Source organism: Salvelinus fontinalis, chromosome 33, assembly GCF_029448725.1.
Source record: "Salvelinus fontinalis isolate EN_2023a chromosome 33, ASM2944872v1, whole genome shotgun sequence".
NCBI lineage: Eukaryota > Metazoa > Chordata > Actinopteri > Salmoniformes > Salmonidae > Salvelinus > Salvelinus fontinalis.
The window spans coordinates 21967214-22255571 of record NC_074697.1 but is presented as its reverse complement, the minus strand read 5'-3'; the positions used below and the strand labels follow the sequence as shown (position 1 = coordinate 22255571).

Below are 288358 nucleotides of genomic sequence, written 5' to 3'. Positions count from 1 at the left end.
ATGCAGGCGAACCGGGGACACCACCTGTAAGGCTGGTGCCATGTACGCCGGCCCGAGGAGACGTACTGGAGGCCAGATACGTTGGGCCGGCTTCATGACATCCGGCTCGATGCCCAACCTAGCCCTCCCAGTGCGGCAAGGTGGAATAGCCCGCACTGGGCTAAGCACGCGTACTGGGGATACCGTGCGCTTTACCGCATAACACGGTGTCTTACCAGTACGACGCCTTCTACCTCCACGGTAAGCACGGGGAGTTGGCTCGTGTATCCTACCCGGCTTTGCCACACTCCTCGTGTGCCCCCCCCCAAGAAATTTTTGGGTCTGACTCACGGGCTCCCAACCGCGTCGCCGCGCTGCCTCCTCATACCAGCGCCTCTCAGCCTTCGCTGCTTCCAACTCCTCCTTGGGACGGCGATATTCCCCTGGCTGAGCCCAAGGTCCTCTACCGTCCAGGATCTCCTCCCAAGTCCAGGAGTCCTTATTGCTCTGTTGAGCACTCCCTTGCCGCTTGGTCCTAGTTTGGTGGGTGATTCTGTAAGGGCTGTCGCTCTCCTCATCCTCGGACGAGGAGAGGAGAGAAGGATCATCAGACCAAAATGCAGCATTAGGGAAATAAGCCATCTTTTAAGCCACGACGATGGCAACACGAAAAAACAAAACACTTTCAAAAATACAAAACAAGAAAACGACGTAGACGAAACCTGAACATAAACTTACATAACTAAACGTAACACTTACGGACAGGAAAAAGACTACATCGAAACGAAACGAACAACCGAACAGTCCCGTATGGTGCAAGACATAACACAGATACGGAAGACATCACCCACAAACAAACAGTGAGAACACCCTACCTAAATATGACTCTTAATTAGAGGAGAACGCAAAACACCTGCCTCTAATTAAGAGCCATACCAGGCAACCAAAACCAACATAGAAACAGATAACATAGACTGCCCACCCAAAACACATGCCCTGACCATAAACACATACAAAAACAACATAAAACAGGTCAGGACCGTTACAACATGTATGACTCATCCATATGTCATAAAAGCTCAATTTAACCTTGAACCTTTTGATTGCTGTCCTCTTGATCACGTGGGTATCATTCACTAGAAACCACCACCCAGCTTAGTTATTTTGTTGTCTACATTACACACACACACACATTTAGAAAAGTAGAGTATTTTTACGATAGAAAAAAGTTACTTTTGATAGAGATCTGTTCTAGACTGTGTGTATTATTAGTAATTCCTGATGTGCCTAAACCTAATAGTACAGTATTGATGCCTTGACTGTTTTGGTGAGCTGCAATATAATGGCGCCGGAAGGGATGGCTTCCGTTTTACGGGCTCCTAAACAATTGTGCTGTTTGTTTTTTTGATTTTTTTGTACATAATGTTGCTGCTACCGTCTCTTATGACCGAAAAAAGCTTCTGGACATCAGAACAGCGATAACTCACCTCAAACTGGATGAAGAATTTTGAGTCCAACTCAAAGGTTATACTGCTTTGTCAAGACAAGGTCCAAATCCCCGTCATCAGTTTGAAAAGATTGAGGGAAAGGGGGTGTAAGAATTCACCAACAAGTAGGTAAACCACCACTTCCCTCCGTATTATTGGCCAACGTGAAGTCATTGGAAAACAAACTGGGCAATTAAGATTATCCTACCAAACGGGACATTAAAAACTGTAATATCTTATGTTTCACCGAGACGTGGCTGAACGACAACACAAATAATATAGAGCTGGCTGGCTTCTCCGTTCATTGGCAGGACAGATCACCTATGTCTGGTAAGACATGGGGTGGGGGTGTGTCTATTTGTCAATACCTGCTGGTGTGCGATGTCTAATATTAAAGAAGTCCACACTGTCTACCAAGTGTTCTCATCTATATTATTTGTAGCCGTCTATTTACTACCACAAACCGATGCTGGCACTAAGACCGCACTCAACGAGCTGTATAAAGCCATAAGCAAACAAGAAAATGCTCATCCAGAAGCGGTGCTCCTAGTGGCCGGGGACTTTAATGCAGGCAAACTTACATCCATTTTACCTAATTTCTACCAGCATGTCACAGGTACAACCAGGGGGGGTGCTCTAGACCACATTTACTCCACACTCACAGATGCATACAAAGCTCTCCCTCGCCCTCCACTTGGCAAATCTGACCATAATTCTATCCTACTGATTCCTGCTTACAATCAAAAACTAAAGCAGGAAGTACCAGTGACTCGCTCAATACGGAAGTAGTCAGATGACGCGGATGCTATGCAACAGGACTGTTTTGCTAGCACAGACTGGAATATGTCCCAGATTAATCCAATGGCTTTGAGGAAGACACCACTTCAGTCACCGGCTTCATCAATAAGTGCATCGATGACATCATCCCCACAGTGACCGTATGTACATTTCCCAACCAGAACCCATGGATTACAGACAACATCCGCCCCGAGCTAAAGGCTAGAGTTTGCGTGACACTAATCCGGACAATTATAAGAAATCCCACTATGCCCTCAGACGAACCATCAAATAGGCAATGCGTCAATACAGGACTAAGATTGAATCCTACTACACCGGCTCTAACACTCGCCGGCTGTGGCAGGGTTTGAACATTTGTACGGACTACAAAGGGAAGCACAGCCGTGAGCTGCCCAGTGATGCGAGCCTTCCAGACGGGCTAAATGCCTTTTTATGTTTGCTTCGAGGCCAGCAACACTGAAGCAATGTGAGCAAGACCTTTAAACAGGTCAACAGTCACAAAGCTGCGGGGCCTGACGGATTACCAGGATGTGTACTCAATGCATGCGCGGATCAACTGTCAAGTGTCTTCACTGACATTTTCAACCTCTCCCTGACCGAGTCTGTAATACCGACAAACAGACCACCATAGTCCCTGTGCCCAAGAAAGCAAAAGTAAACTGCCTAAATGATTACCGCCCTGTAACACTCATGCTTTGAAAGGCTGTTCATGGCTTACGTCAACACCGTCATGCCGGAAACTCTAGACCCACTCCAATTCGCATACCGCCCCAACAGATACACAGATGTCTCAATCGCAAACCACACTGTCATTTCCCACCTGGACAAAAGGAACACCTATGTGAGAATGCTGTTCATTGACTACAGTTCAGCATTCAACACCATAGTGCCCACAAAGCTCTTCACGAAGCTAAGGACCCTGCGACTGAACACCTCCCTCTGCAACTGGATCCTGGACTTCCTGACAGGCCGCCCCCAGGTGGTAAGGGTAGGCAACAACACATCTGCCACGCTGATCCTAAACACTGGGGCCGGGGTACGTGCTTTGTCCATTCCTGTACTCCCTGTTCACACACAACTGCATGGTCAAGCACGACTCTAACGCCATCATTAAATTTTCTGACGACACAACAGTGGTAGGCCTGATCTCCGACAACGATTAAACAGCCTATAGGGAGGAGATCAGAGACCTGGAAGTGTGGTGCCAGGGCAACAACCTCTCCCTAAACGTGAGCAAGACAAAGGAGCTGATCGTGTACTATAAGAAAAGGAGGGCTGAACAGGCCCCCATTTTAACATCGACGGGGCTGAAATGGAGTGGGTCGAGAGTTTCAAGTTCCTTGGTGTCCACATCACCAACGAACTATCATGGTCCAAAAACACCAAGACAGTTGTGAAGAGGGCACGACAGCACCTTTTCTCCCTCAGGAGACTGAATAGATTTGGCATGGTTCCCCAGATCCTCAAAGTTCTACAGCTGCACCATCGAGAGCATCCTGACTGGTTGCATCATCGGGCATCTGATCGTAAGAAGCTACAGAGGGTAGTGCGTATGGCCCAGTACATCACTGGGGCCAAGCTTCCTGACATCCAGGACCTATATACTAGGTGGTATATAAAACAATTGTCAGACTCCAGTCACCCAAGTCCTAGACTGTTCTCTCTGCTAACACACGACAGGCGGGCCTGGCTCCTTAACAGCTTCTATCCCCAAGCCATAAGATTGCTGAACAATTAATCAAATGGCCACCCGAACTATTTACATTGACCCCCCCCCCCCCTTTCACTGCTGCTATTCACTGTTTATTATCTATGCGTAGTCACTTTACAAATTACTTCGACTAACCTGTGCCCCCGCACATTGACGCGGTACCAGTACACCTTGTATATAGCCTCGTTATTGTTAAGTAGTTTTCTTGTGTTACTGTTTTGATTATTTTTTTTTTTTTTCACTTTAGTTTATTTAGTAAATCTTTTCTTATCTCTATTTCTTGAACAGCATTGTTGGTTAAGGGCTTGTAAGTAAGCATTGTAAGGGCTACACCTGTTGTATTTGGCGCATGTGACAAATACAATTTGATTTGAAGTTAAATAGAGGTATATTAGTCATAATAAATCCTTGATGTTTGTGTTTTGTGCTAGGGTGTTCTTAGTGTTGATTCTAGTTATTAGTATTCCAGAGGGAGTGCGTGTGTATTCAGAATCCATTTGTCCACAGAGGCCCTAAACATAAATTATGAACAAACAAATGTATTAAAATATTTTCCCAAGACTTCTGTCTATACTACACCCCCGTATCTAAAATAAATCCATTTATTCTCTTTCTCCCCCTGAGCTGTAGTTCACCGCCTCCTTTTCCTCTCTCCAAATCACTAGTTTTCCCTCTTTCTCTACCGCTCTGCATCACTATTCTTCTTTCTTTCCCTCCTTTTCCTGCCTTCCCTGCTCCCTTCTTCCCACCTCCTCCTTCCTCTCGCTTCGGTCTACCTTCTTTCCTGCCTTCCCTCCCTCCCCTCCTTCCTACCGCTCTCTGTTTCCAGTGTGAAATATTGATGCAGGGTAAATTACATGAGTATTCCATCCCAGAGAAATGATGCTGGCCTTTCAGAGATCAGTGTTTTCTCATTATTTCTCCCCTCCTCTTGACGAGAGCAGACCAGACAATACATCACTGAGCGGCTGCCTTTAGAATCACACGTGGAATAGCGTTATCAGTTAGTGTGCCTGTTACATTCTTGGCTGGACCTGAATTGAAGCCTGTTGAGTAGTTTGATGTGTGGTTTGCAGTGGACCAACACTATGTGTCAAGACGCTGAGCGAAGGAGCAGAGGACTTAGATTAGATTAAGAGACAGACACACAGATGCAGAAAGATCAACCAATAGATAGATCAATAGGAAGGGAGAGAGGGAGATGTCACCTGTTAAATCCACTTCAAACAGTGTAGATGAAGGGAAGGAGACCGGTTCAAGAAGGATTTTTAAGCCTTGAGACAATTGAGACATGGATTGTGTATGTGTGTCATTGAGGGTGAATGGGCAAGACAAAAGATTTGTGCCTTTGAACAGGCTATGGTAGTAGGTGCCAGGCGCACCAGTTTGAGTGTTTCAAGTACTGCAACACTGCTGGGTTTTCACGCTGTTAAATAGAAAAATGCTATTGTTTCCTCTTTGCAATAAGGAATTGAGACCAAAAGCTCAAAGTTTCAAGTGTTTAATACCAAGGATGCCATCAGCTGAGTGCATCCATTTAGAAAGTTCACAACACATCTTATACTCTTCCCTCCTTTTAGTCACCACCATCTCGTAGGTGTCACCTCCCCAGCTATACATTTTATGACCCCAATGAGTTTCCCATATCTCCCCTGTGGAGTCAAATCAAATCAAATCAAATGTTATTTGTCACATGCGCCGAATACAACCTTACAGTCAAATGCTTACTTACAAGCCCCTAACCAACAATACAGTTAAGAAAAATACCCCCAAAAATAAAAGTAACAAATAATTAAAGAGCAGCAGTAAAATAACAATAGCGAGGCTATATACAGGGGGTACCGGTACAGAGTCAATGTGTGGGGTACCGGTTAGTCGAGGTAATTGAAGTAATATGTACATGTAGGTAGAGTTATTAAAGTGACTATGCATAGAAAATAAACAGAGAGTAGTAGCAGCAGCATAGAATGGTCCACTCTTTGTTTAGCTAGATGTCAGAATCACACCCTGTCCATCTTCATTGTCCAGGGCCTGACCCTGCTCTCTGATCATAGGAAATGTCCTCTTATCTGATTAGGCCAGCCTTTCTAAATGAGCATCCACACAGTTTCATGGCCTGAACTCCATTAATACTCACATGTTACATTTGAACAGAATCCATCAACGCTCAACAGTTTCCCATATGTACCAAGAATGGTCCACCACCCAAAGGACATCCAGCCAACTTAATAGAACTGTGGGAAGTGTTGGAGTCAACATGGGCCAGCATCCCTGTGGAATGCTTTTGACACCATGTATAGTCAGTCTATGCACTGACGAATTGAGGCTGTTCTGAGGGCAAAAGGGGTGCAACTCAATATTAGGAAGCTGTTCCTAATGTTTTGTGCACTGTGTATCTTGGCGGTATGTGTGATTGGGTAGTTGTGGTTATGTCAACATATTCCCTGCTGACCCGGACCTCAGGCTCTGATTGGCTTATTGACTATAGGATGTACAGGATAGAGGGAGAGATTGATCGCTTGGGGGAAAGGGTGGATGGAGCAAGGAGAGGAGGGATGCTGCGCTCTATGGAAGCTGCACAACAAGCAATACAGCTTCACACTCTGTCAGCACACTGCCTCTTACCCAGTCACTCACTGTGGAGGGCTGTACACGCACACACAGGCACGCGCGCTGTCTGTATCTCACTCAGACACACACTCATTCTTCCATACACACACACTTTCCTTGGTACACTCACATTCATACACCCACTCTTGCGTCTCCACATATCCACAAGGGCCCCTGCATATTTGCTCACCTAATAGACTAGATAATCTTCATACAACATACTTTACATGCACAGTCTCACCTGCTCTGTCTCTCTCCCCAAAACACACTGCAGGTGTTAACTGTTCTAAAATAAACAACTACATCTCTGTATTATACTGTTCTTTCTACACACACCGCACGGCAAGCGGTACCGGAGCGCCAAGTCTACAATCAAAAGGCTCCTTAACAGCTTCTACCACCAAGCCATAAGACTGCTGAACAATTATTAAAATGGCCAGCTGGACTATTTACATTGACCCCTGGATTATTTAAAAAATGTACACTGCTGCTACTCACTGTTTATTATCTATGAATAGTCCCTTTACAAATGACCTGGACTAACCTGTATCCCCGCACATTGACTCGGTACCGGTACCCCCTGTATACAGCCTCCACATTGACTCTGTACCGGTACCCCCTGTATATAGTCTCCACATTGACTCGGTACCAGTACCCCCTGTATACTGCCTCCACATTGACTCGGTACCGGTACCCCCTGTATATAGCCTCCACATTGACTCGGTACCGGTACCCCCTGTATACAGCCTCCACATTGACTCGGTACCGGTACCCCCTGTATACAGCCTCCACATTGACTCGGTACCGGTACCCCCTGTATATAGCCTCCACATTGACTCGGTACCGGTACCCCCTGTATACAGCCTCCACATTGACTCGGTACCGGTACCCCCTGCATACAGCCTCCACATTGACTCTGTACCGGTACCCCCTGTATATAGCCTCCACATTGACTCGGTACCGGTACCCCCTGTATACAGCCTCCACATTGACTCGGTACCGGTACCCCCTGTATATAGCCTCCACATTGACTCGGTACCGGTACCCCCTGTATACAGCCTCCACATTGACTCGGTACCGGTACCCCCTGTATATAGCCTCCACATTCACTCGGTACCGGTACCCCCTGTATACAGCCTCATTATTGTTATGTCATTTTCTTGTTACTTTTTGATTACATTTTTTATTTAGCAAATATTTTCTTAACTCTATTTCTTGAACTGTTGTTGGTTAAGGGCTTGTAAGTAAGCATTACACAGTAACGTCTACCTACACCTGTTGTATTCGGTGCATGTGACAAATAAAATGTGATTTGATTAGATAGACACACACCTCTTTCACCTGGTTTTGGAGAGGTGTACAGGTTTGTCAGTAGCACTTTATTTATTTTTTAACTTACATGGTAGTAACCAATGTGTTTAATTCTGCTAAATGTGTGCCAGAAAATTACCCATTGACCTCATGAGACTCTAGTAAATAGCAGGTCAAAACAGGTGGAAACAGGACTGGAAAATGCAGTGCTAGAGGACTGTCAGCCCAGTGTCAGTGGTGAGTGGAGATGGTGTTGTCAACTCTAGACACAGTTGACTTCTGGTTGCATAATTCTACAGTAAGGAGAGCACCTTGACCGGCTGGGCCTCACGGCAATCGTTGCCAGGGTTACAGGGAGATCAGCCACTACAGGCGGGTGGATAAAGAGCTCAGTGCTCCCATCACCCCCGGGGCCTGAGGCTGGTAGAGGGGTCAGGTGTAGATGTAGACAGAGATGGATAAGCGCAAGAACATACACACACTGCTATTCTCACCCTCATAAAGAAAACACACTCTTCCAGACAATACACACGTGTATTACTCTAAACCCACACATAAGCCCTATTCGCACAGGACTAGTATTACTAAAGAACAGGGATGTCAAACTCATTCCACGGAGGGCAGAGTGTTTGCGGGTGTTTGGTTTTTCCTTTCAGTTAAGACCTAGACAACCAGGTGAAGGGAGTTCCTTACTAATTACTGATCTTAATTCATCAATCAAGTACAAGGGTGGAGAGAAAACCCGCAGACACTCGGCCCACCGTGGAATGAGTTGTGCTACATCGGTTATGTAATTATTACCTCAGCTAGTCCGTTTTTCCAGTGGACAATTCGGACGGGATTAGTTTGGCCAAACTGCCCCTGTAATAATTTTTTTCCCTCATTCAAAGCTGACAGTTTTGACGGAAGCCTGGAGGCTCTTCTAGGTGTGAAGATATTTCAAATGTCTAGGGATATCCTAATATTGGACTAATGGCCTTCAGTTCAAATAATACATATAATTTACTGTACCCTATGCAGACATTTAATTTCCTGGCGGATTTGGCAATTTACCAATTAAATGGCACAATCTTGTCCACTTCATCTTTTTAAAAGATGGCTCTAGGAAAGTTGATGTGACAAAACGGATCATTCATCTGTACGCTACGTGCACAGCACTTTGTTTTAAGCATCAATTTGTTCCCATGTTTTTACCCAAACTGGGTGCAGCACCTGATTTAAACTCTGTAATTTCCCTCCAAACACAGGGATGACGATCCGCACAGGATAAGTATTATCAGATGTCCTGGCCGTTTGCCAAAAAACTGTAGGTTTTTAGGGCTGGGATAATAACCTTCCTGCCAAGTAACAAAAATTACGGATGTGGTGATTTGTGCTCGTTTAACCAGAAAAAAGCCTTCAGTTCCCTTTGAGCTGTTGTGATTGTCATGGACTGCGTTTAAGACATGTCTGCAGGGTTCTAAGTGTCTCCTCTGCCTCGACGTGCCGCTCGCTCATTAACTGGAAACCCAAGCAGGTTTGAATCAGGTTGGTGTCAGCTTGCACCAAACACTCACTCAGACTGCATCCCAGAGCTGCAGGAGACTGAGGGCTCATCCCAAATGACACTCTATTCCCTAAACCCTAGAGCTGCGGGAGACTGAGTGTGCGTCCCAACTTCCCCAGTAAAACGGATCCCGTCTGAATGGGGCTATACACACGCCTTTTGACATTGACACACACACTTAAGTACCACTCAGCACTGTAGAACTCTCTCAGGTTTTCAGGCCCCCCGGCTCATATCCAAACTGTAGCCATCATCACTCCATGGTCAAATCCATTAGTGTCAATCATCCCATCTGTACTTTGAGACCTTATGAAAAGCGCTGTATGAATGCAACCCATTATTATCTGCTTCAAGCACGTTTTCAACCCCCCCACCATGGTCATATGTGTAGTTATTCATTTAGTGTCTTGTCACATCTGTCCATCCACCTCTTCATTTTGTAACTGTGTTCAGTTTGACTGCAGTGTGGCCATGACATGGACAAGTGTTTTATTTGTAGTATAAGTGTACTGTGTGTCCTTGGGTTTGTATTTCATGTTATTTACTGTCATTTTGACGTTGTGCTTGTCTGTAGTGTTTGTGTGCAGGCGTGCACACAAGTCTTTTTGGTGTGCGTTTGCAGTGTAAGTGTGTTGATCTGTTTTCTGTCCCTCTCCTCTCAGGATGACTTCGATGTGGATGATGACATGACCATCAGAGAGGTGAGACCCTACAACACTTTCTCTCCCTCTTTCACCCTTTTCTCTCAGGATGTTTCAGTGCTGTCTGTCTATGCTACAGTGTATTTACTGGTTATCAGGGGAATAATTAGTCACTGTGTATGAATAGCCTCATCAAAGCTGGAATCTCTATGGGCATCTATTATCTCTGCACCAGGGAGCACAGCCAGACACTGTGTAGCCACATAAAACAGGAAACCACCTAGGCTTAAAGGAAGTGGAGTTTGGATAGGGATTGCTCTCAAGAACCCAATAGGGCCCAAGGTGGCTTAAAGCCGTTCCCAGTCTTGGGATCTCAGCTGATGGTATGGAGGACAGCTTGTTCCATGTAAACTACAATCCTGACACCCTGTTTAAACGTTTGAGAACATAAAGGCCTCTACTTTCATATCACATCAAAACAATTTCCCAAATGCAAAATATACATGTACCTTACCTACACTGTTTTAACCTGCTTTACCACAGTTGCAGCCGACAGTATTTTTCACACGTTTCTGGTGGCCTTCCATTACACACAGGTGTTCGGAGCATGCTAGATAGCTAATTAGCACAGGTGCTCGCTTTTGTCTTCCATAAACAAGCACTGTAACATGGCCGTGGGAACCCTAACCCTATGAAAGTGTGTAGAAATTATACCTTTTTTGTTTTTTATAAATTATTTCTTACTGTTAAGTTACACGCGATACAGTTTTGGAAACATATGTGAGACGTGTTTGCGTTTTAGACACCGCCAGGTTTGTGAACAAAACTAGTAGCATACACTACCGGTCAAAAGTTTTAGAACACCTACTCATTCAAGGGTTTTTATTTATTTAGACTATTTTCTACATTGTAGAATAATAGTGAAGCCATCTAAACTATGAAATAGCACATATGGAATCATGTAGTAACCAAAAAAGTGTTATACAAATCAAAATATGTTTTATATTTGAGATTCTTCAAATAGCCGCCATTTGCCTTGACAGCTTTGCACACTCTTGGCATTCAACCAGCTTCATGAGGAATGCTTTTCCAACAGTCTTGAAGGAGTTTCCACATATACTGAGCACTTGGTTACTTTTTCTTCACTCTGCGGTCTGACTCATCCCAAACCATCTCAATTGGGTTGAGGTTGGGGGATTGTGGAGGCCAGGTCATCTGATGGCACTCCATCACTCTCCGTCTTGGTGAAATAGCTCTTACACAGCCTGGAGGTGTGCTGGGTCATTGTCCTGTTGAAAAACAAAGGATAGTCCCACTAAGTGCAAACCAGATGGGATGGCGTATCGCTGCAGAATGATGTGTAGCCATGCTGGTTAAGTGTGCCTTTAGTTCTAAATAAATCACAGACAGTGTCACCAGCAAAGCACCCCCACACCATAATACCTCCTCATCCATGCTTTATGGTGGGAAATACACATGCGGAGATCATCCGTTCACCCACACCGCGTCTCACAAAGATGCAGCGGTTGGAACCAAAAATCTCCAATTTGGACTCATCAGACCAAAGGAGAAATGTCCACCTGTCTAATGTCCATTGCTCGTGTTTCTTGGCCCAAGCAAGTCTCTTCTTATTATTTATGTCCTTTAGTAGTGTTTATTTTGCAGCAATTCAACCATGAAGGCCTGACAGTCACCCAGTCTTATCTGAACAGTTGATGTTGAGCTGTGTCTGTTACTTGAACTCTGTGAAGCATTTATTTGGGCTGCAATTTCAGAGGCTGGTAACTCTAATGAACTTATCCTCTGCAGCAGAGGTAACTCTGGGTTTTCCTTTCCTGTAGCGGTCCTCATGGGAGATATGTACGGTACCAGTCAAGAGTTTGGACACACCTTCTCATTCAAGGGTTTTTCTTTATTTTTTACAATTTTCTACATTGTCGAAAAGTAGTGAAGACTTCAACACTATGAAATAACACATATGGAATCATGTAGTAGCCAAAAAAGTGTTAAACAAATCCAAATATATTTTAGATTCTTCAAAGTAGCCACCCTTTGCCTTGATGACATCTTTGCACACTCTTGGCATTCTCTCAACCAGGTTCATTTTTTTTTTTTTTTTTTTTTTTTTTACCGTTATTTTACCAGGTAAGTTGACTGAGAATACATTCTCATTTGCAGCAACGACCTGGGGAATAGTTACAGGGGAGAGGAGGGGGATGAATGAGCCAATTGTAAACTGGGGATTATTAGGTGACCATGATGGTTTTGAGGGCCAGATTGGGAATTTAGCCAGGACACCGGGGTTAACACCCCTACTCTTACGATAAGTGCCATGGGATCTTTAATGACCTCAGAGAGTCAGGACACCCGTTTAACGTCCCATCCGAAAGACGGCACCCTACACAGGGCAGTGTCCCCAATCACTGCCCTGGGGCATTGGGATATTTTTTTTTAGACCAGAGGAAAGAGTGCCTCCTACTGGCCCTCCAACACCACTTCCAGCAGCATCTGGTCTCCCATCCAGGGCCTGACCAGGACCAACCCTGCTTAGCTTCAGAAGCAAGCCAGTAGTGGTATGCAGGGTGGTATGCTGCTGGCAATGGAGGTAGTCACCTGGAATACATTTCAATTAACAGGTGTGCCTTGTTAAAAGTTAATTTGTGGAATTTCTTTCCTCAATGCGTTTCAGCCAATCGGTTTTGTTGTGACAAGGTAGGGGTGGTATACAGAAGATAGCCCTATTTTGTAAAATACCAATTCCATATTACGACAAGTACAGCTCAATTAAGCAAAGACAAATGACAGTCCATCATTACTTTAAAACACGAAGGTCAGTCAATGCGTAAAATTTCAAGAACTGAACGTTTCTTCAAGTGCAGTCACAAAAACCAAGCACTATGATCAAACTGGCTCTCATGAGAACCGCTACAGGAAAGGAAGACCCAGAGTTACCTCTGCTGCAGAGGATAAATTCATGAGAGTTAACTGCACCTCAGATTGCAGCCCAAATCGATGCTTCACAGAATTCAAGTAACAGACACATCTCAACATCAACTGTTCTGAGGAGACTGTGTGAATCAGGCCTTCATGGTCGAATTGCTGCATCAGATGACCTGGCTTCAGCAATCACCCTACCTCAACCCAATTGAGATGGTTTGGGATGAGATGGACTGCAGAGTGAAGGAAAAGCAGCCAATAAGTGCTCAGCATATGTAGGAACTTCTTCAAGACTTTTGGAAAAGCGTTCCAGGTGACTACCTTATGAAGCTGTTTGAGAGAATGCAAAGCTGTCATCCAGGCAAAGGGTATTTTGAGGAATCTAAAATATATTCATATTTGTTTAATTCTTTATTTTTGTTACTACATGATTCCATATGTGTTATTTCATAGTTTTAATGTCATCACTATTATTCTACAATGTAAAAAATAAAGAAAAACCCTTGAATGAGTAGGTGTGTCAACTTTTGACTGGTACTGTGTGTGTGTCCGTGCGCGTGGGGAACAAAAATATAAACGCAACATGTAAAGTGTTGTTTTCATGAGCTGAAATAAAAGATCCCAGAAATGTTCCATACGCGCAAAAAGCTTATTTCTCTCAAATGTTGTGCACAAATTTGTTTACCTCCCTGTTAGTGAGTATTTCTCCTTTGCCAAGATAATCCATCCACCTGACAGGTGTGGCATTTCAAGAAGCTAATTAAACATGATTATTACACATGTGCACCTTGTGCTGGGGACAATAACAAGGCCACTCTAAAATGTGCAGTTTTGTCAACACAACACAATGCCACAGATGTCTCAAGTTTTGAGGGAGTGTACAATTGGCATGCTGACTGCAGGAATATCCACCAGGGCTGTTGCCAGATAATGTTAATTTCTCTACCATAAGCCGCCTCCAAACGTCGTTTTAGAGAATTTGGCCGTACGTCCAACCGGCCCCACAATCACAGACCACGTGTATCCACGCCTGCCCATGACCTCCACATCTGGCTTCTTCACCTGTGGGATTGACCAGCCACCTGGACAGCTGATGAAACTGAGGAGTATTTCTGTCTGTAATAAAGCTTTTTTGTGGGGATAACTTATTCTGATTGGCTGGGCCTGGCTCTCAAGTGGGTAGATTAGGGCCTAATAAAAAAATCTATTGACTGATTTCCTTATACAGTATGTCCTGTAACTCAGTTAAATTGTTCAAATTGTTACATCTTGCTTCTAGATTTCTGTTTAGTGTATATACATGCTAATCTATTCAAAAACCTGCTTGCCAGCTGAGGACGGCGGTCCGACGGTGCCCCAAGTTCTGTCTAAATTGTGTGTGTGTATGTATGTATGTATGTATATGTGTGTGTGTATATATATATATATATATGTATGTATACTCAGCAAAAAAATAAACGTCCTCTCACTGTCAACTGTGTTTATTTTCAGCAAACTTAACATGTATAAATATTTGTATGACCATAACAAGATTCAACAACAGACACAAAATGAACAAGTTCCACAGACCTGTGACTAACAGTCCAGCCTCTCTCAGCCTATTGTGGACAGTCTGAGCACTGATGGAGGGATTGTGCATTCCTGGCGTAACTCGGGCAGTTGTTGCCATCCTGTACCTGTCCCGCAGGTGTGACGTTTGGATGTACCGATCCTGTGCAGGTGTTGTTACACGTAGTCTGCCACTGCGAGAACGATCAGCTGTCCATCCTGTCTCCCTGTAGCGCTGTCTTAGGCGTCTCACAGTACGGACATTGTAATTTATTGCCCTGGCCACATCTGCAGTCCTCATGCCTCCTTGCAACATGCCTAAGGCATGGTCATGCAGATGAGCAGGGACCCTGGGGATCTTTCTTTTGATGTTTTTCAGAGTCAGTAGAAAGGCCTCTTAAGGTCACAGTTATGAAAACTTAGGACACTAAATTTCCTACCGTCTGTAAGCTGTTAGTGTCTTAACGACCGTTCCACAGGTGCGTGTTCATGAATTGTTTATGGTTCATTGAACAAGCATGGGAAACAGTGTTTAAACCATTTACAATGAAGATCTGTGAAGTTATTTGGATTTCTTTCAAATTATCTTTGAAAGACATGGTCCTGAAAAAGGGACTTTTATTTTTTTGCCGTGTGTGTGTGTGTGTGTGTGTGTGTGTGTGTGTGTGTGTGTGTGTGTGTGTGTACATATATATATTCTATTGCTATTGAATAGTGTAGAATAAGGATTGAAGTTAGTGTTGGGGTTTGCAAAGTGATTTGGTTGATATTAGGAATTATTGGATTTTAGATTAAAGCTGAAATGCTTGGTGGTACGTCAATTGAAATAGTCTGAGATGTTTCCACTGATAAGCACTTTAACTGTTTTATTCTCACCTTTTGTTCTGAACATTATTCCATAATCTGTCATCTCTAAAATCTCACGCGTTTCCCTTTCAACTGCTAGCATGTTTATTATGCATATCACTCTCATATTTTCTAAGCTATTAGCATTTAGATTTGAGGAACCCCATATCGGTAACAATCACTGGAGTTGAAGGCGTTAAATTGATATTCCAAAAGGTGTTTTTTGTCTTCTGAAATATTAGTGAATACCTTACTGAATTAAAGATACATGCCATATCCATTATTTTATCACCATGGATGTAAAAACCATTTAAGTATTCTATATGTCTAAGAGGGTTTGAGTACTTCCATACTGTTTCTCTCCACTCTCCTCTTCATCCTCCTCTTCCTCTGGGTTGCAGATTGCAGAGTGGGAGGAGAACCAGCTTGACGAGCAGGTGAACTTTGACAACTGCAAGATCGACCCCGCCCCCTTCCAACTGGTGGAGCGCACCTCACTACATAAGGTCTGTGTCTGTCAATCTGTCTGTTATACTGCTCAGTACAACCCCCTTTTGAATAAATCGCTCCAGGATTAATATTGTAAAATGAGTATAGTAGATGGATAGTCCGGTGTCAATGCTATTATAGCCACTGCATTGCAAGTGCACACATACACACAAGCATGTCTGTACTGCCACAATAAGTCTCCCTCTGAGTGCAGGAGAAAAGAACAGGCTGCATGAAAGGGGGGGGGGGGGGGGTGCTTTTGAACAGTGTTGATTTAGTTGTCCTACTGTGATACACACTCACATACACTACAGAGCATTTTTACACACACACACTCGTTCTCACCTGCCTGGCAGGCCTAATGTCCTCCATTCATAATGCCCTCCCCCTTCTCCTCTCTCTTCCACTCCTTTCCTCCCTGCGCTGTGTGCGTGCTGTTTAAACATTTAAGAGTGGGATTCTGCACCAATCCATCAAGCTCTCCCCTCCCTCAACCTCCCTCGCCGCACACTGCCAACACCCATTACCAGACACAATCTCCCTCCACATATTCATCTGTGTGTGTGGTTGGTTCTTCTATCCTCAAAGGTCCCTACAAGGATAGTTAAACAAGGAAAATGATCGCTTGTGGGGACATTTTCCACGTCCCCATGAGGACAAAGGCTATTTTAAGCTTTAGGGATACAGTAGTGTTCGAAATAGGGACAGTGTTACAGGTTATGGTTAGGGAAAATAGGATTTTGAATAGAAATCAATTTTAGGTCATCACGAGGATAGAAGAACAGATCAAGTGTGTGTATTAGAGCTGGGACGATCAACAGCGACCATACCAATCACTTATCGCAGGCATTTTGCTGATGTCGTTCATGATGATAAGTAGCCTATACTAGAGAAATGTGAAGTTTTAAATGAAATAAGTTTGCTAATATGGGGGCTTGTTAATAGGACAATTGATGGTGATACAACCATCAAACTAGTAGTAGTAGTTTAAAGGCCCAGTGCAGTCAAAAACGTGATTTCACTGTGGTTTATATATACAGTACCAGTCAAAAGTGTGGACACACCTATTCATTCCAGGGTTTTCCTTAATTTTTACTATTTTCTACATTGTAGAATAATAGTGAAGACATCAAAACTATGAAATAACACATATGGAATCATGTAATAACCAAAAAAAAAGTGTTAAACAGATCAAAATATGTTTTATATTTGAAATTCTCTAAAGTAGCCACCCTTTGCCTTGATGACAGCTTTGCACACCCTTGGCATTCTCTCAACCAGCTTCATGAGGTAGTCACTGTAACGGCTTGTGCTCTCCTCATCCTCGGATGAGGTGAGGAGAGAAGGATCTTCAGACCAAAACGCAGCAGTTGGGAAATAAGCCATCTTTATTAAAAATACGATGGCCACACGAAACGAAACAAAACACTTTCAAACTACAAAACAAGAAAACGACGTTGACGAAACCTGAACATAAACTTAAATAACTAAACATAAACTTACGTACAGGAAACAGACGACATCGAAACGAAACGAAACAAACAAACGCTACAGTCATGTGTGGTACGAACATACATACTGACACAGGAGACAATCACCCACAAACAAACAGTGAGAATGCCCTACCTAAATATGACTCTTGATTAGAGGAAAACGCAAACCACCTGCCTCTAATCAAGAGCCATACCAGGCAAACCAAAACCAACATAGAAACAAATAACATAGACTGCCCACCCAAAACTAACGCCCTGACCATAAACACATAAAAACAACATAAAACAGGTCAGGACTGTTACAGTACCCCCCCCTCAAGGTGCGAACGCCGGGCGCACCAGCACAAAGTCCAGGGGAGGGTCCGGGTGGGCAGTTGACCACGGTGGTGGTTCCGGCTCAGGACGCTGTCTCCACACCACCATAGTCACTCCCCTCTTCTGTCTACCCCTTCCACTGACCACCCTAAAACTACTTTCCCCTAAATAAACAGCCAGCACCGGGACAAGGGGCAGCACCGGGACAAGGGGTAGCACCGGGACAAGGGGCAGCACCGGAACAAGGGGCAGCACCAGGATAAGGACCAGCACCGGAATAAGGGGCAGCACCGGGACAAGGGGCAGCACCGGGACAAGGGGCAGCACCGGGACAAGGGGCAGCACCGGGACAAGGGGCAGCACCGGGACAAGGGGCAGCACCGGGACAAGGGGCAGCACCGGGACAAGGGGCAACACCGGGACAAGGGGCAGATCCCGGCTGAAGGACTCTCGACGCTCATGGCAGGCTGACGGCTCTCGACGCTCATGGCAGGCTGACGGCTCTCGACGCTCATGGCAGGCTGACGGCTCTCGACGCTCATGGCAGGCTGACGGCTCTCGACGCTCATGGCAGGCTGACGGCTCTCGACGCTCATGGCAGGCTGACGGCTCTCGACGCTCATGGCAGGCTGACGGCTCTCGACGCTCATGGCAGGCTGACGGCTCTCGACGCTCATGGCAGGCTGACGGCTCTCGACGCTCATGGCAGGCTGACGGCTCTCGACGCTCATGGCGCTCTGACGGCTCTGGCTGCTCATGGCTCTCTGACGGCTCTGGCTGCTCATGGCTCTCTGACGGCTCTGGCTGCTCATGGCTCTCTGACGGCTCTGGCTGCTCATGGCTCGCTGGCGGCTCTGGCAGATCCTGGCTCGCTGGCGGCTCTGGCAGATCCTGGCTCGCTGGCGGCTCTGGCAGATCCTGTCTGGTTGGCGGCTCTGGCGGATCCTGTCTGGTTGGCGGCTCTGGCGGATCCTGTCTGGTTGGCGGCTCTGGCGGATCCTGTCTGGTTGGCGGCTCTGGCGGATCCTGTCTGGTTGGCGGCTCTGGCGGATCCTGTCTGGTTGGCGGCTCTGGCGGATCCTGTCTGGTTGGCGGCTCTGGCGGATCCTGTCTGGCTGACGGCTCTAGCGGCTCCTGTCTGGCTGACGGCTCTGTAGGCTCATGGCAGACGGGCGGCTTTGCAGGCTCATGGCAGACGGGCGGCTTTGCAGGCTCATGGCAGACGGATGGCTCAGACGGCGCTGGGGAGACGGATGGCTCAGATGGCGCTGGGGAGACGGATGGCTCAGATGGCGCTGGGGAGACGGATGGCTCAGATGGCGCTGGGGAGACGGATGGCTCAGATGGCGCTGGGGAGACGGATGGCTCAGATGGCGCTGGGGAGACGGATGGCTCTGGCCGGATACGGTACACTGTAGACCTGGTGCGTGGTGCCGGAACTGGAGGCACCGTGCTAATGACAAGCACCTTCCTACTAGTGCGGGGAGCAGGGACAGGGCACACTGTACTCTCAAAGCCTACTCTATCCCTGATGCGAGGTACCGGCACTGGTGACGCCGGGCTGAGGACAAGCACATCAGGATTAGTAGGGGGAGAAGATACAGTGTGTTCAGGGCTCTGGAGACGCACAGGTGGCTTAGTGCGTGGTGCCGGAACTGGAGGCACCGGGCTAGATACACGCACTACAGGGAGAGTGCGTGGAGGAGGAACAGGGCTCAGGATACGCACTGGTAGCCTAGTGCGTAGTGTAGACACTGTAGGTACTAGGCTGGGGCGGGGAGGTGGTGCCGGAAATACCGGACCGTGGAGGCGTACTGGCACTCTTGAGCATTGAACCCGCCCAACCTTACCTGGTTGAATGCTCCCGGTCGCCCGACCAGTGCGGGGAGGTGGAATAACCCGCACCGGCCTATGTAGGCGAACCGGGGAAACCATGCGTAAGGCAGGTGCCATGTATGCCGGCCCGAGGAGACGCACTGGAGACCAGACGCGTTGAGCCGGCCTCATGACACCTGGCTCAATACTCAATCTAGCCCTACCAGTGCGGGGAGGTGGAATAACCCGCACTGGGCTATGCACTCGTACAGGAGACACCGTGCGCTCTACTGCGTAACACGGCGCCTGCCCGTACTCCCGCTCTCCACGGTAAGCCTGGGAAGTGGGCGCAGGTCTCCTACCTGCCCTTGGCCCACCACCTCCTAGCCCCCCCCCAAGAAATTTTTGGGAATTACTTACGGGCTTTTTTGGCTTCCGTGCCAGACGCGTTCCCTCATAGCTCCGGTTCCTCTCTCCGGTAGCCTCCGCTCTCCTAAGTGCCTCCAGCTGTTCCCATGGGAGGCGATCTCTACCAGCTAGGATCTCCTCCCATGTGTAGACACCTTTTCCATCCAAAACATCGTCCCATGTCCATCTCTCCTTCTTCTCCTGTCCCTTACTCCATTTAGTTTTCCCTAGCCGCTTGGTCTTAGCGTGGTGGGTGATTCTGTAACGGCTTGTGCTCTCCTCATCCTCGGATGAGGTGAGGAGAGAAGGATCTTCAGACCAAAACGCAGCAGTTGGGAAATAAGCCATCTTTATTAAAAATACGATGGCCACACGAAACGAAACAAAACACTTTCAAACTACAAAACAAGAAAACGACGTTGACGAAACCTGAACATAAACTTAAATAACTAAACATAAACTTACGTACAGGAAACAGACGACATCGAAACGAAACGAAACAAACAAACGCTACAGTCATGTGTGGTACGAACATACATACTGACACAGGAGACAATCACCCACAAACAAACAGTGAGAATGCCCTACCTAAATATGACTCTTGATTAGAGGAAAACGCAAACCACCTGCCTCTAATCAAGAGCCATACCAGGCAAACCAAAACCAACATAGAAACAAATAACATAGACTGCCCACCCAAAACTAACGCCCTGACCATAAACACATAAAAACAACATAAAACAGGTCAGGACTGTTACAGTCACCTGGAATGCATTTCAATTAACAGGTGTGCTTTGTTAAAAGTTAATTTGTGGAATTTCTTTCCTCCTTAATGCGTTTCAGCCAATCAGTTGTGTTGTGACAAGGAAGGGCTGGTATACAGAAGATAGCCCTATTTGGTAAAAGACCAATTCCATATCATGGCAAGAACAGCTCAATTAAACAAAGAGAAGTGACAGTCCGTCATTACTTTAAGACATGAAGGTCAGTCAATGCGTAACATTTCAAGAACTTGAACTTCTTCAAGTGCAGTCACAAAAACTATCAAGTGCTATGATGAAACTGGCTCTCATGAGGATCGTCACAGGAAAGGAAGACCCAGAGTTACCTCTGCTGCAGAGGATGAATTCATTAGAGTTAACTGCACCTCAGATTGCAGTCTAAATCAATGCTTCACAGAGTTCAAGTAACAGACACATCTCAACTGTTCAGAGGAGACTGTGTGAATCAGGCCTTCATGGTCGAATTGCTGCAAAGAAACCACTACTCAAGAACACCAATAAGGAGAAGAGACTTGCTTGGGCCAAGAAACATGAGCAATGGACATTAGACCGGTGGAAATCTGTCCTTTGGTCTGATGAGTCCAAATTTTTAGATTTTTGGTTCCAACCGCCGTGTCTTAGTGAGGGTAGGTGAACGGATGATCTCTGCATGTTTGGTTCACACCATAAGTGCTCAGCATATGTGGGAACTCCTTCAAGACTTTTGGAAAAGCATTCCTCATGAAGCTGGTTGAGAGAATGCCAAGAGTTTGCAAAGCTGTCATCAAGGCAAAGGGTTGCTACTTTGAAGAGTCTCAAATATATAAAATATGTTTTGGTTACTACATGATTCCATATGTGTTATTTCATAGTTTTGATATTATTGTACAATGTAGAAAATAGTAATTATAAAGACCAGCCCTTGAATGAGTAGGTGTGTCCACACATTTGACTGGTACTGTATGTATACATATACATACTATGAGGTTGGAGTAATACTTTCCGAAAAGACCCTTTTAAATTTCAGCCTGTTTTGGTGGGATGGAGTTTCGTCCTGCCTTTCAAAACCTCTGCCACGGTTTTCCCCTCCGAATTCCCAGACATTCCTAGCAAAACTTGATAAATTGCTCTTTGCTCAGAAGCTATTTTTGTTTCTTTTTTATTGAAAACAATCACAGTAAGATACCTAATAGTTACACAGAAGAAAAAAAACGGATGCATCGGACCTTTTTTAACGGATATTTTCTTTTCACTGTGGGCACATAGGTTTAAAACAATTGTCATATTTATCGTTATTGCATCAATTCAGACAATTTATTGCCATATAAATTTTTGTCCCAGCTCATCTGTCTGTGTCTGTGTCTATGTGTTTGTGTGAGAGAGACTTATGAACATTCGTGTTTGTTCTCTTGCGTCTATCAGTCTGGGTAATGTGTATTCCATGCTGTTTTATGTTTGTTTCCTGGTACATTGTAATGGTTAACTCTCATTTGCATTAAATATTTAAATAACAAATAAGGTTATTTAGGCTCAAACCGCTGTCTGTGTGGTTCACTTGAGGTTCTAGTAGCTTACAGTATCAGTAGGGATGTTGTACCTTTCACAACAATCTAGCTCTGTGGTGCTCAAACACGCGATTAGGCTAATCAAGGTGATTACTTTTGATGACTTGCTGATTACCTCATTAGTTGAATGAGGAAGGAGCTTGCACACCATTCAGCTCTCCAGTGACCACTAAGCTGACTGTTCTAATGCACTAACTGCTGTAGTTTAATCAAATCAAATTTATCAAATCAAATTTATTTATATAGCCCGTCTTACATCAGCTGATATCTCAAAGTGCTGTACAGAAACCAAGCCTAAAACCCCAAACAGCAAGCAATGCAGGTGTAGAAGCACGGTGGCTAGGGAAATCTCCTTAGAAAAGCCAAAACCTCGGAAGAAACCTAGAGAGGAACCAGGCTATGAGGGGTGGTCAGTCCTCTTCTGGCTGTGCCGGGTGGAGATTATAACAGAACATGGCCAAGATGTTCAAATGTTCATAAATTACCAGCATGGTCAAATAATAATAATCACAGTAGTTGTCGAGGGTGCAGCAAGTCAGCACCTCAGGAGTAAATGTCAGTTGGCTTTTCATAGCCGATCATTAAGAGTATCTCTACCGCTCCTGCAGTCTCTAGAGAGCTGAAAACAGCAGGTCTGTGACAGGTAGCATGTCCGGTGAACAGGTCAGGGTTCCATAGCCGCAGGCAGAACAGTTGAAACTGGAGCAGCAGCACGGCCAGGTGGACTGGGGACAGCAAGGAGTCATCATGCCAGATAGTCCTGAGGCATGGTCCTAGGGCTCAGGTCCTCCGAGGAGAAAGAAAGATGGAGAGAAAGAGAGAATTAGAGAGAGCATACTTAAATTCACACACGACACCGGATAAGACAGGAGAAGTACTCCAGATATAACAAACTGACCCTAGCCCCCCGACACATAAACTACTGCAGCATAAATACAGGAGGCTGAGACAGGAGGGGTCAGGAGACACTGTGGCCCCATCCGATGATACCACCGGGCAGGGCCAAACAGGAAGGATATAACCCCACCCACTTTGCCAAAGCACAGCCCCCACACCACTAGAGGGATCACTTCAACCACCAACTTACCATCCTGAGACAAGGCCGAGTAAAGCCCACAAAGATCTCCGCCACGGCACCACCCAAGGGGTGGCGCCAACCCAGACAGGAAGATCACGTCAGTGACTCAACCCACTCAAGTGACGCACCCCTCCTAGGGACAGCATGAAAGAGCACCAGTAAGCCAGTGACTCTGCCCCTGTAATAGGGTTAGAGGCAGAGAATCCCAGTGGATAGAGGGGAACCGGCCAGGCAGAGACAGCAAGGGGGGTTCGTTGCTCCAGAGCCTTTCCGTTGACCTTCACACTCCTGGGCCAGACTACACTCAATCATATGACCCACTGAAGAGATGAGTCTTCAGTAAAGACTTAAAGGTTGAGACCGAGTCTGCGTCTCTCACATGGCTAGACAGACCATTCCATAAAAATGGAGCTTATAGGAGAAAGCCCTGCCTCCAGCTGTTTGCTTAGAAATTCTAGGGACAATTAGGAGGCCTGCGTCTTGTGATCGTAGCGTACGTGTAGGTATGTACGGCAGGACTAAATCGGAAAGATAGGTAGGAGCAAGCCCATGTAATGCTTTGTAGGTTAGCTGTAAAACCTTGAAATCGGCCCTTGCCTTAACAGGAAGCCAGTGTAGGGAGGCTAGCACTGGAGTAATATGATACATTTTTTGTTCTAGTCAGGATTCTAGCAGCGGTATTTAGCACTAACTGAAGTTTATTTAGTGCTTTATCCGGATAGCCTGAAAAGAGAGCATTGCAGTAGTCTAACCTAGAAGTAACAAAAGCATGGATTCATTTTTCTGCATCATTTTTGGACAGAAAGTTTCAGATTTTTGCAATGTTACGTAGATGGAAAAAAGCTGTCCTTGAAACAGTCTTGATATGTTCGTCAAAAGAGAGATCAGGGTCCAGAGTAACGCCGAGGTCCTTCACAGTTTTATTTGAGACGACTGTACAACCATCAAGATTAATTGTCAGATTCAACAGAAGATCTCTTTGTTTCTTGGGACCTAGAACAAGCATCTCTGTTTTGTCCGAGTTTAAAAGTAGAACGTTTGCAGCCATCCACTTCCTTATGTCTGAAACACAGGCTTCTAGCGAGGGCAATTTTGGGGCTTCACCATGTTTCATTGAAATGTACAGCTGTGTGTCATCCGCATAGCAGTGAAAGTTAACATTATGTTTTCGAATGACATCCCCAAGAGGTAAAATATATAGTGAAAACAATAGTGGTCCCAAAACGGAACCTTGAGGAACACCGAAATGTACAGTTGATTTGTCAGAGGACAAACCATTCACAGAGACAAACTGATATCTTTCCGACAGATAAGATCTAAACCAGGACAAAACTTGTCCGTGTAGACCAATTTGGGTTTCTAATCTCCCCAAACGAATGTGGTGATCGATGGTATCAAAGTCAGCACTAAGGTCTAGGAGCACGAGGACAGATGCAGAGCCTCGGTCTGACGCCATTAAAAGGTCATTTACCACCTTCACAAGTGCAGTCTCAGTGCAATGTGGGGGTCTAAAACCAGACTGAAGCATTTCGTATACATTGTTTGTCTTCAGGAAGGCAGTGAGTTGCTGCGCAACAGCTTTTTCAAAAAATGTTGAGAGGAATGGAAGATTCGATATAGGCCGATTTTATTTATTGATTTTATTTATTTATTTATTTTTCTGGGTCAAGGTTTGGCTTTTTCAAGAGAGGCTTTATTACTCCCACTTTTAGTGAGTTTGGTACACATCCGGTGGATAGAGAGCCGTTTATTATGTTCAACATAGGAGGGCCGAGCACAGGAAGCAGCTCTTTCAGAAGTTTAGTTGGAATAGGGTCCAGTATGCAGCTTGAAGGTTTAGAGGCCATGATTATTTTCATCATTGTGTCAAGAGATATAGTACTAAAACACTTAAGTGTCTCTCTTGATCCTAGGTCCTGGCAGAGTTGTGCAGACTCAGGACAGCTGAGCTTTGGAGGAATACGCAGATTTAAAGAGGAGTCCGTAATTTGGTTTCTAATGATCATGATCTTTTCCTCAAAGAAGTTCATCAATTTATTACTGCTGAAGTGAAAGCCATCCTCTCTCGGGGAATACTGCTTTTTAGTTAGCTTTGCGACAGTATCAAAAATAAATTTCGGATTGTTCTTATTTTCCTCAATTAAGTTGGAAAAATAGGATGATCGAGCAGCAGTGAGGGCTCTTCGATACTGCACGCTACTGTCTTTCCAAGCTAGTCGGAAGACTTCCAGTTTCGTGTGGTGCAATTTCCGTTCCAATTTTCTGGAAGCTTGCTTCAGAGCTCGGGTATTTTCTGTATATCAGGGAGCTAGTTTCTTATGACATATGTTTTTCGTTTTTAGGGGTGCAACTGCATCTAGGGTATTGCGCAAGGTTAAATTGAGTTCCTCAGTTAGGTGGTTAACTGATTTTTGTCCTCTGACGTCCTTGGTTAGGCTTCTCTAAGCTTAATAGCTTCTCTAAGATTTTCACAGGACGCCATGTCTCTAAAAGAGTGTCAAAAGGAAATATATGGTTGGTTGTGTTCTAGATGTTGGTTCTAGCAGTTTAAGGTGTTCGTTCCAAGTATTCTAAATGTTCGTTCTAAGAGTTCTAGCTGTTAGTTCTAAGTGTTCTAGATATTGATTCTAACAGTTCTAGCTGTTGTTTCTAAGTGTTCTATATATTGGTTCTAAGTGTTCTAGCAGTTGGTTCTGTTCTGGATTCTAAGTGTATTGTTCTCTTGTCCCCAGACCCACACCATCTTCTCTCTGCTGGGGTTGGACCATGCCTACGTCACCAGCATTGGACGACTCATCGGAGTGGTGTCCCTCAAAGAGGTGAGTGACACAGATCACCTGGGGTTGACAACATCAACATGGCACTGTCCCATCATCGTTTACAACATAACAACAGCCACCATTGTCATAGACCTCTCCATCATCATCATCTTTCTCACTGTCACAATCATCAGCATAACATGACGTTATGACTGCAACTACTGTTCACTGAAGGATGGAAATGTCAGTACAACATACTATGGGGGATTCGCTCTCTTGCGACTTTGGTTGAATGAACTAAAATCAGGCCTGACAAGGCCAATGAAAGCCCCGCCTTCCACAGGTGATAAGCGTGAGGCTCGGATTCATTCCTTCAATTTAATACCGCTTTTCACCGAGCCCAGGAACATGCGGTGTGGGGACAAACAGGTGCTTTACCTCGTTTCCCTCCTTCAGGGAACAGTAGTTATAGTCATAACGTTACGTTCTCTTTTCAAACAACGTCGGTACAAAATACTGTGAGAAAATGGAATCCCAACCCCTACGGATTTCATTGTCCTTGTCAGGCGTGATTTTTGTTCCTTCAACCAAAGTCATGACTTTGTGTTGTACCGAAGTTGACTGACTGAAAGGGAACTGTCACCACCATCACACATAGTCAGCATTAATGAGCTCTGCTCTTTCCGGCCCTTCAATTGGTGACAGACAGCAAGACAAATTACTGGTTAATGTTCCTTGCAGTCTCTCCTCTCACTGTCTCTTGTTATTTCTCTCTTGCTCTCTCTTCACAAACAAAACAGGCAGAAGCACGCAGTCTTTGTAAATTGGCTGGAAAACAGGAGATTGTTGCTAAGCACAGTGTTGTTCCACTGGCTGACATTTAGGCCTTTTGTTTGGTGTTAGACAAGCAGACAAAAACAGCAGTGAGACGAGCTTCTCCTCGCCTCTCGTCTCGTCTCCTCGCCTTGCTTCTTCAATCAATCAATCAAATGTATTTCTAAAGCAATTTTTACATCAGCAGATATCACAAAGCGCTATATAGAAACCCAGCCTAAAACCCCAAACAGCAAGCAATGCAGATGTAGAAGCATAGTGGCTAGGAAAAACTCCCTAGAAAGGAGGAGGAACCAGGCTCTGAGGGGTGGCCAGTCCTCTTCTGGCTGTGCCGGGTGGTGATTATAAAAGTACATTGTCATTTTAAGGCCAGATTGTTCTTCAAATGTTCATAGATGATCAGCAGGGTCAAATGCACCAGTACTTTCTCTGTCACACAGTACTGCTGTATTCAGCTCTCCTTATACCTCCTAATAACTAGATATACAGGGATGGTTGTGTTTGTGTGTGTTTAGAAACAGCTGTTGGCCAGACGTCTGTCATGGTTGGGGAAGGAGAGGGATGGAGTGTGTGGCATGACGTCTGATCACGGCTATTGTTAGGGGTGATAAATGTTGACTTCCATAACCATAAAATGTGGTAATTTTTACTTTATTATAGGCTTGGGCAGTATCTATATTGTCATATCTTCATACCGACCTTGTGCACTACCAGGATATTCATTAATACCTGCACTGAACACAAGGGGAGCAATTTTCGAACCCCGCTGAGCCTTTGTAATCCGAAGGTTAGAAATGCTAACAAGTACATGTCAAATCCCATAGAAAATGCTAACTAAATGCTAACAAATACTTAAGTCTCTGACCTAAAGAATTTGCAGGACAGACAACCCAGCTCATAAGGTTATACTAGTAACAAAAATATGCTATTCAGGTTTTGCTGTACAGACCAAACAAATATTAGACTGCAAGGCAAAGAACAAAGAGCATCAAAGGAGAAAATTGTGGACTACAGGAAAAGGAGGGCCCCCATTCACATTGACAGGACTGTAGTGGAGCAGGTCGAAAGTTCCTTGGTGTCCACATCACCAACAACCTATCATGGTTCAAACACATCAGGAAAGTCGTGAAGAGGGTACGGCAAGGTTTTTCCCCCTCAGGAGACTTGGCATGGGTCCCCAGATCCTCAAAGTTCTACAGCTGCACCATCGATAGCATCCTGACCGGTTGCATCATCGCCTGGTATGGAAACTGCTCGGCATCTGACCGTAAGGTGCTACAGAAGGTAGTGTGTACAGCCCAGTACATCACTGGCGCCAAGCTTCCTGCCATGCAGGACCTACAGTACCAGTCAAAATTTTGGACACACATACTCATTCTTAGTCAAATAGCCCTTACACAGGGCTGTCCTGTTGTAAAACAAATGATAGTCCCACTAAGCACAAACCAGATGGGATGGCGTATCGCTGCAGAATGCTTGGGTAACACTAACAGTGTCACCAGCAAAGCACCATCACACCACCTCCTCCATGCGGTGGGAACCACACAAATCAAATCAAAGTTTATTTGTCATGTGCACTGAATACAACAGGTGTAGACCTTACAGTGAAATGCTTACTTACATGCTCTAACCAATAGTGCAAAAAAGGTATTCGGTAAGGGAAGTAAAGACATAAGGTAAGTAAAGAAATAAAAACAACAGTAAAATAACAGTAGCGAGGCTATAAAAGTAGCAAGGCTACATACAGACACCGGTTAGTCGGGCTGATTGAGGTAGTATGTACATGTAGATATGGTTAAAGTGACTATGCATATATGATAAACAGAGAGTAGCAGCAGCGTAAAAGAGGGGTTGGGGGGGGGGGGGGGGGGGCACAATGCAAATAGTCATTTGATTACCTATTCAGTAGTCTTATGGCTTGGGGGTAAAAACTGTTGAGAAGCCTTTTTGTCCTAGACTTGGCACTCCGGTACCGCTTGCCATGCGGTAGTAAAGAGAACAGTCTATGACTGGGGTGGCTGGGGTCTGACAATTTTTAGGGCCTTCCTCTGACACCTCCTGGTGTAGAGGTCCTGGATGGCAGGCAGCTTAGCCCCAGTGATGTACTGGGCCGTACGAACTAGCCTTTGTAGTGCCTTGCGGTCAGAGGCCGAGCAATTGCCATATCAGGCTGTGATGCAACCAGTCAGGATGCAGAGATCATCCGTTCACCTACTCCACGTCTCACAAAGACACGGTGGTTGGAACCAAAAATCGCAAATTTGGACTCATCAGACCAAAGGACAGATTTCCACCGGTCTAATCTCCATTGCTAGTGTTTCTTGGCCCAAGCAAGTCTCTTCTTCTTATTGGTGTCCTTTAGTCGTGGTTTCTTTGCAGCAATTAGACCATGAAGGTCTCCTCTGAACAGTTGATGTTGAGATGTGTCTGTTACTTGAACTCTGTTTATTTGGGCTGCAATCTGAGGTGCAGATAACTGTAATTAACTTATTCTCTGCAGCAGAAGTAACTCTGGGTCTTCCTTTACTGTGGCGGTCCTCATGAGAGCCAGTTTCATCATAGTGCTTGATAGTTTTTGCAACTGCTCTTGAAGAAACTTTTGAAGTTCTTGAAATGTCACTCATTGACTGACCGTCATGTCTTAAAGTAATGATGGACTGTCGTTTCTCTTTGCTTAATCTAGCTGTTCTTGCCATAATATGGACTTGGTCTTTTACCAAATAGGGCTATCATCTGTATACCACCCCTACCTTGTCACAACACAACCGATTGGCTCAAACGCTGAACGCATTGAGGAAATAAATTCCACAAATTAACTTTTAACAAGGCACACCTGTTAATTGAAATGTATTCCAGGTGACTACCTCATGAAGCTGGTTGAGAGAATGCCAAGAGTGTGCAAAGCTGTCATCAAGGCAGAGGGTGGCTACTTTTATTGAATCTCAAATATAAAATATATTTTTAACACTTTTTTGGTTACTACATGATTCCATGTGTTATTTCATTGTTTTGATGTCTTCACTAGTATTTAACAATGTAGAAAGTAGTCAAAATAAAGAAAAATCCTTTGACTGGTACTGTATATACTAGGCGGTGTCAGAGGAAGGCCCACAAAATTGTCAAAGACTCTGGTCACCCAAGTCATAGACTGTTCTCTCTGCTTCCGCAGGGCAAGCAGTACCGGAGAGCCAAGTCTAGGTCCAAAAGGCTCCTTAACAGCTTCTACCCCCAAGCCATAAGACTGCTGAACAATTAATAAAATGGCCAACCAGACTATTTTCATTGACACCCCCCCCTCCTTTGTTTTTACACTGCTGCTACTCGCTGTTTATTATCTATGCATGGTCACTTTACCCTTACCTACATGTACAAATTAGTTAAACTAACCTGTATCCCCGCAAATTGACTCGGTACCGGTACCCCATGTATATAGCCTCATTATTATTATTATTCTATTGTGTTACTTTTTTATTTTCTTAACTGATTTGTTGGTTAAGGGTTTGTAAGTAAGCATTTCACAGTAAGGTCTACACCTGTATTTGGCGCATGTGACAAATACAATTTGATTTGGGAAGCTTGATTTTGGAAGAAGCTAACCACTTAGCTAGATAACTAGCTACTAAATTAGCAAACCAAATACACAACTGCAGAGATTTAGCACATTTTAGACACTTAATATTTATAAGATGTCTTGCTGGCAAACATTTAGTTGTGAATTCCATACTGTAACTAGATCATCTGGTGCATGTTGCACAACAGAGAGTGACTTGTCGTTGTGTACTCGTAAACAAACACCACATGACGGAACAACCGGTAAGTTTCATAAGGAAAAATTGTGACCAGTGAAATGAAAAACGCAATCTTTATCTCCTAACATATTGCATAAGTTGACTGCAGGTATTTGCTTAACAAATAACTAGAAATATGCACCAAAAAAAGTAATACTTCAAAGAAATAGTTTCAACGGTATTGACTGTATTGAAAAAACATCCCGTAGCCATTTCCAAATACCCGGTATACGGCCCAAGACTACTTTATTACCATGGTAGCAGAGCCACACGCCCTATATTATCACATGTAATATTGCCATGGTTAAACCTCACCATTCTGCTTTGGTCTACACAAAAGAGGGAAACCTATTCAGTTGTTCAACTGAATGCCTTCAACTGAAATGTGTCTTCCGCATTTAACCCAACTGTCCCCTCTGATACAAAGCCTTCATTATTTTCAATCCCAAATTGACTGGTACTCCATAACTGTGACCCGTAGTCCCTAAGTGTCAAGGTGTTCAGGCTAGGGGTCTGTTTTGGATTGGGAAAGTCTCTTGGCGTTTGTTGACTGATTCTTCCTGTATTATCTCTGTAGCTGCGGAAGGCCATCGAGGGCTCTGTGGCGGTGAAGGGGGTGAAGGTGCGCCCCCCTCTGTCCAGTTTCCGGGACAGCGGCACCAGTGGCACCAGCAGCAGTAATAGCGAGAACGAAGCCACAGAGCTACACAAGCTGTGGGACCGCCACAAGTCCATGTCCCTCCCCCGGGAGCACCTGGCATCTGACTCTGACGAGAAGTCCCAGTGAGGGGGATGGGGACTGGGAGATGGGGACATATTTTTGGGAGAGGTATATTGGATGGGGATTGGGACAGGTAAATGGAGACAGGTATATTGCCGATGAGGGGGAGGAGTAGGTTGAGCGTTGACCCCCCCCCCCCACTTAGAAACCGCAACCGATGCTGCAACCTCATAGCTTGGATCAATATTTAATTCTGGAATATAGAGTTCTCGCTTCCTCTCCTTGCCTTCCTTTCCATCCCTCTCTCCTTTACCCCTCCTCCCGGTGGGCCTTTGGGCCCTGCACTTACTCAACTCAAGGGATTGACTCACCACAGACTGGACCCTGCTCTCCACTGGGTTTGGGGGGCCCACAACAGAATAGATCTGTGTGTTAGGGAGGGGAGTTAAGATGTCACTGCTTAACAAAGTTTGTCAGAACAAAATGTATAGAATGTGGTTTGACTGTAAAAGGGATTGCATTTTCTTTTTTTGACAACTTTGGTATTGGTGAGGAAATGTTCAAAGTTTGTTTGCATTTTGTGGACCTGTAAACGTTTCTTTCTGACCAGTCTTCCAAATGCAGACGGTTCTACGGTGATAAGAAGATAGGCTTGTGTACCGGTATGGATGTGAGTGTGTGTATTGATGCATGGACCTATTGGTTTGTATGTATTTACACGAAGAAGGTAGAGAAACCAACCACCTGCTTTAATTCCTTTGTGATTTGAATCTTCTTATCAGACACATTTCAGTCTTAACATTCCAGCTGTGTTCTACTTTGTTCCCATCTGTTTTAGTGACCTGGAACTGGAAATAAGTAGCCTAGTGGTTAGAGCGTTGGGCCTGTAACCGAAAGGTCGCTGGTTCGAATACCTGAGGCAACAGGGTGACAAGTCTATCTTTGAGCAACACTTAACCCTAATTTGCTCCAGGTGTGGCTGACCCGGTAAAACAACAACAACACATTTCCCTGCAACTATCTGTGACAATAAAATGTCAATTTTTTTTTTCACCTTGCCTCTGTAGAGAGAACCACATACTGTTCTGGTCTCACATTGGGAGATGTCTTCACCACTCTCTCTCTGTCCTCTCCCTCTACCCCTATTCTTTTCTGTGTTACATTAGTGCTTGAGTCTGGGTGAGAGAATAGTCTACTCAATGCAAACAGATGTACAGTATGTATGTAGGTATTCTGTAGAATGGTGAAAACATGTGTTAACATTTACCTTTCAGCATGCTTCAACACACATGCTGTGCACTCCTTTAAGAAAACACGGCCTCAAAAACACACACACAGATTTTAATAAGAGCCAGTCCAAGAGAAGAGGGCTTTCTCTAGGTGTAGCTCTTAATAACCCTAACTGAGTATGTTGGGCTAGGGAGGGGGGAGGAAGAGGGAGAGTGAATGGAAGAATGAAAGATCACAGAATGAAAGCATTTTCTGTTATCTAATCTGCTGCGTTAGGGAGATTTCTTCAATAGAACCCATGGTAGCTTTCTGGTTGGCCAACTTCACATCCCCACTGTCCACTATCCAGTTACACTACGGTGATCAGAGTAAGGTCAGACCCAGACCACATAGAACCAGTTTAAATAATGCTGACCAGTAGCCAACTGACTGAAACTAGATATCTGAACTAACTGACCAATGATCAAACACTACAGCCCATCCATACTGACCAATTAGAAGCCGTCAGCATTACCGATCGGTGATCTATACATGACCAATGATAAAGCACTCCATTCCTACTACAGTATGAGTTATCAATAGTCCTACTGATATATAGAGCTGCCTAGAGGAGGTCTGGTTAGATGGTTAAGAGTCTGACCTCTTGATTTTGACTTATTCATGTATTTTCCTCATGACAGTCGCTGGCTTTTTTAATGTGCTGCATGGTTTCCTTAGTCATTTGAATGTATTTAACTATTAAGTATGTTTTGCTTGGTGATATAAGCTCCATACTGCACAAGCCCAGTGTGCAGCTTCCAATCAGATCACATACAGTTCCTTATTGAATTGTCGGCAAAAAAAAAGTAAGTATGGCCACTACTCGTTTTCTTTCAGTCTCTCACTCGCTCATTCGCTCTCTCTCACTGATTGATTAACAGGCAGGGGTCATTTTGAGGCTTCTTTCTTCCTCTCTCCTTTGTAATGTTTGCACTGAAAGGCTTGATGCCTCTGAAAAGGACTGAGCAGAGTCACTTCCTGTGTCAAACACTCCTTCCACCTGCAATTGTTGTTATTTGGATTTTACTGTTTTCACCCAGCAATGTCATAATTTCTGCTCACATACACAAGCTCAGAGTATCTGACTGTGGTTATACACATTCAGATTCCTTATTCAATGCCACATTGAATAAAGCACACACACACACACACACACACACACACACAGTTCTTGCCTTGTTCACCACCACTGAAAAGAAAATACACACACACACATATACATAAACACACACACTAACATGTTCACAGACTGACATGCCCATCCTCACATGCAGAGAGAGACACTCACACACCTTGAGTGACAGCATGGCTTTGCATGAAGGAGTGCATGTGACTTTGAAGGCTGTGTTTTCATATTGTTAGAACTTTGACCAACAGAACATATGAGAAATATTCTGTTGTGTATACAGGGTTGGGTAGGTTACTTTCTAAATGTAACCCTGTGTGTATATCATTTTAATGGACAATGTCAATATGCTGATGGCTATTTTGTTGAATGTTTTTATTCTCACTTATTTTGCATCTTTTCTCATTGAATTAGTTTTGATCTAGGTTTGATTGGCATTCATTCATCCAATGAGCTTTAATCATGGCTTATTTTGGAAAAGGAGATGGGCTTTTTGGGGAATGTGTGGATTTAAAACTTTGCTATAGGTTTACAGATTTAACGTATTTAACATCATTGCTGTAATACATGATTGTTAATTTAAAATCTAACTGATCTACATTGCTATCTATCGAGTTGCTCTTCCTGAAACTCCTTTTTAGTTTTTGTTGCGTATTGCTCTTCCCTGTCTGATTGTTATAAAAAGGTCCAATGTTCAATGTTTTTCCAGCCTTGCAGCATGTACCCAACATTTCTACAATGTTTATATATGTAATTTGAATAATGCAAGTAACACTATAAAGTAAGCAGAATGAGACCCACTACCTGAAGTAACAGGAACATTTAACCAACGTTTGTAGAATGTTTAAAGGACCCACGGGTGTTCTCGTGGTCTGTATGACATCGTCATTTCACAAGTGCCTACATCATCCTGGCCCCTGCATGGTAACAGGGGTAGGATAGGTTTTCTCTGTAAATGAATGTGATAAGTTTGAGGGATAGAAATAACTACCCATGTCTCTGCATTTGATATATATACACACACACACGGAGGATGTGTCAGTATAGTGTGCAATTATCCATAATCACCATGGCAACTCTCTGTTGTCAGTCCCCAAGCTTGCCAAAGGGACCAGCGAAAATGCACGTTTGATTTGCTTTAGTGTTTGTATTTTTCAGATGGGTTTTTCATTATTTTGTGTTTCTCTTTAGTCATTTTCTTCTTATTTTCCTTTTCCGTTGTCTATGGCATCATTTACTACAAGATAGATATTTTAGGGCAGGCGCATATTTATTAATAGGTGTTAATCAAAATAGAAGAATCTGATTTGTTAGTTTTTTTATTATTTCTATTTGAATGATTAGATTATCAACTTGTGCAATAATGATTGTTCATCTCACTTTCTAACTAGATTTTAATATATGACTTGACATGAATGTAAGAACCTTATTTTTTGTGAAGAAATTGAAAAATGTTAAACAATATGTATGTAATGACACACACTGTCTGTTTGGTCCCAGGCCATTTCTGGATTCTGCTGCTTGTACTGTCTCTGTCTGACTCTGGACTGTATGATGTGTTATAGGCCCACTACGGAAACCCACTGGGGTCGAACCAGCCAGAGCTTAACAAGTCCAGTGCTATTTTTCGCTATTTTTTTTAATATCAGGGATGAATAAAGAAATTTTAACAAATGGGAGTCTGGAATCTTCCTTTACCTCACCCCTCTTTTTCTCTCATCCCCCCTCTCCTCCCAGAAGCTGAAGAACAGCAACTGTTTTTTTTCTCTCTTTCTGTTTTTCTATCGCTCTCTCATTCTTTCCCTCTGGAGTGTGTTTGTTGTTAAAAAAAAAATCAGTTTTTCTGAGTGAAATGCCATCTGTACTGAAATGGGCAGATAAATGCTTAATTATAGCTAAATGGGTCAATTTGTTAAGGTGTGAAAAGTATACCTCTCTCCCTGTGGAGCCTAGCGTCTGTGTTTCAGACAGCTGTGCTGTAGAGTAGGGTGTGTTTTAAACGGCCCCGTCCCTGCTGTTCCAGATGAGATAACAGTCCCGTTTCTGACGCCTTTTGTTCTGGATTATGTCACCGTGTAGTCTGTAATCCCTGTAATCTGACCAACACTCAACACTGCAATCTGAGATGAGACCTAACACTGCCCAGTCCTGTTAGAGAGAGAAACAGAGTATGTGTATGATGGAGAGAAAATGGTACAAAACAAAATGGCAAATGGTACAAAACAAAACAATTTTTTACCCATCTTCTGTAGTTTATTGGCATACAAGTAATTTGTATTGTGGTGCTGGTGCCGGTGCTAGTTTTTGATGGTGGTGCTAGGCCTTGGAACAGTTTTACACATGCTCAATACAACCACTTTCAGTTTCATCTCCTGTCCCAGGCGATGTGGACTTCATATTGATTAATAATAAATGAAGGTGTCACAGTAAAAGTCCGTCTCCTCAGATTGGCAGAGAGTAAGGAGGATACAAGGGGGGACTATTTTAACTGTGACTCATAGTCAGACAGGCAGATTGATGTAATTGCTGCTAAAAAAAAAAAGTGCAGAGGGCTCTATGAAGAAAGTTTCCCTGAGCAAACTAAACTCTGACTTACGACTGATACTGTGTGAGCGAGAGGCTAGGAGATGGAGAGGAGAGATGACAAGCATGGGATTTCTTTTTGCTTCTCTTAAAACTTGTCAGACCAATTATCATCCAAGATACTACTGGCTCTATGGCTCTGGACAAGTATTCATTGTCAGGAAATATGCAAGAAATAGCTAGTCCCTTATTCATGAACAGAGCTCTATCTCAGGTCTACCCAGTGTGTTCAGTTTGGGGGGGGGGGGGGGTCTATCTGTAACCTGGTCTGAACTTTTCTTTGACTAGGATGCGCTGTGTATGTAATAAACCAAACCCCATGTTACTTTAATATGGTACAACGTTAATGATGCATTTTCTTTGAAGATGATTCATTTATTAAATCAACAATCAACATTAACCCATAAACAAAAATAAATCAACTGAAATCAAATCATTTTTTAACGATAGTGTTTCAGTACATCACATCTCTTCTATGTATAAAACTGGAGGGTGAAAATAGAAAACCATCTGAAGTCAGTCAGAGGTGTGGAGGTCCAAGGTGTGCCTCAGAGCGGTATGCGGGGGGTGTAGGGGGCTCCATCACCCCCATAGTGGGGATCCTCATGACACTGACCACCAGCATGCCCTCAGGGGTCAGTGTGCCACTGACCGACAGGGGGTCCATGTCCTCCGGTAGCAGGGAATTATGGGTAAACGTATCACTGACACTCCCATCCTCCAACACCTGAGGGAGAGAGGGTATGGTGAGAGAATGAGGGAGGAAGAAGGAAGAAAAGTGGAAGATGGCCAGCAGAGGCGTAAAGGAGAGATTGAGAAGAGAGGTAATATAATGAGGGAAGGTCAAGGAAGGGGGGAAGGTGAGAAGAGGGGGAATAGAGGATAAATCAAGGGAAGAAGGGATGGTGAGAAGAGGGAGATGAAGGTGAGAAACAGTGAGGTCAGTACATACAGATGTATCTTTTGATCACTGTTGTCGTACCAGGAAATGCAAATTGTGGTGTATTCAAGGTTTAAAAAGGCTTCTAAAGTTTGTAACTTCCACTTAAAAATGTCAGACTTGATTTGCCCTAACAAAAAATGTATCAACCCCTAGGAAAATGTCCATTAATTATAATCCACATTATTTAAAAGTCCTGTTGCTGAAGTATTTTTTTCCTGCTGTGAGAATCAGGGTCAAATTAAGATGGTGGGGAGCTAAGATCAGGCAGAGAATCACAACAAACGGTTGACCAAAGAGCAGTATTTGTCTAAGCAGGGCCTTGGGGCTGCATGGTGAATGGATGAGAGGACTGGATGTAGGTTTTATTAAGTGGTTCTCTGGCCTGTTAAAGAGGAGCTGTGACATGGTTGCCTTACAGCCTCAGCAGCGTTTCCTCTCTCTCCACTCTGCCATTTACTACTGATTACAAACTTCTTACACCTGGCTGAGGCTGGGAGAGCAGGAGGCCTAGTGAGATTATACAGTACAGTTAATGGTCAGCTATAGCAGTAAAATACAGATGTTGTATCTCAATTTGATCATCCTGTTGTTGCAGGAATGTTCCTGCACAACAGGAAACGCAAACTCGTAGTGCATTCAAGGTTTAAGAAGGCTTCTAAAGTTTGCAATTTCCACTTTAAAATGTCAGCCTTGATTTGCCCTAGCAAAAATGTGTCAACCCTTGCGAAAAATGTCAATTATTTATAATATTCAAAACAAATCACATTTCCTGACGGATTATTTTCCTGTTGTAGCAAACTGGCTCAAATTAAGGTATGGCATCTGTATATAGCTCTCCAATAGCCTCACCCTTCATTGGGATTCACACTTCTCCCTCATCATCCCCCAGTACACAATAACCAAACACATCATGAAACAGGACACACAATAAACACATACACACACATCATTGCACTTATAATTTGTACCTACAGTGTGCACACAGACACATCCTCTTTCACTAATGGGTACCCACACATACACACTATAACCTTCAGACACTCACCTTTTCAGCGTGGATGACTATGTTGTGGTTGTAGGCCATCAACACTATGTCATGAGGTTCAAACTGACTGACGTCAGCTGACATGTAGTAACTATCCCCCAACGATCTGACCACGCCCATACTGGCAGGACGACCTGTCACAGTGCCACTTGTTGGGCCTGGAGGGAAGTGCAGACAAAACAGTGGAGACATGAATATGTTGATTTATTCAATTCTTATTTTCTTGTTCTCATTAACATCACCAACTTGGGGAAGAATAAACCAGAGCAAGAGAAAATATATAAAGGAATTAAGGGAAAAAATGAGTGATTTAAAGTTAATTATCCAGTTCTTGGGGGAGGATATATTTCAGTTTTATGTAGAGACAACTGGAGAATACAGGCCATTCAAGCTCATGAGTGAGCAATGATTCTGTTTGGAACATAAAGCTAATTTAATTCCCAGAAAGAACCTGAGTGGTATACTACGAAGCAAGCTAGATCTAATCAGGCTTTTATAAAGCTAGCCAACTTCAGGTAGCTTCGCATTCTAGGTCAGAAGGGCCGGCTCCAGTCATAAGCGACATAAGCGGTCGCTTATGGCCCCCAGCCACTAGGTGGCCCCGAATCCAAAAAAAACTCAGTTGGGGTCTCAATTTACTGTTGAGAGTTAGAATAGTAGAATACGTTAAACAAGAGTAAGTTAAACATTTGGTTGTGCGTCAGCAGTTTTTCTCTTGTTTAGTCAGTCACTGACAGTCACTCAATTAGCCATGTCAGCTAACAATTTTTCGATTGGTAAATTAGTCTAGCCAATTATCTAAACTTGTAGTAATCATGGCCGAATACCGACCGGGCACTCGGGACACGTAGCCAGGGGCCTGGCCTCCAGTGGGCCCCCATTGATTTTGTTGGTCACTCTCACTCAGATATTATTAACGTGGCATAAATCATGGCAAAATGGGTAGAATTGCAGGATATTAGCTTTAAACTGCAAAAATGTTATCTCTGTCCCTTGGCAAAATGTGTAGAACTACTGAAAACTTGTTTAAAACTCACAAAAAACAACTACAAAATATGCAATCAGTCCTCTTCCTCAAATGAAGACTCAGACACTTCATTCAGGATAAATGGTGTTAGCCCTGAGTTATGCTGCGTTCAAAACAACTGAGAACTCAGAAAGAAAAATAAACTCCAACTGGGAAAAAATAAAAATTCCAAGTCAGAAATTCTGGCATCTTTCTAGAGCTCCGCCCTGGAGCAGGTTAGCTCTGAAGGATTCGTTGCCATAGAAATGTACCTGAACAAAAGGTGAGCCACTTTCATATGACTGGGTTAACTCAGAGTTGACTAAAGTTACCTCGCTTACTCCTGAAACCTGGTACGTAGTATACCCCTCAGCACAAAATAGAGCCAAACTCAAGCCCCGTTTATCCCCGGTGCTAACCTGCGTCCTTTGTACCGGTTGTGTCCACATGATCTTACTGCCCAACTGCGGAGGTAGTCAGGCACCCATTGTGTCTGGATATCTCACAAGTGTAAACGGATCTGGACAATGAAACCATTTAAATCCTAATTATTCCGCCTAAAATCATTGACAGGTGGCACCACTAATCTATGACATCAACATGTATTAAAATAAATAAATATTATTTTGAAAGAATATCTGTCAAATAGTTATCATACAGGGAGGTACCAAAGACTTACTCATAAATGCTGTCAACTGTTTTTTTCTTTAAAGGTTTTACTTTTTACATATTCACTTTATTATTTACAACATATTTTCATTGTAAGACAGAGAAAAATGTAAAAGTTTGATATATTTCACAATATAATTTGTAATAATAATTTTGATTTGGGTTATTAGACATCCAGTAGCTACACATAGTCCATAAACAGTCTTTAAAGCCATCGTTATCATTTTGTATGTTTATGGCTCTGAGGAAGGTCCTTAGTTTTAATTTCCCTCTTTGGCATTTTAGCACCTATGAGAGTTTCACTGCCTCGACACTGTCCAACACTCAGGCAGGCCTCTTACAGCCTATTAAAGCATTTTAGCTAAGACACTGGAGACTGGTTGGAGCCCTATGGCAGACATCTCCCACTGTTCTGATTCATTATCTTCTTTGAGATGCTGCTTTTTCTACCAGAATACCTGTAACTTCCACAGACTCTAGCAGCTTCTGGGCCATTCCACAAATACAGTGCCTTTTGATATTTTAAGTACAAATTGTGCACCAATACTGCATAAAAGTATGTTATATTAAATTAAAAGCCCTGTAATATAAACCAATGGAACATTTTATAAATCAGATATTTTATATTAACAAAGATTTGCTAAAGTGCCAAAAATCTGCATTTTGACATGTCCCACGTCATGTTTTTCTGACTTCTAGGAAGATTTTAACCCACGTAACCCATAACTTGTCCCCATCATTGTAAAGCTTTAGTTGTTCTTTTGCTTTGACGAAGTAATTTCTGAAGACGATTATTTATTTAATGTGATTGGTGATTCATTTACATTTGTCCCTCATTTAAAGGACAAGTTCACTTTTTTATGTAATGACATGTTATAGAAGTGTTCAGACACTTTGTTTTGAGATTTCACTTGGTTTTTAGAAACTTAGCCCAAAAAACAATAGACTTCCTCAGACTTGTTCTGCAATAGGGGGCCTGTGTGTGAGCATGCCCATGTTGAAGTCAGAAGTATACATACACTTAGGTTGAAGTCATTAAAACTCATTTTTCAACACTCCACAAATTACTTGTTAACAAACTATAGTTTTGGCAAGTCAGTTAGGACATCTACTTTGTGCATGACACAAGTACATTTTCCAACAATTGTTTACAGACAGATTATTTCACTTATAATTGTATCACTGTATCACAATTCCAGTGGGTCAGAAGTTTACATACACTATGTTGACTGTGCCTTTAAACAGCTTGGAAAATTCCAGAAAATTATGTCATGGCTTTAGAAGCTTCTGATAGGCTAATTGACATAATTTGAGTCAATTGGAGGTGTACCAGTGGATGTCTTTCAAGGCTTACCTTCAAACTCAGTGCCTCTTTGCTTGACATCATGGGAAAATCAAAAGAAATCAGCCAAGACCTCAGAAAAAAAATTGTAGACGACCACAAGTCTGGTTCATCCTTGAGAGCAATTTCCAAACGCCTGAGGGTGCCACGTTCATCTGTACAAACAATAGTACGCAAGTATAAACACCATGGGACCACGCAGCTGTCATACCGCTCAGGAAGGAGACGTGTTCTGTCTCCTAGAGATGAATGTACTTTGTTGCGAAAAGTGTAAAACAATCCCAGAACAACAGCAAAGGACCTCGTGAAGATGCTGGAGGAAACCGGTACAAAACTATCTACATCCACAGTAAAACGAGTCCTATATCAACATGACCTGAAAGGCTGCTCAGCAAGGAAGAAGCCACTGCTCCAAAACCGCCATAAAAAAGCCAGACTACGGATTGCAACTGCACATGGGGGTCAAAGATTGTACTTTTTGTAGGAATGTCCTCTGGTCTGATGAAACAAAAATAGAACTGTTTGGCCATACTGACCATCGTTGTGTTTGGAGGAAAAAGGGGGAGGCTTGCAAGCCGAAGAACACCATCCTAACCGTGAAGCACGGGGGTGGCAAGCATCATGTTGTGGGGGTGCTTTGCTGCAGGAGGGACTGGTGCACTTCACAAAATAGATGACATCATGAGGAGGACAATTATTTGGATATATTGAAGCAACATCTCAAGACATCAGTCAGGAAGTTAAAGCTTGGTCGCAAATGGGTCTTCTAAATGGACAATGACCCCAAGCATACTTCCAAAGTTGTGGCAAAATGGCTTAAGGACAACAAAGTCAAGGTATTGGAGTGGCCATCACAAAGCCCTGACCTCAAGCCCATAAAATTTGTGGGCAGAACTGAAAAAGCATGTGCGAGCAAGGAGGCCAACAAACCTGACTCAGTTACACCAGCTCTGTCAGGAGGAATGGGCCAAAATCCACCCAACTTATTGTGTGAGGCTTGTGGAAGGCTACCCGAAACGTTTGACCCAATTTTAACAATTTAAAGGCAATCTTACCAAATACTAATTGAGTGTATGTAAACTTCTGACCCACTGGGAATGTGATGAAAGAAATAAAAGCTGAAATAAATCATTCTCTCTCCTATTATTCTGACATTTCACATTCCTAAAATAAAGTGGTGATCGATCTTAACTGACCTAAGACAGCAAATTTTACAAGGATTAAATGTCAGGAGTTTTGAAAACCGAGTTTAAATGTATTTGGCTAAGGTGTATGTAAACTTCTGACTTCAACTGTACATCACCATAATGAGAGCTCTGCCATTCCTAAAAGGCACATTTAGGTGTTTTTGGAGCCTTTGTCTATGTTTCATCCTTGGCCCCCATACTGCAGAACAAGCCTGAGGAAGTCTATCGCTGGTGTGTTAAGTTTCTCAAAAGCAAGTGAAATTACATGACAAGTGTCTGGACACTCCTATAACATGCCATTTACATTGGAAATTGAGAATTGGTAAAACAAAAAAAAAAGTGATCTTGACCTTTTAACGGCGAACCCTGTTACTTGAACTGAACTTTTGTTTTAATATGGTAAAAATATATTTTTAAAGAAATATTGGACATGTAAGAGTCAACTCTCTTTCGCCATTTTGTGGTAGAAAACTGAGCGTGTTCAAAATAACTAAGTCAACCCATATTTGGATGGGCTAAAAATGATTTAATAAGTTCAATTTTTTTGTTAAGCTTGTATTCAATTGCTCCTCCCTGTTGTCCCTCAAGGGCACGTCGACAGATTTTTTTTACCTAGTCAGCTTGGAGATTTGAACCAGCAACCTTTTGGTTATTGGCCCAGCACTCTTAACTGCTCATAACCACTAGGCTAGCTTTTATCCAAGGTGCAGGAGCCTGGTCCTGGATAGCTTCTGCTCAATTTAACCACTGTTTACTGTTTTTAATTTTGCCTTTATTTAACTATTGAACAAATTCTTATTTACAATGACAGCCTAGGAACTAGGGGTTAACTGCCTTGTTCAGGGGCAGAATGACAGATTTTTACCTTGTCAGCTCAGGAATTCAATCTAGCAACCTTTTGGTTACTGGCCCAACTCTAACCACTACCTGCTGCCCCCTACCTACCATTGATGTTATTCTACCCAAACCCCCAACTCCGCCTCACCCCAACAACCCCCCACTCACCTGGATGCCCGTAAGAGTCTTTGCAGTGTCGGCTGAAGGGGGCCAGACACAGGGGGGCCACATCCCCCTCCTCTTTAAACAGGCTTTGGGGTCCCACCCCTGCTGCCTCCAGGAAAGGCTCAAACAGGGGGACCGCCGCCCCACCACCAGACCCCTCTGACCGGTAGGTGCTGGAACTGCTGTAGCAGGCTGACGAGCGGAACGAGGAAGAGGAGGAACGGCTGGATGAAGAGCTGGTCAGAGCCATGGTGAGAATTGGTGTCTAAAACACACATACACACACACACACACACACACTGAAACTACAACTCACTCAGTGAGATTATTTTACTACTAAATTGTTGACAACACACCAAGACAATGCTGGTGGCTCTGTTCTTTAGAATCAGCCCAGATACTCTTCAGAAGTCAGTAATCCCTTTTTCCACTGCACACACACTGACACTGAGCTCTCTGCTGTCTCTCTGGGTGTAATTTAACAAAGTCCCAAAGCATTCTGGGAAAGTGGCATGCTATGGCCCCAACGTGTAGTCCTCTTTTCTCCTTACAAGGTGGTGTGTCCAGTGATGGTAGACAGGAATAACGGTAAAAGAGATAAGATGTGTGCTCCTCACGCATGCAAGTTTATATATACACACACACACACACACACACACACACACACACACACACACACACACACACACACACACACACACACACACCTCAAATGACACACACACACACACACACACACACACACACACACACACACACACACACACACACACACACCTCAAATGACACACACACACACACACACACACACACACATACACACACACACACCTCAAATGACACACACACACACACACACACACACACCTAAAGTAACATAGAGATTACTGAGCCAAGGGGTGCACTCAGAGATGTTTTAGGTATGCGGTCAGAGATAACAGAATGAGAACAACAGGTTGAGAAGGTTGTGCGAACGTTGTTTTTTTAAACTGTCTGACCATCATTTGACTGTCGCTCTGTACGTCCTGCTGCAGGATTCCTTTAGGATTTTTGTATGCTACGTTTGTATGCACTTTATGACAGAACATTATGTCAGCACTTTATCAGCACGTTACTTTATGCCAGTACTTTACTTTATTCCAGTACTTTATGCCAGCACGTTATGCCAGTACTTTACGCCAGTACTTTACGTCAGCATGTTATGCCAGTACTTTATGCCAGTACTTTATGCCAGCATGTTATGCCAGTACTTTATGCCAGAAGTTTATGCCAGTACTTTATGCATTTATGTTATGCCAGTACTTTATGCAAGCATGTTACGCCAGTACTTTATGCTAGTACTTTATGCCAGCACATTATGCAAGTACTTTATGCCAGTACTTTATGCAAGTATGTTATGCCAGTACTTTATGCCAGCACGTTATGCCAGTATGTTATGCCAGTACGTTATGCCAGTACTTTATGCCAGTACTTTACGCCAGTACATTATGCCAGTACTTTACGTCAGTACTTTATGCCAGCATGTTATGCCAGAACTTTATGACAGAACTTTATGCCAGTACTTTATGCCAGCACTTTATGCCAGTACTTTATGCAAGCATGTTACGCCAGTACTTTATGCTAGTACTTTATGCCAGTACATTATGCCAGTACTTTATGCCAGTACTTTATGCAAGTATGTTATGCCAGTACTTTATGCCAGCACTTTATGCCAGTACTTTACGCCAGTACGTTATGCCAGTACTTTACGTCAGTACTTAATGCCAGCATGTTATGCCAGAACTTTATGACAGAACTTTATGTCAGTACTTTATGCCAGCACTTTATGCCAGCATGTAACTGCAGTACTTTACCCCAGCATGTTATGCCAGTACTTTATGCCAGTACGTTATGCCAGTACTTTATGCCAGCATGTTATGCTAGTACGTTATGCCAGTACATTATGCCAGTACATTATGCCAGTACTTTATGCCAGCATGTTATGCTAGTACGTTATGCCAGTACTTTATGCCAGTACATATTGCCAGTACTTTATGCCAGCATGTAACTCCAGTACTTTACCCCAGCATGTTATGCCAGTACTTTATGCCAGTACATTATGCCAGCATGTTATGCTAGTACGTTATGCCAGTACTATGCCAGCATGTTATGCCAGTACATTATGCAAGTACGTTATGCCAGTACTTTATTTAAGTATTTTATGCCAGCACGTTATGCCAGTATAAAGCTGTTGACTTGTTTATTAACTGTTACATTAGTATCTGCTCCCTTTCCAGCTGGGACTACATTTGGAGAAATGTTCTGTGAATCATGTCGATTATTCATTAAATCATTCTATAAAATGGTTATAAAAACAAGTCAGTATTATAGCACATACTATGACTGTTAACATTCACAATACAATACCCATACGTAGAGAGTTACATGATTGTCATCTGCAGCCAGATGTTTTACAATTTTTATGACTGTGTTAGAAAATGAAAACTTTTCAAAGACGATATTCTCTCATGTCCAAGTCAGACTTTTCCCTGGAGCTATACAGTGGCTTGCGAAAGTATTCACCCCCCTTGGCATTTTTCCTATTTTGTTGCCTTACAACCTGGAATTAAAATAGATTTTTTGGGGGGTTGTATCATTTGATTTGCACAACATGCCTACCACTTTGAAGATGCAAATTTTTTTTTATTGTGAAACAAACAAGAAACAAGACAAAAAAAACAGAAAACTTGAGCGTGCATAATTATTCACCCCCCCAAAGTCAATACTTTTTAGAACCACCTTTTGCACCAATTACAGCTGCAAGTCTCTTGGGGTATGTCTCTATAAGCTTGGCACATCTATCCACTGGGATTTTTGCCCATTCTTCAAGGCAAAACTGCTCCAGGTCCAAGTTGGATGGGTTCTGCTGGTGTACAGCAATCTTTAAGTCATACCAAAGATTCTCAATTGGATTGAGGTCTGGGCTTTGACTAGGCCATTTCAAGACATTTAAAAGTTTGCCCTCAAACCACTTGAGTGTTGCTTTAGCAGTATGCTTAGGGACATTGTCCTGCTGGAAGGTGAACATCTGTCCTAGTCTCAAATCTCTGTAAGACTGAAAGAATTTCCTTGTATTTAGCGCCATCCATCATTCCATCAATTCTGTCCAGCTTCCCAGTCCCTGCCGATGAAAAACATCCCCACAGCATGATGCTGCCACCACCATGCTTCACTGTGGGGATTGTGTTCTTGGGGTGATGAGAGGTGTTTGCGCCATTTTTCTTGATGGCCAAAAACCTAAAGTTTAGTCTCATCTGACCAGAGTACCTCCTTCCATATGTTTGGGGAGTCTCCCACATGCCTTTTAGCGAAAACCAAACGTGTTTGCGTATTATTATTTTTTACAATGGCTTTTTTCTGGCCACTTTCCGTAAAGCCCAGCTCTGTGGAGAGTATGGCTTAAAGTGGTCCTATGAACAGATACTCCAATCTCCACAGTGGAGCTTTGCAGCTCCTTCAGGGTTATCTTTTGGCTCTTTGTTGCCTCTCGGATTAATTCCATCCTTGCCTGGTCTGTGAGTTTTGGTGGGCGGCCCTCTCTTGGCAGGTTTGTTGTGTTGCCAAAACATTTTTTTTTTAATAATGGATTTAAATGGTACTCCATGGGATGTTCAAAGTTTCTGATATTTTTGTATAACCCAACCCTGATCTGTACTTCTCCACAACGTTGTCCATGACCTGTTTGGAGAGCTCCTTGGTCTTCGTGGTGCCTCTTGCTTGGTGGTAGCCCTTGCTTAGGGGTGTTGCAGACTCTGGGGCCTTTCAGAACAGCTGTATATTTACTGAGATTATGTGACACTTAAATAAAGTACACCTGTGTGCAATCTAATACATTTTGTGACTTCTGAGGGTAATTGGTTGCACCAGATCTTATTTAGGGGCTTCATAGCAAATGGGGTGAATACATATGCATACACCACTTTTCCATTTATTTATTTATTTTATTTTATTGAAACAAGTAATTTTTTTAATTTCCCTTCCCCAATTTGGACTATTTTGTGTATGTCCATTACATGAAATCCAAATAAAAATCTATTTAAATTACAGGCTCTAATGCAACAAAATAGGAAAAAAAGACAAGTGGGATGAATACTTTTGCAAGGCGCTGTGCACCTTAGTTGGCTTTTTACATTGTGCCAATATCTTTTCTATTATGGTATGTTCTATTTAAGCACTAAGGCCCGAGTGGGTGTGGTATATGGCCAATATACCACGGCTAAGGGCTGTGTCCGCGTTGCGTCGTGCCTAAGAACAGCCCTTAGCCGTGGTATATTGGCCATATATCACAAACCCCAGAGGTGCCTTATTGCTTTTATAAACTGGTTACCAATGTAATTAGAGCAGTAAAAATACATGTTTTGTCATACCCGTGGTATATACCACAGCTGTCAGCCAATCAGCATTCAGGGCTCGAACCACCCAGTTTATAATGATTGAGAGAACTGTTTTTTCCTATAGGGAATGGCCCTTTCTTTCTCTCAGGGAAATAAATTATTTGTTTACACCATTCCCCACAAGAAAATGGCAGGCAGTCTGTGGTACTTTATGATAACAAAATAGCATTGTCTATTTCTGTGTGTGTGTGTGTGTTACAGGGGTGAGGTGAGTGAGTTCTGTCCTTTTCAGAGGTGTAAAGGTTGTTCCAGAGACTGTAAATTGTTCTATAATGATGTGTATTGAGCTGAGTTAATGGAAAAGTACATTATCAAATCAAATACATTCAGCAGCTTCTTGGAATCCTATGTGATTGTTAAGTGCTTTCCACAAACTCTGCGACTTATTTCGTTTTTCTTTTTTCCATAATTCCCTTCCATCGAGCCAGGAAATCACACAATCATACCAAGTCAGGATATTTTTTTTTGCAAAGAACATTAAGGATATTTTATTAAGAACTTCAAATGATGTCAGGTGCAGCAAACAAAGGCCAGGTCTTTTTTTTTTTTTATCAAGTGGCAATATTCAAAGTAGTACATTCAGCCAAAAGAACAACAGAAAATACATAAATGAGAGGATCGCAAATGAGAGGAAAATAAATGAGAGGAAAGGAAATGAGAGAAATAAATGACAGGAAAGGACAATGAGACAATGAGAGGAAAGGAAATGAGAGAATGGTGAAAAAAGATTACATCTCTGAGGGATTAGAGGTGTGTGTGTGTAATGATAGAGTTGAAGTTTCACAGTTATCAGTAAGAGGAGCGACAGGAAGAGGTGACATGGTACTTTCACTCTGGCTCTTATAGTTGTAGACTTTGTTTCATGGTTAGCTTGCTTCTGGCGAACAGTGGGAGACTAAGTGCTCTTGGTATATTGCATCTTTTTACATATAAAGCTGTTGCATTTCCTTCATAGGCTCTGTATACCAGTTGCATTCACAATTAAGGGAATTACAGCGAAGTGTGTGTGTATGCAAGTGTGTTTTAATGTGCGTCTATGTGTCTGTGTGCGTGTTTAGATGTGCGTGTATGTGTGCACCGGAGCCACGACATTACCTTGGTGTCACCTCACCGCCCAGCGCACAGGGAATTGTGGGTCGTTTTAATTAAGCACTGCTGTGGCGGCAGAGGCTAATGTGGGTTAAACACAGCCCAACTCTCCACTCCCAGCTCTACTCTCTAATCTGTGAAGATTACACACTAGCTCTCCAATGAGACGTTTACAGCAGACTGCTGTTTCCTCCTAGTTCTGTATGCAGGGCCAGTAGTGTCTAGATGTTCAACAGAGGGCCAGTAGTATCTAGATGTTCAACAGAGGGCCAGTAGTGTCTAGATGTTCAACAGAGGGCCAGTAGTGTCTAGATGTTCAACAGAGGGCCAGTAGTATCTAGATGTTCAACAGAGGGCCAGTAGTATCTAGATGTTCAACAGAGGGCCAGTAGTGTCTAGATGTTCAACAGAGGGCCTGGAGTATCTAGATGTTCAACAGAGGGCCAGTAGTATCTAGATATTCAACAGAGGGCCTGGAGTATCTAGACGTTCAACAGAGGGCCTGGAGTATCTAGATATTCAACAGAGGGCCAGTAGTATCTAGATGTTCAACAGAGGGCCAGTAGTATCTAGATGTTCAACAGAAGGCCAGTAGTATCTAGATGTTCAACAGAGGGCCAGTAGTATCTAGATGTTCAACAGAGGGCCAGTAGTATCTAGATGTTCAACAGAGGGCCAGTAGTATCTAGATGTTCAACAGAGGGCCAGTAGTATCTAGATGTTCAACAGAGGGCCTGGAGTATCTAGATGTTCAACAGAGGGCCAGTAGTATCTAGATGTTCAACAGAGGGCCAGTAGTATCTAGATGTTCAACAGAGGGCCTGTAGTATCTAGATGTTCAACAGAGGGCCAGTAGTATCTAGATGTTCAACAGAGGGCCAGTAGTATCTAGATGTTCAACAGAGGGCCAGTAGTGTCTAGATGTTCAACAGAGGGCCTGGAGTATCTAGATGTTCAACAGAGGGCCTGGAGTATCTAGATGTTCAACAGAGGGCCAGTAGTATCTAGATGTTCAACAGAGGGCCAGTAGTATCTAGATGTTCAACAGAGGGCCTGGAGTATCTAGATGTTCAACAGAGGGCCTGGAGTATCTAGATGTTCAACAGAGGGCCAGTAGTATCTAGATGTTCAACAGAGGGCCAGTAGTATCTAGATGTTCAACAGAGGGCCAGTAGTATCTAGATGTTCAACAGAGGGCCAGTAGTATCTAGATGTTCAACAGAGGGCCAGTAGTATCTAGATGTTCAACAGAGGGCCTGAAGTATCTAGATGTTAAACAGGCCTGTTGTGTCTAGATGTTAACCCTGTGGGTGTGGGGTGGTGAGGGCAATTGGCTGACTACAGGCTGAATATTCATATTCTATAGTATGTGGAAACCCCTTCAAATTAGTGGATTCTGCTATTTCAGCCACACCCGTTGCTGACAGGTGAATAAAATCGACCACACAGCCATGCAATCTCCATAGACAAACAGTGGCGGTGAAATGGCCTGTACTAAAGAGCTCAGTGACTTTCAATGTGGCACCGTCATAGGATTTCACCTTTCCAGCAAGTCAGTTCGTCAAATTTCTGCCCTGCTAGAGCTGCCCCGGTCAACTGTAAGTGCTGCTATTGTGAAGTGGAAACGTCTAGGAGCAACAACGGTTCAGCCGCAAAGTGGTAGGCCACACAAGCAGAGCTTGGTTGCTACACTCACTACCAAGCTCCAAACTGCCTATGGAGCTTAATGAAGTGGGTTGTAAAGCTCGCCGCCATTGGACTCTGGAGCAGTGGAAACGCGTTCTCTGGAGTGATGAATCACGCTTCGCCATCTGGCAGTCCGCCGGACGAGTCTGGGTTTGGCGGATGCCAAGAGAACGCTACTGTCCGAATGCATAGTGCCAGCTATAAAGTTTGGTGGAGGAACAATAATGGTCTGGGGCTGTTTTTCATCGTTCGGGCTAGGCCCCTTACTTCCAGTGAAATGAAATCTTAACGCAACAGCATACCATGGAATTCTAGACAATTCTGCGCTTCCAACTTTGTGCAACAGTTTGGGGAAGGCCCTTTCTTGTTTCCATACATAAATGATTTGTTGAGATCGGTGTGGAAGAACTTGACTGAGCCCTGACCTCAACACCATCGAACACCTTTGGGAGGAATTGGAACGCCAACTGCGAGCCAGGCCTAATCGCCCAACATCAGTACCCGACCTCACTAATGCTTGTGGCTGAATGGAAGCAAGTCCCCGCAGCAATGTTCAACATCTTGTGGAAAGCCTTCCCAGAAGAGCGGAGGCCGTTATAACAGCAAAGGGGGGACCAACTCCATATTAATACCCCTGATTTTAGAATGAAATGTTAACGTAGTGTATCGCCACTGCCACTGTCTGACAGGGGCGCTCTCCCGGCCATGTCTATCACACACAAAGTCTGTGATAAGTGCCCAATGTCAGTACTGGCCTAGAGCAACAGGCCACCCACAGAACATGTTGCCACTCTCGCCAATCTCTCACTTTACACTCGCACACACACACATGCCTCCCTTTAAAATCCATCTGTGCCACACTAGGAATGGGACGCTCATTCCCATTGGCTGACGCAGTATAAATCATAGTACATTCATCCAATCACAGGACAGTGGCACCACCCCGTTACATCACCCACCTCTTACAGCAACCACCATCAGCTTTTTGGGGCAGTTTACCTCAAAAGACTCGCATTAGGACAGAAGGAGAGACAGGAACGATAAAGAGACACAGCAGGAGAGGATAAAATAAAGAGAGATATACATCTCCCATTGCTCTACGTGTCCATCAGTTGTTCTTACATCATCGCTGGCTAATTGCCTGTCGGCAAAGGTAGCACTCAGCCCTGCCGTCCCCCAGTTACATAAGAGAGGGCTCCTGTGAATAAGGATAGGGGGAGGATGGGAGGGAGAGAGAGAAGAAGGGACAGAAGGAGATGGAAACAGACTGAGGGTGAAAGTGGGAGACAGGAGATGCGGAAGACAAAGGGACAGAGACAGAAAGGAGAAGGGAACGAGGAAGGGGAGAGAAAATGAGACAGATGGAGACAGAGGGAGAGTGTATGTGACAGCTGTGTGTGAACGAGATGCCCGGAACCAAGGTGCCAGTCACACACCACCAGGGGAACACTTTCAGTGAGTGTGCCGTGCAGCCAGACTGGGAGGGGGACAGAGAACAATGCAACACACGCCATTGCATCAGGACAAAATCACAACCTTGTCCCAGACGCAAACATCCCCTCTCTGTAATGTCAGTGAAAGGACAGTGACAGTGTCCCTCCAACTAGACAATACTCAAACCCTCCAATCATCTAAACACCAGGACAAGCTGGAAACAGATGTAACAGGATCGAACCTTACACAACTCTAGTTTGACTTTTAACCCTTGACCTTGTCAAAGAGGAGGTCCAATACCATATGAGCAACTTCGTACAGCTGTAATAAAGGCAGAAAGACAAACATTAGTAACTCGATGAACTTAAAAGAACAGTGAGCAGAGCACTAAGTAAGAAACTCGTACTCCAAACAGTCTCATCAACCATGATAAATGGATGCACAGTACACTGCATTAGAAACAGAAAGCATTACAAGATGCATTCTAGAAAAAACACCCAGCTGTCAAAGTGTCTTTCTACATATTGTCAATAGTTCTGTGTAGAACCATAATGTAAATGTCCGCATGTTGTGGATGTCAAGTGGATCTATGGCTCTGGCTCAATGGTGGGTTAGCATTTGTCATTGGACAGAATGAATGGAACTGACCTGACCATATGACCAATCAGAGCTCAAAGGTTATAAATGAAGGCACAGCCGTAATGGTTTCCCCTGAGTTGAATTTGTGTCTCAGACTCTTTCAATCCACCAGTTGTTAGTGTCATCATCAAATAATTCAGTTGTTTCATTTCAAATCATGTTGCTAAAATGTATGACGCCACCTCTACTTTTAATCATCTCTCTGGCAGAAAGTCTAAAACAAATTTTTAGTTTCCAAAAAGGGAGAACGGTGATTGGTCTGTTGATGTCCTTTCCAAAAGCATCATGTAGGCCAAGCCTTTTACCTTCAGTCAGAACATTGCTATACTAAAACACTGTTTAAAGGGAATCGTTGCATTAGGGGTTTTTGGAGCGGACGCACAAATGCAAGCTAGTTGAATGTGTAATATTTTACCATGCACACACACACTAGGGCTTTCATGAACAATCAGTGAAGGGTTGAAGAGGTGAGCTGAGCACTAATTCTGTGCTTTAATCGTGAATACATTTCCCCACACACACACACACACACACACACACACACACACACACACACACACACACACACACACACACACACACACACACACACACACACACACACACACACACACACACACACACACACACACACACACACACACACACACACACACACTCGCTGAGAAAGAGGATGAATGAGCAGTGGCTCGCTGTTTATGGGCGGGATATACTGACGCTCTGAACCAATGGGACTTCCTGAGTTGTATGAGTGACAGTCCCTCTGACCGAACCAATTTAAGGTTCCTCAGATCACCATGCCAATGGAATGATTTCGATATATTTACAAAAAATGCCCTTTTCTTGACATCCTTTGAAAAAGAATGGAAAGAGAATTAACTTTGAATGTTGCTTTAGGATCAGCTATGAACAGGAAAGAAAGAAGTCCGAAATAATTACAAAGAAAAGGAAACTTTTCCATTGAGGATCATGACAATAACAAACCGTATCACAGTATCCTCTTTCAAAATGAAATAAACCTTTTTTTGTTCATATTTGTATTTTTTCCCGGTATACTATATCACACAGTGATAACAAAGAAAGGAGAAATCTACAGCCACGTTAGCTTCGTGCAAAAACCACATACACTGGCACGCCGCATAGGCAAAGATAAAAGCAAGACAACGTATACAAAAATATAGAAAATCTCCAATGCAACTCAACACCTTCTCACTGAAACTAGGTTCCTGTCTTTGTACAACAATTTCTCCACCAAACAGTATCTCTTTCATCAAAGGGTCACTTCTGGAACATTCTATTTGTGTTTTTGTCTTCGTAGTTTTTTAAGAGAACCATTGGTATTAAGAATTCCATTTAGGAAACCATAGAACCAAAAACAAAATCTGGTAGCTATAATATGTCATTATGATAGTCATAATGATATTCAGAATAATTATAATAACAACATGTTGAATGATAGAAAACTAGTACAATAAAAGCATATCATTTCTGTCATAATCATTTGTGACAAATATTTTTTTGTTTTTAAAATACATATTTCCTGTCACTTTTAAGACATTCCAGCATTTGTTCATAACTGTTGGTGACAGGTTACATACGGTAGTTTGGCATACTCAGCAAGCCATGCCCAGAAGGATGCTAGGGGGTAGCGCTCCCCTTCTCAGACATTGCATGCATCATCCAATGGTTGCGTGCCACGTCATCGACTGTGCCGTCGGGCACCAGATTGGTATATCATATGTGGTTAGCTGATACGTAAAATACCTATCCAGGCATTGTAAGATCTGGCATGCGTCAGCAACGCTTGGGCAGAGGAACGCACCCAACATCTCTTGCAAAGGAGAGGAAGGGCTTCAGGTTTCAGGATGCAGTGGAACCTGTCCACCAATGGGATATACTGTATCTGGTTGGGGGCAGAGGAAGGGAGGGGTAATACAGAACAGCCCAAACTACAAAACCGACGTGCTCAAGACCAGGTCAGCACACAAGTTCAGTTCAGCACTTGCAAACACATGCAGAGATATTTCAGAGTTTTAAGGGTCAGTCTTTTTCCTGTCAGTTGTGTCCCTTTTATTTTTTAGCAGTCACTCGCTTTCTTGTTGTGGGTGGCTGGAGCACTGAACCCCACTGGCCAATCTGTGGGCTTCTTACTGAAACCACAGACCAATCGTTGGGCTTGTTACTGAAGCCTGTGACAGCCAGTCCTGCTCTCCTGCTTCACATTGATAGAAAAGATTGTTTGGACGCCTCAAGACAAAAATATATTGATACATATCAAATGGTCAAGGGGGCAGGCGGGTAGGGGATCGACATGATGCGATGACGCCAAGACAGAGAGGTTACACTGCAGTAAGAGATCAAGTCATTAAAAAAACATGCAGACAGGTTTAGACATGTCAGAGGCCATGGGAGGGACGGAGAGATGGAGGGATGAACAATTGATGAAACAAAAATCAATGACAGGGCAGTCATTGGTTTCTCTGCTCTCTCTCCCTATCCTCCTCCTCCTTTTCCTCCTCTTCATCCTCGTCCAGAGACACCACCCCGGAGGAGGCTACATCTGAGATCTTCCTGTGGGTGGCGTAGTCAGGTGGGTACACCTCGCGCTCTCCTTCTCCCTGGCCCACGGTGCCCTCATAGTCTTTGCAGGGCGTACCTTCGTCTTCCCCGGGCGACAGATAGGTCTCGGAGTAGGTCACAGAGTAGCAAGGTGACTCCTCCCCCCCCGGCCGGCTCCTCCCACCCCTCAAGTTGTTGAAGTCCCCTCCCCCTCTAACCCCCTGCCCCACCCTCTGGAGGCGGGCCAACAGCAGCTCCTCCCCCCCTTGCAGGGCTGAGAGGATCTTGGCAGCCAGTTCGGCGGTGTTACCGTGGTTGTTGCCGCAGTGATGGGTGAGATCTCGCAGTAAGGGGTGTTGCTCGTCCAGGCTGTAGAGGCTGGAGCAGAGGGTGTCTGTGGAGGTGGGGGAGGGCCTGTCTCCCCCCTCTCCTCCTCCTGCCCCCTCACAGCACGGCCCCCGCAGACCCAGGTGCTGACACACCTGACTTTGAAGAATGTCCCTCAGGTAAGGAGGCACCTCTGGATACAGAGAAGGGGGAGAAGAGAGACAGTAAGTACACTGAATGACCCTGCTAATGTCTGACCATGCCTGACGAGGTCAGGTCACGTAGTCCGGAAAAACTATGATCCCTACTGATGAGAGAGCAATGTATTGTTATGGAATTATAGCAGATGTATTATTTAATGAAACTAACTTATTAGGCTAAATCTGGAAAGGGTGAAGGTTATACCATTCAAGTTGATCTTAGATCTGTGCCTTTGGGGCAACTTTTCAGCCATATACTGTAGTGTTACGGAATAAAATATGTCATTCTAAATTAAAATAAATGACATTATCAAGCAAAACAAAGCAGTCATATTTGGTGCAGTGGAGTAAGCAATCAGCCTAAAAGCATTGGCATCCCCACACACAACCGTACATATATACACGCACACAGCCAACAAACTGTCTGCAGCAAAATAATCTAATTAAACTTGCAGGAGGGATATCAAATTTCACCGGGGACCAACTTTTTTTGTGAGAGGATGAAAGTAGGGCACTGGGACAATAAGAGTTACAGACAGCCTCGTCACCACACAGACAGAGGAGACAGAGAGAGGTTGGGGGGAAAGGATGTGCAGGGCCTGGAGGGTAAAAAGCAAGGTAGGAATAAATGAAGATATGAGAAAGGAGGCCTATGCACTCTTCAGTGAAACTCCAGTTGTAGTAGGGTAGCATTGGCTCAAATTGGGAAGTTGAGACATTTCTAAAGTTGGTATCTTTAGAAGTTTTTGGAGGAGGTCTGATTATGATAGTGTGTGTAGGTGTACAGTACCTGTGCTTTGTGTTGTGGGCTCGTTGGCGGGAATGAAGTCCTCATCATACGAGTCGTCATTAGAGTCATCTCCATCCACAGACGACCAGGCTCTCAGCTTAGCCTCCGCTATGGCAAACTGCTCCGCCACACCTTGACACACACATAGGTTAGACATCAATATCACAAACATTCAATACACACACACATACACACACATCGAGCCCCATCATTGAGTGCCCATGATGATGCCGGCAAATTATTTTTGATTGACAGGTCTTTTCTGTGGAAGACAGAGTATATTGATAGACTGACATCACATCAAGGTTCTAAACCGGATAGGTCATAGGTCATACAAACATATAGACATGTTACCTGGATATATATGCAAACTGGAAATAATTCACACTTACAAAACACTGGTACAGTGGCTTGCAAAAGTATTCACCCCCCTTGGCATTTTTCCTATTTTGTTGCCTTACAACCTGGAATTAAAATGGATTTGTTGGGGGTTTGTATAATTTGATTTACACAACATGCCTACCACTTTGAAGATGCAAAATATTTTTTCTTGTGAAACAAACAAAAAAATAAGACAAAAAAAATGAAAACTTGACCATGCATAACTATTCACCCCCCGAAAGTCAATACTTTGTAAAGCCACCTTTTGCAGCAATTACAGCTGTAAGTCTCTTGGGGTATGTCTCTATAAGCTTGGCACATCTATCCACTGGGACTTTTGCCCATTCTTCAAGGCAAAACTGCTCCAGGTCCAAGTTGGATGGGTTCTGCTGGTGTACAGCAATCTTTAAGTCATACCACAGATTCTCAATTGGATTGAGGTCTGGGCTTTGACTAGGCCATTTCAAGACATTTAAAAGTTTGCCCTCAAACCACTTGAGTGTTGCTTTAGCAGTATGCTTAGGGTCATTGTCCAGCTGGAAGGTGAACATCTGTCCTAGTCTCAAATCTCTGTAAGACAAACAGGTTTCCCTTAAGAATTTCCCTGTATTTAGCGACATCCATCAATTCTGACCAGTTTCCCAGTCCATGCCGATGAAAAACATTCCCACAGCATGATGCTGCCACCTCCATGCTTCACTGTGGGGATTGTGTTCTCGGGGTGATAAGAGGTGTTTGCGCCAGACATAGAGTTTTCCTTGATGGCCAAAAAGCTCAATTTTAGTCTCATCTGACCAGAGTGCCTTCATGCCTTTTGGCAAACACCAAACGTGTTTGCTTATTTTTTTTTAAGCAATGGCTTTTTTCTGGCCACTCTTCCGTAAAGCCCAGCTCTGTGGAGTGTACGGCTTAAAGTGGTCCTATGGACAGATACTCCAATCCCCGCTGTGGAGCTTAGCAGCTCCTTCAGAGTTATCTTTGGTCTCTTTGTTGCCTCTCTGACTAATGCCCTCCTTGCCTGGTCCGTGAGTTTTGGTGGGCGGCCCTCTCTTGGCACGTTTGTTGTGGTGCCATATTCTTTTCATTTTTTAATAATGGATTCAAATGGTACTCTGTGGATCAACCCTGATCTGTACTTCTCCACAACGTTGTCCCTGACCTGTTTGGAGAGCTCCTTGGTCTTCGTGTTGCCTCTTGCTTGGTGGTAGTCCTTGCTTAGTGGGGTTGCAGACTCTGGGGCCTTTCAGAACAGCTGTATATTTACTGAGATCAGGTGACAGACCATGTGACACTTTTTTAACTAATTATGTGACTTCTGAAGGTAATTGGTTGCACCAGATCTTATTTAGGGGCTTCATAGCAAATGGGGTGAATACATATGCACGTACTAAAGATATTTTGTGCATTTCACTTCACTAATTTGGACTATTTTGTGTATGTCCATTACATAAGATCCAAAAAAAAATCTATTTAAATTACAGGTTGTAATGCATCAAACTAGGAAAAACACCAAGGGGGATGAATACTTTTTCAAGGCATTGTATGTACAGTCTGTCACACAAATATACAATCAGAAATGAGAGAGATGTCTCAGATCTGTATGTCACACAAACGGCAGGTAGCCCAGCGGGGTGGCAGGTAGCCCAGCGGGGTGGCAGGTAGCCCAGCGGGGTGGCAGGTAGCCCAGCGGGGTGGCAGGTAGCCCAGCGGGGTGGCAGGTAGCCCAGCGGGGTGGCAGGTTGCATAGCGGGGTGGCAGGTTGCATAGCGGGGTGGCAGGTTGCCCAGCGGGGTGGCAGGTAGCCCAGCGGGGTGGCAGGTTGCCCAGCAGGGTGGCAGGTTGCCCAGCGGGGTGGCAGGTTGCATAGCGGTTAGAGCCTTGGGCCAGTAACTGAATGGTCACTAGTTTGAATCCTCGCACAGACAAGGTGAGAAATCTGCTGATGTGCCCTTGAACAAGGCAATTAACCCTAATAGTTGATAATGACCACTCTCCGAGGGTGTCTCAGGGAGAGTTGAGATATGCAAAAAAAAAACATTTACAATTCACACGTGTATTAATACACACTTGTACATAAAATAGGACAAATATAAAATAAAATCATAGTTTATTTGTCACGTGTGCCGAATATGACAGGTGTAGACCTAACAGTGAAATGCTTACTTACAGGCTCTAACCAATTAGGTGAACAATAGGTAGGTAAAGAAATAAAACAACAGTAAAACAGATTTTAAACAGATTTTAAACTGTTTAATGAAAGGGAACCTAATTCCCTTTAAAGTTAACTAAGTCATTGGCCTGCCCTTACTCACTGAAACAGGAATGGAAGAGCTGTTACCATTCAAATAAATGTTTCTGTCGAACATGTATCCCACCTTCATTACCTACTTGGGCCCTGCAGCCCACGTTGGCTTGCCGATCTTACAACTCAGAGAGCTTGCAAGCACAGCTTTTGAGGCATCAAAAGTTCAAGAGCCCTGACCACTCGGTTTTGACGTTTGACCAGGAGCACTCACTCCAGTTAGAGGGTGCATTATAAAGTATTGGAGCGTTGAGAGATGACGCACAACAACAGTTTCTACCACGAAACCATGATTCCAATAACCTCCGCGGTCGAAATAACTGTAAAGTACGTCGCCATCAAAACGACTACCGCTACAATCGACCTGTTCGCTACGTTCCTTGTCCCAACCCACAAAAAGTGTCAGAGCACAAAGGTAAAAAAGGGTTGAAGGACGATCAAAACATAGACCAATGTTCTCCATAAGTTCCACTACGTGAAGAACTAAAGCGAGAACAATTTGAGAAAAGGGTAAAAGATACGTCACTAGGTCTAGATGGGGAATTACCGGACACCAGGTCCGCAGGAATTAACACCCATAGCAAGGACGTTAAAAATGTATCCCGCTCTCATTCGAGACCCTATCCAGGGCTCGCTTGATCAAGAAACAAGCCCACAGGCTTTATCTATAAACTCTGATACAAATGTTGCGAAGAAAAAGGTCAAACACTGTTAAAGCCAAGCTCACTCAAAATCTGAAAAGTCGATCTGTTTCTACCTTGAACAGAAATGGCACATCACGTCGTTGCGAATGACCACTCCACTTTGTGGGGAATATGTCCACTAAACACAAATCGAAACGGCCGTACCTAGAAACAGTCCTGGAGGACTGCTTAACTTGTCATGCGCTAATCGATTTGAGCCCGACAATATCACTCATCTCTCAAACATTGCTCGATGATCTCAAAAGGGCTTTGAAGCCAACTAAACGTTGGTTAAAAGTGGAACAATGCGACACTACACTTCGAGGGGTCACTCAGACTACTTCGCCTCTCACATTGAGAGTCATGCTGAAACTACACTTCCAGGACGTATTGGTCGTTCACCCTGTGTATGTTACCAGCCTCGAAACTGTACCCCTGCTACTTGGAGCAGACTTTATGGATCGGTTACTCCCATTGATGGATTGGAAAACCAACCAGATATGGTCACAGGCCACAGTGCCTTCTCCACTGACCACACTGTCTTCCCCTAACGCTAGCTGCAACGCAGTCATTCACGAGGGGTATCTGTCGAAAGCACCCCTTGGGAAAAAGACGTTTAGAAACCTCTTGCTGCAGAATTCGATCCAAGGAGATATTACGATATCTCGACACATTCCATCAGCCAATCTGATTGACCATTCTTTTCATGATTTCGAGCCAGCTGTCTCTGTGAATAAGCAACTCCCTCCTCCTTGCAGTCGTGCAATACGGTAGTTGAGATGAACTTCCCTTGCCCTTCGGACACTTCCGCAAGTACTGCGGCCATCTCAGCAAGAAAAACATTGATGCGCAGAGTATACTCTGCTTCCGATGATAAACCTTCCGCTTTGTGGGGGACTGTCACCCCTTACAATGACACTAATGGCGTCAGTCCAGCAACTGACCCGATGACTCCCACTGGTGAAACACTTTGCGATATCACAGACCGATATCCTCGTCTCAGTTCGCAGGTACTGAAGAGATTGCCACACGTGTACGCGTGGTGATTGACAGGCCTCTACTGCCACTGAGCGTTTTGAAGCACAAACCCCAGGAGATTTGTTTGAAAGGATTCAGCCATTCTCGTAACAACGTGGCCACTGACAACTCGTACATAGGGTCCAACCTTTTCGTTTGCGCCTCGGGGTACCAACACCACCCGCTGGTGGGGGGGTTCCGAGACACAAATGGGGGGAATAGTAGCCCAGACCCATGATGAGCCTCATCGAGGCCGGTGGGGGGGTCGAGACTACGGACAACACCGTACGAGGCCGCCAGAGCATAAATAAAATCTAGTTGTAAACTCCCCTATGAGAACAGTGAGGAGCAGACAGGCCCCTAGACAGGGATTATCTTAGAACACATCTAAGATAGTACTGAGGTGTACCACACTGGTCGTAAAGGAAGTCCAGTGGACTTGTCCACCTCCAAAACAAATGGCAACAATAATCATTCCTTGCCATGTGTAGGTTCAACTACAATACAACTAGTAAAATGCTCCAATCATGTGTTCCGGTAGAATAATATTTCAGAACAATTCGGTAAGATAACTGGTCCCCTTGAGTACCAGTACCAATACCAGCAACAGTCAGTCCAGCTACAATCAGTAAGAAGGTTAGAGATCTAACCAATCAAATTACCCTTGACAACAGCGACATAGTAGTTAGGAGTCACTCAGAGTGCAACACGGGGAAGGGAATCTCCAGTGCACTCTTCCAATGGTTAACACACAGGCCACTAATAAATAGAATCCTCCATTCAGGAAGAAAATTATTAGAAGTCATGAACCATGATCACACCACGTACGACTGGTCCAATACGTAAAAATACTTCCGTCGTAAGGTTAGCTTCTCCGTGGATAGCATAGCTATGAAATAGACTTCTTCATACCTATCGCCACTACAATAGTGGAAGAGACAGTGACTTGGAGTAAAACCACTACAGACTCCCTCGACACCAATTCTGACTGACCTACAGGCATTGACCTGAAAATTACCTGACTACGTCAGACTCATTCTGAACAAGTTGTAATCTGCCAGGATACTTGGTTTTCTTCCCTTGACATGCGCGCTTGTGTAAGCATAAACACACCTGCACAACGGAACACCCAATTAGGATTTATGCTAGGATCACTTAAGAGTCCAAGCAAAATACCAGCCTTAGTAAAGTTGAACATTTACTTTGAGGCCTTTGACTCTACAGCACTCACCAGTTTTCTTCACAGAAGTCCATAGGTCACCCTGTGGACTGCCCAAAACTAGTGCCTTTCAGCTGTAGACTTGTCATATAGTTATCAACTTAGGATAGTGCCTAAGCAACACACCAAGTAGGATAACCCTAGATATGGCATTAGAGACAATGCCATGATTGTCATTTTGGCAGAATATTGGACGTATATAGAATACAGTCCAATTAGAGGATTTTTGTGTGAGAACTATATTTTCTATATCTTCGAATGTAATTATATATATTTCATGAGTGTGTGTGTGCGTTGTTAACATCTGCCTAAGTTACTGCCCAGATCTTCTAGTCTGGACGACGATCAGACGACGAGTCTGGAATGGCGATCCCAAATCCGGACACCCACTGCCCATCCTTGTGGCGGCATGCCCTGCTGTCAGAGAGCCTACCAAGGTAAACCACCAGAGGGGAGGACCGCAACGGCGATCACCAACCAGGACATCCCCTGGCCCTTCCTGTGGTACTTTGCAGCTTCCAGGGAACCTACCAAGGTAAACCACTAGAGGGGACCGCAATGGCGATCACCAACCGGACATCAACTGCCCATCCTTGTGGTGGACTGCTCCGCTTTCAGAGAGCCTACCAAGTTCAACCACCAGAAGGGACTGCAACGAGGATCTACAAACAGGACATCACATGGTCATTATATTTTATGTTGATTTGTAACATGCAGGATAAACAAGATCCAAACCATTAGGGGGGATTGTCATGACGTTGCCCTCTTTGGGGATAGCGAGTACCATCCCCCTCTCTCTGCACCATCCCCCCCTCTCTCTCACCTCCTACCAACAGGCTCTGTTAGGCAGGTCATAAATTCCTTGAGGAGTTCTCTCCTCATGGCCAGAGTATAAGAGAGAGTGAGTTTTCACAGGAGAACAAAGGAACCTCTTCTCCAGCATATAACTTGAGAATTTAACAATGTAGATGTTTTGGAGAAGGTGTACACGGTCGGGGAAGAATCCAGCTACGACCGGTCCATTTCATTTAATGTTTGTGAAACTCATGAGAGACAATACAGCCAATACAGTCAGTTATGAGGCTTGCATCTAATTGTTGTATAACATGAATAAGTAAAGATGAAACTATTTGTGAATTTATGTAATGTGATTTTAAACTGTTTAATGAAAGGGAACCCAATTCCCTTTAAAGTTAACTAAGTCATTGGCCCGCCCCATGAGCACAGACATTGATCTGGCGTCATGAGACAGCCTTTTTCTGCTCTTCCGAATATAACCCCCACCTTGGGAATTTATCTTCAGATCAGCTTACCTCGATAACCGAGAGGGCTAAGGTTTGAGTAGATTGCAGAATTCTTAACCATACCACGTGGTTAAACTCTGAGACTATCGATACCGACAGAATAAGAGCTACTCTTCGATACTAATTACTAGTCTGCAGCTAGAAATTATGTACCTGTGAATGCGAGGACTGACAACCGCCGAAACATCTATTCTATAACAACATTGCTGAATGTTACTCTGAACTATCCATTCTAACCACGGCAGAGAGAGAGAGGGCGGACAAACTCTCCAACAGAAACAAACTTTCCAACAGAGATCACGACGACACACTGAGCGTAAATATATATATTGATTGCAATTATTCCCGAAAAAGTGAGCGTTCATGTGCAAAGGATTAGTATTTCAATTGTTATATTTATCAACTTTGTAGTGTGTTTGTTTTATCTTTCTCGCCCTTCTCAGTCCCTTTGTCTACCAATCCGCCATGCCGGTTTAGTCCACTAGGGCACATTCCCCTATCATTTCCTTGTGACCACATCTACTTGTTTGTTAGTGTGTGCATTTCTGTGATTATTTAGTTAGTTAATAAATAAATGATTGAGACAATTGATGTATGGATGACTCATAGTGAAGATTGGGTTCGTGCAGATAACCAACAATTTACGACGTTTGGAATGAGACTAACATGAGGTAAAGAATAATTAATTAATTAGAAGACTAATTGATCAGATATTAAAATATTAGGAAAATTATAACTTTGTAATCTGAATATTTTCCTTGGTGCCCCGACTTCCTAGTTAATTACATTTACATGATTAAGTTAGTTTAATCACGTAATAATAATTACAGAGAATTTATTTGATAAAAATAAGTCTTCGGTTTAATGAAGCCAAAGACACAACAAACCTTTATTTAATTAGGCAAGTCAGTTAAGATCAGTGCAGGTCTTGTCCTCCAGCTCTTTGGTCTTTGGTCTTGGCCATAGTGGAGTTTGGAGTGTGACTGTTTGAGGTTGTGGACATGTGTCTTTTATACTGATAACAAGTTCAAACAGGTGCCATTAATACAGGTAACGAGTGGAGGACAGAGGAGCCTCTTAAAGAAGAAGTTACAGGTCTGTGAGAGCCAGAAATCTTGCTTGTTTGTCGGTGACCAAATACTTATTTTCCACCATAATTTGCAAATAAATTCATAAACAATACTACAATGTGATTTTCTGGATTTCTTTTCTCATTTTGTCTGTCATAGTTGAAGTGTACCTATGATGAAAATTACAGGCCTCTCTCATCTTCTTAAGTGGGAGAACTTGAACAATTGGTGGCTGACTAAATACTTTTTTGCCCCACTGTGTAAGAAATCCTGTTATGCCCTCAGATGAACCATCAAACAGGCAAAGCATCCATACAGGACTAAGATTGAATCCTACTACAACGGCTACGACGCTCGTCGGATGTGGCAGGGCCTGCAAACTATTATGGACTACAAAGGGAAATCCAGCCGCGAGCTGCCCAGTGACGCGAGCCTACCAGACGAACTAAATGCCTTTTATGCTCTCTTCAAGGCAAGCAACACAGAAGCATGCATGAGAGCACCAGTTGTTCCGGACGACTGTGTGATCACGCTTTCCGTAGCCGATGTGAGTAAGACCTTTAAACAGGTCAACATTCACAAGGCTGCGGGGCCAGACAGATTACCAGGACAGGTACTCTGGCAAGTGTCTTCAATTACATTTTCAACCTCTCCCTCTCCCGAATCTGTAATACCTACATGTTTCAAGCAGACCACCATAGTTCCAGTGCTCAAGAATGCGAAGGTAACGTACCTAAGTGACTACCGTCCTGTAGCACTCACGTCGGTAGCCATGAAGTGCTTTGAAAGGATGGTCATTACTCACATCACCACCATCATCCCGGATACCCTAGACCCACTTCAATTCGCATACCGCCCCAACAGATTTACAAATGACGCAATCTCAATCGCACTCCACAGTACCTTTTCCCACCTGGACAAAAGGAACACCTATGTGAGGATGCTGTTCATTGACTACAGCTCAGCGTTCAACACCATAGTGCCGACAAAGCTCTACACTAAGCTCACGACTCCAACACCATCATTAGGTTTGCTGACGACACAACAGTGGTAGGCCTGATCACCAACAATGACTAGACAGCTTATAGGGAGGAGGTCAGAGACCTAGCAGTGTTGTGCCAGGACAACAACCTCTCCCTCAATGTGAGCAAGACAAAGTAGATGATCGTGGACAACAGGAAAAGGAGGGCCAAACAGGCCACAACTACCATTGACAAGGCTGTAGTGGAGCGGTTGAGAGTTTCAAGTTCCTTGGTGTCCACATCACCAACAAACTATAAATGGTTCAAACACACCAAGACAGTCATGAAGAGGGCAAGACAACACCAAATCCTCAAAAAGTTCTACAGCTGCATCATCGAGAGCATCCTGACCGGTTGATTCACTGCCTGGTGAGGCAACTGCTTGGCATCTGACCGTAAGGCGCTACAGAGGGCAGTGTGTATGGCCCAGTATATCACTGGGGCCAAGCTTCCTGACATCCAGGACCTTTACACTAGACGGTGTCAGAGGAAGGCCCAAAAAATTGTCGAAGACTCCAGTCACCCAAGTCATAGACTGTTCTCTCTGCTACTACACGGCAAGCAGTACCGGAGAGCCAAGTCTAGGTCCAAAAGGCTCTTTAATAGCTTCTACCACCAAGCCATAAGACTGGTGGACAATTCATAAAATGGCCACTGACCCCCCCCCCCCCCCTCCTTGTTTTTACACTGCTGCTACTCACTGTTTTTTATCTACGCATAGTCATTTTACCCTTACCTACATGTACAAATTACCTCGACTAACCTGTGCCCCGCACATTGGTCTCGGTACCGGTACCCACTGTATATAGATTCGTTATTGTTATGTAATCTTATTGTGTTACTTTTTATTGAATTTTTTACTTTAGTTTATTTAGTAAATATTTTCTTAACTCTATTTCTTGAACTGCATTGTCGGTTAAGGGCTTGTAAGTAAGAATTTCTCAGTAAGGTCTACACCTGTTGTATTCAGCATATGTGAGAAATAACATTTGATTAGATTTTTTTCTCATTCTCTTTCTCCATCTTATGCACAACAAGGTTTACATCCATTCTGTGTGTGTGTGTGTGTGTGTGTGTGTGTGTGTGTGTGTGTGTGTGTGTGTGTGTGTGTGTGTGTGTGTGTGTGTGTGTGTGTGTGCGCGCGCGCACGCGCAAGCATGTGTATGCTATGGTCCTGCAGAGATTGGCTCCTCTCCCAGACCTGTTTAGACCAGCACACTCCCTGAACACGTTGATGGCCTCTACAGAGTAACCCCATGGAACTGTAGCCCTGCCAGCCCTTCACACACACACAGTACCCCCTTCTATACACACTGAAATAAGCTCCTCTTAGTATCGGTCAGGGCTGACAGCCAGACTCCTGCAGGGGATAACCACTATCCAGGATTGTGTGTGTGCGTGCATGTAGATGGAGGTGTGTGTGTGTTGGCACGAGCTGGTCCATCAATAGCACAACCCCACCTGGAAACAACCCCCTGGGTACCTCCCATTCAGCTGGCTTAATCTATCCTGAAACACACACACCATATACAGTGCATACATAGTCAAAAACATTCCAGCACATTTACCATTGTACCCTCTCCCATAATTGAAACTGAATCACTTCGACCAAACAGTCACAATTACACTCTCACATATACATACACAGCTACATTACATTCACTGTTTTTCACACAACCTGCAAAGTCACCCATGCCCAGCTACTATTCAGTGACGTAGATGACGTAGATGAGGAAGCATGTCAGCACTTTGACCAGAGTGGTGACAAAGTGGACAGGGGTACAGTGAAGATGTAAGAGGAAGTGAAGGACAAGTGAAATAACCCTGGGGTCAGCTGGAGGTGATGGTGGGATCAGAAGGCGGTAGAAGTGTTTGCATGCCTGTACAGTATGTGTGTAAAGGGGGCATATTGGGTGATGGTCAGAGGAGAGGAGAAAAAAAGAGAGTAAAGGAAAAAAATTAAAGGAGAGAACAGAGAACAGGGTACAGAGAAAAGCGCTCAGTCACACCATCACTAGCCAGGAGCAGAACCTTACTGTGCAAATTAACCTTGAGAGGTTGCACTGCAGGGAGGGAGGGAGGGAGACTGGCGAGAGAGAGAGAGAGTGAAAGAGGAATGAGAGAAGGGGAACGAGGGACCTAGAGAATGGATAGAGAGACAGATGGAGACAAGGCAAAAGAGAGAGGAAGAGAGTGAAAGAGAGAGGCAGACAGGGACAGAGGACAAAAGAGTGGCATAGAAAGAAGGGGACAAAAAACGGAGAGAAATAAACATTTCACAACATTTTACTACCTCAAGTTATTGCTGTAAAAAACATTCTCCGTCAACTTACCTGTTAAAGTAAAACTAAATGATTGTAATGATAAACTGGGTAGGCCTACTGACCAGCAGCGAAGCGGGCCTCCTGTTCTCCCTCAGTGAGGTCAGAGTAGTTGTTGAAGTCAGATTCCAGAGCTGCGGGGGTGTCAGTGGGCTTACACCAGCCCTTCCACTCTATCAGGTGGGCCACCCTGCCCTGGGCCATACCTGTGGGCCGTGTCACATGGTCCTTCATCGCCTGGGAGATGCCTAAATTTCAAAGATTAGAGGGCAAAGGTCACATGCATGTAAAGTGTAAAGAGTATAGCATGCAGGATTTGTTGTGTGTGTGTGTGTGTGTGTGTGTGTGTGTGTGTGTGTGTGTGTGTGTGTGTGTGTGTGTGTGTGTGTGTGTGTGTGTGTGTGTGTGTGTGTGTGTGTGTGTGTGTGTGTGTGTGTGTGTGTGTGTGTGTGGACACACACACAAGCTCGTATTTACCATGTAATGAAGATCTGGCTAACGCCGCAATCTCTTGAATGGTAAGTGCTCTTCTCGATTTTGGTAACATTTCAACGGTGTCTTCAACATTTACCTGTGAAGGAAAAAACACCCATCAGTAAAGGATGACTCATACACTACATTAATGATGACAAGTAGTGGAGGCCATTATACAGATGTACTGTACATGCTATGACTACCAAGAAATCCTTTCAAACTGATCTAAAAGAGCACTTATGTTTTCAAGGCAGAGAAAATACCTCTGTCTGCATTGCTTTTACACTCACATGCACACTGCATGAAAGATATGAAGAGCCATTGCAAGATTATTATGACAGAAATATAGAACAACCCCTCTACGCTCTACTCTACCCCCTTGGTCTGGTCTGTCCATCCTCTTTACTCTACCCCCTTGGTCTGGTCTGTCCATCCTCTTTACTCTACCCCCTTGGTCTGGTCTGTCCATCCTCTCTACTCTACCCCCTTGGTCTGGTCTGTCCATCCTCTCTACTCTACCCCCTTGGTCTGGTCTGTCCATCCTCTCTACTCTACCCCCTTGGTCTGGTCTGTCCATCCTCTCTACTCTACACCCTTGGTCTGGTCTGTCCATCCTCTCTACTCTACCCCCTTGGTCTGGTCTGTCCATCCTCTCTACTCTACCCCCTTGGTCTGGTCTGTCCATCCTCTCTACTCTACCCCCTTGGTCTGGTCTGTCCATCCTCTCTACTCTACCCCCTTGGTCTGGTCTGTCCATCCTCTCTACTCTACCCCCTTGGTCTGGTCTGTCCATCCTCTCTACTCTACCCCCTTGGTCTGGTCTGTCCATCCTCTCTAGTCTACCCCCTTGGTCTGGTCTGTCCATCCTCTCTACTCTACCCCCTTGGTCTGGTCTGTCCATCCTCTCTACTCTACCCCCTTGGTCTGGTCTGTCCATCCTCTCTACTCTACCCCCTTGGTCTGGTCTGTCCATCCTCTCTACTCTACCCCCTTGGTCTGGTCTGTCCATCCTCTCTACTCTACCCCCTTGGTCTGGTCTGTCCATCCTCTCTACTCTACCCTCTTGGTCTGGTCTGTCCATCCTCTCTACTCTACCCCCTTGGTCTGGTCTGTCCACCCTCTCTACTCTACCCCCTTGGTCTGGTCTGTCCATCCTCTCTACTCTACCCCCTTGGTCTGGTCTGTCCATCCTCTCTACTCTGCCCCCTTGGTCTGGTCTGTCCATCCTCTCTACTCTACCCCCTTGGTCTGGTCTGTCCATCCTCTCTACTCTACCCCCTTGGTCTGGTCTGTCCTTCCTCTCTACTCTACTGACTTTATTGTCCCCATGGGGAAATTTTGTTGCAGTGTCATGTACACATTTAAAGTGGTGTTTAAATAACAAAACAAATTGACAAAACATTAGCCTGCTGGCCTTACTGTGTGGATAGGAACATTCGCCAGCTGGCCTTACTGGGTCTATAGGAACATTAGCCTGCTGGCCTTACTGGGTGGATAGGAACATTAGCCTGCTGGCCTTACTGGGCGGATAGGAACATTAGCCTGCTGGCCTTACTGGGTGGATAGGAACATTAGCCTGCTGGCCTTACTGGGCGGATAGGAACATTAGCCTGCTGGCCTTACTGGGTCTATAGGAACATTAGCCTGCTGGCCTTACTGGGCGGATAGGAACATTAGCCTGCTGGCCTTACTGGGCAGATAGGAACATTAGCCAGCTGGCCTTACTGGGCGGATAGGAACATTAGCCTGCTGGCCTTACTGAGTGGATAGGAACATTAGCCAGCTGGCCTTACTGGGTCTATAGGAACATTAGCCTGCTGGCCTTACTGAGTGGATAGGAACATTAGCCAGCTGGCCTTACTGGGTCTATAGGAACATTAGCGTGCTGGCCTTACTGGGCGGATAGGAACATTAGCCAGCTGGCCTTACTGGGCAGATAGAAACATTAGCCAGCTGGCCTTACTGGGCAGATAGAAACATTAGCCAGCTGGCGTTACTGTTGGCTCAAGAAGTCAAACAGCCACAAAACCCTGACATGAGATTTGGCACCCTCTAGATGTCTGTAGACCATGTTAAGGAGGGTAAGAATGGCATCATCAACTCCTCTGCTGGGCTGATAGGCAAACTGAAATGGTTCGAGGAGATTCTGGGTGATGCTGAGAATATTACTTTTCATAATTTTCTCAAGGCATTTCATTACTAAGGATGTCAAGGCGACAGGGCAGTAGCCATTCAGCACAGAGGGTTAAGATGCTTTAGGAATTTGTATAATAACTGTGGAAAAAAGTTATTATGCTACTCCCGTGGTATGGTCTGCGGTGGCATATATTCAGGGATGCCAAGGGAAGCCAGGGATGCCAAGGGAAGCCAGGATTCCCCCCAAAATTAACCAAGATAAAAAGATAAAATAATGTATCTTTTGTCTCCATGTGTTTTCATAATTTTCCTTCAATTCGCAAGACGCTGAATGTATTTTACCAGAGAAATCGTCCGGGTGAGTGAAACAGCACCCCTCTGTCTCCATGACTAGGCCATCTACAGTATCTGATGTCTGGCCATAAAGAGTATGACATTGTTGTCGCCTGTAGCATTGAATGCATGGACTGCAATCCAGCGAGCATTTGGCCTCCCTTGAGGAAAAAAAGAATAAAATAATAGCCAATCAGCGTGGAGCTAAACTGAGTGAACTCAACTGTGAATGATCCTGGCGCACCCCCAAAAAATGTAAAGGGAAGCCAGTATGGATTTGGTGTCACTCCTATCACAACACATCAAGAGTAATATGTCATTCACAGAAACAACTTCAATTGTTGCATCTCATTGTGTTCTCCTCCAGTGGCTGGCTGGCTATAAAAAATTGTCCCTTTCCTATATTAGCTATGGATGGACTTGTGATTTTACTTAATTATCTGTACTGACCAATGATTATAAAAGCGATTTTGATCCAACCATAAATTCATACATTGTGCTCCTGGCCTGAGAGGATGAAAGTACAATGTGTAGCTAGATGTAGAAGACTAATGTTAACTAGCTAACGTTGCCCACGAAAGGAAGTTAGGCTCGAGAGCAAGAATTTTAGCCAGGTAGTCTATTAAAACAAAAAATAAAACATGTACTGTATGACAGAGTCATAGGCTGGTTCGTCAACATGTAAGAGAGGAGGATGGCAGGATGACACAAATCAGAACCATGGACAGCCACGTCATATTTAGCTTACATTGATTGGACTAAATACTTTTTGGTATGTTTTAGTTGTCATTGTATTAGACTAAGCATAGGTGATTTGATTCTTTTGAAATGTGGAAGACGAAATGCTGCTGTTGAAAAAGTTAAGTGGAGGCAGCTCCTGTGTTCTTTGTGACTTGCGTAACTCTCAGTGGTTCTAAATCAATAGTTGTTAAGTAGTCCGAAATGTCGGAAACATTAACTTGCTTGACCATGCTGTAGGTCATGTAACCATTACATGCAATATCCTTTGTGGGCTTCACCGGACAGAGGTTGCTCTCCGGTTTTGTAATGAAACAAAGGTGTGGTTGAATTTATTCTGCCACTGTGTCTTCTTGTCTCAGCTTTAGGCCTATAAATCACGGTCTCAAGGCATATAAACTTAAAGGTTATAGAAAAAGCAATGCTATTATAACAACACATAGATTGCAATATGGCTTTTTTTACTGGCTTGGCTTCCCAAGTGATTTTACCCACGCACCGCTACTGATGGTCTGCTTATCCTGTAAAGTCACACCACAGACATTGCATCTGGTGTTGACACGCGCTTTTGTTCGCCATCGCTTTTTATAGACTAGCTTGGTCCACGTGTTTATGTCCACAGCTAGCTGATCCCATGGCAAGCTTGTGCATTGCTAATTCATGACGGTAGAATCATTAGCAACAGAAGCAAAACACAATGACACCGTTTTTGGAGAGGAGTGATAATCCTCTAGCGCCGCAAAGGATAGAGAACGAGAAAGAGAGGAGCTCCCAAACCACTGAAGACAATCTGAGAGATATGGCATGCCATCGAGTTTTACAGGACCCCGGGGGCCACTACAGTTTACACCACCGTCACCCACTCTACCTCTTCACCCACTCTCCCCTACTGCCCTACTGAACGCTAGCTGAGAGCTCGGAATGGTGAAGGCATCGGTGGCATTCATCCCAACACAGACGGATGGAGAGGCATAGGTTGCAAAACACCAGGTGCCAGAGTGACGTGCATATAGCGACAGGGAGACACAGCAATTCCCTACCACAGTCTTTTCAGCACTGGGCAGCTCTGCTCCAGTTCATTTGAATTGAATAGGCTGAATATGAGGCATTTCCGCAAGTAGGCTATGTGGTAACATGATATCACAAAAACAAACGCACGCGCGCACACTGGCTACACGCACAAATACACCCACGTACACACACGCAAAGAGTGCATGCAAGAAGGCTTCCTTAGCTACAAAATCATTGACATCAGTGAAATGTTATAGCAGGGTTCCTTCATCCGTGACAACGCCCCTTGTTTTCTCGCAGAAGAGCAGCTTTTCCATGTAAAATAGGATGAACATCGATTCCTTCTTATCTAACATGCCACACCAATGCCCGTGTGGTGCCCTCGCCTCCTCGCGACCCTATGCATGTGCTTCGAAAACGGTTCTCCGTTGCTCAACTTTCTACCAAAGGAGAATTGCTATCACAACCGATCACCAAGGAACAATTTAACTCGGGATACGTGATTCGTAGATTACGTCACATGCACCATGGATAGCCACAATACCGTTTATTTTCTGTTGCAACCCCTTGTATTCTACTCATTGTCTCAATCTAGCTATACGTTCATATGTTCCTCCGGAAACCCAAAGCCTCAAATGCTTTCTATAGGTTACAGAGGCGACACTGTCTGGTCTACAAACAGATGCGTCGTCTATATAGCTTGTTGGACATGAAGAGAGGACGAGCCGACACACGTGCACTCGCGGAGCATCCGTCTGGCAATTGGCATGCATGCACCGATCTGCGACAGTACCTGAAGGGTCACCAAGCGGAAAACACGAATAATGGCCCTTGCCGTTCTATTCCAGCTCCGAGATATTCAATAGAGCCGTGAAAATAGGAGAGACGAGGGGAATGTTTTGGCGCTGCTAATCATCTCCTCGTTCCTGCAGCCACGCGCTGGCTCATTGCGACATCTAGATGGTGTGCACTGATCGATGAGATTAGATGGATTCATTATTAGCTTTGAGTGAATTATTCCAGCAACCTGCTAACTTCTACTTACTTCTCCATAGCCTGCAGAAGACTGTCAATAGCGAGAGATAATATGGACAAAATTAAATAGGCATATAAAATCTGTGAGCTTGTTCATTGCAGAATTGTTTCCACTTCTGGATAGGCCTATACCTGAAATTGTTCAGATATAGCCTAATCATTAGAAAATTGTGCCATTCGGTAAATAATATTTATAAATCACGACAGAGAGCTACTCCGAAAGGAACAATCAAGTCAACCCAATGTCAACGTGGCACTGCGACCAACCTCAGGGTACAAAGCCAGGCAGTCAGTCAGAAGTGCTGAAGCCTACACAGTAAATGAGACTGCAGCGTTGGCCGCCGAGCCGCTGCCGACCCAACCGTCCAAATCTCCTTAGTAGAGCTGTTTAATTGCATTTAGGCCAAGGCAAAAAGGCATTACTTTCAGTACCATTGAGATTCCCATTTGAAAGATATATTAAAAATTAATTGCTAATTACTTTGAATGACTTCATATAATAATTAGAAAACTAACTGGTGAACATTTAATGAAAACCAAAATGAAGAAACCCAAAGCGGAATCACTCGTTAACGACTTGGACGGCTTAGTTAATTAGGTCATTATTAAACCAGAAAAGGTTGAGAAAATTATTTTCTGCTTCACATCGCGAATTACTACTGACTTCGAAGATAACTCAATTCAGAGCTAGGCTACCATCAGCTGTGATTGTTTTGGTGCCCTTTCGGTCTATAATCGGCGATCCCATTGCATTAGACAAAATATACACATAAACGAGCAACACTAGGGTTGATCTAATTGTAGTTCTATTCCAAATAGGCTACTGTGGTTAAACCATATAAGCATATGGGTGATACAAATGTTCCGTTCAGAACTGCTGCTTTAGGCTAATGGAATATGACGTAAACGCACCCATTATAACGGAGATGAAAAATGATGTTCCACCTCATGCAGCGCATTATCGAGTAAACAGTATAGGCCTAATCAATAAGCATTCCTCCAGTGAAAATATCTCCTGTGATAGAGGGTCGCGCATGAATACACAGTGTATGATAGCTGTAGCTGGGCGGCAGGGCCAGGGGACGCGGAGGCGTCAAGTAACTGCGGACGGAGACAAAAAAAAGGGTCAAACTGAGAATCAGCACCTCGTAGTGGTCCAGTGTCTCTAGGGGCGCGTGGCTAATGTGTCTGCGAGCCAAGCAGGTCCGCGTGTTCCCCAAGAGCGCCAGGTCAGACACAGAGTTAGCTTCGCTCCAGTCCACGCGCAACATAGGACCGTCGACCGCCACTGTCGAAAGGAGAGAACGTAGGTAAACGGCAAATCACCATGCCAACCCTGCCTAGAGAGGGACTAAGCATCCACTGCGGGGGCTAACCCAGCGGTAGCGTTTAGAATGCTCGGCGGGCCCTGCGTGGTATCTCAATGTAGTGTCCCTTATAATAGGCCAACTATTAACCCCAGTTAAAACCTATTTAAAATGGTAATGAAAACGAAAGGGTCCACTTGAAATGAGATACCACGGGAGGGTATGGGAGGGGACTGTCCTCGTGCACATCCACTTTGCAGTCATGCCACATCATGCCACATCATGCAGGCAACACAGACTAAGCTATAAGGAGGTCAGTGTAGGTTAGATGGGGCCAGTGCCCATCCCTGCTAAGCAAATAAAGCAGATATAATTGGCATCTCTTTATGACAAAATACACCTTTTATGTTATACCAAAACACCCCTCTACCTGGCTGCATGCATTTCAACCGCCCTCCATTATGAGTGAGTGCCAAGGCCCTAACCAATAGGCCCAAATGGAAGGGGAAAAAAGACTATGGGCACGTAGTGCTCTAGCGAGCTCAAATGCCACCATCCCTTCAACCAGCTCCCTCGGGCTGGAATTGGCACCGCGAAAAACCTAATTGAATAACAATTCAGAGAAATAGACCGAATATATTTCTTTACAAATAATAATTTCGAAAAATAGTATTCACTTCAATTATCCTTAGAAATATACAGTGCGCATGCTTTTGTTGTTTTTTTGCACGTGGGAAAACTTTAAAAAACTAAATAGACCGAATTGGCCTTGTTTCTTAGACGCTTGCGTCATCACTTGGCACAATGGCGGTACTCCTTAGGTAATAGTTTCCGCCAGTCGTTCAATACAAAAATGATAAATATTGTATTTAATTCTATTTGTTAAACTTATCTCTGAAGGATGGACCAAGATTGCAAAACATAAGCATGGAAATGCCCTATAGGTGTTTCAGTACTTGGACAGCTTCTAGTCTACTGTGATCGCTGTTTTCAATGGATAGGCTTGTGGGGCTGAGTGCAACATGACTAGATAATCAACCATGCAAGTGCCAATGATGAATGACAAGTGCCATTTAGTATCAGTTGATTACAAAAACCTCAGTCTCTACTGGATATTTCCTTTCAGTAATCAGAGTGGGTCTATAATGTCAAAGGATAACTTCTCCTTTGCTCTCCTCTCAAGAGAACAGTTTCCAGTTACAGCATGTGAAAAGAACAACTCTTCGCTCGATTAGTCGCCGCACCCACCTCTGATATTAAGCCCAATATATCTGGCCTCATCACTCACGAGCTCAAGTTGCTCGCGCCAGGAGGATTCAATATCTGCCATTTAATTGGATGTGTTGGGATCAAATGCCTCGGGGTGTTTTGTATCTTGGAATCCATGGCTCGCTCGCTAATTAAAGTATTGTTCGGAGGGGTGATGGATGCACGCGCTGTTTGGTAAATTAGATTCATGGAAGGGGCTTGGAAGGCGTTGGTTTGTCATTTGACCCGGTGGCCGCTGGCTCCCTTTTGATGTGTGTTGATTTCCAACCCTCACACACACAGATTGCTGTGGGGTAGACGAGACGTGTAATGCCCACTCTGTTACCCCCCTGGATCACACACAGAGAGACACACACCTCATTAACCGTTTCTATGACGACGGAATCGACTTGATGCTGAGATCGTGTTGGTGAGAATTAGCAAACCAATAAACACAAAAAGCCTAAATGGCAATATTTAGATGTCTAATATCTGCCAAGTCAACAATGATTTTCACTTGCCTTTGGAATGACAAATGGATCAGGTTATGACCTTTTTTTATCACAGTAGTAGCCCCACAACACAAACAACATGTAGGCCTAATGTAGCCTAATTATATAAGACCTTAAATAAACAAATTAATCAAAAGCAATACCGCATCCCCTATGTGATCGTGTCTCATGGCAACCTCGAGGATTCCATTAAGTCCCTGGTCCACAGAGAAATGCAATGAGGACCAATCTGTAAAAAAAAATAGGACGAAATCAAATAAAAACAGATTCAAAAGCCTATGTAGCCTAGAGAAAACTACGGGGGTGGGGGGGGGGGGGATTTAGAGCGTTGTAATCTTATAGGCATAGCCTAGGATTTTTGTCGATTGTCTTCTTACAATCGGCAAATTGAAAGGCTGACGACGTCGGGTTGTGCAACAGGGTCTATGCGGCCGCGCGTATCAAAAGAGAGCGGATCACCAGGAAATGAAAGGCTCGCGGACATCCGTCAAATGTGCATCATTTTCTTATTTGCTCTAGGCTATATGTTTTATATTTCATATATTCTTTTTTTATACGTCTAGCCTTAGATATCAGTGAATTTTAAATCTACATGTATCTGCTTGAAGAACAAGTGTCTATTACGCTTTTAGGTGTCTTGCTCTCTGTCGTTGTCGTGGAAACAATACATAGACCATGGCCGTGCGCGTACTGTCTTCCGGGCTCACTGAAAGACTTAAGAGGAAATCAACATCATTATGTCAAGGGCAGCTGCGTGGTGATGTCATCTACATAGAGTTATAATGGGCAAACAAATGGGTCTTGTCTTGTAGCCTACAACAACGACAGGACTCTGTAGGCTATTACTGGGGTGACACTGACAGCCATTCACAGCACAGAACGCTACAAAGACAGAAAGCTTGAAGCAGCCCATCTAAGACAGTAGTATGGACAGCAATATGATTACATTGACATGTCACAGTCCTGACAAGTGCTGATAGGCGCTCTGGCGATGGTAGCACATTAGCCTACAAGTCATTATCATCATCAAGTGTCTGAAGGAGCAAATAATTGATAAGCAATTAGAGGGCCTGGTTTCCAGATTTATATGCACATCAAATAGATCATCCCTGGTTTGTTTATATTGCTAAAAATATTGTATTTCGCTTGCTGTGTGTGTGTGCGATTACATGGTTGTTTGCACTGATGAATGGATGTGTGGAGCGTGTGATTTATCGCTTCTGCAAGGCCCCATCAAATGAATTCCCAGGACCGAGCGAGGGATCGTTCGGTGGGAAACACCATTGAAGAGGAGACGGGAAGGCACGTAGAGATTCATCGACTAGGCGGACTGAGACAGACAGACATACAGACAGACTGGCAGAATATTGTCAACAACCAGCGGGAGAACATGACAACTGCGGTGTCAACCGAGGAAGCTTGTCAATCGGAAACAGCAAACCAGTCTGTGGGCTATGTAGCCTATGTCCCAACAGTGATATATTTTATTCAAATTATGCATTCCCCTATTTCTTAAAAATGACTAATTACAGCTTAGTCAATTCAACGATGTCATGATGAATGACAGCTATAAATCCATGTCTGTAAGAATAGCTCTTGTAATAGCCCGGATAACATCACGACAGAAAGCGTAGATAAGAGCAATATGCTGCCTTACCTTCCAGCTAAACTGGGTCAATGCAGTCAAAACCATCGTGCCGGCCGGAAGAGTCTTGTCATTCAAACATAAAACCTTCAGCTCCGCATCCTTTAACAGCAGAGAAAGCACTTCACTCTCTCCTGCCTCGCGCGCCCAACAAAAAGCTATATGAGATCAGTTCTCGCGGCATCTTGATGCTAGCACTCCATCCTCATCTGCTGCAGTTTCTCCAGAAGAAAGCTCCCGTCCCTCCCTATTCTCAACTGATTGAATATTGTCAACACATTTCTGGTCAATCTAGAAACCTCTAATCTCAAAGATGAAAGCAAGGGTTACAGTCTAGTTCAATACACAAACGACTCATTTAACCTCTTATATTTTCCGTGCACAAGACTTCACAAGCAGCCCAATTCACACAATTCGATGTATGCACAAATCAGGCTGTCTGGGACGTGCTTTTAGGATCACAACAAAATTGAAGAACTCTTACCAACTGGCGTTTTGGAACCAACACAGCCCATTTTCGCTTCTTAGACGAGTAGCCTAACCCACACCCGTGTTCCTTCTGCAAAAACGACCTGAGCGTACCTTACAGATCTGAAGTCTCTTTCTCCCGGGAGTCTTCTCTGGGTTCCGCAAGGATACCGCGTGCTGCTCAGACCCCTCGAGTGACGCCGAGGGCGGGGGAAAGTCCAGCACGTTCGTCCACGTTTTCACTTGCTTTTTGTTACTGCTTTGCTTGCTTGTGAGTTCTGCATTTTCTACATGACTTCTGTGTAGTCTTTGTGCAGTTTTATTATTACAATATTAATCTACCTGTTTGTAGCCTAACCGAACCCCTCTCTCCCTACGTCACTGAGGGAAGGATCGATGCTGGTGTTTCAGCACCACCGCGACTGGACAGCGCACGTCTGCTTGGGCTACGAGGCCGCTGCAGCAGCATTGGCTTCACGCTCCGCTGGTGGGGGTTCCCCCCTCGTTGTCACACTCCAGTGAAATCCACACACAAGCAAGTGGTCGCCCCACGTTCTTCGTGTAGCTCTAGCCTACTAGCGTCATTTGGTCTTGGCTAGCAGAAGAGTTGCAGGTTGCATTGGTATAAAAATCCGAAAACTGACTTTATACACCAGGCTGAGTTTCCACCTCCCTTTTCGCTCTACTGGACGCGGAAAGAGATCTGATTGGAGGATGTCACCGTGGAAGGACCAGCGCATTTCAGAAAGGGGGAGGGGGTAGAAGTGGAGAAATAAATAATTTGGGATTTATGTTCTCAATTCAAAGTTGAATTTCTCAGCAGATGCGATTTTAGTGAGGGCCTATGAAAGCCCACTGAGATAACTTATTACAATTTGTTCAACTGATCTAACTCACCTCATGTTGGTGGGGTCTATTTAAAGATGCAAGGCCTGATTAAAACTTTACAAGCATAGCTTTTAAAGATTAAAGCTTATAATTGCCGGCCTTTCAAAATGCAACACTTAGGCATTTCATGAAAGAATCCGGAATCAGGAGTACGTTTTGGTTATTCTCGTATTTGTGCCGACATCTTAGGGACAAGGACCACCCTCCCCCCTATTTGGTTATTCAGTGTGTGAAAAGTTAAATACATAGCATATAATAGGTCTACGGCCAGCCGGCAGGTGGTCAGGACCATACAAAGACAGGCTATCAGTCAATCACATTTAGTTATAACGCCCTTTTTACAACAGCAGTTGTCACAAAGTGCTTATACAGAAACCGTGCCTAAAACCCCAGAGAGCAATGCAGATGTTGAAGCCGCCCGATGGCTAGGAAATACTCCCTAGAAAGGCAGTAACCTTAGCTATGTGCTTTGCATATTGCTTAGCCTATAGACCATACTTAGCCTTGCCTTATACTAGGTAATGGGATATAAGTGACACGACGCACAAAGCATTTAAAAAAGTAGGCCTGCGTGCATTGTAACATCTCCATTCCTCTTCTCTCTTAAACGCCCACCATGACGCCTAACATAGCCCGCTCGAGCTGCTGCTGACCCACGCACCCGCTTCTTCTAATGGGCCTGCCTGACATTATCGTTTCACAGAAAGCGTTCGTAGGAGGTGCAGCTCCTACCAGGGATCTAAAGGGGTGAAAAGTAAAAAATAACCTAGATAAATGCGTGGTGTTTCGATGGAAATGAGAAAATAACGCAGTGAGGCTCCATAACCTTCGGGTCTGTGACTTAATCAGGCCTGGCCTGAGTAATGAGGAAACTCCATATGTGATACTATATTGTATTGGACAGAAGTATTGATGTGAGAAGTCATGCATGGCAGGAAGGGAGGACACGGTAATGGTATTTCGCTCTGTATCTCTAATATAGGGCCTACTAATTTTCTCTCTCACTCACACATTCACACAATTTGCAGGGGCATTTGGAAAGCTTTGTTGGAGGGGTTATAATAGACGTATCAGGATTACTAAAACAACAGCAGCAGATGCATGGCTAGCCTACTTAGGCATCGCAGGTGCATGGGTAGCCTACTTAGGCATCGCAGGTGCATGGCTAGCCTACGTAAGCATCTCAGGTGCATAGCTAGCTTACTTAGGCATCGCATTGTGGTGGTCTACCTCTCTGCCTTTCTCGCTCTGGGAGCAAGGAAACGTTTGCGATCGTTTATTTAAAAAATCACTAGCTCTAGCCAGGTGAAACCTCTCTCACATTTACTATGGACGGCCAACGTGGTGTGGTGGGATTGAGCTAAGAGCGGTCAAAATAGGCGTACATACTCAGATTCCACCTGTGGCAAGCTATACCAATGCTAAAGTGTTTACTTTAGATAGGATGAAAGCACCGCTGTAATTAGAGCAGTACAAATAAATGTCTTGTCATACAGCATTAAGGCCTCGAACCACCCAGTTTATAATATGATTTTAGTGGCAAAGCAGAATACAAAAATAAAGTTATGAGGTACACTCCCAGCCCCAAGTCCAATAGGTATATCCACTGGCGTGTTGATGCCCTCTGTAGGATATCCATAGCCAGAATGGTTTTGCAGTGCATGGTGATCAAACAGGTTTCCTGTTATATTCATCAGAGGTGTAGGGTGGGTGAAGTCTGTGAATATAACAAATATATCATTATACAGATGATTATACGACAGTATTCATATCTTGTTTTTTTGTGGTATAAAGTATGTGAATGAAAAAACTGTTCACTTTTGACAGGTTTTCATAGACATACCTCATCCATAATGTAGATACCTCTGGGATCTTCATTGAAGAGGTCAGGGAGGAGGAAGATGGCTGCTGTGACTGAGTCCTATAAGGTTTTAGAGAAGCCAATCATTCAAATTAATTGTAGATGATACATGTGAAGTGTATAGCATTATGAGACAAACCAATACCAATTGTATATACACCTTTGTGTGCCTCCTCGTCAGTATACCTGCAGACACACACAAATAAGTGAGCAGTTCAGTCATCTGCGCCCAATGCAGCTATTTCTTTAACATATTCTTACCTCTGTTAAACAATATCCATTGAATTGTGTCCATTTTCAGAATGTTTTAATAGGGAGAAAGTGTGAAATAAGACCGCCATTTGCACTAATATGAAAAGATAGATGGTATCATTAAAAACAATATAATTGTAGATCATAAAAGGAGAAACCTTACCTTAACTGAAAAATGTAAAGATCTCCTCAATTTAAGTGCCTGCACCGGCTGTCTTCTCAAATCCAAATAAAAACATTTCAGTTGGGCAGTTAGGTTCCTGCAAGAACCTCCAAGAACTAGATGTTCCTCGATGAACCCCACTCCTATGGGGATCTTAGAATAAACCTTGTTGAACCCCTATTTTTTTGAGTGTAGACGGCTTGTTTTTCCTCTATAACCCCTTCACCCTTCTCTGATACCCTACCTGTCCAATACTTTACACCCACCATTGCGCGATGTCTCGATTTCGTAACATCAAATTTGCAGAAACCTGAAGTTATCACACACACGCCACAGAGCTGATTTATTTGTGTTCTAGCGGCACCAAAAGGCCGTATTGTGTAACAACACCTGAGTCAAGAGAAGGCCTGTTGCGCGGTGCAGCAGAGTGATAGATTTGCTAAGGCTATATTGCAAATCAATGAATAGCTCTGAGATCCAACTAACTATTTTAATAAACTCGATCAATTGTCTAGGCATGGCTGCGATAGCAGTTGGATCATTACAATAGGAAAGGACGGCGTGGTGAATAAATGTATCTTATTTCACAATACACAGTAGGCTAACGTAACACAAAACACAAGTAGACTACAGATTAATTTCTATTGTGGGCCTCTTATATGTTCGACTAGTAGTCTACGCGGATGGTGGATTATACAAATACACAAATACAATGGCAATAGTTTGAATGGTGTCTACAACTACAAGGAAATGACCTGATGCTTTAAGAAGAAGACACAATTGGGTGCAAGGAGGGTCCGGTCACTCGTATTAGCCAAATACTGCAACAGCTGTACAAAATAATTACCATAATCTGTCATTATGAGATGGAAATAGGTGATATTTAAATATTGTGCATTATTAATGGCCTGCTGTAGTAATGTCATCAAACACTTGGTGCCCTCGATCCTCAATTAGCGACGCACATATTAGAATAGGAGATCAAACGGCTTTAGCCGCCAGGAGGGAACAAGTCATTCCACAATCCTAATCCTTCTATGGTTTCCTCACACTGCTAAATAGGCCTACAGCACTTTCCCTCTGACTAACCAATGTGTTATTATTGACTCAGGGCTGAAATGAAGACAAAGTTGGCAGAACGGTCATCTTCTAGTCCATATACTTTTTATTAGCAGCAAATCTATTATTTATTTAAATAAACATATACAAATTTGAGTATTCTCATAATTTACAATAATTTGACAAAATCATATTGTTAAAGAGCACATGTATTTGTTTAAGAGGAGTAGCAAAACAGATGGATCTCTTTTATTCTACTTTCATTCTCTTACTCTCCCTCCCACTTCTCCACCTCCACCAGTCTCTCATTGCAGCAATGCAGCCAGTAGGGCAGTAACGAGGAGGGATGGAGGGCACCTGGGATGGTGCACTGTTCCTATCATCAGCAGTAGTAGTGATGAGGATCCTGTTGGTGTGTTGAGGTCTACCTTCACAGTGCCTGTGGTCCCATCTCACACAGCCAGCGTAAGCTGGGCCAGGTAACTTTGCTCCTGAACCCAGTGGAAGAGGTGGGCCATGGGGACGTGGGCCAGTACCTCCACGTCCTCCCCACCATGGGTCTCAGGGTCCTATGGCACCTCAGACAGCTGCATGTAGTCCTTCCACTCTGACCAAGAGAAAGAGGGGGAGGAGAGGAGAGAGATTAATAAATATGTGAATATGGACTGGAGAGATAAACATGCAGCAGGAGGAATATTTATCAAGAAGGCCAACGGAGAAGGGATGACTGTACAGAGAGGAAAACTATACAAGGACAGATACTAGTTTTGGTTTCTTACTTGTGTCCTCTTTACGGCTGTCAGGGCGCTTGTTGTCTACGACTTTGTATCCAGGGCCGTTTCCGTACATAACAGTTGTGTAACAACATATCCTTCCCATACAGAGGAGATTTCCCTGTGAGACACACACACAGCGGGGTTAATCACAATTTAAAGGTCTTACACACACACAGTGAGAAAGGAGCGTGTCCTGGGGGAGCTAGGGGCCGAGCAGGTTGTTGAGTCTTCAGAGGAAGTACTAGACTCTCCAGCCCCTACTGATGAACTGCGCAGTGTTTCACTACTGCATTAATCACCAAGATCTGGGAGGCTGGACCACTGGGGAGCCACATACACACACAGAGAGTGAGAGAGAGACAGGGCTGAACAATGGGGAGCCAGAGACAGAGAGACAGAGAGAGAGGGTGGAACAACGGGGAGCCACAGAGAGAGAGGGAGAGGTGGAAGGAGAGACGGAGGGAGGGAGGCCTGAATGCTGGCGAGCCTCAGAGGGAGTGATGGAGAGAGGGAGAGGTGGAAAGGGGAGGGAGAGAGAATAGGGAGGGAGAGGCAGAGGGGAGGGGAGGGAGGGAAAGAGAGAAAGATCTAAGCTGTTTGTTTTCCTCTGTAATTGCAGGGGAGAGGAAATGTCAAAGTGCCAGTGGCGTCTCCCGGACGGAGGCTGAGGCAGTCTAGTGGAGCACACCACCACCTCGGAGGTAAACATAGCTGTGAGGGATGACACCTTGGGAGGGGGGGCAGCAAACAGGGTTCTAGGCTATTTATTAAATCTGTTTGCAGCTCCAGGTAGGCTACACAAGTGGCAAATTGATTTGCAATGACTCCAGTTATATTGTCATTTCAACATACAGTACCAGTCAAAAGTTTGGACACCTACTCATTTAAGGGTTTTTCTTTATTTTACCATTTTCTATAATAGTGAAGACAAAAACTATGAAATAACACATATGGAATCATGTAGTAACCAAGAAAGTGTTAAACAAATCAAAATATATTTAATATTTGAGATTTTTCAAAGTAGCCACCCTTTGCCTTGATGACAGCTGCTTTGCACACTCTTGGTATTCTCTAAACCAGCTTCATGAGGAATGCTTTTCCAACAGCCTTGATGGAGTTCCTACATATGCTGAGCACTTGTTGGCTGCTTTTCCTCCACTCTGCGGTCCAACAATTTTTAATTTTTTTTTTTATTTCACCTTTATTTAACCAGGTAGGCTAGTTGAGAACAAGTTCTCATTTACAACTGCGACCTGGCCAAGATAAAGCAAAGCAGTTCAACACATACAACAACACATAGTTGGAATAAACAAACATACAATCAATAATAAAGTAGAAAAAGTCTATATACAGTGTGTGCAAATGAGGTAGGATAAGGGAGGGAAGGCAATAAATAGACCATATTGGCGAAGTAATTACAATATAGCAATTAAACACTGGAATGGTAGATGTGCAGAAGATGAATGTGCAAGTAGAGATACTGGGGTGCAAAGGAGCAAGATAAATAAATAAATACAGGATGGGGATGAGGTAGTTGGATAGGCTATTTGCAGATGGGTTATGCACAGGTGCAGTGATCTGTGAGCTGCTCTGACAGCTGGTGCTTAAAGCTAGTGAGGGAGAGATGAGTCTCCAGCTTCAGGGATTTTTGCAGTTCGTTCCAATCATTGGCAGCAGAGAACTGGAAGGAAAGGCGGCCAAAGGAAGAATTGGCTTTGGGGGTGACAAGTGAGAAATACCTGCTGGAGCGCGTGCTACGGGTGGGTGCTGCTATGGTGACCAGTGAGCGGAGATAAGGCGGGGCTTTACTTAGCAGAGACTTGTAGATGACCTGGTGCCAGTGGTTTTGGCGGCGAGTGAAGCGAGGGTCGCAGTGGTGGGTAGAGGTCGCAGTGGTGGGTAGTATATGGGGCTTTGGTGTCAAAACGGATGGCACTGTGATGGACTGCATCCAATTTGTTGAGTAGAGTGTTGGAGGCTATTTTGTAAATGACATCGCCGAAGTCGAGGATCGGTAGGATGGTCAGATTTACGAGGGTATGTTTGGCAGCATGAGTGAAGGAGGCTTTGTTGTGAAATAAGAAGCCGATTCTAGGTTTAATTTTGGATTGGAGATGCTTAATGTGAGTCTGGAAGGAGAATTTACAGTCTAACCAGACACCTAGGTATTTGTAGTTGTCCACATATTCTAAGTCAGAACCGTCCAGAGTAGTGATGCTGGATGGACGGGCAGGTGCAGGCAACGATCGGTTGAAGAGCATGCATTTAGTTTTACTTGCATTTAAGAGCAGTTGGAGGCCACGGAAGGAGAGTTGTATGACATTGAAGCTCGTTTGGAGGTTAGTTAACACAGTGTCCAAAGAAGGGCCAGAGGTATACAGAATGGTGTCATCTGCGTAGAGGTGGATCAGAGAATCACCATCAGCAAGAGCAACATCATTGATGTATACAGGCTTCGGAGACGAGCACATCGCGCTCCACTCCCTAGCATACTACTCGCCAATGTCCAGTCTCTTGAGAATAAGGTCGATGAAATCCGAGCACGGGTAACATTCGAGAGAGACATCAGGGATTGCAACGTGCTCTGCTTCACGGAAACATGGCTAACTGAAAAGACGCTAACGGAGTCGGTGCAGCCAGCTGGTTTCTTCAAGCATCGCGCAGACAGACACATACATCTTTCTGGTAAGAAGAGGGGCGGGGGGGTATGCCTCATGATTAACGAGACGTGGTGTGACCATCATAACAACACTCAGGAACTAAAGTCATTCTGTTCACCTGATCTAGAACTCCTCACAATCAAATGTAGACCGCATTATCTACCAAGGGAATTCACTTCGGTCATAATCACAGCCGTATATATTCCCCCCCAAGCAGACACATCGATGGCCCTGAACGAACTCTATCTGACTCTCTGTAAACTGGAAACCACACACCCTGAGGCTGCATTCATCGTAGCTGGGGATTTTAACAAGGCTAATCTAAAAACAAAACTCCCTAAATTCTATCAGCACATCGATTGTCCGACCAGGGCTGGCAGAACTCTGGACCATTGTTATACTAACTTCCGCGACGCATATAAGGCCCTCCCCCGCCCTCCTTTCGGAAAAGCTGACCACGACTCCATTTTGTTGATTCCAGCCTACAAACAGAAATTAAAACTACAAGCTCCCGCGCTCAGGTCTGTTCAACGCTGGTCCGACCAATCTGAATCCACGCTTCAAGACTGCTTTGATCACGCGGATTGGAATATGTTCCGCACGGCGTCCAACAACAACAATGATGAATATGCAGATTCGGTGAGCGAGTTCATTAGGAAGTGCATTGACGATGTCGTACCCAGAGCAACGATTAAAACATTCCCAAACCAGAAACCGTGGATTAACGGCAGCATTCGCGTGAAACTGAAAGCGCGAACCACTGCTTTTAACCAGGGCAAGGTGACCGGAAACATGACCGAATACACACAGTGTAGCTATTCTCTCCGCAAGGCTATCAAACAGGCTAAGTCCCAGTACAGAGACAAAATTGAATCGCAATTCAACAGCTCAGACACAAGGGGTATGTGGCAGGGTCTACAGTCCATCACGGATTACAAAAAGAAAAGCAGCCCCGTCGCGGATCAGGATGTCTTGCTCCCAGACAGGCTAAATACCTTTTTTGCCCGCTTTGAGGATAATACAGTGCCACTGTCACGGCCCACTACCAAAACCTGCGGGCTCTCCTTCACTGCAGCCGAGGGGAGTAAAACATTTAAACGTGTTAACCCTCGCAAGGCTGCAGGCCCAGACGGCATTCCCAGCCGCGTCCTCAGAGCATGCGCTGACCAGCTGGCTGGTGTGTTTACGGACATATTCAATCAATCCTTAGCCCAGTCTGCTGTTCCCACATGCTTCAAGAGGGCCACCATTGTTCCTGTTCCCAAGAAAGCTAAGGTAACTGAGCTAAACGACTACCGCCCCGTAGCACTCACTTCCGTCATCATGAAGTGCTTTGAGAGACTAGTCAAGGACCATATCACCTCCACCCTACCGGACACCCTAGACCCACTCCAATTTGCTCACCGACCCAATAGGTCCACAGACGACGCAATCGCAACCACACTGCACACTGCCTTAACCCATCTGGACAAGAGGAATACCTATGTGAGAATGCTGTTCATCGACTAAAGCTCAGCATTTAACACCATAGTACCCTCCAAACTCGTCATCAAGCTCGAGACCCTGGGCCTCGACCCCGCCCTGTGCAACTGGGTCCTGGACTTCCTGACGGGCCGCCCCCAGGTGGTGAGGGTAGGTAACAACATCTCCACCCCGCTGATCCTCAACACTGGGGCCCCACAAGGGTGCGTTCTGAGCCCTCTCCTGTACTCCCTGTTCACCCACGACTGCGTGGCCATGCACGCCTCCAACTCAATCATCAAGTTTGCGGACGACACTACAGTGGTAGGCTTGATTACCAACAACGACGAGACGGCCTACAGGGAGGAGGTGAGGGCCCTCGGAGTGTGGTGTCAGGAAAATAACCTCACACTCAACGTCAACAAAACAAAGGAGATGATTGTGGACTTCAGGAAACAGCAGAGGGAGCTCCCCCCTATCCACATCGACGGGTCAGTAGTGGAGAAGGTGGAAAGTTTTAAGTTCCTCGGTGTACACATCACGGACAAACTGAATTGGTCCACCCACACAGACAGCGTTGTGAAGAAGGCGCAGCAGCGCCTCTTCAACCTCAGGAGGCTGAAGAAATTCGGCTTGTCACCAAAAGCACTCACAAACTTCTACAGATGCACAATCGAGAGCATCCTGTCGGGCTGTATCACCGCCTGGTACGGCAACTGCTCCGCACACAACCGTAAGGCTCTCCAGAGGGTAGTGAGGTCGGCAGAACGCATCACCCGGGGCAAACTACCTGCCCTCCAGGACACCTACACCACCCGATGTCACAGGAAGGCCATAAAGATCATCAAGGACAACAACCACCCAAGCCACTACCTGTTCACCCCGCTATCATCCAGAAGGCGAGGTCAGTACAGGTGCATCCAAGCAGGGACCGAGAGACTGAAAAACAGCTTCTATCTCAAGGCCATCAGACTGTTAAACAGCCACCACTAACATTTAGCGGCCGCTGCCAACAAACTGACTCAGCTCCAGCCACCTTAAAAATGGGAATTGATGGAAATTATGTAAAAATGTACCACCAGCCACTTTAAACAATGCCACCTAATATGATGTTTACATACCCTACATTACACATCTCTTATGTATATGTATATACTGTACTCTATATCATCTACTGCATCTTGCCATCTTTATGTAATACATGTACCACTAGCCACTTTAAACTATGCCACTTTATGTTTACATACCCTACAGTACTCATCTCATAGGTATATACCGTACTCTATACCATCTACTGCACCTTGCCTATGCCGTCTGTACCATCACTCATTCATATATCTTTATGTACATATTAGTAGTTGCGGAATTGTTAGGTTAGATTACTTGTTGTTATTACTGCATTGTCGGAACCAGAAGCACAAGCATTTCGCTACACTCGCATTAACATCTGCTAACCATGTGTATGTGACTAATAAATTTGATTTGATTTGATTTGATACAGAGAAGAGAGTCGGCCCGAAAATTGAACCCTGTGGTACCCCCATAGAGACTGCCTGAGGTCCGGACAACAGGCCCTCCGATTTGACACACTGAACTCTATCAGAGAAGTAGTTGGTGAACTAGGCGAGGCAATCATTTGAGAAACCAAGGCTGTTGATTCTGCCGATAAGAATGTGGTGATTGACAGAGTCGAAGGCCTTGGCCAGGCCGAAGAATACGGCTGCACAGTAATGTCTCTTATCGATGGCGCTTATGATATCGTTTAGGACCTTGAGCGTGGCTGAGCTGTACCCATGACCAGCTCTGAAACCAGATTGCATAGCGGAGAAGGTACGGTGCGATTCGAAATGGTCAGTAATCTGTTTGTTAACTTGGCTTTCAAAGACCTTAGGGTAGGATAAGACCTCAGGGTAGGATAAGACCTCAGGGTAGGATAGATATAGGTCTGTAGCAGTTTGGGTCTAGAGTGTCTCCCCCTTTGAAGAGGGGGATGACCGCGGCAGCTTTCCAATCTTCGGGAATCTCAGACGATACGAAAGAGAGGTTGAACAGGCTAGTAATAGGGGTTGCAACAATTTCGGCAGATCATTTTTGAAATAGAGGGTCCAGATTGTCTAGCCCGGCTGATTTGTAGGGGTCCTGATGGTGCAGCTCTTTCAGAACATCAGCTATCTGGATTTGGGTGAAGGAGAAATGGGGAGGCTTGGGCGAGTTGCTGTGAGGGGTGCAGGGCTGTTGATCGGGGTAGGGGTAGCCAGGGGGAAAACATTGCCAGCCGTAGAAAAATGCTTATTGAAATTCTCAATTATAATGGATTTATCGGTGGTGACAATGTTCCCTAACCTCAATGCAGTGGTCAACTGGGAGGAGGTGCTCTTATTCTCCATGGACTTTACAGTGTCCCAAAACTTTGAGTTTGTGCTACAGGATGCAAATTTCTGCTTGAAAAACTTAGCCTTAGCTTTCCTAACTGCCCGTGTATATTGGTTCCTAACTTCCCTGAAAAGTTGCATATCACAGGGGCTATTCGATGCTAATGCAGAACGCCACATTATGTTTTTGTGCTGGTCAAGGGCAGTCAGGTCTGGAGAGAACCAAGGGCTCTATCTATTCCTAGTTCTACCTTTTTTGAATGGTGCATGCTTATTTAAGATGGTGGGGAAGGCACTTTTAAAGAATAACCAGGCATCCTCTACTGACGGGATTAGGTCAATATCCTTCCAGGATACCCGGGCCAGGTCGATTAGAAAGGCCTGCTCGCTGAAGTGTTTTAGGGAGCGTTTGACAGTGATGAGGGGTGGTCGTTTTACCGCTGACCCATTACGGATGCAGGCAATGAGGCAGTGATCGCTGAGCTCTTGGTTGAAAACAGCAGAGGTGTATTTGGAGGGAAAGTTGGTTAGGATGATATCTATGAGGGTGCCCGTGTTTACGGATTTGGGGTTGTACCTGGTGGATTCATTGATAATTTGTGTGAGATTGAGGGCATCAAACTTAGATTGTAGGATGGCCGGGGTGTTAAGCATATCCCAGTTTAGGTCACCTAACAGCACGAGCTCTGAAGATAGATGGGGGGGCAATCAATTCACATATGGTGTCCATGGCACAGCTAGTGGCAGAGGGTGGTCTATAGCAGGCGGTAACAGTGAGAGACTTGTTTCTGGAAAGGTGGGTTTTTAAAAGTAGAAGCTCGAATTGTTTGGGTACAGACCTGGATAGTAAGACAGAACTCTGCAAGCTATTTCTGCAGTAGATTGCAACACCGCCCCCTTTGGCAGTTCTATCTTGTCGGAAGATGTTATTGTTAGGGATGGAAATTTCTGGGTTTTTGGTGGTCTTCCTAAGCCAGGATTCAGATACGGCTAAGACATCCGGGTTGGCAGAATGTGCTAAAGCAGTGAATAAAACAAACTTAGGGGGTAGACTTCTAATGTTAACATGCATGAAACCAAGGCTTTTACGATTTCAGAAGTCAACAAATGAGAGCGCCTGGGGAATAGGAGTGGAGGTAGGCACTGCAGGGCCTGGATTAACCTCTACATCACCAGAGGAACAGAGTAGGAGTAGGATAAGGGTATGGCTAAAGGCTATCAGAACTGTTCGTCTAGTACGTTCGGAACAGAGAGTAAAAGGAGCAGGTTTCTGTGCACGATAGAATAGATTCAAGGCATAATGTACACACAACGGTATGGTAGGATGTGAGTACATTGGAGGTAAACCTAGGCATTGAGTAATGATGAGAGATATTGTCTCTAGAGACGTTTAAACCAGGTGATGTCACCGCTTAGGTGGTTGGTTAAGGCATATTGAGCAGGGCTAGAGGCTCTACAGTGAAATAAGACAATCACTAACCAGGACAGTAATGGAATAGGCATATTGATATTAGGTAGAGGCATGCGTAGCCGGGTGATCATAGTGGTCCAGTGAGTGGTTGGGCTGGCTGGAGACACGGCGATTCAGACAGCTAGCAGGCCGGGGCTAGCAAGCTAGCAGAAGGGCCTTAGAGGGACGTCGCGACGGAGAAAAGTCTGTTTTAGCCTCCGCGTGCAGTGACGTCGATAGACCAGTCATGATGGATTAGTAGGGTTCCGAGGAGCAGAGGGGTCCAAGTCCAATTGGCAAAATAGGTATAGTGGCCCAAGAAATTGGCCAATGGATCTATTCAGCTATCAGTCCAATAAGCTCTAGACAGCTAGCGGGCCGCAGATAGCAGCTAGTGGCCCGCGGCTAGCAGATGGGCATTCAGGGGAAGTCACTACGTAGGGGCCAGTTGAGTACCCCCTCGAGCAGGTTACGTCAGTAGTCCAGTCGCGAAGGATTGGCGGGTTTCCGTGCCCCGTACCGGCAGTAGAAGGAGTCTCAGTATTGTAGCCCAGGAGTGGCTGATGGGCCTCTTCAGCTAGCCGGGAGAATGGGACTAGCATTGGCTAGCTCCAGGCTAATTGGTGCTTGCTTCGGGACAGACGTTTGCCAGGAGTAATCACTTGGATTGCATCTAGCTAGCTGCGATGATCCAGGTGAAAAGGTTCAGAGCTTGCGGTAGGAATCCTGGGATATGGAGAGAAAATAGGTACAGTATGCTCTGGTTTGAGTCACGTTGTACAAACTGGCGAGAGCTTTCCGAGCTAAAGGTTAGCTGATAACCGCTAGCAGTGGTTAGCGGACTACTAGCTAGTAGCTACTGAGCTGGCCAGCTTCTGTTGGGGGGATTCTGGTTCCGAGGTAAATAAAAATACTTTAGGAAAAAAAAAACAGATCCACACCACATTGGGTGAGGCGGGTTGCAGGAGAGTATTTTGAAGTTGAGGTTTAGAAAAATATAAAAAAAGATATGCGAAGAAAACGATATATACTGTACAGAGATATAAAAAAGATATATATATATAAAGCTATATACATGGGACACGACAAGGCGAAGGACAAAGACGTCTGACTGCTACGCCATCATCCCAAACCATCTTAATTGGGTTGAGGTTAGGTGATTGTGGAGGCCAGGTCATCTGATGCAGCACTCCATCACTCTCCTTCTCGGTCAAATAGCCCTTACACAGCCTGGAGGTGTGTTTTGGATCATTGTCCTGTTGACAAGCGCAAACCATACGAGATGGCGTATCGCTGAAGAATGCTGTGGTAGCCATGCTGGTTAAGTGTGCCTTGAATTCTAAACAAATCACTGACAGCGTCACCAGCAAAGCATCCCCACACCATCACACCTCCTCCTCCATGTTTCACAGTGGGAGCCTCACATGCGGAGATCATCCATTCACCCACTCCGCGTCTCACAAAGACACAGGGGTTGGAACCAAAAATCCCACTTTGGACTCATCAGACCAACGGACAGATTTCCACCGGTCTAATGTCCATTGCTGGTGTTCCTTGGCCAAAGCAAGTCTCTTCTTCTTATTGGTGTCCTTTAGTAGTGGTTTCTTTGCAGCAATTTCACCATGAAGGTCTGATTCACGCAGTCTCCTCTGAACAGTTGATGTTGATGTGTCTGTTACTTGAACTCTGTGAAGCATTTATTTGTCCTGCAATCTGAGGCTGGTAACTCTAATGAACGTATCCTCTGCAGCAGAAGTAACTCTGGGTCTTTCCTGTGGTGGTCCGCATGAGAGACAGCTTCATCATAGTGCTTGATGGTTTTTGCGACTGCACTTGAAGAAACTCTCAAAGTTCTTGAAATTTTCCAGATTGACTGATCTTCATGTCTTCAAGTAATCATGGACTGTTCTTTCTCTTTACTTATATGAGCTGTTCTTGCCATGATATGGACTTGGTCTTTTACCAAATAGGGCTTTCTTCTGCATACCACCCCTACCTTGTCACTACACACATGATTGGCTCAAACGCATTAAGTAGGAAAGAAATTCCACAAATTGACTTAAGGCACACCTGTTAATTGAAAAGCATTCCAGGTGACTACCTCACGAAGCTGGTTGAGAGAATGCCAAGAGCGTGTAAAGCTGTCTTCACTATTATTCTACAATGTAGAAAACAGTCAAAATAAAGAAAAACCCTTGAGTAGGTGAGTAGGTGTGACTGGTACTGTATTTATTGTATCAAATGTTAGGCTACAGTAACCTACAATGGCAGATAGATTAATAGCCTACTTGATGGCCAACAAATGCATTCATCATACTATACATTTAATCTTATTTCATTATGGACTTTTTTCCCGTAACAGAAGCACGCAAGGGAGTTCCATAACTTCCATTTCAAATGTCCACTCGCACAGCGCTCCAGACCCAAGAACTGAGCATGAGTAAAACCCTTCGCTTGATATGGTTATCCATAAGAAAAGTTGACATTAGAACAGTTGACTTTAGAACAATTTGCTCAGAGGTGGTTTAAAGAACCGTAGTTGCCTAAAATTGTTTTCCAATGCTTTCTCACCGTTATATCAGTTCTAGCAGGTTAATATGTTGCAATTTAGAAGTAGCCCAAGTAGTTATTTTCAAAGTATCCCAATTTGGCCGGAAAACTGCAGTCACGGCAACCCTGGGTGCAGAGCAGGAAGGTGGGGGGAGAGGTGTCAGAATGAGGACGATCTTGTCCACAGAGGAAAGGTGTGTGTATGTAAAGGGGTGAGAGAATCTTACTGCTTCACTACATAAGCACATTACTAAACTAATGTAACATGACTATTGATCATTTCATAAACTTAGCATGACCTGACCCAAACATCTAATCATGGAACCACTGAAAACAGCTGACCAAACATCCCTTTAATTATAAAAAACACTGCAGTGGAAAAGCCCTATAATCAGAATGATGACTAAAATAACCAACTCTAACTCTATGGGGAAAACAAACAATAATCCATGAAGAAAGTTGTTTCTGTGAGGTCGTTGCTTACCCAGAATGCTTTGGCCTCTGAAGGGGTATCCATTGAAGGTGAAGGCGTGGGAGTGGCCAGCTGTCAACGGGGTGAGAGTTTCCTCCTCGTTGGTCAGCTCCAGGCCCTTGGCGATGTCGTTGTCAAAGGCAACCGTCTCGTGCAAGGCTCTGATGGCATGGTGGCCCTGGTCAATACGCCCACGTGACACACAGAGAGAAAGAGAAGGATGAAGTTACCCATAAACACTGATCTAAGCTCAGGATTGGGGTGTCATCTCTAATGATTTAAGGTTAAGATTGGGGGAAGGTAAGCTGACCCTAGGTCTGTGTGTAAGGGACAAGGAGTAAAGTTGAAATGACTACTACAAGTATAACTTAGCCAAGTAAAACCAACCTAGCTCCTGTTCGCCTCATCAGTGCAGTCATAAAGTGGAGAGGAGTTGGGCTAATATGTTGGATCCCCAGGGAGCAGGAGAAGAGGGTACGTTGCACCATATGCCCAGCTCTATTTAAAGCCTGCTGCGATGTGTTATTTAAAACTCATTGTTGACGCTCAACAGCACAATCAGGTCCCAGGATGGTGTCTCAGATTGAAGGTAGGATGGATGAGGGCCTGGGCCCAAGAGCCACCGCTGTAGAACAGTAATATGTCACATCTCAACATAATGTTCCCCCTCCTCACACTGCGGCAAACACATGCAGATCCTACCACAGTCTGCAGATACATGTAGTGCACTGCAGTCCCTAACTGTCTTGCTGAGAGGCACACAGCATCAGCACCGCAACTAACTAACCTCTATATTGACTCAAGATACAAAAACAAGGTTACACACTTTGAAATCAACGCATCTTGGTGTTCAATTATATAAGCAAGTGGTGTGATTATTCGCTCAATAGATTGATTTCATTTTAACAAACAACTGTACACCCATTTCAAAGAGGAACCTGTTGGGATTGGGTTGATGGATGGATTCATTGACTGGCAGCTTGGTTAACCCTTTGCTCACCTTGCACCAGGAGGAAGAATCCCTTGGGGTTTTATGCTGAGGATGCGGATGGCGTTTCCTGTGGTCTCAGCAATGGCCGGGTCCATGGTGGGGTCTCTCTCCACGTAAAAGTGCAGGTCACAGGGCTGCAGGGAACAGGGTTGCAGGGAACAGGGCTGCAGGGAACAGGGCTGCAGGGAACAGGGCTGCAGGTCACAGGGCTGCAGGGAACAGGGCTGCAGGGAACAGGGCTGCAGGTCACAGGGCTGCAGGGAACAGGGCTGCAGGGAACAGGGCTGCAGGGAACAGGGCTGCAGGGAACAGGGCTGCAGGGAACAGGGCTGCAGGGAACAGGGCTGCAGGGAACAGGGCTGCAGGGAACAGGGCTGCAGGGAACAGGGTTGCAGGGAACAGGGCTGCAGGGAACAGGGCTGCAGGGAACAGGGCTGCAGGGAACAGGGCTGCAGGGAACAGGGCTGCAGGTCACAGGGCTGCAGGGAACAGGGCTGCAGGGAACAGGGTTGATCAGGTAAGAAAAAAAGAGCGAGATCGTACTCAATGCGCTTCAGCCCGTGAAAATGATATGTGTGATAAAAGGGGTCAGTATCATCTTAGTCGATGTTAACAATACATATGTAGGCTAAGTGATGTAAGAATAGGTAAGGCAGGATGAGGTACTCTATTCCAAAGTGTAAGAAAGTGAAAGAACCAAGGACACTCCAGTGTCTATTGATATACAGTAAGCATCAGCAGTACTGTTTGTTGTGACCTTCAAATACTCAGCTTTCCAGAATACTACAATTCTTTACTGCAGGAAGAGAGCAGAGCAGGGAGAGTAATAGTCACCCATAAGGTAGTCAGTGGTGTCAGGGTGCACAGCGTCAAAGTCAGTCCTGTTCAATTAGGACTGCAGATAGTTGTTTCCTACTTTGTTGATTTGGCAGATTCAGAAGAACTTGTGTAGCAAGGTGAGAGAGGAGGATGAACAGAGGAGTGAAAGAAGAGGACTTAAGAGTTTAGAAGTTTAAGACAAGAAAGAGGAGATCAGAGGGAAGAGTAGGAGAAGAGCGAGATCAGGTGAGAAAGACTATGAGGGTGGAGTGAGGAGATATGTCCTTGAAAGGAGAGAGTGAAGGTTTGAGAGGAGAGGGAAAGTAGAAACCAATGAAAGGAGTGCATATCATGAAAAACAAAACTCAGAAGAAAGTAATAGTGAATGTCTAGAAGTAAGTTGATGAGAAGTCAGGCCAGGTGACCATCCACAGTAAAGGTGTGTTGGGCAGGTCTCTTACCTTTGGCGGTGGTTGAACCCAAAACTCCCAGCAGACACAGGGCCACGATGGACAGTTTCCGAGTTTCCATGATGATGTCTAAAGAGAAGACAGTTCTTCTCTCTGATCACACCTCAGAGAAACAGAGGAATATATTCCAGCCCTTCCTGACCGTCAATCATTTGTAATGGCAGGTCATAAAACTGACTGATAGTGACCATAGGCCACACACCATTTAGTATCTTTGGGATCTCCCCACTGATTCTGGCCAACCAGTGGTTGGCAGCTTCAGCAATAGACCCACCGAACGAGAAGATATCCAATGTAGCAACTAAGAACCAACACCAGTGGTGACAGACAACCAACACCAGTGGTGACAGACAACCAACACCAGTGGTGACAGACAACCAACACCAGTGGTGACAGACAACCAACACCAGTGGTGACAGACAACCAACACCAGTGGTGACAGACAACCAACACCAGTGGTGACAGACAACCAACACCAGTGGTGACAGACAACCAACACCAGTGGTGACAGATAACCAACACCAGTGGTGACAGACAACAGCTCTGAATGATTGCTTTTATTTATGACTTTATTGATGAACAGACTGTAGCAGTTGATCAAAGGCACACTAACAGGGAACGTGTGAACAGAGCTTACACTAAACACACTATAAACACTGACCTTGGATCTGCCAATACAGTCGGGAACAAACACACAGATCATAAATGGGATGATAAATGAGTATATCATTAATATCCCAGTAGACTCATGGGGATAAAGGACATATGATGACTTAAGTAATAGTCCAATGGGACTGGACTGCATGGATGAAGGGCTCTCCTCTGGGACACAGCTGCCAAACACACACACCAGTTAATCACGTATGCATATAATTATGGCAACTTGTTTATGAACAGATTTTTACATATACTCCCACACACTCACTACACATACTTTCAACCTAACACGTCTTAACACTCAATCACACACACACACACACACACACACACACACACACACACACACACACACACACACACACACACACACACACACACACACACACACACACACACACACACACACACACACACACACACTTATGAAGCTGCACGCAGAGAGAAGCAGCCCTGAACTCTGAGTAGTGTGAGTAGTGAAAACAGCAGTGTGAGGATGGTTGAGGGCAGGGTGTGTTGGCGCTGTGTTACTGCGAGGGGTGGGGGTGGGGGGTTACAGCGAGTGGCATGCGGGCCCAGGCAGGAGGCATGTGACATCACATGAGCAATGAGTGTTGAGTGTTATCGTTACTACAGTGCATTCAGAAAGTATTCAGACTCCTTCACTTTTTCCACATTTTGTTACGTGCCAGCCTCATTCTAAAATGGATTAAATAGTTTATTTTTAAATGGATTAAAATGTATTCAGACCCTTTACTCAATACTTTGTTGAAGCACCCTTGGCAGCGATTACAGCCTTGTGTCTTCTTAGGTATGAAGCTACAAGCTTGGCACACCTGTGTTTGGGGAGTTTCTCCCATTCTTCTCTGCAAATCCTCTCAAGCTCTGTCAGGTTGGATGGGGAGCATCGCTGCACAGCTATTTTCAGGGCTCTCCAGAGAGGTTCGATCAGGTTCAAGTCCTGGCTCTTGCTGGGCCACTGAAGGACATTTGGAGACTTGTCCCGAAGCCACTCCTGTGTGGTCTTGGCTGTGTGGTTAGGGTTGTTGTCCTGTTGGAAGGTGAACCTTTGCCCAAGTCTGAGGTCCGGAGCGCTCTGGAACAAGTTTTCATCAATAATCTCTGTACTTTGCTCCATTCACCTTTCCCTCGATCCTGACTAGTCTCCCAGTACCTGCCGCTGAAAAACATCCCCACAGCATGATGCTGCCACCACTATGCTTCACCGTAGGGATGGTGTCAGGTTTCCTCCAGACATGACGCTTGGCATTCAGGCCAAAGAGTTCAATATTGATTTCATCAGTCCAGAGAATCTTGTTTCTTATAGTCTAAGAGTCCTTTAGGTGTCTTTTAGCAAACTCCAAGCGTGCTGTCATGTGCCTTTTACTGAGGAGTGGCTTCCGTCTAGCCCCTCTACCATAAAAGGCCAGATTGATGGAGTGCTGCAAAGATGTTTGTCCTTATGGAAGGTTATTCCATCTCCACAGAGGAACCCTGGAGCTCTGTCAGAGTGACCATCGGGTTATTGGTCATCTCCCTGACCAAGGCCCTTCTCCCCCAATTGCTCAGTTTTGCCGGGCGGCCAGCTCTAGGAAGTCTTGGTCGTGCCAAACTTCTTCCATTTAAGAATGATGGAGGCCACTGTGTTCTTGGGGACCTTCAATGCTGCAGAAATGTTTTGGTACCCTTCCTCAGATCTGTGCCTTGACACAATCCTGTCTCGGGGGGCTACGGACAATTCCGTCGACCTCATGGCTTGGTTTTTGCTCTGACATGCACTGTCAACTGTGGGATCTTATACAGACAGGTGTGTGCCACTCCAAATCATGTCCAATCAATTGAATTTACCACAGGTGGACTCCAAGTTTTAGAAACATCAAGGATGATCAATGGAAACAGGATGCAAAAGGGCCTGAATACTTATGTAAATAAGATAAATCTTTTTTTACCCTAACAACCTGTTCTCGCTTTGTCATTATGGGGTATTGTGTGTCAATTTATGAGGAAAAACATTTATTTAATCAATTTTAGAATAAGGCTGTAACGTAGCAAAATGTGGAAAAAGTCAAGGGGTCTGAATACATTCTGAATGCACTGTAGCTGTGAGGAGTTGTGCCCACGGGCCCTTGGCATACAGTACACAGCCACTGATTGACTGATTGAGTTACTGAATAATTGGTTGGTTGACTGACTGGTTGGTTGACAGGCTGCTTACTCTTCACCAGTATGAAGAATCCCTTGTTTTTTTTGTTGAGAATGCTGCCTGGAATAGACAGCTCCATGCTGGAGTCCCTGTACAGCTCAAAATTCAAGTCCTTGGCAGCAGACAGCCCTGCAATACACAGGCAGAGATATTATGCAGACTCAGACTCATATCAATAATGTGCAGTCACATAGATGGTATGATGGCTCCCTCTTGTGATTATGGAAGCAATGCACAAACCTGAATCAGCTGTGTAGTGCTAGGGTAAAAACCAAAACGTGCACCCAGGTGGGACCACAGGACAGTTAGGAAACCCTGGCTTATGGAATAGGGTGCCATTTCAGACACAGACAGTCTTCCCCAGTGCCCCATAAACTGTACTGACCTGATAGGCCTCAGTTAGCCATCTTTGAAAACGGGGAAGAACCTGTTTATTGTGATTGATAAAAGGAGGCTAAAGATTAGACTAAGTCAGTAACTGAAGGATCAACATGTCAGCAAGGGAGAGAAGGGTTCCTGTAACAGTCAGGCAAGATATGCCGATAACAGAGGGAAACAAATTAGCCATGTAGAACATGTAAAAAAATAAAAAAACGTATTTACATGAGTATTCAGACCTTTATCATGAGACTCGAAATTGAGCTCAGGTACATCCTGTTTCCATTGATCATCCTTGAGATGTTTTGACAACTTGATTGGAGTCCACCTGTGGTAAATTGAATTGACTGGATATGATTTGGAGTGGCATACACCTGTCTATATAAGGTCCCACAGTTGACAGTGCATGTCAGAGCAAAAACCAAGCCATAGGGTCGACGGAATTGTCCGTAGAGCTCCAAGACAGGATTGTGTCGAGGCACAGATCTACGGAAGGGTACCAAAACATTTCTGCAGAATTGAAGGTCCCCAAGAAGACAGTGGCCTCCATCATTCTTAAATGAAAGATGTTTGGAACCCCCAAGACTCTTCCAAGAGCTGACCCCCCCAGCCAAACTGAGCAATCAGGGGAGAAGGTCCTTGGTCAGGGAGGTGATCAACAACCCGATGATCACTCTGACAGAGCTCCAGAGTTCCTCTGTGGAGATGGAAGAACCTTCCAGAAGGACAACCATCTCTGCAGCACTCCACCAATCAGGCCTTTATGGTAGAGTGGCCAGATGGAAGCAACTTCTCAGTGAAAGGCACATGACAGCCCACTTGGAGTTTGCCATAAGACACCTAAAGGACTCAGACCATGAGAAACAATATGCTCTGGTTTGATGAAACCAGGTTGATCTCTTCAGCCTGAATGCCAAGCATGACGTCTGGAGGAAGCCAGGGACCGCTCATCACCAGGCCAATACCATACCTACGGTGAAGCATGGTGGCGGCAGCATCCTGCTGTGGGGATGTTTTTCAGCGGCAGGGACTGGGAGACCAGTCAGGTTCGAGGGAAAGATGAATGGAGCAAAGTACAGAGAGATCCTTGGTGAAAACTTGTTCCAGAGCGCTCCGGACATCAGATTGGGGTCAAGGTTCACCTTCCAACAGGAGAACAACTCTAAGCACACAGCCAAGACCACACAGGAGTGGCTTCGGGACAAGTCTCTGAATGTCCTTGAGTGGCCCAGCAAGAGCCTAGAATTACTCCCCATCCAATCTGACAGAGCTGGAGAGGATCTGCAGAGAAGAATTAGAATTAGAATTAGTGGCCCAGAAGAGCCTAGAGACACTCCCCATCCAACCTGACAGAGCTGGAGAGGATCTGCAGAGAAGAATGGGAGAAACTCCCCAAATACAGGTGTGCCAAGCTTGTAGCGTCATACCCAAGAGGATTTGAGGCTCTAATCACTGCCAAAGGTGCTTCAGCAAAGTACTGAGTAAAGGGTCTGAATACTTATGTAAATGTGATAGTTTATGTTTAATAAATTAGCATAAACAATTTACCTGCTTTTGCTTTGCCAATATTGGGTATTGTGTGTAGATTGATGAGGGGAAAAACAATTTGACCCATTTTAGAATAAGGCTGTAACGTAACAAAATGTGGAAAAAGTGAAGGGGTCTGAATACTTTCCAAATGCACTATAAGTAGTGTATTGAAGAGGGCATGAGGTTCAATGTTGTCTTCATTTTCGGTAGTGTATTGCAGAGGGCATGAATTTGAATGTTTTCTAAGGAAATGGAATCTAGCTCTACGAGCTGCCAACTATCTGGAGTGGTCAAAGGGTTAACAGAATAAACAGGATTAAATATAGAGCGGCCGGGGAGGATTTGTGCCTTCACTACCAAGGTAGAGGATGGATTTCTGTTGATCACAGAAGACAAAATTCTACTATTCCACGAGGCCATTTGATCACAAAATGAAGGCTTCAAATGAAGTGGATAGGAAGGGTTGTGGAGTGTGTTGAAGGATGAAATGGTGCTGTTACAGTGTAAACCTAATGTACTTCTATGTCAGGGATGTTATGGACCATCTGGTAGGCCAGGTCAGTACAGCCCTGTTGTCTGGCCTCGTCACTCACTGCACAAATACCGGCTCACAGTGGGCGTAACTCACCATGGAGCGTTGTACCCTTTCACAAAATCAACAGACTTACCTGAGTGGAGGGGAGTACTGGACATAAGGTCAGAAAGGAAGGGATCGAGGGATGAGAGTAGAGAAAGGAGACCAACAGAAGCACAGCGTGTAGAAATTGAGCTCTATCAATCTTGCTCATAGTTAGATCGAAGATATGCTCACAGTTGCAGTTTGAGTGAATTTGTTACTTAGGACAGTCATGGTGGGATGTGGCTAGTGGTGGTACAGTTCCTGCATCTGACCCAGCGCAGTATGGAGGTGACCTCGTTGCTGTTACACTGTTTACAGACAGCCGTGGCATTCAGCCGGAACCAGGAACTTGGTCAGTGGCTGACACCATTTCTACATCTGTCATATTTAAAATTTAACTAGGCAAGCCAGTTAAGGACAAATTCTAATTTACAACGACAGCCTACCCCGGCCAAACTATAACGACGCTGGGCCAATTGTGCACCACCCTATGTGACTCCCAATCATGGCCGGTTGTGATACAGCCTGGAATCAAACCAGGGTCTGTAGTGAAGCCTCTAGCACAGAGATGCAGTGCCTTAGACATTCCATTACTAACTAGTGTTTGAGAGTGCTTACATCTTAGCGTTTTTAAAAAAATGATTGTTTAGTGATCCTAAATCTCAAAAACCCTACTTACCAATACATCCAAAACTACAGCCCCATCCCATTAACCAGGTACTTCTCTACCCCCCCCCCCCCCCCCCAAAATATCATAAAAAAATAATTTAAAAAACTCTGGCTCCTTTTCAGTGGTGGGCTGAGCCCCATCTACACAGATGGAACTTCTGCACAACAGAGAACAGTCTGAACACACAACTCCTTAGATCGGAGAACTTGAGAAGCGGAGACAATGAAAACACAAATACAATCTCAGCGGTGGAGCTTCTCGTATTATGATTGTGTAAGTCTCAACCGATGCCCAGTTGGCTTACTCATTCCACAAGACAATTAAGTGCAATAAAGGCTTTCAGTTTCTTTGTATGGGGCAACCAAGTGAGGACATGGTGGGGCAAAACAGTTTGAAATCGTCCCTTCTCTGGATACAACAAAATATATCCCCCCCAGTGTTCTTATTTGCAATGTTCTTTATTATCTTTTCCACTTTCAGATATGAAAAGGAAGCATTCATTTTCTTCATTAAATACTTCATAAAGTAAATCAAAAACATATTTACAAAATATTCAATTCAATTGCAATCAATGACTTCAGGTGGATAATTACAAGCACCTTCTGCTAACTGAGAGAAAAATATAAATACACAGAACTGCCACTGTTTCTGAAAAAAATAATACATGGCTTGACAATAGCACTTCTTTTTTTGAAAAATAAAAACCAAAACTCCTGAAATGCATTTCCACTAAACGGAAGCAGAAAAGGCCTTAGGATACATACTGTGAAAATTATCTATTTTTGAAATTATTTTTTAAAGTTGAATTCTATATATACCTTTCAAGTTTTAAATTATGATTTTCTCTTTTAAAAAATCCCTATCCTTGCAAGGCCGTTCTCCCTTTCCAAACCCCCCAGTCTAGGAGAAAAGTAAAAGGACAAGGGGGGTCGGCAGGCATGGCCATAAGGAAGCATTGTGACCCCCAGCAGCAAAAGGTCCTTGTCCAATGCCCCCCCACCACCAATCCCCCCCAGTCCCTCGCCACCAATCCCAGGCCTTCCAGAGTCCATAGACATGAAGTTCAAAGGAGTCTCACAAAGACTGACGACTGAAATGTCCAAAGACAGTGAGCTCCAGCATGTCCACTTTCCTTTATACATATTTTTCTTTTATATAAAAGAAACACTCCAATCAAAAAGAAAGAGCTAATCGCTGACAGAGTCATATAGAATCATTCATATGACATGGCCATCATGCCTCATTCAACACAATATATGATGTAATCAAAAATATATATGAGCAGCCTTTATAAGTTCGTCATCTGTTGGGGATTTTGTTTTGCTAAACATCATGAAGTGTTGCTACGGCAACGTGACGCCTTTAAAACAAGGGCTAAAACCTCAAAAAACACTGAAGGAAACAGCCATTCCTACCGCTTGTTGTGAAGCTTATCATTCTCCCGCAATTAGTTTCTCAATATAGTTCAAAGACATTCGGCAGCACAAAAGAAAGAAAATAAAAGGTTTGCATGTTTCGATATGTAGTAGAATCTCCCAGCTGATTCTTTCCCTCGCTTTTATTTTATTTTTTAATGCAGAAGGATTTTATTGATTCTATCAGCTCCATGCTCCTGAATCATTATCAACAGCATGTTGTCTTTCCTCCAAGTCCTCCCAGAGTTCAGGGGGCACCGGTGAGCAGGTCCTAGCTGTTGTCAGACTCCTCGTCCTCGGCCTCACGGAGCCAGGTAAAGAAGGCAGTGACTGACTTCAGGGCCACACCCTTGCCCTGCATCTCAGCGGGGTCCTTGCTGGACTCCCACTTGTAGAAGGCCTCCTCTTTGATCACGTCCTCATCGTACAGCGTGTCAAAGAACATCCGCAGCAGGTCTACAAGGAAAGAGGAAGAGAGCATGTCAACAATGTAAGAGACAGGATTTCAATACACAATGTGCACAAATAACTCATCTAAGAGACAAATTGGTCAACCACACCCCACGGTCAAATAACCCCTGTGGAAAAAAAGATAAAGGTTAACATTGGGAGACAAACACAGGACAAATCTGAGAGTCTTCATGTAAAAAACTGCCAAAGAGATGTGACACATAGGGAAACAGAGAGGAGCGTGAGTCATTCTGTATCTCACTCACTGGCAGGCTGCTCCATCTCCACCATGAGGGCCTGCAAGGCGTAGAGAGCCTGCAGCTCCTTCTGCTCATCCTTCAGGTACTTGTGGAGCAGCTTGGCCCTCCGGGTGATCACCTTTGCATCCAACTTGTAAGGGTTCTCACCTGGGGGCAGAGATGGAGGGGTCAAAAACGATCTGCTATTTAAAAAATAATAATATTAGTCCACTATGATTTGCATGTCAGCAGCCATGTTTTCAAGATATTGGACTTTCAAAAGACAAAGTGTCACCGGCCACAACATCACGGTGATGCGTTTGGAGTGACCTGAACCATAATGTGCTGGGTTGGATATATTCTTTCTACATTGTCCTTTCCATTAACGGTACGGCCCTGCTAAGTTCTGTGAAAAGGGTATTCGAGTAGAGGGTTGTCCTGATACAGTGTTGGATTGAGAGGTGGTAGCAATAAAGATAGGGAAACTCACACAGGATGGCCGACTGGCAGATGGCTGTCATGACTGCTCTGACAAACACGTTGGAGGATATCTGTGTCTCGTCCAGGTTAGCCTAAAGAGGGAAGGCACAGTCACAACACATATCAGTGGGGTTGAGCAGTGGAATATACAGCAGGGACTAAATATAAGAGTCTATTGGTTAAACTACTGCACAAGGAACCAATAGCAAACTGAAATATTAATTGGGTGATGGGACACTCTCCCACTCACATCATACCTCGACCCAATCGTAGATCCTCTGGTTGTCAGCCCTGTCCTGTATGAGTCTGTCCAGCTGTTTGTTCAGCTCCTCTGAGCTCAGCTCCTTCTTACTGCTCTTCTCTGTCTCATCACCTTCTCCTCCCAGGGTAAACTCCACATTCTGCATTCAGAGGGAACACACAGCAAGAGAGTGAAACTTCCCATCATTACTGTTAAGGGCTTTCCAGACAGGAGGCGGATGGGGCGGAGCAAAGTTAGCCAAAATAGAGCAGATTCCTATTTTCTCCACCTCGGCTGATCGGCTTTCACGTGCACAAGCACCGCAGATCACCACGCCTAGAATAACGTTGCCTGCCTAGCTCCATTGAAAATGAATGGGCAACTCTGCTGCCGCTTCCTGTCTGGAAAGCCCTCAAAGCACTTTGGGAAACTGTGGATGCAAGTAAGACGAACACATTTGATTGATCTAAAAGGTAGACTCAGCCATATGATGTAGATGCAGAAAATAAACAGGATAGTGGGCCAATTTTTCGCAACAACTAAGTGTTAAAGCGTGAGGCTCAACTTCCCAGCTGTTTTGGTCCCCTGGCTGTAATTCCCAGCTGTTTTGGTCCCCTGGCTGTAATTCCCAGCTGTTTTGACCCCCTGGCTGTAATTCCCAGCTGTTTTGATCCCCTGGCTGTAATTCCCAGCTGTTTTGATCCCCTGGCTGTAATTCCCAGCTGTTTTGACCCCCTGGCTGTAATTCCCAGCTGTTTTGGTCCCCTGGCTGTAATTCCCAGCTGTTTTGACCCCCTGGCTGTAATTCCCAGCTGTTTTGACCCCCTGGCTGTAATTCCCAGCTGTTTTGACCCCCTGGCTGTAATTCCCAGCTGTTTTGACCCCCTGGCTGTAATTCCCAGCTGTTTTGGTCCCCTGGCTGTAATTCCCAGCTGTTTTGGTCCCCTGGCTGTAATTCCCAGCTGTTTTGGTCCCCTGGCTGTAATTCCCAGCAGTTTTGGTCCCCTGGCTTGGCTGTAATTCCCAGCAGTTTTGGTCCCCTGGCTGTAATTCCCAGCAGTTTTGGTCCCCTGGCTGTAATTCCCAGCAGTTTTGGTCCCCTGGCTGTAATTCCCAGCAGTTTTGACCCCCTGGCTGTAATTCCCAGCAGTTTTGACCCCCTGGCTGTAATTCCCAGCTGTTTTGACCCCCTGGCTGTAATTCCCAGCTGTTTTGACCCCCTGGCTGTAATTCCCAGCTGTTTTGACCCCCTGGCTGTAATTCCCAGCTGTTTTGACCCCCTGGCTGTAATTCCCAGCTGTTTTGACCCCCTGGCTGTAATTCCCAGCTGTTTTGACCCCCTGGCTGTAATTCCCAGCTGTTTTGACCCCCTGGCTGTAATTCCCAGCTGTTTTGACCCCCTGGCTGTAATTCCCAGCTGTTTTGACCCCCTGGCTGTAATTCCCAGCTGTTTTGACCCCCTGGCTGTAATTCCCAGCTGTTTTGACCCCCTGGCTGTAATTCCCAGCTGTTTTGGTCCCCTGGTTGTAATTCCCAGCTGTTTTGGTCCCCTGGCTGTAATTCCCAGCTGTTTTGACCCCCTGGCTGTAATTCCCAGCTGTTTTGACCCCCTGGCTGTAATTCCCAGCTGTTTTGACCCCCTGGCTGTAATTCCCAGCTGTTTTGACCCCCTGGCTGTAATTCCCAGCTGTTTTGACCCCCTGGCTGTAATTCCCAGCTGTTTTGATCCCCTGGCTGTAATTCCCAGCTGTTTTGATCCCCTGGCTATAATTCCCAGCTGTTTTGATCCCCTGGCTGTAATTCCCAGCTGTTTTGATCCCCTGGCTGTAATTCCCAGCTGTTTTGATCCCCTGGCTGTAATTCCCAGCTGTTTTGATCCCCTGGCTGTAATTCCCAGCTGTTTTGATCCCCTGGCTGTAATTCCCAGCTGTTTTGATCCCCTGGCTGTAATTCCCAGCTGTTTTGATCCCCTGGCTGTAATTCCCAGCTGTTTTGATCCCCTGGCTGTAATTCCCAGCTGTTTTGATCCCCTGGCTGTAATTCCCAGCTGTTTTGATCCCCTGGCTGTAATTCCCAGCTGTTTTGATCCCCTGGCTGTAATTCCCAGCTGTTTTGATCCCCTGGCTGTAATTCCCAGCTGTTTTGATCCCCTGGCTGTAATTCCCAGCTGTTTTGATCCCCTGGCTGTAATTCCCAGCTGTTTTGATCCCCTGGCTGTAATTCCCAGCTGTTTTGGTCCCCTGGCTGTAATTCCCAGCTGTTTTGGTCCCCTGGCTGTAATTCCCAGCTGTTTTGGTCCCCTGGCTGTAATTCCCAGCTGTTTTGGTCCCCTGGCTGTAATTCCCAGCTGTTTTGACCCCCTGGCTGTAATTCCCAGCTGTTTTGATCCCCTGGCTGTAATTCCCAGCTGTTTTGATCCCCTGGCTGTAATTCCCAGCTGTTTTGACCCCCTGGCTGTAATTCCCAGCTGTTTTGGTCCCCTGGCTGTAATTCCCAGCTGTTTTGACCCCCTGGCTGTAATTCCCAGCTGTTTTGACCCCCTGGCTGTAATTCCCAGCTGTTTTGACCCCCTGGCTGTAATTCCCAGCTGTTTTGACCCCCTGGCTGTAATTCCCAGCTGTTTTGGTCCCCTGGCTGTAATTCCCAGCTGTTTTGGTCCCCTGGCTGTAATTCCCAGCTGTTTTGGTCCCCTGGCTGTAATTCCCAGCAGTTTTGGTCCCCTGGCTGTAATTCCCAGCAGTTTTGGTCCCCTGGCTGTAATTCCCAGCAGTTTTGGTCCCCTGGCTGTAATTCCCAGCAGTTTTGGTCCCCTGGCTGTAATTCCCAGCAGTTTTGACCCCCTGGCTGTAATTCCCAGCAGTTTTGACCCCCTGGCTGTAATTCCCAGCTGTTTTGACCCCCTGGCTGTAATTCCCAGCTGTTTTGACCCCCTGGCTGTAATTCCCAGCTGTTTTGACCCCCTGGCTGTAATTCCCAGCTGTTTTGACCCCCTGGCTGTAATTCCCAGCTGTTTTGACCCCCTGGCTGTAATTCCCAGCTGTTTTGACCCCCTGGCTGTAATTCCCAGCTGTTTTGACCCCCTGGCTGTAATTCCCAGCTGTTTTGACCCCCTGGCTGTAATTCCCAGCTGTTTTGACCCCCTGGCTGTAATTCCCAGCTGTTTTGACCCCCTGGCTGTAATTCCCAGCTGTTTTGACCCCCTGGCTGTAATTCCCAGCTGTTTTGACCCCCTGGCTGTAATTCCCAGCTGTTTTGGTCCCCTGGTTGTAATTCCCAGCTGTTTTGGTCCCCTGGCTGTAATTCCCAGCTGTTTTGACCCCCTGGCTGTAATTCCCAGCTGTTTTGACCCCCTGGCTGTAATTCCCAGCTGTTTTGACCCCCTGGCTGTAATTCCCAGCTGTTTTGACCCCCTGGCTGTAATTCCCAGCTGTTTTGACCCCCTGGCTGTAATTCCCAGCTGTTTTGATCCCCTGGCTGTAATTCCCAGCTGTTTTGATCCCCTGGCTATAATTCCCAGCTGTTTTGATCCCCTGGCTGTAATTCCCAGCTGTTTTGATCCCCTGGCTGTAATTCCCAGCTGTTTTGATCCCCTGGCTGTAATTCCCAGCTGTTTTGATCCCCTGGCTGTAATTCCCAGCTGTTTTGATCCCCTGGCTGTAATTCCCAGCTGTTTTGATCCCCTGGCTGTAATTCCCAGCTGTTTTGATCCCCTGGCTGTAATTCCCAGCTGTTTTGATCCCCTGGCTGTAATTCCCAGCTGTTTTGATCCCCTGGCTGTAATTCCCAGCTGTTTTGATCCCCTGGCTGTAATTCCCAGCTGTTTTGATCCCCTGGCTGTAATTCCCAGCTGTTTTGATCCCCTGGCTGTAATTCCCAGCTGTTTTGATCCCCTGGCTGTAATTCCCAGCTGTTTTGATCCCCTGGCTGTAATTCCCAGCTGTTTTGGTCCCCTGGCTGTAATTCCCAGCTGTTTTGGTCCCCTGGCTGTAATTCCCAGCTGTTTTGGTCCCCTGGCTGTAATTCCCAGCTGTTTTGGTCCCCTGGCTGTAATTCCCAGCTGTTTTGGTCCCCTGGCTGTAATTCCCAGCTGTTTTGGTCCCCTGGCTGTAATTCCCAGCTGTTTTGGTCCCCTGGCTGTAATTCCCAGCTGTTTTGGTCCCCTGGCTGTAATTCCCAGCTGTTTTGGTCCCCTGGCTGTAATTCCCAGCTGTTTTGGTCCCCTGGCTGTAATTCCCAGCTGTTTTGACCCCCTGGCTGTAATTCCCAGCTGTTTTGACCCCCTGGCTGTAATTCCCAGCTGTTTTGACCCCCTGGCTGTAATTCCCAGCTGTTTTGGTCCCCTGGCTGTAATTCCCAGCTGTTTTGGTCCCCTGGCTGTAATTCCCAGCTGTTTTGGTCCCCTGGCTGTAATTCCCAGCTGTTTTGGTCCCCTGGCTGTAATTCCCAGCTGTTTTGGTCCCCTGGCTGTAATTCCCAGCTGTTTTGGTCCCCTGGCTGTAATTCCCAGCTGTTTTGGTCCCCTGGCTGTAATTCCCAGCTGTTTTGGTCCCCTGGCTGTAATTCCCAGCTGTTTTGGTCCCCTGGCTGTAATTCCCAGCTGTTTTGGTCCCCTGGCTGTAATTCCCAGCTGTTTTGATCCCCTGGCTGTAAGAGCGTGAAGCAAACAAATGCACATGCACAGCTACTGTGACTATGTGAGAGCGAAGTCATTTTTCTGAGTCTACCTTTAATAATGGACTATTATTTCATATTTGTCTCTCAGTGCAGTTTAAGGTCAATACTAAATGGGGCATCTCCTTTCAATCTCTACAGGGTCATGATCTCTGACCGCTTACCTTTTCTGTCACAAACTTGTTGACGTCCTCGTCCTCAGGCAGAAAGTCTTTCCAGCTAAGCCCCGCCTCCCTCCACATGGTGCCTGCCTTTTTACGGCTCTGAGGTAGACAGATACAAGTGGTTCCATTTAAAACACTTTGGATCCACAAACATCAAAGGTCATCTAGATGCATGGATGGATAGTTATGAAAACATAAAGCACCATCTCCTTCACATGTTGGGTAGTGAGAGAACGTACCATTCCTCTGCAGAGTAGGGTGAGGATCTGGACCAGCAGAACTCCAGCCGTCCCCTGAGGAACCAGGGGCTTGGATATCTCCCTGCAGAGTGATAGGTCAATTCTTAATATATAGGATACTGACTGATTGAATAGAGTTATTATTAGTAGAGGCCTAGAATGAAGCCTGGGACTGACTTGAAGAGCGGTCCCATGGGGATGCCTCCTTCGTGGAGCATAGGGGTGATGAGCTCAGCCAGGTAGAGCCAGATGTGGGGGATGTCTATGGCCATGTCCTCCGCCACCTCCAGTATCTCCTGAAGCCTGTTGACACACACACTCCAAATCAATCCCTCAGATTTGTCAGATAGACTTTATCTTGAAAAGACAAAAAGTAAATATACTAGTGGTCCACTTCCACCCTTTTCACAATTTCAATGTTCCACAAGTCATTGGTATGTAGTGCTGTTCCACAGGTAGAAAACTCTGAGGTGACTGACCCTCTGTAGTACTGCTCTGTGGGCAGGGTGCCTGCCTTGTACAGCTGGTGCAGCAGCAGGCCTGTGCGTTCTCTGGCGATGGGGCTGCGCTCCAGAGTAGACTCCAGACCGCTCCGTACAAACACAAAGAGCAGCTGGGTGCTGTTCATCTCCACTACACACTGCAGCGCCTCCTACAGCGCCGGAGGGGAAACAAACAGGATTAAAAAGGTTAGTTTTACTCCTCTAAAGTAGGGCCGTGTTTCAGTAAAAACAGGTAAAACAGTTTGTTGTATATCATTTACATGGAAAGCCATGTTCAATAACACCATGTGGCCAACTAGCTACAGTATGTATCATTCAACTGTGTGACGTTGATATGTAGGTCTCACCAATGATCTTCATGGGTATAAGTGTGATGTACCTTCATGTCATTGATGTGTAGGTACTCCTCTATGATAGCTGTGGCCTTCTTCTCCAGCTCTTCTTCCGTCAAGGAAGGTTTGGTCTGGGTAGGAGGTGTTGCAGCAGCTTCCCTCTTCACTGTGGCCCAAACAGAGAGAGAATGTCACATACAGAAGTTACTCTCAAAATGTCTGCCTGAGAAATCCTTGCCTGACAAAGTTATTCATACCATCCTCTTTGCTCCTAGCTCGGTCTCTGCTGCCCCGGTCGTCGGTCATGCTGGCTACGCGGCGTATGGGATCAGAAGGGCCGCGGTGCTCCCTCTCTCTGCTGTGCTCCTCCGTCTCCCTGCTAAAGCTCCGCTTGGTGACCGGGTGCCGGTTCCTGTCCCGGTCGTCCCGCCTGTCGAAGCGTTCGTTGCTGCCACGGTCATGACGCTCGAATCTGTCGCTGCCACGGTCCCGGCTCGAGCTGTTCCTGTTTGTGTATAGGGGGGTAGACGCAAAGAGTCAAAAGAAGACCTTGATACATATGAACCAATCATAAACATTCTGCCCTGTGCTAGCCATTTCACATCGGTCACACCACCCTAATCTCGGGAGTTGATAGGCTTGAATTCATAAACAGCAGAGCTGCTGGCAAAACGCACAAAAGTGCTGTTTGAATGAATGCTTACGAGCCTGCTGGTGCCCACCATCGCTCAGTCAGACTGCTCTATCAAATGATAGACTTAATTATAACATAATAACACACAGAAATACAAGCCTTAGGTCATTAATATGGTCGAATGCGGAAACTATCATCTCGAAAACAAAACATTTATTCTTTCAGTGAAATACGGAACCGTTCCGTATTTTATCTAACGGGTGGCATCCATCAGTCTAAATATTCCTGTTACATTACACAACCTTCAATGTTATGACATAATTACGTAAAATTCTGGCAAATTAGTTCACAATGAGCCAGGTGGCCCAAACTGTTGCATATACCCCTGACTCTGCGTGCAATGAACGCAAGAGAAGTGACACAATTTCACCTGGTTAATATTGCCTGCTAACCTGGATTTATTTTAGTTAAATATGCAGGTTTAAAAATATATACTTCTGTGTATTGATTTTTAGAAAGGCATTGATGTTTATGGTTAGGTACACGTTGGAGCAACAACAGTCCTTTTTCACGAATGCGCACGGCATCGATTATATGCAACGCAGGACACGCTAGATAAACTAGTAATATCATCAACCATGTGTAGTTATAACTAGTGATTATGATTAATTGATTGTTTTTTATAAGATACGTTTAAAGCTAGCTAGCAACTTACCTTGGCTTCTTACTGCATTCGCGTAACAGGCGGGCTCCTCGTGGGGCAGGTGGTTAGAGCGTTGGACTAGTTAACCATAAGGTTGCAAGATTGAATCCCTGAGCTGACAAGGTAAAAATCTGTCGTTCTGCCCCTGAACAAGGCAGTTAACCCACCGTTAAATATCGGCGTCCAAAATGACCGATTTCCGATTGTTATGAAAACTTGAAATCGGCCATTCCGATTAATCGCTCGACCTCTAATACACATACATGTATGTATGTATGTATGTATGTATGTATGTATGTATGTATGTATGTATGTATGTATGTATGTATGTATGTATGTATGTATGTATGTATGTATACATATACATATATACATACACACATACATACACACATATATATATACATATATATATACACACACACACATACATATGTATATATACATACATATGTATATATACATATGTATATATACATATACATACATATACATATGTATATATACATACATATGTATATATACATACGTATGTATATATACATATACATACATATGTATATATACATACATATGTATATATACATACATATGTATATATACATACATATTATATATACATAAGTATATATACATAAATGTGTGTATATACAATATATGTACATACACACATCTATACATAGATACATACATATGTGTGTGTATATACATATATAAGTATATACACATGCATATATGCGTATGTATATATACATATATGTATGTATCTATACATACATATATGTATAAATTCAAACCAGTAACTCTGACACAGATAGAAAGAGATATATAAAGGACAGGTGTAGTTTGATGTACCGGCTCAGTGGTGCTGACCTTAGAGGAACTCTTCTGTCCGAGTCCTGTGAGGGACCTGAGGAGGGCTGCTGTGGCTGCAGGGCTGAGAACCTGTTAAGGGTGCTGGTGGCTGGGCGGCCTCCTGACTCTGGGGCTATGAACACACACACAGTTTGTTTTAAAATAGTCTAAGAGTAGATATTTCACAGTGGTGGGTGTATTGGTAAGAGGACTTACTGGCTTCCCCGGCGGGTTTGGCTCCGGTGGTGCCTCCACTGCTGCCCTTGCCCCAACTGCCCCACATGCCCTTACCCCCGAGCTGGGGCGCCAGCAGCTGGTTGTTGAAGTCCAAAGCCCCAGGCTGCAGAAAGAAGGAGAGGTTAGAAACGTTACTGTTGAGGAAAGAAACTAGCAGAATTGTTGGAGGCAAAACATCTTGAGATCTGAGAAAGGTCTGAGGTTTCAGGTTACATAAGTAAGAAGTTGAGGAGTCAGGAATGGTAGGGCCATAACTCTAAATGAAGGTTAAAGGTTAAGAGGTGTGTGCCAGACTACAGAGGGAGTGGGTTTGGGGTTTCAGTTGGGATGATAGAACTTTACAATGGGGTTGAAGGTTAAGGAGGTGGGTGCTAGACTGCAAGTGGAGGGTGTTGGAGTGTTTCAGTCCTAACTGAGTATGGGTCCACGATGTGGCTGAGAATCCACAGCATGATGTATCACTGACCTTAGTGATCTTGCTGAGTCGGCTGGTGTCGATGGGTCTGCTCTTGGTGGAGATGGGAACTGTGTTCCAGCCTTCGTCCTGGGGCTGACTCCTCTGGCCCGCCTGGGGGTGTTGACCCCCGCGGTTCCCCTGATCTCTTCCTCCTCCTCCACCACCACCACCACCACCACCACCACCACCACCACCACCACCACGTCCTCCACCTCCTCCTCGGGTGTTCTGGTTGAGGAGTTGCTGCTGCACCTTGAGAACCTCCCTGTGCTCCTCCAGCTCTGCCTCCTTGTGGATCTGGTCTATGGTCTTGGGGCCCTGCTCTCCTCTCCTGGGGACCCACGTATTCTGGGAGGGGGAGTCAGTACAGTAATATACTTTAACTGAGGATTGGAGTTGAAAAAGTCTGGCGTACTCTTAACACTCCATATCTCTTTGAGGCATAAGTCCCTTAGTCAATATATTAAGAGATCAATGGGTCACTTGACAACTAGGCTATAGAAAGAGAGATGTCTTGCCCTACCTTGACACCGGTGTCAGCTTTTCCAGAGAAAGGAAACAAACTAGAGAGTGCCGTTTACTGGGAAAACAGGGGCCAGTGTGCTGACTAAGTGCAGCTGGTCAGCTCTTATGAAACATACCAACTGCTGCTTTGGTAACAGCTTTGGTAAGACAATTACTGGGACTGGAACCATAAAGATCCTATAACTCATTTTGTGGTGAACATGTTGGAACCCTGTCTGAACATGGGTTCCCACACACAGACCTACATGGCCTGTTGTTCAGGGATCAGACAGTGGGAGGACATCACAGCACTGCTCTCAACATACTGCAAGTCACAGACTAACAGACAAACACATTGATGCTCTGCAGGCATTTCTCCAGACAGGTCCCTGGAGACTAAACTAGTTAAAGTAGAACAGTCCAGCATTGATGTTTTCCAGTAAACTGCATTATGGGAAACCTCAGACACACACAGCTAATAGCACGGTACAAATACATGCACATCTAGACCTTAGAGGCCTAGGCTACAGATCGTTATTTACATACCTGTATGTCCTTAGTAACTAGTCGTTTTCAAACAAAAGACAGACATGTGAGTTTGTGAACCCCAAAGCCTAGTGAATGAGTCCTAGGCATTATGTTTGGACTGTATAGCGTATATACACACACACACACACACACCAGGGTATTAGGAAATATCCACAGGATGGTTTTTCCTAATACGGTCAGGGAAAAAGTTATTTTAAGTTCTTTAATTAATTTGAATATTTGTAGCTACTTTTTAAGTAAATGCCTGCAGTGCAATTTAGAAGATCATAATGTAATGAGGAGATCAGTATTAAGCTTACATGTAGTCCTGGGAGTAACTGCAGCCCACGCCAGGTGAACTAGTTGCAGTAGGGAATTCACAACTAAATGTTTGCCAGCTAGACATCTTATAAGTATTAAGTTAACTGTCTAAAATGTGCTAAATTCTCTGCAGTTGTGCATTTGGTTTACTAACTTAGTGCCAAGTTATCTAGCTAAGTGGTTAGCTTCTTGCAATCAAGCTCCTCTTGTTAACAGTAGAGAATCCATTCCTGGATCAAGAGCTAATATTTGTTTTGCGCGATCAGCAAACTGTGTAGCATTTTTGAGTTACTTGTATAACTGAGTGGGATGTCTTTCCTGCAAAGTGTGCCAGAGACTGTATAAATGGTTTGCATGCGTTCGTTAGATTTCACATGTACTTGTTAGCGTTGCTAACCTTGGGATTGAAAATAGCCCTCCTGGTGTTCAGTGCAGTTATTAACGAATATTCCGTTATGGCACAATGTCGGTATGAAGGTAGGACAATCTGGATACTGCCCAAGCCTACTAGGTATGGATAAGTAGTTTGTGAACATCAAGGGACACATATCCATTTAGAAGGGTGGTAAACATCTAGGTGGTGAATGACATGGAGAGGAGGGAGGGGTTACAGTAGATTGGAGAGATGGGATTGGCTGCGGGGATGCAGACTGACACGCATGCATGCATAGAGAGGGCTTGTAAAGTAAGTGAGACTAGAGGTCCGAGGTGATTTGGGGTCATGGATAAGTTCAGAGGTGATGTGGGGTTAGGGGAGACTATTCTGTCTATGGTAGTTTGACCCATAGTATTTACTGATAAGCTTGGATACATATCAACCACAGGACAAGGGTCAGTCAGTTTAGATATAGATGACCAAACGATTTAGGTGAGGGGGCTGAAGCATTCCCCAGACACTGGTGGGTGGTGTGTGTGACGAGGTATTACCCTCCTGAGGTCCAGTACGTCCTGCAGCATGAAGCGGATTCTGGACGATGTCTTCTTCTCCTTGATGATCTTGTCCATCTGGACAAAGTACTGGTCCATACGAGGCTACAGAAGGAAAGACAGGCAGGTTAGTGTGTAAATCTATGTTTCTTAGAAATCATTTGATGTAAGTGTTCTAAAGGATGCAGGGGTGTGTGTGTGTAACACTGGTTCAGTGTTACCTTCGCCTTTTCAAAGTCCAGGTCCTTCCCTATAGTTGACAAGAGTCTACAGAGGCACTCTAGTGACTCCTCATCATGGTTCTTCAGCAGCTTGACGATGCAGTCGTGCATGATGGCTTCCGTCAGCATCTTGAGCTTGAACAGCTCACCGATGAACTTTATGTTGCCTAGCGACCGCCGCCGTGCCATGTTTTTGGCCTCCTCCAACTCCGCCTTCAGGCGATCCTTCTCCTCCTTCAGACAGGAAGTGATGTAACAGAGGGAGAGGAAGCAGAGGGAGGAATAGCAGATAGATTGTCAGCTAACTCCCACAGAAACCAAAACCAATTCAAAAAGTGAGAGACATTTGAATTGATCACTCAGAGCCCAGCTCGTACCACGGCTGCAGCGTCCAGCTCTTTTTGCTTTTTCTCAAAGATGACATCATCGTCCTTGTCCTTCTCAAACTCCTTCTGACAGCGGTTCAGAAGCAGCTTGCGGAAATTCACAGTGACTTCCGGCTTGTCTGTAGTGGGGACTTTGAGCTGACGAGAGGAACAGAAAAAACAAGCATTTAGGCCACGGTTGGAGAGCTTTGCAGACGTCACAAAGCATGAGAGTTAACGTGATGAGTGTAGTGGCACCACTCCACAAGTCAGCGGCCCAGACACATGGCACAGAACGGAGGTCATCACCGGAACAAGACCAGCACACTAGCCGTACACATACACACCCTTCAGAGTCACTCACCCCCATAAGGCAGCGACACATGTTGGCGTAGGCCACAGAGAAGTTGGGTTCAGAAATGGCTTTCTCAAAGATCAGATCTATCACTCCCTTCAGCCTCTCCTCCGTATCGATGGTCAGCTCCTTGACCTGCTTCATCAGCTGTTGGAACATCTGAGGGGTCAGCTTGTTCAGGATACTACGGACCCTCTTAAACAGCTCCTGGGTCTTGGCCTGTTCTGGGTCGTCGCTCTCCTCCTCAGGAGCAGCTTGCCCACTGGCAGCCTTCTTGACAGCGGGCTTCCAGGCATCCTCAGCCTTGTTAAGCTTCACGTCGTCGGTCAGAGACGAAGAGATGTTGATGATCCTCCTGGGCTCCTTACGCTGGCCCTGCTGGGAGCGACGCGGTCCTCCACCACCCATACCAGAGGGCTGGAGGAGAGGAGGGAAGGAAAAGAAATGCAGTCCACATTGTTTTAATATCGTCCCTGAATTTCAGAATCAGAGTGTAGTCTGAGAAGATTGAGAGCTAGTTTCCCATGCTAACTCACTGGTCCTCCTCTGTGTCCACCCCCTCCTCCTCCTCCTCCCCCCATTCCAGGTCTTCCCAGGTTGGCAAATGAGGGCGTGAAGTCAGTGCCCATGTTCATCCCCGGCAAACGGCTGGGGTCCAACTGGCGGAGAGGGGCCTTATTCGCCTAGAGAGAGAGAGAAGTAGTACCAGGAGTAGAGAGAGAGAAGTAGTACCAGGAGTAGAGAGAGAGAAATAGTACCAGGAGTAGAGAGAGAGAAATAGTACCAGGAGTAGAGAGAGAGAAGTAATACCAGGAGTAGAGAGAGAGAAGTAGTACCAGGAGTAGAGAGAGAGAAGTAGTACCAGGAGTAGAGAGAGAGAAGTAGTACCAGGAGTAGAGAGAGAAAAGTAGTACCAGGAGTAGAGAGAAAAGTAGTACCAGGAGTAGAGAGGGATAAGTAGTACCAGGAAGAGAGAGAGAGGGATAAGTAGTACCAGGAAGAGAGAGAGAGGGATAAGTATTACCAGGAAGAGAGAGAGAGGGATAAGTATTACCAGGAAGAGAGAGGGAAGTAGTACCAGGAAGAGAGAGGAAAGTAGTACCAGGAAGAGAGAGAGAGAGGTAGTACCAGGAAGAAAGAAAGAGAAGTAGTACCAGGAAGAAAGAGAGAGAAGTAGTACCAGGAAGAAAGAGGGGGAAGTAGTACCAGGAAGAAAGAGGGGGAAGTAGTACCAGGAAGAAAGAGGGAGAAGTAGTACCAGGAAGAAAGAGGGAGAAGTAGTACCAGGAAGAAAGAGGGAGAAGTAGTACCAGGAAGAAAGAGGGAGAAGTAGTACCAGGAGTAGAGAGAGAGAAGTAGTACCAGGAGTAGAGAGAGAGAAGTAGTACCAGGAAGAAAGAGGGAGAAGTAGTACCAGGAAGAAAGAGGGAGAAGTAGTACCAGGAAGAAAGAGGGAGAAGTAGTACCAGGAAGAAAGAGGGAGAAGTAGTACCAGGAAGAAAGAGGGAGAAGTAGTACCAGGAAGAAAGAGGGAGAAGTAGTACCAGGAAGAAAGAGGGAGAAGTAGTACCAGGAGTAGAGAGAGAGAAGTAGTACCAGGAAGAAAGAGGGAGAAGTAGTACCAGGAGTAGAGAGAGAGAAGTAGTACCAGGAGTAGAGAGAGAGAAGTAGTACCAGGAAGAGAGAGAGAGAAGTAGTACCAGGAAGAGAGAGGGAGAAGTAGTACCAGGACGAAAGAGGGAGAAGTAGTACCAGGAGTAGAGAGAGAGAAGTAGTACCAGGAAGAAAGAGGGAGAAGTAGTACCAGGAGTAGAGAGAGAGAGAAGTAGTACCAGGAAGAAAGAGGGAAGTAGTACCAGGAGTAGAGAGAGAGAAGTAGTACCAGGAAGAAAGAGGGAGAAGTAGTACCAGGAAGAAAGAGAGAGAAGTAGTACCAGGAAGAAAGAGAGAGAAGTAGTACCAGGAAGAAAGAGAGAGAAGTAGTACCAGGAAGAAAGAGAGAGAAGTAGTACCAGGAAGAAAGAGAGAGAAGTAGTACCAGGAAGAAAGAGAGAGAAGTAGTACCAGGAAGAAAGAGAGAGAAGTAGTACCAGGAAGAAAGAGGGAGAAGTAGTACCAGGAGTAGAGATTGAGAAGTAGTACCAGGAAGAGAGAGGGAGAAGTAGTACCAGGAAGAAAGAGGGAGAAGTAGTACCACGAAGAGAGTGGGAGAGGTAGTACCAGGAAGAAAGAGGGAGAAGTAGTACCAGGAAGAGAGAGGGAGAAGTAGTACCAGGAGTAGAGATTGAGAAGTAGTACCAGGAAGAGAGAGGGAGAAGTAGTATCAGGAAGAGAGAGGGAGAAGTAGTACCAGGAGTAGAGATTGAGAAGTAGTACCAGGAAGAGAGAGGGAGAAGTAGTATCAGGAAGAGAGAGCGAGAATGATGGATACAAAGAAAGACAAAATAAATAACTGGTGAATAAAGTGGTCCATCTGAAGAAAAAATAAACACAATTATCGAATGGAGTGTGCAGTGGTTACTCCAGTCCAGCAGGGGACAGAGTTGTACTGTACCTTGTCCAGCACCACATCACTGATCTGAGGCAGGCCCTCAGGCTTGGACATGGCAGCACTGATGAACTGGAAGCCCAGCAGGAAGTCCCTGTCATACCTCTTCTTCTCCTCTGGGTCTATAGGCCTACATAGTTCTGGAGGAGAGGAGGAACAAGGAATTATAGAGGAATCACATTATATGTGAGTTTTCATCAGTATAGTTTAGGTTGGTAGAGTTGGGGTATTTAGTCTGGCATCCGAACTGAGTATCGCTCAGTTTCACTAATGTTTCACTTTAAAAAAAAAAACATACATTGATGTCAAATGGGACTTTAGGACCCATGCTCTGACAAAGCATTTCCAAAAAAGTGAAACTTTGCATCCTCTTGACTGACAGTAAAGGCAGACCCTGTGAGATCAGGTGTAGAGAATAACACTTCTAAGTATATAAATGTTACACAGCCTCTTAGGGCCTAGGTTCAGAACCCACTCTCTTCTTAGGGCCTAGGTTCAGAACCCACTCTCTTCTTAGGGGCAAGGGTCAGAACCCACTCTCTTCTTAGGGCCAAGGGTCAGAACCCACTCTCTTCTTAGGGCCAAGGGTCAGAACCCACTCTCTTCTTAGGGCCAAGGGTCAGAACCCACTCTCTTCTTAGGGCCAAGGGTCAGAACCCACTCTCTTCTTAGGGCCAAGGGTCAGAACCCACTCTCTTCTTAGGGCCAAGGGTCAGAACCCACTCTCTTCTTAGGGCCAAGGGTCAGAACCCACTCTCTTCTTAGGGCCAAGGGTCAGAACCCACTCTCTTCTTAGGGCCAAGGGTCAGAACCCACTCTCTTCTTAGGGCCAAGGGTCAGAACCCACTCTCTTCTTAGGGCCAAGGGTCAGAACCCACTCTCTTCTTAGGGCCAAGGGTCAGAACCCACTCTCTTCTTAGGGCCAAGGGTCAGAACCCACTCTCTTCTTAGGGCCAAGGGTCAGAACCCACTCTCTTCTTAGGGCCAAGGGTCAGAACCCACTCTCTTCTTAGGGCCAAGGGTCAGAACCCACTCTCTTCTTAGGGCCAAGGGTCAGAACCCACTCTCTTCTTAGGGCCAAGGGTCAGAACCCACTCTCTTCTTAGGGCCAAGGGTCAGAGCCCACTCTCTTCTTAGGGCCAAGGGTCAGAGCCCACTCTCTTCTTAGGGCCAAGGGTCAGAGCCCACTCTCTTCTTAGGGCCAAGGGTCAGAGCCCACTCTCTTCTTAGGGCCAAGAGTCAGAGCCCACTCTCTTCTTAGGGCCAAGGGTCAAAACCCACCCTCTGCTTAGGGCCAAGGTTCAGAACCCACCCTCTGCTTAGGGCCAAGGTTCAGAACCCACCCTCTTTGTACTGGTACTTCAGATCCCCGGGCTTGGGTTCAATGTTCTCTGCATCCAGTTTGTCCTCCTTCTCCTCCCACGTCTCATCCACCTCTGCGACGGCAGGGGTGGCGGCTGGGCGGGGCTCCTCGGTGTCAGAGGCAGAAGTGGGTGTGGCCTGCTCTGGCGGGCTCTGCACTACCTGCTCCTGGAGAGGGGGAGAGAAGAGAAGGGGGTGCGAGAGCGAGCGAGAGGGAGTGGCAGAAGAGGAGAGAGAGCGGGCGAGACAGACAGGGGGGAGACAGATGGGGGGAGAGACCGAGGGGAAAAGAGAGGGGGGGTAGAGGAAAGAGTATTAGTCTATAAAACCAGGCATTCTTAAAACATTGATATGACATGGCGTGGGTGGTGTATTTGATATGAATGGAGTAGGTAGTTTGTGTGAACGGACCTCCTTAAAGGCATCCAGGAGGTCTCCAACAGCCTCCTTCCTGTTCAGATCCTTCATCTTCCTCTTCTTCTTAGGCACAGAAACAGCAGCTACAAGCAGAACACCACCAACACAGTCAGACTAAACCTCTATGGACTGACACTCAATACCAATCCAACACTAGCACCCAAACCCTAGCACCCAAACTCAGAAATCAAGGTGGAGCGGTTACCACATTGACACCTATCCAAAGCTTTATTTTTATGGCTTTCTGTTGGCGCTAGTATCATTCCAAGTACCCACTATTCTGTGTCCTCGGCGTAGACATAACCCTGTCACTCTGCCCCTCACAACACATGCTCGACAGACAGTCAGACTGCAACGCCTCAAGAGGCAGATCCTCCTAGCCAATGTCTTATCTTCACAAAGTGCCAAGGGGTAGGGTTAGGAATTAAGAAAGACAATGTGGTTGAATGACAGACAGATGGATCTAGATCAGTGGTTCCCAAACTTTTTAAATGCCCGTACCCCTTCAAACATTCAACCTCCAGCTGCGTACCCCCTCAGGTACCAGGGTCAGCACACTCTCAAATTGTGTTTTTTGGCATCATTGTAAATAAACCTGCCACACACACACTATACGATACATTTAATAAACATAAGAATGACTGAGTTTTTGTCACAACCCGGCTCATGGGAAGTGACAAAGAGCTCTTATAGAACCAGGGCACAAATAATAATAATAATCAATAATTTTGCTCTTTATTTAACCATCTTACATATAAAACCTTATTTGTTCATCGAAAATTGTGAATAACTCACCACAGGATAATGACGGGTATTTGAAAGGGTGAAGGGTGTGCTTGAAAGGATGCACATAACTCTGCAATGTTGGGTTGTATTGGAGTCTCAGGCTTAAATAATTTTCCACACACAGTTTGTGCCTGTATTTAGTTTTCATGCTAGTGAGGGCCGAGAATCCACTCTCACATAGGTACGTGGTTGCAAAGGGCATCAGTGTCTTAACAGCAGGGCAGGATACTCAGAAATCTGTCAGTGGCTTCTGATTAAATTACATTTTCAGAGAATTTCGATGAGGCTCTCTTGTTCAGTGGACTGGAGGCAGGGCATGAAAGGGAAAACAAATCCAGTTGTTTGTGTCATCCATTTCATGAAAGTACCTGCGTAATTGCGCACCCAACTCACTCAGGTGCTTCACTATATCACATTTGACATTGTCACTGTAGTGTCCAAAACATCTATCAAGCTGTCAGGCATTCCCTTGGCAGCAAGAGCCTCTCGGTGGATGCTGCAGTGTACCCAAGTTGCGCTGGGAGCAACTGCTTGCACGGGCGTTACCACCCCACTATGTCTCCCTGTCATGGCTTTTGCACCATCAGGACAGATACCAAAATGAGCAGCAGCTACGTTTGGCTACATACAGACCGTTAGTGGAATTCCCACGAGAGAGTAACGGTTAATGTGATTGGATGTTAATTATTTGACTAGGCTACCTTTATTTGACATGATATTTTGCTTAACACTAGATGGTTTAATTTTATTTTTGGCAGTGAAATGAGAGAAAAAACCAAACCCAAATGTATAGCCCTGTTGGAAAATATAAATGGACTGTTTGAAAATGTGAAATAAATAAATAAATTGTAATCAGATTTTTATTTGGTGTCCCCCTGACGGCATTGCCCCTGTTTGGGAATACCTGATCTACATAGAGAAAAAGAAAGGGAGAAACAGTGAGAGTCAGACTGATACTGACCTTGCATAGAATTCGCCCCGGGTGGGGTGGTGCGCTGTGATGGTGGAGAGTCCACCTCGTCTTCCATTTGGTGAGGGGTTACCTCTGTAGTACTAGCAGTCTCAGCTAGGACAACGGGGTCGCGCGTGACCGTGGCGGCGACAGACGCGGGTGCCTCCCTCTGTAATGGGGTCACCTCAGGCTCAGCGATGGGGCTGAGGTCACACTCAGACGACTCTGCAGAAACCTTCTCAGGATCCTGGGGGCTAGGGAGCGGCAGGCCGTTGGGCAGCCGGAGCTCCTCTGGCTGGGCGATGGGAGACTCCAGCGGGGGTTTTGCTGCCTGGGGAGAGGGCATGGTGATGGACAGGGCTGCTGGCTCCTCCTCTGGGAGTGGCTGGGTGGCAGACACACCGTTAGTGCTGCTGCTAGGGTTGGTCACTGGAGCAAGGGAAGGCTCAGGTTTAGATGATGTAGTCACTGCTCTAGCCTCCGTCACCTCTTTGATCTCCTCTTTCTTCTTCTTCACCTCCTCCCGGGTCTCCTTGGCAGCTGAGGGCTGCTCTTCGGCTGCAGGAGTGGGGCGGGGTTCAGGCAGGGGTGCAGGGTAAGCAGGCACTTTAGGGGCAGATAGGGCTGGAGCAGCGGCCGGGGCTGGTGCGTCCATCATGTCTGCAATGGGACTAGTTGAGGGTGGGGGGGTACCAGGGGCAGTAGTGTGGAGGGTGGTAGTTACCCGCGGGGGTGTGGGTAGGTCCTGGGGTAAGGAAGGGGATTTACAGTCCGTGTCTGGGAGTTTGACCTCTGTAGGGGCAGGGGCAGTCTTGACCAGTTCAGAGGTTTTAGACAGGGCTGGGGGGCCAGTGATGAGTGTGGCTGCAGGTTTCCCTCTGTCATCTGACGAGGAAAAGAGATGCTTGAGGATGTGGTCGATAGTACAATACTAATGTTCAAATTTACCCTTGTCATTTGATAATTACCCACTTATTATCAATCCGTTATTAGATGGTCAAAATGCATGGGACCTTTCCAACGAAACATTTTGTCTGTGTGATTTATTCAAATTCACAAAAAATGACTTCTATATACAGGATGTGAACCAATGAGAGATGGCCAGCTACATCCTTCAAGATCACCTGACCCCTCAGCCAACTCACCTGGTCTGACCACGACAGGTGTCACGTTTTCACCGTTGGCCTGGGCAACGGCTGGGCCCTCTGATCCAGATGACTAAAGGAGGGACAGAACAACAACACCCAAACATTAGGGAACGCGAGTGAACACAACCATATGACAGCCTTTTGACAGGTTAGAAACAATGGATGGGCAGACATTTTGTTTTCATATTGGACAGATACGTGACTGTATAGTAGCTAAAGGTGTGTAAAGGGGTGATGGTTGGTGACGAGGGTACGGTAGCTCACCTCTGAAGAGTCGTCGCTCATCTGTGGGGGTGTGGGGGTGGTGCCACTGCGAGTGCCCCTTGACATAATCTCCTCAGTGATGTCTTTACCACCCTGGTTAGGGTCTCGTATTATGATCTGTAGAGAGGACACAAGACAACAGTGAGGGATACAAGAATAACAATATAAAAAAAAGGAGCGAGAGAATGCGTGAAAGCCTTCAAAAAAAAAACTTGTTATTCGCTCTAGGTTCATTCACTTTCTAAAGGAGAGGGAGAGCAAAAAAGAAAGAGCGAGAATACAGGAGACAGAGGGGGAGGAGAAAGCTGAAGAGAAGAGCTGTCACAACTAACTGCTTTCTATGATGCTAGGCCCTGTTTCCAAAAGTCTTGTGTTGTACAGTAGGGCTGTGGCCTAGCAGCGTCTTCTCATTCAGCAGAGCTACATTTCTCACATACTGACACAAGAAACACCAGCCCCACTACAGCTATGCAGTCTGACAAACAGATTTCTACATGGACTGCTGCCTTGTTTTAGTCAATTCTTACCCAACTAAATTTGACAAACTCAACTTCAGCCAAGTGAACAAATTCCAGTGCATTTTCTTTGCTCTCGCCATATGATCACTCAAACTACACCAAGAAAACTAGACCGATTTGATGTTACTTAAAAGCACATCGTACAGTACTCCTTCAAACTTCTGAAAAATGGATTACTCACAAGGCGTGCCCTTACACAGAGCCACATGTTTTCTATCACAAACTCTCCTGTCTCTCTGTCACACACTTAGAGTTGTTAGCAACAGGCGTGAGCCAGCACATTCCCCCGCTGGTAGAGTCCTTTACCTGGCACACGGACAGGCTCCAGAGTCCTTAGCAGGCCTCTCTCATCCTGGGGCCGGAGTTGAGCTTTCGGCCTGGGAACACGCACTTAGCCTACTGCCTCAACAACTCAGTGAGCAGAGCCAACAGGGCAGAGCCTCGTTCCCAGCTCGCACACACACGTACAGAACGAGCAAGAGAAGCCAGAGTGACTGGCCTTGTGGAGCTGCAGCACTGGAATGCAAGCGCCCCCGCCCACCGAACTACAGAGTCAAAGGGTGCCAAAGAGAGGTGGGGAGAGGGAAAAAAATATTTATATATAAAAAAATATAAAACTCAGCCAATAAGATCAGGGTAGTGCCAAAAAATGTTTAAATACAAAATAAATGTTTCCTATCTCAGCTGCTTTTCTGTCATTCTGTGCACACTCCTAAATATTTCAGCCTATTCCTGGGGGAGAGGGAGGGGCAGTGGATGGAAGAGGGGAGACGGGAATGCCACAGAAGCAGCAGCAAAGCCAGCGAGAGAGAGAAGGGGAGGAGATAGGTCAGCCATTGTGCTTCCGGCTCAGAGGGGGAGGAGAATGGAAGCCACGTGGAGCTGAGCTATGTGCTGACATGTCCTTTAACTCCCCCTTCCTCTACCCAGAGACCAGAGAGAGTGAGGAGAACATTTTTTTATGGAGAGCAGGGCAGGGAAAAAAACAGGCCAATGCACTGCTTGAAGGCAGTTAACAAAATAAAAAAATTGATACAATTACTCACATTTACAAGACAGCTACGACTAAGTAGTCTGCTTAGCGCGGCTGAAAAACAGCTTCACACTCTTCTGCCAGAATACCGGCAGGCATTTTTGAAACCATATAGAAAGACACAGCGTGACTCAGACAGACTGTCTGAAGCATGACTCACTGCGGGGCGTGCCTCTGCAGCACTTCCTCTCCAGTCCCCCGTCTACCTCCTAGTGGGACTGGGAGAGTCTCTGAAGGACCTTGAGCAGCGTGGGACAGGACAGCTTTGCCGGCCAAAGTCCGCCACAGCAACCACAGCCAGCTGCATGCTCCCACAGCCAGTGATAAAGCAGCCAGGCCCACCGTACCATACAGAGCACAGATACACTGGAGACGAGTCCACCATACTGAACACAGATACTCAACAGCCGAAGCTAAGTAGTAACATTAACATGATGTCTTCTAATTGCAGTCGCTGTACTCATAATATACAGGAGAACGATCGCCTTACGGCGAAAATAGCTGTGCTGCAAGCCCAGCTTCAGACGCAATCGTTAGGCAAGGGTATTTTCAGTGTAGGAAAGGAAGAAACAGCGTCTGTGCCACCAGTAAGTACAGATAGTAACGTTAGTATAAATCCCCCCCGCACAGTCCCCGCAGCCGGACAACTTTCTCATGGCTTCTGGAGGGAAATGCTGTTGGAATGCTCAACCGGTGTCGCTCATTCAGCCGACAGAAACTTTCAACCGGTTTTCCCCATTATGTAGCGAGTCGGAGTCTGAGTCAGTCTTCTCTTGTCTCTACTCCTCCCGTTACGGGGTCTGAGACGCCGAAGGCTCCCACCGTTAGCTCTGACAAATTGAAAACCCTAGTCATTGGCGACTCCATTACCCGCAGTATTAGACTTAAAACGAATCACCCAGCGATCATACACTGTTTACCAGGGGGCAGGGCTACCGACGTTAAGGCTAATCTTAAGATGGTGCTGGCTAAAGCTAAATCTGGCGAGTGTAGAGAGTATAGAGATATTGTTATCCACGTCGGCACCAACGATGTTAGGATGAAACAGTCAGAGGTCACCAAGTGCAACATAGCTTCAGCGTGTAAATCAGCTAGAAAGATGTGTCGGCATCGAGTAATTGTCTCTGGCCCCCTCCCAGTTAGGGGGAGTGACGAGCTCTACAGCAGAGTCTCAGCACTCAATCGCTGGTTGAAAACTGTTTTCTGCCCCTCCCAAAAGATAGAATTTGTAGATAATTGGCCCTCTTTCTGGGACTCACCCACAAACAGGACCAAGCCTGACCTGCTAAGGAGTGACGGACTCCATCCTAGCTGGAGGGGTGCTCTCATCTTATCTACCAACATAGATAGGGCTCTAACTCCTTTAGCCCCACAATGAAATAGGGTGCAGGCCAGGCAGCAGGCTGTTAGCCAACCTGCCAGCTTAGTGGAGTCTGCCAATAGCACAGTCAGTGTAGTCAGCTCAGCCATACCCATTGAGACTGTGTCTGTGCCTCGACCTAGGTTGGGCAAAACTAAACATGGCGGTGTTCGCCTTAGCAATCTTATTAGGATAAAGACCTCCTCCATTCCTGCCATTATTGAAAGAGATCGTGATACCTCACATCTCAAAATAGGGTTACTTAATGTTAGATCCCTCACTTCAAAGGCAGTCATAGTCAATGAACTAATCACTGATCATAATCTTGATGTGATTGGCCTGACTGAAACATGGCTTAAGCCTGATGAATTTACTGTGTTAAATGAGGCCTCACCTCCTGGTTACACTAGTGACCATATCCCCCGTGCATCCCGCAAAGGCGGAGGTGTTGCTAACATCTACGATAGCAAATTTCAATTTACAAAAAAAAAAATGGCGTTTTCGTCTTTTGAGCTTCTAGTCATGAAATCTATGCAGCCTACTCAATCACTTTTTATAGCTACTGTTTACAGGCCTCCTGGGCCATATACAGCGTTCCTCTCTGAGTTTCCTGAATTCCTATCAGACCTTGTAGTCATAGCAGATCATATTCTAATTTTTGGTGATTTTAATATTCACATGGAGAAGTCCACAGACCCACTCCAAAAGTCTTTCGGAGCCATCATCGACTCAGTGGGTTTTGTCCAACATGTCTCTGGACCTACTCACTGCCACAGTCATACTCTGGACCTAGTTTTGTCCCATGGAATAAATGTTGTAGATCTTAATGTTTTTCCACATAATCCTGGACTATCGGACCACCATTTTATTACGTTTGCAATCGCAACAAATAATCTGCTCAGACCCCAACCAAGGAGCATCAAAAGTCGTGCTATAAATTCTCAGACAACACAAAAATTCCTTGATGCCCTTCCAGACTCCTTCTGCCTACCCAAGGACGTCAGAGGACAAAAATCAGTTAACCACTTAACTGAGGAACTCAATTTAACCTTGCGCAATACCCTAGATGCAGTTGCACCCCTAAAAACGAAAAACATTTGTCATAAGAAACTAGCTCCCTGGTATACAGAAAATACCCGAGCTTTGAAGCAAGCTTCCAGGAAATTGGAACGGAAATGGCGCCACACAAAACTGGAAGTCTTCCGACTAGCTTGGAAAGACAGTACCGTGCAGTACCGAAGAGCCCTCACTGCTGCTCGATCATCCTACTTTTCCAACTTAATCGAGGAAAATAAGAACAATCCAAAATTTATTTTTGATACTGTTGCAAAGCTAACTAAAAAGCAGCATTCCCCAAGAGAGGATGGCTTTCACTTCAGCAGTAATAAATTCATGAACTTCTTTGAGGAAAAGATCATGACCATTAGAAAGCAAATTACGGACTCCTCTTTGAATCTGCGTATTCCTCCAGGGCTTAGCTGTCCTGGATCTGCACAGCTCTGCGAGGGCCTGGGATCGGGAGAGACACTTAAGTGTTTTAGTACTATATCTCTTGACACAATGATGAAAATAATCATGGCCTCTAAACCTTCAAGCTGCATACTGGATCCTATTCCTACTAAACTGCTGAAGGAGCTGCTTCCTGTGCTTGGCCCTCCTATGTTGAACATAATAAACAGCTCTCTATCCACCGGATGTGTACCAAACTCACTAAAAGTGGCAGTGATAAAGCCTCTCTTGAAAAAGCCAAACCTTGACCCGGAAAATATAAAAAACTATCGGCCTATATCGAATCTTCCATTTCTCTCAAAAATTTTAGAAAAAGCTGTTGCGCAGCAACTCACTGCCTTTCTGAAGACAAACAATGTATACGAAATGCTTCAGTCTGGTTTTAGACCCCATCATAGCACTGAGACTGCACTTGTGAAGGTGGTAAATGACCTTTTAATGGCGTCAAACCGAGGCTCTGCATCTGTCCTCGTGCTACTAGACCTTAGTGCTGCCTTTGACACCATCGATCACCACATTCTTTTGGAGAGACTGGAAACCCAAATTGGTCTACACGGACAAGTTCTGGCCTGGTTTAGATCTTACCTGTCGGAAAGATATCAGTTTGTCTCTGTGAATGGTCTGTCCTCTGACAAATCAACTGTACATTTCGGTGTTCCTCAAGGTTCCGTTTTAGGACCACTATTGTTTTCACTATATATTTTACCTCTTGGGGATGTTATTCGAAAACATAATGTTAACTTTCACTGCTATGCGGATGACACACAGCTGTACATTTCAATGAAACATGGTGAAGCCCCAAAATTGCCCTCGCTAGAAGCCTGTGTTTCAGACATAAGGAAGTGGATGGCTGAAAACTTTCTACTTTTAAACTCGGACAAAACAGAGATGCTTGTTCTAGGTCCCAAGAAACAAAGAGATCTTCTGTTAAATCTGACAATTCATCTTGATGGTTGTAAAGTCGTCTCAAATAAAACTGTGAAGGACCTCGGCGTTACTCTTGACCCTGATCTCTCTTTTGACGAACATATCAAGACTGTTTCAAGGACAGCTTTTTTCCATCTACGTAACATTGCAAAAATCAGAAATTTTCTGTCCAAAAATGATGCAGAAAAATTAATCCATGCATTTGTTACTTCTAGGTTAGACTACTGCAATGCTCTACTTTCCGGCTACCCGGATAAAGCACTAAATAAACTTCAGTTAGTGCTAAATACGGCTGCTAGAATCCTGACTAGAACCAAGAAATTTGATCATATTACTCCAGTGCTAGCTTCCCTACACTGGCTTCCCGTTAAGGCAAGGGCTGATTTCAAGGTTTTACTGTTAACCTTTAAAGCGTTACATGGGCTTGCTCCTACCTATCTTTCCGAGTTGGTCCTGCCGTACATACCTACACGTACGCTACGGTCACAAGACGCAGGCCTCCTAATTGTCCCTAAAATTTCTAAGCAAACAGCTGGAGGCAGGGCTTTCTCCTATAGATCTCCATTTTTATGGAACAGTCTGCCTACCCATGTGAGAGACGCAGACTCGGTCTCAACCTTTAAGTCTTTACTGAAGACTTATCTCTTCAGTAGGTCATATGATTGAGTGTAGTCTGGCCCAGGAGTGTGAAGGTGAACGGAAAGGCTCTGGAGCAACGAACCGCCCTTGCTGTCTCTCCAGGGCCGGTTCCCCTCTCTCCACTGGGATTCTCTGCCTCTAACCCTGTTACTGGGGCTGAGTCACTGGCTTGCTGGTGCTCTTTCATGCCGTCCCTAGGAGGGGTGCGTCACTTGAGTGGGTTGAGTTACTGACGTGAACTTCCTGTCTGGGTTGGCGCCCCCCCCCCTGGTTGTGCTGTGGTGGAGACCTTTGTGGGCTATACTCGGCCTTGTCTCAGGATTGTAAGTTGGTGGTTGAGGATATCCCCTAGTGGTGTGGGGGCTGTGCTTTGGCAGAGTGGGTGGGGTTATATCCTTCCTGTTTGGCCCTGTCCGGGGGTTTCTTCGGATGGGGCCACAGTGTCTCCTGACCGCTCCTGTCTCAGCCTCCAGTATTTATGCTGCAGTAGTTTGTGTCGGGGGGCTAGGGTCAGTTGGTTATACCTGGAATACTTCTCCTGTCTTATCCAGTGTCCTGTGTGAATTTAAGTATGCTCTCTCTAATTCTCTCGTTCTCTCTTTCTCTCTGAGAACCTGAGCCCTAGGACCATACGTCAGGACTACCGGGCATGCTGACACCTTGCTGTCCCCAGTCCGCCTGGCCTTGCTGCTATTCCAGTTTCAACTCTTCTGCCTGCGGTTATGGAACCACTACCTGTCCCAGACCTGCTGTTTTCAACTCTTAATGATCAGCTATGAAAAGCCAACTGAGATTTATTCCTGATTATTATTTGACCATGCTTGTCATTTATGAACATTTTGAAAATCTTGGCTCTCTCTAATTTTCTCCTTCTCTCTTTCTTTCTCTCGGAGGACCTGGGCCCTGGACCATGCGTCGGGACTGTCGCCCGTGGTGACTCCTTGCTGTCCCCAGTCCGCCTGGCCTTGCTGCTATTCCAGTTTCAGCTGTTCTGCCTGCGGTTATGGAACCGCCACCTGTCCCAGACCTGTTGTTTTTCAACTCTTAATGATCAGCTATGAAAAGCCAACTGAAAATTATTCATGATTATTATTTGACCATGCTTGTCACTTATGAACATTTTTGAACATCTTGGCATAGTTCTGTTATAATCTCCACCCGGCACAGCCAGAAGAGGACTGGCCACCCCTCATAGCCTGGTTCCTCTCTAGGTTTCTTCCTAGGTTTTGGCCTTTCTAGGGAGTTTTTCCTAGCCACCGTGCTTCTACACCTGCATTCTAGCTGTTTGGGGTTTTAGGCTGGGTTTCTGTACAGCACTTCGAGATATTATCTGATGTACGAAGGGCTATATAAAATAAAATTGATTGATTGATTGATAAACCTAGCACATCGTAGAAAACAGACGCGCTGCAGACTAGATCAGTCTACCATAGAGCACAGTCAAACCTGATCAGCCAGGTCCACTTTAGTCAGATCAGCACAGGGACTAATCAGTTCAGTCCAACAGAGTGCAGTAGAACAAAAGGCAAACTTGATCAGTAGTCTGCCATTGAGGTACTAAGAAACTAGCCCAGCCAAGTCCACCATAGACAGTAGGACTGGGAATTGCCAGGGACCTCACAATACAATATTATGACAATACTTAGGTACCGATACAATACGAATTGCGATTCTCAGATTATATATACAGTCGTGGCCAAAATTTTTGAGAATGACACAAATATAAATTTCCACAAAGCCTGCTGCCTCAGTTTGTATGACGGCAATTTGCATATACTCCAGAATGTTATGAAGATTGCAATTAATTGCAATTCATCTGATCAATGTCTTTTGTTGCCATTCAAATGAACTGAACCCCCCAAAAACCTATCCACTGCATTTCAGCCCTGCCACAAAAGGACCAGCTAACATCATGTCAGTGATTCTCTCGTTAACACAGGTGTGAGTGTTGATGAGGACAAGGCTGGAGATCACTCTGTCATGCTTATTGAGTTTGAATAACAGACTGGAAGCTTCAAAAGGAGGGTGGTGCTTGGAATCATTGTTCTTCCTCTGTAAACCATGGTTACCTGGAAGGAAACACGTGCCGTCATCATTGCTTTGCACAAAAAGGGCTTCACAGGCAAGGATATTGCTGCCAGTAAGATTGCACCTAAATCAACCATTTATCGGATCATCAGGAACTTCAAGGAGAGCGGTTCAATTGTTGTGAAGAAGGCTTCAGGGCGCCCAAGAAAGTCCAGCAAGCGCCAGGACCGTCTCCTAAAGTTGATTCAGCTGCGGGATCGGGGTACCACCGGTACAGAGCTTGCTCATGAATGGCAGCAGGCAGGTGTGAGTGCATCTGCACGCACAGTGAGGCGAAGAATTTTGGAGGATGGCCTGGTGTCAAGAAGGGCAGCAAAGAAGCCACTTCTCTCTAGGAAAACATCAGGGACAGACTGATATTCTGCAAAAGGTACAGGGATTGGACTGTTGAGGACTGGGGTAAAGTCATTTTCTCTGATGAATCCCCTTTCCAATTGTTTGGGGAATCCGGAAAAAAGCTTGTCCGGAGAGATGAGCGCTACCATCAGTCCTGTGTCATGCCAAAAGTAAAGCATCCTGAGACCATTCATGTGTGGGGTTGCTTCTCAGCCAAGGGAGTGGGCTCACTCACAATTTTGCCTAAGAACACAGCCATGAATAAAGAATGGTACCAACACATCCTCTGAGAGCAACTTCTCCCAACCATCCAGGAACAGTTTGGTGACGAACAATGCCTTTAATAGCATGATGGAGTACGTTGCCAAAAGGCAAAAGTGATAACTAAGTGGCTCGGCGAACAAAACATCTATATTTTGGGCCCATGGCCAGGAAACTCCCCAAACCTTAATCCCATTGAGAACGTGTGGTCAATCCTCAAGAGACGGGTGGACAAACAAAAACCCACAAATTCTGACAAACTCCAAGCATTGATTATGCAAGACTGGGCTGCCATCAGTCAGGATGTGGCCCAGAAGTTAATTGACAGCATGCCAGGGCGGATTGCAGAGGTCTTGAAAAAGAAGGGTCAGCACGGCAAATATTTACTCTTTGCATCAACTTCTTGTAATTGTCAATCAAAGCCTTTGACACTTACGAAATGTTTGTAATTATACTTCAGTATTCCATAGTAACATCTGACAAAAATATCTAAAGACACTGAGGCAGCAGACTTTATGAAAATGAATATTTGTGTGATTCTCAAAACTTTTGGCCACGACTATGTGTGTGTGTGTGTGTATATATATATATATACATACACACACACACACACACACACACATATATATATACACTGCTCAAAAAAATAAAGGGAACACTTAAACAACACAATGTAACTCCAAGTCAATCACACTTCTGTGAAATCAAACTGTCCACTTAGGAAGCAACACTGATTGACAATAAATTTCACATGCTGTTGTGCAAATTGAATAGACAAAAGGTGGAAATTATAGGCAATTAGCAAGACACCCCCAATAAAGGAGTGATTCTGCAGGTGGTGACCACAGACCACTTCTCAGTTCCTATGCTTCCTGGCTGATGTTTTGGTCACTTTTGAATGCTGGCGGTGCTCTCACTCTATTGGTAGGATGAGACGGAGTCTACAACCCACACAAGTGGCTCAGGTAATGCAGCTCATCAAGGATGTCACATCAATGCGAGCTGTGGCAAGAAGGTTTGCTGTGTCTGTCAGCGTAGTGTCCAGAGCATGGAGGCGCTACCTGGAGACAGGCCAGTACATCAGGAGACGTGGAGGAGGCCGTAGGAGGGCAACAACCCAGCAGCAGGAGCACTACCTCCGCCTTTGTACAAGGAGGAGCACTGCCAGAGCCCTGCAAAATGACCTCCAGCAGGCCAGAAATGTGCATGGTCGCCTCGCTTCGAGTCAAAAACTGTAATATCCTATGTTTCACGGAATCGTGGCTGAATGACGACATGGATATTTCAGCTAGCGGGATATACGCTGCACCGGCAAGAATGGCACACTCCAGTAAGACGAGGGGGGGCGGTCTGTGCATATTTGTAAACAGTTAGTGCAGGAAATCTAAGGAAGTCTCTAGATTTTGCTCGTCTGAAGTAGAGTATATTGTGATAAATTGCAGGCCACACCACTTGCCGAGAGAGTTCTCAGCTATACTTTTCGTGGCTGTTTATTTACCACCACAAACAGATGCTGGCACTAAGACCGCACTCAGTCAGCTTTAAGGAAATAAGCTAACAGAAAACCACTCACCCAGAGGCGGTGCTCCTAGTGGCCGGAGACTTTAATGCAGGGAAACTTAAATCAGTTCTACCAAATCTCTATCAACATGTTAAATGTGCAACCAGAAAAAAACAAAATTCTAGATCACCTGTACTCCACACCGACGCGTACAAAGCTCGCCCTCCATTTGGTAAATCCGACCACAACTCTATCCTCCTGATTCCTGCTTACAAACAAAAATTTAAGCAGGAAGCACCAGTGATTCGGTCTATAAAAAAGTGGTCAGATGAAGCAGATGCTAAACTACAGGACTGTTTTGCTATCACAGACTGGAATATGTCCCGGGATTCTTCCGATGACTGAGGAATACACCACATCAGTCACTGACTTTATCAATAAGTGCATTGAGGACGTCGTCCCCACAGTGACTGTATGTACATACCACAACCAGAAGGAGAGGCTGACTAACCGGTGTCTAATATACAGAGGTCGACCGATTAAATCGGAATGGCCAATTAATTAGGGCCGATTTAAAGTTTTCATAATTGGAAATCGGTATTTTTGGATGCCGATTTTGCCTTATTAATTAAAAAAAGTATTATTATAATTTTTTTTTTTTACACCTTTATTTTCAATGCCGGCCTAGGAACGGTGGGTTAACTGCCTTGTTCAGGGGCAGAACGACGGATTTTTACCTTGTCAGCTCAGGGATTCAATTTTGCAACCTTACGGTTAACTAGTCCAACGCTCTAACCACCTGCCTCACGAGGAGCCTGCCTGTTACGCAAATGCAGTAAGAAGCCACGGTAAGTTGCTAGCTAGCATTAAACTTATTTTATAAAAACAATCAAATCAATCATCAATAGTTATAACTACACATGGTCGATGATATTACTAGTTTATCTAGCGTGTCCTGCGTTGCATATAATCGATGCGGTGCGCATTTTCAAAAAAGGACTGTTGTTGCTCCAACGTGTACCTAACCATAAACATCAATGCCTTTCTAAAAATCTATACACAGAAGTATATATTTTTAAACCTGCATATTTAACTAAAATAAATCCAGGTTAGCAGGCAATATTAACCAGGCGAAATTGTGTCACTTCTCTTGCGTTCATTGCACGCAGAGTCAGGGGTATATGCAACAGTTTGGGCCGCCTGGCTCATTGTGAACTAATTTGCCAGAATTTTACGTAATTATGATATAACATTGAAGGTTGTGCAATGTAACAGGAATGTTTAGACTGATGGATGCCACCCGTTAGATAAAATACAGAACGGTTAACGTATTTCACTGAAAGAATAAATGTTTTGTTTTCGAGACGATAGTTTCCGGATTCGACCATATTAATGACCTAAGGCTTGTATTTCTGTTATTATGTTATAATTAAGTCTGATTTGATAGAGCAGTCTAACTGAGCGATGGTGGGCACCAGCAGGCTCGTAAGCATTCATTCAAACAGCACTTTCGTGCGTTTTGCCAGCAACTCTGCTGTTTATGAAATCAAGCCTATCAACTCCCGAGATTAGGCTGGTGTAACCGATGTGAAATGGCTAGCTAGTTAGCGAGGTGCGCGCTAATAGCGTTTCAAACGTCACTCGCTCTGAGACTTGGAGTAGTTGTTCCCCTTGCTCTGCATGGGTAACGCTGCTTCGAGGGTGGCTGTTGTCGATGTGTTCCTGGTTCGAGCCCAGGTAGAGGCGAGTAGAGGGATGGAAGCTATACTGTTACACTGGCAATACTAAAGTGCCTATAAGAACATCCAATAGTCAAAGGTATATGAAATACAAATTGTATAGAGAGAAATAGTCCTATAATTCCTATAATAACTACAACCTAAAACGTCTTACCTGGGAATATTGACGACTCATGTTAAAAGGAACCACCAGCTTTCATATGTTCTGAGCAAGGAACTTAAACATTAGCGTTCTTACATGGCACATATTGCACTTTTACTTTCTTCTCTAACAATGTTTCTGCATTATTTAAACCAAATTGAACATGTTTCATTATTTGAGGCTAAATTGATTTCATTGATGTATTATATTAAGTTAAAATAAATGTTCATTCAGTATTGTTGCGATTGTCATTATTACAAAAAAATACAATTAAAACAATTAAATAAAAATCGTCCGATTAATCAGTATCGGCTTTTTTTGGTCCTCCAATAATCGGTATCGGCGTTGAAAAATCATAATCGGTCGACCTCTACTGTATATAGCCTTGCTACTCTTATTTTCAAATGTCTTTTTACTGTTGTTTTATTTCTTTACTTACTTACCTACACACACACACCTTTTCTTCGCACTATTGGTTAGAGCCTGTAATTAAGCATTTCACTGTAAGGTCTACTACACCTGTTGTATTCGGCGCACGTGATAAATAAACTTTGATTTGATTTTAGGAAACTGCAGTATTTTATTATTTCTTACATTACCACAGGAAATCTTAAATCTTATTACATACAGCCGGGAGGAACTACCGTAATTTCCGGACTATAAGCCGCTACTTTTTTCCCACACTATGAACCTTGCGCTTTATACAATGACGCGGCTAATTTATGGATTTTTCCCGCTTTCACAAATTCATGCCGCCAAAAAACTGAGCACCGTCACATAATGTGAAGTAAATCGAGCGCGCTCAAACTTTCCATCATTCTGATTACGGTAGTCATTTTGTCACCCTCATCATGGCAAAGACACGGAGAAATGCATATGATGCAGCTTTCAATTTGAAGGCGATCGATCTGGCTGTTTGAAAAGTAAATAGAGCTGCTGCACGGGAGCTTGGCCTTAATGAGTCGATGATAAGACGTTGGAAACAGCAGCGTGAGAAACTGACTTAGTGCAAAAAGACAACAAAAGCTTTCAGAGGAAAGAAAAGCAGATGGCCCGAACTAGAAAATGAGGCTTGGATGACAAGTGGGGAGAAATCCTTCACTAAAACGGGCCGCATGCGAAGAGCGACTTATGGTCAAGTCTGCCAGTGGGTCCTGACAGCGTGGAGCTGCTGCGTATTGAAGAGGGCAGCATAAGCTCAGCGGGGAATTTGCCTCCGGATGAAAGTGAGGAGAGCACAATGAAAACGATCCAACATCGGATGAAGCAATTCTGAGGCTATTCAACTCCGACACCAAAGGAGATGACTTCAGTGGTTTCAGTGCACAGGAGGAAGATAGTGACCAAGGACTTTCTTGGTAGGCTACTGTTTACTGCTATTTAAAAAAAAAATAATGTTACAAGCCTGTTTCGTTAAAGCCTATTTATTTTTGTTACAAGACGTGTTTCGTTAAAGCCTATATATTTTTGTTACAAGACGTGTTTCGTTAAAGCCTATATATTTTTGTTACAAGCCTTGTTTCGTTTAAAGGCTGTGTAAAGTTCATTTGTTTCAATGTACCGGTAGGCACCTGCGGCTTATAGACACGTGCGGCTTATTTATGTACAAAATACATTTTTTTTTTTAAATTCAGTGGGTGCGGCTTATATTCAGGTGCGCTTAATAGTCCAGCAATTACGGTATTGGATATAAGAGCAACGTCAACTTACCAACATTACGACCAGGAATAAGACTTTCCCGAAGCGGATCATTTGTTTGGACCACCACTCAGGACAAAGTATCGAATCCCAGAAGCCGACCCAAAACAACGGCGCCGCAAATGGAGTGGCCTCCTGGTCAGGCTCCGTAGACATGCACGTCGCCCACCGCTCCCAAATATACTACACGCAAATGTCCAGTCTCTAGACAACAAGTAGATGACATTTGAGCAAGGGTTGCCTTCCAGAGAGACATCAGAGATTGTAACGTTCTGTTTCAAGGAAACATGGCTCACTCGGGATATGTTGTCGGAATCGGTTCAGCCAGCAGGCTTCTCCATGCATCGCGCCGACAGATAAACTCCTCTCTGGGAAGAGGAAGGGCGAGGGTGTACGCGTCACGATTAACGACTCATGGTGTAATCCTAACAACATACAGGAACTCAAGTCCTTCTGCTCACCCGACTTAGAATCAAATGCCAGCCATATTATCTCCCTAGAGAATTCTCGTCAGTTATCGTCACAGCTGTGTACATTCCCCCTCGACAGCAGACACCAAGACAGCCCTTAAGGAACTTCACTTGACTCCATATAAAACTGGAAAACATATATCCTGAGGCTTCATTTAATAGTCACAGTGGGTACAACATCTCCAATGCACTTCTTTATAAACTCACTCACAGAGTCAACGTATAGATGTTATCTGAGGCTGACCGGAACATATCCCAGTCCGCGTGATAAAAACAATCTTGAAGCGTGGATTCCGATTGGTCAGTCCAGCGTTGAATGGTTCTTGTCACTGGTACATCCTCTTTGAGTTTCTGCCTATAAGACGGTAGGAGCAAGACGGCGTCATGGTCGGATTTGCCGAAGGGAGGGCGGGCCCGTGCGTAGTGCAATCAATATGCTGATAGAATTTAGGTAGCCTTGTTCTCAAATTTGCTTTGTTTAACTTCTTATGGCTGCAGGGTCGGTATTGAGTAGCTTGGATGAAAGGTGCCCAGAGTAAACGGCCTGCTCCTCAGTCATAGTTGCTAATATATGCATATTATTATTGGATAGAAAACACTCTGAAGTTTCTAAAACTGTTTGAATTATGTATGTGAGTATAACAGAACTCATATGGCAGGCAAAAATGTGAGAAAAAATCCAAACAGGAAGTGGAAATTCTGAGGCTGGTGGATTTTCAACCAAGCTCCCATTGAAATCCCAGCGAGATATGGATGAGTTTTCACTTCCTACGGCTTCCACTAGATGTCAACAGTCTGTAGAACTTTGTCTGACTCTACTGTGAAGGGGGGCCGGATGAGAGGAGAATTAGTCACCACTGCCATGAGGTGACCATGCGCGTTCACATAAGAGGGAGCTCCGTTCCATCGCTCATCTGAAGTCAATGTAATTCTCCAGTTGGAACGTTATTCAAGATTCATGTTAACATTCTAAAGATTGATTCAATACATCGTTTGACATGTTTCTACTGACTGTTACGGAACTTTTGGACATTTCGTCACGTTATAGTGGACACGCTTTGTGACTTTGGAATTGTTTACCAAACGCGCTAACCAAAGTAGCTAATTAGACATAAATAACAGACATTATTGAACAAATCAAGCATTTATTGTGGACCTGGGATTCCTGGGAGTGCATTCTGATCAAGATCATCAAAGGTAAGGGAATATTTATCATGTAATTTCTGGTTTCTGTTGACTCCAACATGGCGGCTAATTTGACTATAGTTCTGAGTGCCGTCTCAGATTATTGCATGGTTTGCTGACACAGCGGTTGCATTAAGGAGAGGTATATCTATAATTCCATGTGTATAACTTGTATTATCATCTACATTTATGATGAGTATTTCTGTTGAATAGATGTGGCTATGCACTATCACTGGATGTTTTTGGAACTAGTGAACGTAACACGCCAATGTAAACTCAGATTTTTTAAATATAAATATGAACTTTGTCAAACAAAACATACATGTATTGTGTAACATGAAGTCCTATGAGTGTCATCTGATGAAGATCATCAAAGGTTAGTTATTAATTTTATCTCTATTTGTGCTTTTTGTGACTGCTATCTTTGGCTGGAAAAATGGCTGTGCTTATTCTGTGGCTTGGTGGTGACCTAACATAATCGTTTGTGGTGCTTTCGCTCAAAAGCATATTTGAAATCGGACACTTTGGTGGGATTAACAACAAGATTACCTTTAAAATGGTATAAGACATGTATGTCTGAGGAATTTTAATTATGATATTTCTGTTTTGAATTTGGCGCCCTGCACTTTCACTGGCTGTTGTCATATCGATCCCGTTACTGGGATTGCTGCCATAAGAAGTTAAAACCAACCCTAACCAGAAACCGTGGCTGGATGGCGGCATTCGTGCAAAACTGAAAGTGCTAACCTCCGCATTTAACCATGGAAAGAGATCTGGGAATATGGCTGAATATAAACAGTGTTGTTATTCTCCCCGCAAGGCAATCAAGCGAAATACCGGTACAGGGACAAAGTGGAGTTGCAATTCAACGGCTCAGACACGAGATGTATGTGGCAGGTTCTACAGGAAATCAGACTACAAAAAGAAAACCACCCATGTCACAGACACCGACGTCACGCTTCCAGACAAACTAAAGACCTTCTTTGCCTGTTTTGAGGATAATACAGTGCCACCGTCACATTCCTAAACTAGCCCACAATGTCTGCTGTGTGGATCGAGCAGTCAACAAGTCAAACAGTCATTTGAAAGAGTAACAATATTTCAGTGAGACAAAGCAAAGTCGAAATCGATTAAAGCCAAGATAATGGAATTCATTGCCCTTGACAATCAACCGTTCTCTGTCGTGGGTGATGTTGGCTTTCGCCGACTGGTCGAGCACCAGTACACACTACCGAGTGAGATATTTTTCAAATGTTGCCATACCGGAGTTACACAGTAATAGCGTCACTGCTATTAGCTTCACGACATACATACTACGGAACGCCGTTTGGGTCTTTGCGTGTCAAAAAAAGATACAGTATCACTGTCAAAGCTGTACAAAAAAAGTCTGCAAACAAGCAAACACCGGCCACGAACGATGTGTTTACAATACCGCGTTGGTAATAAAGCATAATTTGTTCGACCGCAACTTCTGGGGTAGCTAGCTTTAGCTTGGTACCTAGCTAGCACTAATACAACCAACCTGAAAATGATGACCAGTAGAACCTGCAGTCATTTTCATTATTCTTAGCAATGATTTAGCAATCCTTGTGAGTAACTATTAGCTAGGTTGCCACTTGTTGTTCGCCTATTGAAATTGTACTTCAGTTCATGAAAATAAATAGCTAGTCAGCAACTTAACTCTGTTGCCCAAAGCTAACGTTATAAACTGCCAGCTAGCTTCATCTGGCTAGTGAGGCTCAACCATACTGGGTTGTGTTGGGAAGCTAGCCACAATAAAAATTTGCCACAATAGTGGAATTTACAGTTTGCCTTCAAAATAAAAAAGTGTGTCATTGACAGAAATGCAAATTAATAGAAATACTAGAATTACGCCATAATTTTATTTTGAAGGCTAACCGCAAAGTTCACTATTGTGGCTAATCCTTAGAGGCTAGCTTCACATAGAAGGGTCCAAACCACCATTAATCAAATAAGAACTGTCTTATAAATTAGGGTTATTTTGAATGACACCTAGCTATAGTTAGCTAGCTCACTATAGCTACTGAAACAGATGTGTTATTTGACACGTCAAATAGTGTTATTTGACGTTTATCTTTTTTGACACGCAAAGACACAAACAGCGTTCCATAGAAATCCTGGTTGAGAATGAAACAAATGAACGATGAAACAGCACAGCAAGTAAGTGAAAGAAATAGGTTTTGATTCAGTTTTACTGGTAATGGAGACATACATAAATGCCAACAAAATAACTTTTTGGTCAGTGTGGTGTGTGTGTAACCTTTATTTAACTAGGCAAGTCAGTTAAGAACAAATTCTTATTTACGACGCTGGGCCAATTGTGCGCCGCACTATGGGACTCCCAATCACGGCCGGATGTGATACCGCCTGGATTCGATCCAGGGACTGTAGTGACGCCTCTTGCACTGAGATGCAATGCAGTGCCTTAGACCTCCGCGTCCATGTGTGTGTGTTAACTATTTAATTGTACTAGAATGCTGAAGAAGGATGCAAAACTTATAAATATCGGCATCGTTTTTTTGGGCGATGACAATATCGGATTCAGTCAAAAATGTCATATCGGTGCATCACTAGTAAGAATGCTGTTCATTGACTACAGCTCAGCATTCAACACCATAGTACCCTCCAAGCTCATCATCAAGCTGGAGAGCCTGGGTCTCAACCCCACCCTGTGCAATTGGGTCCTGGACTTTGACGGGCTGTCCCCAGGTGGTGAAGGTAGGAAACATCTCCACTTCGCTGAACCTCAACACTGGGGCCCCACAAGGGTACGTGCTCAGCTCCCTCCTGTACTCCCTGTTCACCAACGACTGCGTGGCCATGCACGCCTACAACTCAATCATCAAGTTTGCAGACGACAACTGTAGTGGGCATGATTACCACCAACAGCGAGACAACCTACAAGGAGGTGGTGAGGGCACTCGGAGTGTGGTGTCAGGAAAACAACCTCTCACTCAACGTCAACAAAATGAGATGATAGTGGACTCCAGGAAAAAGCAGAGGGAGAACCCCCCCTATCCACATCGAAGGGACAGCAGTGGAGAAGGTGGAAAGCGTCAAGTTCCTCAGCATACACATCACAAACTGAAATGGTCCACCCACACAGAATGGTGAAGGCGGCGCAATAGCGCCTCTTCAACCTCAGGAGGCTGAAGAAATTTGGCTTGTCACCCAAAACCCTGACAAACTTTTACAGATGCACAACCGAGAGCATTCTGTCGGGCTGTATCACAGCCTGGTACGGCAACTGCACCGCCTTCAACCGCAAGTCTCTCCAGAGGGTGGGGCCAGCTGCACAACACATTACTGGGGGCAAAATACCTGCCGTCCATGAAACCGAAGGCACAGGAAGGCCAAAAAGATCATCAAGGACAACAACCACCCGAGCCACTGTCTGTTCACACCGCTACCATCCAGAAGGCGAGGTCAGTACAGGTGGATCAAAGCTGGGACCAAGAGACTGAAGATCAGCTTATCAAGGCCATCAAACTGCTAAACAGCAATCACTAACTCAGAGAGACTGCTGCCTATATTGAGACCCAATCACTCGCCAATTTAATAAATGGATCACTAATCACTTTAAACAATGCCGCTTTAATAATGTTTACATATCTTACATTACTCATCATATGTAAATACTGTATTTCACACCATCTATTGCACCTTGCCTATGCCACTCGGCCATCGCTCATCCATATATTTATATATTCTCATTCACCCCTTTAGATGTGTGTATTAGGTAGTTGGGAAGTTCATTAGATTACTTGTTAGATATTACTGCACTGTCGGAACTAGAAACACAAGCATTTCGCTACACTCACATTAACATATGCTAACCATGTGTATATGTGACCAATAAAATTGGATTTGAAAATATTTAAGAGTCTTCGAACTGGGTATGATAGTAGGTGCCAGGGGCACCGGTTTGTGTGTGTCAAGAACTGCAATGCTGCTGGGGTTTTTTCACACTCAACAGTTTCACACATGTATCAAGAATGGATGTCCTTTGGGTGGTGGGCCAATCAAACTTGACAACTGTGGGAAGCATTGGAGTCGGCATCCCTGTGTAACACTTTCGACATGCCCCGACAAATTGAGGCGGTTATGAGGGAAAAACGGGGTGCAAATAAATATTAAGGTGTTCCTAATGTTTTGTAACATCAGGGTGCCTGCTGTAAAGACAAGATCTAAAAAATAAAAAAAGGTGATCACTCATAGCTAGCTCACTATTTAAAAATAAGACGAAGAACAAGCTATAGGATGAAAAATACAGTAGTGTTGGCACAGGTACACATTTATTTTACAAATAGTTACTTTGAGTCAAAGTATCAATATAATATCATCCAAAACAATATTGTGATATGGGGTTCCTTGAGTGGTGCAGCGGTCTAAGGCACTGCATCGCAGTGCTAGAGGCGTCACTACAGACCCGGGTTCGATCCCAGGGTGTATCACAACCGGCCGTGATCGGGAGTCCCATAGGGAGGCGCACAATTGGCCCAGCGCCGTCCATCATTGTAAAAACGATTTTTTTCCTAAACCGACTTCCCTAGATAAATAATACATTTTGTAACTATTGTTCCCCCCATCACTAATAGACAGACCAGATGAATCCAGACCAACTGAGGACACCTGCACCAACAGCCAGAGAAGAGGCACATCAGTACTACAGCCCTAAAGAACATGTTCGAATCACATCAGTTTAGTGTTACAGTTCATCAAGTGAAGGTCCAGAGTTATCTAATTCAAATCACTGACTGAACATAAATCACGAGGAATAGGCCCATCTAGAATCTTCCCTGGACAATTGCAACACTACCCACATCACCGTGTTTATCATCATCACACAAGCCCAAGTCCTGTCACATCCACCTTTAAGAGCGTAGGTCAGCCAGACAGACAGGAATACACAGTAGCTGTAGACCAAAACTGCACTGTTAACCTTCACAGTGGATGATGGGGAAAAGGCATTCGTGTTGAACACACCTTACTGACTGAAACTATGCTTGTTTAAAAAAAATATTGACACCCTTTATTAGCACAGTCCTTCCCTTCCTTTAGGGAGAATCACTGGTATTTAAATGCTGCTCTGGTTGATGGGGAAGTTTGACTGTATAACATCAGGCCCTTAATGTCTCTTGGGGTTTCCAGTTCTGTTACCTGTCCATTCTAGGATGAGGATACCTGATTGTCTACCTAAGTAGAGGTGTAACATGGCCTGGCCTGAGGTCCTGCAGTTAGTGCCACTGACCACGGCATACCAGAGTGGGCATGGGTTCCAATCCAACTCACTGACTACCAGAGTGGGCATGGGTTTCAATCCAACTCACTGACTACCAGAGTGGGCATGGGTTCCAATCCAACTCACTGACTACCAGAGTGGGCATGGGTTTCAATCCAACTCACTGACTACCAGAGTGGGCATGGGTTTCAATCCAACTCACTGACTACCAGAGTGGGCATGGGTTCCAATCCAACTCACTGACTACCAGAGTGGGCATGGGTTTCAATCCAACTCACTGACTACCAGAGTGGGCATGGGTTTCAATCCAACTCACTGACTACCAGAGTGGGCATGGGTTTCAATCCAACTCACTGACTACCAGAGTGGGCATGGGTTTCAATCCAACTCACTGACTACCAGAGTGGGCATGGGTTTCAACCCAACTCACTGACTACCAGAGTGGGCATGGGTTTCAATCCAACTCACTGACTACCAGAGTGGGCATGGGTTTCAATCCAACTCACTGACTACCAGAGTGGGCATGGGTTTCAATCCAACTCACTGACTACCAGAGTGGGCATGGGTTCCAATCCAACTCACTGACTACCAGAGTGGGCATGGGTTCCAATCCAACTCACTGACTACCAGAGTGGGCATGGGTTTCAACCCAACCCACTGACTACCAGAGTGGGCATGGGTTTCAACCCAACTCACTGACTACCAGAGTGGGCATGGGTTTCAATCCAACTCACTGACTACCAGAGTGGGCATGGGTTTCAATCCAACTCACTGACTACCAGAGTGGGCATGGGTTCCAATCCAACTCACTGACTACCAGAGTGGGCATGGGTTCCAATCCAACTCACTGACTACCAGAGTGGGCATGGGTTCCAATCCAACTCACTGACTACCAGAGTGGGCATGGGTTCCAATCCAACTCACTGACTACCAGAGTGGGCATGGGTTCCAATCCAACTCACTGACTACCAGAGTGGGCATGGGTTCCAATCCAACTCACTGACCTGGTACTCCTCCTATCTGTTCAATAAAACAATATGAAAGCAGTAAAAAAAAAACAGTATTGTAGAGGTGGGGTGATGAGTTTACCTGTGTGTAGAGATATGGTGTACAACAGTATAAGTGGGACGATGAGTTTACCTGTACCTGTTTGCGCTCCCTTTTGGGCTGGATCTGTTGCTGTGGAGGTAGTTGCTGCTGCTGGGGGGGAGGGTTCATGATAACCGGAGCAGCCGGCACAGAGGGCGTGTACTGCTGTTGGGCTGGGTAGTATGCCCCTGCTGTGGACAAAAGAGAGACGTCGTCCCAAACACTTAAACTAGCATGCAAGTATACCGAACAAAAATATAAAAAAACTCAACATGCAACAATTTCGGAAATATCGCCGAGATACCGTTCCTATAAGGAAATCAGTCAATTCAAATAATTTCATTAGGCCCTAAATTCTTGGGAGCCAGGCCCAGCCAATCAGAGTGACCTTTTCCACACAATAGGGCTTTATTACAGAGAAATATTGGCATTTACGTATGTCCCCGTCACCAGTAAAACAATCAAAACCTATATTTCTTTCACTTACTTGCTGTGCTGATTTGTTCAGTCGTTTCATTCTCAACCAGGATTTCATCATACATGTCAAGTAGTGAAGTTCCAGCTCTGTCTGTCTGTGGCCTCTTCCTCGGTGCGCACTGTCACTCTGTCCGTTTCCATCCTATCCAGCTGTCTCACATTTCAGGTAAACCGTGTTTCTTGTCTGCATCGAAGTAGCTGTCCTTGTACCAAGCATCGAGCATGGTGGCGACACAGTAAAGAGGCTCAGAGTGAATGCCACCGAATCGCTTGTTCACAGCCTCTAGTAGAGTACTTTTGCAAGTTAACCTCACGGTCAGTGTTGGCAGTTTTTTTAACAGGCGTTTCAATGCCATGACAGAGGGTATCACGTCTGCTGCAGACGCATGTGATGAGCTTCTTTCTCCAGTCAGTTGTTCGAATGGAGCAAGGAGTGTGTTCATGTTTCAAACATGTTCCCAAATGGCAGCGGTATGAGAACCAGCAGTCTTGAGCATACAATATGGCTTTCCTCAGTACGAAATCCTTGTCGACCCACTGTGCTCATGCTTATGGGGCTGATATCGTTGGTCCAAATGTCAGTCGTGAAGCTAATAGCAGTGACGCACATGGATGTGCGTTTCAACAATACTGTGTAACTCCGGTAGGGCTAGATCTGAAAAAAAAGCGCCTACTCGTGCTCGACCAGATGGTGAAAGCCATCATCCACGACAGAACGGTTGATTGTCAGGTCGCAGTTGTAAATCAGAACTTGTTCTCAACTAGCCTACCTGGTTAAATAAAGGTGAAATAAAATAAAATTGTCAAGGGCAATGAATTCCATTATCTTGACGTTAATGGATTTTGCCTTCAAGTTGTCTCGCTGAAATGTTCTTACTCTTTCAAATGACTGTTCGACTTGAAGTTGTTTAGTTATTTGAAGTGCGCTTAGTTTTTACTGCTTTTATTCTAAGTAGTCGCTGAACGTCTGGAGGTGATGCACTTTCAAATGAGTAATTAGGTTTGTGGTATTGAACTATTGCACTTTCTCCCCTCTGGAAATAATAACAGCACAAACGTTGCATATGGCCTTTTTATCTTCCTTTGAAACTTCGAAATAGATCCCCACAGCTGACATTGTGGGCTCGGTTAGGAATGCTGTGTTGCACGTGTAGCGCTGTATTTTCGTGGCGTCATCAACCTACATTATATAGGTATGCACGTCAGCTTTGACATTGGTTTTGCACATCGGCGCTAAACTAGACATTGGGCCGATGCCGGCATTTTAAGCTAATATCGTCCGGTTCCGATTAGCTTACCGATAGATCGTGCATCCCTAGTTCTCGCTTCTCAAATTCAGACAGAACGTGGATCGCCGTTTCATCTTCTTTCCTACTCTTGCTCTCCTTGCTAGATATTACACACATGTATGGCTTGGCAGCAAATGTCATCGCCATTGAGCCATCTTTCATATTAGCAGTAAACAGCAACAAGTGATATGAGCGATATAAAAAGGGAGCATTGTTACAGCCTTGCTCTAACCAATTGTAGCAGTAGGATCAAGTTACAACATGCCCATTTCTTGAAATTAATTTGCCAATTAAGTTATTTCGAATTTTATCCTGGCAGTGGAGTAGTTTAGAGCGGTGTCCTGACAGCTGGAAAAAAAATTACCCCCCGAACACGGATAATGACTAGCGCATCCATAATAACAAATCATAGATTTTTTGTCGTCACTGACCTACACACCCCATAATATGGACTTATGCTTTATTTTTTACAAATTAATAAAAAGTTTAAATGTCTTGAGTCAATAGGTATTCAACCCCTTTGTTATGGCAAGCCTAAATAAACATTTGCTTAACAAGTCACATAATAAGTTGCATGGACGATGGGTTGAATATTTTACAAAATGTTGCATCCCGAGAATAAATCCCTTTTCACCCGGGTAACCCGGTACTTCCGGGTAACCGGAAATATCATTCTAAAAGTATTATAAAGCATACACGTTTGGATTTGATTACGGCTTTGTTTAGCATGGAAACTCAAACCTGATGTTACCTGAGCCTGATGCGCAATATATTAAAATACATTTCATGAGCCCTACATTAAAGACATTTAATGAGACAAAGCCCAAATGATTGTGCAGTTATCCAATACATAACATAGGCACATTAATCATGACAGAAAAATATAAAAGCCCATTGACGTAGCTAGCTATATGCTCTCTTGGGTAAATAAATGAAACTAACCAGTAGGCTAATCTTTGAGTGTGTAAACTGTACTGTATTATATGGACTGGAAAGACGCATCATTAAACCATGATTAAGCAAAACAGAACATGCGACTATGGTGCTACACATACGGCCTACAAAGATACTAGTATAGGCTAGAGAATTTGATTTTAAAATGCACTGCTCAAAAAAATTAAAAATGTCTACAACCCACACAAGTGGCTCAGGTAGTGCAGTTCATCCAGGATGGCACATCAATGCGAGCTGTGGCAAAAAGGTTTGCTGTGTCTGTCAGCGTAGTGTCCAGAGCATGGAGGCGCTACCAGGAGACAGGCCAGTACATCAGGAGACGTGGAGGAGGCCGTAGGAGGGCAACAACCCAGCAGCAGGACCGCTACCTCCGCCTTTGTGCAAGGAGGTGCACTGCCAGAGCCCTGCAAAATGACCTTCAGCAGGCCGCATTGATGTGCCATCCTGGATGAACTGCACTACCTGAGCCACTTGTGTGGGTTGTAGACTCCGTCTCATGCTACCACTAGAGTGAGAGCACCGCCAGTATTAAAAAGTGACCAAAACATCAGCCAGGAAGCATAGGAACTGAGAAGTGGTCTGTGGTCACCACCTGCAGAATCACTCCTTTATTGGGGGTGTCTTGCTAATTGCCTATAATTTCCACCTTTTGTCTATTCCATTTGCACAACAGCATGTGACATTTATTGTCAATCAGTGTTGCTTTCTAAGTGGACAGTTTGATTTCACAGAAGTGTGATTGACTTGGAGTTACATTGTGTTGTTTAAGTGTTCCCTTTATTTTTTTGAGCAGTATATATATATATATATATATAAATACACACACACACACACACACACACACACACACACACACACACACACACACACACACACACACACACACACACGCTTCAAGATGGCCACCATCGTTCCTGTACCCAAGAAGGCAAAAGAAACTTAACTAAATTACTATCACCCCATAGCACTCACTTCTGTCATCATGAAGTGCTTTGAGAGGCTCGTCAAGGATCATATCACCTCCACCTTACCCATCACCCTAGACCCACTTTAATTTGCTTACCGCACATAGGTCCACATACAATTAAATTGCCATCACACTGCCCTATCCCATCTGGAAAATAGAAATACCTATGCAAGAATGCTGTTCATTGACTATAGCTCAGCATTAAAAAAAAGTAGAACTAAGAACAGATATAGTCCTTGGTTCAGTCCAGACTTGACTGCGCTTGACCATCGGAAGATGGTTTGTATGTCAAAGCTTCGCAACAATGTTGCTACTAATCCATGCGATCCATAACCGGCGCGGTCCCAAACGAAAACAACCACGACCTAGAGCGGTCACACCGATGATTGAGTTAAATACTTTATAATCTACACACGCTGAAAACAAAAAACACTTCTGCAGCATAGCACACACAATCAAAATGTCGCGCCACCCAAGAGCTCCTCCCCAAAGAGCTGTCTTAATTTCCTTCCTTACTGCTGATGCACTCTTAAAGTGGCAGCGCACGGTGAAGGCTCCGTGCAGGATTTCGTCACAATGTTGTTCTTGCTGCAGGTGATTCTCTGATACACCTCTACGCAGACGACAGCATTCTGTATACATCTGGCCCTTCTTTGGACACTTAACGAACCTCCAGACGAGCTTCAATGCCATTCAACTCTCCTTCCGTGGCCTCCAACTGCTCTTAAATGCAAGTAAAACTAAATGCATGCTCTTCAACATATCGCTGCCCGCACCCCCTCGCCCGTCTAGCATCACTACGCTGGACAATTCTGACTTAGGTATTTGTAGTTGTTCACATATTCCTAGGTGTCTGGTTAGACTGTAAACTCTCCTTCCAGACTCACATTAAGCATCTCCAATCCAAAATTAAATCTAGAATCGGCTTCTTATTTCTCAACAAAGCATCCTTCATTCATGCTGCCAAACATACCCTCGTAAAACTGACTATCCTACCGATCCTTGACTTCGGCAATGTCATTTACAAAATAACCTCCAACACTCTACTCAACAAATTGGATGCAATCTATCACAGTGCCATCCGTTTTGTCACCAGTGCCCCATATACTACCCACTACTGCGACATGTATGCTCTCGTTGACTGGTCCTCGCTTCATATTCGTCGCCAAACCCACCGGCTCCAGGTCATCTACAAGTCTTTGCTAGGTAAAGCCCCGCCTTCTCAGCTCACTGGTCACCATAGGGGCACTCACCCGTAGCACGTGCTCCAGCAGGTATATTTCACTGGTCACCCCCAAAGCCAACATCTTCTTTGACCGCCTTTCCTTCCAGTTCTCTGCTGCCAATGACTGGAACGCATTGCAAAAAATATAAAAAAATAAAAATCGCTGAAGCCTTATATCTCCCTCACTAACCTAAGCATCAGCTGTCAGAACAGCTTACCGATCATTGCACCTGTACACAGCCCATCTTAAATAGCCCACCCAACTACCTCATCCCCATATTGTTATTATTATTTTTTGCTCCTTTGCACCCTAGTATCTCTACTTGCACATTCATCTTCTGCACATCTATCACTCCAATGTTTAATTGCTACATTGTATTTATTTCACCACTATGGCCTATTTATTGCCTTACCACCCTAAGCTTACTACATTTGCACACACTGTATATAGATTTTTCTATTGTGTTATGTGATTAACAAACATACAATCAATGTGTAACGCTGTTGTTTGTGTCGCACTGCTTTGCTGAATCTTGGCCAGGTCGCAGTTGTAAATGAGAACTTTTTCTCAACTGGCCTACCTGGTTGAATAAAAGGTGGGGGAAAAAAGGAAAAATATATAATAAATCAGCATTTGTGGGTTCGATTTCAGGCTCAAAATGGCCAGAAACAATGACCTTTCTTCTGAAACTCGTCAGTATTTTCTTGGTCTGAGAAATGAAGGCTATTCCATGCGAGAAATTGCCAAGAAACTGAATATCTCGTACAACGCTGTGTACTACTCCCGCCACAGAACAGCGCAAACTGGCTCTTACCAGAATAGAAAGAGTGGGAGGCCCTGGTGCACAACTGAGCAAGAGGACAAGTACATTAGAGTGTCTAGTTTGAGAAACAGATGCCTCACAAGTCCTCAACTAGCAGCTTCATTAAATAGTACCCGTAAAACACCAGTCTCAATGTCAACAGTGAAGAGGCGACTCCGGGATGCTGGCTTTCTAGGCAGAGTTGCAAAGAAAAAGCCATATCTCAGACTGGCCAATAAAAATAAAAGATTAAGATGGGTAAACGAACAGACACTGGACAGAGGAACTCTGCCTAGAAGGCCAGCATCCCGGAGTCGCCTTCTCACGGTTACTTACCTAATGGACGGAGTGGAAAGGAGGATGCCTGTACAGAATACAAACATTCCCAAACATGCATCCTGTTTGCAACAAGGCACTAAAGTAATACTGAAAGAAATGTGGCAAAGCAATTCACTTTTTGTTCTGAATAGTGTTATGTTTGGGGCAAATCCAATACAACACATCCGCGAGTACCACTCAATATTTTCAAGCATAGTGGTGGCTGCATCATGTTATGGGTATTCTTGTAATTGTTAAGGACTGGGGAGTTTTTCGGGATAAAAAAACTGAATGGACCTAAGCAGAGCAAAATCCTAGAGGAACACCTTGTTCAGTCTACTTTCCACCAGACACTGGGAGATAAATTCACCTTTTAGCAGGACAATAACCTGAAACACAAGGCCAAATCTACACTGGAGTTGCTTACCAAGAAGACAGTGGCCAGAGTGGCTGAGTTACAGTTTTGACTTCAATCTATGGTAAGACCTGAAAATGGTTGTCTAGCAATGATCACCACCAATCCTTCCCCACTCTAAACCTAGAGCACCAATCACCATGCCCACTCCGTCTTTTCCACATTCACAGAGAGATCCCAAATTCAAAGACTCCATATTCGGAAATCCATGACTCCGCCACAGTTTATTTGTCTTACCAGACCTGGCCTTCCAAGGGCCTCAGATACAGAGTGAACCAGTCTCCTCCTGCTCTCTGAAACTGGTATCCCCTCTTCTCTCCCAGAAAAAAACCCTCAATGAACTGTCTGCCTGTGAGTAGCTCTCAGCACACATTTCAGTCTAACTCACATTACTGAGTCTGCATTGTTGACCAAGAAAAGCACTGACTAAATATAGTCAAAACCCACATCGAGTACTGAGACAGAGAGAGGGAGAGAAGGATGGAGAGGTGGAACATGCAGGAAAAGAGAAAGCAAAGGGAACAGGACTTTCTTGGAAAGCGTCCCATCCCAGTAAATAAGAGCTTGAGATATGAGTCACGACAAGAGGGAGGGAGAGGATGGGGGAGTAGAGGGATGGAGAGAATGGGGTTAAAAGGAGACTAACCAGACAGCAGCACATAGTTACCCTCAGCTATGCTGGGAGCTCATCCTAAATGCACGGTTCCCCATCTCAATGGCAGCCTGAGAGTGTGAGAGAGGAAAACACCGGGTAGAAGAGGGTATCGTCTTCCCCCTTTCTCTGAATTCCTCCTCCTCTCAGTCTACAGCTGTGTTATGCCCTCAAAACTGCTCAACGACTCTTTTTACTACTCTCCTTCCTCATTCACTTGGCCTCTCTCAGTGCGTCCTTCCCCATTTCTCTCAAAGTTTGTGTGAGACACACACACAGTACACACAGTAGTGTGAGACACACACACAGTACCAGTCAAAAGGAGGAAGCAAGTCTTATTATTGGTGAGATGGCACTGACAGACATGGTCACCTCGCTTCAGGTCCTTTAAAAAAACTGCATAGTTTCTTAAGGGCCTGAAGCGAGGCGACCATGTCTGGCGGCGCCATCTCACCAATAATAAGAAAAAACATAAAACATTTTTAAAAAACTGGATAGTTTCCTATGTATTATTCCTTACATTGTTAGTCCAGAAAATCTCAACAGTTATTTCATACAGCTGGGAAGAACTACTGGAAATAAAAGCGGTCAACTTATCAACATTACGACCAGGAATACGTCTTTCCCGAAGCAGATCCTTTGTTCGGACCTCCACCCTGGACATGGGATCTTATCCCAGAGGCCGACCCAAAACAAAGTGGTCGTCGCAGGAGGGGCAGACGGAGAAGCCTACTGGTCAGACTCAGAAGGCGGGCACACCACCCACCGCTTCCGAGCATATTACTCGCCAATGTCCAATCTCTAGATAACAAGGTGTACGAAATTAGGGCACGAGTTGCCTTCCAGAGAGACATCAGAGATCGTAACATTCTCTGTTTCACGGAAACGTGGCTCACTCGGGATATGTTGTCAGAGTCGGTACAGCCACCCGGTTTCTTCACGCATCGCGCCGACAGAAACAAACATCTCTCTGGTAAGAAGGGCGGGAGTGTATGCCTTATGATTAACGACTCATGGTGTAATCACAACAACATACAGGAACTCAAGTCCTTTTATTCACCTGACCTAGAATTCCTTACAATCAAATGACCGACCGCATTATCTTCGATTATAGTCACAGCCGTGTACATCCCCCCCAAGCAGATACCTCGTCAGCCCTGAAAGAACTTCTCTGGACTCCATGTAAACTGGAAACCATACATCCTGAGGCTGCATTTATTGTAGCTGGGGATTTTAACAAAGCTAACATGAGAACAAGACTTCCTAAATTCTATCAGCATATCAAATGCACGACACGGTAGCATTCTGGATCATTACTACTGTAACTTCCGCGATGCATACAAAGCCACCCCCCGCCCTGCAATTCAGCAAATCTGACCATGACTCTATTTTGTTGCTCGCAGCCAATAGACAGAAACTAAAACAGGAAAGGCCCGTGCTCAGGTCTATCCAACGCTGGTCTGACTAATCGGATTCCACGCTTCAAGATTGCGTCGATCACGTGGACTGGGATATGTTCCGAATAGCCTCATACATCATCAATGTTATTGTCTACGCTGACTCGGTGAGCGAGTTTATAAGCAAGTGCATCAGAGATGTTGTACCCACTGTGACCCACTATTAAAACCTTTCCTAACCAGAAACCAGACAAACTGAGTCAATGAGAGAGCATGTTAGTGCCGTAAAAGTGTGTGTTTGCCACGTGCAAATACAGTATGTGAGCGCAAGAGCATCAGTAGCTTTGTGAGGCATTGAGCGAGAGCACGTGACTATTGGATTGTGTGCACGTGTGAGCATGCAAATATGGGCCTCTGAATGCGTGTTTGTATGAGTGTGTGACCCTACTTCACCCTCCAAGCTAGTTAATTCTATTAGACTGGCACCACGAGGTGAAAAAAGAAAAGTGCTCACTCCTCCAAATGATATGTCATCTACTATGACATCTGACCAGATCTATAAACAGCAAACACACCCCTCTCTTACACAGAAACATGAGCACAGATAAACTCACCAAAAAAAGAAATGTCCTCTCACTGTCAACTGCGTTTATTTTCAGCAAACTTAACATGTGTAAATATTTGTATGAACATAACAAGATTCAACAACTGAGACAAACTGAACAAGTTCCACAGACGTGTGACTAACAGAAATGGAATGTGTCCCTGAACAAAGGTGGGGGTCAAAATCAAAAGTAACAGTCAGTATCTGGTGTGGCCACCAGCTGGATTAAGTACTGCAGTGCATCTCCTCTTCATGGACTGCACCAGATTTGCCAGTTCTTGCTGTGAGATGTTACCCCACTCTTCCACCAAGGCACCTGCAAGTTCCCAGACATATCTGGGGGGAATGGCCCTAGCCCTCACCCTCCAATCCAACAGGTCCCAGACGTGCTCAATGGTATTGAGATTCGGGCTCTTCACTGGCCATGGCAGAACACTGACATTTATGTCATGCAGGAAATCACGCACAGAACGAGCAGTATGGCTGGTGGCATTGTTATGCTGGAGGGTCATGTCAGGATGAGCCTGCAGGAAGGGTACCACAGGAGGGAGGAGGATGTCTTCCCTGTAACGCACAGCATTGAGATTGCCTGCAATGACAACAAGCTCAGTCCAATGATGCTGTGACACACCGCACCAGAACATGACGGACCCTCCACCTCCAAATCGATCCCGCGCCAGAGTACAGGCCTCGGTGTAACGCTCATTCCTTTGACGATAAACGCGAATCCGACCATCACAACTGGTGAGACAAAATTGCGACTTGTCAGTGAAGAGCACTTTTTGCCAGTCCTGTCTGGTCCAGTGACGGTGCGTTTGTGCCTATGGGTGACGTTGTTGTCGGTGATGTCTGGCGAGGACCTGCCTTAAAACAAGCCTACAAGCCCCCAGTCCAGCCTCTCTCAGCCTATTGCGGACAGCCTGAGCACTGATGGAGGGATTGTGCGTTCCTGGTTTAACTCAGGCAGCTGTTGTTGCCATCCTGTACCTGTCCCGCAGGTGTGATGTTCGGATGTACCGATCCTGTGCAGGTGTTACACGTGGTCTGCCACTGCGAGGACGATCAGCTGTCCGTCCTGTCTCCCTGTAGCGCTGTCTTAGGCGTCTCACAGTACGGACATTTCAATTTATTGCCCTGGCCACATCTGCAGTCCTCATGCCTCCTTGCAGCATGCCTAAGGCATGTTCATGCAGATGAGCAGGGACCCTGGGCATCTTTCATTTGGTGTTTTTCCAGAGTCAGTAGAAAGGCATCCTTAGTGTCCTAAGTTTTCATAACTGTGACCTTAATTCCCTACCGTCTGTAAGCTGTTAGTGTCTTAACGACCGTTCCACAGGTGCATGTTCATTAATTGTTTATGGTTCAATGAACACGCATGGGAAACAGTGTTTAAACCCTTTACAATGAAGATCCGTGAAGTTATTTACATTTTATTCGAATTATCTTTGAAAGACAGGGTCCTGAAAAAGGGACTTTTCTTTTTTTGCTGAGTTTATATCCACACACAACTCCCCCAGCTCTCAAAACCTTATTTACAATCAGCCATCTTGTTAAGCATGTTGGAGCAATACATGTCAACATTTTCTAAAGTAGACACCATAAATGGACTGCTCTGACCAGGTCACTGCTGAACTGTACAGACTAAGACCCTACATAGCTCACAGGCTTGTGAGCAGGGTCACCAAGCTTGTTTTCAGGACAACCAGTGAGCTTTCTATAGCCCCTGTACAGGTGAACACATACCACTAGAGGGCAGTCAAAATCTGAATCACCAGGCCAGAGGCCTACGTCCTGGACAAACTGAACAGGGAAATTAGGGAATTTGGAAGAGAGCACACTGTTGGGAATAACTTATTTGTGCCGAAATAAGTAACAGGTTTGGAATTTGACCTGTGTATCAGGGTTGAATTCCATTTCTCTTCAATTCAGTCAATGGAAATTCTGTTGAAAATACATTTAAATGAATCAGGAATTGACATCCCTGTTTTCAGTGTGTCCAGGAGAGAGCGGTGTTAAGCTGAGGCCTGTGGTGTTGGGTAAAGGTGGGTATCGGCAGGCGGGGCCCCAAACAGAGCCTCTTACCATAAGTACCATATTCAGCTGGGCTGGTGCCTGGGTAGAAGCCTGGGGTGCCCGGCGGGACCGGGTACTGCTGGGGGGTGGCCACGTACGTTGACCGGTACTAAGGGAGAGAGACATGTCAGAATGGTTTAGATATAAGACCTAAATGTACATTGTAGAGTGTTCCCCAAGACCAGAGGATTCAAGGCAAGCTAAAGCTCAACTACAGAACAACAACGAGTAGGATGGAAAAGGTGTTAAGACAGTCTACTAACTAGTACTTGATATAACTCATTCAACACACAGACACACCTCTACCTTTCTTTGTCCCACACACACACTTTAGTGTGGTTTTGATGGCCAACCAGCTGTGGCAGGCCTACCTCTCCTAACGTCTAACATACACCTCTCCCTCAAACACACAGTAACACCCATCCTGCTCTCTCTCTGTGGTGTTTTAATCACTGCACAATGAGGAAGGAACTGGAGGGTCAGCTGATCACCTGGCCAGGGGGAGGGGAAAGGGGCTTTTGTCCCAACACTGGCTCCATATAGAGCAGAGGCCAGACTCAGCAGAAACTGTCTGACAGGTCACCAGAGGGAGGCAGGCCACTCAAATAGCATTTATTTTCTTCCCAAATACCATAGCGGCACTTGATTGAGCTTGCCTGGCGGAAGGGAACCAATGGAACAGTCCCAAAAGGTATAGTGAATGTCTGAGTAAAGAGAATGACAGTGGCCCCTAGTAAAGATGGAGAACCCTGTAGGAAGGGGTGGTGCTGTGTTTACCTGTCCGGGTATGAAGTAGGCGGGGCCTTGTTGGTTGGGGAAGGGGATCTGCTGTGAGGGGATCATCATCATCTGTTGGCCCGGCTGGTAGACGTGTGTGGACGCCACGGGCCTCGGCGTGTTGCCGGGGGGCACCCGGGAGGCATTGCTGGGCAGACTGGGACGGCTGTAGTACGCCTGGAGAGAGGAGAAGATGAGGCAGTAGGAGAGAAGAGAGGAGCAAGTTATGAAAGTGTCACATGTCCTTAAGTCTCCTCTTTTGTAAAAACATTCAACAATAAAATTCAACCCAACTTAAAAAAAGGCTATTATATTTCCCCTTGCCAGTTAATACTAAAACAATTTCAACGAGCTGTTCTGGCACTTTAACAGCCTGTTCATAAAGGCAGAACCCAAACTGCTAAAAAAACAAATAATATTACTAGAATGTTCTGTGTTGCTTCATTTATATTGCGATGAGACTCTTCAAGCAATACGGTAGCCAAAAGAATGGCGAAAGGACCACAGGCATGAACAACTAGACAGACCTCTTTTCCAGGAGTCTAAGCGTTACCTGCAGTGACCTGAATCCTCCCTTCAGCAGCACATCACCCAGACACCACATGAACACACACACAAGCGAGAGAGAGAGGGGGGGGGGGGGGGAGAGGTAGAACAAGAGGGAGTGAGAGCGGCAGTCAGTTAAGTTGACAGAAAGCAGAGAACACCCCCACCATACACCACGTGAACACACACACACAAGGAAGCAAGAGAGAGGAGGAAAGGGAGTGAGAGCGGCAGTCAGTTAAGTTGACAGAAAGCAGAGCCTACCCCCACCACCCAGCAGTGAATTAACAAGCAGCATGCAAAAATGCAGGACACATCCCTAGTCCATTAAAGATGCAGGTGTGTGAGTAACTGTCCATGTGCAAAGCTAACATAGAGCACGGAGTGTGCGTGTCAGGGTTTCCGTTAGGAAAATGTGGCTCCGTACATTTGACCGGAAAATTGTAAATGAAATTAAAAATCTCATTTCGATTACGGTAATTCATGTTAACAGAACATGCAAGTCGAGAATGCAATGATGTGCGGTCCTTCTTATCGAATTCTGATGTGCACTTTGAACATGGCAGAATAACTGTCCACAAGTAACGAACAGCAAAAATCACAAGCCTATGTCAATCTACTACAGAAGAAAAGTTTAGGCAACTTATTCTATTGGCCAGCTTGTCTCGAAATAAGTAGCCTATTCAAAACAGACTCGGGTCAGTTGTGGGGCGATAGATCACAAACTCATACAACCAGTAGGCCTAGGCTACTGAATTAGAAATAAATGGATCTGAAGCAACAGATCAGAATGTATAGCTTAAACACGTTGATAAACGTATTTCTTCACATTATAAGCACAGGGCAGTAGGCAACACGCGAAGGTTCGTTCCATAATACAATTAGTCGGAAAACAGTTGTCAAAAGGGCACTACACATGCAAGCAGTTTCACGTGGCAGATGAAAACATCCGTTAGAAAGTTTGAAATCTCTAATACCCTACTCTGAAGCAAGGTAAGACATGCCTCAATATACCCAACAAAAATATAAACAAAATGTAAAGTGTTGGTCCCATGTTTCATGAGCTGAAATAAAAGATCACAGACATTTTACAGTGGGGCAAAAAAGTATTTAGTCAGCCACCAATTGTGCAAGTTCTCCCACTTAAAAAGATGAGAGAGGTCTGTCATTTTCATCATAGGTACGCTTCAACTATGACAGACAAAATGAGAAGAAAAAAAATCCAGAAAATCACATTGTAGGATTTTTAATGAATTTATTAGCAAATTATGGTGGAAAATAAGTATTTGGCCAATAACAAAAGTTTATCTCAATACTTTGTTATATACCCTTTGTTGGCAATGACAGAGGTCAAACGTTTTCTGTAAGTCTTCACAAGGTTTTCACACACTGTTGCTGGTATTTTGGCCCATTCCAAAATAGGGAAAGAGGATGCAGATCAAGCTGCCTTTTGAGAATCTGTAGATGAGCGAGAACTCCCACTGCCATAAATTCTACTTGCTAACATGCAATCATTGGAAAATAAAATTGATGACCTACGACTACCCTAGCAACGAGACATTAAGAACTGTAATATTGTATGTTTCACCGAGCCGTGGCTGAACGACTATATGGATAATATAGAGCTGGAGGGATTTTTAATGGACCGGCAGAACAGAGAAGCTATGTCTGGTAAGACGAGGGTTGGGGGTGTGTCTTTCTGTCAATAACAGCTGGTGAGTGACGTCTAATTTGAAAGAAGTCTCGAGGTATTGCACGCCTGAGGTAGAGTACCTTATGATAAAGCTGTAGACCACACTATCTACCAAGATAGTTTTTATCTATATTATTCGTAGCCATCTATTTACCACCACAGACCGATGCTGGCACTATGACCATACTCAACCAACTCTATAAGGCCATAAGCAAACAAGAAAATGCTCACCCAGAAGCGGCGCTCCTAGTGGTTGTGGACTTTAATGCAGGTAAACTTAAATCAGTTTTAACAAATTTTTACCAGCATGTCACATGTGCAACCAGAGGAATTCCTGCTTACAAGCAAAAACTAAAGCAGGGGCGGCAGGTAGCCTAGTGGTTAGAGCGTTGGGCCAGCAACTGAAAGGTTGTTAGATCAAATCCCTGAGCAGACAAAGTAAAAATCTGTCGTTCTGTCCCTGAACAAGGCAGTTAAACCACTGTTCCTAGGCAGTCACTGTAAATAAGAATGTGTTCTTAACTGACGTGCCTAGTAAAAAATAAATATAAATTAACCTTTATTTAAATCGCTCAATACAGAAGTGGTCAGATGACATGGATGCTACAGGACTGTTTTTCTAGCACAGGCTGGAACATGTTCTGGGATTCATCCAATGGCTTGAGGAGTACACCACCTCAGTCACCAGCTTCATCAATAAGTGCATCGACGACATCGTCCCCACAGTGACCGTACGTACATATCCCAACCAAAAGCCATGGATTTTAGGCAACATATGCATCAAGCTAAAGCTGCCACTTAATAAATCCCGCTACGCCCTCAGACGAACCATCAAACAAGCAAAGTGTCAACACAGAATTAAGATTGAATCCTACTACACCGGCTACGCCGCTTGTCGGATGTGGCATTCTTGAAAACTATTACGGACTACAAAGGGAAACCCAGATGCGAGTTGCCCAGTGACGCGAGCCTACCAGACCACCTTAATTCCTTTTATGCTTGCTTCGAGACAAGCAACACTGAAGCATCCACAAGAGCACCAGCTGTTCTGGATGACTGTGTGATAACACCCTCGGTAGCCGATGTGAGCAAGACCTTTAAAAAACAAGACCAACTGGCACGTGTCTTCACTGACATTTTCAACCTCTCTCTGACAGTCTGTAATACCTACATGTTTCAAACAGACTACAATAGTCCCTGTGCCAAATTAAGCGAAGGTAACCTGCCTAAATGATTACCGCCCCGTAGCACTCACACCGGTAGCCATGAAGTGCTTTGAAAGGCTGGTCATTGCCCACACCACATGCATCCTCCTGGATACCCTAGACCAGGTATTCGCAAACAGGGTTACGCGTACCCTGTCAGGGGGAACGCCAAATAAAAATGCGATTCACATGAAAAAAACTATAAATCGTGAAAACAACCCCCCCCTCACATTTTCAAACAAATTTTCCATACATTTGGGTGAGTTTTTTTCCCCTCCCTAGCCTGAGTAGCTTAGTTTCACTTCCAAAAATAAAATGAAACCATCTAGGGTTCAGCAAAACAACAAATGTCAAATACAGATAGCCTAGTCAAATAATTAACAACCAATCACAAAAACCGTTACTCTCTCGCGGGAATTCCACTAACGGTCCGTTTGCAGCCACATGTTGCTGCTGCTCATTCCGTTTGTTTCGAAAATGGATAACAAAAAGTCCCGCGTCCATAGACACACATACCAGCTCTACTGGTAGTACTGCTACAACCAGCGGTACTACACCTGCACCTGTCGACGACAGGTTATTCTGCTTCCACGAGCACATCCAATGCTAGCATCAGATATTTCTACATGTTGTTAGCCCAGCTAGCATGGACACTGACAGTTGTGAATATGATGCAGCTGAAGAGCTACTGCCCCCTCATCCGGGAAAGCACCGAACAGACAGGGACGTTGGAACATTGAAGAGACGCAAATATGATGAGATCTACATTGATTTGGGGTCTTATTTTTTATTTTATTTTACCAGGTAAGTTGACTGAGAACACGTTCTCATTTGCAGCAACGACCTGGGGAATAGTTACAGGGGAGAGGAGGGGGATGAATGAGCCAATTGTAAACTGGGGATTATTAGGTGACCATGATGGTTTGAGGGCCAGATTGGGAATTAGCCAGGACACCGGGGTTAACACCCCTACTCTTACGATAAGTGCCATGGGATCTTTAATGACCTCAGAGAGTCAGGACACCCGTTTAACGTCCCATCCGAAAGACGGCACCCTACACAGGGCAGTGTCCCCAATCAATTATATTGGGAGTAGTGCCTTTCCTCAGCAACAAAAGTACTAATCTCACAACTCGATGAAACCTTCACTCTTGCGCAGACATTTGAAAAATAAGCCACGGGAGTTTTTGGAGCAAGAATTAAGACGACTTTCAAGTAGTAAGACATGTATAAAAGCAACCGATACCATAAATAAGAAGTGGCTAGAAGCATCTTATATGGTGAGCTACCGAGTGGCTAGGACAGGCAAGCCCCATACTTTTGTGGAGGACTTCATTCTTCCTGCTGCAGCGGATATGTCTGGAACAATACTGGGGGAAAAGGACCAAAAAAACTATACAGACAATTTCTTCATCAAACAACACTGTCACAACGCATCAATGACATGGCAGGAGATGTTCTGAAACAATTACTGCTTCACATACAAGCCAGTGAAATCCATGCATTACAGCTGGATGAGTCAACAGACATGACGGGCCTGGCACAGCTCCTGGTATATGTCCGTTACGTTTATGGGGCTTAATTAAGGAAGACATCCTCTTCAGCAAACCACTGGAAAACAGGACAACAGGAGAGGATATTTTTAAAGTACTGGACAGCTTTGTGACATCAAACGGACTTGTGGTGGTCAAGATGCGTTGGTATCTGTACTGATGGCGCAAAAGCCATGACAGGGAGACATAGTGGAGTGGTAACGCGCACGCAAGCAGTTGCTCCCAGCGCAACTTGGGTACACTGCAGCATCCACCGAGAGGCTCTTGCTGCCAAGGGAATGCCTGACAGCTTGATAGATGTTTTGGACACGACAGTGAAAATGGTTAACTTTGTTAAAGCAAGGCCCCTGAACTCTCGTTTATTTTCTGCACTATGCAATGATATGGGCAGCGACCACGTAACGCTTTTACAACATACAGAAGTGCGCTGGTTATCAAGGGGCAAAGTATTGGCATGCTTTTTTGAATTGAGAGACGAGCTTAAAGTTCTTTACTGATTATAATTTTCACTTGTCTGACAGCTTGCATGATGACGAGTTTCTCACACGACTGGCCTATTTGGGTGATGTTTTTCTCTCGCCTGAATGATCTGAATCTAGGATTATAGGGACTCTCCGCAGCTATATTCAATGTGCGGGACAAAATTGAGGCTAAGAAGTTGGAGCTCTTCTCTGTCTGCATTAACAAGGACAACACACAGGTCTTTCCATCATTGTAGGATTGTTTTGTGTGCCAATGAACTCAAGCTTACGGACAATGTCACATGTGACATAGCGAAGCACCTGAGTGAGTTGGGTGCGCAATTACGCAGGTACCTTCCCGAAACGGACGACACAAACTGGACTCGTTATCCCTTTCATGCCCTGCCTCCAGTACACTTACCGCTATCTGAACAAGAGAGCCTCAACGAAATTGCAACAAGCGGTTCTATGAAAATTGAATTTAATCAGAAGCCACTGCCAGATTTCTGGATTGGGCTGCGCTCAGAGTGTTCTGCCTTGGCAAATCACGCTGTTAAGACACTGATGCACTTTGCAACCATGTACCTATGTGAGAGTGGATTCTCGGCCTTCACTAGCATAAAAACTAAACACAGGCACAGACTGTGTGTGGAAAATAATTTAAGGCTGAGACTCTCTCTAATACAACCCAACATTGCAGAGTTATGTGCATCTTTTCAAGCACACCCTTCTCATTAACCTGTGGTAAGCAATTTTTTTAGGCAAGTCAATTAAGAACAAATTCTTATTTTACAACGACAGCCTAGGAACAGTGGGTTAACTGCCTTGTTCAGGGGCAGAATGACAGATTTTTACCTTGTCAGCTCGGGGATTCGATCAAGCATCCTTTAGGTTACTGGCCCAACTCTCTAACCACTAGGCTATCTGCCTCCCCTATTCACAATTTTCAATGAACAAATAAGGTTGTATATGTAAGATGGCTAAATAAAGAGCAAAGTAATTGATTATTATATGTGCCCTGGTCCTATAAGAGCTCTTTGTCACTTCCCATGAGCCGGGTTGTGACAAACTCCCTCACTCTTATGTTTAATAAATGTATTGTATAGTGTGTGTGGCAGGCTTACAATGATGGCAAAAAACAACATTTGAGAGTGTTCTGACCCTGGTGCTAGAAGGGGTACGCAGCTGGAGATGGAATGTTTGAAGAGGTACGGGACTATAAAAAGTTTGGGAACCACTGCCCTAGACCCATTCCAATTTGCATACCGCCCCAACAGATCCACAAATAACGCAATCTAAATTCTGGAAACTAACCGAAAAGCATGTCCAGTCAAATATATTTCCGTCAATGAATAGGCAAAAAAAGAATTACAATCTTCTCCTGGACAACTAACTGGCCAGAGCCAAATTTCATTTATTGTTGTTTCTGCCATTACCAGCTAATGGAAACCCTGGTGTGTGAACATGATAAGTTCCCAATGAATGCGGTCCTCAGAGACAAGACATCCCAGAATACTTTCTGAATAGGATTCTACAGCAGATTAAATCTCTTAGCCTCCCATATTAAACATGAGTAGGTTTTAGAACATTCAGTGCTCAGAAACAGTTCAGGAAGACAGGAAATGCAAGTGAAGAGAATTCCACACTGCCCATAATTCCAACCCAGCCCATCCAAATCAGACTGTTAGTACCTGTTGGTGTAAAGCACGGGGCACGGGGGCGAACTAGAAAAGGAGGGCAAGACAGGTCACGGGTCAGAGGTTAAAACCACATAGGACACCAGCTGGAGAGCAGTGGATACAACCTTCCTCCATAACCACACACAGATAGGAAGGCAGGGAGCAGGGATTAACAAGAGGATTCAGAACACAATACAAGTCTCATCTGAGATCTGACATAATGATTTTGCCTTCCAGAAGTAACGTTGACAGGTTGGAACGTACACACACTGGGCGCTAAAACCGTATGAGATGGAATCAACAGGAGAGCTTAGTTGTAGGAAAGAGTGAGAGTTGGCATGTAGCATAATCTACATTCCTACCAATGGATTAAGATAATGCACTACAGAGAAGCATCTGACAGCTGAAATAATAAGTAATGTCAAGAGGTGAAGCTGTGGGGTGACGAACATGTGTACCTGTCGGGGCTGTGGCGCTGGGTTCATTTGTGGAGGTGGGGTGGCAAAGACAACAGAGGGGGGCTGTCCAGGAGGGAAGGTGGGCTGTGAACGTGAGAGAAAAAGAGGAAATGAGGGGAGAGACCATGATCAACAATATGGTTACTGATTGGACAAACCACAAGACAAGATTGGAGCTTCAATCTAAACAGATAGTAGATTCCCCTTACTAGCTGGAGTCCGGGGGAGGGGGCAGGGTGGGGTCGCGTTAAAGACTGTGCTGCTTTATTCATTTCATGTGGTTCTGCATGGGTGCACTCGGACCTGCACAGAAATCTGAGAGGAGGAATAACAGAGTGGAGGAGGTAAAGAGAAAAATCAGTGATGAACTAGAAGAGAGCGAGAGACCAAGAGAATGGTGTTTAGGCTTTGTTGATCAGCACTCACACTTTGAACCGTGTTTAGTCCCAGGAACGGGAGCAAGGATGTGGTGTGCCAACGTGGTGGTCGTCTGTCCTCTGATCAACCTATCAGAGAGAGAGAGGGTGAAAGGTAAGATTGTCATCTCAGTTATGAGTCCCCTGTGTACCAATCCATTGGATACAATCCTATTCTCCAGGAGACCGGCATATTTTCGCAATCACAAAATATCACCTTTTTTATAAAGCAGATTTCCTGCAATTCTACACATCTCGCCATGGGGCTTGAGAGAACATTTTCAGTTTTAAAGCAGATTTCCAGCAATTCTACACATTTTGCCATGGCTTATGCCATCTGAGTGACTCAAAAATAACAAAATTGGCCCCATACCAATGGAGGCCCCAGTCAACAAAAAAAATATCCTCTCCATCCTTACTATGGTCCCGATGGCCCCTGGGTGAAAACCAACATTGTTTACTCCTAAAGTAACAGTAAATGCAGACTGCCCTGCCACACAAAGAGCAGTGGGGAAAAGCCCCAAATCATGCCGAGTCCATGTTTTTTTAAATGGAAATTACACTTCTGTCAGGTGAAAGAAGCCAAAACAGAAAAACTGACTGTTAGACAGAGGAGAAGAAAAGCACACTAGATAAACCCAGCACCTTTAAAAAAATATATATTGACTGTCGGAACAACAAACTTAGACATTTTCCACTGACGCTACCACACCCTCAGAACGGTGGGGGAGTGGGAAGGGAAATGGCAATGTCTCTAAAAAGGAGGTGCTGGTTGATTATGGTCAGAAACAGAGGGAGATTGTGTGGAGTTTACACTCCGGGGCTATAAAGGGCTCTCCACAGTCTATGCAAACGGAGGTCTGTTTACACCAAGTTCCAAAAATTTAGCCGCACAAATGTACATAGAACTACATAGTGATGCAAACAGACCTACCTTGGCTTTTGTTGCATAGACCCCTTTAGAGGGTCTCCCTGTGCTCACCCTGACAGCAAGACAGCCAATGAAAGACTGCTTCACCCTGTGGGGAGAGACCCATGTTTTCCAAAGGGGACCCTGGGACACACCCTATAGCAGAGACCTAAAGCTGTTCCCTCAGAAAGGGATGGATGGAGGCTACAGTTGAGTTCCCTGACGAGCGAACAGTGATGACCATATACAGTGCCTTCGGAAAGTATTCAGACCACTTGACTTTTTCCACACTTCGTTACGTTACAGCCTTACTCTAAAATTGATTAAACAGTTACATCTTTTAAAATCTATACACAATACCCCATAATGACAAAGAAAAAACAGGTTTGGCCCTTTTAATCATTTATTTTAAAAGATTTAAAAAATGAAATATCACATTTACATAAGTATTCAGACCCTTTACTCAGTACTTTGTTGAAGCACATTTGGCAGCAATTACAGCCTTGAGTCTTCTTCGGTATGTTGCTACAAGATACGCACACCTGTATTTGGGGCATTTCTCCCATTATTTTCTGCAGGTCCTCTTAAGCTTCGTCTTGGTTGGATGGGGAGCATTAGTGCACAGCTATTTTCAGGTATCTCCAGAGATGGTCAAGCTGGTTCAAGTCCGGGTTCCAGCTGGGCCACTCAAGGACATTCAGAGACTTTTCCTGAATCATGTCCAATCAATTGAATTTAAAACAGGTGGACTCACGTGCGCGAGTGGTGCAAAATAAATGTACACATGCATGTTATTCAATCATTGCGCAACAACTGCTTGCGAGTTAGAACTTGGTTCTATTTATGATGCTCAACGCGCTGCAAGTACTGCCTCTCAAATCTCCTCATTGGTTTTTAGGAGCATATACCCACGTGGGTGACTGAAAGATGAACTGAGGTCCACACTGCAGTTGGTTGTAGTAATGCAGCGTAAAGTTGGTTGCCAACCGCCATATAAAGTCCTTAGATTAAAAAGAAGCAGGAGAGATGACGAGAAACCATTTCAATTGACCGTTTTATCTGTGGATTAATTGTCGGCGTAGAGGACCTTGTGCATTTCAGGTAAAATAACAACCCAATGTTTATATCCCAGGACAAATTAGCTAGCAATAGGAAGCTAGCTAGCTACCTAAATTGCCATACATGTTTAATGCTTTTCAACCTGTCCCCAACTTAATATAATTGGTTCAGAGTTGGTTTTGATATTTCAACCTGCATGTCCTGATTGCGTCTGGTGTGGGGGGGGACAAAAATCAACATGGTGCAGAAATGTTTTGGTACCCTTCGACAGATCTGTACCTCAACACAATCCTGTCTCGCGCTCTACGGACAGTTCCTTTGACATCATGGATTGGTATTTGCTCTGACATGCACTGTCAGCTGTGGAACATTATATAGACAGGCGTGTGCCTTTCCAAATGATGTTAAATTCAATTGATTGGACACAGGTGGACTCCAATCAAAACATCTCAAAGATGATCAATGGAAACAGGATGCACCTGACCTCAATTTCATGTCTCAAAGCAAAGGGTCTGAATACTTATGTAAATAAGACATTTGTTTTTCTAAAAACCTGTTTTCGCATTGTTCTTATGGGGTATTGTGTGTAGATTGTTGAGAAATTGTTTTTATTTAATACATTTTACAATAAGGCTGTAACGTAACAAACTGTGGAAACAGTCAAGGGGTCTGAACAGAGACCGATGCATAAGCCCAACATGACACCATGACCTAGTGAGGGTTGCCCTAACAAAGCTGAAAAAGTGTTTGTTTGCTTGCGTGTAACTATGCACTAATAGTGGATAATTCTAGCTGTGCGTCTATGTGAACAGTAGCATCACGGTAAGTTCACAAAACGTTTTGTTATGTAATCTCAACCCCCAAGAGTGCTTCAGGCAGGCAATTACTAAACAGTGGCATTGACATGTCACATGCTTAACGATTCAAACACACTAGCTTGCAGGACCTTTGAAACGTCTGTTGCTATGAGATACCATGCTTTAGAGTTTTACAGTATCAGCCAGGTCAATAGGCCTATGGAAGTGCCACACAAAGAAATGTATGTCTGTGATGGAAAGGAAGGAAACAAGACATCACTCGCATCATTTTTCTATGTAAACCATAGCTTAATATATAACAAGCCTTACGGGGGACATCGGGGGCCAATTGGCTCTGGATTGTTGTGGTCTGTCTTGTCCTAAAATTCTTGCTACAATGACCTCATTCCTATCACTACTCATCAGCCAGATCCCACCCCTGAGAGCTGTGATAAAGAACAACTTTACATCTGTTGGGCAGAATTTAATGACAGTGTTCTCTGTACATTGGATTTGGATTATCAACAACATTCAGATCACAGGTGAGTGATCTCATTTTCTACATCAGGACTTCCTAACCCTTTTCACCCAGGACCAGACAGGTGTGTACCCCTAAGTGGCACAATGGTCTAAGGCACTGCATCTCAGTGCAAGAGGCATCACTACAGTCCAAATCCAGGCTGTATCACACCTGACAATTGGCCCAGCATCGTCCGGTTTTGGCTGTCATTGTAAATAATTATTTGTTCTTACTGATTTACCTAGTTAAATAATGGTTACATTACTAAATTACAATGGTGGCACACTTGGCAGGCTAAAGCAGTTATTGGTTACTGGTCATCACAATTCCACTAGTGTTATTTACAATGACGAATTCAACATGAAAGCCAAAGCTGTTCACCAAAAAAAGCATTTGGTAGAGGACTAATAATGGGGCACATCTGGGATCATGGCTCGCCTGCCTCAAGGCTCACGAGCTACTCTGAATCGGCATCCATTTTGAGCCGAGGTTCTCAGCCAAATTCACTTGTCCGTAAACGCCGTATATCGGCAATCGCTTCTCTAATGCTGATGTTACTACAACAGAAAGACAACTTGTCGGACATCCTTGCCAAACAAGACCAGACATTTGAGCGAATGCCAAATGAATTATTTCCTACGCTACATTATCCTCTTAGCATTAATGTACAAGCCACACACCGGTCATTTTTCATTCACGCACAACATACATAATTACAAATTCACAGGACAACAAAAAAAGCAGACCTGACGACGGTCACATAATAGACACAGTAATATTGCTAACTACATGCATGTAGGCTACGGATTGTGGATAACTTTCAAACCCTCAGTTCTGCCAAGTTCCGATAACGTGAGACGAAAAGGCGTGTAGGATGGCTACGCTGTGTGGAGCCATGTTGTTCAAACAGCTTTTTCGACCGTCACTAGTTACCACAGCGTTATAAACACCACCTATTTATACAATTTACACTAACCACAGTGCTAACCTCATGTCTAGCCTTAAATTAAGACCAAAAAGCTAATATGTGTTTTGCTTCTTTTTTTTTTACGATATAGCCAATTCTGACTTTGTGGCTGTGTTAACTAGCTAGTTGCAACCAGCTCTTTCCCAAGCCAACTTGAGTTACCACGTGGTTGGTTTTCAGGCTTTAGCGCGCGTAGTAAGTGTGGCACAGTGCACGTACACGCAGCAGCCGGCTTCTTGTTCTCCTCTATTCTCTTAACGGATTTAGATTCTCTAATTTGCAGTTTTTCTGCTTTGTTTGATTGTCAACGCTTACAGCAAACCCTAAAGTGCATATGATTACATGCAGGCTAGCAAGCAAGTAGTTGGGTAAACGTTCCACTCCGTTCTCTTATATCGAGGCGGATATATGTTCACGAAATTGAGCGTTCCTCAGCTAGCCTGTTGAGGATGGGGGCGCTGTTGAGACTATTTATGCTAATTGGGTAATTTTTGAAACGGCTTCCCACAAAATCCTTGATCGTACAATATGCATATTATTATTATTATTGGATAGAAAACAGTCTATAGTTTCTATAGGAGTTGAAATTTTGTCTCTAAGTGGAACAGAGCCCATTCTACAGCAATTTCCCTGACATGGAGTCAGATTTCAGAAATGTTGGCCACTGTTCTGAAGTCAGTTAAAAGGGCACTGTTATTGCTATGACTATACGGACACTTCTTACGTCTTCCCCTGGATGCCTTTACGTGATGACGATTCCAATGGGGTCGATTGCGCGTTCACAGGCCCTATAAATTAAAAAACCCTGTAGCTAGCAAGTCTTTTCTTGGTGCGTAACGCGCGTGGAGGACACTGACCCGCTCCTGTTCCAAGCGTTAGTTTAGCCTGTTATATTTCTCCGGTCATCTTTTCACTCGTTATAGGAGTTAAAAACATCATAAGGTAGTTAATTTAAAGCGTTTTATAGCAATTTATATCCGTTTAGTGCGATTTTGGGACATTTATTTTTGAAACGATGTGAATAGCTGGGCACGCTTTTCAGTTCATCCCGAACGCAGTTGGCATTTCCACATGGCAAGAGGACAGCTTTCCACCAAAAGACGATTACTCCCAAGAAAGGATCCTTTGCCCAAGATACTGATGGAAGAACAGCTCAAAGTAGGACATTTTTATTATGATAAATCGTGTTTCTGTCGAAACATTTTAGTGGCTTAGGACGCCATGTTTTTTGACGTAGCTTCGCTTGGCGCAAACTGTATTGAAAAGTAAGGATAAATTAAAAAATGTAATTCCGCAATTGTATTAAGAATTAAATTGTCTATCAATCCCTGTCCACCCTATATTTTTTAGTCACGTTTATGAGTATTTATGTATAAGAGTAGATCACTGTCTAAGTGGCGCAAGGACATTTTCTGACCAGCTGAGCTACATTTCACATTGTCTAACCATGATTTTGGTGGCTAAATATAAACATTTTCGATCAAACTCTATATGGATTGTGTAATATGATGTTACAGGAGTGTCATCTGAAGAATTCTGAGAAGGTTAGTGAAAAAATTAATATATTTTTGGCGATGTTGACGTTATCGCTCACTTTGGCTAGAATCAATGCTGGGCTGCTATGTGCTATGTGCTATGCTAATATAACGATTTATTGTGTTTTCGCTGTAAGACACTTAGAAAATCTGAAATATTGTCTGTATTCACAGGATCTGTGTCTTTCGATTCGTGTATGCTGTGTATTTTTACGAAATGTTTGATGATTAGTAAGTAGGTAAACACGTTGCTCAATGTAGTTTTTCTAGTCCATTTGTGACGGTGGGTGCAATTGTAACCTATGCCATCTACCTGAAATATGCACTTTTTTCTAACAAAACCTATCCCATACCATAAATATGTTATCAGACTGTCATCTGATGAGTTTTTTTGTTGGTTAGGGGCTATAAATATCTTAGTTTAGCCGAATTGGTGATGGCTACTGGTGTTGGTGGACAAATAAAAGATGGTGGATTATGCTAATGTGTTTTTAGGTAATAGATGTACATCTTTACATATTGTGTCTTCCCTGTAAAACATTTTAAAAATCGGACATGTTGACTGGATTCACAAGATCTGTGTCTTTCATTAGCTGTATTGGACTTTAATGTGTGAAAGTTAAATATTTAAAAAAATATATTTTTTTTGAATTTCGCGGCACTGGTTTCAGTGGGAGGGGGGGGGGGGGGGGCGCTAGCGGCACGCTGATCCTAGACAGGCTAGCAAGTGGTCTCCAAAATACCGAAAAGATTAAGAATGAAAAGATGGAAACTAACGTCTGCAACTACTACCAGTAAACTGATCAGCATCAGTGCCATTTCAACCGCAGGGTAGCATCCTCGTCATGCTGTGTCATCCTCTGAACATGACGCATGGGATCCAAGGAACGAACTTGCCAATGTGGATCCTACCACACTGGCCATACATAAGCAGTATGTATTCTCAGTTAACTGAGATTCCACAATATCACATCCCTCTGTCAAATTACACACGCCACAAATGTGGGCTATATGCCGCGTTCAAAACAACTGTGAACTAAAAAAAGAGTCCCAACTGAGAACCATTTGGAACAGTCATCCAGTCGGACACTTTCTAGGACTAAGACTTTCCGACCAACTAGATAACACTGGTTACAACACAGCCATGCGGACTGGGAAGGCGACAAAATGCTGCAACCTTAACCAGCACCAGCTAACTACAGGTACGTCAACTATAACGTTAATTCTTTAACGATTGGGTTCAATGTCCATTCCTCAAGAATAAAGTAACATATAACATAACATTTGTTACCAAAAACAACCAACCCACAAACCGAGAAAAGCATAGGACAGTTTCTCATAACGTTAACAAATCCAACTGAAGTTAGTTTGCTACCTCAAATCAATACCAAGCCAGCGGCTGCATATAGAATTCTTACCATACATTTGCTCAATGTTGAAGGATATTGGCTAACTAATAAAGTGATTCAAAATGTCGAAACCTTCTGCCTTCGTCAATACTATTTCGTAAGCTAACGTTTATCACCTCTTAGGACTTAGGAAGGGGGTGTCCTATCCCTTTTTGGGGTGGGGGTTGGTCGGGCTAGCAGAGGAAAAATCAGTCTGGAAAAGGAGCGACAACTCTATCCCCCAGATCGATCTACTGGGCTTAAAGTCCATTTAAAAGCGCGGATGAATGCTGATTGTCAATTGGTTTCTCACAGTTCTGAACTAGCAAAGAATATAGTTGGAAACCCTAACATTTACCTTTCTCTCCTTCAGTCCGCAGTCGGACGGTCCCGGAAGCCGGTAGTCAAATTCCGGTTTAATCAGTCATGTGACAGGGACGCCGGTGTGATTTTAGCTACACGTTTTAGTTAACGATGAACTGTTGAACCACAAACTAATGTGCAGTACAGTATTCGTTTAATATTAAACGTATTCATTTACACACAAAACAAACTGGTGGGTTGATTTTGCTTGTATGGGCGTAGCCAGAGTCTTGACTGCAGTTTGAACAGTTTATCATGATGTGTCAAATGTATGTGTTTAATATGCATTCTTTCATTACATGTGTATTTCAAATGTTCAATAAAATGTGTCCATTGTCTGCAACATCCAGCAAAAATTCATACCTTTGCTGCAGTGAGGGTTCATGACCAGTGTCACCTCAGTTCCTCCTTGCCCCTGCTCAGTTTCATAATTAGTCATCCATATCTGCAGGCTGTCATAAAAAATGACTGATCTTTCAGAAACTTGTCCCTCATATGACAAACAGACCTGGTGATAGACAACTCCACCAAGTGGATCTGAAACTTTTATTTGAACCTTTTTTACAGTATTTTAACAAAATAAAAAAAACTGAACAATGATGAAGACACATTTTCCATGCTCTAATTACAAAAAGAGGATATCATGGGTGGGGAAAGAGAAACTGGTTGTAGTATTGATGCAGACTGAGCTTATGTTGTTCATCAGCCCAATTCTGATATTTTTTCGCTAAATCAGATCTGAAAATATCTGATGTGATTGGTCTAAACGACCAATTAGTGGGGGAAAATATCACAAACCGGGAGAGGCTGAACACTTCCTTCCTGATTGGTGACCCTAGATCAGTTATATTGTGGAGCCTGAAAGAGATGATGTAATACATATGTGGAACTGATCCTAGATCAAAGAGGAAACTAATTTAAACAGTGAATGAGGTCCCAGTTTCCACTCCCTGCTCCAGTCAGTTTGGCCACCCAGAAACACAACCAAATTTTCACAGGATGGAGAGAAGCTGTTGACAAGAGAAAGAAAGAGGGGTAGGCCTTCCTGGCTCTTTTCAGACATGGAATAAATTACTAAAACATGAGGTGTAAAAGAGCCAGGGAGGGCTACCCCTACTACCAATGAGGGACCACTAAGGAGAGTAGGGTGGGTACCAGGGGAGGACAGTAGGGGGTAATCTAGGCATCGTAGTTGGGGTTCTTGCGGAGGATGACAAAGCCCTCCAGGATGGGGGTGACGGGGAGATACTCCTCTGTGGCCAGCTCTGCCCTCTCTCCATGGGCCAGGAGCACCGGTGTGGTATGGGTCTGGAAACCTGTGATGGCTTTGGGCTTCCCGGCCTGACCAACCACGTCCACCGCCTATGGACCAATTACATACATGAACCATGAGGTCGAATCCACTCTGCCATCATCTTATAGCATTTCATCTTGAGTGAAAAGCACTTGCACATCTAGACGTTACTTCGCATTGGAGATGTTCAACCATTGTTAAAATGAAAATCTCCAGTACATTTCACTTGCAAAGCATCACATCGTGCTGACGTTCTGGCCTTCATCACACCATCTAGGCTACATCCTCAACTAGCATTGTATTTTGAATATGAAGTTAATCCTCCAGGATCTTATTAAGAGCAGCAGTCCTTACCTGTCCCACCCTGACGGACACGGGCAGCGGCCTCAGCTCCTCATCGAATGTGACCAGCATACGGGGCTGCATGGCAGCCACCAGTCCATAGAGAACGTAGTGAGACTTTCCCAGGATTACTGCAGCACACACAGGAAACAGACAAATATTTAGACCTAGGTCAAGGCATTTAGAAGACTTACTACCCGACATAAAAGGGTCTTCCCGACATAAAAGGAAGATAGTGGAACTAGCTGGGCAAGGGCCAATGCCATTCAGGAGTTGAACAATTGCTAATTGTTTTTTTTAAAGTGGAATTTTCCATCCATACATTGAAATTCAGGTCACTTCCTAAAATTACTCAACAGAAATGGACTTCACCCCAATCCTAAACAAACAGATGTGGAAAAAGAGAGGGGAGGATGAAGCAAATAAAATGAGTGGTGAAGAGTAAATGAGGAAAAGGGCTTACTGTTCTTGACATCGAGGAAGGAGACGAGGACAGTGAGTAGTCCTGCCACAGCCACCTGACTCATTAGCTGCCTGTCACTGTGGTACGGACACAGTGTCAATGTCCCTTTACCCAGGTGAGTCAGACCCTGTGGACATGGCACAGAGCAAGGGTTAGGAGACACAGAGACACATACTCTCCCCCTCTAACACGTAGGTTAGAGTGCCAGAGCGGCACCTCTTTTTGCTACCCACCTGTGCAAGTCGGACCATAAAGAGGTTGTTGGGGTCTTTGGCATGGTACTGAGCCAGCTGCCTCAGCATGGCAGCCAGGCGGGCATTGTTTGTTCCTGCAGAGAGAGAGAGCGATGGAGCCGTGAGTCGTCATGGAAACCAATCACAGCTTGAGACGCAGTCAATGGAGAAGGTCTCCTACGTTGATGTTATCTGGCACAGTGAATTCACAGTTATACAGTATTTTTCTTATTCAAGGACAAGGAATAATTGTAATAACTTAGTGAGGCAAATCAAAATAACTTTGAACGTCTCAATATAATAAGGAAGACACTGATTGGGGTCCACTCACCGCTGCCCACCATGCCCATGGCAAAGATGGAGTTGTGGGAGACCTCTGGGTCAGCATCGTGGGAGAACTTGCTGAGTGTGTCCAGGATGTTGAGGCGAGGATTCGACACGGAGATCAGGGCCAAGGCCAGAGGTACCGCACGCCTTAGAGTAGGCTCTCCATACCGCAACTAGGAGAGAAGGCAAGACAATGGAGATGGAGAAAAACAGTTAGATGTAGGATGGTTGGATTGAGCCAAAGAGACAGGGGCTAAATCAACCCAACATGTCCTGAAAATGTGTTGAAGCCAAATGGAGTGAATAGGACAGAGGTTATACTGACCAGGTGTCCAAATGCCCGTAGTGCCATCTCTGAGCCAATCTCTTCTCCCATAGCAATGAGTGCAATACCCAGGACAGCCACACCCTGGGAGGGGGAAGCAGAGAGCAGATTAGTTCAATATCAAATCTTAATTCAAACCCCTCATTAGATTGTATTTTACATTTGTCGTCATTTGGTAGGCACTCTTATCCAGAGTGACTTACAGGAGCAATTAGGGTTAAGTGCCTTGCTCAAGGCCACCAGATTTTTCACCTAGTTGGCTAGGGGATTCAAACCAGCGCTCTTAAAACACTAGGCTACCTGACACCCCTTTATTAACAAAAGCCTGGCATACCTGGTGGGAGCCCATGTCAGCTGCACTCTCTTTCTTGTCTTTGTCCTTCTTATCCTTCTTGTCTTTTTCCTCCTCCTTCTCTTTGGCTTCATAGTGCTCACTGCAGATGTGGAGCAGCTGCTGCACCTTCAGTACATTACCAGAACCTAGCATGGAGAGAAACCGAGAGAGATAAATATAGGAAAGCCATCATTTGTAAATCTCAATGAGATCACCTGTATAAATAAATATGTAAATCAAATAAAAAACAAAGAATTGGAGACAAAATGATAACTCTGTAGCTATGAGAATGACCTGCATAGGCACAGACGTCCACCAGCGTGTTGGCGAAGCTGCGGAAGGGCTCAGGCACCACCTGCAGCGCTGCCAGGGTGGTCTCAATGGCCTCCCCTTTACCCAGGTGGTTGAGGCCCAGACCCAGGGGCAGCCAGCGGGCATATGTGTCTTTCAGCTCCAGCTCACTCTTCTCCATGATGGACTGGACGATGGTGGAGGTGACGTCACCGTTGCACGAGCCCACCGCGATCATACCGCACGCCAGCGCCGTCACACCTGCCACCTGAGAGTGTGTGACAAGACACATAACATGGGACAGTGAGCTGGGTTTAATGAGTGTGGATGTGTAATAGACTTAAACCCTGACAAACTGTGGAACTACACACACAGTACCTCCATGCTGGACTTGGAGTCTACCATGACGGGCAGCAGCAGAGAGAGGACGTCCTCACGGTTCGAGCCAGCATATGCCAGGCCCAGGCTGGGGATAGAGGAGAAAGGTCAGGGTCAAACCCCACCTGAAAACAAGTACTTTAGCACAGTGTAATCTCTGCCTGTGAAATGGACTAAACAAACCTCAATACAAATCTTTAATGTACAAGAGGTGTCAGGCAGTAGGGGCTAGGGGTTGACTTGGGACTAAACACGCATTTCCTTCTCTCCTTACCCGAAGATGGCTCCTATCCGCATGATGTTGCTGTTGTGGAGGACGTAGTCTGACAGCAGGGCCAGGGCCGGGTCACACTCGTTCCTCACCCCAGAGTTTACTATGCCACAAGCCAGGAGGGCGCCCGACTACAGGGAGAGAGAAAGAGAAAGAGAGGGGGGGGACATATCTACATGAACAGGATGTTTAGGGCTTTTCTGGATGCTGTGAAGGTTGTAGTGAGGAGGTTTTAATGCAGTGTGTTTGGTAAGAGGCTGAGTGTGTGTGCTGACCTTAATGTAGTCTTCTGAGGAGTAGAGGTACTTGTCTATCTGTGTCAGACCACCATCCACATCCCACAGCAGGATCATCCCCAGAGAGGCTGCAGCACTCAGCATACCTGGAGATAAACACAGAATTCGCAACATTTACGCAACAGCAATATATTATTTTTGTTACTATGCTTGAAATGAAGGATTAGCAATGAAGGCGATACATTAAGTTACTGCTAAGCATCCTAGATTCATGAGACTGGTACTCACTGTCGAACCACCAAACATGAACCAATTTTCAGTCAAACCCCCACAAATGTGAACCACGAGGCCCATTTGAAGACGGGGATGTGAGGCTGTGTGTGTGTGTGTGTGTGGGGGTTCTCTCACCATGGTCTTTGTTCTTGTACAGCCATTTGTTGCCGTCGTCTGTGAGCAGCTTGTCCTGTCCGAACCCTGCGTTGACGAAGCCGTTGACAAACGAGGAGGCCAGGTTCATACGAGCAGAGTCCACCTGGGAACCACTTCCTCCAAACCCTGACAGACAGACAATGGCGTGATGAAAAGGAGGATGAGGATAGAGGAGTGTGATAGAACACGACCAGGACATTAGTGAGCTGCTGTAGTAAAGGTGCTGAACTCACTGTTGTTCTCCAGGTGGGTTTTGTAGATGTCATCTGGGACTTTGGGTTCCATGATGTCCAACTGTAAAGAAAGGGAACAGTACGTTACTGGCTGCCTGGTGCTGAGTCATAGCCACTAACAGGCTTAAATGTCTTTCACTAATTGGTTTATTCACTATACCAGCCATTCATTTTCCTCCAGCCTCATTTGTTCTCTCACTCTATGCACCATTATTCTCCCACCCTGACCCCTACCCCACATTTTAACTCTCCTCTTAGTACCTTCTTCAAGCCTCCTCCATTTCCCCCTCTCAACAATATCAAATAGAGCACGGTCCTCTGACTCACCTCTACAGGTCATATTCCCCTCTCCTTAGCCCTACTCTAAAAACCTCTTCTCTAACATACACTCAGCCCCCACTGTCAGTCACACTCCATCCACTGACTTCAACAGTGACCCACTCCTCAGTCCTGCTCTAAACACTCACTCTTCCAACCCCCTCCCCTCTCTCTAGTAGTCGACCCATCTTCCCTCCTCACCTCTCGGGCCAGGGCCAGGAAGTTGCTGTTGAGCTGGACATTGGACATGATCTCCGTCAGGTCCTCGTAGTCCTCCACGTCCTCGTTGAGCTCCAAGAACATGCCGTGTCGGCCCAGCATGAAGGCCATCTCCTTCTGGATCACACTACAGGAAAACACCCACTAAACCATCAACTCCTCATGCACATCATTAACTATGGAAAACACTGCTGAATGCATTCCCAATGACTGTCAGTAGAAAATGTGAATAATGATTAGAAAGAAAATACTGGTTTACCACTATAGGTTGTACAGGGAACTGCTAAAATAAAGGAAACACCAACATAAAGTTCTCTAATTGGGAGTTGGGCCACCATGAGCTGCCAGAACAGCTTCAATACGCCTTGGCCTAGATTTTACAAACAAGTGTCTGGAACTCTATAGAAGGGATGCGACACCATTCTTCAACAACAACAAAATCCAGAATTTGGGCTTTTGTTGATGGCGGTGGAAAACGCCATCTCAGGCGCTTCTCTAGAATCTCAAATAAAATGTTCAATTGGTTGAGATCTGGTGACTGAGACAAACACCCCTTTAAACACCGTATACTCCTTTGAGACCCCTCTATCAAAGTCACAGCTCTCTTCTAGCCATGGTAGCCAAAACAATAGGCAACTATAATTATGTATGATGAGATGTTTTATTTACTTAATTAACTTTGGAACCACACCTGTGTGGAAGCACCTGCTTTCAATATATACTGAACAAAATTATAAAACGCAACATGTAAAGTGTTGGTCCCATGTTTCATGAGCTGAAATAAAAGATCGCAGAAGTGTTCCATGTGCACAAAAAGCTTATTTCTCAACTTTTGTACAGAATTGTCTTTATTTCCCTGTTAGTGAGCATTTCTCCTTTGCCAAGATAATCCATTCACTTGACAGGTGTGGCATATCAGGAAGCTGATTAAACAGCATGATCATTACACAGATGCAGCTTGTGCTAAAAGGACATTAAAATGTGCAGTCCTCACAACACAATGCCACAAGATGTCTCAAATTTTGAGAGACGTTCAATTGGCATGCTAACTGCAGGAATGTTCACCAGAGTTGTTGCCAGAGAATTTACCATTTTACTATTAGCCACCTCCAACGTTGTTTTAGAGAATTTGTCAGTACGTCCAACCGGCCTCACAAACGCAGACCATATATAACCACGCCAGCCCAGGACCTCCACAACCAGCTTCTGAGACCAGCCACTCCGACAGCTGATGAAACTGAGGAGTATTTCTGTCTGTAATAAAGCCCTTTTGTGGAGAACAACTCATTCTGATTTGCTGGGCCTATGCCCTCCCAGGCCTACCCATGGCTTCGCCCCTGTCCGGTCATGTGAAATAGATTAGGGCCCAATTTATTTATTTCAATTGACTGACTGACTTCCTTAAATGAACTCAGTAAAAATGATGAAATTGTATTGAATTTATATTTTTGTTCCGTATACTTTGTATCCCTCATTTACTCAAGTGTTTCTTTCATTTTGGCAGTAACCTGTAGGTAGCACTTCTTGCGAAAGTGTTGCTGTGAGATAATTAAGTGTGAGAGTGCAGTGAGTGTGTTGTGTCAGTCCGTACATGTCTTTGCAGGAGGTGAAGATGTTCTCCACCAGTTCCACGTCGTTGAGCATCAGGGCCAGCCTCAGGGCCTCTGGGTAACGGTTAAACTTCCTGAAGATGTTAAGGGAACACTTCAACAGGGCAGAGTTCTCTGGCTCAGGGACGTAGCTCACACAGCTGGCACAGAGAGAGAGAGGATGACAGAGGGTTTAGGTATTACTGATGAGAGGAACATCCTTTAGTCTCTTCAGGCTGCTGTTGGCACACTACAGGTATGTTGAGGCAGACTGTGGTCATGTGTTTGAACATGTGTGTGAAGGTATATATGTTTGCCTCACATGGTAAGGTGTGTGTTGTCCACTCACCTGGTGAGGTAGAGGCAGACCTTGGCATATGCATTATCATCTATGTAGAGCTCTAGCATCTCCAGCTTCTCGACCTCCATCAGCAGGTCACAGGCCTCGTGCTCAGCGTTGTGGGCCATGTTGTAGGGCACAATCTCCTTCACCAGCTTCAGCAGAGTCTCCTGCTGCGTCTTATCACTCTCCTCAACCTCCTGCCACTCCTTGGCCACCTCGCCCGCCAGGTGCCTACACACAGACACACCAGAGTTTAGGGTAGAAGACTAGGGCCGGGACGATACTCGTAAGTATCGCTGAAAGAAAATAAAAGATTGAACGTCTTCAGGAAAACAGCCCAAATGTTGGAAACAAACATCCTTATGTTGTCATCCAGAGTCACATGTATTTATTTTCCAAGCTATAGCACACAATATTTTACACACAGCAGATCGGTCTGCGTTGAATTTTAATTTTTGCCATGGAAAAAAAATAGAAATACTGGTATTGTCACAGCCCTAGGTCAGACCACAGAAACTGCCTACTGCTGCCAGGCATGGAATGAATGAGGCAAATTATCTACTTAGTCTTCCATTGGTATCAATGCATGACAAAGTGAAAATTCTACTTAAGTAGAAGGTAGGATTCACCCATGTGTTAGCCGTTTCAAATGGCATCCCGTATCCTACCTGACATATTCATGTCCCCAGGACGCCAGCTCCTCCTGGGAGCCCAGCAGACGGTACTTCAGACACTCCCGCTCCCCACTCATTGTCATGGCCAAGACCGACACCACGTCTGCACAGAAACTCTGCAAAAACAAAAAGACATGAGTTAGCTAGACATATCCATAATTACAGTTATGATCGGTCCTTCTGAACATGAATCCCTAGTTCCATCCAGAATTACAATGTCCAATATACTAGGTTTCTATCCTTGTTTTTCTTTTCTGTATCTCCAGTAACATTGTAAAATACATCCATCCAAATTTTTTGCACAGTGATTATAAAGAAAAAGCAGACAGGGAAAAGAAGCAATACAGTGGATGAGACCGTCTTGCCATCCCTCCATCCTGTTTCCCCACTGTGAACAGTTAGCCATTTAGCAAGGACATAGCCATCGGTGTTCCCACCTTGTTCTCGCCAGGCACCATGCCCTCGTAGATCTCTTTGAGCTTGCCGTAATGTGGCCGCAGGAACTTCAGGGGCTTGGGCACAGAGGTCATGGAGGTGGTGGAGGAGCGGATCTGCCTGCGCAGCTCCTCTAGAGCAGGCCGGTACAAAGACGTGTCTGTCTCCTGTGGGTGGGTGAAAGAGAAAGGGGGCAGGGGGGTGTACATTGCATAAGTACAATGAAAGTTGTTTCATATGCATAGCTACCAAAGTTCATGCAGTGTATGTAAATGACTGACTTTCCACTAACACCTTATGTACAGTATAATACATAAGAATTGAAAAAGCTATACTGCCCTACCAAGCAAAAATGCAGAAAAATAGCTTTTATTTACCTTGCTTTCACAGTAACTTTATGCAGTTACTGCTAACATGTTCCCATTTTCTCCAAAACACAATAGAGGCAGGATACTTGTCCACATGATTAAGCATGTATTTAATGTAGCAAAAATGACATTGCTCATTTGGTAGAAAATGAGTTAGTTACTGCCTTTTTGCTTGGTAGAGCAGTATAGTCCCAGTGTCTAAAGCAAACCAGACTTTAGGTTTAGTAGTTATTGTGGTACTCGGCAGTTCTTGTGGTAGTGGTACTCACACCAAGTCTCTCCACCATCATCTCCAGCTCTTCTTGCAGCTGTTTGTCCTCATCAGACTGGAGAGAGAAAAGAGGAACTGATATTACAGTATGACAGATTCAATATGCGATGTTGGGCAATTGAATAACCGAACCCTGCACAGTAAACAGTAAAAAAAAAACAGGTTACTATTGCAATAAAAGGCTGTGCAATTTGCTAACAGCTAGATATTGGGAGCATTTTGTCGTACACCGGTCCTATACGAGTGTCGACTGATGGTAGGGTTGCCATGATAACTATGTATGTAACCTTGCCATTGTTATGGTGTTTAAAATGGGCTATTGTTAATGTACTCGCTAATAAGTTATACAACTCCCATGTAAATAGCTAGCTAACTAAACAAAACACGTAAAAACTATAGCCACCTCACAATCAAAGATCACTGATCATGGCAAATCTAGCTACGCTGTCTCAACGAGACAATCTGAACCGCAGGCAGGTAACTGCAGTTCCAAAGTCACTACTAGCTAGCTAGCTAACGGTACGGTCTCTAACAAAGATCTGTATAACTAATCTGTGACTGTACTGTGGTAGCTAACTGTTTGATAGTTAGCTAACAACATTAGCGAACAGAGAGCAAACGTTAGCTATTTGGATTATGGTTGTTTACATTGCAACACTAACATTAATATGCTAGTTAACGTTACATTATTGTAACTTGGCTAGCTAGATACTTAGCAAAATTGTTGTTTACATTTCGGTAGTTACTTTCTGGTCTGTCATTAGCAATTGTTAGTTAACGTTAGCTAGCACAGCCAGCTCCTACTGTTACCCTAGGCTAGCAAGCTAACGTCAACATTAGGTATGCTAACGTTAGGTAGTTTTATAGCTCGCTTTCAGTCGGACATAATAATCGTAATTGTTGACATCTCGTACTTAGCCAGCCATGTCATACTTTTCCATTAAAGGTGACTCAAACAGTTCGTTATTCCTTTGAATGACAACGCTTTCGGCCTGTTCAAACATGCAGTGAGTGACTCAGGCAAAAACGCTACTCTGCTTCCCTTGTTCAAGATGTTGAGAAGTGTCCCAACTCACCAGTTCTTGCTCATCTTTTTTATCCTTGTCCTTCCCTGTGGGCTTAGTCTCCTTTTCCTCTGTCTTTTCGGACTGCTTTTTATCTTTATTTTTTGCCTCCTCCATGGTTGCACTTTTACGGAATTCGGCTACGGATACACTGAACAACCGGAGACCGGGTACACTGCTTCCTCTCTCCAAGAACCGTTGTGTTCTACTGCCACCTGCTATGCAGGAATAATATTGCACCGATCCCTAATCTAACCCCAAAACGACATATGGCAGCACTTAGACTATCCAATGTTGACACACACACGAAGAAGAAAAAGCTTTCGCGTGATTTTTAAAATGTATTTAACTAGGCAAGTCAGTTAATAACACATTCTTATTTACAATGACGGCCTACCAAAACGCAAAATATCTCCTGCGGGGACGGGGGCTGGGATTTAAAAAAATAAAAAATAAATAACAGATAAATATAGGACAAAACACACATCTGACATCACGACAAGAGAGACAACACTACATAAAGAGAGACCTAAGACAGCAAGATGGCAAGGCAGCAACACAACATGGTAGCAGCACAAAACATGGTACAAACATTATTGGGCACAGACAACAGCACAAAGGGCAAGAAGGTAGAGACAACAATACACCACGCAGCGCAGCCACAACTGTCAGTAAGAGTGTCCATGATTGAGTCTTTGAATAAAGAGATTAAGATAAAACTGTCCAGTTTGAGTGTTTGTTGCAGCTCATGCTAGCTGCAGTGAACTGAAAAGAGGAGTGACCCAGGGACGTGTGTGCTTTGGGGACCTTTAACAGAATGTGACTGGCAGAAAGGGTGTTGTATGTGGAGGATAAGGGCTGCAGTAGATATCTCAGATAGGGGGCAGTGAGGCCTAAAAGGGTTTTATAAATAAGCATCAACCAGTGGGTCTTGCAATGGGTATACAGAGATTACCAGTTTAAAGAGGAGTATAGAGTGCAGTGATGTGTCCTATAAGGAGCACTGGTGGCAAACCTGATGGCCGAATGGTAAAGAACATCTAGCCGCTCGAGAGCAACCTTACCTGCTGATCTATAAATTATGTCTCCGTAATCTAGCATAGGTAGGATGGTCATCTGAATCAAGGTTAGTTTGGCAGCTGGGGTGAATGAGGAGCGATTACGATAGAGGAAACCAAGTGTACATTTAACCTTAGCCTGCAGCTTTGAGTGCTGAGAGAAGGACAGTGTATCGTCTAGCCATATGTGGCCGATGTGAAATGGCTAGCTAGTTAGCGGTGGTGCGCGCTAATAGTGTTTCAATCGGTGACGTCACTCGCTCTGAGACCTAGAAGTAGTTGTTCCCCTTGCTCTGCAAGGGCCGTGGCTTTTGTGGCGCGATGGGTAACGATGCTTTGTGAGTGAATGTGGTTGATGTGTGCAGAGGGTCCCTGGTTCAAGCCCGAGGTGAGGAGAGGGACAGAAGCTATACTGTTACACATACTCCCAAGTACTTGTATGAGGTGACTACCTCAAGCTCTAAACCCTCAGAGGTAGTAATCACACCTGTGGGGAGAGGGGCATTATTCTTACCAAACCACATGACCTTTGTTTTGGAGGTGTTCAGAACAAGGTTAAAGGTAGAGAAAGCTTGTTTGACACTAAAAAAAGCTTTGAAAGCTTTGTTGTAGAGCATTTAACACAAAATCCGGGGAGGGACCAGCTGAGTATAAGACTGCATCATCTGCATATAAATGAATGAGAGCACTTCCTACTGCCTGAGCTCTTGCTCCCAGACAAACTAAGCAACTTCTTTGCTTGCTTTGAGGACAATACAGTGCCACTGACACGGCCCGCTGCCAAAACCTGCGGGCTCTCCTTCACCGCAGCCAACATGAGTAAAACAATTAAACGTGTTGACTCTGGCGAGGCTGCCAGCCCAGATGGCATCCCTAGCGGAGTCCTCAGAGCATGCACAGACCAGCTGGCTGGTGTGTTTACGGACATATTCAATCAATACCTATCCCAGTCTGCTGTTCCCACATGCTTCAAGAGGGCCACCATTGTGCCTGTTCCCAAGAAAGCAAAGGTAACTGAGCTAAACGACTATCGCCCTGTAGCACTCACTTCCATCATCATGAAGTACTTTGAGAGACTAGTCAAGGATTATATCACCTCCACCCTACCTGACACCCTAGACCCACTCCAATTTGCTTACCGCCCCAATAGGTCCACAGACTATGCAATCGCAATCACACTACACACTGCCCTAAAACATCTGGACAAGAGGAATACCTATGTAAGAATGCTGTTCATCGATTACAGCTCAGCATTTAACACCATAGTACCCTCCAAACTCGTCATTAAGCTCGAGACCCTGGGTCTCGACCCCGCCCTGTGCAACTGGGTCATTGACTTTCTGACGGGCCGCCCCCAGGTGGTGAGGGTAGGAAACAACATCTCCACCCTGCTGATCCTCAACACTGGGGCCCCACAAGGGTGCGTTCTCAGCCCTTTCCTGTACTCCCTGTTCACCCATGACTGCGTGGCCATGCACTCCTCCAAGTCAATCATCAAGTTTGCAAATGATACTACAGTGGTAGGCTTGATTACAAACAACGACGAGAAAATCTACAGGGAGGAGGTGAGGGCCCTCGGAGTGTGGTGTCAGGAAAATAACCTCACACTCAACGTCAACAAAACAAAGGAGATGATCGTGGACTTTAGGAAAGAGGAGAGGGAGCACCCCCCCTATCTACATCAACGGGACAGTAGTGGAGAAGGTGGAAAGTTTTAAGTTCCTCGGTGTACACATCACGGACAAAATGAAATGGTCCACCCACACAGACAGCATGGTGAAGAAGGCGCAACAGCGCCTCTTCAACCTCAGGAGGCTGAATAAATTTGGCTTTACCCCGAAAACACTTTTACAGATGCACAATTGAGAGCATCCTGTTGGGCTGTATCACCGCCTGGTACGGCAACTGCTCCGCCCACAACCATAAGGCTCTCCAGAGGGTAGTGAGGTCTGCACAACACATCACCGGAGGTGACTACCTGCCCTCCAGGACACCTACACCACCCGATGTCACAGGAAGGCCAAAAATATCATCAAGGACAACAACCACCCGAGCCCCTGCATGTTCACCCCGTTATCATCCAGAAGGCGAGGTCAGTACAGGTGTATCAAAGCTGGGACAGAGAGACTGAAAAACAGCTTCTATCTCAAGGCCATCAGACTGTTAAACATTGAGTGGCTGCTGCCAACATACTGACTCAAATCTCTAGCCACTTTAATAATTAAAAATTGGATGTAATAAATGTATCACTAGTCACTTTAAACAATGTCAATTAAAATAATGTTTACATACCCTACATTACTCATCTCATATGTACAGTTGAAGTCGGAAGTTTACATACATTTAGGTTGGAGTCATTAAAACTCGTTTTTCAACCACTCAAGAATTTTCTTGTTAACAAACTATTGTTTCGGCAAGTTGGTAAGGACATCTACTTCGTGCATGACACAAGTAATTTTTCCAACAACTGTTTACAGACAGATTATTTCACTTATAATTCACTGCGTCACAATTCCAGTGGGTCAGAAGTTTGCATACACTAAGTTGACTGTGCCTTTTCAGAGCTTGGAAAATTCCCCAAAATTATGTCATGGCTTTAGAAGGTTCTGATAGGCTAATTGACATCATTTGAGTAAATTGCAGGTGTACCTGTGGATGTATTTCAAGGCCTACCTTCAAACTTAGTGCCTCTTTGCTTGACGTCATGGGAAAATCAAAAGAAATCAGCCAAGACCTCAGAAAACAAAATTGTAGACCTCCACAAGTCTGGTTCATCCTTGGGAGCAATTTCCAAACGCCTGAAGGTACCAGGTTCATCTGTACAAACAATAGTATGCAAGTATAAACACCATGGGACCACACAGCCGTCATACAGCTCAGGACTCGTTCTGTCTCCTAGAGATGAATGTACTTTCTTGCGAAAAGTGCAAATCAATCCCAGAACAACAGCAAAGGACCTTGTGAAGATGCTGGAGGAAACAGGTACAAAAGTATCTATAGCCACAGTAAAATGAGTGCTATATCGACATAACCTGAAAGACAGCTCAGCAAGGAAGAAGACTACGGTTTGCAACTGCACATGGGGACAAAGATCGTTCTTTTGGAGAAATGTCCTCTAGTCTGATGAAACAAAAATAGAACTGTTTGGCTATAATGACCATCATTATGTTTGGAGTAAAAAGTGGGAAGCTTGCAAGGTGAAGAACACCATCCCAACCATGAAGTTAGAGGGTGGCAGCATCATGTTGTGAGGGTGCTTTGCTGCAGGAGGGTCTGGTGCACTTCACAAAATAGACGGCATCATGAGGAGGAAAATTATATGGATTTATTGAAGCAACATCAAGACATCAGTCAGGAAGTTAAAGCTTGGTCGCAAATGGGTCTTCCAAATGGACAATGACCCCAAGCAAACTTCCAAAGGACAACAAAGTCAAGGTATTGGAGTGGCCATCACAAAGCCCTGTGTCACGGCCAGGGTGTGACTAGGGTGGGCATTCTAGTTTCTTTATTTATATGTTTTCTGTTTCTATGTTTTGGCCGGGTATGGGTCTCAATCAGGGACAGCTGTCTATCATTGTCTCTGATTGGGAATCATACTTAGGCAGCCTGTTTTTCCACCTTAGTTGTGGGTAGTTGTCTTTGTTACTGGCCTGTATAGCCCTAGTAAGCTTCACATTCATTTTTGTTGTTTCTTGTTTTGTTGGCGACATTTATAATAAAGTAAAATGAAAGCTCACCACGCTGCACCTTGGTCCGGTCATTTCCACGACGACGGCGTCCGTGACAGAACTACCCACCATAAACGGACCAAGCGGCGTGGCCGGGAGGAGCAGCGTTTTCTGGAGGAATGGACATGGGAGGAGATATTGGAAGGCAAGGGACCCTGGGCAAAGGCTGGAGAGTATCGGCATCCAAGGGAGGAGATAGAGGCGGGGAAAGCAGAGCGGCAACAGTACGAGGAGTTGGCACAGCGGAGCAGGCACGAGAGGCAGCCCCCAAAATTTGTTTGGGGGGGGGGGCACACGAGGAGATTGGCTGTGTCAGGTTGGAGACATGAGCCAACTCCCCGTGCTTACCGTGGGGAGCGTGTGACTGGTCAGGCACCGTGTTATGCAGTGATGCGCACGGTGTCTCCACTGCGCACCCATAGCCCGGTGCGCTATATTCCAGCTCCCCGCATCGGCCGGGCTAGAGTGGGCATCCAGCCAGTACGGATGGTGCCGGCTCAGCGCATCTGGCCGCCAGTGCGTCTCTACTGCCCAGGATATCCTGCGCCGGCTCTGCGCACTCTGTCTCCGGTGCGTCTGCACAGCCCAGTGCGTCCTGTGCCAGTGCCCCGCCTTTGCCGGGCGAAGGTAACCATCCAGCCAGGACGGGTTGTGCAGGCTCTACGCTCAAAACCTCCAGTGCGCCTCCACGGCCCAGTGTATCTGGTGCCTCGGCCAAGAACCAGGCCTCCAGTATGTCTCCCCATCCTGGTGAGTACTGTGCATGCTCCCAGAACTAGGCCTCCTGTATGTCTCCTCAGCCTGGTAAGCCCTGTGGCAGCTCCACGCACCAGGCTGTCCATACGTCTCCTCATTACAGTGATGATCTATTGCACGAAGCCTCCAGTGATGATCCATGGCACGAAGCCTCCAGTGATGATCCATGGCACGAAGCCACCAGTGATGATCCACGGCACGAAGCCTCCAGTGATGATCCATGGCACGAAGCCTCCAGTGATGATCCATGGCACGAAGCCTCCAGTGATGATCCATGGCACGAAGCCTCCAGTGATGGTCCAGGGCCTGCAGCGAGGGTCCCCAGTCCGGGGTCGGCGACGAGGGTCCCCGCACCAGAGGTGCCACCAAAGTGGAGCCAGAGGTGGAGCGGGGTTTGCGTCCCACACCTGAGGTAGATGCCCACCCGGACCCTCCCCGATAGAGTCAGGTTTTGCGGCCGGAGTCCGCACCTTTGGGGGGGGGGGGGGGGGGGGTACTGTTACGCCCTGGCCATAAAGAGGCTTTTATTCTCTATTTTGGTTAGGCCAGGGTGTGACTGCGGTGGGCATTCTAGTTTTTTAATTTATATGTTTTCTGTTTCTATGTTTTGGCCAGGTATGGTTCTGAATAAGGGACAGCTGTCTATCGTTGTCTCTGATTGGGAATCATACTTAGGCAGCCTGTTTTTCCACTTTAGTTGTGGGTAGTTGTCTTTGTTACTGGCCTGTATAGCCCTAGGAAGCTTCACGTTCGTTTTTGTTGTTTCTTGTTTTGTTGGCGACATTTATAATAAAGTAAAATGTACGCTTACAACGCTGCACCTTGGTCCGGTCATTTCCACGACGACGGCGTTCGTGACACCCTGACCTCAGTCCCATAGAAATTTTTTGGGCAGAACTGAAAAAGCGTGTGCGAGCAAGGAGGCCTGCAAACCTGACTTAGTTACACCAGCTCTGTCAGGAGGAATGGGCCAAAATTCACCCAACTTATTGTGGGAAGCTTGTGAAAGGCTACCCGAAACGTTTGACCCAAGTTAAACAATTTAAAGGCAATGCTACCAAATACTAATTTATGTATACTTCTGACTCACTGGGAATGTGATGAAAGAAAAAAAAGTGGTGATCCTAACTGACCTAAGACAGGGAATTTTTATTTGGATTAAATGTCAGGAATTGTGACAAACTGAGTTTAAAAGTATTTGGCTAAGGTGTATGTAAACTTCCAACTTCAACTGTATATACTGTACTCTATACCATCTACTGCATCTTGCCTATGCCGCACGGCCATCGCTCATCCATTATATGTACATATTCTTCTTCCTTCCTTTACACTTGTGTGTGTGTAAGGTAGTTGTTGTGAAATTGTTAGATTCCTTGTTAGATATTACTGCACGATCGGAACTAGAAGCACAAGCATTTCGCTACACTCGCATTAACATCTGCTAACCATGTGTATGTGACAAATAAAATTTGATTTGATGTCATTTGTAAATTGAGCGTACTCCATTGGTGATAGGCAGTGGCTGATACAGCAGATTTTCTGACTTTATACACTGCACTCTTTGAGTTAGAAAACCAGGCCAAAGACCCCTCAGAGACACCAATATTCCTGAGCCAGCCCACAATAATGGAATGGTCTACCGTGTCAAAAGCTTTGGCCAAGTATATAAAAATAGCAGCACAACATTGCTTAAAATCAAGGGCAACGGTGACGTCAATGAGGACCTTTAAGGTTGCAGTGACACATCCATAACCTGAGCAGAAACCAGATTGCATACCGGAGGGAATACTATAGACATCAAGAAAGCCATTCAATAGATTATTGACAAGTTTTTCCAACACTTTTGATAAACAGGGCAAAATAGAAATAAGCCTATAACAGTTAGGATCAGCTTGATCTCCCCCTTTATTTAAAGGACGAACTGTGGCTGCCTTCCAAGCAATGGGAACCTCCCCAGAAAGGAGAGAAGGGTTAAGAAGGTTGGAGATAGGCTTGGCGATGATAGGGGCAGCAACCTTAGAAGAAAGTGTCTAAACCATCTGACCCAGATGTTTTTTGGGGGTCAAGTTTCAGGAGCTCCTCTAGCACCTCGGACTCAGTGACTGCCTGCAGGCAGAAACTCTGTATCGGGGCAGGGGGAAAAGAGGGAGAAGCATCGGGGATAGTCGCATTAGAAGGGGTGGGAGATGAGGAAATGTTGGACGGGCAAGGAGGCATGGCTGATTCAAATAGGAATCCTGACTTATTGAAGTGGTGATTAAAGAGCTCAGCCATGTGCTTCTCGTCAGTAACAACCACATCATCAACTTTAAGGGACATGGGCAGCTGTGAGGAGGGTTTATTCTCCAGGTCTTTAAACATTTTCTAGAACTTCTTGGGTTTAGACCCACAGAGAGAGAACTGCTCCTTAAAGTAACTAACTTTGGCCTTCCAGATAGCCTGAGTGCACTTATTTTTAATTTTCCTGAACGAGAGCCAGTCAGCCTGAGTATGTGTGTGCTGAGCCTTTCGCCAAATGCAATTCTTGAGGTGGAGTAACTCTGCAAGATCACGGTCGAACCAGGGGCTAAACCTGTTTTTAATTCTCATTTTCTTTATGGGGGCATGTTTGTTAACAATACCACTGAAAATATCAAAAAAGAAGGTCCAAGCGTCTTCGACAGAGGGGATCAAGCGGATTCTATACCATTTGACAAATATCACGTGCCTTTCTGTTTCCATAAGAGTACTTTAAACGTTTCTATGGTATTTCCTCTTCGTTTTCCCAGCCCGTCAACATGGCTTTTGAAGCTCTCATAGTTTTAACTTTTGCATGTCTGTGTGTCCTTGGTGACGTTTTTTTTAAAGGTAACAGAAAAAAAGAGAAAGATCTGCATCTTCTAATGATGTCCAGGAGGGAAAGGCAAACCTGTCTTTCAGCAGCAATGGATTACCCAAAAACTGGACCACTTCAACGGTGCAGACAGTCGAGTGTGGAATCAAGTAAGTTCTGACATTTCATTATATTCTTATTTGCACTGCAGTATATGGAGAAATCAGTTACCAGTGAGATGTTCAGTCTACTGTCTAGGTGTGATCAAGTGTGTTTGTTCATGCATAACACAACATACCGTTTATTACATTGCCAGAAATTCCTCATAAGTGAGACGCACTACAGAGCTGGGGGATGCCGTGGTGATTGGCGGAGGGCGGAGAGGGTCCAATCAATGGCGGACGGATGGCCATGAACCCTGGGTCGACCTGCCTTCCTTATACCAAGAAGCTCGGCGCCCACTGTCTTATGGTAGACCACCGTTTCTACGGCGACAGTTATCCCACAGCGTAAGTTTATTGATTGGTTTTATGTATGTTTAGATTTGACCTAGGAATGTATATTGCGCTTCCATCACTATATTATGGTGGCTGCTCTACATCAAATTAACCGCTAGGTAGCAGTGTTCCATTGAAAGGTGAGCCCACTGTCCAAAGTGTCCCGTGCTTTCTCAATCTGAACATAATTTTACTGATGGATATCTGTTATTATTTGTATCTGGCTAGTTCAAAGAAAGTAGTGGGATTGATTGACGTGGCATTGTATGCAGAGTATATAAATAGTCAACCAGGTGCTGAGTGAGGCTCTCAGACTGGCATCCTCCTGACTTGATTAACCCCTTGTCTGTCTTGTCCCTTACAGTGACATGAGCACAGATAATATATGGTTTCTCAGCAGTCAACAAGCTCTGGCTGACCTGGCTCAGTTCCGCGCTGTCATCACCAAACAACGGGGCTTGACCAACAGCAAGTGGGTGACATTCGGCGGGATCATACCCAGGCACGCAGGTAGCCCAGTCCTGACTCAAGTACTCCCACCTGATTTATTCTGCTGTGGCAAGCAGCGAGCCTCTCCACACCACGGTCCACTTCTCAGGTAATAATAACACACACACAGTAATCCTCCATTCTCTCTGTGATCTGTATATTCTCGCTCTAATTTGACCTGTACTCAGGCTTGTCCATCGCTCTTTCTCGCCATGACCAGTGTGTCACTCTGCCTGGGGGAGTATCAGGTCATTACAGGATACCTGGAGGAGGGTGTCCCTTAACCATTTTAACATTTGTCTAAAATTAACGTAAGTAAATCACTCAATAAACAGCTGAGAGTCATAACAAAAGGTTGAGTCTGGATTGGCCCGTAGTTTCCTGGACTTGCCCTTTACCTCCCGGCGAGTATTCAGGAGATCTCAGTGTTCGGAATGTTTCACCTTGCTGAATATAGACCCCAGGCAGATCCTTGCTATGGAATAATGAACTGGAAATAGTCATGCACTGAATATGTGTCTGTCACTATCAGTGGAGGCTGCTGAGGGAAGGACGACTCATAATGATGGCTGGAAACTACGGTTGATACCATTTCAGCCATTATTATGAGCCGTCCCCCCCTCAGCAGCCTCCACTGGTCACTATGTGTATTAGCGTTGAGGATAATGGCCAGTGTTGTATACCATGGAGGGCAGGTAGAGGAATGTGGGTGGATGGGGAAGAGTGAAGGGTCCTCTCTAGGTAGTTGTCTTTGGCTTTCTCTTCTTGTCTCTCTTCTATTGTCTCACTGGTTTATTGAGGAAGACTACAAGGGTGTCACCAAGGCAACAGTGTCTTGGAAAATGGACATCTATAAAAACACAGTGATCTCTTTTGATGAGACTGGGAACATTTCAAGATCAACCAAGACACACAAACACAGAAGCTCAGTTGGGAATACTGCACTGATGTCATATTTCTCCCAGTCCACGCAAGTTTCTATTTCCCAACAAGCATCAGGTCATTGTGGTTTAGTGAGTGTTTTTTACCCTTAAGTGCTTTCACTTGCTTGTCTAAACAAGGCCCACTTTCTCCACTGTAAAGATGATCATTTTTTACAAAGTCATAAAGGTTGAAATAATAAGGTTATTATTGGGGTAACAACTAATGGAGCTGGCCTGTGTCCGTACCGAGACTGAGACACTTGGAAAACTCTTTTAACTCGGAACACTATGATATTCTAAATAAGGTTCAGGTTATTTGAACAATACACACTGTAAACACACTGTTTAAGTATAACATTGGGAGGCTGTTCTATATATACAATCCACTCATTATATGTTATGACATGCCTTACTGGCTCTGTGTTGGAACAGTTACCATGTCTTTATAGAACCCAGAGTGCCTTCTAAAGAAGGCTTTTGACACCCTGCAGGGTTGCATCAGACCCCAACAATATCACCAAAGACTTCAAGTACTACACCTCTCCTCTTTTCCCTGCTCCTCCCTCCCTCCACCTCTCACAACACAGCACACAAGCATATTCACTCCCTCACTCAGTCATTCTCCCCTACTGGTATATTACAGAAGAGTTCCAGTAAGAAGAATCACTACATAGTAGAGAATGACAAGGAATACCACAGAACAGGTGTGTGGTGTGGCTGAGGACAAACAGTTGTGTTATTAAATTGGGGTCAAGTGCCAGGAAATTATCCAGTCACTCCTCTCCTAGCTGTCCTGTCCTAAGAGTGTGTTGATGGTGCTGGTCTGAGATGGGGTCTGGTTTCAGCTCACCTCTCTAGACCTTCAAGGGCTCCGTTGGCAGCTTGAGATATCGGAATGTCGGACACGCTCTAGAATCCGTCGGAATGCCATAGCATCCGCTCCTGTCTCTTAGAATCTCTCTGAAAGGCATTGGTGCTCCAGGCGTACAAACTCTCCATATCTTCATTCAGTCCCTCTCCCTCTTATCCTTCCCTCTCCCTCTTATCCTTCCCTCTCCCTCCTATCCTTCCTTCCCTCTCCCTCCTATCCTTCTTTCCTTCCCTCTCCTTACTATCCTTCCCTCTCCCTCTTATCCTTCCCCCTCCCTCTTATCCTTCCCTTTCCCTCTTATCCTTCCCCATCTTTCTTATCCTCCCCCTTTTCCTTCCCTTTCCCTCTTATCCTTCCCTCTCCCTCCTATCCTTCCCTCTCCCTCCTATCCTTCCCTCTCCCTCTTATCCTTCCCCCTCCCCCTTATCCTTCCCCATCCTTCTTATCCTCCACCTTTTCCTTCCCTTTCCCTCTTATTCTTCCCTCTTATCCTTCTCACTTATCCTTCCCCTCCCTCTTATCCTTCCCCCTCCCTCTTATCCTCCCCTCCCTCTTATTCCTCCCTCTAATCCTCCCCCCCTCTTATCCTTCCCCCTCCCTCTTATCCTTCCCCTCCCTCTTATCCCTCCACCTCTCTCTTATCTTTCCCTCTTATCCTTCCCTCTCCCTCTTATCCTTCCGTCTTATCCTTGCCTCTCCCTTTCAATCCAAGATGGCGTAGCAGCAAGACGTGTTTGTTTGTGTCCCGTTATTGTCCCGTGTAAATATTCAGCTTTTTTATTTTTTTCCTGTATACATTTCAATCTCTTTTTGCATTTTCAAATTAAACATACCTTCCTACCCTTATCCTGCTCATCCTCTGTTCCTCTGGCGATGTAGAGGTTATCCCAGGCCCTGTGTGTCCCCAGGCACTCTCATTTGTTGACTTCTGTAACCGGAAAAGCCTTGGGTTCATGCATGTTAACGTCAGAAGCCTCCTCCCTATGTTTGCTTTATTCACTGCTTTAGCACACTCCGCAAACCCTGATGTCCTAGCCGTGTCTGAATCCTGGCTTAGGAAGGCCACCAAAAATTCTGAAATTTCCATCCCCAATTACAACATTTTCCGTCAAGATAGAACTGGTAAAGGGGCGGAGTTGCAATCTACTGTAGAGATAGCCTGCAGAGTTCTGTCCTACTATCCAGGTCTATGCCCAAACAGTTTGAGCTACTACTTTTAAAAATCCATCTCTCCAGAAATAAGTCTCTCACTGTTGATTGCCACCCATCTATCTTCAGAGCTTGTGCTGTTAGGTGACCTAAACTGGGATATGCTTAACACCCCGGCCGTCCTACAATCTAAGCTAGATGCCCTCAATCTCACACAAATTATCAAGGAACCTACCAGGTACAACCCCAAATCCGTAAACATGGGCACCCTCATAGATATCCTCCTGACCAACTTGCCCTCTAAATACACCTCTGCTGTTTTCAACCAGGATCTCAGTGGTCACTGCCTCATTGCCTGCGTCCGTTATGGGTCCGCGGTCAAACGACCACCCCTCATCACTGTCAAACGCTCCCTAAAACACTTCTGCGAGCAGGCCTTTCTAATCAACCTGAACCGGGTATCCTGGAAGGATATTGACCTCATCCCGTCAGTAGAGGATGCCTGGTTGTTCTTCAAAAGTGCCTTCCTCACCATCTTCAATAAGCACGCCCCTTTCAAAAAATTCAGAACTAAGAACAGATATAGCCCTTGGTTCACTCCAGACTTGACTGCCCCTGACCAGCACAAAAACATCATGTGGTGCACTGCACTAGCTTCCAATAGTCCCTGTGATATGCAACTTTTCAGGGAAGTCAGGAAACAATATACACAGTCAGTTAGGAAAGCAAAGGCTAGCTTTTTCAAACAGAAATTTGCATTCTGCAGCACTAATTCCAAAAAGTTTTGGGACACTGTAAAGTCCATGGAGAATAAGAGCACCTCCTTTCAGCTGCCCACTACACTGAGGCTAGGGAACAATGTCACCACCGATAAATCCACGATAATCGACAATTTCAATAAGCATTTCTCTACGGCTGGCCACTCTTTCCACCTGGCTACCCCAACACCGGCCAACAGCTCTGCACCCCCCGCAGCAACTGTCCCTAGCCCTCCCCGCTTCTCCTTCACCCAAATCCAGACAGCTGATGTCCTGAGCTGCAGAATCTGGATCCCTACAAATCAGCTGGACTTGACAATCTGGACCCTCTCTTCCTAAACTTATCCGCCGCCATTGTAGCAACCCCTATAACTAGTCTGTTCAACCTCTCTTTCGTATCGTCTGAGATTCCTTAAGATTGGAAAGCGGCCGTAGTCATCCCCCTCATCAAAGGGGGAGACACTCTAGACCCAAACTGTTACAGACCTATATCCATCCTGCCCTGCCTTTCTAAAGTCTTCGAAAGCCAAGTGAACAAACAGATCACCGACCATCTCGAATCCCACCGTACCTTCTCCGATATGCAATCCGGTTTCAGAGCTGGTCACGGGGTGTACCTCAGCCATGCTCAAGGTCCTAAACGATATCCCAACCACCATCGATAAATACAGTACTGTGCAGCCGCCTTCAACGACCTGGCCAAGGCTTTCGACTCTGTCAATCACCGTATTCTTATTAGACTCAACAGCCTTGGTTTCTCTAATGACTGCCTCGCCTGGTTTACTAAATACTTCTCAGATAGAGTTCGGTGTGTCAAATCGGAGGGCCTGTTGTCCGGACCTCTGGCAATCTCTATGGGGGTGCCACAGAGTTCAATTCTCGTGCCGACTCTTTTCTCTGTATATATCAATTTTGTCACTCTTGCTGCGGGTGAATCTTTGATCCACCTCTACGCAGACGACACCATTCTGGATACATCTGGCCCTTCTTTGGACACCTGTGTTAACAAACCTCCAGATGAGCTTCGATGCCATACAACACTCATTCCATGGCCTCCAACTGCTCTTAAACATTAGTAAAACTAAATGCATGCTCTTCAACCGATCGCTGCCCACACCCGCCCGCCTAGGATCACTATTCTGGACAGTTCTGACTTAGAATATGTGGACAACTATAAATACCTAGGTGTCTGGCTAGACTGTAAACTCTCCTTCCAGACGCATATTAAGCATATCCAATCAAAAATGAAATCTAGAATCGGCTTCCTATTTCGCAACAAAGTCTCCTTCACTCATGCTGCTAAACATACCCTCGTAAAACTGACTATCCTGCCGATCCTTGACTTCGGCGACGTCATTCACAAAATAGCCTCCAACACTCTACTCAGCAAATTGGATGGAGTCTATCACAGTGCCATCCGTTTGGTCACCAAAGCCCCATATACTACACACCATTGCGACCTGTATGCTCTCATTGGCTGGTCCTCGCTACATATTCGCCGCCAACCCCATTGGCTCCAGGTCATCTCTAAGTTTTTGCTAGGTAAAGCTCCGCCATATCTTAGCTCACTGGTCACCATAGCAACCCCCCCCCCCCCCCCCCCCCCCCCAGCACGCTGTCGTGACGTTGTATTAGTTAATGGGACAAATGTTGCTCATCGAATGATTAAAGGTTTCTAATTGCATGATTAACTGAATCAAGCAATTATTAACTCATTAACCTGGGGCACCATGGGCAAATTATTTTTATTGAGTTTCTATTTCCCAAATTAACTCGAAGAATATCAGAATATCGATTTTACAACAGCCGCTAATTAATCAGTTACCTCTACAGTCTCGTTCTGAACGTCGCATAATCCGGCAATCTGCACAAACCCGGGTACCACTAATGAGTTCATACCACACCAATACACCAATCTTAGTTGACTATTTATTTACTAGAAAGCTAAAATGATGATAAAAGATACACATACACAAAAACACATTCTAGGCTATTGATTAGAACTTAGTATAACGGGCCAACACACTATGGCGCGTGCCACCCAAAATGGGGATTTAAAAGAGAGAGAAAAAGATAAATATAAATTTGGGTGAATTTGTCAGCTGTGCTTATTCTAACCCTAGCCTTGCCCTAAACTGCCGCTCTTATGGGTCAGAATATAATGATGTAATTACGTGTGGAAGGTCTCCGTGGAATCCCCGCGTGGACCGTTCAAGCTGCTCAATGACGCACTTCTCCGGCACAACTCTCTAGTTGTCCTCACGATGTCAGTGTCCTTTTTGGCTTACGGGTCTGTTCCCTTGCCCTTGCTCTGGAAGGGGTCTTCTGAGGACAGACAGCTCTGTAGCTCAGAGCTCACAGCGTAGGAATGAAGCAGTGTAGATACCACGATTCGATGGGGAGTGGAGGCTAGGTGGTTCAGCTTGAATTCACCCGCTTAGACACAGCTACTCATCCGTAGCTTGGGTAGAAAAATATTTATTTGTTTTCAAACTTGTGTTGCGTTTTGGGTTCGTTGACTTTTTTGGCCTTGGCTGCAGCTCGGGTCACTTAGTCTGATATGTTAATTCTTCACTCACAGGTTTTATACCCTCGGGTCAGAAGTGGGCGTAACCGCCTTTAGGGCAATTCTTTGGGCGTACCAAGTTATGGGCAAGGTCTAGATTTTACTCAAATCCAATTTTAGACAACTAACTTCACATTTCATCTTTACCAAAACATTCTCTTTGATTTGGGCATTTTCCACACAACGTACAATGTATAAACATCAAACATATACTAGGAAAACTCTTAACGTTACAATGTTTTTGTAATAACGTCATCTATTAACCTTTAATAACAAAACAAAAATGACATACATTTTCATATTCCATCTATCGTCATGACCACCATTGTGGCTGACGGAAACCATTGTTCCAAAGTCCCTTTATTGCATGTTTAATGTTCTGAGGGTGGTTCTCCATATTGAGGGAACACAGGAATGTTGTGTGGCCTAAGATTTACCAGGGGCGTGAGGGGTCATAAAACCCCCTCATCTTCAGACCCCTAGATCTCTCCTCCTCTGTTGGGGTTGAGAGATAATCTGTAGGGTTGTGGTCTCCTGTAACCTGACCTGATCAGGACAGTCATGACAACGCACTCCAGCAGGTATATTTCACTGGTCATCTCCAAAGCCAACACCTGCTTTGGCCGCCTTTCGTTCCAGTTCTCTGCCGCTAATGACTGGAACAAATTGCAAAAATCACTGAAGTTGGAGACTTATCTCCCTCACTAACTTCAAGCATCAGCTGTCAGAGCAGCTGTACACAGCCCATCTGTAAATAGCCCATCCAACCTACTACCTACCTTATCCCCATATTTGTTTTTAGTTTTTTCTGCTCTTTTGCACCCCAGTATCTCTACTTGCACATCCTCATCTGCACATATATCACTCCAGTGTTAATTGCTAAATTGTAATTACTTCGCCACTATGGCCTATTTATTGCCTTACCTCCTTACTTAATTTGCACACACTGTATATAGATTTTCTATTGTGTTATTGACACTGTACGTTTGTTTATACAAACGTATCCTTCTCCCTCCCTCTTATCCTTCCCTCTCCCTCTTATCCTTCCCCCTCCCTCTTATCCTTCCCCCTCCCTCTTATCCTTCCCCCTCCCTCTTATCCTTCCCCCTCCCTCTTATCCTTTCCCCTCCCTCTTATCCTTCCCTCTCCCTCTTATCCTTCCCTCTCCCTCTTATCCTTTCCCCTCCCTCTTATCCTTCCCTCTCCCTCTTATCCTTTCCCCTCCCTCTTATCCTTCCCTCTCCCTCTTATCCTTTCCCCTCCCTCTTATCCTTCCCCCTCCCTCTTATCCTTCTCCCTCCTATCCTTCCCCCTCCCTCTTATTCTTCCCTCTCCCTCTTATTCTTCCCTCTCCCTCTTATCCTTTCCCCTCCCTCTTATCCTTCTCTCTCCCTCTTATCCTTCCCTCTCCCTCTTATCCCCCCCCCCCCTCTTATCCTTCCCCCTCCCTCTTATCCTTCCCTCTCCCTCTTATCCTTCCCTCTCCCTCTTATCCTTTCCCCTCCCTCTTATCCTTCCCTCTCCCTCTTATCCTCCCCCCTCTTATCCTTCCCTCTCCCTCTTATCCTTCCCTCTCCCTCTTATCCTTCCCTCTCCCTCTTATCCTTTCCCTCTCCCTCTTATCCTTCCCTCTCCCTCTTATCCTTTCCCCTCCCTCTTATCCTTCCCTCTTATCCTTTCCCGTCCCTCTTATCCTCCCCCTCCCTCTTATCCTTCTCCCTCCCTCTTATCCTTCCCTCTCCCTCTTATCCTTCCCTCTCCCTCTTATCCTTTCCCCTCCCTCTTATCCTTCCCTCTCCCTCTTATCCTTTCCTCTCCCTCTTATCCTTCCCTCTCCCTCTTATCCTTTCCCCTCCCTCTTATCCTTCCCTCTCCCTCTTATCCTTCCCTCTCCCTCTTATCCTTTCCCCTCCCTCTTATCCTTTCCCCTCCCTCTTATCCTTCCCCCCCCTCTTATCCTTCCCTCTCCCTCTTATCCTTCCCTCTCCCTCTTATCCTTCCCTCTCCCTCTTATCCTTCCCTCTCCCTCTTATCCTTTCCCCTCCCTCTTATCCTTCCCTCTCCCTCTTATCCTTTCCCCTCCCTCTTATCCTTCCCCCTCCCTCTTATCCTTCTCCCTCCCTCTTATCCTTCTCTCTCCCTCCTATCCTCCCCCCTCCCTCTTATTCTTCCCTCTCCCTCTTATCCTTCCCTCTCCCTCTTATCCTTCCCTCTCCCTCTTATCCTTCCCCCTCCCTCTTATCCTTCCCCCTCCCTCTTATCCTTCCCTCTCCCTCTTATCCTTTCCCCTCCCTCTTATCCTTCCCTCTCCCTCTTATCCTTTCCCCTCCCTCTTATCCTTCCCCCTCCCTCTTATCCTTCTCCCTCCCTCTTATCCTTCTCTCTCCCTCCTATCCTTCCCCCTCCCTCTTATTCTTCCATCTCCCTCTTATCCTTCCCTCTCCCTCTTATCCTTTCCCTCTCCCTCTTATCCTTCCATCTCCCTCTTATCCTTTCCCCCTCCCTCTTATCCTTCCCTCTCCCTCTTATCCTTCCATCTCCATCTTATCCTTTCCCCTCCCTCTTATCCTTCCATCTCCCTCCTAGCTCACCTCATGACTCTTATTTGCTTTCCCAGTTTTTTACATTCTTTTACACTTTCATTCCCATTTTACGACATGTTCTCATTCTCTTTATTTTACCTCTTTATTTTTCTTTCACTCTTATCTTTATCGCTGTTGTAGAATTTCTTGGTGTGTTTGTAGACATGGCAGTGAAAGGATTTTAATCAAATGTATGTGTGTGTGCTGTCCTTAGTCACATTGGTCTTTGGCTTAATGGGCAGTCTCTTATTACTGCATGTTCTCTATGTGCTTGTTCCTGGTTATCATAGTGACTGTATGGTTATTTTATATGGTGAACGGTGGGCTGAGACTGCTTTATTAGTCTGGTTACTGATGTCAGACTAACACACAGACCATGCATTTGTCTGGGCAGCACCCTGACCACACTGTACAAGCGCACCCACAGAAATATACACATGTAGGCCATGTCGCCGTCTGTCCAGTTTTCTAACCACCAGATACCTCTGAAAGACAGCGTCTGAGTCGCTCTTTCACGGGTCATCTCCAAAGTCAACATGTGACCTCTAAACTCGAGGCTGGTACCGGGCCTGTTGTGGGCGGTGACTCATGACAACACAAACAACAACAACCCTCTGACTTGAACAACAGTACCTCACACTAGGGCTTTTGGATGATGATAATTGGCCAGCCAAATGACCGTGGTCACCAAAATAGCTGTTAGAATAACTATATATATATGTGAGTTCGTGTGTGTGTGTGTGTGTGTGTGTGTATACAGTTTAAGTCGGGAGTTTACATACACCGTAGCCAAATACATTTAAACTCAGTTTTTCACAATTCCTGACATTTAATCCTAGTAAACAATTCCCTGTTTTAGGTCAGTTAGGTTCACCACTTTATTTTAAGAATGTGAAATGTCAGAATAATAGTAGAGAGAATGATTTATTTCAGCTTTTATTTTTTTCATCACATTCCCAGTGGGTCAGAAGTTTACATACACTCAATTAGTATTTGGTAGCATTACCTTTAAATTGTTTAACTTGGGTCAAACGTTTCAGGTAGCCTTCCACAAGCTTCCCACATTAAGTTGGGTGAATTTTGGCCCATTCCTCCTGACAGAGCTGGTGTAACTGAGTCAGCTTTGTAGGCCTCCTTGCTCGCGCACGCTTTTTCAGTTTTGCCCACAAATGTTCTATAGGATTGATGTCAGGGCTTTGTGATGGCCACTCCAATACCTTGACTTTGTTGTCCTTAAGCTATTTTGCCACAACTTTGGAAGTATGCTTGGGGTCATTGTCCATTTGGAAGACCCATTTGCGACCAAGCTTTAACTTCCTGACTGATGTCTTGAGATGTTACTTCAATATATCCACATAATTATCCTCCCTCATGATGCCATCTATTTTGTGAAGTACACCAGTCCCTCCTGCAGCAAAGCACCCCCACAACATGATGCTCCCCACCCCCGTGATTCACTTTGGGATGGTGTTCTTCAGCTTGCAAGCCTCCCCCTTTTTCCTCCAAACATAACGATAGTTTTTATGGCCAAACAGTTATATTTTTTACGACGTTCTACGACGGCTGCGTGGTCCCATGGTGTTTATACTTGTGTACTATTGTTTGTACAGATGAACGTGGTGTTTGAAAATTGCTCCGTAGGACTAACCAGATTTGTGGACGTCTCCAATTTTGTTTTCTGAGGTCTTGGCTGATTTCTTTTGATTTTCCCATGACGTCAAGCAAAGACGCAGTGAGTTTGAAGGTAGGCCTTGAAATACATCCACAGGTACACCTCCAATTGACTCCAATGATGTCAATTAGCCTATCAGAAGCTTCTAAAGCCATGACATAATTTTCGGGAATTTTCCAAGCTGTTTAAAGGCACAGTCAACTTAGTGTACGTAATCTTCTGACCCACTGGAATTGTGATACACTGAATTATAAGTGAAATAATCTGTCTGTAAACAATTATAGTAGATATACAGTACGGGTCTATTAAAGGGAAGGACAGAGAGGGCTCCAATATCTACTGTAGATATACAGTACGGGTCTATTAAAGGGAAGGACAGAGATGGCTCTAATAACGTCTGTAAATATACAGTACGGGTCTAGTAAAGGAAAGGACAGCGAGGGCTCCAATATCTCCTGCAGATATAACCTACAGTTGAGCATCTGTTATCAGCATACATGACTGTGCAGTCTGCAGGATCTGCTCTGCTTCTAGTTTCAGCAGCCTTTTGAGCAAGACATGATGCCTCCCTCACCTGCTTACATAACCTCATACCCCCCTCCCCTTATTGAGCACACTGCCTCTTGATTACATGTACCTTCACTCTTATTTAATCTCCTATAACTCAATTCTCCATACATTCACTAACACTTAAATAATCATGTATTTATATTATGGCGGAAGGGGTGTAACAGCCAGGGCAGGGCCCCTCCTGTATGTGTGTGTGTGCGTGTGTGTGTGTGTGTTTGGGCAGCACACAGGTGAACAAAGGCACCGGTGGATATTTTGTCCTGCCAACAGTTATCTGTGGGACCCATACTGGGGCCACAGGGGGCAATTGACTTACAATACAAGCTGTCTTCCAATGTCTCCATAGCGAGTGGGGGAGAGGTGAAGTTTGAGTTGGCTACTTGTAACTTTATGTTACAAACACTCTTCTTTGTCTGACATGTCATTGCTGGGTGAGAACACACCACTCCCTTGGGTGTGCATTAACAAAAATGAGTAAAAGCAATTTAGCACATTTTTTAAATAAGGCACCCACCACCTATCACATACACAAAGCTAAATGAAATACATGAACCATTTTAAATCACAAATGGTGGCTAACAGTTATAAGACAGTTATTTTTAACTGTTAAATAACAAGGGCTATTCAATGTTGCGCGACATGTTCTTTGTCACTTCCTGTTGACAGCAGCCTACTAATTTAATAGTAGTATTAAACACTTGCAAGTTGTCACTTTCTGCGTTGTTTTTTCCCGAATCGAGTTTCACTGTCGGGAGGGCGGAGTTCAACTCACCAAAACCCTCCATATTATAATCTAAGTGTCAGACAGAATCTATACCCTGGGGACAAACATCGAAGAGACCTTGTGCCTTGCTATTCACTCTTCTGGTAACTCGAGAGGCTGGTGTTGTATTTGTATTGAGTTACTAACCGGAACCGTTGTATGCTCAAATAACGTTTTTGGACCGTTTAAAACCAAACTATTCAAGTAAGGATCTACTATCTCCACATGGAGACGCGGTATACACTTTAAAAATGTATGTAGGATATGGCAATGTAACTATGTTTCAGGTTAGCCTACGTATTATGTTCTTTGTATAGTTAGAGAGAGATGAGTGATGTGAGGCTACATTGTTGCCAGCCAGGATGGACGAGTATTCAACTTCTAGTGCGACTCTTCAAAGTTGATGTATTCTAATTAGCTACTTTGTAAACAATGATCATTATTGGTCAACACTTGGGTCATATTATCATTCTCTCGACTTCACGGTTACTGTACTGTTAGCAAAGCCTACACCCATTTCCATAACTGAAATGCAGAATTATACTTCGTTTTTTTGTTTGTTTCAGTCATGGATAGTGTTTCTCAAAGTAAATGTCAAGGTGATTTAGTAGGCTGCTTGTCATCTAATTTCTTCAATCAAATTTCCAGACTGGCATCCTTCATTTTTGTAACCAATTGTTTTGAATAGCCTACAGTAGGGCAGGCTTTAGCCTACATTTTCCTAACCAACACACACCGAGCTCTGAAGGAGTTTACAGTCTGTACATGTCTGAACTGGAGTTAGTTTAATTAACTTGTGGAGGAGAGGCAGGGGTGTGTTGTCACCACCCTTAAATACCTCTGCTGCAGGAGGCTATGACTGAGTGTTGTTGATAGTTCCTGGTCAAGATTGGGCTTGGTTTTGGGTTATCTTGTTCTGTATCTCAGTCAATAGCCTACTTTTTCTTTTACTAACAGTTTCAGAATAAAGTAACTGTGAAGAGGATTAAAGATCCCAAGGAACATCAGAGAATTCCAATGATTAGCTTGGTAACTTAGTTGATATACTATAGGCCATTGTGCAGAGACAAACTCTTTACCATTTTTAAATTATTTTTATTTAACCTATATTTAATTAGGCAAGTCGGTTAAGAACAAATTCTTATTTACAATGACAGTATACCCCGGCAAGGTCCCTAACCCGGACGACGCTGGGCCAATTGTGCACCGCCCTATAGGATTTTCAATCATGGTCGGTTGTGATACAGCCGGGAATCAAACCAGGGTCTGTAGTGACGCCTCTAGCACTGAGATGTAGTGCCTTAGACCACTACGCCACTATTATTTACTATTTTTTATAATATAATTAACCCACCACATCTGTTTCTCAATCTGCACTGAGACAATGGCTGTCTGGGATTTATTGCAAGCTGTTGCATAATTGAATTCATAAAGCCAGTATTTTAAAATTTCCACAGGAAGGAGGCTAGAGCTGATGTTGTCTCCTAAAAATGTTATATGACTTTATATGAACTATAGAAAGACTGGCAATTAGGTGCAAATAACAGGATAAGTAGTGCACTACTAGGTCTTGGGGCCTGACAGTGTCTATTAGTCATGTTTAGACAGCATGACTAACACTTCACTTGACAATGGTGATACTGAAGCCAGTGCCATAGGGGCACAGGACCTTGTAGCTCCTGTCAAAACCATAAGGAAGAAGGACATGCTAGACTGCTCTCTGTTTGGATTGTGGTGAACTACAGTGAGTCATAATCCTACATGCAAATGACTTCCATTACTCTCTCTCCCTCTCTTCCAGGTGGGTCAGTCAATCAGTGAGTGAGACCTGAGATGGGCCTCCCCTCATTACTGTGCATGTGTGTGCTGGTGACCCTGGGTGGCCACCGGGAGGTGATCTCCCAGGCCCCCTCCACCCCATCCTATGGTGAACGGGGCTCCGACCTGGGTCTCCAGGTGTTCCAGCAGGTGGCCCGCTCCAGACCCCAGGAGAACGTGGTGCTCTCCCCCCACGGCGTGGCATCCATCCTGGGCATGCTGCTGCCAGGCGCCCACGGAGAGACCCGCAGGCAGCTCCTCACAGCACTCCGCTACAAGAAGAATGGTAAGACTCCCTTAATACTAGTCCTTTCATAGCCTCATCCAGTGTCTCTCATTAAAGGGATACTGTGAGATTCTGGCAATTAAGCCACTTTTCTACTTGCCCACAGTCCGATAAACTCATGGATACCATTTTTATGTCTCTGCGTGGTAGTTACGCGAGCCAATACTAACTAGTGTTAACGCAATGACTGGAAGTCTACAGGTACGCTAGCGTATACTACTGTACCTGTTTACTTCCAGTCATACTCCTACCCTGAGGAACGACACTGTTTTCAGAGAATCACAACATATCTCATTGAAATTCCCCAATTCTTCTTTCCAGGCCCTTATAAGATGTTGAGAAAGCTCCACAAGATGCTGACGGCCAAGTCCAACCAGGACATCGTGACTATCGCCAACGCTATGTTCTCCCAGCAGGGCTTCCCTATGGAGGAGGCTTTCATGTCCTCCAACAGGGCCAACTTCCAGTGTGAGAGCCGGACCTTGGACTTCACTGACACCCAGGCGGCTGCAGCCACCATCAATGACTGGGTCAACAACCAGACCAAAGGTGAGACTCCAACTAGATTCAAACTTACTGTTGGACAGTCAATTAAAACATGACCATAGATCTCTAATGGTATGTAATTAGGCTACATTCATATAGAACCAGATATTATTTCACTAGGTATTGTGATGATTTTACATTAAATAGAAGTCACTAACTTGAAGGTTTATTTTGGTCAGTGTGTCATTGGTGTTGGAATGATACATTTTTCTGACTGTTGTGTTCTCATTTACAGGCCACATCCCCACTCTGGTCAAGGCAGACATGTTGGATGGCGCTCTGACCCGCCTGGTGGCCGTCAACGCCATCTACTTTAAAGGCCTGTGGAAGTCCCGCTTCCAGACGGAAAACACCAAGATGAGAACCTTCAACGCGGGAGACGGCAATTCATACAAGATCCCCATGATGTCCCAGCTGTCGGTCTTCAAAATTGGTGAGTTCTGCTCTGAGACCTAAGACACCACTCTGAACCCTTCTGACCTGCTCACTGGGCTAATATTCTGACCTGCTCACTGGGCTAATATTCTGACCTGCTCACTGGGCTAATATTCTGACCTGCTCACTGGGCTAATATTCTGACCTGCTCACTGGGCTAATATTCTGACCTGCTCACTGGGCTAATATTCTGACCTGCTTACTGGGCTAATATTCTGACCTGCTCACTGGGCTAATATTCTGACCTGCTTACTGGGCTAATATATCATTGGGCTAATATTCTGACCTGCTTACTGGGCTAATATATCACTGGGCTAATATTCTGACCTGCTTACTGGGCTAATATATCACTGGGCTAATATTCTGACCTGCTCACTGGGCTAATATTCTGACTTGCTTACTGGGCTAATATATCACTGGGCTAATATTCTGACCTGCTCATTGGGCTAATATATCACTGGGCTAATATTCTGACCTGCTTACTGGGCTAATATATCACTGGGCTAATATATCACTGGGCTAATATATCACTGGGCTAATATATCACTGGGCTAATATTCTGACCTGCTCACCGGGCTAATATTCTGACCTGCTCACTGGGCTAATATTCTGACCTGCTCACTGGGCTAATATATCACTGGGCTAATATTCTGACCTGCTTACTGGGCTAATATATCACTGGGCTAATATTCTGACCTGCTTATTGGGCTAATATTCTGACCTGCTCACTGGGCTAATATATCACTGGGCTAATATTCAGACCTGCTTACTGGGCTAATATATCACTGGGCTAATATTCTGACCTGCTCACTGGTCTAATATTCTGACCTGCTTACTGGGCTAATATATCAATGGGCTAATATTCTGACCTGCTCACTGGGCTAATATTCTGACCTGCTCACTGGGCTAATATATCAATGGGCTAATATTCTGACCTGCTCACTGGGCTAATATTCGGACCTGCTTACTGGGCTAATATATCACTGGGCTAATATTCTGTCCTGCTCACTGGGCTAATATTCTGACCTGCTTACTGGGCTAATATTCTGACCTGCTTACTGGGCTAATATTCTGACCTGCTCACTGGGCTAATATTCTGACCTGCTTACTGGGCTAATATATCACTGGGCTAATATTCTGACCTGCTTACTGGGCTAATATATCACTGGGCTAATATTCTGACCTGCTCACTGGGCTAATATTCTGACCTGCTTACTGGGCTAATATTCTGACCTGCTCACTGGGCTAATATTCTGACCTGCTCACTGGGCTAATATTCTGACCTGCTCACTGGGCTAATATTCTGACCTGCTTACTGGGCTAATATTCTGACCTGCTCACTGGGCTAATATTCTGACCTGCTCACTGGGCTAATATTCTGACCTGCTCACTGGGCTAATATTCTGACCTGCTCACTGGGCTAATATTCTGACCTGCTCACTGGGCTAATATTCTGACCTGCTCACTGGGCTAATATTCTGACCTGTGTGTGAAATGATACTGTCTGCTGTAGACCACATAATTCCATCTTGACTGTAGTTTAGCCATTTAAGTGACGTGAGTTTGTCATGTCGGCCTAAGAGTAGTCGAGTTGGGTATTTATCAATGCCTTACAGTTTTAGCACAGAATAGCTACTCTCTGGACGGTCTGGGATTATTTCCCTGACATGCCTAGTTAATTTCTGAGAATAAATTGGGAAAACCTCTTGAATAAAATTACTGCAGTAAAACATTGCTCTTGGGAATAATTTTCATCCTCTATTTACAAAGAAAATGTTACAGAACAACACATTAGGCAAGCATACTTCTCAGACATAAATGACAGATGAAATCACTTTTGATATTTGTGTATAATGGGAAACATTTTTGCTTTATGACATGTGGAGTTCAGCTTTGATGACTTGTTTTATGGCTGTTTCACAGTATGACTGTATATAGTCCTGTCTATGAATGCTTGTGTTGTTGGATCGGTATCACTGTGGTTTTGGTGTCTTTGTCTTGCCACATCCCACCACAGATTGTTCTGGGAACCAACAAACGGCATCCTTCTCACTATGCAACTAAAGCCAAACTAGACTAGAAAACAAACATATTAATGTCACTATAGATGAGAGATATAGTATTTATTCACAAGATGACTATCCTCAAAGGTGTTGAATAATGTCAGAATTTCAGGTGGACCATGAATACAGTAACACTTCTTAGCCTACGGTATGGATACCCCTCACCACTGACCCCTCATCTCCTAGGTCTGGCCAGCACACCCCAAGGGCTGAATTATAAGGTCATCGAACTACCGTATCACGGCAACAGCATAAGCATGCTGATCGCCCTGCCATCGGAGGAGGACACGCCCCTAGGTGATGTCATCCCTCACATCAGCACAGTCACTGTACAGAGCTGGACCAAGCTGTTGCACCATAGAAAGGTTCGCCTGCTGCTGCCCAAGTAAGACCCAAATGTCACACTTAAATGACTAACTCCTAGGTACAACATTGTGCAATCTTTCTATTTGTTATGTGTATGAAAAGTCTTCACTAATTGTTGAAGGAAAGGCTCATTACGTCGTGTATGTGTGCGTGTAGGTTTACTGCTGAGGCCGAAGTGGACCTGCAAGCCTCCCTCTCAGCCCTGGGGATAACGAACATATTTGATGAGGGGAAAGCTGACTTCAGACACCTCAGTGAGTGGCACTGGGATCATAAATCAAACATCACACAGAACTGTAATGTCTTCTTTCTGACAGTGTATCAATCATTGGTCTGTCTGACTTGACACAACAATGACTGGAGCTAATATATGAAAGCATTGTTGACTGTTTACTGCAGTGAGATCTCCAAATAGCCATGATTCATAACTGTCCGGTGTGAAGTGGCGATAAAGCATAAGATGTTCTTTTCTACTAACATCTTCTGCAGGCTTCCTTAAATTATGGATCAGAATTAGTGTGCATACTAATTGGATTGTCCTTTAGCGCCACCCAGTGGGACATTGTTTTTATCATTGGAACTTTACAGCACTAATATTTTGTCATCCAACTTTTCCCTCAGGTACAGAGCCTGTGTATATATCTAAAGCTCTACAGAAGGCCAAGATCGAGATCAATGAGGATGGAACCAAAGCAGCAGCTGTTACAAGTGAGTGGTTGTTCGTTTAGTCATTTTGTTTCTGTTTGTGTTTAGTTTAGTGTGTGTGAATTGAATTTCGCATCTGTGTGGATATTCTCTCTGAATATTAGAGGAGATCAGGCAGGTTGAAGACTTAAGTGTTTTCATTTGTATTTCTAATTTTTCTCCAGCTGCCATCTTAATGGCCAGGTCTTCTCCACCTTGGCTCATCATAGACCGACCCTTCCTCTTCCTCATTCGGCACAACCCAACAGGTACAGCATGCTGTCTCTCTGTCAATCTCTCATTTTTCTATTACCTTTAGAATGTACTCTAATGGCTTCAAAAGACTGGCATCCTCTTTGGCAAAGATCACTAGTTGTTGTGTAATTGACATGACATGCATCGGGACGCAGGTCAGGTCAAATTCTGATCTCCGGTCATATTCTGTCTTTGTTTTTCTTTCTTATTGACATGTTGACTATGTTCATTTCCTTGTATTTTCTGTAGAATGACTTGTTTCCTTGGTCCTCAGGTACAATCCTCTTTATCGGCCAGGTCAATCAACCTTGAACCTTTCCTGCCTGCAGATATCCCTTTCACTGGAATGTGCCTTCCGAGCTTCAAAATAATACATTTTTAATATACACAGCACACACTTCCTTGCTCACATGCAAACACACCTATACAACACTTGCACACAAACAAGATCCACACTATCGTACTCAAAGACTTGTATTTGTGTACAATGTGGACATATTATGATGCTATTTCTTTTAAATGTTTGCATTTGATATTACTTTTATTATGGTCCATAATATAGTGTTCTGCCAATTTCCATTGTGTTTAATTATCCTTTGTATACTTTCTAGAGTATTTGCACCTTTTTTAAATGACCCTGAATGTCAAACGTGTATATTATATGGAGTACATTTCAGTTTGAATTCATGTTATTGGGGATTTTACATGTTCAATTTAAGATTGGAAAGTTACACTCCAAGTCACTGACTTAATTTAGCCACTCAAACCCATGTTTTGATAGGCATTAAACTCTGAGTACTCCTATACTTTTTATTTTTTAAATAAACATCCTTTCTGTTGTATCAATCAAATTTACAAAACTTTCTATAAAGTAAATTCATTATGTAAAGGGTACCTTCTATTATTGAAAAGTACCTTTGATGTGCATTTGACTGGGGGAGATTCTCATCTGCGAAAAAGACAGTATTCTCCTTGACTCCTTCATCCCCTCTCCTTCGTGACCTGGAAACCACTCAAGTGATCTAGTGGTCGAGGAGAGTGTCAATTAATTAGTAGGCGAATGGCGGAGTGTCCTCGCCTCCTTCTGCCAACGCAGCACAAGAGTCATGTGAACTAAAGTTTTGTGAGCATGGAGAGGCTAGAGATAGGCAGACTAGTAAATTGGGCTAAGGTGGGCATTGAAGAAAGGCCATCTTTGTGTGTTTTCTGAAAGCAGTACAGCGAATGAAGGCACGGCATGAGCATGGTGAACAGATAGACGTGATTATGGACAGCGAGGAAGAAGGAGAAGATGTTGAAGTACAAAATGTATCCTTCTGTCTCTGATGGCTCAGAAATTGAACCTGACCGAGTGAGAATTAATTACCTGTGATGGCAGGTGTGGTGAAGACCTCCGAGTCCGAGCCTTACCGAGGTGGCGTTGAGGTGGATAAATTGAAGGAAAAAAATCCCTGTGTCTGTGACGCCCACCGTTTGGTGTGACGCAGACCGGGTGTTGAAACTGAGAAGACATTGTCTGTCCTTTTGAGATTTGAAGCAGCTTTTACCTGATAAAGTCATGTTAGGATATGTCAGTTATCCCGTGAGAGCTTTTGTGCCGAACCCACTAAGGTGTTTCAGATGCCAAGCTTATGGTCATGTTGCAACAGTGTGTAGGAGGGAGATTCCAAGATGTGATAAGTGTGTATGAGGGCATGGGACAAAGGAATGTGCAGTATCTGTGGAAAAAACAGTCAATTGTGGGGGTGCCCATGTTGCTGGGGATCAGAAGTGCCCGGTGCGAGAGATAGATTGAGTTTGCCAGGGTCAGAGTAGAACAGAAGGTGTTGTATGCTGAGGCAGTGAAGAGAGAAGAGGATGATGAGTCAAGGGTGAGCAGTAGGCCGAGGCTGATACATAGTGATACAAATTTGTGCTTCAGTAAGGTTGGCTCCTGAGCATCCATTACCATGGTTATCAACTGTACCGTAGAAATGGAACTTAAAATCATAGAAAATATATGTTGTGGTGGTAGTTGCAGAGAAGTACTTGGGTGTACAAGGTTTTACTGCAGAAGAGTTACAAGGTGTGTTGAACAAAAGAGTCCCATCCTTTCAAGCCATTGGCCTGGTGTAGGATCAGTTAGGGTCAAAGTAGTGGAATGGGGTGGTGATTTTTATTTGATTAAATAGTGGTCTACAGGTGGAGGGTTAGTTGGTGGTGTTTAATAGTGGTATAGAGGTGGAGGGTTAGTTGGTGGTGTTTAATAGGGGTATAGAGGTGGAGGGTTAGTTGGTGGTGTTTAATAGGGGTATAGAGGTGGAGGGTTAGTTGGTGGTGTTTAATAGGGGTATAGAGGTGGAGGGTTAGTTGGTGATGTTTCATAGAGGTGGAGGGTTAGTTGGTATGTAATAGCGGTATAGAGGTGGAGTGTTAGTTGGTGGTGTTTAATAGGGGTATAGAGGTGGAGGGTTAGTTGGTGGTGTTTAATAGGGGTATAGAGGTGGAGGGTTAGTTGGTGGTATGTAATAGCGGTATAGAGGTGGAGTGTTAGTTGGTGGTGTTTCATAGCGGTATAGAGGTGGAGGGTTAGTTGGTGGTGTTTAATAGCGGTATAGAGGTGGAGGGTTAGTTGGTGGTGTTTAATAGGGGTATAGAGGTGGAGGGTTAGTTGGTGGTGTTTAATAGGGGTATAGAGGTGGAGGGTTAGTTGGTGGTGTTTAATAGGGGTATAGAGGTGGAGGGTTAGTTGGTGGTGTTTAATAGGGGTATAGAGGTGGAGTGTTAGTTGGTGGTGTTTAATAGAGGTAGAGAGGTGGAGGGTTAGTTGGTGGTGTTTTTAACAGGGGTATAGAGGTGGAGGGTTAGTTGGTGGTGTTTAATAGCGGTATAGAGGTGGAGGGTTAGTTGGTGGTGTTTAATAGAGGTATAGAAGTGGAGGGTTAGTTGGTGGTGTTTAATAGAGGTATAGAAGTGGAGGGTTAGTTGGTGGTATGTAATAGCGGTATAGAGGTGGAGGGTTAGTTGGTGGTGTTTAATAGCAGTATAGAGGTGGAGTGTTAGTTGGTGGTGTTTAATAGGGGTATAGAGGTGGAGGGTTAGTTGGTGGTGTTTAATAGGGGTATAGAGGTGGAGGGTTAGTTTGTGGTGTTTAATAGGGGTATAGAGGTGGAGGGTTAGTTGGTGGTGTTTAATAGGGGTATAGGGGTAGAGGGTTAGTTGGTGGTGTTTAATAGGGGTATAGAGGTGGAGGGTTAGTTGGTATGTAATAGCGGTATAGAGGTGGAGGGTTAGTTGGTGGTGTTTAATAGGGGTATAGAGGTGGAGGGTTAGTTGGTGGTGTTTAATAGGGGTATAGAAGTGGAGGGTTAGTTGGTGGTATGTAATAGCGGTATAGAGGTGGAGGGTTAGTTGGTGGTATGTAATAGCGGTATAGAGGTGGAGGGTTAGTTGGTGGTGTTTAATAGGGGTATAGAGGTGGAGGGTTAGTTGGTGGTGTTTAATAGGGGTATAGAGGTGGAGGGTTAGTTGGTGGTGTTTAATAGGGGTATAGAGGTGGTGTGTTAGTTGGTGGTGTTTAATAGGGGTATAGAGGTGGAGTGTTAGTTGGTGGTGTTTAATAGCGGTATAGAAGTGGAGGGTTAGTTGTTGGTGTTTAATAGGGGTATAGAGGTGGTGTGTTAGTTGGTGGTGTTTAATAGGGGTATAGAGGTGGAGTGTTAGTTGGTGGTGTTTAATAGGGGTATAGAGGTGGAGGGTTAGTTGTTGGTGTTTAATAGGGGTATATTGGTGGACGGTTCATTGGTGGTGCAATTGTTATCCTTTCCCCCCTTGTTTTTGTATCACAAAATGTAACATGATCGACCACACACTACCGCACAGTAGGTGGCGGTATGCACAAACAATGTACAAACGCCATAATACCAAAGAAGAAGAAGAAGCTCAAGAGTATCCTGCCTGAGTCCTATGCAGAAGATTTTTGAGACCTGCCACACCCCCTTCGAATCAGCCATTGTTTACTCGGAGATGAAAAACATGCACATATTTAGTAACGATATGCTACTTTTAATATTATCTATAAAATGTCTAGCACAACTAGGCAAATGTCTTTTTACTTCGTTACAGATTTAATTTGGGATTCCACCCTTGTAAACACAATTTGCGTGATGGGAGTGAAGTGAAGAAAGAGAGTAATTTCATACAAGCTTATTTGTTTCCACATTTCCTGTCCTCCGTTACCTTTGACCCTTTTCTAAAGGAGTCGAGGAGAGGACGGATGAGTTGAGCAAACCAGTTGAGAATCTCCCTAAGTGTGACCACAGAACAGTGACAGCAGCAAAGAGTTGTACACCCTAGTAGACAAGGCATTGGCTTTGGATGGACAGTTGAAAAACATATATTTCCATTTCTAAAAACCTGTTTTTGCTTTGTCATTATTGGGTATTGTGTGTAGATTGATGATTGAAAAATATTTAATACATTTTAGAATAAGGCTGCTATGTAACAACATGTGGAAAAAGTCAAGGGGTCTTAATACTTTCTGAATGCACTGTAAAATGGATATTCGTGCTCCACTGGGTAGAAGTTAGGCCAAATGTAAGATTAAAGCCATTAGATGGGACAGAGCCCTCCAAAGAAAGGTTGGTGGAACAAGATTCAATGGTCAAGTTCGGAAGGAAGAGGTGGTGTTTGCGTTGTTGCGTGTAGGACATTGTACATTGAACTGGTCATTGAATAGACAAGCATGCGAATGGTTTCTGTCTGATTGATGAAACAGTGAAGAAATAATTTGTTGATGCATTGTTGTAAGTACCGGTAGTGGGCTCACGAGTAGCGCAGCGGTCTAAGGCACTGCGTCTCAGTGCAAGATGCGTCACTATAGACCCTGGTTTGATTCCAGGCTGTATCACAACCGGCCGTGATGGGGAGTCCCATAGGGTGGTGCACAATTGACCTAGCGTCATCCGGGTTAGCGTTTGGCCGGGGTAGGCTGTCATTGTAAATAATAATTTGTTCTTAACTGACTTGCCTAGTTAAATAAAAGGTACAATAAGAAAGATGTGGAAGAGAGTGAAGATTGATGTGTTGGGTTATTGAGGTTGGACAGGGATGGTGAGGGTTTGATAGAAGGGCTATTTTTGTCTTAGTAGTATAGGATTAGATAGGAGGGTTTAGTTTCTCTCAATATTTATTTTCTTTATATTCATTTAATCTGTAAACTGTGACTGACTACACGCCCCAATGCATTATGAAGCGCTGTGCACCGCTAACGTTTGTTTACGGACCGCCATAATATTATAGTAGAAGAAACAAAGCAGTGCGCTACTATTCTAGACATTATGGTAATCTTACTCAACTTCCTTAGCCGTCAGCTGATTGTCGAGTTGGGAGGAAAAGAAAACATAGCTATGGCGGCAGAGATTCATTCGAGGCCTCAAAGTTCAAGACCAGTTCTTCTAAATAATATCGAAGGACACTCGCATACGGTCAATGCTGCAGTTTTGATACCGAAAGAGGACGGAGTGATCACGGTTAGCGAGGACAGGTAGGTTGTCTGACGCCCCATTAGCTGTTTTCCAGATCATTATCTAGCTATTAGCCAGATAACGGTAACGTTAGCTAGCCTGCTTACTATTATTTTTTTCACCTTTATTTAACCAGGTAGGCCAGTTGAGAACAAGTTCTCATTTACAACTGCGACCTGGCCAAGATAAAGCAAAACAGTGGGACAAAAACAACAACACAGAGTTACACACAAACAAACGTACAGTCAATAACACATTTTGCCATGGGGACCAGACGGTTCTATTCTAAATACACTGTCTAGAACATCATGACAATGTTTGATTCTTCAGATGGTCCTCTTCAAGCCGGAATGTTGAATACAGTTATATTTGAACTTACTCAGCCGATTGTCTGATGTTGGTCCTTCACATGTTCCAATCTTAACACAAAACATCTACAGGAACATATTTAGTCGACTTTTTTAGAACACCGGTATTGAAGTTTAAATCTATATCACCTGGTACGTGCGCAAAACCATGTAAATACCTGCAAGACAATAGATATCCTATTAAACTAGAGGGGCTAGCTACAAAGATTTTTATAACTAACCCAGAGCTTGTCTTTCCAATGGGAGCAAATTAATCAAAGTGGACAGAACAAGCAAGGAGGTAGGCAGAGCCAAGCAGGAGCTAGCGAGATCCTATTGGCGCGTTTTAGCCTTTATTTTCATATTTCCGTTAGGGAACGCCTACTCTGGTAAGTGCGCGTGTGCAGTAACTCAATTCGCCCTTGCACCCCTTCTAAACGACGCATTTTTTAGAAACTTTGGCAAAAGGCTGCAAAACGCAGTCCGCTGTTTGGAGATGAAATGATTAATTGAATGTTGGGCAAAATCCATCTTGTTCCATCTTCTACCACTGCCAGTAACTGGGCTTCCTCTCATCACCATATTTGGTAGTGAGTGGAAACGCCAACCGGATGCTTCACATTTATACGTCCAGTGAAATATCTGGCTCATTGTTCTATCTGTGTTAGCTTTGTCATAAACCCTCAAATTTCCACAGTAGGGCGAAAATGGAAGCCATCTTACTCAGGGAGAAATCCAAAACCAGTCTAATTGGAATAAATGGCAGTAAAGGCAAATATTTTTATAACTAAACCAAGATAGACCCCAGCTTGTTGTTTCAAATTGGAACAAATGAGCCATAATGGGAAGAACAAGCAAGGAGGTGGGAAGAGCCAAGCACGAGCTAGCGAGATCCCATTGGCCTGTTCTAGCATACATTTGCATATTTCCGTTGGGGAACTCCTACTCTGTGAAGGGTGCATGTGCAATAACTAAATTTGCCTTTGCACTGCATTTAAAAAAAAACTTTGGCAAAGGGTAAAGTCTACAAAACTTGGTTCACTCTGTTCGTAACAGATTGTAGTTTTGGGAACAGAACTGTATTGAGATCAAATGTTTCATTGATGATTAAATTAGCAGAATGTCCGCCGAAATCCATCTCGTTCCGTCATCTCCCTCTGCCGGCCACTGAGCTTCCTGTCACTACCATAGTTGGTATGAGTGGAAACGCCAACCAGATGCTTCACATTTATACATCCGGTGAAATATCTGTCTCGTTGTTCTATCTGTGGTTGAGGCATAAGTGATGCCTTTCCTACTTTTACTTATGCAGCAGAAAAAAGTAAGGCATGTGATGTATCAGAAATTGTGTAATGGAATTATAGTCAACTTTACATATTGTCATATAATTATAAATACATTTTATACATACACTCCCGGTCAACAGTTTTAGAACACCTACTCATTCAAGGGTTTTTCTTTATTTTGACTATATTCTACATTGTAGAATAATAGTGAAGACAACAAAACTATGAAATCACATATGGAATCAAGTAGTATCCAAAAAAGTGTTAAACTAATCAACATATATTTGAGATACTTCAAATAGCCACCCTTTGCCTTGATGACAGCTTTGCACACTCTTGGCATTCTATCAACCAACTTCACCTGGAATGCTTTTCCAACAGACTTGAAGGAGTTCCCACATATGCTGAGCACTTGTTGACTGCTGTTCCTTCACTCTGTGGTCCAACTCATCCCAAACCATCTCAGTTTGGTTGAGGTTGGGGCATTGTGGAGGCCAGGTCATCTGATGCAGCACTCCATCACTCTCCTTCTTGGTAAAATAGTCCTTACACAGCCTGGAGGTTTGTTGGGTCATTGTCTTGTTGACAAACAAATTATAGTCCCACTAAACTCAAAACAGATGGGATGGCTGCAGAATGCTGTGGTAGTCATGCTGGTTAAGTGTACCTTGAATTCTAAATAAATCCCAGAATTCTAAATAATTCACAGACAGTGTCACCAGCAAAGCACCCCCACACCATACCTCCTCCTCCATGCTTTACGGTAGGAAATACACATGCGGAGATCATCCTTTCACCTATTATGCGTCTCATAAAGACACGGCGGTTGGAACCAAAAATCTCCAATTTGGACTCCAGACCAAAGGACAAATTTCCACCGGTCTAATGTCCATTGCTTGTGTTTCTTGGCCCAAGCAAGTCTCTTCTTGTTATTGGTGTCCTTTTAGTAGTGATTTCTTTGCAGCAATTTTTCCATGAAGGCCTGATTCTCGCAGCCTCCCCTGAACAGTTGATGTTGAGATGTGTCTGTTACTTGAACTCTGTGAAGCATTTATTTGGGCTGCAATTTTTGAGGCTGGTAACTTATCCTCCACAGCAGAGGTAACCCTGGGTCTTCCTTTCCTGTGGCGGTTCTCATGAGAGCCAGTTTCATCATAGCGCTTGATGGTTTTTGCGACTGCACTTGAAGAAACTCTCAATGTGTGACGAATCAACTTCGCTCCAAGAGGCTACTGCATAAACAGTTTACTGCTTTCGTAGATGTTAGCAATAGCAAATATTATTCTATTGATTTGGCAAGTTAGCTAGTTAGTAGGTTTGGAATGCATATCCTCAGGGCATAACAATGTGTGTAACGCTAGCTAGCTGCACAATCGTGGCACTGACATCAGGATATTGTTGATTTGTGTGCTAGTTGGTATACATTTGACTACATGTTACCTTCGCTACATACTAGGACTGGGATTTGCCAGGGACCTCATGATACAATATTATCACGATACATAGGTTATGGTACGTATTGCGATTCTCACGATTCTTTATGTATTTCGATTCAATGTTTCAAACATATTGCTCACCGTATGTCTGCTGCAGAGGGACGAGAGAGAGCCATGAAAGAATGAGTTTTGATCAGCTATGGGAATAAAAGTCCTGAAAACAAATTGGCTCCCTATTTAAAAAGATGGAGAACAAGCTATGAAGGAAAAATACTGGTTTTGGTGCAGGTACAGCAAACTAGCATAAAAATACTACCTAATACCCAACAGTCACCATTATTTGAGACGTTATCTTAGGGGTATGCCTTATGTGAATCAATTGACAAGTGTATCTGCCACCTCCAACCCCAATTGCAGTTTAATTTTTATTTTGTTTTCAGTCATTTTGTGCACCGCCTAACCACACAATTTAGACACAAAAGAGATGTAGGCCATTAACACCTACTCCAAAAAGTATTCATAAATGGTGAGGAAGAGATGGTAGGATGGGCACTTCTCTAAAACGGGAGGCCATCCTCTTCTGGTCAACTTTAGGGCACCAGGCAGGCGTAGATCAGAGCAGGTTAATGTGGCGGTCATGCTTGGTCAATTGTACATTGAAGAGCAATATCCTGAGCAAGGTATCGAGAGAATTTAAATACCCTTCCTTGTCCCCAGTAGGATAAGCTTCTCATGGTTGACTAGAAAGGGAACATTTTTGAGGAAGGGAGATTCAAGTAGTATGAGAAGTTATTTTTTTATATCTTGTGACTGGACTGTCGTAATGACACTGTACTCTCCTTTTGTGTCACAATGATCTTGTGGCTTGAGAAATCCATGGTGTTCTAAAACGGTATTATATTGCAATAGAGGAGCTGACAGTCTTAGACATTTTCCTCCCAAGTAGCCCAAGTTTTAGTACTGTAATCCCTATTCACATTTGAGACTATCATGCTGCACCTGCAGGAACAGTGCCAAGAGGGGCACTTGAAGTTTGAATATGACATTTCCTGTGTCCTATGTCCAGAACTATCCGGGTATGGCTGAAGAGAGACAGTGGACAGTACTGGCCCAGCATCTACCACACAGTCTCCTGTAAGTACCACAAGCGATTAGAAGTAGGCCTCATCTGAAACGTCCACTAATGTTAGATGCTAAAAATACAGTGCCATGCAAAAGTATTCATCCCCCTTGGCATTTTTCTGATTTTTGTTGCATTACAACCTGTAATTTAAATAGATTTTTATTTGGATTTCATGTAATGGACATACACAAAATAGTCCAAATTGGTGAAGTGAAATGAAAACATTTTTACTTGTTTAAAAAAAAAATAAAACAGAAAAGTGGTGCGTGTATATGTATTCACCCCCTTTGCTAAGAAGCCCCTAAATAAGATTAGTTAAAGTCCACCTGGGTGTAATCTAAGTGTCACATGATCTCAGTGTATATATACACCTGTTCTGAAAGGCCCCAGAGTCTCCAACACCACTAAGCAAGGGGCACCAACAAGCAAGCTGCACCATGAAGACCAAGGAGCTCTCCAAACAGGTCAGGGACAAAGTTGTGGAGAAGTACAGATCAGAGTTGGGTTATAAAAAAATATCAGAAACTTTGAACATCCCAGGGAGCACCATTTAAATCCATTATTAAAAAATGGAAAGAATATGGCACCACAACAAACCTGCCAAGAGAGGGACACCCAGCAAAACTCACAGACCAGGCAAGGAGGGCATTAATCAGAGATGCAACAAAGACACCAAAGATATCCCTGAAGGGGCTGCAAAGCTCCACAGTGGAGATTGGAGCATCTGTCCATAGGACCAATTTAAGCCATACACTCCACAGAGCTGGGCTTTACGGAAGAGTGGCCAGAAAAAAGCCATTGCTTAAGTGAAAAAAAGGAGCAAACACATTTGGTGTTCACCAAAAGGCATGTGGGCGACTCCCCAAACATATGGAAGAAGGTACTCTGGTCAGATGAGACTAAAATTGAGCTTTTGGGCCATCAAGGAACACGCTATGTCTGGGGCAAACCCAACACCTCTCATCACCCCGAGAACACCATGGCAGCATCATGCTGTGGGGATGTTTTTCATCGGCAGGGACTGGGAAACTGGTCAGAATTGAAGGAATGATGGATGGCGCTAAATACACGAAATTCTTCAGAGAAACCTGTTTCGGTCTTTCAGAGATTTGAGACTGGGACGGAGGTTCACCTTCCAGCAGGACAATGACCTTAAGCATAATGCTAAAGCAACACTTGAAGGGTTTAAGGGGAAACATTTAAATGTCTTGGAATGGCCTAGTCAAAGCCCAGACCCAATCCAATTGATAATCTGTGGTATGACTTAAAGATTGCTGTACACCAGCGGAACCCATCCAACTTGAAGGAGCTGGAGCAGTTTTGTCTTGAAGAATGGGCAAAAATCCCAGTGGCTAGATGTGCCAAGCTTATAGAGACATACCCCAAGAGACTTACAGCTGTAATTGCTGCAAAAGGTGGCTTTACAAAGTATTGACTTTGGGGGGGGGGGGGGGGGGGGGGGGGGATAGTTATGCATGCTCAAGTTTTAAGTTGTTTTGTCTTTTCTTGTTTGTTTCACAATAAAACATATTTTGCATCTTCAAAGTGGTAGGAATGTTGTGTAAATAAAATTATACAGGCCCCCCAAAAATCTATTTTAATTCCAGGTTGTAAGGCAACGAAATAGGAAAAATGCCAAGGGGGTGAATACTTTCGCAAGCCTCTGTAGCTAAAGCGTATACTATTGAATCAAAACATTGGCCATACACAATTGTTTTTTCAATACATATTTTTCATCTCTGTACTAGCGCCGTGCTCCTGTATGTCATACCATCACGACAGCAGGCGCATCTTCATCGGGCAGGACAACGGAGCCATTGTGGTGAGTGAGATGAAGCCTTAAAGATGACCTCATGTGTAAACCCCAGTCTCTGTGTTTTGAGTGGACCCATAACATTCCATTCTGGTTCACACTAACCCCATTTCTAATGTGTCCCTGCTTTGAATGAGAAACAAGCTACAAGTATGAAGTTACATGGAATAAGAGTGGGACTGGTAACTGATCTTTACTATTGTTTGGTGGTGCTAACAGGAACTCCTTTTGTCTGAAGATTTCAACAAGATGAACCATGTGAAGACCTATCCTGGTGAGATCGTAGTGTTTTTTTTTTGCCTTTACAAAGCCAATGAAAACTAAGAAGCTTTGGTGATGTAGACATGATATGATCTCTAGTGTTCAGTAATGGAGTCTTGTGTAACAGTATATATCAGTGATAATGGCTCTTTAGTGTACATTAGTATGTGTGTATACTGGGCTGTGTTCTGAAGCACTGCCCAGTCCCATGAGAAATAATCTGGTCCCTACCCAGCATGCCTCTGGGGAAATGTCTGAACAGGAAATGGAGACCGACGTCATTGCTGCTTAGAACACATGCATGCACACACTCAGACCCAGACCCACAGTGAAAGAGGATAAGTAATTATTGTTCAAGCAATCCAACTTGATGATGATGATGATCCACCACCACCTCATATTGTCTGACTATTATTATGTTACATTTACATTTACATTTAAGTCATTTAGCAGACGCTCTTATCCAGAGCGACTACAGTCACCTTCCCCCAGGCTCAGAGAATATGGTCTCTGTGACTAACAGGCTAGCCATGCAGCCTGGACCCTTCTCTCATCACTGGAAAATCCCTGCTTAGGGAAACTTGAGTAAAAAAAAAAAGCATTAAATGCCAAAAAACAGATGTCACTGTGGAAGTTTCTAGCAGTTCTCATCCAGCAGTGAAAATGGGCCCAGAACAGAAAAACTCCATTAAGTAATCTATAGTCATTCTACTCACTCAAACCTTTTGCAGAAAGAGAAAGTTGAGTGGAGAATGATTTCAACATTTGTGTGTGTGTGTGTATTTAACCCATTGTGGCTGTGTCCAGCCCATCAGAACCGTGTGTCAGACATGGTGTTTTCTCTGGAGAGCGAGTGGGTGGTGAGCACCGGACACGACAAGAGTGTGAGCTGGATGTGCACCCAGAGCGGCAGTATGCTGGGGCGCCACTACTTCGGCTCCTGGGCCAACTGTCTACAGTATCCTTCTCTGTTTGCTTGAGAGCTGGACAGGGGTCAGTTTATTGTTAATGTTCATATTCCTAAGAATGACTTCTTTGGTCAAAGGTAACTTCCTATCTGTCCTATGTGCTCTTCCTGTGTATCTTCCTTGACTCTGTGTTTAGGTATGACAACGACACCCAGCATGCCTTTGTAGGGGACTACTCAGGACAGATCACCCTGCTGAAACTGGAGAGACAGACCTACTCCACCATCACCACACTGAAGGGCCACGAAGGTAACACACATACCACAGGAGGTTGGTGGCACCTTAATTGGGGAGGATGGGCTCGTGATAATGAGTGGAATGGTATCAAATACATGGTTTTCAGGCGTTTGATGCCATTCCATTTGCTCCATTCCGGACATTATTATGAGCCGTTTGCCACTCAGCAGCCTCCTGTGACACACACAGGGACACACGGACAGCCTATGCACAATATGGAAACGGACGCTACAAAGTGCTCGGATGCCATCTCTAACTGGCAATCATTTAAAAGAGGAAATGTTGCTGGCAGATTGTATGGAACCATACTGTATTGTCATGCAGTGGGGTAACAGTTTTTCACTTGTATGTATACTGTCGTTCAAAAGTTTGGGGTCACTTAGAAATGTCCTTGTTTTTGAAAGAAAAGCAACTTTTTTGTCCATTTAAAATAACAGCAAATTGATCAGAAATACAGTGTAGATATTGTTAATGTTGTAAATGACTATTGTAGCTGGAAACAGCAGATTTTTAATGGAATATCTACATAGGTGTACAGAGGCCCATTATCAGCAACCATCACTCCTGTGTTCCAATGCACGTTGTGTTAGCTAATACAAGTTTATCATTTTATAAGGCTAATTGATCATTAGAAAACCATTTTGCAATTCTGTTAGCACAGCTGAAAACTGTTCTTATGCTAAAGAAGCAATAAAACTGTCCTTCTTTAGACTAGTTGAGTATCTGGAGCATCAGCATTTGTGAGTTTGATTACAGGCTCAAAATGGCCAGAAACAAATAACTTTCTTCTGAAACCTGTCAGTCTGTTCTTGTTCTGAGAAATGAAGGCTATTCCATGTGAGAAATTGCGAAGAAACTGAAGATCTCGTACAACGCTGTGTACTACTCCCTTCACAGAACAGCACAAACGGGCTTTAACCAGAATAGAAAGAGGAGTGTGAGGCCCCGGTGCACAACTGAGCAAGAGGACAAGTACATTAGTGTCTAGTTTGGGAAACAGACGCCTCACAAATCCTCAACTGGCAGCTTCATTAAATAGTACCCGCAAAACACCAGTCTCAACGTCAACAGTGAAGAGGCGACTCTGGGATGCTGGCCTTCTAGGCAGAGTTGCAAAGAAAAGCCATATCTCAGACTGGTCAATAAGAAGAAAAGATTAAGATGGGCAAAAGAACACAGACATTGGACAGAGGAACTCAGCGCTATAATCGCTGTCAAAGGTGCTTCAACAAAGTGCAGAGTAAAGGTTCTGCATACTTTTGTAAATGTCATATTTCAGTTTTTTTATTTGCAAAAAAAATGTAAACATGTTTTTGCTTTGTCCAGCTACAATTGTTGTTTACAACATTAACAATGTCTACACTGTATTTCTGATCAATTTGATGTTATTTTAGTTTGCTTTTCTTTCAAAAACAAGGACTGTGTGTGTGTGTGTGTGTGTGTGTGTGTGTGTGTGTGTGTGTGTGTGTGTGTGTGTGTGTGCGCGTGCGCACGTGATTGCACATTATGTTTTTTACGAAAATTGTGTGTGTACTAGTCAAGTTTGGACACCTGCTCATTCAAGGGTTTTTCTTTATTTTTTACTATTTTCTACATTGTAGAATAATAGTGATGACATCAAAACTATGAAATAACATGTAGTAACCAAAAAAATCTTAAACAAATCATAATACTCTTGGCATTCTCTCAACCAGCCTCACCTGGAATGCTTTTCCAACAGTCTTGAAGGAGTTCCCACATTTGCTGAGCAGTTTTTGGCTGCTTTTCTTTCACTCTGTGGTCCAACTCGGGTGATTGTGGAGGTCAGGTCATCTGATGCAGCACTCCATCACTCTCCTTCTTGGTCAAATAGCCCTTACACAGCCTGGAGGTGTGTGTCATTGTCCTGTTGAAAAACAAATGTTGGTCCCACTAAGCGCAAACCAGATGGGATGATGTACCGCTGCAGAATGCTGTGGTAGCCATGCTGGTTTAGTGTGCCTTGAATGTCTGTGATTTATTTAGAAATGTCACCAGCAAAGCACCATCACACCTCCTTCTCCATGCTTCACGGAAGAGGGCCCTATTTGGTAAAAGACTAAGTCCATATAATGGCCAGAACAGCTCAAATAAGCAAAGAGAAACGACAGTCCATTCCTTTTAAAGACATGAATGTCAGTCAATGTGGAACATTTCAAGAACTTTTAAAGTTTATTCAAGTGCAGTCGCAAAAACCATCAAATGCGATGATGAAACTGGCTCTCATTTCCCTTTGACTCACCCCAACCTTCTAAAATCAATCAAATGTTATTTGTCAAATGCTTCGTAAACAACCGGTGTAGACTGAAATGTTAATTCGGAAAGTATTCAGATCCCTTCCCTTTTTCCACATTTTGTTATGTTACATCCTCATTCTAAAATGGATTCAATTACATTTTGTTATGTTACATCCTCATTCTAAAATGGATTCAATTACATTTTGTTATGTTACATCCTCATTCTAAAATGGATTCAATTACATTTTGTTATGTTACATCCTCATTCTAAAATGGATTCAATTACATTTTGTTATGTTACATCCTCATTCTAAAATGGATTCAATTACATTTTGTTATGTTACATCTTCATTCTAAAATGGATTCAATTACATTTTCCCTGACAATACCCCATAATGACAAAGCGAAAACAGGTTTTTAGAAATGTTTTGCAAATGTATTTAAAAAACAGACCTTATGAGACTCGAAATGGAGGTCAGGTGCATCCTGTTTCCATTGGTCATCCTTGATGTTTTTACAACTTGATTGGAGTTCACCTATGGTGAATTGAATTGATTGGACATGAATTGGAAAGGCAGATATCTGTCTATATAAGGTCCCACAGTTGACAGTGCACGTCAGAGTAAAAACCAAGCCATGAGGTCGAAGGAATTGTCCGTAGAGCTCCAAGACAGGATTGTGTCGAGACCCAGATCTGGGGAAGGGTACCAAAAAATGTATAGTATTGAAGGACCCCAAGAACACTGTGGCCTCATCACTCTTAAATGGAAGAAGTTTTGGAACCACCAAGACTCTTCCTAGAGCTGACCGCCCGGCCAAACTGAGCAATCAGGTGAGAAGGTCCTTGGTCAGAGAGCTGACCAAGAACCCGATGATCACTCTGACAGCGCTCCATAGTTCCTCTGTGGCAATGGGAGAACCTTCCAGAAGGACAAACATCTTTGCTGCACTCCACCAATCGGGCCTTTATGGTAGAGTGGCCAGATGGAAGCCACTCTTCAGTAAAAGGCACATGACAGGAAACTTGGCACCATTCCTACGGTGAAGCATGGTGGTGTTTTTCAGCGGAAGGGACTGGGAGACAGGATCGAGGGAAAGATGGACGGAGCAAAGTACAGAGATTCTTGATGAAAACCTGCTCAGGACCTCATACTGGGGCAAAGGTTCACCTTCCAACAGGACAACGACCCAAAGCACACAGCCAAGACAATGCAGGAGTGGCTTTGGGACAAGTCTCGGAATGTCCTTGAGTGGCCCAGCCAGAGCCCGAACTTGAACCCGGTACAACATCTCTGGAGAGACCTGAAAATAGCTGTGCAGTGACGTTCCCCATCCAACCTGACAGAGCTTGAGAGGATCTGCAGAGAAGAATGGGAGAAACTCCCCAAATACAGGTGTGCCTTGCATGTGGAGTCATACCCAAGAAGACTCAACGCTGTAATCACTGCCAAAGGTGCTTCAACAAAGTACTGAGTAAAGGGTCTGCATACTTATGTAAATTTCATTTTTTAAATTTGCAACAAAAAAAAGTAAACATGTTTTTGTTTTGTAATTATGGGGTATTGTGTGTAGATTGATGAGGGGGAAAAACTATTTAATCCATTTTAGAATAAAGCTGTAATGTAACAAAATGTGGAACAAGTCAAAGGGTCTGAGTACTTTCTGAATGCACTGTATGTGACTGGGTACCAGTACTGATTCGATATGCAGGGGTACGAGGTAATTGATGTAGATATGTACATATAGATAAGGATAAAGTAACTAGGCAACAGGATAGATAATTAAACAATGTGGTATGAAGTGCTGTTATATGGTCAATATACCACGGCTAAGTGTTGTTCTTATGCACAACACTGAGTGCCTGGATACAGCCCTTAGCTGTGGTAGTGTATTGGCCATATACAGCAAACCCCAGATGCCTTATTGCTGCTATTATTATTATTACCAAAGTAATTAGAACAGTAAAATAATATGTTTTGTCATACCCATGGTATACAGTCTGATATACCACTGCTTTCAGCCAGTCAGCATCCAGGAGCCAAACTACTTGGTTTATAATAAACATTATACCTTGGCATTGTTGAATACTCATTTCTGATTGGCTTGAAGGGCATTCTACAGCGTGCATTATTTCCCTATATTGCACATGTTTTATGTTTGAGCTGCTTTAGAAAGCAAAAGTCCTACTGAACATTTATTGGTATTGTTGAATTTGACTGATGGTTTGGTTAGCGAAACATACAACCATGTTTGTTTGGTCACCAAGGCAACTAGCTACTGTACTATCTACTGTAGTAAACTTGCTAGCTACTTCAGTGGATGTTGAACACATTTCTAGTGGCAAATGTGGTAAATTATTTATATTTTTTATTTAACCTTTATTTAACTAGGCAAGTCAGTTAAGAACAAATTCTTATTTACAATGACGGCCTACCCCTGCCAAATCCGGATGATGCTGGGCCAATTGTGCATCGCCTTATGGGACCACCAATCACGGCCGGATGTGACACAGCCTGGATTCGAACCAGGGACTGTAGTGACTCCTCTTGCATTGAGATGGAGTGCTTTAGACCGATGCTCCACTCGGGAACCATAAATGATGCACCTTCCACATTATTCATAATTTTCCATAGAATGCATAGCCCCTCGTTGATTATCCCTTTTTGCACCAAAAAAGTACAAAAAGGGTCAATGCAGATAGTAGCTATTGGTTAACTTTTTAGCAATCTTATGCCTTTGGGTTAGAAACTGATAAGGGTCCTGTTGGTTCCTGACTTGGTACAGCTTTTCTGTGTGATAGAGAGATCCGTCTATGACTTGGGTGGTTGGCGTTTTAGAACATTTTTAGGGCTTTCATCTGACACCACCTGGTGTAGAGGGCCTGGATGGCAGGGAGCTCAGTGACGTACTGGGCCGTATGCACTACCCTCTGTAGCGTCTTGTGGTTGGATGCTAAGCAGTTACCATACCAAGCGGTCACACTACCAACCACCCGTCTGTTGTGTCATAACTTCCTGGTCTCTCTCTCTCTCTTTCCCCCCCTTCTCACCATCCTTTCCCCCCCTCAGGTAGTATTGAAGCTCTGTGGTGGGATCCTGTTCAGAGGCTTTTGTTCTCAGGAGCATCTGACCACAGTGTCATCATGTGGGATATCGGGGGCCGCAAGGGACGAACACTACTGCTCCAGGGACACCAGTAAGAGGGAGTGTGTGTGTGTGTGTGTGTCAGCCAGTGCATATGCTTATCAGTAGCAGGGCTCTGTAGGTCAGTACCAGTTGTCGCAGGGAGCTGTTCACTTCCTTTTATTTTGATGTTTTACCATCTGTGAGCTCCTCAGATGGCGTAACTATCAGACCAATTTACGTCTGGAATTCTTTGGAAGATCACTCTATTTTCTACATTCTTCCTCCTTTTTCCCTCACCCCTCTCTTTCTATCTCTCTGTTCCTCTCTCTTCCTTTCTCTCTCTCTTTCTCTCTCTCTCTCTTTCTCTCTCTCTCTCTCTCTCTTTCTCTCTCTCTCTCTTTCTCTCTCTTTCTCTTTCTCTCTCTCTCTCTCTCTTTCTCTCTCTCTCTCTCTTTCTCTCTCTCTCTCTCTTTCTCTCTCTCTCTCTCTCTTTCTCTCTCTCTCTCTCTCTTTCTCTCTCTCTCTCTCTTTCTCTCTTTCTCTCTCTCTTTCTCTCTTTCTCTCTTTCTCTCTCGCTCTCTCTCTCTTCCTCTCTCTCTTCTTCGAAATATCCAGTGACCGAGTGCAGGCGGTGCGATACCTGCAGCTGACCAGACAGCTGGTGTCCTGTTCTGCAGATGGCGGCGTCACAGTGTGGAACATGGACACTCCCAGAGAAGAGGTAGGTACAGTGCATTCAGAAAGTATTCAGACCCCTTGACTTTTTCAACATTTTGATAAGTTACAGCCTTATTCTAAAATTGATTGAAGTTTTTTTTCCCACTTATCAATCTAAACACAATACCCCATAATGACAAAGGGGAAAACAGGTTTTTCGAAATGTTTGCAAATTGATTCTAAATACAAAACTGAAATATCACTTTTACGTAAGTATTCAGACTCTTTACTCAGTACTTTGTTGAAGCACCTTTGGTGACTACAGCCTTGAGTCTAATTTGGTATGGCGCTACAAGCTTGGCACACCTGTATTTGGGGAGTTTATCCCATTCTTCTCTGCAGATCCTCTCAAACTCTGTCAGGTTGGATGGACAACATCGCTGCACAGCTATTTTCAGGTCTCTCCCGGAGATGTTAGATCGGGTTCAAGTCCGGGCTCTGGCTGGGCCACTCAAGGACATTCCGAGACTTGTCCCGAAGCAACTCCTGCGTTGTCAAGGCTGTGTGCTTTGGGTCGTTGTCCTGTTGGAAGGTGAACCTTCACTCCAGTCTAAGGTCCTGAGCATTCTGGAGCAGGTTTTCATCAAGGATCTCTCAGTACTTTGCTCCGTTCATCTTTCCCTTGACCCTGACTAGTCTCCCAGTCCCTACCGCTGAAAAACATTCTCACAGCATGATGCTGCCACCACCACACTTCTCCGTAGGGATGGTGCCAGGTTTCCTCCAGACGTGACGCTTGGCATTCAGGACAAATAGTTTAATCTTGGTTTCATCAGACCAGAGAATCTTGTTTCTCATGATCTGAACTCCAAGCAGGCTGTCGTGCCTTTTACTGAGGATTAGCTTCCGTCTGGCCAGTACCATAAAGGCCTGATTGGTGGAACGCTGCAGAGATAGTTGTCCTTCTGGAAGGTTCTCCCATCTCCCCAGAGGAACTCTGGAGCTCTTTCGGAGTGACAGTCGGGTTCTTGTTCACCTCCCTGACCAAGACCCTTCTCCCCCGATTGCTCAGTTTGGCCGGGCGGCCAGCTCTAGGAAGAGTCTTGGTGTTTCCAAACGTCTTTCATTTAAGAGTGATGGAGGCCACTGTTCTTGAGGTATTTCAGTACTGGATAATTTTTTTTGTACCCTTCCCCAGATCTGTGCCTTGACACAATCCTGTCTTGGAGCTCTACGGACAATTCCTTCGACCTCATCGCTTGGTTTTTGCTCTGACATGCACTGTGAACTGTGAGACCTTAAATCCAATCAATTTAATTTACCACAGGTGGACTCCAATCAAGTTGTAGTAACATCTCAAGGATGATCAATGGAAACAGGATGCACTTGAGCTCAATTTCGAGGCTCACAGAAAAGTCTGAATCCTTATGTAAATAAGGTATTTCTGTTTTTGTTTTCTATTAAAAAAAATGTGCTTTGTCATTATGGCGTATTATGTGTAGATTGATGAGGGGGGGGGGAAACAATTCAATTTTAGAATAAGGCTGTAACGTAACAATGCAGGAAAAAGTAAAGGGGTCTGAACTTTCAGAATGCACTGTATATCAGGAGCCAGGAATACATCTCAATGCCTCACTTCACCTCCTCCTTAAAAAGTAGAGGTGGGCAAACTTTTTGGCACCAAATAAAACATGTTGTAGTTTTCCCACCTCTGCCTTAGATGCTGCTGAACTCACAATCTGCTTGGTTAAGGAGCTACGTCAACTCACTATTGCCCTTTGGTGTTGAACATTGCTACAAAGTAACATCACTCCCCCTCTACTCTGTAACTTTCTCTTCCTGCTTGACTCACTACAGGCTCCTCCGTGGTTGGACAGTGACTCATGTCAGAAGTGTGAGCAGCCTTTTTTCTGGAACGTCAAACAGATGTGGGACTCAAAGACCATTGGACTTAGGCAGGTGAGAGGGCAGGCAGCCTCTGGTATAGACCAGAGCCTTGTATTGAGAATATAATACAAGGCTCTGGCATAGCCATTACTGTTGTAAGAATTGCCTTGTAACTCTATAATAGTAATGGTAGAAATATAGGAACTAGGGAGTGATCAGTCCATTTTCTTTGACCCTTGGCTAATGCTGATGTGGGACTCTAAGACCATTGGGCTTCGGCAGGTGAGAGGGCAGGCTGCCCCTGGTGTAGCCATTACTCTAATACAAATATCCTTGTGACTCTATTGTTGTGGTAGAAATGTAGATATAGGCACATAGAAATACAGGAACTAGGAGTGATCTGTCTTTATTATTGACCCTTGGCTAACTCTCATGTTTTCTGTTTTAGCACCACTGCAGGAAGTGTGGCAAAGCGGTGTGTGGGAAGTGTAGTTCCAAGAGCACTACATACCCTGTGATGGGCTTTGAGTTCCAGGTGCGAGTGTGTGACACCTGCTATGACACCGTCAAGGACGAGGAGTGAGTGATTTTTTTCCCTCATTTTGTCTGTCATAGTTGAAGTGTACCTATGATGAAAATTACAGGCCTCTCTCATCTTTTTAAGTGGGAGAACTTGCACAATTGGTGGCTGACTAAATACTTTTTTGCCCCACTGTAAATGTAATGTCACTATAATAATACTGTATCGGAGTATAATAAAAATGTGACTCAGATTTACATTTATCTTCTTCATGCCCCCCCTTCATTTCCTCACGTACCACTTTGTCTCATCTTCCAGTCGTACTGCGTTAGCAACGTTCCATGAGGGGAAACACAACATAGCCTTTATGGACATGGACCCTTCCAGAGGCCTGATGGTGACCTGTGGCAGCGACCGTGTCGTCAAGGTCAGACATACTATCAGCCTTGATCAGTAACTAGTGGTCAGATACAGTCCCTGATGAGTGGGTTTTAGACTCAATACTACTAAGTGTTTTTTAATATGCTTGGAAAGCGGAAATGTTCTAGAACGTCAAAGTTAATATTACTGGAGACCTTGCCGTTTTGGAGACAGCATCGCCTTTGCTAGCAATGAGATTTACAGTGACTAATTTAACAGTAAGTAAGTGAATTGTTTCGCCCCAAAGTTAGCCAAGAATATTAGCTTGTCAGCTAAAATTGTTTGCAGTTAGTTAGCAATGGCCTCTACACTATTTTGCTTGCTACAGTAGCACTGACATGTCAATAACCTGTCTCCAAAAATGTTGAGGTGTTGGTTGTTTACATGTTACCATTGTGATGTGCATCAATGCGTGTCTACTTTCTATGCGAATGACTGTCATCTTTACATATTCATCTGACTTTACCGATTTCCTGATTGGCTCTTTCTTTCCACAGATATGGGACATGACGCAAGTGGTTGGCTGTAGCATAGCAACAGGCTTCTCCCCACGTTGATTATCCCCCCCATCGGCCCTCAAACTCTGTCCTCTACTCTACTGACAGATGTCTCTGTCATTGGGAACTCCTCTGTCTCCTCATCTTTCTGGCTCCTCTTCTGTCCGGCTGCTTCTGTTCTCTCATCTCCCACTGGATGTTTGGATGAAGATACGTATGCGTGTGTTGTGTTGTGTAAGTGGCTGGGTACTAGTGTTGGTACGTTGTTTGCTTGATTTGGTGTCAGTTTTGTACGTGAGAAGTTGAGTCTCAAATGTGTCTCAGGTCTAACTTCCAGTGTGTACCTGTTCAGCGGAGTGCCAAGCACAATGTTCTGTTCTAATGTGTGAATGGAAGGGAGCAGTGTTTGTGTTTACGTATGTTCCACCTCTGTCTGGTTTCTTTGACATAGTGGGTCAGCTCTAATTCCTTTTGCACTGTAACATTGGACTGCTAGACCCGATAATCCACAAAGCCCTGCCCAACAGACACACACAGGGATCTCCTATTGGCTGCTTACTTCAACTTTCTACATTTTAAATATCGCAAATGCTAACCATGACAACACAGCTTTTGTATACCCATATGCATAGTGTGTACAGTATGAGATGCAGTGTGCTTATCGCTCTATATCCCTCACTGATCATGAGGTCAGTTTCTCTCTTTCCTCGCTAGTTGTTCTTTCCCTCTCTTTCTTTCTCTTCACTAGTTGGCCTTACTCACTCGTTTGTCTCAGGAGGAGAAGATGGAAGAGTCATTAGAGGGCATGGCTGTATGTGCCGTCACCATGGCAACCCTGGCCGAGCTGTAGCCACAGCTGTTCTCCCACAGACCTTGTCCAACTTCATCTCAGACACCTAAAACATCTTTCATCAATTTACACAACTGTACAGATATCACTTCTAGTCCTGATAACCAAGACCCCATACTCTGTTGCCTTTGCGAAAAGTTAAGATGAATTTGCGTATAATGAAAAACGGTGTAAGCTTTTGAACAAGAGGTTTTATTTGGCTTTTGCTCTCTTTAGACAGGCACTTAGGTACTGAAATGGTACTGTATAAAAGGCAATGTAGCGCTAAAGTTCCCATGCACTGATGTTTTACGCTGTTTCATATCTCACTGTGGGATTGTGGGTAAAATTAGAAGCTGCTTGTGTTTCCTCTAAGGCCTTAAGAGAGAGGGATGGACCAAGCCTTCTAGAACCTTCAAAACTCTCACGACTGTTCTTACACACACTACTCTGTAGCATAGCTGCATTTTTCTCTCAACACTCACCCATGAATACTAAGCATTCAACACTATTTACTAGTTCCTCTGTCACCCTCCCACTCTGTTTTGTTTCCAGAGCCCCATAAGGTTCTCCACTGCACTTAAATGCACTAACTGTGGTTTAGAGAGCAGATGTGCATTAATATAATAATTAAAACATTTAAAAAAACATTTTGGGGGGGATTTTCTTCGTTACGGCTTGAGTTGCATAACGTCCTTAAACTGGTAGATATTTGGCTAATTTTATGCTAGGTTAGACTAACGCTTGCCTTAAGGTAAAACTGAACATGACGATGGAGTAACGATTTTCAAATGTAGTCCCATTCCAGTTTTGATCACCTACTTTATAATATTCTATTTCTAGCAAAGTGTTTGATTGTTTCTTGATGTTTACTTCATGTACACTTCATGTATAGGATGGTGGTGAGGTCACACAGACTGGATGATGTGGCCATGTGATGTTTTGATGTCACTGAGAAATCTTTCACAGATGTGCTTGCAATGTTATGCCAGAAACGTGATGACATCTCTGGGAGACATGTTTATGTCACAGAGAGGTGTTGACATCATAAATACATATTGTGGACATCACAGAGATACAGGGGTGTGCATGTTTCACAGAGAGGAGTTAATATCACACAGAACATGCTAATGTCTCAGAGGGACATGGCGAGGTCACAGAAGCTGCAGGCAGCCTAGCGGTTAAGAGCGTTGGGCCAGTAACCGGAAAGTTGCTGGTTCGAATCCCTGATTCGACCTAGGTGAACAAAGCACATAACCCTAATTGCTCCTGTAAGTTGCTCTGGATGAGAGCGTCTGCTAAATGTAAAGTACAGTCATCAGGGATGTGCAGTGTTCTTGGGAAACACTTTTGCTACAGTATAATCAAGGCTCAAGATCAGCATTTTTGAAAATTGTGGTAGATCAAAAGAAATCTCTCTGTAAGAGGATACCTGTGACAGTTAACTGGAGTCCCAGTGATTTCTGTTCCCAACTATAGATGAATTCCAACTAGATCAATTCCTTTGAGTAATCGAGAGCCACTAACATTTGTGATTCCCTCCAAATACAATTCTCTAGGTATGTTGGTTTGTAATGAAGTATAAGTCTGTTTTATGGGGTCGATCCCATGAAGAAGAATTTATATACTTTTTACATTTATTAGTTTTACTGGTTCTTATATGTAATTTGACTAAACTCCATCCACATTTTCACACATGCATAAAATAGTAAGATCTCAAACTGGAGCCATATCTAGCAGAGGGGTCTAGTGGGAGGACAGGTTCAAGGGATGGAACGGAGTCGTATCGTGGTTTCCATGTCTTTGTTTGATACTGTTCCATTTATGCCATTACGTTGAACCCTTCATCCTATAGCTCCTCCCACCAGCAGCCTCTGAATTCTACAGTATACATTCTCTACTACTCTGTTAACCTCTGTTGCTGTTTGTCATTTTATCATGTCATACTGCTTGTAAAATAATCTTGTTCCGACGTTGTTGTATATCTCTAATAATTGTATTTTTAAAGAGAAACTCCTGTTGATAATGTTGACCGTACTGACTTTAGTCTCCCTGTGGCACTCTGTTCTGTCATGGTGAGGAAATAAATAAAAGCTTAATAAAGAAATCCATTCAGAGCTGTTATTAAGTCTATAACTCTTGTGTTGGATGCCTCCCCCATCTGCAATATAGTAACACTCAGAAAATACTTTACATCAGTTGGGTTTTACATCAGTGTATTTTTTTATTCAAGGATGAAATCACAAAATACATGACTGCCTCATCAATAAGCATATTTATATCTCATTATTTCCTCAGTGTTTAAGTTCCCCTTAAACATCAAGTGTTACATAAATATATCTTAGCTGTATTGGCCATGTCAGGTACAGCGGTGGGAACCTCTCTGGTCTGAATAGGTAAAAGCTCCATCTACCTGCTGATAGTGAGAGGCCTGGGCTCAGTATAACCACCCAGAGGGGTCTATTACAATGCAAGATCAATGATTTAACCAGCTAACTTGCCAAAATATTCAGATTATTATAATTTTGTAGATAAGCATGAAATGAGGATGGTGTAATTGACTGAACAACCAAAACCACATATCTAAGTTGACCTTCTAATTGATGTTTCTGGGTGTTAATCAAAGTTAGCTGGCTAACTCATGAATCCTGCTCTGTCGTTTTGCCCTCCTGATGATTTGTAAGTCGCTCTGGATAAGAGCGTCTGCTAAATGACTTAAATGTAAATGTAAATGATGTAATTGTGTTAATGCACACCAATGCATTTAATCAGTTATGTACACAAGCGTTGTAGACTTTTCATGGATCAACAGACAACTTCATGAGGTTGTAATACTGAAGAAGCACTTGGGTAAATGAGTTTGAACATTTTCAAAGCAGAGCAAACCAACCAACCCTGTGTTAGGCTGGGCCCATAGCAACAGGCTGTGATGTGATTGGTGGATGGATAAGGGAGTGACTTTGGTCACATCAGATTCCCATCTGATTGACAGCTTTCATTGAGTCACTGCTTGAAGTGGTAGAAAAACAACATACTGTGTTTGTTGGGTTAAATGTATAAATAACTGAAAAGTGCTTTCCCTATCAGCAGCTCAAAGGCTACAAGGTAAAGAACTCTTTTCAGGGAACCCCAAATCAGCATCATCTAACACTGTTCTGTTTTAGCCCTCAGTGCAGGAGTTTTTAGCTTAGAATATTAAGTGTTTTAAGCCATGTAGAGGTTATATATTTAAAACGTGTTAGAGGTCAATAAATATCTGAACTGTTAAAGTAGTGCAAATCAAATATAGTAGGACCCCCTCCCTGACAGGTATGTGTAGACTGTTAGCTATGCTGAACTGGTTCCCAGTATACGGCACTGGTTCCAGTGTGTACTGTAGTACTGGTATGGTACTTGTGTGTGGTAGTGGTCTCAGTGGGGCTGGAAGGTCTTGGCCAGATCCTCCATCACACTCATGAACTTCTGCTGCTCCAACTGGGAGCTGTGGGTCCAGGCCAGGGGCAGGTGGGCCGACACCATCCTCCGATCTGACACACACAATACAGTCTGCTTTACAACCTGGTTGGTTAAAATAGTGGCATTTACTATTCACATTGTGATTGATCCATCCTATAGCCATGTCAATGACGTTAGCTAGAAAATACAGTTCAACCAAAACGTAGGCCTAGCTGTTGACCCCAGATCCCCTGACATGTATTGTGTACATGCAGGCACAGAGATGAGAGGATGTGTCTGTGTTAGTGACTCTATTGAAGTGTTTCTTTTCTATCCCGCTGTGCTGGGGAAGGTCACTGAGGTCGCCGCATTGGAGGGAGAGGGTGTGTGTCAGAGGGGGGTTCCACTGTACTCTCTGGTACCGAGAGCTCCAGCTGCAGTGGACCAATGCCAGAAACCCAGCCCAACCCACCGCCCGCCTGCTATCTCCAACCTTCCCCATCCTCTCATGCCCTCAGTCCAACCCACACAGACAAACACTGCATTCAGACAGCACTCGTCTTCTTTCTCTCCTTCTTCCCCACTCTCTAAACACCTACCATATGCTCCAAATATCCTCTCTCATCTCTTTCTCTCTCTGTCACTATTCTTCTCTCTCTCCCCTTTCCCTCTCCTTCGACCTCTTTTCTCCAATTCTGACTGAGGTCCACTGTACCGAGAAGCCTGGCTGTTTTAGAGAGCTCTTGTTTTCTCCAGAAGCACATATTGAGAACGGGTTGTGAGGAGAGAGAGTGTGTGTGGATCTGACAGTTAACCCATGACACTCTACGCTAGACCTCACTTTGCTGTCTAACTGTAGCTTTCTCTCTCACTCTCTCTCTTCTGGTCATGACCTCAGATACTTTACCATATAACACATATTAAATTGCTACATGTAATTGCTAAACAAATGGGAACAATCCGATTCTTCAGACAATGCTTCACTTTGTTTGTGATACTTAATTTAGAACTTGTGTTTTCTGTGTCTCTTACTGCCTACCCTGGAAGAAGCTTCCGCTGGGCTTGGTGGCGGTGGCCTCTGAGATGGCCAACCACACCGCGGTGTCAGCCCCCTGCTCCGGGGTCCTCAGGCTGTCCTTCATAGACTGGTAGAAGTCAGGCATGGCATTGGCCACCGCTACAACTCCAGAGAGAGAGAGACGCGTCAGTAACACAGTTTAGTGTATTATGTTTAAAACTGTTTTAGACAATATTAAAACAGAGTTGGATTTATGTATTGAAATAGTACATCTCAATTGTAAATGTCAACCTCCAAATGTGGATATGTGTTTACAATGTTGTCGTACTTAGAACCAAAGCTGTTTGTTGCTGGTGATTATGTAGTTGTGGTGTATTGATACAGTACCCGGCGTGTCCACCCAGCCAGGGTGCATCACTGAGAAGTGGACGTTGCTATGGGTCTTGGCCCACTGCTCTGTCATCACCACCTGTTGCCTCTGAAACACACACAATACATACACACACACCAGTAGCTGGGACCAGTTCAAGCACAAATCTCAAATGCAACATTAAAATCTGACCTAGACCATGTCACACAAGCACAGACCAGCAAGAGACCACCACATTATGCATTTAATGGAATTGTCTCCAACCTTGTATGGATCACTGGGGCCAAGCTTCCTCCTGCCATCCAGAACCTCTATACTAAGCAGTGTCAGAGGAAGGCCCAAAAATGTGTCAAGGACTCCAGCCACCCAAGTCATAGACTGTTCTCTCTGCTACCTCACGGCAAGCGGTACCAGAGTACCAAGTCTAGGTCAAAAAGACTCCTTAACAGCTTCTTCTCCCAAGCCATAAGACTGCTGAACAATTAATCAAATGGCTACCCAGAATATTTACATTGCCCCCCCCTTAATTACCTCGACTAACCTGCAACCCCTCACATTGATTCGGTACTCCCCTGTTTATTGCTATTCTATTGTGTTACTATTTGTAGTTTTCTTAACTCTTATTTTCTTAAATAAGCATTTCACGGTATCTACACCTTTTGTATCCTGCCCCCCTGCCCTCCCGCTCCCCCGCCCTCCTGCTCCCCCACCCCCCCGCCCCCCTGCTCCCACGCCCTCCCACTCACCCGATCTCCCCCACCCCCCGCCATCCTGCTCCCCCACCCCCCCACCCTCCAGCTCCCCTGCTCCCACGCCCTACCACTCCCCCGATCTCCCCCGCTCCCCTGCTCTCCTGCTCCCCTGACCTTGTGCTGTGCGTAGACCATGGTCCCGTCATAGCGACCTATTTCTGTCTGCAGGTTCCCTGTCCTCAGCTTCTGGACCAGCATCCCTCCAGATGAAACTGTGATCTGAGGAGGAGGATTTAGTAAAATTACATCTAAGAGAATAAAATAACCACCAGTGGTGGTGCCAGTGGGTTGTGGGTTTCAAACTCACCACTCTTGGCTCTGCACTCTTCTCCAGTAAGGGAATCAGGCCCTTGGTCAGGATATACACACCTAGAGAGAGAGAGAGATGTGTGTCTTTCAAAGGGTATTGAGACTAAAGTATTCGTATTCACATTCACCTCTCTCATTGACTCACCCATGACGTTACTGGCAAAGCTCTTCTCCAGCCCCTCAGCGTTCACATCCCTCTCACTCATGATGCAGCCTGCATTATTTATCTGATCACATCAATCAGTCAGTAAATAATCCTACATTATGAATACTGTACACATGTAATAATACATCAAAGATGGGAAGAAGCCCTACATTATGGGAAGGATGAGAGACAGAGAGAGCGAGAGACAGAGAGAGAGAGACAGAGAGCGAGCGAGAGACAGAGAGGATGATGATGAAAGGCAGGGTGATGACTAGAGGGAGAAAAATATATGTTACAGGGTTATCACTTTGAGTCAAACATATGTTCATCACTCACCAGTACATTCAAGGCTTTGTACTTCCTCTTGAAGGCCTCTGCAAACTCCCAAACCTTCCGTGTCTCCGACAGGTCCAGAATGTGGACATATATTTCCTGAAATTACATGATTATTACACTCTGGTTTAGAATATCCAAACAGTGTAAAAAGTCCCCCACACAAACATTTTTAAGGTGAGAGAGAGGCCCAAACTCATTCACTTTATTTCCTGACTCCTTGACAATGTCAGCCCTGGCCTCCTCTGCTTTGTCCTTGTTCCTGCACACCATGTGGACTGTACCACCTGTAGACGGGATGGGGGGATAACAGTAGAGCAAGAGTGGCTGAACCAGCGGTGTATTCAGTGCGGTGAAACGTGATGATTCTCTTCCTCCAAAGACACACATACACACACTCACTCACACTTGCACACACACACTCTCTCTACTCTACAGACACACACCGTACCTCTCTTGGCGATGGCCATGGCTGTAGCTCTCCCTATGCCACTGTTGGCTCCGGTGATCATGAAGACCCTGCCTGCCATGGACACCTCCAGGTCCTTTTCCACAAAGTGTTTGGCGGCAGAGAGGAACGCACTCCTGCAACAAACACAGTTAGACAGACAGCGGTTAGGTGGAGGACATCCATCCACTGCTCAACTCCACAGGGTGGTAGAGGGGGACTGAGGAGCTCAGTAACAATACACCCTTTTCAACTTGAAATGACTGAATGATCGATTGAAAACAGATTATAAGAAAGTGGGTCAGTGCCAGTGCACATAGATGTCCTGGGGTCAGATAGATGCTGTCTCCTGCCCCGAACCTAAAATAGAGCAAATTCCAAACAGTTTAGATATTCAATCAGCAAGACAAAGGTCTAACAAAGGGAAAGACTGTTGCATCATCTCTTAGGTAATGTGAGAAGGAGAGAGGAGGCGGTTCTGAGGCCACCGCTGGTGACACCGACAGCGGCCTGTGTGCCGCGTCAAGGGGTTCAATGGCAGCCATTGTTCCCAATGGGGGATTAAGGGAGCAAAGCGGTGCTGTGCTTAGGGATTGTTTTCGGCTAAATGCATGCTCTGTTTGGTGGTGTCATGCAGCGTAAACACTAGTGGAGTACAGGGTCAAGGAGACTGGTTGGTCTCTGCAAGAAAACACAACATTGAACAAAGGAAGTGGTGAATAAATGACAAAGACACCTCTTCAGTTGGATTTGATTGCTTTGTTTTAGAATGAGGAAAGGCAGTGTGTGGTCTGATGCTATTTTTTATTTTATTTTTTTGGTCTGATGCTATTGGTAAGCCATTTATCAACAGTTCCACATGATGGCCTTGACTTGAGTTGGTGGATTTCCAAATAAGATTGCAAGCTTTATAGTAAGCATTGATAACCCAATTTATTTAGTAATATGATGGCAAAAAGTAAACAGTTCTTCAACAGTTTAGTCCATTTAGCGGTTTTGACACCACACAGCAGTAAAGGCCCAGGCCCTATTTTGAAGATCTTAGATCAGTTTGCCTATCCTGATTCTTAATCAATGAGGGTGAAAAGAAATCTATAATCTATCTGAAACATTGTGATGTTCACTGTGATTAATTGAATACTATCATGCCAAAGGATGAACACACATACAAACAAAGAGAGAGAGAGAGAGAGAGAGAGAGAGAGAGAGAGAGAGAGAGAGAGAGAGAGAAAGAGAGAGAGAGGGAGAGAGAGAGAGAGAGAGAGAGAGAGAATATACACATTGTTCTGGAAATAGGAAAGATGTATTTTGTATTATTCAGTTTTATACATTTTATTGATTTAGTTTATATTTGTGACATTTGTAGCCAGGGATTTGATTCCATGAAATAACCTGAATCAACCATAACAAATGTGTGTGTATGGACCCAAAAGGTGTGGGACCAGTTATCAGTTGCCTACTGTTCTCCAGAGTAAATATAAAAGCATGAAAGATGATGATGACAGACACACCATAACATAGCAAATCTTACCTGGTGAATTCAGTCATTCCTTTCAGAAACCAAGCGGAGTTGCGGTAAAGAGACATCGTTGTATTACCCATGGAAACCTCTCGTCCCGTCGTCTGTTATTGCACTCTCTCCTCCGGTTTTAACTTGGGCCAAACCCACGTGTTTCAATTTACATTGGATGACACCTTCGGCCACTCAGCGGCGACTAGGGAACAATAACTGAAGCACAATGAAATTCAGTGTCAACTGGTGTCAACTCGACATTGTCCTTGATGTCTATAGGCTTGAATTAATGAAATAAAATATATTTCCTGCTGAATATTCAATAGGCTTACATGGCAAATTCAGGATTTGCTTGTACAGCATTTCAAATGTAAATTAAATGTATTTCAACAACCGCATATTTCAGTAACAGAAGAAAATTTTATCAGTTAATTATTGATAACAATTCTGGGGGAAATTAAGCTATTGTCGGTTTTTATTGGCATGTAGGCTACAATAGAAAAAGCTCAAATAACACGCAATATGTCTGGAAATGAAAGATGATAGACACACAAACACATAATTTGGTTTGACAAGCAGGATGGTTTCTATATTTTATCCCAAACCAGAGTGTACATACAGTACACTGCAATCCACCTTTCCCAGGAAAGCTCCTGTGACAGGTGTGAACCAATCTCGACCAAGCAAAGCAAAAAACGGGGCGCGGCACAGTCTAGAGAAGGTGTGGTTTCGCAATTTAACCCACAGCATTGTGGGAAGGTTGACGATACCTCGGCCATATGAATTGGTTTCACGCAAGAATTTAGATAACATATTTTTCCTCAAGTGTCGGCCTTAGCCTCACATTGCAGCTTCACGATGGTGAGTCAAATGTCGTCTTTTGGTTCCATGTTGAAGTTTTGACATATTTTACAGGGCAAGTAAATGCTCTCTTTATAACATGCACCTGTCCAAAAGGTGAGTAGTCTACTGTAACTGTAACTGTGTGGTCAATGGCGCTCCATCACACTTAGTTCCTTTGGCCTGTCGTTGAACTTGAGTCTTGTCGCCTGAACCTGTTTGCCCGGAGGATACAGTACCCTAAAGAAGCGTTGCTGTCATGTTTTTATAGTAGAACGTCTTGAAAGTCATGTGTAAGTTACATTTTTGCTTAAACTGGCCATTATAAGGCTGACCGTGGAGAATTGTGAAATATTGTTTATGTCTGGCACAACAACCACTTATCAGTTAGAAGTGTGGTTTGGATTGCAACACATCTAGGCATAATGAGTATAATTGTGGGGTGTGTTCAAAGTGTCTGAGTATGTGTGAGTGAGTAGCCTATATGAAATGTCAATTTGTGTGTTACATGAGCATACTATGTTACATGAGCATACGATGTATCATTCGGTGTATGTGAATACGTATTAATGCAGTTACTGATTAACTAGGCGTTAACAACATGGTTGGACACCAGAGTGACACCAGAGAACCTAATGAACAAGAGGAACTATTCTGCCTCAATCTGTTACCTGCAATAATACCCATTCTAGTCATTCTATTTCTATGATTTGGTTCCAAGCGGGTTAACTTCCTGCCCCCTCTCCCCACAGATGCGCTTCCTGCTGCTGTTCAGCCGGCAGGGGAAGCTGCGACTGCAGAAGTGGTTCACTCCGGTGACGGAGAGAGAGAAAAAGAAGGTGATCAGGGAAATGACTCTGATGGTGCTGGCTCGCCCTCCCCGCTCCTCTAACTTCCTCCACTGGAGGGACCTCAAGATTGTTTACAAGAGGTGACTGAGGAAGTAGATGATGTGTTTGGGGCTGGATCTGTCTGTGGTTTACCTTCCATCTCTTTCTCTTATATCCCTCTCTCTCTCTTTGATTTGCTTTATTTGGCGGATTATTTGGTTTCCTATTTTTGACTTCTGTCTTTTCTTTTGTCTGTTTCTCTGTTTCTCTGCCCTATTGCTGTCTGTTTCTCTGCCCTATTGCTGTCTGTTTCTCTGTTTCTCTGCCCTATTGCTCTCTGTTTCTCTGTTTCTCTGCCCTATTGCTGTCTGTTTCTCTGTTTCTCTGCCCTATTGCTGTCTGTTTCTCTGTTGACCCCTATTGTTGTCTGTTTCTCTGCCCTATTGCTGTCTGTTTCTCTGCCCTATTGCTGTCTGTTTCTCTGTTGACCCCTGTTGTTGTCTGTTTCTCTGCCCTATTGCTGTCTGTTTCTCTGCCCTATTGCTGTCTGTTTCTCTGCCCTATTGCTGTCTGTTTCTCTGTTGACCCCTATTGCTGTCTGTTTCTCTGCCCTATTGCTGTCTGTTTCTCTGCCCTATTGCTGTCTGTTTCTCTGTTGACCCCTATTGTTGTCTGTTTCTCTGCCCTATTGCTGTCTGTTTCTCTGTTTCTCTGCCCTATTGCTGTCTGTTTCTCTGTTTCTCTGCCCTATTGCTGTCTGTTTCTCTGTTTCTCTGCCCTATTGCTGTCTGTTTCTCTGTTTCTCTGCCCTATTGCTGTCTGTTTCTCTGTTGACCCCTATTGTTGTCTGTTTCTCTGCCCTATTGCTGTCTGTTTCTCTGCCCTATTGCTGTCTGTTTCTCTGCCCTATTGCTGTCTGTTTCTCTGTTGACCCCTATTGTTGTCTGTTTCTCTGCCCTATTGCTGTCTGTTTCTCTGCCCTATTGCTGTCTGTTTCTCTGTTTCTCTGCCCTATTGCTGTCTGTTTCTCTGTTGACCCCTATTGTTGTCTGTTTCTCTGCCCTATTGCTGTCTGTTTCTCTGTTTCTCTGCCCTATTGCTGTCTGTTTTTCTGTTTCTCTGCCCTATTGCTGTCTGTTTCTCTGTTGACCCCTATTGCTGTCTGTTTCTCTGTTTCTCTGCCCTATTGCTGTCTGTTTCTCTGTTTCTCTGCCCTATTGCTGTCTGTTTCTCTGTTTCTCTGCCCTATTGCTGTCTGTTTCTCTGTTTCTCTGCCCTATTGCTGTCTGTTTTTCTGTTTCTCTGCCCTATTGCTGTCTGTTTCTCTGTTGACCCCTATTGCTGTCTGTTTCTCTGCCCTATTGCTGTCTGTTTCTCTGTTGACCCCTATTGCTGTCTGTTTATCTGCCCTATTGCTGTCTGTTTCTCTGTTGACCCCTATTGCTGTCTGTGTTTCCCCCTCTCACTATTGTGTCTGGGCTTGAACAGACTATGGTGCCTGTGTACTGTAGGGGTGTGGAGGGATGAATGGGGGAGGAAGGGTGTAGACTGGAACCATCCTTGGCCCTTTTTATTAGTGGTTAATGTTTAACCTCTTAAAATCCTTCCTCCTTACCCACAAAAACAAACAGACGCACAAGTTAAATAATCAAATTTTATTTGTCACATACACATGGTTAACAGATGTTAATGCGAGTGTAGCGAAATGCTTGTGCTTCTAGTTCCGACCATGCAGTAATATCTAACAAGTAATCTAACAATTTCACAACAACTACCTTATACACACAAGTGTAAAGGAATGAATAAGAATATGTACATATAAATATATGGATGAGTGATGGCCGAACGGCATAGGCAAGATGTAGTAGATGGTATAGAGTACAGTATATATAAATGAGATGAGTTATGGAGGGTATGTAAACATTATATAAAGTGGCATTGTTTAAAGTGGCTAGTGATATACATTTATTACACCCAATTTTTATTATTAAAGTGTCTAGAGATGAGTCACTATGTTGGCAGCAGCCACTCAATTTTAGTGATGGCTTTTTAATAGTCTGATGGCCTTGAGATAGAAGCTGTTTTTCAGTCTCTCGGTCCCAGCTTTGATGCACCTGTACTGACCTCGCCTTCTGGATGATAGCGGGGTGAACAGGCAGTGGCTCGGGTGGTTGTTGTCCTTGATGATCTTTTTGGCCTTCCTGTGACATCGGGAGGTGTAGGTGTCCTGGAGGGCAGGTAGTTTGCCCCTGGTGATGCGTTGTGCAGACCTCACTACCCTCTGGAGAGCCTTACGGTTGTGGGCGGAGCAGCTGCCGTACCAGGCGGTGATACAGCCCGACAGGATGCTCTCGATTGTGCATCTGTAAAAGGTTGTGAGTGTTTTTGGTGACAAGTCGCCTTTCTTCAGCCTCCTGAGGTTGAAGAGGCGCTGCTGCGCCTTCTTCACCACACTGTCTGTGTGGGTGGACCATTTCATTTTGTCCGTGATGTGTACACCGAGGAACTTAAAACTTTCCACCATCTCCACTACTGTCCCGTTGATGTAGATAGGGGGCTGCTCCCTCTGCTGTTTCCTGAAGTCCACGGTCATCTCCTTTGTTTTGTTGACATTGAGTGTGGGGTTATTTTCCTGACACCACACTCCGAGGGCCCTCACCTCCTCCCTGTAGGCTGTCTTGTCGTTGTTGGTAATCAAGCCTACCACTGTAGTGTTGTCTGCAAACTTGATGATTGAGTTGGAGGAGTGCATGGCCACGCAGTCATGGCCACGCAGTCATGAACAGGGAGTACAGGAGAGGGCTGAGAACGCACCCTGTGGGGCCCAAGTGTTGAGGCTCAGCGGGGTGGGGATGTTGTTTCCTACCCTCACCACCTGGGGGCGGCCCGTCAGGAAGTCCAGGACCCAGTTGCACAGGGCAGGGTCGAGACCCAGGGTCTCGAGTTTAATGACGAGTTTGGAGGGTACTATGGTGTTAAATATTCCTCTTGTCCAGATGTTTTAGGGCAGTGTGCAGTGTGATTGCGATTGTGTCGTCTGTGGACCTAACAATAATTTTTTTTTTCTCCACACTTAACTTTTCAAAACTCAAACTTGCACTGCTTTTCTTTCATTATTTGTTTTTTATGCATGAATATAATTGCTCACTGTTTGTCGTGGGCATTTCCTGCCTAAGTTTGCCCACTTTGCCAATGAAATAATCATTAAAATAATTGGCAACATCAAATGGTTTTGTGATGAATAAGCCATCTGATTCGATGAAAGATGGAGTTGAATTTGTCTTTCTGCCCATAATTTCATTTAAAGTAATCAAGTTTTTTCCCCCATCATTCTTTATATCGTTGATCTTGGCTTCATAATAAAGTTTTTTCTTTTTGTTCAGTTTAGTCACATAATTTCTCAATTTGCAGTAAATAAGCCAGTCAGATGTCCAGCCAGACTTATTAGTCACTCCTTTTGCCCCATCTCTTTCAACCATACAGTTTTTCAATTCCTCATAAATCCATGGAGCCTTAACAGTTCTAACAGCCAGTCAGTACTTTGGGTGGTGGACCATTCTTAATACAGGAAACTGTTGAGCGTGAAAAACCTAGCAGCGTTGCGGTCCTTGACACACTCAAACTGGTGCGCCTTGCACCTACTACCATACCCCGTCCAAAGGCACTTAAATATTTTGTCTTGCTCATTCACTCTCTGAATGACGCACATACACAATCCATGTCTCAATTGTATCAAGGCTTAAATCCTTCTTTAACCTGTCTCCTCCCCTTCATCGGCACTGATTGAAGTGGTTTTAACAAGTGACATCAATAAGGGATCATAGACTGACCAGGTAAATCCAGGTGAAAGTTATCATGGAAAGGGCGGGTGTTCTTAATGTTTTGTACACTCACTATACAAGTTAAACACATAACAGACAAGAGCAGTATGTTCTACCCTTAGTCACCATTTGGCTTAAGCATTAACCTCTATGGTAAAGTGACTCTCTTCCATATAAACATTAAAACCATAACCCTGTTCCTTGATCTCTGACCCCCTTGCAGGTATGCCAGCCTCTACTTCTGCTGTGGTTTGGAGGACCAGGACAATGAACTGTTGACCTTGGAGGTGCTGCACCGATATGTCGAGCTGCTGGACAAATACTTTGGCAACGTAAGCATGATGTACAGGCAATGCAAGGGCTATTCATTGGCAGGTTAAGGTCTCTTTGGGGGACAATGTTCAATATAACACAGGGAAAGTTCAGATGGAATTGGTGAATAGAAACTAAATGTGCTTTTTACAGTATTTTCAACATTTTTATAATCTTAATGGTGCCTAATTCCTCTCATTGAAGTGCTGTTGTCGCCGTGTCTGCTCTGCTGCAGGTCTGTGGGATGGATATCATCTTTAACTTTGACAAGGCCTACTTCATCGTGTGTGTACATGTTTTAGTTTACTATTCCCAAGAATAGTAAACAAACAAAAATTCAGATAAGTGAGGAAATTTTGCTGGTCCTCAGTAGGAAAAAAGGCAATTTCAGGATTAGGGGTTAGGTTTAGGGTTAAGGTTAGGGTTGGGGGTTAGGGAAAATCGGATTTTGAATGGGAATCAATGAATGGTCCTCACAAGTATAGTAAGACATGGGTGTGTCTGTGCTCGTGCATGCGTGTGGTTATTACAGAATTGCATGAAAAGTGGAGGCTTGTGTTGAAAGTAAAATGAGTCAGTCAAATACATCAACAGAAGCATACAGACACACTGAGACACTAGTTTAATCTAATTGTTACAATGGCAAAACAGAAGTGATGAGAAAGTGTATCAGGAATCAGGATCCATGCTGCCTCCTGACAGAAATGTATAAATGAAAGTGACTGCATCACCCTGACGTGCGACAGACAGGACTTGACAGGCAACCAAAATAAAAGACCACTGGCTGACGATAACCCCGTCATAGGCACCTCCCATACTTCACGGTCTCTTTCTGCAGTCACCTACAACCCTGCCTCATTCTTTGGTTGATCTTGGGCGTGAGTGAGTCATCGATGGACTTTAACTGTGTACATGTGCATGCACGCTGCAGGTGTGTGAGCTGGACATCATCTTTAACTTTGAGAAGGCCTACTTCATCCTTGATGAGTTCCTGATGGGAGGAGAGATCCTGGAGACCTCCAAGACAGCTGTGGGCATTGCTATGGAGGAGGCAGAGACACTACAAGAGGTGACCCCTCCCCCCACACACACACACACACACACACACAGTCACTTAAGTGTGACACACTTGCCAAAATATGTAAATATGTTTATTCTGTTCTCTCAACAGACAATGGAGGAGTATATGAGTAAACCGACCTACTGAACCAATAACAGGGACATGAGTTGAACCTTGAGACTGAAGATTCCTTTCCCCAGTTGCCATAAGTGCCACAACATTTAAACTATTAAACTGTAATACACTCTTCCATTCAGACACCACATAGTAATACACTCTTCCATTCAGACACCACATAGTAATACACTCTTCCATTCAGACACCACATAGTAATACACTCTTCCATTCAGACACCACATAGTAATACACTCTTCCATTCAGACACCACATAGTAATACACTCTTCCATTCAGACACCACACATAGTAATACACTCTTCCATTCTGACACCACATAGTAATACACTCTTCCATTCAGACACCACATAGTAATACACTCTTCCATTCAGACACCGCACATAGTAATACACTCTTCCATTCAGACACCACATAGTAATACACTCTTCTATTCTGACACCACACATAGTAATACACTCTTCCATTCAGACACCACATAGTAATACACTCTTCCATTCAGACACCACATAGTAATACACTCTTCCATTCAGACACCACATAGTAATACACTCTTCCATTCAGACACCACATAGTAATAAACTCTTCCATTCAGACACCGCACATAGTAATACACTCTTCCATTCAGACACCACATAGTAATACACTCTTCCATTCAGACACCACATAGTAATACACTCTTCCATTCAGACACCACATAGTAATACACTCTTCCATTCAGACACCACATAGTAATACACTCTTCCATTCAGACACCACATAGTAATACACTCTTCCATTCAGACACCACATAGTAATACACTCTTCCATTCTGACACCGCATAGTAATACACTCTTCTATTCTGACACCACATAGTAATACACTCTTCTATTCAGACACCACATAGTAATACACTCTTCTATTCTGACACCACATAGTAATACACTCTTCCATTCAGACACCACATAGTAATACACTCTTCCATTCAGACACCACATAGTAATACACTCTTCCATTCAGACACCACATAGTAATACACTCTTCCATTCAGACACCACATAGTAATACACTCTTCTATTCAGACACCACATAGTAATACACTCTTCCATTCTGACACCGCATAGTAATACACTCTTCCATTCAGACACAACATAGTAATACACTCTTCTATTCTGACACCACATAGTAATACACTCTTCCATTCAGACACCGCATAGTAATACACTCTTCCATTCAGACACCACATAGTAATACACTCTTCCATTCAGACACCACATAGTAATACACTCTTCCATTCAGACACCACATAGTAATACACTCTTCTATTCAGACACCGCATAGTAATACACTCTTCCATTCAGACACCGCATAGTAATACACTCTTCCATTCAGACACCACATAGTAATACACTCTTCCATTCAGACACCACATAGTAATACACTCTTCCATTCAGACACCACATAGTAATACACTCTTCCATTCAGACACCACATAGTAATACACTCTTCTATTCAGACACCGCATAGTAATACACTCTTCCATTCAGACACCGCATAGTAATACACTCTTCCATTCAGACACCGCATAGTAATACACTCTTCCATTCAGACACCACATAGTAATACACTCTTCCATTCAGACACCACATAGTAATACACTCTTCCATTCAGACACCACATAGTAATACACTCTTCCATTCAGACACCACATAGTAATACACTCTTCTATTCAGACACCGCATAGTAATACACTCTTCCATTCAGACACCGCATAGTAATACACTCTTCCATTCAGACACCACATAGTAATACACTCTTCCATTCAGACACCACATAGTAATACACTCTTCCATTCAGACACCACATAGTAATACACTCTTCCATTCAGACACCACATAGTAATACACTCTTCTATTCAGACACCGCATAGTAATACACTCTTCCATTCAGACACCGCATAGTAATACACTCTTCCATTCAGACACCGCATAGTAATACACTCTTCCATTCAGACATCGCACATAGTAAAACACTCTTCCATTCAGACACCACATAGTAATACACTCTTCCATTCAGACACCACATAGTAATACACTCTTCCATTCAGACACCACATAGTAATACACTCTTCCATTCAGACACCACATAGTTATACACTCTTCCATTCAGACACCACATAGTAATACACTCTTCTATTCAGACACCACATAGTAATACACTCTTCTATTCAGACACCACATAGTAATACACTCTTCCATTCAGACACCACATAGTAATACACTCTTCCATTCAGACACCACATAGTAATACACTCTTCCATTCAGACACCACATAGTAATACACTCTTCCATTCAGACACCACATAGTAATACACTCTTCCATTCAGACACCACATAGTAATACACTCTTCCATTCAGACACCACATAGTAATACACTCTTCCATTCTGACACCACATAGTAATACACTCTTCCATTCAGACACCACATAGTTATACACTCTTCCATTCAGACACCGCATAGTAATACACTCTTCCATTCAGACACCACATAGTAATACACTCTTCCATTCAGACACCACACATAGTAATACACTCTTCTATTCAGACACCACATAGTAATACACTCTTCCATTCAGACACCACATAGTAATACACTCTTCCATTCAGACACCACATAGTAATACACTCTTCCATTCAGACACCGCACATAGTAATACACTCTTCTATTCAGACACCACATAGTAATACACTCTTCCATTCAGACACCACATAGTAATACACTCTTCCATTCAGACACCACATAGTAATACACTCTTCCATTCAGACACCACATAGTAATACACTCTTCCATTCAGACACCACATAGTAATACACTCTTCCATTCAGACACCACATAGTAATACACTCTTCCATTCTGACACCACATAGTAATACACTCTTCTATTCAGACACCACATAGTAATACACTCTTCCATTCAGACACCACATAGTAATACACTCTTCCATTCAGACACCACATAGTAATACACTCTTCCATTCTGACACCACATAGTAATACACTCTTCTATTCAGACACCACATAGTAATACACTCTTCCATTCAGACACCGCACATAGTAATACACTCTTCCATTCAGACACCACCTAGTAATATAGTAACAACACAGTCTGTTGTTTTATATAAGCACTTTCTAAAAGATGCATTAGGAGTTTGTTTTAAAACACAGTTTAACTTTTTTTACTTTGAGATTTTTTTATGTGTTATTAGTTTAAACTATTTTATAATGACATTATATTTGATAGGATCATACATGTTTTAAAAAATGGTAGCCTACTTTGCCTTATGTGATTTTCAAGCAAATCAATGTTATTTTAGAATATTGCAGCTGCATTTTCAAATGTTTTAATTCAGTTGTGAGGTGATCCAAAGGATTTAAACCACAATATTACCATTTTGAAAGTCACATTTATTATTTTAATTCTATGTTGGCTAATGTAGCCATTGTATACACAAGCATAGTGCCTTATTGTAATATGTATCAGTAGTCAAGCTCTAGCCAGAGGGTTCTAAGGCTGAAGTTAAAGGTGGACATTTTGGAAAGTGTTGCAGTACCGTTAAAGTTGTACTGTCTGAGTAGTTTTGTTTCCAGAATAGTCTTTTAAATGTTAGTTGGAGTACGTTGTTTCCAACTTTTGAAAATTGATTATTGCTACTTTATTAGACTATATCTCTTGGTTTTATAGCTGGAATTGACTAGAACTACCCTGCTTGCCCCAGGCTAAGATATTTGTCGTCTTAGTTCGTTGCAACCTGAGTTGACCTATGGTGCTAAAATCATGGAAATAGAATCTCATTCTGTGTGTCGGAAATTCCCAATATCACGTTTTCTCATTATTGTAGCTCCAAATGGATTACAATATACTACTAGCTTACCTGTCAAACTAAGATGTTTGATTGATCGAGGCTACATATTGTTGTTGCTGACACATTGAGGCAGATGGTGTTTTGAATGTGATATCCTGCAGCCTGTTCACCATCTCTGTGTGCTCCAAATGAGTAAACACCACACAGTACGGAAAAAATAAAGTCAATGCTTTATTCATCTCATACATCACACATTACCGAACACATGTACGAAATATAATTTACGAGGAATAACACAAGTGGATGTGAAGAATCCAACACTGATTTGGCTGTATGGGCACTGAAATGAACGGCTAGTTTGAAGTGGTGTGTTGTGTTGTTTTATCTAGCCTATCAAAAACATTGAATATTATGCCACACACCCAGTTACAACCACCAATAGGCACTCTCTTGTAGCTACATCAGATCAAGTTCATGTATAAATTGGCTATTTAAAGCATGAGCTGTAGTAAATCTACTGAAGAGACTAAACTCCATTGCATGTATTTATTTTTCAAAATAATTTATTATGATCCCCCCCCCCCCCCCATCAAAACAATTATATAATATGTAGCTGCATCTCCCCCATCTACATTCCTTTGACAGTTTTGGCGTAAAGGTCCTTATCTTCGGTCTCTGGGTTCAGATAGCCTAGGACTTTCAGCAGCATGTCGTCATCCAAGCCATGCATTTGCAAAGCACCGCCCGTGTCCTCCTCGGGTTCTGACTGCCTTTTCTGAGGCTGGCTTTTGTCTGAGTCCATTTGGTCAAAGTAGTCCTGTACCGCCTGCTCAAACTTTCCCAGCACAAGCTTATCTTCTTGTGAGGGAGACTGCGATGCACGCTTTTTTTGGTCTGCCTTGTTTGCTGCCTGCGGGTACTGCACCAACATCTGGGCAGCCAGATATGTCTCCAGCTCGTCTTCGTCGACAGTGTTGTCGTAGTCGCCCTTTCCTTTCTCTGGGACGTTTGGCTCAGAGAACATGTAGTCTTTCTGCCTTCCAGCCGGTGCGTAAAACCTTGACGGTGGGCTTGTATGCTGTTTCTGCTTATTGAGTGCGGGTGCATTCTGATTTGCCACGCTTCCCAGCCCGAGGATTTTTTGAATGTCTTCTGTGTTTATTTCGTATGGGACGTTGCTTGTTTGGGTCTCAGGTCTGTTGAAGAATGTCTCTAGAGGGATCTTATTTTTCTTAGAGGAGATCTGAGTTAGTTTGTCCTCTACCCTGGCCAGATCGTTGGGTGTCCAAGAATGTGCTTGTGTCCTCAGTGGTGTCCTGTCCTGTTTTGTCATCTCCCCACTCTTCAGCATGTCCATCAGGTCTTCTGGTGGGATCTGTAGTTTCTGGGAGATTTGGATGAGGTGGTAAATGGCTTGTGGATCTACCTTGTCGCTGTACAGAATTTGAGTTGCCCTCCTCTCTTCCCTCTCCTCCTCTTCTTCTAGCTCTCTCTTCTGCTCCTCCTGCTCTGTTTTCTCTAGCACCTTCAGAAGGTAGTAGTCGACCAGTTTGGTGATGTCATCTGGGTCATGTTCTCCCGGAACCGGCTGGCTCGATCGCTTGACCTCATCAATCTCATCCTCATCTTCATTATCATCATCCTCTTCATCATCCTTCAAGCCTCTGCCAAACTCCTGCCTGTTGTCACTCTCCTCATCCTCCGTCTCCACCTGCTCCTCTAAGGGCGCCCAGTCCTCTCCCCCCATCACATCCTCATAGGCCAGATTCCTCACCCGGAATATGTCATCATCATCATCATCCTCCTCTTCATCATCCTCAGTCTGGCGTTTGTGCCCAGCCTTGGCATTGGCTATCCTCCCCAGTTCCTCAAACACAGACTGCAGGTTGGCCAGGTTCTGGGGTGTATACTTCCCTTCCATGTTCTCATTGGTGCGTTTGAAGGGGCTCTCGCGGCCTGGGGCTCTGCTTTCTTCCTCACCGTCCTCCTCATCTTCAAACATCAGTGGGTACTTCCTGTTAGGCCGGCTGGTACGCTGCTGCTGTGACCATGGATATGCCACGCCCTCTCCCAACTGGCTCTCCTCCTTCGCCGGTCTCCGCCCTTTGCCCAGAGTGTGGCGGGCTACACTGGGCCTCACAGGGGCTGGCTTGGGGCCCTTCTCGGTCTGCTGGAGGGTACTCAGCACCGCCTGCAGCCACTCCTGGGTCTTGTCCTCCTTGTTGCGCTCCCCTTCCTCATCCTCTTCATCCTGGTCCTGGCCGATCTTACGCTGACTGGTCTGGGCAGGAGAGGCTAGCCTCAGCATGGAGCGGAGTTTCTCTGAGTCTTTGTCCATGTTGGTGGTGTCGTAGTCTGGAGTGAGGGGAGCCTGCTCCTGGGGGGCTGGCGCTCCTCCCCCGGTACGCTGGCGGAGGCTCTCAATGTACTCCAAGGCCTTGAGCATGTCTGCGTTGGTGAGGAGGTAGGGGGTGTCTACTTGCTGGGGGTCCAGCTCACTGCCTTTCAGTCTGTGTTCTCTGAGAGAGGCCCCCTGGACACTGCCAGAGCCCAGGAGGAAGAGGAGGAGGAGCAGGGAGAAGAGAAAGGCCATCCCTACCGAGGAGAGCGTGGGGAGTGATGGCATGGGGTCTTCAGCCTGGAGACGACAGACACAACAGAGAGAGAAGTGTCAATGCTAACCTTTAGGTTTAGGATATGATTTTTTCACTGGTCAGACCATTATGTACATATTTCTTTCAAACAAGAATTTGTTAAAGGACTGTGCAGTCAAAATCGTGATTTTCTTGTGTTTTATATATATTTCCACACTGATGTTGGAATAATACTGTGAAAATTCATGCTGGAGAAATTGCTCTTTAATTTAACATAATCCCAGTAAAATACTTAACTGTTACCCAGAAATTATTTGATATTGAGATAAAATGGCTGCAATGGACCTTTTTTTAATGATAAGGCCAGTTGAAATGCTTTTGTAATGATCAGCTCTCATGATCCTCATTTAAATTCTGAAACCTTTCATTTTCAGACCTGCCATTTTATTCCCGTTTGACGCTTCAGATATATTGTTATAGTTTACCAGTGATAGTGATATGCAATGAGTTTTTATCCAGAGATTTAAAATCGCATCGGTTGAATGCCCAAATTATTGTTTGCGGAGCAGTAATAACATGGATATTCAGCTCGCCTGTAAATCTCATTATTTTTCAAATTGCTGCCTTCCGGAATGAGTCACAATCTAGTTGTCTAGGTAACCCTTCGGCTGATGCTGGCTGCTGTCGAAACACAACTACCTACACACAAGACATCTCTAGCGCACTAAAACGCTGTTGTATTTGTTGCACGAGCTTTTTACTCATAAAATGCGATAGAACTTTATAATCATACACCTAATTTGGATAAAGGTATTGAACACGGCTACTTATAAACCAACTAGTGGATTAATTGGTTTTGAAATCAAATCATTGCTAAATTTAGGCTACTTATCAGTTTAGCCTACATAATAACTGCAAATTACTGAAAACGAAAACTATAATAAACTTTAGTTAGTCTAAGAATGACAGAACAGACTATGCATCTCTTCACTGCGGCAGACCTGTTTGCAATGCATCAGGTTGGTTGCAAAGCCAAACGGATTTTAAAATGGACAAACATATTAAACGAACTGAAAATAGTCCTAATTGAAATCCATTTTCTATAAATAATAATAATTTCGATGTAGGCCCCGAGTTAAGTCTTACCTCTGCAGAATAGTTTCAATTGGTCGTCGTGAGTGAATTTAGCATCTCTTTCCCAGTGTGAGCGTGAGCAGGGATTCTGTGTTCAGCACCAGGGACAGCTCCTCCCATTATATGAGGCGCCACCTGACTCGTGCGTCACTGCGACATACGCAATACTAGATCCAAAGAAACATACAAACCCAATTAGAACTGGCTCACATTTTGTTCAATTATTTTATAATATCTTAACCTCAACTTTCAATTGGAAATGCTATCATGTCTAATTGTATTGGTTGTTAACCAATAGTGATGAATATCTGGACATTAAGGACGTGATTTAATTAGCCCACAGCACAATGTCTATTTAGATGGTCATAGACCTATACAACCATGCCCACGAGTTCGCCAGAGTATAGGCTAATTATAGATTACAGGCCCAGCTATAATAATTTGTACAGGGACTTGAGACTACGTGAAGCATTTCGTATGCTACATAATGCTGCATTATTTGTGTTTACAACTAAACATTTGTGTAGGCTATTACAGAAACGCTGCACAGCATTTTGGATAATAAGGCTGGCCAAGCAAGGAGAAATGCAACATCTATTGATTTAAAACATATTGGTAGAGATCACTTCATGTTCCCGTATCGCGCCCTAATCAGGTAGCCTACCATAACTGCTGATGTTCGTAGTAAATTGTGATTTGTACCTATGCGTCAACAAAAAGGCGTTCGCGGGCGTCCCCCGTGACAGAGAGTAAAGTCCATCGATGACTCACTCCCAAGATCGGCCAAAGAATGATGCGGGGTGATGAGGACTGCAGAGAGACCGTGCGCTATGGGAGGTGCCTATGACGGTGCAATCGTCAGCCAGTGGTCATTTATTTTGGTTGCCTGTCAAGTCCTGTCAGGGGGAAGCCGTCACTTTCATTCATACATTTATGTCGGGAGTCGGCACTCAGATGTATACAGTAGTATGATTTGTTTACCTGATTCCAGATACGCTTTCAGATATCACTTCTGTTTTGCTATTGTAACAATTAGATTAGACTGGTGTCTCAGTGTGTCTGTATGCTTCTGTTGATGTATTTGGCTAATAGACCAACCATATTTTACATTCAGCACAAGCCTCCACTTCATGTAATTCCCTAATTACCGCAAGGTAGCACACACACACACACACACACACACACACACACACACACACACACACACACACACACACACACACACACACACACACACACACACACACACACACACACACACACACACACACACACACAACAAGCAGTAAAGGAAGTAAGGCTCAAGCAGCTTGGCTAATTGCTTGTGGTTGTGGGGATGCTCCGGGTAAACAGAAACCAATTACCACTCAGTTCCACCCTCTCCCTCCTCCTACAGCCCATCCGCCCAAAACACTGGCCTTTAAGGTCAAATAGAAACTTTCTTGCAGGCTTTTAATTAGCAGCAGTCTCAAGTGTAACTACAGTAATATACATATTGTTGTAATATCTGCATATGTTGCGCCATCTGTTCGATGTAATATCAAATTGTATCAGCCTATTAGAGAGACATAAAAACCTGTTATCTCCAAGTGCCTCAGATACTAATCAACCTGCATCATCCTAGGCCCTGGTTGTAGCCTGAAGACACTGTCTGATGTCAATAAGATAACGTCAGTGAAATTCAGGCCAATTGGTTCTTAATGCTTGCTTGCCATCATATAGACATTGATCTGTAGTAGGCTATTGCTCTGTTCAGTATCAGTAATAGCCATACATCTGACACATCTGTACTAATTCTATTTGAATTGATCTAATCAATCAAATTGATTGCCATACCAATTATCCATATCACATGCTGATGTCATATCATAGTGAAACTGCATCGTGACTGATACTACTCCTTAACTCCAGCTGTCAATGTCCTGGCAGGGTGGAGGGAGGGAGAGAGGGATACATTCTATTGGTCTAGAAGCTTTGACGTCAATGGCTCAATTTCCAGGTGGGTCATGTCCCTCTTTGTGTATGTATGTAATGGGCTGGTTGTCGCAACCGTTGTCTGCATGTGTTTGCATATATCTCTGTCTGTGTTGTGACTCATGTTCATGCCCCCACTGAATTCTGTACATTTGTGGCAATGGCAATTTGCTTCAGATATACATTTGTGTGTGGGAAGACTATGAAATTATTTCAATATACTCCAGCCTCCAGAGCCCCAGAACGCCATATGAATACTCATCAATGTGGCATAGGCCTTGTTATTGTGAGGGGATTTACAGGTACATTACAAAGGTGTCCGTATTATCAAATAAGTTTTAATGTTATGTGCACAATGTCATGACGTTGGCCTAGGGGGAGATTTATGACAGTCATAAATACCTCTTTTCCCCCTTTTCCTTCTCCCTACTATAACTGATGTGACATAAGAAAACCCCTTGGTTAACATAGAGATTCTGGGAACATCAGAAGTGGGGGGAAATTAACTATATTCTGGTAACCCGACCAACTGAACATATGCGGTGGTACTTAAGGTATATTATGTCAGTTCGGTTGCCCTCTGACACATTCTCATCAATGATAGAATGACAAACTCTACTGTGGAAAGTCTAAATGTCAGAGGTATCGGATTCACATGGAATTGTTGTTTAATTCAAATGTTTGAATATGAAATTATTTGTGAAGAGATTAAATGTAATTTTAGCTTCCAAATGAGAGATTTGGATTTTCATAAATTTGGGCTTCTGCTCAACTAGGGGCCCGCCCCTGTGAAGAGACATGGGTTAAACTTTTCAGACACACCCCTCTCCCTCCACTATAAAAGCCATTGACAAAAATATAACTTCCTGTTCCGGGTACAGTTAGGATGACGATGCGATGTAAGAATGGTTCAGATAATAACTACAGAACTAAGCCAACATCAGCATGGACTTTGGTTTCAAATGGTATGAACTTTGAACTCGTATTCACTACAGAAGTGATACCTCCTAGCCGTTGAGTTAGCAACAGCTGCTACAAACGCAGGTTAGGAAGGACAGTCAGAGTATCCCGTCTACTCCACAACGACGTTACCACATATCCAGTGACCACCAGAGACATTCTTCAAAGGACAGAGGACTCGGGTTGGCGATACGGTCTTCCATCTACCACCAACCTACTGAAGCGCAGCTCAGAGTAAATATTTATTGCATTTTCCTTTTTCAAATGGGCGGTAATTTAGAATGCATAAGATACTGTATTTACGATAGCACAGCTCGCCTATGTTCCAGTTTCCCGCTCTTTCACTAAAATCCCTTCCCTTCCCTTTGTGTAACAAGCTGTCATATCTGTTCCGCCCGCTAGGGACGTTTGCCTTTATGATGGCAATTTGTGATCAAGTTATGATTAAATTGTTTATGTGTGATTCTGTGTGATTAGTTAGGTATTTAGTAAATAAATCATTAAACCTAATTTTGTATTGCTGATTCAACTTGTTAACCAGGATTCTTGCAGATAACCAAGGATTTACCACTTTCAGATGAGACTGAATAAAATGACGATTAATGTGACTGCTATGGATGTAAAATATTACTAAATCTTTAAGAGTTTATTCGGAAGATAACAGCTCTATAAATATTATTTTGTGGTGTCCCTCTCTAGTTAATTATATTTACATGATTAGTTCAATCATTAATTACGGAGAAATTGTTTTATAGAATAGCATGTCATAGCAATTAATCTGGCATAGCCAAAGACACGACAACAAGTACAGGGAAATGCCTTTATTGCAAGCTCTAAACCCAACAATGCAGTAATCAATAACAATGTAATACTAAAAATAGCATAAGGTAGAACAAAAACATGAGAAATAAAAATAGGAAGAACATGAGAAGTTACAGAGTAGATATGTATAGGGGTAACATGTCTAACCTGATGTGTAATTTGTGAGGCATTTGTGTGTGGATGTAATTGTAGCTCGACATACTACTCTTACATAAATGTGCCCTTTTTTATTTTTCTGTTTTCATCTCCAGCTAAAAAAGGAACACTATTTGTTTATTTCAACAAGAGGATGAGTCAGACGTCGCTTTTCTACTGACAGATTGTGCTAGGAGCGAGAAATCAGACGAACACAAACATCCTCTGCTGTTGGTGGATGTGAGATGAATAGCAGATTTATTTTCAAACTAGAACTATGATGTAAATATTGAAAAAAGTGCATTAGTTTGGAAGTTTTTATTTTGTATGAGTGGATTGACGAGGGTGATTCAGCGATAGAGAGGACAATGAAGGAAGTACAGTACAGAGCCCCGAGGAACACCACCAATTCAAATATGTTCTTTAAAAAATATAGATGTCTCTGCTTTTTGTTGTTGTGTGCTCCAACTCCTTTCTACCTCAAATGAGTCCTTTTTGGAGGTTCTTCTTGGTAAGCCCATCTCAATCTACATGTCTTAACCAGCGTTTCATGTTGATCAGTGATGACCCATCATTCAGGGCAGGTGGAGCCCCACCTTCATGTTGATCAGTGATGACCCATCATTCAGGGCAGGTGGAGCCCCACCTTCATGTTGATCAGTGATGACCCATTATTCAGGGAAGGTGGAGCCCCACCTGTTTTGCACCCCACATATCAGTTAGATTGAAATATAAAAAACATTTTGTTGCCATAGAGTTACATTAGAAGTGCCCATCCAAGAAGGCGCAAGGTCATTGGCTAAGATTAAATTACGTCAAATCACCTTATATCTACAGTAGCTTTGATTGGACTGACTTCATACTTTCAATCTTAGCTAGCAGTCATCATCATGAATCAAGGCAACAATCTACTGGCAAATCATTTTTAAAGCTTGTCATATGCAGAGAAATAATGAAGAGAAATGATAGATGAGACATCGGTGTTCAACGGCCATGAACATTACACAACAAGTTGGAAATCACAAATTTAACAATGAGTGGTTTGGAAGGAATCAGTGGCTAACTGCAAGCATTGCAAAGCAATCACTAGCCTGCTATTCAGTGGAGTGGGTTTGTGTTCCCAAATATGGGTTTAAGGGTCTCTTTTCCAAGTTTAAAATGATAAACATTCAACATTGGCCATGCTGTCAATCCAGCATGATTTCTGCCACGCTCAAAACAACTAACTCGGAACTGGGAAATCTGACTTCAGTGAGTTCAAGACAACTGGGAACGCAGGAACGCTAGCTCCGACTGGGAAAATAAGTTTTGAATTGTCATCCAACTTGGAATTGTAAATCAGGAACTCGGGCCTCTTTCTAGAGCTATGACCAGAACGTCACTGACGTCATCATGATTCAACCTTGTTTTTTTCCAGAGTTCCCAGTGGTCTTGAAAGCACCATAAATCTAGAGAATGCCAGACATTGATGACAAAATTTGATGACAAAATTTCCCTACGAAGGACCGCATCACCACCTTCCTGTTCAAGTAAGCACAGAACAACAAGGTGAGTCCAAAAATCGATTACAATTGAAGTCGGAAGTTTACATACACTTAGGTTGGAGTCATTAACATTTGTTTTTCAACCACTCCACAAAATTCTTAACAAACTATAGGTTTGGCAAGTCGGTTAGGACATCTACTTTGTGCAAGACACAAGTAATTTTTCCAACTATTGTTTACAGGCAGATTATTTCACTTACAATTCACTGTATCACAATTCCAGTGGGTTAGAAGTTTACATACACTAAGTTGACTGTGCCTTTAAACAGCTTATACCAGAAAATGATGTCATGGCTTTAGAAGCTTCTGATAGGCTAATTGACATCATTGGAGTCAATTGGAGGTGTACCTGTTGTCACGAACGTCGTAGTGAGGAGACCAAAGCGCAGCGTCATGTGAATACATATTTTTAATAGAAGACGACTGAACACGAAGAACACTAAACAAACTAACAAAATAACAACCGTGAACGCTATAAACAATGAGTGCAGACATGCAACTTCACATAGACAATAACCCACAAACCAAACTGGAAAATGGCAACCTAAATAGGATCCCCAATCAGAGACAACGATAAACAGCTGCCTCTGATTGGGAACCAATCTAGGCCACCATAGACCTACATATGTCTAGACTAGACACACACACCTAGACATACAAAAAACCCTAGATAAGACAAAAACACACATACCACCCTCGTCACTCCCTGACCTAACCAAAATAATAAGGAAAACAAAGAATACTAAGGTCAGGGCGTGACACCTGTGGATGTTTTTCAAGGCCTACCTTCAAACTCAGTGCCTCTTTGCTTGACGTCATGAGAAAATCAAAAGAAATCAGCCAAGACCTCAGAAAACAAATTGTAGACCTCCACAAGTCTGGTTCATCCTTGGGAGCAATTTCCAAACGCCTGAAGGTACCACGTTTATCTGTACAAACAATAGTATGCAAGTATTAACACCATGGGACCACGCAGCCGTCATACAGCTCAGGAAGGAGACACGTTCTGTCTCCTAGAGATGAACGTACTTTGGTGAGAAAAGTGCAAATCAATCCCAGAGCAGCAGCAAAGGACCTTGTGAAGATGCTGGAGGAAACAGGTACAAAAGTATCTATATCCACAGTAAAACGAGTCCTATATCGACATAAACGAAAAAAGGCCACTCAGCAAGGAAGAAGCCACTGCTCCAAATCCGCCATAAAAAAGCCAGACTACGGTTTGCAACTGCACATGGGGACAAAGATTGTACTTTTTGGAGAAATGTCCTCTGGTCCGATGAAACAAAAATAGAACTGTTTGACCATAATGGCTATTGTTATGTTTGGAGGAAAAAGGGGGAGGCTTGCAAGCCGAAGAACACCATCCCAACCGTGAAGCACTGGGGTGGTGGCATCATGTTGTGGGAGTGCTTTGCTGCAGGAGGGACTGGTGCACTTCACAAAATAGATGGCATCATGAGGGAGGATAATTATGTGGATATATTGAAGCAACATCTCAAGACATCAGTCAGGAAGTTAAAGCTTGGTCGCACATGGGTCTTCCAAATGGACAATGACCCCAAGCATACTTCCAAAGTTGTGGCAAAATAGCTTAAGGACAACAAAGTCAAGGTATTGTCGTGGCCATCACAAAGCCCTGACCTCAATCCTGTAGAACATTTGTGGGCAGAACTGAAAAAGCGTGTGCGAGCAAGGAGGTCTACAAACCTTACTCAGGTACACCAGCTCTGTCAGGAGGAATGGGCCAAAATTCACCGAACTTATTCTGAATGAACTGTTTCACTGCCAGACAAGGCTCCGCTGATAGCCAGGCGTAGCAGTGGTAAGGTGTTGGGACTGCTGTGGAGAAGCTTTATGTAGGCCCTAACAGTTTGTGGGCACCATTTGTCACCATTATAGTGCAATTAATGTATTGTTGTGTTGTGTAGTTGGTTTGTGGCATGCATCCCCAATAAAAAAAAACGTTTGCCACACCAAGATGTACATGCTAAAATTGCCACTGATGTTGATACATAACAATTTTGAATATTTCTCAGAAGATGTCATTGAGTTCAAATGATGTGATCCACAGTGAGATAGAATTGTACTGGTTACCATGGTGCACACCTTTCTTTTGTATTTAGCATCATGTGATAAAGAGCCCTCTAGGTAAAACTCACTGCATTTGGAAAGAAAGTTTCCTTTAGAAACAAAAAGGGTTCTATCGCTTGCATCATAAACTCATCAAAAAAAGAAATGTCCTCTCACTGTCAACTGCGTTTATTTTCAGCAAACTTAAAATGTGTAAATATTTGTATGAACATAACAAGATTCAACAACTGAGACATACACGGAACAAGTTCCACAGACATGTGACGAAACATAATTGGAATAATGTGTCCCTGAACAAAGGTGGGGTCAAAATCAAAAGTAACATTCAGTATCTGTTGTGGCCACCAGCTGCATTAAGTACTGCAGTGCATCTCCTCCTCATGGACTGCACTAGATTTGCCAGTTCTTGCTGTGAGATGTTACCCCACTCTTCCACCAAGGCACCTGCAAGTTCCCGGACATTTCTGGGGGGGGAATGACCCTAGCCCTCACCCTCCGATCCAACAGGTCCTAGATGTGCTCATTGGGATTGAGATCCGGGCTCTTCGCTGGCCATGGCAGAACACTGACATTCCTGTCTTGCAGGAAATCACACACAGAACAAGCAGTATGGCTGGTGGCATTGTCATGCTGGAGGGTCATGTCAGGATGAGCCTGCAGGAAGGGTACCACATGAGGGAGGAGGATGTCTGCCCTGTAATGCACAGCATTGACATTGCCTGGAATAACAACAAGCTCCACCTCCAAATCGATCCAGAGTACAGGCCTCGGTGTAACGCCCATTCCTTCGACGATAAACACGGATCCGACCATCACAACTGGTGAGACAAAACCGCGACTTGTCAGTGAAGAGCAATTTTCGCCAGTTCTGTCTGGTCCAGTGTCAGTGGGTTTGTGCCCATAGGCGACGTTGTTGCCGGTGATGTCTGGTGAGGACCTGCCTTACAACAGGCCTACAAGCCCTCAGTCCAGCCTCTCTCAGCCTATTGCGGACAGTCTGAGCACTGATGGAGGGATTTTGTGTTCCTGGTGTAACTCGGGCAGTTGTTGTTGCCATCCTGTACCTGTCCGGCAGGTGTGATGTTTGGATGCACCGATCCTGTGCAGGTGTTGTTACCCATGGTCTTCCACTGTGAGGACGATCAGCTGTCCGTCCTGTCTCCCTGTAGCGCTGTCTTAGGCGTCTCACAGTACGGACATTGCAATTTATTGCCCTGGCCACATCTGCAGTCCTCATGCCTCCTTGCAGCATGCCTCAGGCACGTTCACGCAGATGAGCAGGGACCACGGGCATCTTTCTTCTGTGTTTTTCAGAGTCAGTAGAAATGCCTCTAATGTCCTAAGTTTTCATAACTGTGATCATAATTGCCTACCGTCTGTAAGCTGTTAGTGTCTTAACGACCGTTCCACAGGTGCATGTTCATTAATTGTTTATGGTTCATTGAACAAGCATGGGAAACAGTGTTTAAACCCTTTACAATGAAGATCTGTGAAGTTATTTGGATTTTTATTCATTATCTTCGAAGACAGGGTCCTGAAAAAGGGACGTTTCTTTTATTGCTGAGTTTATATGGAACCCCTAAAAGTTCTATATAGAACCCTTTTGTATAGTTTTTTGATCAGAACCATAGAGGTTGTTCCATATAAAAATGGTTCTGTATAAAACCCTGCCTGCTGCCATTTATGAATTACTACTCTTAAATAGTCATATTTTTAGCTAAGAATATAATTTAATAAACAATTAAATATTGGACAAATGAATGCCAGCATTGTTGTTTTGTTCAATTTGTCATTATATGCAAACATTGTTTGGAAATATGCACTGGTGACCAGGGAGGCATCTTTTTGTTTGAGTGTTGGCCCATGTCACCTCTGGCTGACTTCTTTCACAATACAATACAACTTTGTCCATTAGTTACATTGAACAACAACATTTTTTATTCTGCTCCATTCTCAACCTCCCCAAACAGCAGACACACACAATTGAGACAAGTACAGGTTCAAGCTGCAGTGCAGCACCCCTGGATGGAGAGCATGTTGTGGGGTTAAGGGCTTTGTTCAAGGGCCCAAATGTTGGGCAATGTTTTGAGGATATGAACCCAGCAGCCCTCCAGTTGTCAGATCAATTCCACCCATTTTTTCCCCAGCGCCCGGGATTTGAACTGGACACCTTTCGGCCACAGGTCAAACTCCTTAGCCGCTGGGCTACCTACCGCCAGTACAGTAAGGGGTTGTTGTCTGACTGGTTCCAGAGAAGAAGGGGAAAAAATAGTTAATCTTCAGAAATAAACACGTGTTAATCTGCCAAAATGAAGACAAAATGCTATGCAGACTTATAACTATATTATAATGTAGAAGATCAACTTACATGCAGTTGTTGTCAGCAGCAGCTGAAATAGAGATCCTCTACCTTTGATAGTTCTGGGTTACTGTCAGACTGAGCAAAACCTAGATGTTGTGTTAAAAGTCATGTAATGATTAAATAGGCTATAGAATTACCAATACTTACTATACATAATTTATTATAAGTCATTTATACTTACCTCCTCTCAGTCAGAAACAGTCTTCTAATGGCTTCATGAAACAGTCCCCTCCATTGAAATAAAAGTAACAATTAGCTAATTGCCAACATGAGGCTGGCTCTGTAGCTCTATTTGGCATATCCCATAATAAAATATGTTTATTTGAAAGGGTTAGATGGCTAGCTTCTAAAGAGGTGAATTAAAGTAGCCTATCTTTTTCTGTTTAGCTAGCTAGCTTACAAAAGTGCTCATATTCTAACATTTAAACTGTATTTATCTAGCATGTAGTTTATCATATGACTTTGGCTTCATATATTTTAATTAAATAATAGACTTTGCTTACCTTAATGTGAGATGGCACCGGAAAAGAAGGCAGACGTTTTACGTGCCCCTAGCCAATTACGTTTTGTTGTTAATTTATTTACGTTGTTTGTAACTCATTTTTTTACTTATTTTGTACATAATGTGGCCGCGACCGTCTCTTATGACTGAAAACAACTTCTAGACTGCGATTACTCACCTTTTTTTCCTTTCACAACTCTGACGAGCCCTACGCGAAGGATATACTGCATCCTCGGGAACATTCCCCGATCCCCGTGATCTGCGTGAAGAGGATGCGGAGAAAGAGGGGCCAAAGGGCGGGCTGCCTTCTGAGAAGGTGCTCGAATAAACCCCCACTTCCCTCCATTCTGCTAGCAAACATGCAATCTTTGGAGAATAAAATCGGTGAGTTACGCGGAAGATTAAACTACCAACGGGACATTAATTAAAAACTGTAACATCTTATGCTTCACGGAATCGTGGCTGAACGACGACAATATCAACATACAGTTTGCTGGTTATACGATGTACCGACAGGATTGAACAGCAGCGTCTGGTAATATGAGGGGCAGCGGACTATGTATTTTTGTAAACAACAGCTGGTGCACAATATCTAAGGAAGTCTCAAGCTATTGCTCGCCTGAGGTAGAGTATCTCATGATAAGCTGTAGACCACACAACCTACAGAGAGAGTTTTCATCTGTATTCTTTGTAGCTGTTTACATACCACTACAGTCAGAGGCTGGCACTAAGACAGCATTGAATGAGCTGTATTCCACCATAAGCAAACAAGTAAATGTTCACCCAGAGACGGCGCTCCTAGTAGCCGGGGACTTTAATGCAGGGAAACTTAAATCTGTTTTTTTTCTCCACATTTTTATCAGCATGTTAAATGTGCAACCAGAGGAAAAATACCTCTAGACCACCTATACTCCACACACAAAGACGTATGCAAAGCTCTCCCTCGCCCTCCGTTTGGCAAATCTGACCATAATTCTAACCTCCTGATTCCTGCTTACAAGCAAAAATTAAAGCAAGAAGCACCAGTGACTCAGTCAATAAAAAAGTGGTCAGATGAAGCAGATGCTAGGCTACAGGACTGTTTTGCTAGCACAGACTGGAATATGTTAGTCCTTTTCAACGTATGGACCGTCGTCCTACCTTCCTCGGAACAGATAGTTACATTTTTGTCAAAGGCTTATATAGTGGAGGGAGAGAAGGGTGTGTTTCATAGTTTATAACCCATGTCTCTTCACAGGGGCGGGCCACTGATTGAGCAGAGCTCTAATCTTATGAAAACCCAAATCTCTCATTTGGAAGCTAAAATTACATTTAATCTTTTCACAAATAGTGTCATATTTAAACATTGAAATTGCACAACAATTCCATGTGAATCTGATAACTAGAATGTGTAGACTTTCCCAGATACAGTTTATGTCGTCTTGTCATCAGTCATAATGTCTCAGATGACAACCGAACTGACATCATATTCATTAAGTACCAACGCATATTTTCAACTGGTTCTATTACCGAAATATGCCCCCCCCCCCCCTGTTTGATGTTCCCAGACTCTATGTTTAACAAAGGCTATTCAAAAGTCCTTCAGTAGAGTCCGAGAGAGAGGGAAGGGAGAAAGGTATTCATGGGGGGGTCATAAACCTTACCCACAGGCCAACGTCATGACAGTGTTGATGATTTAATTCCTGTGCTGTTTGTAACTACCCTGGTAGGTTGACTGACAACCTGATCCAGGTTGCAGGCACTGGTTAAAGTTTGACATTTTTTCCTGAGTGGGCAGCTTGATGATAGCCAGTCAATATGTAAATCACCCAGAAAATATACTTCTCTGTTGATATTACCTACATTATCAAGCATTTCACACATATTATCCAGATACTGACTGTTTGCTCTTGGTGGTCTATAGCAGCTTCCCACAATAATGGGCTTTAGGTGAGGCAGATGAACCTGTAGCCATATTACTTCAACAGTATTTGACATTAGATTGTCTCTAAGCTTTACAGGAATGTGTTTCTGAATATAGACCGCAACACCACCTCCGCTGGCATTTATGATGTTATTACCATTAATTGCTACCACTGTATCAAAGGTATTATCTGAGTGAGTTTCAGAGATAGTCAGAATATGAATGTCATCTGTTACAAGCAAGTTATTGACTTCATGGACCTTGTTTCTTAGGCTAAATATGTTAATATGGGCTATTTTTCGCACTTTTCTGTGTTGCTTGATTGTTTTTAATGCTTTACTGGGAAGCTTATCAGAGGTAGACTTACTCATGTTATTTACTTTGGAGCTGATAGTGCAATCAGCTTGCACCTTGCACTTGCATAAAGTAGTCTTCCTACTATTGCACACCGCCTCAGTGCTAACAGTGTAACTCTGGTTTATAGGCTCATGATTACTGCTTACAATAGCTGTAGGATAAACAGATGTATTCGGTGCAATTAGGGTACATCAATTAAATGACTTACATTGTGTTTGCCAATGCCAGTGCTCCTGGGTAGAACAGTAGGAAGCAGCCTTGTTATGTCCTGTACTCGTACTCCTGGGTAGAGTGTTTGTGTTTGCCAATGCCCCTAAGATCATATACATTTGATGCAGCATTATGATGACTCATTGTCAATGATAGGGATTAACTGAGCTGGTCTTGGATCATTTACCAACCAATGTTTCAATGCAGCCTTGAAATGCGTGGAAAGAGTCTAGGAGCCAAGATGATTTGCATGGACTCTGTCATTCCTGTAGAATATCTTCTGTTTCCAGAAGGTGTCAAAGTTATCAATAAAAGTGACTCCAGCAGAGCTACTTATCTTTTAGCCAGACGTGTAATGCCAGCAGTCTGCTGAATCTTTCACACCCGCGGCCCAACGATGGTACTGGACCTGAAATTATTTGCTGTTTTTTGGAGTCCTTTAATGCTAAAATCAGTTCTTTAAAATCAATTTTCAAATGTTCCGAGCTAGCCCTCCTGATGTCGTTTGACCCCACATGGACTACGACAGCGTCAGCTCCCGGCATCTGTGGTAGAACAGTCGGAAGCAGCCTAGTTATGTCCTGTACTCGTGTTCCTGGGTAGAAGAGTAGGAAGCAGCCTTGTGATGTCCTGTACTCGTGCTCCTGGGTAGAACAGTAGGAAGCAGCCTTGTGATGTCCTGTACTCGTGCTCCTGGGTAGAACAGTAGGAAGCAGCCTTGTGATGTCCTGTACTCGTGTTCCTGGGTAGAACAGTAGGAATCAGCCTTGTGATGTCCTGTACTCGTGCTCCTGGTTAGAACAGTAGGAAGCAGCCTTGTGATGTCCTGTACTCGTGCTCCTGGGTAGAACAGTAGGAAGCAGCCTTGTGATGTCCTGTACTCGTGCTCCTGGGTAGAACAGTAGGAAGCAGCCTTGTGATGTCCTGTACTCCTGGGTAGAACAGTAGGAAGCAGCCTTGTGATGTCCTGTACTCGTGCTCCTGGGTAGAACAGTAGGAAGCAGCCTTGTGATGTCCTGTACTCGTGCTCCTGGGTAGAACAGTAGGAAGCAGCCTTGTGATGTCCTGTACTCGTGTTCCTGGGTAGAACAGAAGGAAGCAGTCTTGTGATGTCCTGTACTCGTGTTCCTGGGTAGAACAGTAGGAAGCAGCCTTGTTATGTCCTGTACTCGTGTTCCTGGGTAGAACAGTAGGAAGCAGCCTTGTGATGTCCTGTACTCGTGCTCCTGGGTAGAACAGTAGGAAGCAGCCTTGTGATGTCCTGTACTCGTGCTCCTGGGTAGAACAGTAGGAAGCAGCCTTGTTATGTCCTGTACTCGTGTTCCTGGGTAGAACAGTAGGAATCAGCCTTGTGATGTCCTGTACTCGTGCTCCTGGTTAGAACAGTAGGAAGCAGCCTTGTGATGTCCTGTACTCGTACTCCTGGGTAGAACAGTAGGAAGCAGCCTTGTGATGTCCTGTACTCGTGCTCCTGGGTAGAACAGTAGGAAGCAGCCTTGTGATGTCCTGTACTCCTGGGTAGAACAGTAGGAAGCAGCCTTGTGATGTCCTGTACTCGTGCTCCTGGGTAGAACAGTAGGAAGCAGCCTTGTGATGTCCTGTACTCGTGCTCCTGGGTAGAACAGTAGGAAGCAGCCTAGTTATGTCCTGTACTCGTGCTCCTGGGTAGAACAGTAGGAAGCAGCCTTGTTATGTCCTGTACTCGTACTCCTGGGTAGAACAGTAGGAAGCAGCCTTGTGATGTCCTGTACTCGTACTCCTGGGTAGAACAGTAGGAAGCAGCCTTGTGATGTCCTGTACTCGTACTCCTGGGTAGAACAGTAGGAAGCAGCCTTGTGATGTCCTGTACTCGTACTCCTGGGTAGAACAGTAGGAAGCAGCCTTGTGATGTCCTGTACTCGTGCTCCTGGGTAGAACAGTAGGAAGCAGCCTTGTGATGTCCTGTACTCGTGTTCCTTGGTAGAACAGTAGGAAGCAGCCTTGTGATGTCCTGTACTCGTGCTCCTGGGTAGAACAGTAGGAAGCAGCCTTGTGATGTCCTGTACTCGTGTTCCTGGGTAGAACAGTAGGAAGCAGCCTTGTGATGTCCTGTACTCGTGCTCCTGGGTAGAACAGTAGGAAGCAGCCTTGTGATGTCCTGTACTCGTGCTCCTGGGTAGAACAGTAGGAAGCAGCCTTGTGATGTCCTGTACTCGTGCTCCTGGGTAGAACAGTAGGAAGCAGCCTTGTGATGTCCTGTACTCGTGCTCCTGGGTAGAACAGTAGGAAGCAGCCTTGTGATGTCCTGTACTCGTGCTCCTGGGTAGAACAGTAGGAAGCAGTCTTGTGATGTCCTGTACTCGTGCTCCTGGGTAGAACAGTAGGAAGCAGCCTTGTGATGTCCTGTACTCGTGCTCCTGGGTAGAACAGTAGGAAGCAGCCTTGTGATGTCCTGTACTCGTGCTCCTGGGTAGAACAGTAGGAAGCAGCCTTGTGATGTCCTGTACTCGTGCTCCTGGGTAGAACAGTAGGAAGCAGCCTTGTGATGTCCTGTACTCGTGCTCCTGGGTAGAACAGTAGGAAGCAGCCTTGTGATGTCCTGTACTCGTGCTCCTGGGTAGAACAGTAGGAAGCAGTCTTGTGATGTCCTGTACTCGTGCTCCTGGGTAGAACAGTAGGAAGCAGCCTTGTGATGTCCTGTACTCCTGGGTAGAACAGTAGGAAGCAGCCTTGTTATGTCCTGTACTCGTGCTCCTGGGTAGAACAGTAGGAAGCAGCCTTGTGATGTCCTGTACTCGTGCTCCTGGGTAGAACAGTAGGAAGCAGTCTTGTTATGTCCTGTACTCGTGCTCCTGGGTAGAACAGTAGGAAGCAGCCTTGTTATGTCCTGTACTCGTGCTCCTGGGTAGAACAGTAGGAAGCAGCCTTGTGATGTCCTGTACTCCTGGGTAGAACAGTAGGAAGCAGCCTTGTGATGTCCTGTACTCGTGCTCCTGGGTAGAACAGTAGGAAGCAGCCTTGTGATGTCCTGTACTCGTGCTCCTGGGTAGAACAGTAGGAAGCAGCCTTGTGATGTCCTGTACTCGTGCTCCTGGGTAGAACAGTAGGAAGCAGTCTTGTGATGTCCTGTACTCGTGATCCTGGGTAGAACAGTAGGAAGCAGCCTTGTGATGTCCTGTACTCCTGGGTAGAACAGTAGGAAGCAGCCTTGTGATGTCCTGTACTCGTGCTCCTGGGTAGAACAGTAGGAAGCAGCCTTGTGATGTCCTGTACTCTTGCTCCTGGGTAGAACAGTAGGAAGCAGCCTTGTGATGTCCTGTACTCGTGCTCCTGGGTAGAACAGTAGGAAGCAGCCTTGTGATGTCCTGTACTCGTGCTCCTGGGTAGAACAGTAGGAAGCAGTCTTGTTATGTCCTGTACTCGTGCTCCTGGGTAGAACAGTAGGAAGCAGCCTTGTGATGTCCTGTACTCGTGCTCCTGGGTAGAACAGTAGGAAGCAGTCTTGTGATGTCCTGTACTCGTGCTCCTGGGTAGAACAGTAGGAAGCAGCCTTGTGATGTCCTGTACTCATGCTCCTGGGTAGAACAGTAGGAAGCAGCCTTGTGATGTCCTGTACTCGTGCTCCTGGGTAGAACAGTAGGAAGCAGCCTTGTGATGTCCTGTACTCGTACTCCTGGGTAGAACAGTAGGAAGCAGCCTTGTGATGTCCTGTACTCGTGCTCCTGGGTAGAACAGTAGGAAGCAGCCTTGTGATGTCCTGTACTCGTGCTCCTGGGTAGAACAGTAGGAAGCAGCCTTGTGATGTCCTGTACTCCTGGGTAGAACAGTAGGAAGCAGCCTTGTGATGTCCTGTACTCGTGCTCCTGGGTAGAACAGTAGGAAGCAGCCTTGTGATGTCCTGTACTCGTGCTCCTGGGTAGAACAGTAGGAAGCAGCCTTGTGATGTCCTGTACTCCTGGGTAGAACAGTAGGAAGCAGCCTTGTGATGTCCTGTACTCCTGGGTAGAACAGTAGGAAGCAGCCTTGTTATGTCCTGTACTCGTGCTCCTGGGTAGAACAGTAGGAAGCAGCCTTGTTATGTCCTGTACTCGTGTTCCTGGGTAGAACAGTAGGAAGCAGCCTTGTGATGTCCTGTACTCGTGCTCCTGGGTAGAACAGTAGGAAGCAGCCTAGTTATGTCCTGTACTCGTGCTCCTGGGTAGAACAGTAGGAAGCAGCCTTGTTATGTCCTGTACTCGTGCTCCTGGGTAGAACAGTAGGAAGCAGCCTTGTGATGTCCTGTACTCCTGGGTAGAACAGTAGGAAGCAGCCTTGTGATGTCCTGTACTCGTGCTCCTGGGTAGAACAGTAGGAAGCAGCCTTGTGATGTCCTGTACTCGTGCTCCTGGGTAGAACAGTAGGAAGCAGCCTTGTGATGTCCTGTACTCGTGTTCCTGGGTAGAACAGAAGGAAGCAGTCTTGTGATGTCCTGTACTCGTGTTCCTGGGTAGAACAGTAGGAAGCAGCCTTGTTATGTCCTGTACTCGTGTTCCTGGGTAGAACAGTAGGAAGCAGCCTTGTGATGTCCTGTACTCGTGCTCCTGGGTAGAACAGTAGGAAGCAGCCTTGTGATGTCCTGTACTCGTGCTCCTGGGTAGAACAGTAGGAAGCAGCCTTGTTATGTCCTGTACTCGTGTTCCTGGGTAGAACAGTAGGAATCAGCCTTGTGATGTCCTGTACTCGTGCTCCTGGTTAGAACAGTAGGAAGCAGCCTTGTGATGTCCTGTACTCGTACTCCTGGGTAGAACAGTAGGAAGCAGCCTTGTGATGTCCTGTACTCGTGCTCCTGGGTAGAACAGTAGGAAGCAGCCTTGTGATGTCCTGTACTCCTGGGTAGAACAGTAGGAAGCAGCCTTGTGATGTCCTGTACTCGTGCTCCTGGGTAGAACAGTAGGAAGCAGCCTTGTGATGTCCTGTACTCGTGCTCCTGGGTAGAACAGTAGGAAGCAGCCTAGTTATGTCCTGTACTCGTGCTCCTGGGTAGAACAGTAGGAAGCAGCCTTGTTATGTCCTGTACTCGTACTCCTGGGTAGAACAGTAGGAAGCAGCCTTGTGATGTCCTGTACTCGTACTCCTGGGTAGAACAGTAGGAAGCAGCCTTGTGATGTCCTGTACTCGTACTCCTGGGTAGAACAGTAGGAAGCAGCCTTGTGATGTCCTGTACTCGTACTCCTGGGTAGAACAGTAGGAAGCAGCCTTGTGATGTCCTGTACTCGTGCTCCTGGGTAGAACAGTAGGAAGCAGCCTTGTGATGTCCTGTACTCGTGTTCCTTGGTAGAACAGTAGGAAGCAGCCTTGTTATGTCCTGTACTCGTGCTCCTGGGTAGAACAGTAGGAAGCAGCCTTGTGATGTCCTGTACTCGTGTTCCTGGGTAGAACAGTAGGAAGCAGCCTTGTGATGTCCTGTACTCGTGCTCCTGGGTAGAACAGTAGGAAGCAGCCTTGTGATGTCCTGTACTCGTGCTCCTGGGTAGAACAGTAGGAAGCAGCCTTGTGATGTCCTGTACTCGTGCTCCTGGGTAGAACAGTAGGAAGCAGCCTTGTGATGTCCTGTACTCGTGCTCCTGGGTAGAACAGTAGGAAGCAGCCTTGTGATGTCCTGTACTCGTGCTCCTGGGTAGAACAGTAGGAAGCAGTCTTGTGATGTCCTGTACTCGTGCTCCTGGGTAGAACAGTAGGAAGCAGCCTTGTGATGTCCTGTACTCGTGCTCCTGGGTAGAACAGTAGGAAGCAGCCTTGTGATGTCCTGTACTCGTGCTCCTGGGTAGAACAGTAGGAAGCAGCCTTGTGATGTCCTGTACTCGTGCTCCTGGGTAGAACAGTAGGAAGCAGCCTTGTGATGTCCTGTACTCGTGCTCCTGGGTAGAACAGTAGGAAGCAGCCTTGTGATGTCCTGTACTCGTGCTCCTGGGTAGAACAGTAGGAAGCAGTCTTGTGATGTCCTGTACTCGTGCTCCTGGGTAGAACAGTAGGAAGCAGCCTTGTGATGTCCTGTACTCCTGGGTAGAACAGTAGGAAGCAGCCTTGTTATGTCCTGTACTCGTGCTCCTGGGTAGAACAGTAGGAAGCAGCCTTGTGATGTCCTGTACTCGTGCTCCTGGGTAGAACAGTAGGAAGCAGTCTTGTTATGTCCTGTACTCGTGCTCCTGGGTAGAACAGTAGGAAGCAGCCTTGTTATGTCCTGTACTCGTGCTCCTGGGTAGAACAGTAGGAAGCAGCCTTGTGATGTCCTGTACTCCTGGGTAGAACAGTAGGAAGCAGCCTTGTGATGTCCTGTACTCGTGCTCCTGGGTAGAACAGTAGGAAGCAGCCTTGTGATGTCCTGTACTCGTGCTCCTGGGTAGAACAGTAGGAAGCAGCCTTGTGATGTCCTGTACTCGTGCTCCTGGGTAGAACAGTAGGAAGCAGTCTTGTGATGTCCTGTACTCGTGATCCTGGGTAGAACAGTAGGAAGCAGCCTTGTGATGTCCTGTACTCCTGGGTAGAACAGTAGGAAGCAGCCTTGTGATGTCCTGTACTCGTGCTCCTGGGTAGAACAGTAGGAAGCAGCCTTGTGATGTCCTGTACTCTTGCTCCTGGGTAGAACAGTAGGAAGCAGCCTTGTGATGTCCTGTACTCGTGCTCCTGGGTAGAACAGTAGGAAGCAGCCTTGTGATGTCCTGTACTCGTGCTCCTGGGTAGAACAGTAGGAAGCAGTCTTGTTATGTCCTGTACTCGTGCTCCTGGGTAGAACAGTAGGAAGCAGCCTTGTGATGTCCTGTACTCGTGCTCCTGGGTAGAACAGTAGGAAGCAGTCTTGTGATGTCCTGTACTCGTGCTCCTGGGTAGAACAGTAGGAAGCAGCCTTGTGATGTCCTGTACTCATGCTCCTGGGTAGAACAGTAGGAAGCAGCCTTGTGATGTCCTGTACTCGTGCTCCTGGGTAGAACAGTAGGAAGCAGCCTTGTGATGTCCTGTACTCGTACTCCTGGGTAGAACAGTAGGAAGCAGCCTTGTGATGTCCTGTACTCGTGCTCCTGGGTAGAACAGTAGGAAGCAGCCTTGTGATGTCCTGTACTCGTGCTCCTGGGTAGAACAGTAGGAAGCAGCCTTGTGATGTCCTGTACTCCTGGGTAGAACAGTAGGAAGCAGCCTTGTGATGTCCTGTACTCGTGCTCCTGGGTAGAACAGTAGGAAGCAGCCTTGTGATGTCCTGTACTCGTGCTCCTGGGTAGAACAGTAGGAATCAGCCTTGTGATGTCCTGTACTCCTGGGTAGAACAGTAGGAAGCAGCCTTGTGATGTCCTGTACTCCTGGGTAGAACAGTAGGAAGCAGCCTTGTTATGTCCTGTACTCGTGCTCCTGGGTAGAACAGTAGGAAGCAGCCTTGTTATGTCCTGTACTCGTGTTCCTGGGTAGAACAGTAGGAAGCAGCCTTGTGATGTCCTGTACTCGTGCTCCTGGGTAGAACAGTAGGAAGCAGCCTAGTTATGTCCTGTACTCGTGCTCCTGGGTAGAACAGTAGGAAGCAGCCTTGTTATGTCCTGTACTCGTGCTCCTGGGTAGAACAGTAGGAAGCAGCCTTGTGATGTCCTGTACTCGTGCTCCTGGGTAGAACAGTAGGAAGCAGCCTTGTGATGTCCTGTACTCGTGTTCCTGGGTAGAACAGTAGGAAGCAGCCTTGTGATGTCCTGTACTCGTGCTCCTGGGTAGAACAGTAGGAAGCAGCCTTGTGATGTCCTGTACTCGTGCTCCTGGGTAGAACAGTAGGAAGCAGCCTTGTGATGTCCTGTACTCGTGTTCCTGGGTAGAACAGTAGGAATCAGCCTTGTGATGTCCTGTACTCGTGCTCCTGGTTAGAACAGTAGGAAGCAGCCTTGTGATGTCCTGTACTCGTGCTCCTGGGTAGAACAGTAGGAAGCAGCCTTGTGATGTCCTGTACTCGTGCTCCTGGGTAGAACAGTAGGAAGCAGCCTTGTGATGTCCTGTACTCCTGGGTAGAACAGTAGGAAGCAGCCTTGTGATGTCCTGTACTCGTGCTCCTGGGTAGAACAGTAGGAAGCAGCCTTGTGATGTCCTGTACTCGTGCTCCTGGGTAGAACAGTAGGAAGCAGCCTTGTGATGTCCTGTACTCGTGTTCCTGGGTAGAACAGAAGGAAGCAGTCTTGTGATGTCCTGTACTCGTGTTCCTGGGTAGAACAGTAGGAAGCAGCCTTGTTATGTCCTGTACTCGTGTTCCTGGGTAGAACAGTAGGAAGCAGCCTTGTGATGTCCTGTACTCGTGCTCCTGGGTAGAACAGTAGGAAGCAGCCTTGTGATGTCCTGTACTCGTGCTCCTGGGTAGAACAGTAGGAAGCAGCCTTGTTATGTCCTGTACTCGTGTTCCTGGGTAGAACAGTAGGAATCAGCCTTGTGATGTCCTGTACTCGTGCTCCTGGTTAGAACAGTAGGAAGCAGCCTTGTGATGTCCTGTACTCGTACTCCTGGGTAGAACAGTAGGAAGCAGCCTTGTGATGTCCTGTACTCGTGCTCCTGGGTAGAACAGTAGGAAGCAGCCTTGTGATGTCCTGTACTCCTGGGTAGAACAGTAGGAAGCAGCCTTGTGATGTCCTGTACTCGTGCTCCTGGGTAGAACAGTAGGAAGCAGCCTTGTGATGTCCTGTACTCGTGCTCCTGGGTAGAACAGTAGGAAGCAGCCTAGTTATGTCCTGTACTCGTGCTCCTGGGTAGAACAGTAGGAAGCAGCCTTGTTATGTCCTGTACTCGTACTCCTGGGTAGAACAGTAGGAAGCAGCCTTGTGATGTCCTGTACTCGTACTCCTGGGTAGAACAGTAGGAAGCAGCCTTGTGATGTCCTGTACTCGTACTCCTGGGTAGAACAGTAGGAAGCAGCCTTGTGATGTCCTGTACTCGTACTCCTGGGTAGAACAGTAGGAAGCAGCCTTGTGATGTCCTGTACTCGTGCTCCTGGGTAGAACAGTAGGAAGCAGCCTTGTGATGTCCTGTACTCGTGTTCCTTGGTAGAACAGTAGGAAGCAGCCTTGTGATGTCCTGTACTCGTGCTCCTGGGTAGAACAGTAGGAAGCAGCCTTGTGATGTCCTGTACTCGTGTTCCTGGGTAGAACAGTAGGAAGCAGCCTTGTGATGTCCTGTACTCGTGCTCCTGGGTAGAACAGTAGGAAGCAGCCTTGTGATGTCCTGTACTCGTGCTCCTGGGTAGAACAGTAGGAAGCAGCCTTGTGATGTCCTGTACTCGTGCTCCTGGGTAGAACAGTAGGAAGCAGCCTTGTGATGTCCTGTACTCGTGCTCCTGGGTAGAACAGTAGGAAGCAGCCTTGTGATGTCCTGTACTCGTGCTCCTGGGTAGAACAGTAGGAAGCAGTCTTGTGATGTCCTGTACTCGTGCTCCTGGGTAGAACAGTAGGAAGCAGCCTTGTGATGTCCTGTACTCGTGCTCCTGGGTAGAACAGTAGGAAGCAGCCTTGTGATGTCCTGTACTCGTGCTCCTGGGTAGAACAGTAGGAAGCAGCCTTGTGATGTCCTGTACTCGTGCTCCTGGGTAGAACAGTAGGAAGCAGCCTTGTGATGTCCTGTACTCGTGCTCCTGGGTAGAACAGTAGGAAGCAGCCTTGTGATGTCCTGTACTCGTGCTCCTGGGTAGAACAGTAGGAAGCAGTCTTGTGATGTCCTGTACTCGTGCTCCTGGGTAGAACAGTAGGAAGCAGCCTTGTGATGTCCTGTACTCCTGGGTAGAACAGTAGGAAGCAGCCTTGTTATGTCCTGTACTCGTGCTCCTGGGTAGAACAGTAGGAAGCAGCCTTGTGATGTCCTGTACTCGTGCTCCTGGGTAGAACAGTAGGAAGCAGTCTTGTTATGTCCTGTACTCGTGCTCCTGGGTAGAACAGTAGGAAGCAGCCTTGTTATGTCCTGTACTCGTGCTCCTGGGTAGAACAGTAGGAAGCAGCCTTGTGATGTCCTGTACTCCTGGGTAGAACAGTAGGAAGCAGCCTTGTGATGTCCTGTACTCGTGCTCCTGGGTAGAACAGTAGGAAGCAGCCTTGTGATGTCCTGTACTCGTGCTCCTGGGTAGAACAGTAGGAAGCAGCCTTGTGATGTCCTGTACTCGTGCTCCTGGGTAGAACAGTAGGAAGCAGTCTTGTGATGTCCTGTACTCGTGATCCTGGGTAGAACAGTAGGAAGCAGCCTTGTGATGTCCTGTACTCCTGGGTAGAACAGTAGGAAGCAGCCTTGTGATGTCCTGTACTCGTGCTCCTGGGTAGAACAGTAGGAAGCAGCCTTGTGATGTCCTGTACTCTTGCTCCTGGGTAGAACAGTAGGAAGCAGCCTTGTGATGTCCTGTACTCGTGCTCCTGGGTAGAACAGTAGGAAGCAGCCTTGTGATGTCCTGTACTCGTGCTCCTGGGTAGAACAGTAGGAAGCAGTCTTGTTATGTCCTGTACTCGTGCTCCTGGGTAGAACAGTAGGAAGCAGCCTTGTGATGTCCTGTACTCGTGCTCCTGGGTAGAACAGTAGGAAGCAGTCTTGTGATGTCCTGTACTCGTGCTCCTGGGTAGAACAGTAGGAAGCAGCCTTGTGATGTCCTGTACTCATGCTCCTGGGTAGAACAGTAGGAAGCAGCCTTGTGATGTCCTGTACTCGTGCTCCTGGGTAGAACAGTAGGAAGCAGCCTTGTGATGTCCTGTACTCGTACTCCTGGGTAGAACAGTAGGAAGCAGCCTTGTGATGTCCTGTACTCGTGCTCCTGGGTAGAACAGTAGGAAGCAGCCTTGTGATGTCCTGTACTCGTGCTCCTGGGTAGAACAGTAGGAAGCAGCCTTGTGATGTCCTGTACTCCTGGGTAGAACAGTAGGAAGCAGCCTTGTGATGTCCTGTACTCGTGCTCCTGGGTAGAACAGTAGAAGGCAGCCTTGTGATGTCCTGTACTCGTGCTCCTGGGTAGAACAGTAGGAAGCAGCCTTGTGATGTCCTGTACTCCTGGGTAGAACAGTAGGAAGCAGCCTTGTGATGTCCTGTACTCCTGGGTAGAACAGTAGGAAGCAGCCTTGTTATGTCCTGTACTCGTGCTCCTGGGTAGAACAGTAGGAAGCAGCCTTGTTATGTCCTGTACTCGTGTTCCTGGGTAGAACAGTAGGAAGCAGCCTTGTGATGTCCTGTACTCGTGCTCCTGGGTAGAACAGTAGGAAGCAGCCTAGTTATGTCCTGTACTCGTGCTCCTGGGTAGAACAGTAGGAAGCAGCCTTGTTATGTCCTGTACTCGTGCTCCTGGGTAGAACAGTAGGAAGCAGCCTTGTGATGTCCTGTACTCCTGGGTAGAACAGTAGGAAGCAGCCTTGTGATGTCCTGTACTCGTGCTCCTGGGTAGAACAGTAGGAAGCAGCCTTGTGATGTCCTGTACTCGTGCTCCTGGGTAGAACAGTAGGAAGCAGCCTTGTGATGTCCTGTACTCGTGTTCCTGGGTAGAACAGAAGGAAGCAGTCTTGTGATGTCCTGTACTCGTGTTCCTGGGTAGAACAGTAGGAAGCAGCCTTGTTATGTCCTGTACTCGTGTTCCTGGGTAGAACAGTAGGAAGCAGCCTTGTGATGTCCTGTACTCGTGCTCCTGGGTAGAACAGTAGGAAGCAGCCTTGTGATGTCCTGTACTCGTGCTCCTGGGTAGAACAGTAGGAAGCAGCCTTGTTATGTCCTGTACTCGTGTTCCTGGGTAGAACAGTAGGAATCAGCCTTGTGATGTCCTGTACTCGTGCTCCTGGTTAGAACAGTAGGAAGCAGCCTTGTGATGTCCTGTACTCGTACTCCTGGGTAGAACAGTAGGAAGCAGCCTTGTGATGTCCTGTACTCGTGCTCCTGGGTAGAACAGTAGGAAGCAGCCTTGTGATGTCCTGTACTCCTGGGTAGAACAGTAGGAAGCAGCCTTGTGATGTCCTGTACTCGTGCTCCTGGGTAGAACAGTAGGAAGCAGCCTTGTGATGTCCTGTACTCGTGCTCCTGGGTAGAACAGTAGGAAGCAGCCTAGTTATGTCCTGTACTCGTGCTCCTGGGTAGAACAGTAGGAAGCAGCCTTGTTATGTCCTGTACTCGTACTCCTGGGTAGAACAGTAGGAAGCAGCCTTGTGATGTCCTGTACTCGTACTCCTGGGTAGAACAGTAGGAAGCAGCCTTGTGATGTCCTGTACTCGTACTCCTGGGTAGAACAGTAGGAAGCAGCCTTGTGATGTCCTGTACTCGTACTCCTGGGTAGAACAGTAGGAAGCAGCCTTGTGATGTCCTGTACTCGTGCTCCTGGGTAGAACAGTAGGAAGCAGCCTTGTGATGTCCTGTACTCGTGTTCCTTGGTAGAACAGTAGGAAGCAGCCTTGTTATGTCCTGTACTCGTGCTCCTGGGTAGAACAGTAGGAAGCAGCCTTGTGATGTCCTGTACTCGTGTTCCTGGGTAGAACAGTAGGAAGCAGCCTTGTGATGTCCTGTACTCGTGCTCCTGGGTAGAACAGTAGGAAGCAGCCTTGTGATGTCCTGTACTCGTGCTCCTGGGTAGAACAGTAGGAAGCAGCCTTGTGATGTCCTGTACTCGTGCTCCTGGGTAGAACAGTAGGAAGCAGCCTTGTGATGTCCTGTACTCGTGCTCCTGGGTAGAACAGTAGGAAGCAGCCTTGTGATGTCCTGTACTCGTGCTCCTGGGTAGAACAGTAGGAAGCAGTCTTGTGATGTCCTGTACTCGTGCTCCTGGGTAGAACAGTAGGAAGCAGCCTTGTGATGTCCTGTACTCGTGCTCCTGGGTAGAACAGTAGGAAGCAGCCTTGTGATGTCCTGTACTCGTGCTCCTGGGTAGAACAGTAGGAAGCAGCCTTGTGATGTCCTGTACTCGTGCTCCTGGGTAGAACAGTAGGAAGCAGCCTTGTGATGTCCTGTACTCGTGCTCCTGGGTAGAACAGTAGGAAGCAGCCTTGTGATGTCCTGTACTCGTGCTCCTGGGTAGAACAGTAGGAAGCAGTCTTGTGATGTCCTGTACTCGTGCTCCTGGGTAGAACAGTAGGAAGCAGCCTTGTGATGTCCTGTACTCCTGGGTAGAACAGTAGGAAGCAGCCTTGTTATGTCCTGTACTCGTGCTCCTGGGTAGAACAGTAGGAAGCAGCCTTGTGATGTCCTGTACTCGTGCTCCTGGGTAGAACAGTAGGAAGCAGTCTTGTTATGTCCTGTACTCGTGCTCCTGGGTAGAACAGTAGGAAGCAGCCTTGTTATGTCCTGTACTCGTGCTCCTGGGTAGAACAGTAGGAAGCAGCCTTGTGATGTCCTGTACTCCTGGGTAGAACAGTAGGAAGCAGCCTTGTGATGTCCTGTACTCGTGCTCCTGGGTAGAACAGTAGGAAGCAGCCTTGTGATGTCCTGTACTCGTGCTCCTGGGTAGAACAGTAGGAAGCAGCCTTGTGATGTCCTGTACTCGTGCTCCTGGGTAGAACAGTAGGAAGCAGTCTTGTGATGTCCTGTACTCGTGATCCTGGGTAGAACAGTAGGAAGCAGCCTTGTGATGTCCTGTACTCCTGGGTAGAACAGTAGGAAGCAGCCTTGTGATGTCCTGTACTCGTGCTCCTGGGTAGAACAGTAGGAAGCAGCCTTGTGATGTCCTGTACTCTTGCTCCTGGGTAGAACAGTAGGAAGCAGCCTTGTGATGTCCTGTACTCGTGCTCCTGGGTAGAACAGTAGGAAGCAGCCTTGTGATGTCCTGTACTCGTGCTCCTGGGTAGAACAGTAGGAAGCAGTCTTGTTATGTCCTGTACTCGTGCTCCTGGGTAGAACAGTAGGAAGCAGCCTTGTGATGTCCTGTACTCGTGCTCCTGGGTAGAACAGTAGGAAGCAGTCTTGTGATGTCCTGTACTCGTGCTCCTGGGTAGAACAGTAGGAAGCAGCCTTGTGATGTCCTGTACTCATGCTCCTGGGTAGAACAGTAGGAAGCAGCCTTGTGATGTCCTGTACTCGTGCTCCTGGGTAGAACAGTAGGAAGCAGCCTTGTGATGTCCTGTACTCGTACTCCTGGGTAGAACAGTAGGAAGCAGCCTTGTGATGTCCTGTACTCGTGCTCCTGGGTAGAACAGTAGGAAGCAGCCTTGTGATGTCCTGTACTCGTGCTCCTGGGTAGAACAGTAGGAAGCAGCCTTGTGATGTCCTGTACTCCTGGGTAGAACAGTAGGAAGCAGCCTTGTGATGTCCTGTACTCGTGCTCCTGGGTAGAACAGTAGGAAGCAGCCTTGTGATGTCCTGTACTCGTGCTCCTGGGTAGAACAGTAGGAAGCAGCCTTGTGATGTCCTGTACTCCTGGGTAGAACAGTAGGAAGCAGCCTTGTGATGTCCTGTACTCCTGGGTAGAACAGTAGGAAGCAGCCTTGTTATGTCCTGTACTCGTGCTCCTGGGTAGAACAGTAGGAAGCAGCCTTGTTATGTCCTGTACTCGTGTTCCTGGGTAGAACAGTAGGAAGCAGCCTTGTGATGTCCTGTACTCGTGCTCCTGGGTAGAACAGTAGGAAGCAGCCTAGTTATGTCCTGTACTCGTGCTCCTGGGTAGAACAGTAGGAAGCAGCCTTGTTATGTCCTGTACTCGTGCTCCTGGGTAGAACAGTAGGAAGCAGCCTTGTGATGTCCTGTACTCGTGCTCCTGGGTAGAACAGTAGGAAGCAGCCTTGTGATGTCCTGTACTCGTGTTCCTGGGTAGAACAGTAGGAAGCAGCCTTGTGATGTCCTGTACTCGTGCTCCTGGGTAGAACAGTAGGAAGCAGTCTTGTAATGTCCTGTACTCGTGCTCCTGGGTAGAACAGTAGGAAGCAGCCTTGTTATGTCCTGTACTCCTGGGTAGAACAGTAGGAAGCAGTCTTGTAATGTCCTGTACTCGTGCTCCTGGGTAGAACAGTAGGAAGCAGCCTTGTTATGTCCTGTACTCCTGGGTAGAACAGTAGGAAGCAGCCTAGTTATGTCCTGTACTCGTGCTCCTGGGTAGAACAGTAGGAAGCAGCCTTGTTATGTCCTGTACTCCTGGGTAGAACAGTAGGAAGCAGCCTTGTGATGTCCTGTACTCGTGCTCCTGGGTAGAACAGTAGGAAGCAGCCTTGTGATGTCCTGTACTCGTGCTCCTGGGTAGAACAGTAGGAAGCAGTCTTGTGATGTCCTGTACTCGTGCTCCTGGGTAGAACAGTAGGAAGCAGCCTTGTGATGTCCTGTACTCCTGGGTAGAACAGTAGGAAGCAGTCTTGTGATGTCCTGTACTCGTGCTCATGGGTAGAACAGTAGGAAGCAGCCTTGTGATGTCCTGTACTCGTGCTCCTGGGTAGAACAGTAGGAAGCAGCCTTGTGATGTCCTGTACTCGTACTCCTGGGTAGAACAGTAGGAAGCAGCCTTGTGATGTCCTGTACTCGTGCTCCTGGGTAGAACAGTAGGAAGCAGCCTTGTGATGTCCTGTACTCGTGCTCCTGGGTAGAACAGTAGGAAGCAGCCTTGTGATGTCCTGTACTCGTGCTCCTGGGTAGAACAGTAGGAAGCAGCCTTGTGATGTCCTGTACTCGTGCTCCTGGGTAGAACAGTAGGAAGCAGCCTTGTGATGTCCTGTACTCGTGCTCCTGGGTAGAACAGTAGGAAGCAGCCTTGTGATGTCCTGTACTCGTGCTCCTGGGTAGAACAGTAGGAAGCAGCCTTGTGATGTCCTGTACTCGTGCTCCTGGGTAGAACAGTAGGAAGCAGCCTTGTGATGTCCTGTACTCCTGGTTAGAACAGTAGGAAGCAGTCTTGTTATGTCCTGTACTCGTGCTCCTGGGTAGAACAGTAGGAAGCAGCCTTGTGATGTCCTGTACTCGTGCTCCTGGGTAGAACAGTAGGAAGCAGCCTTGTGATGTCCTGTACTCGTGCTCCTGGGTAGAACAGTAGGAAGCAGCCTTGTGATGTCCTGTACTCGTGCTCCTGGGTAGAACAGTAGGAAGCAGCCTTGTGATGTCCTGTACTCGTGCTCCTGGGTAGAACAGTAGGAAGCAGCCTTGTGATGTCCTGTACTCGTGCTCCTGGGTAGAACAGTAGGAAGCAGTCTTGTGATGTCCTGTACTCGTGCTCCTGGGTAGAACAGTAGGAAGCAGCCTTGTGATGTCCTGTACTCGTGCTCCTGGGTAGAACAGTAGGAAGCAGCCTTGTGATGTCCTGTACTCGTGCTCCTGGGTAGAACAGTAGGAAGCAGCCTTGTGATGTCCTGTACTCGTGCTCCTGGGTAGAACAGTAGGAAGCAGCCTTGTGATGTCCTGTACTCGTGCTCCTGGGTAGAACAGTAGGAAGCAGCCTTGTGATGTCCTGTACTCGTGCTCCTGGGTAGAACAGTAGGAAGCAGCCTTGTGATGTCCTGTACTCGTGCTCCTGGGTAGAACAGTAGGAAGCAGCCTTGTGATGTCCTGTACTCGTGCTCCTGGGTAGAACAGTAGGAAGCAGCCTTGTGATGTCCTGTA

At 44.7% G+C, this 288358-nt stretch overlaps 10 protein-coding genes, 1 long non-coding RNA gene and 2 other non-coding genes across 28 annotated transcripts in view; 4 read left to right on the top strand and 9 right to left on the bottom strand.

The window, feature by feature from the left end:
• LOC129831823 (chloride channel protein 2-like) overlaps positions 1–35509 on the top strand; it is a 259926-nt gene extending 224417 nt beyond the window's left edge. For all 4 annotated transcript variants that reach the window (XM_055895309.1, XM_055895308.1, XM_055895310.1 and 1 more), the window contains 4 exons: positions 10105–10143; positions 15816–15920; positions 26071–26157; positions 31297–35509. In XM_055895309.1, coding sequence (XP_055751284.1) covers positions 10105–10143; positions 15816–15920; positions 26071–26157; positions 31297–31506 — 441 coding nt within the window. In that variant the 3' untranslated portion in view covers positions 31507–35509. The remainder of the gene's footprint in view (positions 1–10104; positions 10144–15815; positions 15921–26070; positions 26158–31296) is intronic.
• Positions 35510–36063: 554 nt separating this feature from the next.
• LOC129831821 (heat shock protein beta-7-like) lies at positions 36064–44254 on the bottom strand. The gene is made up of 3 exons (XM_055895305.1): positions 43616–44254; positions 38407–38564; positions 36064–37145 (listed from the first exon to the last, which is right to left on the bottom strand). Exons 1-3 carry the CDS (start codon positions 43860–43862, stop codon positions 36939–36941), a joined length of 612 nt encoding a protein of 203 aa, XP_055751280.1. The 5' UTR covers positions 43863–44254; the 3' UTR covers positions 36064–36938.
• Positions 44255–45784: 1530 nt separating this feature from the next.
• Positions 45785–79326, bottom strand: LOC129831820 (protein FAM131A-like). 8 transcript variants are annotated; one of them, XM_055895300.1, is made up of 6 exons: positions 79110–79175; positions 74961–75103; positions 68566–68659; positions 68154–68336; positions 56770–56901; positions 45785–55972 (listed from the first exon to the last, which is right to left on the bottom strand). In XM_055895300.1, exons 2-6 carry the CDS (start codon positions 75084–75086, stop codon positions 55362–55364), a joined length of 1146 nt encoding a protein of 381 aa, XP_055751275.1. In that variant the 5' UTR covers positions 75087–75103; positions 79110–79175; the 3' UTR covers positions 45785–55361. The 8 variants fall into 8 exon arrangements, with proteins under 8 accessions (XP_055751275.1, XP_055751272.1, XP_055751277.1 ...); XM_055895297.1 differs by lacking the exon at positions 79110–79175 and adding an exon at positions 79012–79103; XM_055895302.1 differs by lacking the exons at positions 74961–75103; positions 79110–79175 and adding exons at positions 77026–77111; positions 78540–79000.
• A 2055-nt stretch (positions 79327–81381) lies between these two features.
• Positions 81382–82483, bottom strand: LOC129831822 (uncharacterized). Its single transcript, XR_008755816.1, has 4 exons — positions 82160–82483; positions 81905–81930; positions 81727–81804; positions 81382–81600 (listed from the first exon to the last, which is right to left on the bottom strand). It is a non-coding gene; the product is annotated as an uncharacterized LOC129831822 (long non-coding RNA).
• Positions 82484–103735: 21252 nt separating this feature from the next.
• Positions 103736–174639, bottom strand: LOC129831817 (eukaryotic translation initiation factor 4 gamma 1-like). 4 transcript variants are annotated; one of them, XM_055895291.1, is made up of 33 exons: positions 174541–174639; positions 167345–167424; positions 167128–167233; positions 166919–167002; positions 166473–166505; positions 159877–159897; positions 159324–159500; positions 158556–158655; positions 147424–147563; positions 125615–125731; positions 125348–125420; positions 124212–125087; positions 122459–122547; positions 122029–122215; positions 120692–120825; positions 118674–118820; positions 118147–118554; positions 117795–117941; positions 117418–117651; positions 117197–117301; positions 114926–115264; positions 114439–114562; positions 114223–114355; positions 112288–112535; positions 112078–112196; positions 111675–111847; positions 111373–111498; positions 111196–111277; positions 110957–111055; positions 106138–106281; positions 105891–105972; positions 105428–105568; positions 103736–105167 (listed from the first exon to the last, which is right to left on the bottom strand). In XM_055895291.1, the coding sequence occupies exons 3-33, from the start codon at positions 167188–167190 to the stop codon at positions 104983–104985; spliced, it is 5130 nt and encodes a 1709-aa protein (XP_055751266.1). In that variant the 5' UTR covers positions 167191–167233; positions 167345–167424; positions 174541–174639; the 3' UTR covers positions 103736–104982. The 4 variants fall into 4 exon arrangements, with proteins under 4 accessions (XP_055751266.1, XP_055751267.1, XP_055751268.1 ...); XM_055895292.1 differs by having other exon boundaries at positions 114241–114355; XM_055895293.1 differs by having other exon boundaries at positions 114241–114355; positions 147430–147563.
• LOC129832600 (small nucleolar RNA SNORD66) lies at positions 118043–118096 on the bottom strand. Its single transcript, XR_008755986.1, has one exon. It is a non-coding gene; the product is annotated as a small nucleolar RNA SNORD66 (small nucleolar RNA).
• On the bottom strand, positions 122710–122835 carry LOC129832599 (small nucleolar RNA SNORA17). Its single transcript, XR_008755985.1, has one exon. It is a non-coding gene; the product is annotated as a small nucleolar RNA SNORA17 (small nucleolar RNA).
• Positions 174640–175400: 761 nt separating the features above from the next.
• LOC129831819 (26S proteasome non-ATPase regulatory subunit 2-like) lies at positions 175401–185530 on the bottom strand. Its single transcript, XM_055895295.1, has 20 exons — positions 185323–185530; positions 184245–184301; positions 183610–183774; positions 183167–183288; positions 182505–182729; positions 182158–182316; positions 180549–180693; positions 180030–180090; positions 179776–179922; positions 179407–179513; positions 179135–179262; positions 178861–178948; positions 178486–178750; positions 178192–178337; positions 177858–177941; positions 177537–177705; positions 177206–177300; positions 176973–177099; positions 176522–176640; positions 175401–176235 (listed from the first exon to the last, which is right to left on the bottom strand). The coding sequence occupies exons 1-20, from the start codon at positions 185425–185427 to the stop codon at positions 176053–176055; spliced, it is 2697 nt and encodes an 898-aa protein (XP_055751270.1). The 5' UTR covers positions 185428–185530; the 3' UTR covers positions 175401–176052.
• Positions 185531–206399: 20869 nt separating this feature from the next.
• On the top strand, positions 206400–213846 carry LOC129831814 (glia-derived nexin-like). 3 transcript variants are annotated; one of them, XM_055895286.1, is made up of 9 exons: positions 206400–206608; positions 208306–208608; positions 208930–209157; positions 209390–209587; positions 211839–212037; positions 212175–212272; positions 212640–212726; positions 212888–212971; positions 213232–213846. In XM_055895286.1, the coding sequence occupies exons 2-9, from the start codon at positions 208338–208340 to the stop codon at positions 213267–213269; spliced, it is 1203 nt and encodes a 400-aa protein (XP_055751261.1). In that variant the 5' UTR covers positions 206400–206608; positions 208306–208337; the 3' UTR covers positions 213270–213846. The 3 variants fall into 3 exon arrangements, with proteins under 3 accessions (XP_055751261.1, XP_055751260.1, XP_055751263.1); XM_055895285.1 differs by having other exon boundaries at positions 206400–206708; XM_055895288.1 differs by having other exon boundaries at positions 206400–206757.
• A 4437-nt stretch (positions 213847–218283) lies between these two features.
• On the top strand, positions 218284–238246 carry LOC129831813 (WD repeat and FYVE domain-containing protein 1-like). Its single transcript, XM_055895284.1, has 12 exons — positions 218284–218481; positions 222597–222664; positions 224402–224475; positions 224686–224740; positions 225535–225685; positions 225832–225944; positions 231256–231382; positions 231928–232033; positions 233827–233928; positions 234305–234435; positions 234695–234803; positions 235294–238246. The coding sequence occupies exons 1-12, from the start codon at positions 218345–218347 to the stop codon at positions 235351–235353; spliced, it is 1233 nt and encodes a 410-aa protein (XP_055751259.1). The 5' UTR covers positions 218284–218344; the 3' UTR covers positions 235354–238246.
• A 75-nt stretch (positions 238247–238321) lies between these two features.
• Positions 238322–244594, bottom strand: LOC129831815 (dehydrogenase/reductase SDR family member 12-like). Its single transcript, XM_055895289.1, has 10 exons — positions 244464–244594; positions 242936–243069; positions 242689–242771; positions 242488–242583; positions 242152–242233; positions 242005–242066; positions 241812–241916; positions 240963–241053; positions 240597–240734; positions 238322–239649 (listed from the first exon to the last, which is right to left on the bottom strand). The coding sequence occupies exons 1-10, from the start codon at positions 244532–244534 to the stop codon at positions 239534–239536; spliced, it is 978 nt and encodes a 325-aa protein (XP_055751264.1). The 5' UTR covers positions 244535–244594; the 3' UTR covers positions 238322–239533.
• A 487-nt stretch (positions 244595–245081) lies between these two features.
• On the top strand, positions 245082–252158 carry LOC129831816 (AP-1 complex subunit sigma-3-like). Its single transcript, XM_055895290.1, has 5 exons — positions 245082–245306; positions 246038–246216; positions 250160–250268; positions 251180–251317; positions 251420–252158. The coding sequence occupies exons 1-5, from the start codon at positions 245304–245306 to the stop codon at positions 251453–251455; spliced, it is 465 nt and encodes a 154-aa protein (XP_055751265.1). The 5' UTR covers positions 245082–245303; the 3' UTR covers positions 251456–252158.
• Positions 252159–255496: 3338 nt separating this feature from the next.
• LOC129831812 (secretogranin-2b-like) lies at positions 255497–259799 on the bottom strand. Its single transcript, XM_055895283.1, has 3 exons — positions 259716–259799; positions 259026–259180; positions 255497–257923 (listed from the first exon to the last, which is right to left on the bottom strand). The coding sequence occupies exon 3, from the start codon at positions 257909–257911 to the stop codon at positions 255914–255916; it is 1998 nt and encodes a 665-aa protein (XP_055751258.1). The 5' UTR covers positions 257912–257923; positions 259026–259180; positions 259716–259799; the 3' UTR covers positions 255497–255913.
• Between the last annotated feature and the right edge of the window lie 28559 nt (positions 259800–288358).

Coding starts and splice junctions, on each gene's coding strand:
- LOC129831821 (XM_055895305.1), bottom strand. CDS start 43,862: ATGGCTCTGACCAGCTCTTCATCCAGCCGTTCCTCCTCTTCCTCGTTC. Junction 38,565..43,615: donor AGACTCTTACGGGCATCCAG/GTGAGTGGGGGG, acceptor ACTTCCCTCCAG/GCCCAACAAGTGGCACTGTG. Junction 37,146..38,406: donor TAGTCATCCACGCTGAAAAG/GTGAGTGTCTGA, acceptor TCTCTCCCTCAG/GTGTTGGAGGATGGGAGTGT.
- LOC129831820 (XM_055895297.1), bottom strand. CDS start 79,042: ATGGGCTGTGTTGGTTCCAAAACGCCAGTTG. Junction 75,104..79,011: donor TGGTTCCAAAACGCCAGTTG/GTAAGAGTTCTT, acceptor TCCTTTCGACAG/TGGCGGTCGACGGTCCTATG. Junction 56,902..68,153: donor GGAGGCCCGCTTCGCTGCTG/GTCAGTAGGCCT, acceptor GTGTGTGTCAAG/GTGTGGCGGAGCAGTTTGCC.
- LOC129831817 (XM_055895291.1), bottom strand. CDS start 167,190: ATGAATAAAGCAGCACAGTCTTTAACGCGACCCCACCCTGCCCCCTCC. Junction 114,356..114,438: donor CAAACCCGCCGGGGAAGCCA/GTAAGTCCTCTT, acceptor GTGTGTTCATAG/CCCCAGAGTCAGGAGGCCGC. Junction 111,278..111,372: donor CCCATGGGACCGCTCTTCAA/GTCAGTCCCAGG, acceptor ATCACTCTGCAG/GGAGATATCCAAGCCCCTGG.
- LOC129831819 (XM_055895295.1), bottom strand. CDS start 185,427: ATGGAGGAGGCAAAAAATAAAGATAAAAAGCAGTCCGAAAAGACAGAG. Junction 180,091..180,548: donor TCCTGGCCCTGGCCCGAGAG/GTGAGGAGGGAA, acceptor CTTTCTTTACAG/TTGGACATCATGGAACCCAA. Junction 179,923..180,029: donor AACCCACCTGGAGAACAACA/GTGAGTTCAGCA, acceptor TCTGTCTGTCAG/GGTTTGGAGGAAGTGGTTCC.
- LOC129831814 (XM_055895286.1), top strand. CDS start 208,338: ATGGGCCTCCCCTCATTACTGTGCATGTGTGTGCTGGTGACCCTGGGT. Junction 209,158..209,389: donor GGTCAACAACCAGACCAAAG/GTGAGACTCCAA, acceptor TCTCATTTACAG/GCCACATCCCCACTCTGGTC. Junction 212,727..212,887: donor CAAAGCAGCAGCTGTTACAA/GTGAGTGGTTGT, acceptor ATTTTTCTCCAG/CTGCCATCTTAATGGCCAGG.
- LOC129831813 (XM_055895284.1), top strand. CDS start 218,345: ATGGCGGCAGAGATTCATTCGAGGCCTCAAAGTTCAAGACCAGTTCTT. Junction 234,436..234,694: donor GACACCGTCAAGGACGAGGA/GTGAGTGATTTT, acceptor CTCATCTTCCAG/TCGTACTGCGTTAGCAACGT. Junction 234,804..235,293: donor GCAGCGACCGTGTCGTCAAG/GTCAGACATACT, acceptor TTCTTTCCACAG/ATATGGGACATGACGCAAGT.
- LOC129831815 (XM_055895289.1), bottom strand. CDS start 244,534: ATGGGTAATACAACGATGTCTCTTTACCGCAACTCCGCTTGGTTTCTG. Junction 243,070..244,463: donor GGAATGACTGAATTCACCAG/GTAAGATTTGCT, acceptor TGTTTGTTGCAG/GAGTGCGTTCCTCTCTGCCG. Junction 241,054..241,811: donor TGGTCTACGCACAGCACAAG/GTCAGGGGAGCA, acceptor TGTGTGTTTCAG/AGGCAACAGGTGGTGATGAC.
- LOC129831816 (XM_055895290.1), top strand. Junction 246,217..250,159: donor CTCAAGATTGTTTACAAGAG/GTGACTGAGGAA, acceptor ACCCCCTTGCAG/GTATGCCAGCCTCTACTTCT. Junction 251,318..251,419: donor AGGCAGAGACACTACAAGAG/GTGACCCCTCCC, acceptor TTCTCTCAACAG/ACAATGGAGGAGTATATGAG.
- LOC129831812 (XM_055895283.1), bottom strand. CDS start 257,911: ATGCCATCACTCCCCACGCTCTCCTCGGTAGGGATGGCCTTTCTCTTC.